This window comes from Miniopterus natalensis, chromosome 3, assembly GCF_054644295.1.
Source record: "Miniopterus natalensis isolate mMinNat1 chromosome 3, mMinNat1.hap1, whole genome shotgun sequence".
Classification (NCBI taxonomy): Eukaryota; Metazoa; Chordata; class Mammalia; order Chiroptera; family Miniopteridae; genus Miniopterus; species Miniopterus natalensis.
This window is the reverse complement of record NC_142083.1, coordinates 101,838,336-102,082,781: the sequence shown is the minus strand read 5'-3', so window position 1 is coordinate 102,082,781 and position 244,446 is coordinate 101,838,336. Positions and strand designations below refer to the sequence as shown.

The 244,446-nt window shown below is 45.8% G+C and overlaps 3 protein-coding genes across 9 annotated transcripts; all 3 read right to left on the bottom strand.

The window, feature by feature from the left end:
- Nucleotides 1–11,554: 11,554 nt before the first annotated feature.
- TNRC6A (trinucleotide repeat containing adaptor 6A) lies at nucleotides 11,555–183,068 on the bottom strand. 6 transcript variants are annotated; one of them, XM_087815850.1, is made up of 26 exons: nucleotides 182,807–183,068; nucleotides 156,373–156,498; nucleotides 99,364–99,411; nucleotides 78,144–78,231; nucleotides 70,016–70,037; nucleotides 48,852–49,238; nucleotides 37,127–39,700; nucleotides 35,776–35,952; nucleotides 34,718–34,893; nucleotides 33,529–33,561; nucleotides 31,936–32,016; nucleotides 31,607–31,658; nucleotides 29,038–29,180; nucleotides 28,505–28,651; nucleotides 28,218–28,355; nucleotides 27,642–27,770; nucleotides 27,141–27,218; nucleotides 26,672–26,882; nucleotides 24,191–24,322; nucleotides 19,209–19,367; nucleotides 18,575–18,715; nucleotides 17,023–17,130; nucleotides 16,102–16,323; nucleotides 15,178–15,248; nucleotides 14,499–14,638; nucleotides 11,555–14,157 (listed from the first exon to the last, which is right to left on the bottom strand). In XM_087815850.1, exons 2-26 carry the CDS (start codon nucleotides 156,450–156,452, stop codon nucleotides 13,785–13,787), a joined length of 5,910 nt encoding a protein of 1,969 aa, XP_087671976.1. In that variant the 5' UTR covers nucleotides 156,453–156,498; nucleotides 182,807–183,068; the 3' UTR covers nucleotides 11,555–13,784. The 6 variants fall into 6 exon arrangements, with proteins under 6 accessions (XP_087671976.1, XP_087671979.1, XP_087671977.1 ...); XM_087815853.1 differs by lacking the exon at nucleotides 28,505–28,651; XM_087815851.1 differs by lacking the exon at nucleotides 33,529–33,561.
- Nucleotides 183,069–202,536: 19,468 nt separating this feature from the next.
- On the bottom strand, nucleotides 202,537–219,949 carry LOC148093605 (E3 ubiquitin-protein ligase RBBP6-like). Its single transcript, XM_087815234.1, is given in 14 exon segments — nucleotides 202,537–204,634; nucleotides 205,236–206,990; nucleotides 207,819–207,920; nucleotides 208,207–208,569; nucleotides 211,049–211,117; nucleotides 212,267–212,321; nucleotides 212,417–212,495; nucleotides 212,620–212,716; nucleotides 213,946–214,283; nucleotides 214,410–214,513; nucleotides 216,660–216,832; nucleotides 219,234–219,318; nucleotides 219,321–219,373; nucleotides 219,915–219,949. Coding segments are annotated over 14 exon segments (5,079 nt in total). The 3' UTR covers nucleotides 202,537–202,863.
- Nucleotides 219,950–220,656: 707 nt separating this feature from the next.
- LOC107544772 (E3 ubiquitin-protein ligase RBBP6) lies at nucleotides 220,657–234,087 on the bottom strand. 2 transcript variants are annotated; one of them, XM_016222685.2, is made up of 4 exons: nucleotides 233,396–234,087; nucleotides 228,839–228,938; nucleotides 226,394–226,430; nucleotides 220,657–222,040 (listed from the first exon to the last, which is right to left on the bottom strand). In XM_016222685.2, exons 1-4 carry the CDS (start codon nucleotides 233,559–233,561, stop codon nucleotides 221,972–221,974), a joined length of 372 nt encoding a protein of 123 aa, XP_016078171.1. In that variant the 5' UTR covers nucleotides 233,562–234,087; the 3' UTR covers nucleotides 220,657–221,971. The 2 variants fall into 2 exon arrangements, with proteins under 2 accessions (XP_016078171.1, XP_016078172.1); XM_016222686.2 differs by lacking the exon at nucleotides 220,657–222,040 and having other exon boundaries at nucleotides 223,286–226,430; nucleotides 233,396–234,084.
- Between the last annotated feature and the right edge of the window lie 10,359 nt (nucleotides 234,088–244,446).

Here is a 244,446-nt window from a genome sequence, read left to right as displayed (position 1 = left end):
TGCAGGGTGGCTAGTGTAGCTCAGGGTGTCACTCCCGTTAGAGGTGTCGCTGTCAGGTGCTCACTCTGCAGGAGTTAGTCTCTGCTCCACCGCCAGCTCCTCAGCCCCTACCCTGTCCTCTGATTCTAGTTCCCCAGGCTCTGGCCTGATGCAGCTTCAGATTGATTTCTGCCTGTTGCCTCTTCTGTCTGGGCCGTTTCAGCAGCCTGGGCTCAGTGGGTTCGATTAAGAACATTCCAGTGAGCCCTTTGCCTGCCCAGCCCCCAGCAGGGGTTTCAGCGTTTCCTCCAGCCCCCACACAACAGTCCCTGAGAGTCTTATTCTTGCAGAGTCCCCTGTGAGCTGCTCTCCCTCCCCTTGTGGTTGCCTGGGGCGTCTGGGGCCTCAGTGAGCAGGACCGCCCCTTTCCTGTTGGGGGCGGGGCTCCCGGCTGCAGGAGAGGCCGGCAGGCTCCGCCCCTCCCTGCTCAGCTCTGGTTGGCTGGTGGCACCAGGCCCGCCCCTCAGACCCTCTACTGTGCAGACCCCAGTCCCAGCCTCCGCTGGTCTGTCCCCCAGTGCACGCGGGGAAGGTGGGAGTCAGTTCCGGGATCAAACTCGCAAACGCACAAAGCAACACACAGGCAGAGAGTCCGCCCTGCAAGGTCCCACCGCCCTCGCTCCAAGGCCCCCAGCGGGAGGGGACCCAAAGTCAGCTCCACGCAGCTCCCTGCCCCGCTGGTCTCAGAAAGCTGGGGCGGCTCCACGCGCCACCATGGGCCCCTCAGGGCCGGTCACAGATCCCAGCCTCTCCCACCGGGAGCTCAGGGCGGGAGGACACCCTCAGGGCTGCTCACGGGTCCCAGCCTCTCCCACCGGGAGCTCAGGGCGGGAGGACACCCTCAGGGCTGGTCACGGGTCCCAGCCTCTCTGCACTGGAAGCTCAGGGCGGGAGGACACCCTCAGGGCTGGTCATGGGTCCCAGCCTCTCCCACTGGGAGCTCAGGGCGGGAGGGCACCCTCAGGGCTGGTCACGGGTCCCAGCCTCTCCCACTGGGAGCTCAGGATGGGAGGACACCCTCAGGGCTGGTCACGGGTCCCAGCCACTCCCACCGGGAGCTCAGGGTGGGAGGACACCCTCAGGGCCGGTCACGGGTCCCAGCCTCTCCCACTGGGAGCTCAGGATGGGAGGACACCCTCAGGGCTGGTCACGGGTCCCAGCCACTCCCACCGGGAGCTCCAGGCGGGAGGGCTCCTCCCCTCCCCCGAGCCACGCAGATTCAGCACTTCCTGGGGCTCAGCACAGTGCCCCACAGGGACGCAGAGGGTCCCCGTGTGCGGCTGCTCAGCGCAGTCCTCTGGTCCCTCACCACTCGGGTGCCACAGACCTTGGGACAGCCTTCCCTGTGGTCGGCACCCCGAGCACCAGACGCCAGTCGCAGCCGCCCCTAGAGGCTCTGTTTCCTAGGAAGGCGCCGTCCGCCGTCGGAGGCTCTGTTTCCCGGGAAGGCGCCGGCCGCCGTCGGAGGCCCTGTTTCCCGGGAAGGCGCCGGCCGCCGTCGGAGGCTCTGTTTCCCGGGAAGGCGCCGGCTGCCATCAGAGGCTTTGTTTCCTAGGGAGGCGCCGGCCCCTCCGGGACTCCCCGCTCCCCGGGGTCCCTCTGCCCTGTGCGCGGGGCGCTCCTTCCCCTCTCTGCTCCGGGTGTGGGGTCCCCGCTTTTGGATGCCGTCTGCACTCCTGAGGGGAGGGGGCTTTGCAGCCTCCAGGCCTCGGGCTCGGAGCCCAGCACAGGCTTCAGGGGGGCTCCCCCTCCTCTTACCGGACTCCGTGATGTGTCTTCAGTGCTCCCCACTCGCACTCGGCCCACTCAGGTGTGTTTCCCTGGTTTTCCCAGCTGGCTGCGTAGGATTCTAAGAGGAAATCGAGTCCGTGGCTGGAGCGGGGCCTCTGCTGCTCTCACAGGGCCGCCAGCTTCCCTCCACCAAAACCTTAGCTCTTAATATTGAGAAGATTCAGTTTCCTCAAGTAACCAAGGACCTGATTAAGACAACATAAAACACAGAGAAGTTTTGCTAGAACATAGAATCTTTGCTTCCTAGGCAGAAACCGCGCACCGTATCTCAGTAGGGGTGGACAATAGTCCAGGAAAACTTTGTCCTTTTAACAGAGAATCAAATTCTAATTTTACCGGTGTACTTTGGATTTTAAAACTCTCTTAGATTTATTTTAATTTTAGGCAGCTTGACCACAGAAAGTAAAATTCTCTCTCAAGATTCACCTTTCACAAACCTTCTTTTATACTAATTCCTTCCACATGAATTAGATTCTTAACCTTTAAAATCCTTAATTTCTTGCCCGGCCGGGTGTGGCTCAGCGGTTGAGCATCGACCTAGGATCTAGGTGATCGGGGTTCGATTCCCGGTCAGGGCACAGGCCCAGGCTGCGGGCTTGATCCCCAGTGTGGGGCGTGCAGGAGGCAGCCGATCAGTGACTCTCTCATCATTGATGTTTCTATCTCTCTCCCTCTCCCTTCCTCTCTCTGAAATCAATAAAGACATATTTTTCAATAAAAAATAAAATAAAATCCTTAATTTCTAGTGAAAACTAAGAATTGTGAACTGTCTGCTGTACCAGTATTCTTTATTGACAAGTTTATGAACGGATTTCATAATTTCTAGAAATATATATTATATTTCCTCATAGCACAAAATTTTTTTCATGTGGCACCAGACATGTTTACTAATGGACCCAAATATCTTTAGTTCCTCTATAATAAGACACAAAAAGTAGATAAACTTACGTCCATTAATTAATGTTTTTTATTAATCTTATTTGGAAATGATCTAGACCAGCAATTTTCAACCTTTTTCATCTCATGGCACACATACACTAATTACTCAAATTCTGCAGCATGCCAAAAAATAGATTTTTGCCAATCTGACCAAAAAAAGAAAAATAGGTATGACTTTGATTCCTTCACACCAGACGGCTGTTGTGCTGGCTGCTGTCATTTTTATATTTAACAATCTAAGGGGAAAAAGATCAGCGTCCCTGAGTAAACAGTCAGATATCGCATGTTTTAAACATTCTTGCGGACGCTCCGGCTGGCGTGGCTCCGTGGTTGGAGTGTGGTCTCCTACATGGCACGGGCTCGGGTTCGGTTCCAGGCCAGGACGCATATCCAGGCTGCAGGTTCAGTCCCTAGTTGGGGTGCATATGGGAGGCAGCCGATCGATGTTTCTCCCTCTCTCCCTCTCCCTCTCTCTCTGAAATCAATTTTAAAAATAAAAAAACCCCACATATCCTTGGGTGAAGATTAAAAAAAAAATTCTTGCAGCACACTGATTGAAAATCGCTGATCTAGACATTCAATGAATTAAACTTGACTTGTTAACAGCAAAATTCTAAGGTTTCAAGTTACCAAAACAATTTAGGAAAACATTTTAAAGTACACATACAATGTAATTATTACTGAAGACTTCGCCTAAAAAACCTTTTGTCCTACTTATATTTATTTATTTTACTTGCTCTGAACACTTATGTTTAGATTACTCATGAAAATTTTATCATATTGAGTTATTTTTATTGCTGATAAATTTTGCAGCAAAGATAACATGAACTTATTTGACTAGTGGACCCAGGAGAATAAAATTGTTTATCTTATATTCAATGTTGGCAACCCTAAAGACATGCCTGTTGTAATTAAACTATCACACTAAAAATAGCTTTTATTCATTAAAGACTATCTTAGATCACATGACTCAAAAATACTTAGGTTAGCGGCTTCCACAGAGTGTAGGATGTCCAATCCTTACAAGGGCTTGTCTTTAAACCAAGTGATTTTAATTCACTAAATTAATTTTAGCAGTACCATCTAGAGGGAGAAAAGTATTTCACGTGTGTAACACATATAGTCGCACGCAGAGACGCAGAGACTTTTTAGCCACGAGACAGGTCCAATGATGCAAAACTCACTAGTTTGTGAAAAAGCGAGTGGGACCCACACCGTGTTTCTGGCAGACGGAAGAAGTTAGGGTCAGCTGCTTCGATGGTTAGAGCTATTTCTTACTAGTGTTTATGGAGAAGACAATCTTATAGAAGCCGTGGATAGATTTGGGGCCGGGGTGCTTCTGTTTGTGCTTTAAAATAAGTTTATTTTCCTTCTGCCCCTGCAGCCTTAGGAGCTGAGGGAGGTAAAGGCAGGCAGGCTTTGAGCTGCTTCTAGGCTGCTGTCCCGGGTTCACATCATGACATAAGGAAACCGCTCCCGCTCCTCACAGGATATCATGTGACCTGCCCGCCCCCTTCGCCTTCATGATTAGCTTTCCCCCTCTGGGTACATAGCTTTATCTTAGCTTAGGGGAGCGGACCTTTGAAAATCCCGATCAGGCTTTTGAAACTTCAGCTTCCAATTTTGCCAAATTTCTGATAAAAAGTTATTGAATTTTGCCCTGGCCGGTTTGGCTCAGTGGTTAGACCGTCAGCCCTCAGACTGAAGGGTCCCGGGTTCGGATCCGGTCAAGGCCACGTGCCTCAGTTCTGGCTCGATCCCCGGCCGGTCGGGGAGCGTGTGGGAAGCAACAAACCGATGTGTCTCTCACATCGATGTTTCTCTCCCTCCCTTCCCCTTCGGCTCCTTCTGAAAAGCAGTGGAAAAAATATCCTCGGGTGAGGGTTAAGAAAAGTTACTGGATCTTTTCAAATACCGTGCCAGGTGAGGGTTAAAAACAAAGTTACTGGGCGGAATGTCCTCCTGTTTGGGGCCTGGGTGGCAGTGTGTGAGCGCTCCCCCTTCACGGCCTCCCAGCTTCATTTCAAATGGTTTTCTTGATTTTTAACAATGAAGTAGGTGCTCAATAAAATATTAATCTCTTCCTCTTTAAAAAAAAGTTACTGGATCTTTTCAAATACCATGCCAGGTGCCCGCCGGGCCAGGAGCAGATATTCCTGCCTATGGGAAACGACTCTGTGCCTCGGGGCTAAAGGGAGCCCCCCCCCCCCCCCCCCCCCGCGTCCCCAGCGGGCGGGAGGGCTCCCCGGAGGCAGCAGCCCGCTTCCAGCGCGACCCTGAGCGAGCGCCGCAGTCACCTCCCCAAGGCCACCTCCCCGACGCCTGCTCACAATGCGCCGATGTGCCTGTGAGCGGTCACCCGGTGCCTGGTCACAGACGTGCCTGTAAATGGCTCCCGAATCCCAGCGACTCTCATGTCCTTAACTGTCACCACAAGTGGGACTCCACTGACAGGTTTGGATTTTACAAACAAGGTAGGAGAATGCCCCTGGCCTCACAGGATGCTCGTTCCCGCTCAGGTCGGGGGACATGCCCTCAGCGGAAAGCCTGTTGAAACCTCCCAGCTCCCTGGCCGTAGCCACCTGGCATTTCTACCTTTAAAACCTAACCGCAGCTGATCAGGGCTCGCCAGTGGGTTTTGGTGCCAGATGGTGAATTCCATATCGAGGAGCCCTGGAAATGTCCCCTTCTGTCCCTGACCGTTTCGCCCCTCGTGTAAAAGGCCCCCAGGAGGGATCAGTCCTGGGGACCCGGTGCTGTTATCAGCCCATAACTTGCCTGCTGCCCCGAGCGATTGCTCGTCGGGGGTCTTCCTCACGGTAACCCATGACCTCCAGCTTTTAAATTTCTCCACACTGGGGTCCATAAAGCAGGCGTGTTTGGGGCCCTTTAATGTGGGGGGACCTGGGGGCTGCGCGAGCCCATGGGCCTTGGTGGCGCTGGGCGGCAGCCTCGGCTCTAACCCCACCCTGTCCGTTCAGTTGACCTCGACAAGATCGCCACCCGCTGGGACCCGTCCTGTGACTCTCCTTTCTGTTTCTCTTTGTTTCACCCTTATCAATATTTTAAAAACAGGTATTTCATCCTGTTTATTTTATCTGGAAGCCCTTGCTTTCTAGTGCGCTCCTAGGTGGTCTCATGCGATCGGTCCCTTCCTCACAGTTGCCGTTGGAGTTTCAGGTCGCCCGCTCCGGGGGCTGGCAGCTGTCTGGTTGCACCGTGGCCGGAGTGGAGTTTCGCCCAAGTTCCTGTCTGTGCTGTGGAGCTTCCCGCCCGGCAGCCACCAAGCTGAGTTCCTGGGACATAAAATGTTTAGGTTGGCTTTAATAAGCTTTTGCCACCCTTTTTCATTCATCGTCTTAAATCCAGGGCAGTTGGATTTCCCATGTCCTGGCCTTTCTTATGCTCTCTGCAACTGCCCTCTCCTCGCTGGCTGGGACGTGGCTGTGGGGGGGAGCTCGCCTTGGTCCCTGCAGAGGAAAGAGACATTTCGAGGGTGGAAGAGCCTGGGTACCAGCCCTGGACCCCTTCCTGCGCCGGCTCAGGGACACAGCAGCACAGTTCTCTTGGTCAAAGCCATGCTCCTTGGTGTCTCTGGTCCAGCTGGTGAGCGAGCGTTCTCAGCATGTGGTAACCGCCCCCCCCAGCATCAGCCACACCCAGACCTGGGAAACCTGCCTCTGCATTTTAACAAGACCCCCAGGAGGCTCCATGCACCTTAGAGTCTGAGAAGAATTGCTCTACGCATTAGTGAAGGGCGTTTCCCTGGTCTGTTTTCGATGGAAAGCAAGGCTGCCGTGAGCGTGGTGGTCAAGTGCTCTCCGGGACTAGAACTTCTCTAGGTCAGATCCTGGATGGGACTGCTGGCCCACGGAAGAGGGACCTTTACCAAAGTTTCCTTTTCAAAAAAATATTTTTATTGATTTTTAGAGCAAGAGGAAGGGAGAGGGAGAGAGAAACATCGATGTGAGAACGAAGCACCGATCAGCTACCTACTGCACGCCTCCCACCTGGGATCGAGCCCCCGGCCTGCGTATGTGCCCTGACCAGGAATCAAACCGGCCACCTTTCAGTGCACAGAGGAAGCCCAAGCAACTGAGCCACTGGTTAGGGCTACGGAAATTTTGGACTATGATTTGTTTGGCTGTTTCCATTCTATTTTTAAAATTTCAATTACAATCCTGTGGGAAAGCCTGCTGATCTTGCTCTTGGATGATTTTACGGCTCAAAGCCTGTTCCAGAAAAAGGAAGTCACTGTGCGCCCCCTGGCGGCTGCCTTCCCCGCTTACTGGCAGTGGTTCCAGGGCTAAAGGAACCCCAGACCCATCAATGGCTAGTTCATCTCACAGCAAATGAGGGTTCCACTCTCACCAGGGCTGGCCGGGTGGCATGGAGGCCACTTCCCACCAGAAACGGTGCAACAAAGGGCTGTTTCCAAGAGCGCTTTAACATTTTAATGCAAGACTGACCAAAGGAGGCTTTTCCTTTTGACAAAAGGCTATGTGGAATGACTGATGCACAAAAAAAGGGTATATTAAAAATGTCCCATGATGAGTTTTGACATCTGCATGCACCTTGGAAACCATCGCCACAGGCGATACCCATTGCCTCCCAAAGTTTCCGACAACCCCCATCCCTAGACAACCACTAATTGGATTTGTTTTCTTTCACTATAGATTAATCCACATATTCTAGAATTTTATATAGATGGCATTACCTAGTATGCACTCTTTTTTGTCTGGTTTCCCCTCCCCCCCAGCATGATTATTTTGAGATCAATCCATGCTGTTATGTTTATCAATAACTCCATCGTAGGGAGATGCCACAATCTGTTTATCCATCCGTTGGCGGTATTTGAGTTGTGTTTAGTTTGGGTGACTGCAATAAAGACCTTTCTGTTGAGTAAATACTTCTGCAGGAAGTGGCTGGGTCACGTGGTCAGTGCATCGTTAACTCCTTAAGGAGCTGCCGAGCTTTTCCAGAGTGGTTGTACCCCTTGCGTTCCCACCAGCAGGGGGCCAGGCTTCCGGGGCTCAAAGGCGTTCTCTGCCCTTCCGAGGCCCCGGGGCTGAAGTCAGGCTGGTGCTCAGACCCCTTGGCTCCCTCGCTCGCCAGCCCTGTGACTTTGGACCAGGCACATAAGCTTCTGAAAGCCCCAGTTCACTCGTCTTATTTGTCGCTTGGTGTTGAAGACTCTAGTCCTGCACTCCCGCTGTGGCTGCCTGACCGTGACCGTGAGCGCCCAGGACAGGAGCGCCTGCGCTTGGACACACTCACTGGGTACGCCCAGGCCACTCCGGGCCATGCTGCCTCGCCGCCCCAGCGCCCCCAGAGGCGGGCTCCTCCTTCCAGACTCGTGGGGCTGGATCTGGAGCTCAGCTTCGTCTCTGCTGTCAAGATAGCGCCTTTATCACGGGCGGTGGTGGCAATGAGGATGGCACCTAATTATCCTTCCTGAACTGCGCTCCACCAGCCGCACTCACTGCCGCAGGGAGATCTGGGACTTTTCACACTGTGGATAAGGCTTGAGAAGAACCTCAAGTCAGGTTTGCACCAGCCAGGTTTGCCGCAAGCTGGCCCAAAGCCTCTGGCTCTCCGTGCTGTTTGGGCTTCAGAACTGTGGGTCAGGGCTGCGCACTCGCTGCACCTCCTGTACAGCTGGGGAGGCCGACCCGGGCCCGGCTCGTGTCCTCACGGGGCCACCCGGCCCTGCGCCCATCCAGGCCAGGTCAGAGGTCAGTGGGGCTTCACAGGCCACAGGAAACAGGCGCGTGGGGCTACGCTGAGCGCGGTGGGAACCCCTGAAGGGCTGGAGGCTGGGGTGACCTGCTCTGACCCTCCCTCTGCGGTCTGGCAGGAGGGGGTGTGCTCGGACCCACTTGCGTGACGGATGCTGTGAACAGGGTCGGGCCCGCACTGTCGGCACGTGGAGCTGGTCGGCCCTTTGCTGGGGCTGCCCTGTGCGTCGGAGTCCAGCAGCCTCCCTGCCTCTACAGATGAGATGCCGGGAGCAGCCACCATCGCCCCCGCTGGAACAGCCACGCCCGCTCCAGGCACTGCCACTGTCCCCCGGACAGGGACCAAAACCGCCCCTGTTGAGAACCACTGTCCGGAAGACAAGGTGGCAGCACGAGAGGAGCCGGAGGCAGCGGCTGCGTTGCAGGGGGCGAGGGGGCGCCGGCCGGCCGCAGCCTCGGGCAGACAGCTGGGGGGCAGCATTGGTGAGGGGGCTGGTTTCCCCCCGGGGTACAGAAGCCTTTGCAAGCCAGGGCTCAGGGCAGAGGGGGGAGGACGTGTGCTCTGCCTCACGTAAGGGGTCACACCAAGAGCAGGGAGGCAAAGGGACAGCAGGCTGTATAACTTGTGCTATAAAAAAACACAGGTTTTCAAAGATGCTGGTGCCCAGTGAACTTACTCTGTGGCCCGTCCTGAGCATGGGGACTTTCTTGAAGCTCCCAGGCAATCCTAGCAGACAGTCACTGTCCCCACCTCCCTCGCTGGCCGGCGTCCCCTTCAGTCCCCTGGCTCACCGGGTAACAGACACCCTGGGACTGCCGCCTCCAGGCCCAGCTGTTGCTCCCCGTGAGCGTCTGCTCAGACGCCCCTCCTCACAAGGGCGCCTGGGCTTTACCCCGGCTGCGCAGGGGCCTTGGGTGGTGGTCAGTGGTCACAGGCACTGTGGTCACAGGACGGAGCCGCTGTCAGAGGCAGCTTCGTGGAATGCGGAGCTGGGGCCTCGTAGCAGGACTGAGCGGGACATGGTTGGGAGGTGACCTCGGCCCCCTGCGCGCACCTCAAGTTTTCCTGAGGAGCAGTTTCTAAAGTGTGGGTCCTGGAGGCCCGGAGGGGATGGCGGACAGGCTTTCCAGCTGGAGCAGGAGACACCGAGTCGCGTGAAGACAGCTTCTCCCTCTCGGCCGCGTGTGGCGGCCCCCGGGTGGCATGCCTCAACCCCTGCCAGGGTCTACTCTCCCCTCCAACTTCCAGACGGCTCCTCCCGCAATCGAATGCAGTTTTTGGTTTTGTTTCTTTTATAGATCCCTTAAGTTTATGGCAAATGGCACTGCTTTTCTGTACGCCCTCAACTTTCCTTTGTCAATAAATTGATTTGACTTTATTTTTAATTTTTAAAAAATATGTCTTTATTGATCTCAGAGAAGGAAGGGAGAGAGCGACATAGAACCATCAATGATGAGTCATTGATCAGCTGCCGCCTGCTGGGGATTGAGCCTGCAGCCAGGGCATGGGCCCTGACTGGGAATCGAACTGCCATCTCCTGGATGGATCATAGGTCGATGCTCAACCGCTGAGCCATGCCGGCCAGGCAATTGATTTGACTTTAAAAACCAAGGACTCAATGAAAGCCCAGGTGGTTCAGTGATAGGGAAAGACTGTAACAGGGCCTGGGGATTGTTTAGGACCTGGGATGGCTGGACTGCAGATGCAGTTACCCAAAGCCACGTCCTGCTCTCCTGGAAGGTGGGGTGCCTCCCTACCTACTGGGCTGACAGCCGGCCAGGGCAGGGCATCCTGGTGCCCAGGGGCTCAGACAGGGACTCAGGTGGGGGTCAGCGAGCAGGGACCACTCTGGCCCCCGGGCTGGAGTCATCTCTGCTCCTCGGGACGTGAGCGCTCTCACAGTTCATGTCTGTGCAGCACCAGGCTTTGTAACTGGCTATTTCAAACATTACTTTTGGATGCAAACATGTGATAGAGCAGAATGCAACATACTCAGTCTTAACCTAAAATGCAAAGCTTAAAATTCTGCCCCAGACCCCGAGGGGAGGCACACCATATGAGAAATGCTCCACTGCGGCAGCCTCCTGTCCTGGGCCAGGCTGGGGTCCCGAGTTAGGGGAGACACGTGTGCAAAGCAGGGGTGCGTCGACCACAGCACCCCATTACTACCCTCTTCCCTGTGCTTTCCCAAGTACCCGCTCAGAGGACGTCCACCAGGGCCAACCCCCGGTCTGAGGGGCTCTCAGCTCCATCTGGGCTGTGGTTAGGCCCTTGCTCGGTGACCCCACTGCTCACGTCTGAAGGATCCACAGGGAAAGATCCCCTAAACTCTGAAGAGGGTACAGGAGTCAAGTCCCAACAATGGGAATGACCTCAGTGGGACATGAAGCCACCTTGCTCCGTGCAACCCCGTGTGCATTTCTGTCTTGGTGGAAACAGGTCCCTGCTGTGCCTCAAGCCCTAGCTACCTTCCCGGTATCTGACCGCCCCCTCATCCACCCCAACGGTTACAGAGACACTCCCACAATCTTTGGTCCTCAAATGCCGACAGGTAACAGCTTATTCCTTTCCCTATTTAGCAATGACCGTGTCTGACCACGTGTATCACACTAATGAACAGGAGCTCGTCGCCTGGCACAGGACCGGGAGATCATGCTGGGACAGGACACGCAGCAAGCCGTGACGGGAGGAGGTGCCTCCACGGGACAGGACGGGGAGGGCAGTGGGTGCACCTGTGAGGGTGAGGCGGTGTCGGCCACCCGCTGGGCGAGGGAGCAGAGCCAGGGCCCAGCACACACCCAGGGGAGCAGGAGCCACGTTCCTGCTGCAAGCTACCTTGGAAATGCGTGTGAGACTGGGCGTGCAGTGACCTTCAGACGGGCAGACGGCCTCCTGCAGGCGGTCAGGAAGCCACTGGGCCTGGGACTGTCAGTCAGACTTAGTCTGGACCAGGCAGGGGCAGTTGGGATGGATTAAGGTCGACTTCGGTGAAACAGTGGCAGGGCATAGAGCTGTATTATTTAAGGACCAAGCAAAAATCAACCACTTGTTAATTTTTTAAATCAAACACTTTATTTCCACATAACAAGCGCAAAAAACTCCCAAACACTTGAACAATACAATTAACGCAGTTATGAAGTCGATTATATACTACTCAAAGCCCCAAAAGGTCAATCAGCTTAACGTTCCAAACATTTCCAGACGTGGTTTTTCAAAGCTACCTTTGGTTTTTGGAAAAACCAGTATGGAAGTCAATCCACATCGAGTGCACTGAACACCGGCTCACACCTGGCCAGCGGAGCGAGTGGTCACACGAAGCCGTCCGCCGGAGGCCGGTCCAGGCGCACTTCCTGTTCTGTGACAGAGGTGAGCGCCGAACCAGACCGTCAGGCCAGTGCGCTTCATGTTCCGAACGGTCTCTGCGGAGGCCTGAGATGGGCACAAATGGTGGGGAAGATGAAGTCCCAGGAGCTCTGAGCAACACGGTCCCACAGATGCTCAGAGGGCAGGAAGGAGCGAGCTACAGTTTCCCATTGTTCTCACATTATTTCAGGGCGAGACTATGGAGAAGTTCAGGTAAAATGTTCCAATGTTTGCTTAGATTTTTAATCAGTTGCTCTATGAGAACCCTCATACACGGCAACTTGAAAACTTTCATTATAAAAAAGAGCGTACAAATAAATTCACAAAAAAGAGACAATTAATGTTGAGCAGCCAAAAAGTCATGGTTTATTATATCTGAAGAAATTTCATAATTAAACACAACCAAACTGTACATTTTACAATCACATTCTATTTGTAAACAGTTAAAAGCCACTGACTTCTTTTGCATCGTAGGACACAAACAGTTAGATCAAGGCAATGAAATGATGGCAAACTCTGTGTTAAAATCTTTACCCTTGTTTAGTCTCTCCTTCGACTAAGCAAGCAATATAATACCATTTGTGGGCAAGGGGGGAGAGAAAGAAATTGTAAAAATGGTGTAACTCGTTAGTTTGCAACAACATTTAAAATTTTCTTTATACAATGGACGGCTCTGTAAGCCCAGCTCGCTTACAGGATGCATAGTTACTGGTCTCGGCTTTAAGGTACAACGCTGAACATTAACACGGTCACAACAGCAGGACAGAGCGCCACGTGATGGAATTACAAAAATTATTACCTACCGATTATCAGCAAACCATCATCACTCACTAATAAAAAGACAGCATCTGAAAGCAGAACATCAAACTCCAGCTTGAAGCGTTTTTTTGTTTTTGTTTTTCTTTTTTTGGCAGAGAAAATTCTTTAACAGAGCAACACATAGCATCAGTGCTAAATCGTGGGGGTTCCTTTTTCCTATAAGAAACTACAAGGATTTTTTTTAACTGGGGAACTGGTTTTCCTGAGAACCATGCTCTTTGATTTAGGACAGGGTTAGAAAACAAAAGAACATGGCCAAATGCTGCTCCTTTTCCCAGAGATAGAAAGCATCTTTACATCCGACTCCTTTTTTTTTGTTTTTTAAATTTTTTTTAAATGATGGAAGAGTAAACATTTTTTCCTCAAAAAACAAACAAAAAAATCTGTAAACAAGAAGGTTCCACGTGGGAGCCTTCAAAAGAAAATGGAAAGCCTATCAAAGTGCAGGGCCCGCCCTGGGTGGCAGGTGGGCTGCAAGTCACAGCTGTGGCCACAGTTTTTCAAACTGCAGAGCGAAATTCTTTAGTTTTATAACATGAAGAAACGGGTGCAATACTTTCATTTATCGTCCTAAGTCAGCATCATCACGTGATCTCAAACTCCACGACACCACAGTAAGGTGGGCGGACATCAAGGCAGAGTAGAGCGCGCACCTTAGAACTTCCTTGAGTAAACACGACACCGGAACAGCTGCCCCCCATATTGCCCATTAGACGGAGAACATCATTCAGTGCAAAGGTAAAAGCTCATACATCATCAGCCCAAACAATGGTTTTGCAGGGAAGAAGGGGGGGGCGGGTAGGGGTGCGGGAATAGGAAAAAACCCAAAGGCTAAACATGATGAATACGCACAAGGGAGCCCGGGACGCGGTCAGCACGTACGGCGCCAGTGGGAGTGTAACGAGAGACACCTTCACATTATCACGTTGGCCTGCATGATTCAAGTATTCAAACTGATATGTTTCGGGGAAACAAAGTAGAAAATGTGCAGAGGAGAGCTGTTCCCACAGGTGCCCGGCGGCAGGCGGCGAGCTCGACTCGGTGCCCCTTTCCTTCGCATCTTGAGGTCACGGTCACGAGGCTGCCTCTACCTGTCACAGGGACTCTCCACCCCCACCCAGGTGGTCAACAGAAAGAAAAGCATTAATGGGGGATGGGCTGCTCATTCCTCGGGGGTCACTGCTGCTCGGAGGACCCCACAGGCTTGTGGAATAGTGTGGGGTCCCCCAGAGGGAAGTGCCATGCAGGTCTCCACAGTTAGTTCCCGCCAGCCCAGCACCGTTCCAGTGGCTGAGGTCAGTCCGGCTGAAGGAGTGGGAACAGTCCAGGGAGCCCAGCCGGCTCTGGCTGGACCCGAGGGACTGCCAGCCGGGAGAAGGGGTCAGAGACTGACTTTGTGCAAAGAAACGACTGATCTCCTCTTCACTGGCAAACTCAGCGAGAATAGTAGTGTTCCCCAGTACACACCTGGGGAGAGAAGGCGCGGTGAGGACTCATCGACGGAGGGGGACGCCGGCGTGTCCAGAACACACGAGGACCTAGTACACCCTCCCCACCACGAGCATGTTCCTGCAAACCCCCCACAGGCCAGCGGTGCCTTCACTCCGTCGTTCTGTCCCCTCCGGACAATTCAGGGGATTTTCTGGGGCCACCTGACCAGGGCACTGTTTCCCTTTCCGAGGAGCAACTGTGAAGCGCAGGCAGAGGCCGCAGCCGGGGAAGTGCCTAACCCTTCCTTCGGACCTCGCTGCCGGAGGGGGTGCTCTCCCACCCTAGCTCTCCCGGGGGTGACAGAGCAGCCGACTTACATGTGCAGAGACTTCTGTGCCTTCACTACCTCTTCCTTTGAACTGTAGCGGACCAACGCGTTTCCGTGCGGGAGGTTCAGGTGGAATGTTATCAGGGGGCCGTGCTGCATGCACAGGGTGCGCAGGGTCGAGCCGTCAATCTAGAGACAGTGGGAGCGGCCAATGAGCTGTGCTGCATGAGGACCCTGGGGAAGCCGCCCAGGGCGGACTCTCCTCCTCTCTCTCTCTCGCGTGAGCCTGAGAGGCTTCCATCCTGGTGCCAATCTTCACTGGGACTCACTGCTGGGACAGGGTGCAGGGCCCCCTCCTACCTCCACTGGCTGCTAGGCTCCTGGACATCCCCAGGTCCCCAATTCCTTAGTTAGCCTGCCCTGCTGGGGCTTCAAGTCTTCTCCTTCCCTGCCCAGAGCACAGGACCCACCAAGGCACTGCTCCCTGGGAGGAGAGGTGTGCTCTTAACATGCAGCCTCCCGAGGAGGGTGGTCCAGGGACAAAGGAAATGTCCTAACTGCACGGGCAGCCCAGGGCTTCTCCGAGGGCCCTGCAGGGACCACCTGCACCAGGCTCATCTGAATGCCCAGTGAAACACAGCCCCAATCCCGGCCCCGGGGCTGAGGCTGGAGAACCTGTACTCTGGTCGCAGCCGGCCTGGGATGGGGCCGACAGCCCGAGCTCTTACCTGAGGTGTGAGGTTTTTCAGAACGAGCCAGTTTGTTACTCTCCCTGAGCTGCTCTCACCCCAGCTGGACCCTAAACAAGGAAGGAAGACGACAAGTCAGTTTCCCGAGACTGGGGCCTGAAAGAGTGACTTACACATAACACCCATTTCATTAATTTGCATTTAGTAGCTTAAAACAGACTCAAGTACTCTTTTCATGTAATCAAAAGGAAACACTAAGTTTTATTTTAGCTGATCACCTGTCTACAGATCAGAAATTGTTAATGAGATGTTACCATTTTCAGCCTGGAGATGACAAAGTCTAGTACAGTTCGGGGCAGAGCATATGAAGGGTAAGGCCGCAGGTACTGGGAGAGCTGGGAGAGAGCTCCGAGTCAAAGCTGGGCTGTGGCGGGCGGCGGGCAGCCCAGTGCCAGTCATTTACGGGAGTGGAGGCAGGGGGGCCATTTGTTCCATTTTCTGAGAGAGTCTGCTGTATGCCTGCTGGCCCTGCATGACCAGCAGCACCCCATCCCTCTCAAAGGTCTCTGCCTGAACGCTACATTTTATGATCACCCCTGAAACCGGCCCCGCTCCTCCAGGCCGCGCCACGCTGCAGCGTCTGCTCTGTGCGCCACGGGCTGCTCAGAAGGCCTGCCTTGAGCTGGAAGTTACTACACTTTTTAAGAGGGGCACCCCAGGAACATCTTAAAGAAGGAGCCCCTGTTCCACTCACTCACCGCTGACAGCTGAGTGTCTCAGCTAAGTGTCCTTAGGGGAACCGGGCAAAATGAAAGTAAGACGTAGGACTCGCAGCCACGGAGACCGAGACGGCCGTGCAGGGGGCGCAGCACGGTTATCTCAGCAAGTCCTGCTTCAGAGGGGGTCCTGCTGAGGCTGCAACGCCCGACTGCACGCCAGCCAGAGCCCAGCACCTCGTCTTACCTGGGGTGTACCTGGCGTCAGAATTTCCCCATCCTCCACCTGCACGAAGGGGGGAATTATCCCACGTAGACAAGGGTGGCTTCTGACCAGTGAGCCCCGGAGGCGGGCGGGACGGAGCAGTGATGTTTTTAGGTGGCAAAGGGACCTTCCACAGCTCATGGGCCAGAGAGGTGTTGGTGACTGACCCCGGAGACCACGTCAATTTGGAATCACTATTTCTGGCTACTCAAAGGGAAAAGAAGTGGGAGGGGAGATGATGCTTTTAGAAAAGAGAAACTTTAAATAATGATAATGCCCCTCTCCCACTGAAACCAAGTCAGACAAATAAAACTAGACTCCATTAAAAGCCCCTAAATAAAACCAAACTGCCAAACAAAACAAGGGGCCAAAAGGAATGTGCTCCTTCCCCTCCGAGCCCCCGACCCTCGCCCACGCAGCGCTGAGGCCGCTGAGCTGGCTGTCAGTCCCACGCACAGGGTACACTTAACTGAGATGAAAACGAGGCAAAAACACTGCTCTAAATGCAGAGGGGGGTTTCTCAAGAGTGCCAGAGGCCAGCATGTAGATTCTAGAATTCTGTTGTTTACTCATGGAAAGAGGACCACAAAGGCAGACCCCCTCCCGCAGCCGTCACAGCAGGTATCACTAGGCACCTCTCTGTGCCAAGGGCACCTGGCACCTACTCCCTAATCCCGACACGCTGAGAGTCAGGGGTGAGGCACTTGCTTACAGGTCCAATGGGGAGCCAGGGTTCAAACCTAGGCCTGTCTGGCTTTAAAAAAGAGAAAGCGAGAGAGAAAGCCCCGCCCCTGCCACGCTGCCTCGGCGAGGAGGTGCGGGGACCAGGCTCCCGGAGAGCACCCGCAGTGGAGCCGACCGTGTGCAAAGAGGGACCCCCCGAGCACCCAGTCCCGGGCTCACCTGAAGTGCTTTGTGCTGTGCTGCTGAGGGGAACGCTGTAGTTGGAGGCACGAATGGAGGACCAGGCACTAGTTGAAGGCAGCGTGGTGTTCGAGGAGGAGGACGACCCTGGGGGGAGAGCCGGCCAGTCACCCCCAGAGCGAGGGGTGCCCTGTTGGGTGAGCAGAAGTGCCCAGTCCAACGGCGGCGGCGCAGTCGCCACGGGAGAGGAATGGGCACGTGCGGGCCCTGCTGGAGCCCAGGCTGCACCTTCCTTCTCGCTGGCAGAACAGCCTGCTGAGCGTGGCTCACCGCCTCTCCCTCCAGGGCACAGAGACGCTTGCCCCTCGCTGAGGCTCTCACAGCGTCGGCGAGAACACGCGCCCACAGGGAGCACGGCCGACACTCCCCTGGCTCTGCCCCGGGACTGGGATCCGGAAACAGGACTAGTTCTTCCTGCTCCCACTCCTGCCTTCAAACCCCAGTGACTGCTTACTGGACAGGTCACCAAGGCACCGGGCACTACCGCGAGCCAGGCCTTTCTCTCCTCCACCATGCCCCATAGTCAGTTTCCAAAACCCAGCCCGCGCTCATTTCCTCCAGTTTAGCTCCATTATCCGACTGCCCCCCACTCAACCCGCCTGTTCACCACTGTCAGGGTGCTCACCTCAAACGTCGACTTTTCCACTCAAAACCCCAGTGGACTGTTTCTCTTACTATCCAACCTAAATCCCTCTCCTGACTTTCAGAATCCTCCACAGACAAGAAGCCCCACCTCTGCGAGTTCCACCTTTCAGGAACCACCAGGACACGAGCACCCTGCGTAGCTCTGGCCTCCTCCTTGTTATGAAGGCAGTGGCTTCGCCTATTTTTGCATGGCTGCCTGCGAAACCCAAGCATGCTGGGACAGCTCTTTTTCAGCACTGTGATGTGGCGAACACCTGCTCACCAGTTATGTGTTTAATGTAAGATGCACCTGGAGTACACTTGCTTTATTATAAACTGTTTAAAGGGATAGGTGGAAGGACAGATGTTACAGGCACGGAAGATACTCTCCTTCCTTCCAGTGCGCCCACGGAACAGCTGTGAATGCTGCAGTGAAAAAGAACCACGTGGTAGGGCGCAGGGTGACTTTGTTTGATAACCCACTAGAAAGTGCATCTGGACTACAGGGACCTTAAAAATGGTATGGCTTCCACTCTGAGAGACAGAGAGAGCCAAATTGCTTCTCCATATGAAAGTCCTTTAATATCCAGCGTGTATGAAATAATAATAAAACATCTTTAACAAAAAGCACCCACTTCTTAATAACCACAATATTATAAAGTAGGCAACCTGCAGTTGCTAATACAATTACTGGAACGCAAATAGTTGTTGGTCCTTTGTTAACTTTATTAATGTAAGATAACGTGTGTTTACCACATCAAGTGATAATAAATCCTAAACTGACACTTGTTTCCCTGGGGTCAGGTGCTGGGATGTGCTGGGTCACTTTGCTGCTGCAGGTCTCACACCTACTTTGAGCCTTTCTGATCCCAGGTGGCCCAGAAGTGGAGTGTGCCTGTCCACTTACCACTGTTCCTGTCCCTGAGGTGGTCAACTTCCCGCACAGTATTAATTGAGAGATTGTTTATGACACTGCCAGGAGTGACGTAAGGGTCAGTTTCTGGGTCAATGTTTGGATAGCCTTTCCATGGCTCACCAGGGCGAAATTCTGGAAAAGAAAACCTTAAATTAGTTCAGGCTTAATCACGGCTTTAAAACCCATTACTAAATGTGTAAAACTTTTACTCCTGAAGCCTACACATTTCTCAAGTATTTCAATTCAGTAATAAAACAAGTATAATGTAAACTGTTATCTATGAATACCTCGCAAGTTTTCACAACAGAAATCAGTGCTGGGCTTACCCACTTTAAACAGTAACCTGTTGTGTTTTATGACAAGGCACAAACCACAGTGACTCGAGGGCACAATGCTGGCCACGGTGCACTTCTAATCCGCAGAGACAGAGACACTGCCCGGGAGCTTCCCTGGCAGGGGGCAGTCCCACTACGACTGCTCGGAGCACAGCGGCACCGGAAGCAGGGCAGGCTTGACGCTGACTTCATGGTCCCCTGCATTCCCTCGTATCCTGAGCAGTCATTCCACCCAGAGAGAACTGGGCTCAATCACTACTAAGTCATGATGGAAGCTGCCAGCATCCTACCTGGTGGCCAATTAACACTGCTAGAGCCGCTGGGCGATTTGGCACGTGGCCAGCCGTCTCCCACTGAACCTGGAGGACTGGCTGGCGAAGTACTGCTGTTCATGAAGTCATAGGGAACAAACGGAGACTCTTCCAGCCTGAAACCACTTGAAATAGCACCTAAAAGGAGGAAAATGACCATGAGATGGGAGCAAAGTATGTGATCAAGGTCTGTCCTGCACCCTGAGGGAGAGTGCAGATGCGCAGAGCAAGCCCTGCTCTCTCCTGCAGCCCTTCACCCCCTTGGCCCTCCTACAGCCGAGAGCTGACACCATCACTGTTCACTTCATTTCAAGGGGGAGGTAAGTGACCGGATACGAGTACAAAATTATTTCCAAACTGTGAAGAGCCCGGAGCTGTGGCCCACACTGAGAACAAGCACAGGGCACCCTTCGTGGGATTCACACCGGGGTGAGGGAGGGGCACTGAAGGAAGGAAGCGCTGTGGCCCAGAGCATCCCAAGTGGTAAGAGCGGTGCCTGGGACCCAAGAAATGGCTATGCCCACAAGGTAACGTGCAGGCAAGGAGACAAAGATCTTTCCCTCTAGGACACTTGCAGTCCACCCTATGCTCCGCCTGTGGGAACCCAGTATTAGTAAAGACACCTGCTACAGAATGAGTGTGGAATCCCATCCACAAACAGCTTACACTTAGGAAAGACCATCTGTGCTGAGACTGATTCTCCACACTCACCTCTGAGCACACCTTAGGACGACCAATGCTTTACACAGTGGAACACACAGCATTTTCTCATGGGGACAGACCAACTGCTGTGTCAAATGCTGGACATAGAGTGAGTGAGGTGAATGGGGTCCTTCCCCTCATAAAGGTACAGTCTAACAAAACGGTGACTAAATGGACAGCAACGGAAGGGACAGAGCATGAGGCAAGGAGGGCTGAGCCCTCACGCAAAGGGTTGGGGTGGGACTCTAGGTGCAGTACAGCCTCCAAAGGCCTGGGAGAGAACGGCTCAGCAGTCTGAGCTGGAAGGCCATGCTGTGAACAGGAGGAAGGAGGGCCTGCTCCCGAGGGGGGGAGGACCGAGCACGCTGCTTAAATGCTTGGCCTATTCCTAGGAGGCACCGACCCCAGCCCCTCATGTAGGACTCTAGGACCAAGCAAGGGGGACTTCACATGGGAAGGTTTGAAGAGAAGCGGTATGTGGGCTTTGACACCACCTGGCTGTGTTGTGAATACTGGAAGGCAATGAGCATGGGGGCAGGCAGGCCTCAGAAGGCAGGGAGAGTGAAACACACGGATGCATGCGCCATGCACTGGGAAGTGGGAGGGGCTTGTCACAGTGGGCTGGGGTGCAGGTGGGAGCCAGGAAGAACTCGGGAATATCTCCCAGGCCCACACAGCCTCCAGGGGCTGGAGGAAGGAGGAAGGAACGCAGCACTCTGCATGCTGCTGAGCGAGCCTGGACAACACTGAGCTAGCCCAATGCTGCGTACAAAGGCCACACAGAACCTGATGTCCTACATCAAATGTCCAGGACAGGAAAACCTACCGACACAGAAAGGTGAGCTTTACTCACGTGGGAGAGGTGGGAGGAGTGACATCTTAGGGCTCTTCTGGGGTCAAGAAAATGTTCAAAAATTGACTGTGGTGATGGATACATAACTCTGAGAATATACTGAAAGCCACTGAATCATGTACTTTAAAAAAATGTTGTATTATATATAAATTATCTCAATAACCCTTTATTAGAAAGATACCTGCTACAGAATGAGTGTGGAACCCCTCCCACTTCCCAATGCGTGGCGCATGCGTCCGTGTTTCACACCCCCCGCCTTCTGAGGCTGCCCACTCCCGTGCTCACTGCCTTCCAGTTTCCACAACGCAGCCAGGTGGTCTCAAGCCCACATATCGCTTCTTTTCAACTTTTCCCATGTGAAGTCCCCCTTGCTGGGTCCTAGAGTCCTGCGTGAGGGTGATGTCTCCAGCTTTAGTAACATGATGGAAGGAGGCACAATTCATTCCAGGAGGAGCGAGGTGAGGAGGAGAACCGGGACCTGGTCAACCACTCTCAAGTCTCCATCGGTGGGAAAAGCTCTGGTTCATGAACTCGAGGCTGCTCTAGCTATAGCTTCCGGTGAAACACAGTTCCCTCAGAGGCAGGATGCAACCTCCAAACTCCCGTCTGTCACTCGGGGGTGGCAGAGCAGGACGTCAACGCCACTGGCCAGGGCACTGACCTGCCTGACCTGATGCAGTCATTCCACCAATTCCCTTTCCCTTCTTCTCTGGCTTCCTCATCTAGCTTCCTTTTTCTTCTGGTTAATCCTCAACAGAGAATATTTTTTCCATTGGTTTTCAGAGAGAGGGAGAGAGGGAGGGAAACATCGATGTGCGAGAGACACATCAATTGGTTGCCTCCTGCACACGCCCCCCACTGGGGCCAGGGATTGAACCTGCAACCCAGGTACATGTCCTTGACCGGAAAGCGAACCTGTGACCCTTTGGTGGGCCAATGCTTTAACCACTGAACACACCGGCTAGGGCCTCATCTAACTACTTTTATTTGTATGAACCATGTATCTTCTTTGTAAACAGAATTAAAGCCACTTGGGAGTGAAGTGGGATATAAATGACGTAGTAGTTGCAAGTAATACAGTAAGCAAGAATAGTTGCCAAATTTTAATTAATTCTTACATAGGAACCTGAGATGATAAAAGTACTCTTTTCAGTAACAAACCATTTCTACTTCTTAAAACTTCATTGTATTTAAAAAGAGAATAGGCTTGGCATAAAGACAGTTACAGCCCTACTATGTTCCATTGACCCCCGAAGGGAAACGCACTGGAGAAATGCAGATTTTCTGCAGCAGGTTCACCTAAGCACACAGAGCTGGGTGTTCACAGGAGGAAGAGCAGAGTGCCAGAGGCAGGCACCTCCTGAGGCAGCAGTGAACCAGCAGCAGAGCGAAGGCTGACCCTGCTACGAGTACTGAGCACATGAGCACACCAGAGACCCTGGAGCAATGTTACACGGGCTTTAACTGTGTGAGTCCACTTATTTATTTCCCCAATAAATACTGTAACATGTATTTTCTCTTCCTTATGACTTTATTAACATTTTATTTTCTCTAGCTGACTTCTTTGTAAGAATACAGTACATAATACATGGAACATATGAAATATGTGTTAATCAACTGGGTTATGGGTAAGGTGGCAGCAGTAGCCTATTAGTAAAGTTTTTATGGAGTCAAAAGTGATAGGTGGGTTTCTGACTGCACGAGGGTCAGTGCCCCAACCCATGCTGTTCAAGGGTCAGCGGTACACGATACACACCACCTACAACAGTAGTTAAAGGAAGGGATTACTTCATTTTTACAAAGCTGAAGCTCAGGTATGCAAAACAGACATGGAAAATATACCGTACCCTAGAAGACAGAAAGCCGTATGGGAAGCACGTTTCTGGTCTATTGCCCTACATGGCCAGCCACTATTCCTCAGGTCTCTGCACTGCCAGCAGCTCTAAGTCTGTCCTAGCTCTTTCCTCCATGCTCCCTTCTTCTGGGCCACCTCACCCGTGCCATGACCTCGGTATTCTGATGAACACCAAATCTTATTCTAGCCCAGATGTTCCTTCTGCGTACTAGGCCGCTACTTCTCATTTCTTATGGGGCGTTTCCACACTGAGCCAGGCCCAAATACCACACTCAGCACAGCTAACATCAAGTCATTAACTGTTGTGCCAAGCCTGCTTCCCTTCCTGCACTACACCCACCCATCCTCACCCAGCAGATGTTCACCGGGAGCTGCGCTGTGCTCAGCAGGGCTAAGCATAAGCAGAGCCTGAGCACCCTTCTCCAGGAGCTGGTGTCCTGTGAAGGAGACAGGCAGCAACAGACATTTACACAGAGAGAGACCTATGAAGAGCGGAGCCTGGAGGCGGCTTCCAGAAAATGACTTCTGAGCTGAGTCTTGAAGGCCCAGGGCTAACCTGTAGGGCTAGAGGCATGCACGCCGTGTGCAGGAGCAGTCAGCCCTGACACCTAACACTTTCCGCGAGGCACTCCCTAGGTTCCAGCGCCCCTTCCTCTCTTAGACCTCTCTACGTCTTTCCTGCCTTTGGACAGCCACCGTTTTCATGTTTAAAATGACCTGTGACATAAAAGTTCTCCACCCATCACTTGTTCTATGCCCACTGTTAGTTCACTTCACCTTCCTTCTCTCACTGACCTTCGCTGCCCGATGTGCCCGTCAGGCTGCCGTCTGTCGCCTTTTCAAGTGCTACTCTCTCCTGCCCTCTCACACTCGCCTGGTGAGTCCGCAGCCTCTGTTCGCCGCCGTCTTTCCCTACTCAACCCTCCCTGGGCTCCCTGCCACTGTGCTATTTGCATTATTACACGTATCGACTTTTTCACTTGCTTGCATACACTCAACCGTGTGTATGCACATATGTATCTATGCAGTCCAGGCACTGAGAACAGTCCTGGGAAAGCAGAAGATGCTCCATTAACAGTGGCTAGATGAATGGATAATATTAAATAAGATGAAAATGACATTTTAAAAATGTAACTGGTGAAAAAAATAATCTATGTGATTTGCAACTATCAACAAACTATATAAAGAAAATGTGTCAATATATAAAAACTGGTAGAAATCAAATTATGGTGGAAGTGTTTAATACCCTACATCACATTAAATCATGCAAATGTTAACAAGCAAAACATCAGAACAACAAAATCAATTGCAAAAACCTAAAAGACCATCAAAGAGGAAATAATTTTTTTTTTAAAAGTATAATCTAATCTCTCTTTTGTATAATAACATAATAAAGGTTAATTCTCCTTTTTTTGTTTTGACTAAGATTTACTAACAAAGCACTTTTAAAACTGAGGAAAGGCTCTGTGAGAATTTGGCTGTTTAAAATATAAAAGCCTAAAGTTAGTATTCCACAGGTGTGTGTTTTTAAGGTAAGAGTGCATTTTATACCATGTTTGCTGGAGTTTTGATCCAAAGATGTGTTCACAGAAATGCTGTCCACTGTTGTCCACTTCCTTAGTCTTGACTGTGGCTCTTTAATACTGTTCATGTCCATATTTACATTCAAGTTTGAGTTCAAGCCTTAAAAAGAAAATAGCAGTTAAAAAAAACCTTATAAAATACAGTATGTTGTTCTTCTGGTACAACTTCCACTTCCTAGAAAAACTAAGTAACTAGTCTAACGTTTCCAATCCTGCCTAAATTCCTTAATAAAGACAATCCTGCAAATGTGGCACAGCCAAATGACCACAGAGGCCGGGCAGGTGGAGCAGACGCTCCGCCCCGGCCAAGGTCAGGAGGAAACAGTGTGGGGAGAAGACCCGCAGCAAGGTTACCAGAGAGCACAACACAGAATCCTGATCAGCTACCTATACTCAACAGTATGTTCTCAAACCACAAAACTTACTACCATAAAACTGCACTATCCACAAAATTTTGATTATTTCTTAATTCCTTGGCAAAATAAGAGAAAAAAATTAAGAAGGCCAAATACTAAAATTTCTAGGTTTCCCTCTAAAAAGCCCTCTCTAGCTACTTCCCAAGAGTGCCACATGTAAAGAACTATGTATGATCACTTCCAGTTGCTATCTTTGGCTTGCAAACTGAACAATTTTCAGCTGGCTGACCAGCCGAAGATTGCCATTCAAAAGTAAAACCGTCCTGCACTAACAACTGTAACACAGGGCCAGCCCCACTCCCTAAGGTGCCTACACCCCCATACTCCAGCATTGACAATGACATGTCAGAGTCAGATACTCTCATGAAACAAGGACAGAAATGCCTATCTTCAGTCCTGGGGTCAGAAGATGGACCTCTTCCCCCAGTGTTTCTTAAAATGTGACCCGGGGGCAGTCAGCATCAGAATCATCTGAGATGCTTTTAAAAACGAAGCCAGAGTATTTCACACACATCCAGCTGGTTTTTATCCTAAAGTCTCAAAACAAATGGTTTTAAATACTTTGGTCTGATGACAGCCCACAGGATACTAGGTCAGTCAGACTTAAGGGCTTTAATAATACAAATTCTCTACTATCACACCTGTTTTTGAAGAGAGCGACTACAGTTGCTGCTCTCTGGACCCATCAGTTACACCCAACCATCAGCAAATTCTTTAGTGGTTCAGAGAGTAAATATCTCAGGCTCTGCGGGCCACAAGGTCTGTGTTTCTATAGGACTCTGTTGCTACAGCACAAAAGTAGCTACAGAAAATACATTAACAAAAGATCAGGGCTATGTTCCAATAAAACTTTATTTACAAAATCAGGCAGCTGGCCAAATCTGGGCAACAGGCTGTGGTTTTCCATGCCTGGTAAGTTTGCACAGGTTAAGCAGACATTTTTAATCGGGCAAAGGTCTCTCTTGCTGTAAAGCCAGCCTGGACAGGAAACCCAGATATAAAGAATGCGCTCCTCCCTGGCCCAATATACACGTCAAGTATGCAGTCAAGCAGCGAATCAACTCCCTTCACTGCACAGGCCCAAGCCTCTCCATGTCAGTGGGCACTCTTTTACTGCCACTACCTATGCTATTGTCTCGGGGGTCACCCGGTCACCACCTGCAGTGGCAACTGACAAGGAAAATGCATCTGGGAATGTAAAGAGACAGTGAGCAGTCCCAAGGACTCAAAGTGTAATTTAGGTCCCAGCTGAGAGTCCGTGGCAGTACCAGGGAGAGCCAATCATGTACCAGCTCAGCAGAAGTGAAGGAGCGGCCAGAGCAGGCCCCACCCACGCCCACAGCCCAGAACGTGCCGGGTTAACGAACCGTCTTCAACACAGCTGGACTAGCAGGGCTAGCAACCAAGAAAGCTGCCTTACAAGAAACCATTTTAAGGGAAAGAGAAAGAAAAACCAACATTAGTAGGAAGGGAACAAGGGTCAAAATAGAATCAAAGGCACAAGGAGAAAAGGGACCCAAGGAAGGGAACACGAACAAGCCTGAAGTTTCCAGAGGGAGTAAAGGCCTGGAGACACAGCGAGGGGGAGGGGAAGCTGTAGCAAACGTGACAAAAGCAATCCCTTCGCCCGCCTCCGTTTTCTACATGTATCCCAGTGATCATTTATGAATATTCAGACAGTAATCAATGCCCAGGTTCTGAAGACAGCAATGCTCAGAATCTCCCTGGTGCACTGTTTTTAGTAACAATAACTGGCCCTCCCCCCTCCCCTTCACATCCTACAATTAAGATACCTGGGCCTTAAAAGAAATATTATCTTTATTCTGACCCACTGAAATACAAGTGTGGGATTTTTGAAACAGCACGGTTTTCTTGAACAGAGAGCTTGAAGCATGTTCCATGAAGCATGAGGACAGGCTACCACCAGAAGAGGGACAGCTAAAGGACCAGTGTTGCTTTCGCGAGGGAGCCGCCCTGCCAGGTCAGAGAGATTCCCAGGCATCGGCTGGCTGTTTGGTCGAGGAGAAACCCACCTATAGGGAAGTTGCTGAAAGCATTTATTGGTGATGGCCCTTTTTGCAGCTCAGGTGTAGTGTGGGGCATGACATTCTCAAGGAAAGATTTCATGGCTGGCTGATGGAGGGACTGCTGCTGAGATGGCGGCGTCTGCTGCTTCACCAACAGGTTGGGGTCAAGTTGACGAGACTGTTGCATCATTTGCTGCTGCACACTAAGAGGTCGACCCTAAAAATGACAAAATGATTGGGGAAAACTGGAGGAAAGCCTTTTCAGGTACTCACAGATTCCTCTTCATTTTTTCATTCACAACCCCCCCATCAGGAAGAACAGTCACCATGTACCAGCTGGTACAACTCTGGGCAAACTGAGGACTTAATAAACAACAGATTTATTTATGATATTTTCACGAAGGTGTTTCAAGTGTCGCAAAAATGGAGGTGACATGAGGTGCGTGTCTGCACAGTGAGGAGGGCTCTGACCTACCTGCTGGTCTTGCTGCTGCCGGCTCCCAGAAGGCACGCTTCTCTGACTCTGCGTCCTCTGCTGCTGTGCTATCAACCGCTGCAGGGAGAGTGCAGAGTCAGTGTCACGCATCGCAGCCAGCAAGCTTCAGGGTGACTGCAGGTGGACCTACGAGGCACAGCTTCATCTGCTCAAAGCCAGCATCTCCTGCCTAACCTAATACAGTCTCTTCCTGGACTCTGGCCTCCAGCTGGTCTGCTGAATTCAGGCTTCCATTCCACCTAAACTCTCACTTCAGTAGAGAAATTTTTCCTGGTCGTCCTATCCCATCGCCACCCCAGACTCTCTGGGCTTGCTCTCAGAGCATCCTGCCTTTGGGTTCCCCATCTTTATCACTGACAGACTGGAAGCTCCATGAGGATCACGACTGCCTGGTGTGCTTACTGCAAAACTTCCTGCAGAGTCTAGCACACAGGGGGCACTCACTGCATGTACAGTGAAGGAAGCAATTACTCCACGTACCTGTAACTGGGAGATCTGAGAAAGCTGGTTGAGTTGGGAGAGCTGGTTCAGCATGGCTACCTGTTGAGGGCCAAAGAGCGGATTCAGGCCACCGTTGTTTGGTGCATACTTCAGCAATGAAACTGGAACCTAAGGATCACAATGGTAAGTTAATAATGGGATAAAATAACAGAGACTAGCTACAGGTACTGTGTATTTTAAATTATTAATAGGGCAATTGAATTTGTGGACTATTGGGGGGTTATGTAACTTCTGTTTTGTTTGCTTTACTAATTTACTGTTCACATATACCTTCATGGGTTAAGTAAACGACGAGAGATGACTTTTAAACCAGCATGTGCCCTGTCACTGTTTCCTTCAGATGTACATGGACGACGGTGGTGGATTCACATTACCTTTCACTCATATTCTTTGCCCTCCCTGATCCTTTTGTGGTAACAGCTAATTCTGAATTAGCTGCATTTCAAAGACGCCAATAAAAATTATGACAACCAATCGGTCACCTCATTTAAATATAAAATTATTCAAGGTTCTTCTCCAGGTAAACAGAAAGGAGTATCATGGAAATTGATTAACCTGAGGGGAAAGTAATGGAGGAGGCACTTGAGCACGGAGATTAGGCTGAGATGAGCTGAGAGGTTGTGCTGGAGGCTGCTGCAGGCCCCGGGGTTGTGCTGCTGTGTTTCCAACACCAAACATACTGGGATTGCCATTCTACAAAACAAACAGCCAGTGCTCTTCAGGGCCCACAGCTCATTACCACACCGTACTACTGATTTAAACACAGTAACTACACAAAAGAAAGAGCTTATTGCTTCTACAAATCATTCAACAGAGAGCCTAAAATACACACGTGGACTTACCTGTCTAACAGAATTCAAGTTTTGCATACCCAGCCCTGCTATGGAGCCGAGGGCCTGGTTAGGTAGTGCACTATTTGAAGGGGGAAGCTTCAGGCTCTGACTGGACATAAACTGCAAGTTTTGGGATTCATCTGCTACAATGCCATCCTGATGGGACAGACAGAAAGATGCGCAACACCAGCCAAGCAAACAAGTGGAAGGGAGAAATCATTGCAGGAACAGAAGAGAAGTCACATGACATTCCAGCATCAACAGGAAACAGGCAGAAAACAGAAGAGATCAGATTAGTGTTAATTCTAGAGCACATAAAAAGAACCAAACACATTTCATGGGATTAAGAAGAAAATACAAATGCAATCCCTATGATACACTAAGACACAGAAAGGACAATGAACTATAAATCCAGTGAGAGGAGTTGGCACTGGATCAGAACACCTCATATTACATTAAATGTTCTAAATCATTAATGGGAAAATTATGCTATTAAGTATATTGGCTTATTAGCCAAAGGGTAAAATAAACAAACAACCTACCTTATCAAAATAAGGACTGCGTTCCATGGAAGACTCTTTGGAAATCTGAGGCCGAGAACCAGGGCCTTTCCCGACCACTCGATTGTAATCACCAATATTTAGGTTATGTTTATCTATCTCCATTCGTTTGTCTTGTAACATTCCTAATAAATGCAGGAAACTACAGTCGTTATCCAGTAGGAAGACAATTAACCTATTTGGTTTCAGATAAATTTGCAGTGGAAAGAAAAATACTCCCTTCTCAGACTGACAAGGATTTGCCTTAGGTGTTCCTCACAAGGAAAGCTGGGTTTGGCAAACACTTATTTTACAGAACCAGTTAACCTGAAAACAGCCCAGTAAACAGGTTAAGACATCTTTGGCCATCTCTAGTCTGGTTAATTTTATAATAAACACAGTTTCCAGTAATAAGAAAAGTGGCAGCACAGCAAACTGCCAGGAACTCTTCTACAGGCCCTGTGTGGTCCAATCTGGTGCCTGCAACTCCTATGATCACCCCTCTCAGCAGATGGAGAGGCTGGAGGCCGAACAGGTCTTGCTCTGTACACTAATCTCTTCATTCTGATTTCTCTGCAACAACTATGATCTCCTCATGGAAACTTTCATCTTGCAAAATCACCTTCACTTGAAACAGCCAGCCCCCAGCTGCCATCCCACTTCAACAAATCCTTTAAATGTGGACACTGCTCTCTGCCTCTGCGTCTTTACCAAATGCCCGTCCTGGTTTTTCCCCCTCCCCACAGCTGGGCCCACTTCCCTGTGCTGCTTTGATACACCAAGGCCGACTCAGTCAAAGCAGAGACCCTGAGTATACTCCCTAAAAAAGCGCTTCCCTTAGACTTATTTGCTACCAAGGTGCCAACAGTCACTCCCATTCATGTGCTCCTCAAATACAAATGTCCACTTTGCACTCCTGGGCTTAGCCCCACGTCTTTAACTACCTGCTAATAGGCACAGCCACCTGAACGCCCCATCGTCACTCTAACAGGTGACACCAAGCACACTTCCCCAGATCTTCCTTCACGGGACTAGTCACACAGACTTGAAAATCTTTCTCCACTGCCCTGGTCCCCATTCTCCGTATGTTCCCTGTCCTCCAATCTCACTTGTCATTTCTTTGCAATTGCTGCCCTTTGAGATGTCTGTTACTGCCACCACCACTACAATACTTTCTACCCTCATTCCAGGCAAGTGGAAAAGAAAAGCTTTTAACAAAAGTATTCTTAGAATAGGTACATTTTAGGAATGTGGCTGGCTTCCTGAGGTACTTTATATATTGTTTCCTTTGCCGGGGACACTGAAGCTGTCAGCAAGGGTGCAGGGAGACACTGGGAAGAAAGGTTGTTTCCTGGGTCCAGTGCTCTCTCCCACAGCACAGGCAGTGCTCTGGTCCCGGCTCTGGCCATGCTCACTCACCACTGGCTAGCAGCTCCCACCACCAGCCCCAGGCACTTCTGTAGCAGAGAGACTCCATGAGACACCGCCCCTAGAAGGCGGGCTTCCTATAATCCTGCGGGGGTGACACCTCAGTGACTTCTCTGCCATTCACTGAGCCAAGGCCATGTCCACGAGTCTAACTCACGACCCTGGTGTGAGGCGGGCGGGGGCAGGAATGCTCCCTCAGGCCTAAGGTTAGTGACTTCTCCTTATATCTGCCCTTGATATATTCTGTGAAATATTCACATATTCTTTTTCTCTTTAGCTCTAACTGGCCAAACCATCATTATTCTAAAATTCTTTATATTTGTATTAAACTTTCCCTATTCAAATTACTGTGTCGTTTCCCTCTCACGCCTAGACTCAGGCTTCATACAACCACTGCTAAACTGCAAGGCAAGAACATCTCACCCTCCACAACAAACTAGTTCAACTTTTGTTGATTCTAATTCCCACTCTCCACTGAATTAGACTCTTCACACCTACTGTCTTAGTCTGGAGCTTAGAAACTCACTGGCTACTGCAACAAATCTGACTGGTTTTGCTATGTTTAGTAGCCTTTTGCCTGTCCTCTGCTGTCAACATTTTCTGTCCTATGATACAATGAATCTACAGTCAAGACTATTTTTCTAAAACATAAATCTGAACCATGTCACTCTCCTGTTTAAAATTCTTTAATCCCATACTTCAAATTAATGTCACCACTGCCTTAGTTTCGCGATTCGCAATTTGAAGGCACATCAACTTGCCCCGGCCAGGTGGCTCAGTTGGTTGGAGCGTCATCTGTGCACCAAAAAGGTTGCAGGTTCCATTGCCGGTCAGGGCACATACCTGGGTTGCGGGTTCGATCCCCGGTCAGTGGGGTGCATGCCAGAGGCAACCGATCGATGTTTCTCTCTCACATAAATCTTTCCTTTCCCTCTCCCCTTCCTCCCTCTCTAAAAATCGATGGACATATCCTCATGTGAGGATTAAAAAATAAATTATATACATGTACCTATGCACACTGACTCCGCACCAGGGACCCAGGCGTCCTCTCATGGCCTAAGCCAGTGCTTGTAGGAGGACCGTGCCCCAGACGCGCCCGTCCATCAAGGGTAAGTATAAAGCAAACTCACTAAATCTTCCTTACCTCCGGGAAGGTCCATCTTACTGCTCTGCACGTTTTCTTCTGGTGAGTCTCTCTGAAGTTAAGGAAAGCATGTGAGCAGACTGTAATTTATCAATGAAAATGGATAGAAAACTAAAGAATTTTTTACTTTATTTATTTGTGGAATTTAAGTGGATCATGAAACTTCATTTTTCACTGCCTAATAAAAAATTTTTAAATAAGATATATGACTAAAGTTTATTAGCTCAAACTAGAAAAATAAAGGCTTCGTGGCCAATTTACTCTAACCTCAAGCTTATTCACAAGAACTCAAAGGTAAAGAATTTGTTAGGAAAACAAAACACACTTACCGAAAAACTGATATTTGAAAACTGTTTAACAAATGGGTTCATCCACGCTTCTTCTTGCTTGTTGCCACCCTTCATCATTCCCTTTGTAAGAGAAAAGAGTAGAAAGGCGCCGTGGCCATTTCTGTTTATCTGGGTATAGTGATGGATTAATAAACTTCAAGACAATTCTCAACTCTCATTTTTAGCCAATTTCTCCTCCAATCAACTTTAACAGAGTTGTTAAAAATTTTAAATCAGCTTATTTGATTTTTAACTTCCTTTGCTCCAGTCCTCTGGTATAGCTGTAATGCACAGAGAAACCCCTGAAGGCAAGCCTTAGTCAGAAGGAACAGACAGAAGCAAAGGGCCCCAAGCGGCCTGCAAAAGGCCCTCTGAGGAACAGACCTGCCCATCAGACAACTCTCCATTTACAGATGGACTGTGTTCTGAAGGAGAAATTATAATTTGGATTTATAGAATTCTCACACCAAAGTAAAAACAGTCCTTAGGCTCTTAGGTTAATCCAAAGAAACCAACTTAACCCATAATTTAATTATGCTATGTCCCCTATACTGAAAAAACACGACGTTTCCATATGGTAAAGTATTTTAAAATTTCAATTTGTGTTGCCAAGAACACACCAGCCCCAGCAGCAGCTAAAGTTGGGGCTCCTCCTACTTGGTGTTGGCTTTCTGAGGCTGGCAGGGAGATGGACCACACAGAATCCACTTTGGAATGTGAGTTGAGAGAATGAATGGTCCATGATCAGCAGGGTGGTAGATCGTGAGGCTGGGAGCCACAGACCAGTGCCTCCCACTATGTGAAGCTCACAGACCATTCTCAGTCTGCGACCTTAGTTTTCCTTCCCCATTGCTACCACCTGTTCCTTCTGACTGGGACAGAACACAGCTTAACCTCCCCCTAAAGGAAGGTCTCTGAAGCAAGCGTCTAATCCTCTGTGAGGTGCTGAGGCTGTCTGATTCCTCTTCCTCCCACCCGAACCTAACTGGCTGCAAGGCCTCTGTCCTATTCCAAGTGTCTCTCAAGCCAGTCCCTTCCACTCTGCACCCATTCTTGCTTCCCAAGTCAGAGCTCTTAACTCTGGTCTTTCCCCCGTTCCAATTTATTTTTCATTCTATCACTGGTTAACATTCTTTAAAAAAATTAATTTTAAAAATCAAACAGATGCTACTTTCTATTCCATTTCGTTGGCTCCACACTTATACAGACTGAAGTTCAAACTCTTGGGCACGGTATTGAAAACCCTTTACAATCTGCCCTTAGTCTAACCGTAGAGCCAGATCTCCTAAAAAATTCTACATTTTGGTCATGTCAGGCTACTATTTTCCTTAACACGTCCCACCCCAGGCATGTTCCAAATTCTGGCTGCCACGGCTTAGAGCGCAGCGCTCCTAATGCCCCGCACCAGGCTCTGAGCTCCGTGAAGGGGCAGCTCGTGTCCTAGCGTTCTGAACCCCCAGCACCAAGCCCAGTACCTGGCACACAGCACCTGGCCCACAGCACCTGGCCCACAGCAGAGGCTACATAAAGTGCGCAGCTGCTCTCTAAGCCTCTCACTAGCAGAAACAAGGAGAAAGTAAAAAGGCTACACACCCTTTCCCTTCTCCTTTTTTTGCCACTCAGACCCTGTAAGGAAAGACAAAGTCACAAAACAGCACGGTCCAGGGGGGCACAGGGTTGGAACTGGAAGGCCTGAGCTTAAGTCCCTGTTCTGCCACTTACTAGGTACACAACATGGGGCAAGTCACCGCTTTTTCCAGCCTCAAATTCATCAGGACTCTGTCTCAGAAGGTTATGAGGATTGAATGATTTATGTAGAATATGGGAAAGCGCTTCATAAGCTACATGGTGAGGCAACAGGCAAATTCAGCCAAATAAAACATGTTTGTTTTTTTTAAATGGAAATGGCAGGTCCTAGACTTAGAATCCCAGGATTAAAAGGAGGGACCCTGGGAGTCAGCTATTATATGACAAGATACCTGACTCCCAGGGTCTCTCAAAAAGGAACTTTCCCGCAGGGTGGGGAGGATGTTTCAGGATCATCTGGGGACTGGGCGCAAGTTTTGAAAATGGTATCCGAGAGAATCAGACACCGGCACCCGACACCCCCTCTTAAGAACCAGAGCTCCAACCTGTGCCTCTCAGGCCTGGCTCTGCAGCACAAACACTGGGAAGCTTGTCTGGGACAAGACACAGGGTTCAATTTCCAAAAGACAGTAGGCCTGGGGTACAGGAAGCTGTACTGTTAACAAACCCCACATAGTTCTGATGTACAGCCAGGTCTGGGAATTACATGTGTCCACATACAAAAGCAAAACCAAGCTTGGCTCATTCCTGGGGATTTCTGTCACAGGACCTTTTGGGGCGGGAAAGGGACAGAGATAACGCATGGATGGGGAGGGCAAGTCTGGGTACAGGGAGGTCGGACGCCAGGGGAGGAGGTGGATGGGAGATGAGCTGGCAGTGCAATGGCAGGAGTCGACGCGGAGATTTGCCCTCCTCTTCCTCCCCACCACTGCTGGCACCACCCTACGGTGCAGGGTCGTTCCAGGCAGCACGGGTGGAAGGGGGGAGGAGAGAAATCCCAAGCTGTAGCAGTGGGGAGAAAGGAAGTTCCTGTGGTTGTTTTCCTGGGTGGCTGCCCGTAGAGGAGGCTGTACCTGGGGTGGGGGCTGCCTGCACTAGGCTGACGGCCACAATGGGCAGGCAGAACATTCACTTTCTGTGGGTCAACTACCTTTGGCATTTGAAGTTTCAAGGGGGTGGCCCTTGAAATGTTTACCTTCGATGACATTTTCTTTGTGTAGGGTGGCCAATGTAAGGAGGCGTTGAGCTCCTGCGACGAGCTGCTATTCCACATCCCAATCTCCACGCCCTCCTCCACCTCCCAGCCAGGCGGCCGGTCTCCGGGCAATGGCGCATCATCACCACACCAGCCATCTTGCATAGATTTTGGCCCTGGTTGTGGATTTGTGATACAGAGAGAAACACACTTTAATAAAAACAATTCTTTCTGGAGGATGAGCATACATTAAGGGAGCAGGGTTCGGGAACAACCTAAAAAAATCCACTTTTATTTCCCTTCCCGGATCTGCATATCAGGAATGTATGTTATACACAGAGTTAAAAGTCTCATTAAGAATTTATTTTTATTAAAAATTCCATAAAAAAACCTTCCATGGTTTTACGAATCAGAGGGTTCCTAAACACGGGACAACGGTGGCATTCTTGCTCGCACTCACTTAACAATCTGCATGGTGGCGCACAGGACAGAGAAGACAGATAAAATTTAGAAGAGTTCGTTTTCATATATAGTTTCTGGGACAGTGACCAAAAGTACTGCAAGTCATATGTAGAAACTGTCCTATCTATACACTTGACCTTTGGAATTTCAAGGGGGTGTCCCATATACAAACTACGGGACCGTGACAACGTTCATCTGAACACTGGAAATTCTGTTCATTTTGTGTGTAATGTTTAGAGAATCATCTGGAAGCTGAGCCAGTCTGCCTGTGTATCCCTGTGACAATTACATTTAGTCTCTCATGTTGGACAACCTCAAAGCTGCTTGACTATTTCCAGGTAATCTAATCTGGTAAAATATAACTCAGACTTGGTGAAGTATATGCAAATCATTAATACCTGCAGTTCTAAGGAAAACGAGAAAAGACAGAAAATTTGGAAAGAGTAAACCATGTTGCAAATTTAAAGAGCCAAATAATGAGTATCATCTAGAATGATGATACATGCTACCTTAACATGACAGATATCCAATTAATTATATTCAATGAGAGATCACCACTGCTATAAAAGAGCTACCAGGGATTATCAATAACTTACCAGATTTGCTTAACGCTTGTGGACCAACAGAGCTGGAGCCCCACGTGGATGTGTTGGATGCCACAGCAATGGGTTCCCCCCAGCTGGGACCACTGTCTATGGGTTTACCCCATGCTGAAGTACCATTATCCACAGTTGTGGCTGGAGTAGAAGGCTCCCCCCAGGGCTCACCCCAGCCTTTAGAAAGTGTGGGAAAAGAAGTCATCAGCACATGGTAGGGAAGTACAGTGGAATCAGAGGCAACAAGGAATACTTAGGGAACAACAGGTGAAGCACTTCACATTTATGTATTAAATAGTGACGCTGTGATGGGCAAAAAAGATGGCATCTGTTTGATGCAAAGAAGACAAGTAATTTCCCATCCCTGCAACTTAACTGTACTAACTGCCCTCTGGGTGTAGAACAGATGCTTTTGAATAACCTTAATCACGGCAAGTCATCCTGCTTTAAAGATAAATTTAATTCCTGGAAGTCAAGTCTGTCTGAACTAAACCCAGTGAATTAAAGCAGGTGAGCATGCTGGGTACTCGTGTGTGTACAGAATTTTTACCATACGTGCAACCTTTCAACATCACCATCCTGGAAAAATGGATCCTACATTTATAAGTGCTGGACAATGCTTCTTAAAAAGTCTGAAGTATTATTAAGTTGTCCAAAACAAAGAAAGGCAAAGCCATAAACATGTTGTTTAAAAAAACCAAAACAGCCTTCCCCCATTAGATACATAGCTGTTTCTTCTAAGAATTAAGCTAATTACATTAATACAATAAACTATACTTAATGTCGAGATCATTTGCAGAGACAGAAATCAGTTCCTTGTTATTAGGGGAAAGTGGGAATATACTAGAGAGGTACTGTCAAATGTTTTAGGTGCACGTGCGCACCCACGCTGTATCTAATACACTTGGATTTCAGGCCTACTTAAATAAATCCCCGCTAAGGCCAAATACAGTACCTAGTATTTAGAGTATTGTCATTAACACTTGTTCTATTTCTGAGACTATTTTAGCCTAATAATAAAAGCAAAAAGTGCAGCCTAAGAACTGAGAAAAGTGTACAGCATTCCCACCTGACACCACCTTTCCAGTTCTGCCTTCCGCAGCATTCCAGGGAGAACAGAGTACGTGGGATTCACACCCGATATTGCTGAAGGCAGAGCTGCTCCCTGATGGTGAACACCTCACCTATAATTTTCTTCCCTATAAGCCTCTCCTGGATTAGAGTAAAAGAGGCCTCTGTGTGCAGTGAACACTCTGTTAAACACATCTTATCATAAAGTAAACTGAAACAAGGCTCACAGTCCTGTGAAGTGTTTGTAAGACCCATCAGACGCCACAAAGTAACAACTCACCGGAGCTCCGGCCTGCCTCTGGGGTAGAGATGGCACTTGCAGAAGGCAGCAGCTGGTGCACCTGTGCTTGCTGGTCTGAGCGGCTGCCGCCACTTGGGACATTTTTGTTCCACATGTTCACATTCTTGTAGTTGTATTTGCTGGGATCTCCCCAAGCTGAGGTTCCATCATCAATTTCCATTTTGCGCCGTATGGACTCTGGGGACGGTTCCTCCCAGCCTGTGGGTTCTTCTTCTTTTGTCGGGGCTGGAATAGGTCCTCCCAGCCAGCCTGTACCAGAGGGTTTGCCTGGAGCTGGAGGGACTCCCCAAGACTCAACATCTGGTTGCTTGTTCCAGTCTGGAGAGCTGACTGGCTTTGCCGAATCTCCCCAACCCATCGACTGACTAGACTTCGGAGGATCTCCCCATCCCTGGGAAGAGTTAGGTTTAGAAGATTCATCCCATCCTGATGAATTATTTGGATTTATATTATTTCCCCAAGTAAAAGAACTAGTTTTACCAAGTTCATTCCAGCCAGAAACGGACCTGTCACTGTCACTACCTCCTGAGCTAGATTTCTTATTAGCCTCACCCCAATGGTTACTTCTTGACGTGTCTCCCCAGTTATCACTGGCAGAAACAGACCACCCTTGGTTTGACTTTTGTCCATCACCCCAGCCCTGTTTGTTCTTTTGCGAATCATTCCATGTGGACTTCTCTTCTTTGCAATTCCCCCACTGATTGCTCTTGACCATTCCTGTAGCAGCAGAATCATCTTCCCACCCCCCCTGGCAGTTTGAGCCTTTGGAATCTCCCCACCTCAGAGCAGGCTTGGGATCTCCCCACCCCGATACAGATGAGGTATCATTACTGTTAGGGCTAGTCTTGTCTATGCATGCCCCTGAGTTAAATGTCTGTGTTGCAGAGCTCCCCCAGGCCTCTGTCCCATTGTCAGTCTTTCTTTCCCCTCTAGGTGATGCCTCGGTATCCCAGGCAGTATTCTGCTTAATAGGAGTCTGTCCCCAACCAGAGTTGGACAGGACACGCGGATCTAAGTCAGTTCTGTTAACAATGCTTTGGAGTAACGTGTGCTGATCAATTTTCCTCCTGTCTCTACTCTGAGTCTCCCCAGTGGCCTTTTCCTCGAGGCGTCCAGTGCTTTCTGCACTGCCTTCACTGCCCACGGTACCTCCTGTTGTGGCCCACACGCTGTTTTGCTCATTCGTCTGAGCTGGGGCAGAACCCTGGTCATCTTCCTCAGTAGAATTCCATCCGTTTGTAAACTTCTTACCACTGCCATTTGCACTGTCACTGGAATGCTGATTGCCAGGCAGCTTGCTCCACTCCACACTGGGAACATCAGTGCCAGTGTTTTGTGCAGGAGCTCCCCATCCTCTTCGATTTCCTCCCGAGTTTGCACCGTTTCCACTTCCCCAGGATGCACTCTGGGAACTCGTGGCCCCGGAATCCCACACGCCTCCTCCTTTATTTGTGTTCACCGGGAAGTTTGTGCCCACAGGCCCATTCATGCCAGGCTGCATTAGAGTTGCGTTCACAGTGTCACCATCAGCTTGGCCGTCGGGGCTCGCACATGTGTCTTCAGAGTAGTTAGAGCCATAGGCACCCCAGGTAGTACCATAAGAGCCTGCGCTTTTTGACTCTCCATTGCTAAGGTGAGGAAGGGAAGTGCCATTCATAACCGATGGAGCCTGTATCTGAGGATGATTCATTGTGCTCACACGCCAGGCCCCCGTGTTACTAGGCAGTTCGTTATTCTGTACTGAACCGGAGTTTGGTAAACTAGAGGTCATAAAGTTAGTAGTGTTATTTGGTCCAGTCATTTCAGTGGTGATATTCTGAGGTTGACCACTGAATGAAATCTTCTGTGTACCACTCACTTCGGATTCACAAGTTTCCTGAAGGCTTCCCCAGGTACCATGGGTAGACCCACCCACTTTAGAGTTAATACTCTGATTGTTAGGCATCTGGCCTATGGTACTGCACTGAATATTGATGCCAGGACTACTGCTGCCTACAGGCCCTTTTAGGGCAAGTCCGCTGTTCTCTAATACTGGCCAGGCACCGTGGCTGCTAGCTGAAGTCAAAGTGCTTGGATTTACCCCTCCATTTGATGAAGGGCTTACAGTGCCCCAAGCATTCATTCTATTGCTGCTACTTTCTGACTTGCTCTCAGGAGCATCCACAGAGACCTGACATGTGCTTATTACGGCTCCATGGGAGAAGCCCCAGGGCCCAGTACTACTTCCACGGCCCACACTATTGCTACTGCCACCAACCACAAACTTGTTTTGGGAACCAAGTCCAGTGCTGTTTCGAAGGCAATCTTTTTCACCACCTGTGCTCCCTGAAGCCATGATAGTGATGCTTCTTTCTGGTTCAGAACTGGAGGTGGAATCAGCATCCACACATTCTGAAGCCAACTCTGGATCACTGCCAGGGACCAAGGGCCATGCTTTCTCAGGGGGGTTGCTTACAACAGCATCTTTACAGTTTGTGCTAGAGTCGCTCGAAGAACACACAGGTCCCCGCTGCGAATTTTCATAATGAGATGCAGAAGTGTTGTGGTTTGTATCTAGAATAAAAGAGAAGTACATTTTCATTAAGTGTTTAAAAAATAGATGGCTATGTGATAAATGTGGCTGCTCTACACCAACAAGATATAGCACCTCACAGTACGGTTGCAAGGGCACTGGTTACATCCAGACACTTTCCACATACACTAATCAGTTCCACACAGGCAGGGAGTTCTGCACTCTGCTTACCCATGTTGTCCTAAGAGCCTAGAGCAGTGACTGGAACATAAGAGCTCCTCAATCAATACCTGCTAAGTGAATGAATTGCTAACTTATCAGCAAGTAGAAGAATTTCAGAGCCAGGCAGGATGAGGTGGTAATAATGTGTTAGCACTTATGAAGCAACCAGGCTTAGAGGCCTGGCAGGGGGAGAAGAGGCTGAGATGTAGATGGGTGAAGACAATGAACAGGCAAAACTAAATGTATCAGAAACACAGGGATGGGCAAAGTAGGGCTATAGTTGTAATACAAATACAATAATAATTAATATTATAAATATTATTATTAATTATTGTATTTGTACAGTGGTACCTCGGTTTTTGAATGTGACCCGTTCCGGAAGACCGTTTGAGTTATGAAACGTTCAAAAACTGAGGGATCCACAGCCAAAAGCCAGGCCTCAGGATCTTGCCCCCAGTGGCAGCCGTGTGGTATATGTGACTTCCGAGGCTTGTTTGAAAACCGAAGCATTTATTTCCGGGTTTACCATGTTCGTAAACCGAAATACTCGTCAATGGAGAAGTTCGAAAACCGAGGCACCACTGTATTCTAACTGTAAACCTACTTCTGCTCACTCTTGTATATCGGGAATCCTTTTCCAGCCTTTCTTCCTTGGACCAGCTTTATTTCTAAAATCCTCACCAGAGGACATGCTTAGAGAGAGGAAAGGGGGGGCGGGGACAGTAAAAGAGAGAGAGAGAAACATCGACTGATGGCCCTGACCAGGACTCGAACTGCAGACTTTTGATGCACAGGATGATGCTGAACCAGCCAAGCCCCCCGCCAGGCTACAGCAGCTTTTCCACACACATCTGGGTCGTGTGGCCCCTTCATAGAATTACAAAGTCTCTGCCATGACATTCCCACTCATGAGCATTCACACTCAGCCTGATGCGGCACATAAGGATATTTTTAGCTTTTCTCTTCTTCATAAAAATGTCTTAATTTACCTGCCTAGCCCTGCTTACTGAACGACTACAAAAAAACTGATATCGGGCATTGGTGGTATAGTGGTGAGCATAGCTGCCTTCCAAAAAAACTGATATGCTGACGACCACAGGATGCCTATGATTAAAAATCAACTGCTGATTTTGAAGACTGTTAATGACCAGCCATATAATCCAATAGTCTTGGAGCTACTGCTGCATATTACCATCTAGTCATTTTCCAGCAGGCAGGGCAGGCAGTTCTAGGGCTCCCGATTTGGTTTAAGGGAAAGTCCTCACAGGCATTAGGCTACAGCCTGCACTTAGACTGTCCTTAGGGGGTTGCATTACTACTCTTTAGAGTAGTCATCAGCATATGCAATGCTTTGCACTCAAGTCATGCCCCAGGCCTAATGCGCCCACCACTAGGTTGTAGGCCTAGAAAACAAATGTAACTCTTGTAGAGGAAGGCGGACAGGAAAATCAGGTCCATCTCACATCATTCTCTCTCAAAGCACAATTGTTAAGCATCAAAAGGTTATGGAACTATAAAGAGTAGCAGAAAAAAGGGCTGCTAGAGAGACACTGGAAATGTATATATAATTCAACAAATATATGTATTTTAAAGTTCTATAAGGGACCTTCACTCCCCGTTTAAGAGTCTTTTTTAAGCTGACAAAGTCTGTCATCTTCCCAAACCCACAAGGAAATAAAGGGTATCAAAAGCCCGTCAGAAGTACTGGATATAGACAAACCAACACGCCAGCACCTGCACTGCCACACCACTCAGCACTATGCCCCCGTGCTTCACATGCACATGGTCACCGAGTCCACGAAGCAACCCTGGGCACTGGTACCCCTACCACAAGGACCTCCTCCCAAAGGGAGAAATGATCCCACTCACTGACTAATTTTCCTCATCTCAGTAAATTTCCTAAAACCTAAGGTTTAGCCTTGATTCCTTCGTGTGTACAGCAAATGCAAACATTATCAAGTCCCAAATCCATCCACTTTTCTCCAGATCTAAAACAAAGAAGCCACCATCACCATCTCCTTATGGGCTAGAGCATAAGTATTTCTGTTGCCATCATTTGCTCTGTACTGTGTGTGTGTTGCCACCTCCATACGGCGGGAATTAGAATGTCAGACACAAGTAACCAAGTTGAAAATAAAGGGAAGGACCTGGGATCTAACAATGAAATGTCAGAAGCATTCCCATAATAGGGGAAAGATGGAATATTTGTCATCAGCACTACTACTCAACCTTGTGCTGGAAATACTAACCTATCGATATGACTCCAAAATGAGGTAAAGATAGAAAAGAAACAGAAAAAGTTAACATTTAAAAAGCAATAGTTTTCTATACTCCAGGAATAATCAACAGGAAAGCAGGATGGGAAGAAGAGCCTCATTTTAACAGCCACAAAAAACCATAAGGCAACCTGGAATAAGCTACAAACACCCTTGAAGTCCTATGTGACTACATTTATTGCAGGCCATACTGAAGACAACTTGATTGAGTATGAGTATACACACTTCCTCAACAGGAAGCTGTGACGATGTCTGAAGTTTAATTCAATTATAAGGAATTGCTAACAGGAGTCTGTAACTTGATTAAAGTGATTTAAAAATTCATATAAACAAGCGAAAATTTTCAAAAATCTCAGAAAGAAGAGTGTGAAGGGGGAGGGGGGGCCGCACTCTTGAGCCGTGAAACAGCCGAGCTACCTGAGGGGCTGGATACCAGGCCCTTCGGCTGAACAGAACAGGAGTCCAGGAATAGACCCCTGCACGTGTCAGAGGTCAGCCCTTTAAATCACAGGGGAAAAGGAATACACAGTACTTATATTTAAAAAAAAAAGTCTTTATTGATTTCAGAGAGAGGAAGGGAGTGAGAGAAACATCAATGATGAGAGAGTCATCGATCCGTTGCCTCCTGCACACGCCCTGCTGGGGATCGAGCCCACAACCCGGGCATGTGCCCCGACCAGGAATCGAACTGAGATCTCCTGGATCCTAGGTCGATACTCAACTGCTGAGCCATGCCTGGCTGGGCCACGGTACTTTTAAAAGATTTTAAAAAATGAGACAATTTTCCAAATAAAGCCAAGTGTTAAAAATGAAAACATGAAGTTATTACTGAATGAGAATTTTCTATACATAAAAGCAAAGAAAGAAACCATTAAAAGGAGATACAGACTTCACTACTTATTAAAAAAGTGAAGCTTTCCAATGTCCACACACATCAAAAGAAAGAACCAGCAAAATACGCATTTTAAAAACTAACTCTCTCAGAGACCTTGAGCTGTGAGGGAGGATTTCTCTCAGAACCAGGCCCCCACATTGTTTGGAGGTGGTGGTGGTCTAAATTTGTCTTCTGCTATACATTCCTATGTATTTTAAGAAAATAAGGAGAGATGCCAACAGTAATTATTCGATAAAATTCCATTTTTAGTCTGGAACTTAACTTGACACTTCCAAAAAAACTAAATTAAAAGGCTATTTCAAAAATTGCATTTACCAAGGTGGATCCACAAGGACCTTTTAGTTATGAAAATGTTGTAGCTCAGACAGAAAACTCTAAGAGACACACGCGTGTATGTGTGCGTGCGTGTGCGAGTGTGTAGAGATGTTAGTCTAATTGAAGCTGTAAAAAGAGTAAGACTCCTCAGCAATCACAACTAGAATGTTTCACAGCCAGGCTCCTTCATAACTGGAAGCAGACAAATAACCTAGTTCCCTTCCAGGAAAGGAAGCCAAAACCCATCACTACAAATGAGAATAAATGTACAGAAACATCAGTAAGTAGATGACCATAAAGCTTTCACAGGAAATAATGAGAAACAATACGACTATAGGTCCCTGTGCAGGTGGGAGCAAAGGGGACAGTGGAGTTTTGCTGTCACAAAATATAAGTTTTTATGCACTGCACTACTGAAGCAACTAAACTTTGGATGACTGCACGTCACTGAAAAACAGGAGAAGCCCAGCATCCTACTCTCACACACAATCACCTTAAAGAGAGGAAGCGGCTCCAGCACCACCTGATGAAGAATACAACAGTGCGCCACACAGCACCTGCTCAGGAAGGCCAAAGAGCGCCTGTGGGGCCGAACAAAGAGTGGCCATATGACAAGTAATTTATTCAGGACCCATTTAGATCCAGGCAAATTCATGTATTTTTCTTATCACATTTTAGCATGTTTAGTTAAGTAAATGCGTGCTTTCTGCCTTAGAGACTTTCAGTCTCTTGGAAAGGAAAGACCTTCAGAAATAGTACTTGGAGTTTAATAGTATTTCCAGAAAGTATGAAATGGTGTCACTGGAAATTGAGAGAATCTTAGGCACACAATTTCAAATATCACTTAAGTGAGAAAATACAAAATGTTTCTTCCAGTTATTCTGGCCTCTAGTCCAGTGGTTGGCGAACTTCTGTAAAAGTCCCATTAGTAAATGTTTTAGGTTTTGCCAGCCAGATGATCTCTGTGGCAACTACTCCAATGGATACTCTGCCACTGTAGCTTGAATGCAGGCACAGACAACATGCAAAGGAATGGGAGTGGTGACCATCAGGCTACAAGCCAGCCTCTGTTCTAGATTAAAGACAACAATGGCAGAACCACAACCAACTACAACACATGGGTCATGACTGGGTTCTGGGTGAAGAGCCGCGGTGAGTGAGCTGGGGGACAGCTGTAAGACATTCTGGGGCTGGGACTCTAGACCAGATGGCGAGTGCCTCAGCCAGGCCAATGGTGGCAGCAGTGCAGACGAAAGAGGAAAGCTCAGAGACATTTTGGAGTTAAATTCAGCAGGGCATGGTAAACCGTGACCTGCAAAAAACTAAGAAGAAAGAGGGGAGTTGAGCATGATTTTAAGAGTTCTAGATGGGGACTGCATGAACGGGGGTTGCCAACCTTTTGAGCGAAAGAATCCAGGAGCAGAAACTGGCACGTGGCAAGAGAATAAGTTCAATTTTTGACACGTTGAGTGTGAGGGGCTCAAAATCAGCTGAAGATACGAACCTAAAAATGGGGAGTGATTTGAAATAAAGCCATGGGAGGGAATAAAATCTGAGCACCAGTCAAAGAAAAATGAAAAAATGAAAGAGCTTTAAGGAGAAAGTGATCAACAAAAAACACGTAGATACCTATTAAGATAAAAATAGAAAAGTCTGATTTTTACCCCATTTAAAAGTAAACCTAAGCCTGTCCCTGACATTCACAAGATCAGTGACCTTGGTAAGAGCTATGTTAGTCAAGTAAGCAGGAGTCAGATTACAGAGGATTGAAGTAATGGTTTAGAGATTGCAAGTCTGGGCTGCTCCTTCAAGAACCCTGAGAAAAGTGGAGGAAAGAAGTTCTATAATAGTCTCATGAGAATGGGAGTTTAAAGGAATTTATTTTAAAGGATGACAGAGACTTGAGTGTATGTTCACAGACCAAGGGGAAGGTGCAAGTAGAGGTTGAGGAGGGGAAGTTCCAGGACAGCGAGGACACCACACCGAAAAGACTGAGGAGCACAGGTGGATGGATAGTGTTCTAATCGTTAAACATCCCTGGGAATTTTAATGTTAACATTTCTGTTCATATAGCCCCAAGTCTTAGTGTTTCACCATTCTAGCTCAAATGTCCCTGTGCTCCTTTTAGAAAAAGTTCAAAAGCAGGAAAGGGTACGAAGAGTACTATAAAGATACCCACATGCTGCTCACCTTAAGAAAGATGCTACTCATTACAGTATCAAACTCTTGTGTAACCCTGATTACATGCCTTTCCTTTCCCACTGGGTAACCGAGTGGTAACCTCTCAAAATGCTATATATTTTAAGCAAAAGCTTATTAAAGGAGACAAAACAGCTCCTGCTGCAGCGAGAAGGGTCCCGAACAGGTAGCCTCAAAATGCTGTATTTTAATTCATCCCTAGGCAACACATAATGTTGTTTTGCATGCTTTATATTTTCTATAAATGATACCATACTATAAACAAACAAAAAGACATTCTTGGGACAGCCAGTGGAAATGTGAGTGCCCCCGTTTGCTCAGGGTAATCATAGTACCATGGTTGCGTAGGACACTGTCCTTAATCTTAGGAAATTACCTGTGAAGTATTTAAGGTGAAGAGAAATGAATGTTCGAGCACACATGTGCACATGCATGTCTACATGATAGGGGGAGAGGATGCCTGTGAAATCAGGATGGGTAAGTACTAACCGCTGGGGGATTCGGGTGGAGGGTGTGGAGGGCTCGCTGTTCTATCTGTTCAATGTCTGTATTTATCATGTAAGCACGATGATAAAATGTGGGTTTGGCCCATAAAGACAATACTGCTGCCAGCCCTGTTAAGCATTTGTTGCCCCAAATTTAGTGTCATTTGGGCAGTAACAGGGCCTGATGCCTTAGGGCTCAAAAGAACCGACTGCAAGAGGTCTCAGAGCATCAACTGAAAGCGTCCCTGTGTCTGAGCTCAGCCTGCAGAGCTGTCTGGTTTGACCAGCATAGGGCTCTACAAAGCCTAACCTAAGCATGTAAAGGATCTTAGGCAGGAACAGAAATCAGTCTTCACCCCTGGCCCCTCACTCCCTTTCACCTTCTATTTCACTTACCTGCCAGCTTGCAAAGGCATTTTAGTTTGCGACCTCTGATTTATAAAGTACCCAATCTCCTGTAGGTACTATCCCTACTCCGAGACTGCACAGAATAAATGAGAAATGCATTATATGAGGAAAAGGGAGACACATCCAGCATTCCTCATTGTTACCACAAAGACTTTAAGTACATTTCTATGTATGTATTCTATGTATTAATTTAAATGTCAATTCTACTCCATTAACTATTTCTATTTAGGAAACAAAAGGCCAAATGTAAATACAAATATACAAAAATGAAAACAGATCATTGCCCACGATGCTGAACTGCACGCAGCTCACGAGAAGGCTGTTTCTGGGCTACTGCGCGTGCTGTGGATGCTGTCCACGGCACCGCTCCTCACGACCACCAGGCAACCTCTGACCGTGGAATGAATGCGCCTCATCTATAAATGATGACTAAGTGCACTAATACAGTCAGTGGGCCACAGTAAGCACCTCAAGGGTTAGTCGCTATATTGTTATAGTAACCCATCAGGAGCCAGGACAGAGCTAACTGTCTATGAAATCTTCTGATTCAGACACCCAGTGGGCTGTAGGCTATTCTGTGGCTAAAGTTTCCACTATCCTTCCTAGTAGCACCACAAAGAAATGTTAATGTAAACACGTGACATATGGGTAGGTGGGAATTCACAGATGTTTAAAAAGAGACAAAAGCACACATCTGGTTCTTCTGCAGACTGCTTTCCTTCAGCACCTGCGCTCCAGGTGTGTGCGGACTTAACTCCTGGCTGCAGTCAGGCTGCTGCACCCTCCTGACTTCCACCTCACCCTCCACATTAACACTGTTCACCCTTGTAAAGTCCTTTCGTAACAGGTGGGATGTTTTGCCTTCTCAGACTTTTTTGAAGACATCTTCCTATGCCCACATCTTAGGCCTTCTTGTCATCTGAATGTATATCTGTAACACTTTTGGATTTTTTGACCCATATCCAGTTGTTTCCATTTCAAACTCAGTTTTGTTCTTTCATTTCCCAAATTGAAAAAGCATATTCAACATATATCATTTTCTAAATTTACCAACCACTTCCCTGTTTAATTACCACACCACCATTGCTTAGCCTGTAGTAGGTACTCAAGCATTTGTTATATAATAACCTCCCCTAAGATTTTAACTGCATTTTTTATTATGCTGAAGACTCAATACATTGGCTTCCAATCTGACTTCCCAGATGAACTTCAAACCGAATATCGAATAGTGGGCATGAGAGGGGTGAGTCTAAAGCAGACTCTTCTTCCTGAAGAGTGGAGGTCTCTGCACTTTCAGGGGAGGTAATCCACCCAGTGCCAGAGTGTTTGGCACTAAGCTATTTGCTTTAACATGTCACATAATTCAATCCTCAAAGCAACCTGATAGGTTGGATACTCCTGTCCACACTTTACAGACTGTGAGAGAGGCTCGGGTGAGCTGAGGGATCTGGCCAAGCTAACCTGGCAGTAAGCTTTTGGAGGGGAGAGCATTAACTCAGGATGGGGTTCAGAGTAGCTCCTACTCTAGAGAGAGCACAGCAGCAGGAATGAGTAACTCTCCCGGGACGGTTAGAAAGGGCTGCTCGGGTGAGACGCAGACACATGAGCACGCAGTGGAGCTGGGATTTAAAAACCAGGTCCATGTGGCTCGAGACCATCCATTTCCAGTACCCATGTTTTCATGGGTGGGAACCTTGAATCTCCTCAATTCTCTAGCTGGCTTCTGATAAAAGATTCAAAATACTTTGGTGAAAGAAGGGAAACCAACCAACCCTCAGAACCTCTCAGAACATGTCAAAACACACTGCGCTTCGAGGAAGCTGTAGTCACGCACCAGATGTACTTTCTGCCTCACAATCACTGCTGCACTGAGAAAAGGCACTGAGGTAACAGCGGAATGCATGTACTGTTTGAATATAATTTCCACGAGTGTAGTCTTTTTAATGGTAAATGGTTAACTGGCTGGTCTGGACAAGTTATTTCATGGCCTGGTACCTCAGTTTCCTCTAATGAAAAGTGGAGACAAGAGCAGTTTACACCTCACAAGGTTGCTGAGGATTAAATGCAATAATATGTACAACTGCTTAGCACGTAGCTTGAGGGGAGTGTTCAATTCTAGCTATAGTCTTATGATCAATTTAAGCTATAAGGTGCTTATTAAAATAGGTAGAACCTGGAGGGTGAGTAGATTAATCGTCATTTTTAAAGTAGGATGGGTAGTGACCTACAGGCAACATTTCCAGACTCCCTATACATAACTCCCTGTACAGATTCTTATTTTGCAACCCAGATACTAATGAATACAGACACATCACCCCAAAGTCGTGAATTATAAACCTGCTACACCGCTACTGACGGCAGCTGAAGTCTCGTAAGAAATGCCTTCTCTCACCTGACTGGTCTCTGCTGCTCTGCACCTCTCCGTTATTTTGTGGCTGTTGGTTTGACACAGCACTGCTTTCTGACTGGCTGTTTAACACTTTAACAGCAGATCCCAGGTTTGCTGCTATGACAGGAAAATGTTGACCCCTCTTTAGAAGCTGTTTATGCTCCTGGTGGCGAAATCGTGGTGGTACTTCACGAGGATACCGAGGCAAGGCCTGTGGTGGCTGCGGCTGCTGTGGCTGCTGCTGTGGCTGCTGCTGTGGCGGCTGTGGCTGCTGCTGACTGTTGGCTGTGGCTCGCTTGGCATTATTATTAGTGCTGGTTGCTGTGGAAGTGCCGTTATTAGAGTTGGCAGGCTGAGGCTGGCTTACACTGGGCTTTATCTGTTCTGGCACTGATCCCGACAAAAGAAAAGGGGTGGAAAAGATTAGCCAGTAAAGTGTACCTCCATGGTTAGCCATCTAAGTAAAAAGTCACTAAGAAAAACAATCCTAAAGGAACAAAAGTTTAAAGTGTGGGGACATCCTCACTCATGGGCTCCAGTTTTCCTAGGAGAAATCGCTGCCAGTAGTCAATCTGCCTTCTGCTAACTCCCTACCCAGCGAGGTCGTGGAGACCACCGGCATTCCTGGGCCCAATGACAGCTCATGCTCACCATCCCCATCCCTTATCATTCCCTGATCGGAGGTCAAACACTCATTATACAACTGTGGAACTCATGATAACAACAGGGGCAAACCGAGTTTTGGTAACCCTAAAAGAACCCTCAGCTCCCTGGTAACTTTACTTAACCTGCATCACGTTAATGTGTTTGATTTCCACTTTCCATCTTTGAAAGACAACACAAGGACAGGGGCAGAAAACAATCTATCCGTTTCCTTACAAAAAGGCAAAGTTAACAATGTTTCTGTTGTTAAAATGTAAAGTCTGAATCAAATAAACTGAGAACAGGAAGTAAATACAAAGATAACAGGATTAAATCTACGAGACTAATCAAAATTGAGAAATAAATCTCAGAAATTGCCACTTGGGTGCTCTATGAACAACTGGAAACTACAGAGAGTGAATTTTTCAACTCCTAGAAGAGATTAAGTAAGTAAGCAAACTGTGAGAAATGCCTTAAACCAGTTAAGATATACCCAATCTCCAAAACTACAGAGAGGCAGCATGGTATCTGAACTCCAGCCCAGGTGGCCTTCCCTAAGCTCTGGGTCTTTGGGTGAGGTGCAGGAATCTGACTGAGCCCGTGGCTCCTCTGTGAAACAGGGATAACTGTGCAGAGCTGTCCTTACTTACATATGTGGCGATTCACAGAGCTTATATCAACAGGCTATAAACACGAGGCTGCAACAACAGTGGCACACTATCACCTTCAACTTCTGTAGCAGTTCAATGTTTCTGTGAGATTCTGAAGCATCTTCATAAACACCACTGTCACATAAAGTGAAACCTCTCCATGTGATGGTGAGGACACTAGAGAAAACTGCTCAAAGGTTAAAAGCTCCAGGCCTGAAATTAAACAGCCTGCAACTCACTAGCTGAGCTATCCCGGTCTTTCCCTTGTCTATACAGAACAGTCCTGCTCTAGTATCCAGCATAATGTAAACACTCAGTAAGCAGAAGCTATTACTGTGGTGAAGTAAAACAAGTGTTTACCAAATGCCTACAATGTGTAGGATGCTGTGATAAAGTGCTGGTCATTTGTGTTGTTTCCAGTAGTCACCCAAATTCTCTTACACACCCTCAGCCCTGCAGTCTCCTCTCATTTAAGTCTAGCTCCACCTAGTGCTTCCTTTCTCTGAACAACTAATGAATTTAGATTACATTACTAATATTTTTTAACATAGGATTTTGGCCTCTTATTTTTTAAATTATGACTGGTTTTTCTAAAGTAATACAAGCAAATTGTCATTCTGGAAGAATGACGAAATTTACAGGCATTCCATCTATTGCTCGGAATCCTTTCCATTCTTTTGAAAGGCAAATGAAAGTCTCTTAATAATCATTTGGGCCAAGTACATTCTAGATCTAATTTCTTTATGTATGAAAATTTTGTCTCCCAGACAATTTAATGCTCCCAGAATGCAGCAATAATGTACATTCCTTTGTCATGAAAAAAGTTGGGCACTGGATATTCTAAAGTGCCTCTGAATCCCCCCCCCCACCGCAGTATATATAATTATATAATTACAAGGAAACAACAACCTTAACTCCTCTTTTACACACTACTATTAGTACTGGGCTCAGCATGGCATCTGGTACTGAATATACCTTCAAGTGGGATAGTTACCCTCTGCTAAAAACAGACTTGTCTGCCACTGTATTAGAAGGAAATGATGGTGGCAGCAATTTAATACCCAGACAAGATATTATTTGTGTGAAATGGCAACAAGAAAATGTTCTTTAATGTTCAGTCAAGGAATCAGAAGATAACCTCATGACACACTGAATGGCCCACATGAAGACATGTATGAGAACCTAACACTAATCGGAAGTGACCAGGAATCCGAAAGCAGGATTCACATGCGACCAGCAACCCCACTCCTACTTCAAACAACTGCTATTCTTATCAGCCAAGTGCAGGAAGAAACTAAGGCTGAGACAGGTACTCAGTTCTGGGGCCAGAAAACTTCACTAAAATCAGTAAAAACATTAAGAGAATGTATTATTAATTACAAAATGAAAGCAAGTAACCAGAAGTTAAATCTCAGGTGTGAACATGGGATGTAGTAGTGAAGAGTAAAGGAGACTCTAACAGTGTAAACAGGGGGCATGGAGGGCAAGGGTGGAACTGCTGGGTAACAGATATAAATAAAAAATGTATAATACTGGCTATTTTGCATGTGTAGTTAAAACTTATGTCAGTATATATCCAAACCACTGGAAGGAGAAAAAAGTGAAAATAAAACCCGATCCACTCAACAGATACAGAAAATGCAATAAAAAGAACCATCCCAATATTGTGGTTAATATGTGACACAAAATGAGATGCTGAGAATAAGCCCCAAAACATCTGTAATCTCAATAAATGTGCACGTGTTAAATTCACTTGTTAATAAACGCTCTTAAACTAAGTTAAGAAAAATCAAATTTAAGGACTATACTTTGCAAAAATTGCTCCTAAAACAAAACAATGCAGAAAAATTGGGGGTAAGGGGGATATAGAAATAGGTACTACCAAGAAATGTTAACAAAATTTAAAGAAAGCAACAGTAATATGAGATTTAAAAAATTCAAGGAGAAAAGCATTATAAAGGATAAGAGATACTTTGTATTTATAAAAGAAACCAATTAAAAAGATATAAATAGCTAAGAACCTTCATATACCAAACCTTAGTCTCAAAACATGTAAAACCAAATGGAGACAGAAAGAGAAAAACTGAAAACAAACAAAGCCCCCCAAAATAAAATGATATACTCTGAAAACAGATAACACCTTTTTGACAAGTATCCAAGAAACAGTCATAAAAAGTACACACGCACTCTCTAAAGAAAACATCAACAAATCGCAAAAACTAGGAATACTACAGACATTTCTGAATTACAATGCAATCACACTAGAAACAACACCACTAGCAAATAAAACTGCCTTAAATGAAATTTGAGTTGAGTAAATAAGTACCAAAACTGCAGAGATATCAAGAAAATAATAGTGAAAACAATACACATAATATATTTTATGATATGGCTAAACTAGTGCTCCAAGAAAAATTCATAGCCTTAATTATTTTCAACAAACAATGAATATAATACATCCAGCTCAAGTAAAAAACAAACCAAAGGAAGCAGAAAGGAGGAATTAGTAAAGATAAAAGTAGAAACCAATGACTTTAAAAGTGAACCAATAAATCCAAGGCTCAATTCTATGAAAAAAGAATAAACTACTGGTTAACCTGATTTTTTAAAATTTTAAATGGAAAAAAAAAGAAGATTTTCTAAAATTAAAATATTTCTTTAGGCTCAACTCTATAAATAATTTGAAAAGCTGGAGGAGGGAAGTATTTAACAATGATCCCAGAAGAGGGAGGAAAAACACACAGATTAATTAGCATAGAAGAAATGGAGACATTTTTAAATCACCAGTGTCAGGTGGTTTCAATGATCAATGCAAGCATACATTCCTTTTTCTTACTAACATACTTTTAAGAAACAGCCTAAGATGGAACACCAACATCACCAACATAACAGTGTTACAATAAGTCAGACGAAACTAGTACTGCCAAATACTGGGGAGGGGGGGGGACGGACACAGAAATAGTCCTTGGGATAAAAAAAAGACAATTTCAAATTTAGAGATTCTAGAAAGACAAGAAAATACTACGTACAACCTATGCCAATAAAACAGAAAGCCAGCTAAACTAAACATGTTCTGTAACATGTCTGGGCAAATCTTTCCTGTAAAGGGCCAGAGAGTCAAGACTGTGGGCTTTGCAGGCCATTAGGTCTCTGCTGCAACTACTCAGCTCTGCTGTTGTAGCACAAAACAGCCATAGACCACACGCAAATGAATGGATAAGATTGTGTTCCAATAAAACTTCATATACAAAAGCAGGGAGTATCTAGATTTGGCCTTCTTCAGGCTCTAGTTTCCCAGCCTCTGCTCCATAAAATGTAACTGACCAAAATGAGCTCATAGAAGACCCTATAGGAAAACAACAACAGAAGACAATGAAAGGGCCCTCCAAGGTTTCCCTCTCTAAAAAGCACCAGGCCCAGGTGACTTTAAAGGGAGTGTGCACACAGTCCTTAAGAAACACGTAAGGTAAATCTCTCATAAACTGTTCCAGGGAAAATAAGTACTGGTCAGACTGGCTGGACTCAAATCTTGGCTCTGCAACTTACTAGCTGCATGACCATGGCAAGGCACTTAACCCACTCTGCATCTCTCCTCCCGCACCGGTAAAATGGGGTAAACATCAATACCTACAACACGCAGGGCTGCTGCGAAGCATGAAAAAGATAACAGATATAAACCTCTAAGAGTGGTACCTAATACATGGTTAGTACTCAATGAATGTCAGTGATCACTATTATCGTCTAGGCTAAGAAAAGGGGGAATGAGGACAACCCCCAGCTGCTGGCCTGGAACTAAGACCGACAGTGGCCCCATTAACCAGGATATGAAACAGAACACAAAAATTAAGTTTGGGAAGTAGGTGAGAGAATGAATCTAGTTTTTCATATGTTAGGTTTGTTGTTACTGTAGGATGGCAATTCTCAAACTTTTTGGTCTCAAGAGGCCTTTACACTTATAAAAGTCACTGCGTACACCAAAGATCTCTTATGTGGGTTACGTCTATAGATACTTACCACATCAGAAATTTAAATAGAAATTTAAAAATATTTAATTAATTTAAAAACAAAGCCTTTACATATTAAAATAAATACATTTTTAAAATAACTACTTTCCAAAACAAAAAGTTAGTGAGAAGCTTGCATTGTTTTTACATTTTTGGAACCTCTTTAATATCTAGCTTAACAGAAGGCAGGTGGATTCCCACATTTCTTTCTGCATCGTATCTATAGTGATACCCATATTATGTAGCCTCTAGAAAACTCCAGTACACACTGATGAGAGAACGAGAGTAAACAGAACAAAATTATATGAAAATAGTTTTGACATTGTGGATCTCATGAAAATTTCAAGCAGTCTCTCAGGGGTCTCGGACAAACTTTGAAAACCATGCTACAGGACATCCATGTATAGAATGCAATTGAATAGACAGTTCTAGAGTTCAGTAAAAACCTGAACTGAAAGTATGGGTTTAGGATTCAGCATACAGATGGGAAAGACTTTGTCACAAGCACTGTAGAATCAGAAGAAATGGCAAGACCTAAAAAACAGGTTTGCCTTGGCCAGTGTGTTCAGTGGTTAGAGCACTGGCTTGCACGAGAACAGGTTATGGGTTCGATCCCCAGCCCCGGTCAGGTCAGGGCAGCTAATCGATGTTTTTCTCTCCCCTCTCCCCTCTCCCCTCCAACCCCCCCTTTCCACTCTCGCTAAAAATCAATAGAAAAAAATACCCTCCCGTGAGGATTAACAAGAACAGGTCTGCATAGGAATGGGAAAAAGATGTAAAGGCCAGAGTGAGTCCAAAGTGCCAGAGGGGTGGGCGAGAAGTTTTTATTTCAGTCAACAGCCTCACTATCTACCGATTACTCAAGCAGGGACACCTTCCTCTGACTCTCTCGACCCCTCCAGGTCTAGTCAGTCAGCAGGTCCCCAGTTACTTCCTTGAGATAATTCAAGTGCAGCTTCTATGTCCAATGGCACTGCTGTGATTTAGGCCCCAATCAACTTACTCTTGCAAAACCTAACTGGTCTGGGCTCAAGTCTTGATTCCCACCCCCAATCCTCCCACACTTCCACCTCCCCCCATGTTATCTGTATCATTAAAGTGCTTTCAGAATTAACCCGAAGTCCACAGCACTGCTGCTATCTACCACTTCTCCAGATTCCATCCTGCTACATCCACCTACTCCATTTCCCCCTCTTCCACACCAAACACCTGCAATTCTCTAAAAGGTATCATGCTCTTTTCAGAATACTCCTTCTGCCTAAAATGCCTTGATACCTTCTTGTAAATTTTACTGTCCCGCTTTCCTAGGAAACAATTAATCATCCCCCTCCCACATCCAGCTAATCTTAGAAGCATTTTATGACTCCTTGGCCCCCATAAAACTCTTAGGCATCCTTTAAACGGCACGTGCTCCCGGGTGCTGCTTTCTTATTTCTCCCCCCCTTTATCACAGGCATTTCCAACTCCCAGCACGGCAAATGCTGAAGAGCCATGGCTGAATGAAAAGGGTAAGAACTGTCAGCATATGTGAGGTGACTGAGTCCAAAAACCACCACAAAACAGTGCTGAGGATGAAATGGTGTAAAGCACGGACGTTCAAGAGGTGGAATAACTAAGGACCAGTAAATGGGAGGGAGGAAGAATGATCCGGAGAAGGAAATAGGCAAGGCAACAATGGTGGCTGGTTAGGATGCTGCTGAAAAACAAATCTCTGCTCTAAAATAAGCCAGAGCAGCCCTGGCCAGTTTGCTCTGTGGTTAGAGCACCGGCGTGCAGACTGAAGGGTCCTGGGTTCAATTTCGGCCAAGGGCATGTGTACCTCAGTTGCAGGCTGGGCCCCCAATGGGGTGCATGCAGGAGGCAACCAATCGATGTCTCTTTCACACTGATGTGTGTGTCTCTCTCTCTGAAAAACAATGGAAAAATACCCAGGTGAGGATTTAAAAAAAAAAAAAAATTGAAAATATAAAATAAGCCAGAGCCAGCAGCAAACAGGCTCAGTCCAAATGGTCCTTAATGTGAAGAGACACCCTAAACAGCCACAACACTGTGCTGTCTATACCAGACTAGTATTCTGAACGAGTTTCACTCTGCTAGTATAAAATATACATAGACCCACTAAAATGCTTTACTATACTTTTTTTCCTGCCATACTGTGACATAACTTGTCTTTTCCAAAGTTTAAAGTAGGTGAGAAAACTCTGAATTGACCATAAATAAGTCTTAATTTTTAAGAATGAAAACATTACTCAAGGAATTTAAACCAGTATTTTCCTAAATAGTGCTCCAAATCAAGACTTTGCAAAACAGTGAAATGAACCAATGTTACAATTAGATTATTTTTTGCTATATTTATGCATTTTCTGATGGCATTTCTTATGTAAAAATATCCTATCGATAATTCTGTAAACCTAAAACTGTTCTAAAAAATAGTGGGTTTTTTTGTTTTCTGTTGTTTGTGTGTTTTTAAATATATCTTTATTGATTTCAGAGAGAGGAAGGGAGAGGGAGAGAGAGAGAAACATCAATGATGAGAGAGTTATTGATCGGCTGCCTCCTGCATGCCCCCGACTGGAGATGGAGCCTGCAGCCTGGGCATGTGCCCTGACTGGAAATCGAACCGCGATCTCCTGGATCCTAGGTCGATGCTCAACCACTGAGCCACGACCAACTGGGCCTAAAAAATAGTTTAATTGGAAAAAATACCTTAGCAATTGTCTTATGTTCAAGTAAAAGATAATAAGACTATTTACTATCCAAAGTTCTAAATATACTACATTCTAAATTTGTAAAAGCAAATTCTGTTATTTACTCTTATTCATTAATAATTAAAGTTATTTTAAATTTAATTCTTTTCTAAATCTTTAAAGTAAGATTACTTGCAAAATCCCCAAAACATCAATCACCAGGCCTTCTTCATACCTCAAGCCCTCCCTCTATTCTTATCCTTCTGAAGTCTACAATTTAGCTCTGCATAATAGTTTTCATATTGGCTACATTGTAAATCTTCTAAAAGTACTTGTATAAATAATAGGCATAGTATATAAAATGCCATATTAGACACAATTTTACTTTAACAGAATGAAATGTTAAACTGACCTCCAAAATATATAGATTTGCATTTGAATTCTTAAAAGGGCTGAAACAGTTAAAATTTTACTAGGTAAAAGTATTACTTAATAAGCTTTCATAGACTAGAGAGCTTTTTAAGATTTCTTTTGGCAAACTTTATATTCACCTAGAATTTCTATTTTTAATCTCAATATGTATCATTATATAGGAAGAACAAAACTATTCAGTTAAGCTCTCAGAAGACAGGATGCATGTACCAATTAAAGCTACTCAGAAATGTTCTCACATAAGAACAACGTCAGATTTGCCTAAATATCTTTTATTTTTATTAAGAAAAAATTTCCCGCCTTCTCAAACAATGAGACTAGGCATAATTGACAAGTGCAAAATTTCTACACTGTCAAATCATTAGGTTAAACTACAAATTTTCAATGCTTAAAAAAAAAAAAAAATCCTTATAATTGTTCAAATGCTATTTTTAAAAACAAGTGTCATTTATAGATTAGCTGCTACACTAAAATAAGATGGTAGCTTTCCATAACATTCCCTTTAAAGAATCTACCTGGTGATCAGAGAAGGGCAAACGAGTGTGTTTGAAATAACATTTTCCAGCTTTCCTGGTGAGCAGCAGCATTATCACCCGGGATGCGGACTTTCAAAGGCACAAACCTGATGAAAACTTCCAAGCAGATGAGAAAATTCTCCACAAGAAACTCCAGAGAAAGTGTCTCCAACCTCTGCTGCTTTCCCACACTGTGGCTTTCATCAGGAAACGGAGGAAAGGCAACCTGCCTGCACCTGAGGCCCAATAACTTTAATTCCATCTCCTATTTTAGGGGCAGGAGAGGAAAGAAGCCAGCTGGCTGAACAATGCAAAGAGCAGTTCTATTCAATTAAAACAAGCTTATAAATAAAATTTATTTTAAACAGGGCCAAACATAATACTACTAAAAAAAATCATCTCCTTACTCGTCGATAGCATCCCGGATGGTTATAACAGGGGACACTTCCCCTGTGTAATATTCATTCCCTGTCTTGTACTAACTTCAGGGATTTCTGGAATGAAGGGCACAGAGGGAGCCTGGCTTTTAACCTGATACACACAGATGCGGCACTAGACTTTGCTTGTGGATAAAGGGTTGCAGTTTTAAGTGTCACTAATCAACCTGAAAAATACCTAAATGCTTGCCAATCCATTCACTTCTGCTAATCCTTAGCAAGTAGGTTGAAGTGAATGGCTATCTAAAAACTTAAAAAATAAGACAGAAAAACAAATATGAAATATAACAAACTGTACAATCAGCCCTCCGTATCCTTGGGTTCCACTGAGTCAAACCAACCTCAGGTTGAAAAAATAATAAATAAATAATAAATAAATAAATAAATAACAAACAAATAAATAAATAGTTATGCTCTGACCAGTGTGGCTCAGTTGGTTGGACGTCATCCCACGCACCAAAAGGCTGCAGGTTCAATTCCTGGTCAGGGCATATGCCCAGGTTACAGGCTCAATCCTCAGTATGGGGAGTGCAGGGGGCAGCCAATTGGTGTTTCTCTCTCTCTTTCTCTTCCCCTCTCTCTAAAAAGCAATAAAAATGTTTTTTTAAAAATCGTTATGTTGCTGACATGTTAGCAACATAACTATTAATTAGGCCTATGATAGCTGGGTCTGTATTGAACGTTTTTCTTGTCACTATTCCCTAAACAATACAGTACATCTATTTGCATAGCATTTACATTGTATTAGGTATAATAAGTCATCTAGAGATGATTTAAAGTCTACAAGAGGGCTCCTTTCCCCCCTGGCTGCTTGAGGGTCAGCCACCATCATAAATGACAGTCACTATCTGGACCAGGAAGTTCAAGACCAACCAATTCCTTCAGCAGAAACAAACGGTCTCCAACATCCTTTACTGGAAGGCAACAATACCTAAGACAGAATTTGGGGAAAACTAGCAAAATGTCCAAGGTCACACCAGATGTCATCTTTGTATTTGGAATCAGAACCTATTTTGGGGTAGCCAGACAACTGGCTTTTGGGATGGCCCATGATTCCTTGGCTCATGCAAAGAAAAATGAACCCAAACATACACTTGCAAGACATGGCCTGTGTGAGAAGAAACGGAAATCAAGAACATCACAAAAGGAACACAAGAGCAGGATGAAGAAGTCAGGGGGCTGCTGGTCTGATTGGTGCTGCAGGAAGGAGGAGTACGGTCTTCAATGATGTTTTCTGCCACGATTGTGCAGATTTTTTCCTGAGGGTTAGTAAACTAAAAACTTATATGTGGAAGAAAAAAAAAAAGTATATGGAAGGATGTGCACAGGTTACATGCACACACTACGCCATTGTATCTAAGAGACTTGAGCATCCATGGATTTTAGTGTCCGAGGGAGTCCTAGAACCAATTCCGAGGAGACTGAGAAATGACTCCATTTATATTTTATACGTGTACAAGCAAATCGTAACATTTCTGTTAAAAGTTCCTAAGTAAGGAAAAATATCAAACAGCAAGATATCATAAACAATCAGTTCAAAATTAGATATCTAATTTAAAATAAATATTAAGTTAAATTATTTTAATTCACTTCACAAATCCTAGAGGAATGGGCAGAACACTTTTCCTGGTTGGAAAGCACAGAATCTGCTCTCAAGGAACTCTGTTTTCCTACCCAAACACCTCCCACCTGAAATCACCAGTGCAGAGAAGCCGTCATTGAGTAAGTTACTTCCCTGAGCTTCACTAATGAAATTCAGGATGACATCACCCTATTAACAAATTCTGCTCTTCAGCAAAATATGTCCACAAGGAATATCTGTCCTAAAATACAGATCTTCTTTAAGAGCTGAGGAAACCACACAATATTCACAGTATGGCATTTCCAAGATCTCTGGTCAGCCTGTCCATCAGATCTTGCCCAAAAACGTGAGATTCAGAAAAGTGGGATAATGAAAGATGTATTTCTCAGATACAGGTGCATGCTTTAAAAGAAAAAACAGACTGCTCTGAAAGCCTCTTTCATCACTTACAATTCTAGAAATGATCCCCAAATTTGCTTAATCAGAACTGCTATGGGGCACTTAACAAAACAGATTCTACAGCCTCACAGATTTATCAAATCAGAATCTGTATTTTTCAAAAGTGCACCATGTGGTTCTTTCTCACGCCTTAGTAAATTTGGAAAACTCTCCTAGTAGATTCTGTAGTGTCATGTCGAGAGCTTCTGACCTCCACTTGTGACTCAAAAAGAAAGATAAGGCCTCATAATCAACTAGAAGTTTGTAACAGGAACAAGAAAAAAAGGTCCCAAACACACACACACAAATTGAGGGTCATGGAATTGTCATAAATCACTGAAGATACAAATCATTTAACAAATACAGGATGGTTAGTTGATTCCTTTAAATAGAAAAAAATCCCAAATATTTAAAAATAAAGTTTAGGTAAATTAAAAATATAAAAATTAAGTTTTTAGGAAACACAGGCAAAAAATTTTCCAAATATGGGACAAAAATGGTAGTTTTTTCCCAGTAAAGAGTCAAAAATAATCAAAAAGAAAAAATTAAGTTTGACCACATAAAATACGCAGTATATTGTATTTTTTCCAGAGGTGTGTGTGTGTTTATTCCAAAGTAAAAGGCAAACTGAAAAGTATGTGCCCTTTGGAAGAGGCCAAAGGGATGCCTTCTCTCCCACGCATGGCCCACCTGCTCTCGCTAACTGAAGGGAAGGAGGGCTGCTCTGCGTAAGGCTGCTAAGCCTGACACAGGGAAGCACTCAGCAGTCACTGGAGTTCAAGACTGGAGTTCCAGCTAAGACTACAACTTATTTAATTTTGCTTTACTTCTTCTGAACATGGATTTGCATCTTCTGTGTATGCATCCCTTACAGTGTCTTACACTGGACAAAAGTTACATATTTCTACCTAGTATCCCATCCTCAAAACAATTCAAACACGTAATATAGTCTGTAGTGTTGAAAATGTTTGCATCAAATACATCTTATACAAGAAGCTCACATAAATTGGTAACAAAAACTCTAGGCCCAAGAGGTAAATGGGTAAAGAACAAAAATGGGTAATTTAAAAAAGGAAAAAAGTACACATAATTAAACATATAATATTCCATTTTACCAATGAACGGTAAATATAAATCATAGCAATCATATGCCAATTTTGGCCTCCCAAGCTCATAGAGATGGCATACCCTGTTCTCAGGCTGTAAGACACGCTCCTTGCACTATGGCAGACGCTGCGCTGTGACTCACCCAGGCTAGAGTGGGTTCTACTTTAATGAGAGGAAAAAGAAAGTCACCGTGTGGGTGAAGAGAAACTCAGAAATGACGGGGAAACTGCTAGTATGTTGTTTCAAGGGGCTGAAAGGTTGCTAGGATACTGAAAAACCATGGTGGTGGAAATTAAAATGTACCAAGTATCAGCTGGATGCCAGGAAATATAATTGGTATCTCTTTACCCTCATCGTGATTCTATAAATTTAAAATATTATTTCCATTTTATAGATGAGCCCATGATCAAACATCTAGCAAATGGCAGAGCTGAAATGTAACACCAAATCTGACCATGAATCCAATGTGTTCCTTCTAGTATAAGTTAAATTTCACCTTACTTGTAAAAGCAAAATTAAACTCTCCAAGAAGAAGGGAATGACTAATTCTACGGCTCAGTCACTTTGGCACAAAGTCCCGTAGGTACCTTTAATAAGACATCTGTTACATACGCATCACCTACCACCCTCTGGGGCCTGCGATCTGTGTTCTATGTTACATCACTGCATTTCCACAATATTAAGTAGTCTCAATTATTTCCTTTTAACAGAGTCAAACTGAGGCTTAGAGGTTAAGAAACTTGCCCAAGTCATAAAAATAAGAACTACAAAGGCAATATTCAAATTCAAGTCTATCGGACTCAAAAGTTTGGACTTTTAACCACTATGCTGAGTTTGTGCTCAAGTTCCACGATTATTTTTAGTAGATGATTCAATGGTTTTTGATTCTGGCCAAATGTTGCCTTTAAGTACAGTAGTTCTCCCCACCCCACCCCCCATCTTATCTACGGTTTCATTTCCCGTGGTTTCAGTTACCTGTGGTCAACCACAGTCCTAATAACATTCGATGGGAAATTGCAAAATTAAATCAGTTTAAATTGCCCATCATTCTGAGGGCCTCATTTCATCTCATCATGTAGGTATTCTATCATCTCACATCATTATAAGGAGTGCAGTATAGTAAGACACTTTGAGAAACCATAGTTATCACGGTAGTGTTACAACTGTTCTATTATTTTTGTTGTTAATCTCTTACTGTGTCTAATTTATAAATTAAACTTTATCATAGGTACATATGTCTAAGAAAAAACATAATATACAAAGGGTTCAGTACTGTCTGTGGTTTCAGGCATCCACTAGGGGTCTTGGAACACGTGCCCCATGGATAAGGGGGATGATTGTACTGTTTTATCAGCCACATTTTTGCTAAGGACACAACACTGACTGCGGCACAGCTGCTACTCTTATTAGAACTAAATGAGTGAAAGTGTAAATTATGACACACAGTCTTTTCCCTTAGTCTTGAGCTTTCTCTTACCTGGTTATAAGTGATAAAGCTATTCTTGCTAATCCATCCTGATTTCTACTCCAGTACTTAAACGAGAAGACTCCTGATTCATTCCCTTTGAAACTGAAGATCTATTGTGCCAATTGTAGAATCCTAGGGCTCAGGGCACAATTCCAGAATGCTCGCACAAGCCTCCAACTGCGGGCTCATTAATCCCTGAATCAGGTTTTAAACAATCATTTGAAACTATGTTTTGTGCCCTCACAGTCCCACAAATACTATTTTCTATGCGTGCCAGTATGTACACAAGGCCAGGCAATGAGCTCCAAATCACAACGTATCTCCGCCTCAGTGATCTCCTCTGAGGAGCTATGTAGTCCAGTAATCCTTTTCAACCCTCCCAAGTTCCTAAATTTCCTTATTGTAGGAGGCTTTGTGATTGAGAAACTTAAGACTTTGGGGAGAAAAGGAAGTGGTGAGCTGAGGTCACAGGTACCTATGTTGACCTTTACTGAACTAAGACAAAGGTGAGAATGGAAGGGCAGTAGGGACGAGGACTTGGGTGTGTTCTCTTCATGTATAACAGGGCTGGCACAATAAATATTTCATAAATGTTGAATGAAGGAACAATGGTCCTTTCTTGGTCCTAAGTTTTGGATAATAAATTACTACTCAATTATTTTTCATTTTCCTGTTTCCCACGATGACCTCATGAGATTGTAAAACATGGCAGATACTAGCAGTGACAATTAAGAGAAAGTAAAGCCCTGGCTGGTGTGGCTCAGTGGGCTGGATGTCATCCTGTGCACCGAAAGGTTGTGGGTTCAATTCTTGGCGAGGACACATGCCCGGTTTCAGGCTCGATCTCCAACAGGGGGTGTGCAGATGTTTCGCTCTCTCCCCCTCTCCCTTCCTTCTCTCTAAAAATCAATTCTTAAAAATCTTAAAAAAAAAAAAAAGTAAAGTAAAGAAGTACAGTTTTTATTAACGAGAGGGGGCAAATTAAACACTTTTCTTCCTTGGATTCCAACTGAGTCACCTCAGGGTATTTTAACAGCTACACTGCATCTTGCACCTTCACCAAACCTATCAGTCAGTAAACACCTGGAACGGAGCTGCTGCCCCAGCCCGTCACACGTGCTTTACCCTTCTGAAGAAGGCATGAAACGGAGGTGCTGTGAGTTTTTTCGTCCAAGGTCTCTACACCTTCTTTAAAGAGCAGGAACAAGGCATTTCACATTTAACCAGCAATCAAGTGTTTTGCTCTATTAGGTATAAAGTTTTACCGCACAGAGGCCTGAAGCATGGAGAAAGCTTTTAGAATCAGCTTTCTGCTTGGTCCTCAAAACCCTCAATCTTTTTCATCAACACTCAAAGATGTAAGAAGCAATTTAAGAGCTTTCTGTATGATTCCTGAAAAGCCAATCACCTCACACATGGCAAATCCTCCCTGGTTCATAAAATTATGCTGGTGACAAAACCCTTTATTTATTTGTGCTCAATCAGAAGGGAAATACCATAAAACCTAAGACCTTTCTGGAATATTTTTTAAAGATGCCTTGTTTTAGCTCATTCACTGAATATTAAAGCAGGGGCAATGGTGTAACCTTCCTATTTTGCCTCCCATAAAACTAGAGGGTGGTTGTTTTCAAAGAAAAAGAAACAGCAGAGCCCAGCAGAGTTAGTACTTAGCTTTCCCTTGTCCTCAACTTTACCTACAAGTGATGAAACCACCACCCCACGGGGCTGCTGAAGGGGTTAAATGCAGACTTAGACTGTGCTAGTACACACTCATGAAGCCGCACTCACATCTTAGTTTTAAAATATCCACTGCACAACATCTCAGAGTTCCCAGCCTGAGGCTGGGGCCCCTCCCCTGGGTCCCAAACATCTCACAAAATTCAATAAAAAGGGTTACTCTTAGGACATTAAGCTTTAGGACCCTGCTCCAGTACATGTTCTGAATCACTGATACCCATTTGTTTTTTGTGTGGTTTTATTTTTAAACTTGATTTTGAGAGGGAAGGAGGGAGGGACCGAGAGAAGGGGGCAGGGGGGAAGAGGGAGAGAGAGAAACATTGATAGGTTGCCTTTCAAAGACACACTGACCAGGGATCAAACCCGCAACCCAGCCCCGCCAGGCATGGCTCAGCGGTTGAGCATCAACCTGGGATCCAGGCGATCAGGGTTTGATTCCGGGTCAGGGCACATGCCCGGGTTGCAGGCTTGATCAATGAGTCTCTCATCATTGATGTTTCTGTCTCTGTCTCTCTCTCTCCTTTCCTCTCTCTGAAATCAATAAAGATATATTAAAAACAAAACAAAACAAAAAACCCGCATCCTAGGCATGTGCTCTGACCAGGAATCGAACTTGCCACCCTTTGGTGTACAGGATGATGTTCCAACCAACTGAGCCACACCGGCCAGGACCCATTTGTTATTAGTAATTAAACACTGAGAATATTTTCCTTGACTAAATGGAGTATATAAAGCACAGTGCAAGGCACACAGTATATGCAGTTAGCTGTCAGGATGACTCCCGACTTAAAAGTTTAGTATTTTGATCCCTCCCTAGATCAATGGATTTAAGCAATAAAATTGTATTTGATTATAAAAATTATAAGAGTAGAACTGAGTAAGAATAATGGTTTCCACCTGTGGCAAGAACAAAAATAGGTTTTAAATATTGATTCAATTTTCATGAGTTTTTAATTCAGAAGGAAACAGCAGTAATAAACAATGCTTCCCCATGTGACCACCAGCAAACAAAAAAATCTTTGTTTTTCTCTACTGCTGCGTCAATCCCAAGCACCTCCTCTCCTTCAGGAATGCTGGGATTTGTCAGTCTCTGAAATATAGCTCACTTATGCAGTCACCTGAAGAAAGCACTGGAATGATGACAGACAGATATTAGCTGTCAAAAATTATCAATGTGTATTCTTTCTTTTTTAGGTAAATCTATTTTTATTTATTTTTAGAGGAAGAACGGGCTTTATAGAGAGATGGAGAGAGAGAGAGAGAGAGAGAGAGAGAGAGAGAAAGAGAGAGAGAGACACAGATTGCCACCCATACGCAACCCAACAGGGGGATCTAACCTGCAACCTGGGCATGTGCCCTGACCAGGAATCAAACCTGCCACCTCCTGGTGCATGAGACAACATTCTAACCAACTGAGCCACACCAGCTAAGGCATCAGTGTGTATTCTTTTATAAGGAATGTACGATCAGCATGCTTCCAAAGCAAGCCAGTGTCAAAGCTAAAAAGCTGTTTTTAAAAAATGACCTTTATTCTTAACCAAGTTTCCAAGGACATTCTGAAGAAAGGACAGTAACTCCTTCCCTGCCTTTACATTATATAGGCCATGGGGCACCTTAAATTTATCCATCTATTCCTATACCTCACTGTAAATTTTTCAACACTTCACTCCTCTGCTGTTTCAAGGAAATAGCAATAATATACATTTTAAAACATTCGTTTATTGATTTTTAGAGAGAGGGAGGAAGGAGAGAAACATGGATTTGTTGTTCCACTTATTTATGCATCACTGGTTGATGCTTGTATGTGCCCTGACTGGGATTGAACTCGCAACCTTGGTGTCGACACTAAACAACTTAGCTACCTGGCCAGGGGCATAATATATATACATATTTTAAAATACTTCAATATTCAAACATAACAACTATTCATGCTTTTTACAGTTTTTCAAAGCCCAAGTCACAAGGCAAGAACACCTTCAAGAAATGCATTGCCGCTCATTATACTAGTTCACATTATTATTAGGTGAATCATGTATCCGCTGCACCAAGAAATAAACCTCTAGTTATCTGTACATGAGGAAGCTGGTCAAGAATTTAATTTATGACACTTTCCAAAAATCCAGCTTTCACACAGTGTACCACGTGAGCTGCAGCACTAGTGGGTATTACTTGACAGGAAATGGCGGCAGGCTTAGAAAGAACAGCTTATTAACGCAGAATTCCACGGGTGCTATGGCCTAACCAGTTATGCTCAGTTTGACTTCCAACAATCAAGAAGGCCCTGGAACTATGCAGTCCAATAAAATTAAAAGTCTGCTCCTCAGCCACATTTCAAGGAATTGACTGCCACATGTGACTAAACTCGGGCTTTACCTAGACTCTCAAATACAGAAAGACAAAAAATGATGCCGACGATGCAAACCGCAGTTTTGGATCAGGGGAGGGGTCTCCTGATTTTTTAATGCTGGCTATCGAAATTTAAATGGTAATAATAAAAACACTGTGTGGAGACCAGAGGAGGCTGGGGAGACATGACAACTAAACGCATCATGTCCCTTGCATTGGATCCTAGAACATAAAGACATTAATGGAAAAAATGGTGAAATCTAAATAAAGTCTGGGAAATGGTGAAATCTAAATAAACTTAGTACCGCTGCCAGTATCTTCCACAGAAACGTGCCACAGAAATGTGAGATGTTAATAATGGAAAAACCCTGTGAACTGTATATGGGAAACTCTCCGTAGTGTCCTTTCAACTTTTCTGTAAATCATAAATTATTCCAAACACAGAGTTTAGTAAACACCACCACCAACAGTGGGCCAAACCTGTCCCACGAGCTTCCAGCTGGCTGATTCCCGTGACCCCAAACCATACGCACCACAGGCTATTACACACAGCACAGAGGTCAGCAATGCACTTCCATGGATCGGAATGAACAGGACCAATTACGAAAGGAGCTGCCATTAAAGGAAAGAGGAGTAACAGAGCGGGCGAGCAACACAATGCGTTCCGAAGCCTAACATTCTCAGAAGATTCAAATCTGTTCATATTTGATGTATGGAGCTAAAGCAGGGGTGGGGAACAGCCCATGAAATCACTGGTTCTGGCCCTGCCAAGGCAACTGCAGGCTGGACTCAGAATTCAATGAATCTAGGAGCTTTTTTCATAGCTATTTAAGTTGATAATTTTGTATGGCCCTCGGATGATGTTATAAATATCCAAATGGCCTTTGGCAGAAAAAAGGTTCCCCACCCCTGCTCTAAAAGGATGCCTTACATTTGGAAAGGATATAAACAATAGGTACTCAAAGGTTATATTGGAGAAACAAATATCCATGGAAAGCCAGTCAAAAATCTAAAACAGAATATAATCAAGTGCCCCAAAGTTAAGATACATCATCACACCCTAAGAAATCAGAAAAGGAGGGGCCAATGGCAGCTGGGGCGATCCACTGGAAGATAAGCTGAGAGGGTGAGAGAGGCTGAAAGGCATCCTTGGCTGAGAAACTGGATCAAAAAACAGAAATAGGAATAAACATGGAAGAGAGCAGACTGCTCTGAGAAATGGAGGGGAGTGATGGAAACAGGCTGGGTGGACCACGCGAGGTCAGACTGAAGAGCACTGAGGGCCACCAGAGGAGTCTGGTCTTGAAGCAGAGAGCATGGGGCAACATAACATTCCTGAACAGGGGAGCGTGTTGAGAAAAGAAACTGCTCACGGTCCTACTAAATTAATGTGAAGTTCCTCCCAGCATCATTCTACCTCCCTGCAACATTCTCAGACATCCAGGTTCAAAGCCACCTATCACTTCAGTCCCTCTCCTGATCCCACAAGCTGACTACCCCTCCCACACCTGCCATCCACCTTCGACCCTGCTGCCGAGACCTCCAAGGAAATCTTTACCACCCTTCCTACTCCTTTCTACCCTCCCTGGTGCTGCTTCCACTGGTGACGCACAACACGACTGACAAAGAAATGCTCCTAAGTGAGCTCATAACCACGACCTCTAAATGCAGAAACTTTTGCTGGCTCCCCACTCTAACCAGTGTCAGCACATGTCTGCCCACCTCCAGGCCTATGTTGTGCACCTTCCCAACACCCCTACAGTCACTCTCTCAATATTCCCTCTTCTTGTCCACCTGCCTCCTCTGCTCAAGGTGCCTTTCTTTTCCTCAGCTCCATCTTTCAGCCAACACTTTCCATACACAGTGACTGAAAGCTTTAAAAGGAGGAACCCAAAAACCCAACCACGTCCCCTCTCTGCTTAAACTTTCCAGGGGCTCCCAGCTGCCTATAAAATAAAAGTCCTACCTCCTTGGTGCACATAGATGAGGCCATCGTTTACCTGACCCCTACCTATCTCTTCAGAGAAACGCTTCCAAGCTGTCCACTTATCACTGGGTAAGTAATATTCTAGAAATTCGGCCACTGCATGTAACATATTGCCTATCTCTGTGCCTTCCCCATGCTGATCCCTCTGCCGTTTCATTCCTTTTTTCTTGGACTGGCTGTTTCACCTTTTAAGATTCAGAATCTCAAGGTCTTCCTCAGGGAGGCCTTTCTTAGCCCACTGAGTCAAGCTAATTATCACCCCCCCAAGCTCCAGGACAACTCAGGCATCCCTTACTTTAACCAAATCACAGCACACTATACTGTGTCTGGGTGTGCCCTACTGCCACTCTCTCCAGTAAAGGAGAGGCTATGACTGTTTTTTTTCACCCTTACACAACTGTACGTAATAAATGTTACCTTCACCAACGCTGACCTCAAATTAAAATGGGCAGTACTGTGTATCAACCAAATGCACACATCATACTTTTGATACAGCTCCAAAGTAAAAATCCACAATCTTTAGGCCTAACAAGTTCAGCATCTAAGAGCCCTACACATTTCATTGCCAGGTTTTCAACTCCTGGGAGGGTGAAAAATTCCTGAGATAAGACCTGAGAGGAATTTAGTTCCTGTTACCTTACCTCCCTGAAGTCTTTTGCTTGCTGTGTACTGGGAGCTGTTCATCTTGGTACAATGACCACAGGGTTAGCAATCTACTATCCTCAGTAATAACACAGAGTGGATGTTATGTCTGCCTACAGGAAGGAGTGGGGCACAATGTACACAGAGAACAAGAAATAAAGCACGGGGTGGGGTGAGTCCCAGAGGAGCCCAGATGAGACTTCTGATGAAGACTTAAGGTACCTGCGCTCACATACTTAGATCAAGGGAGTCTGTTAGGAAGCGGTGTTCATCTTCAGAGACAGTTGCAAAATAGGCCCTGAGGCAGTCCATTCTAGAAGTGTCATATCCACCAGGAGAAAGCATGGACCCCTGCAGAAGCCTGTCCCCACCCCTCTGACTCTCTTATTCTCACCTCTCCCTCACCCCAGAGGTGAATGAAAACGCACATCAACAACCTTGCTTTAACGAAAAAAAAAAAAAAAAAAAGAATAAAAAATAGCTTTAAACGTACCTTTGATTTTTTGTTCAGTGGCCTAAAATAAAAACAAACAAACAAAAAACAATGTAAATATGAAACTGAAAGAAATGAGTTGTTATGATAAAATGCTTACAGATTACTATTATATAAGACATATACACTTTCATTAAATAAGGAATTTGTCATTTAGATGAATATACAGGAAAAGATATGCAAAGAAAGCATGCTTTTCCCACAGGTGTGCCCAATTGTCTGATTAATGCGTAATAAAATTTTTTCTAAATGTTTCTGTAGACACAATGCAGAAAAGACACTATGACAATGTACAATAAAAAATGGAACTGCACTTAGTTTTTAAATGATTTTTATATAATCGTCACCTTTCATTAATGGATCTAATGAGTTCTGCACATGTTTAAATGGCTTCAAAAATTGTTTCAAATGATAAAAATGAATTAAGTTTTCTGAAAGAAAAGCTGAAGATAAGCACTTTAACCAAATTAGTAGTAATTAGGCTGCTATTACAGTTAAACATAATTAACTTTTAAGTATTTTTGATTGGGAAAATTTTTCAAACATATGTCACTTCTGACATATCTGACAATTCATTAAAATTACCATGCTCAGAAGGTAAACTCACACGGACACGAGCCCTGCTTACCATGCCGGCCCCTACTTCCACTGTCTGTGACACAACAGAGAGAGGGGCTGGGGCACAGGAGGGCTGCCTCACGGTGCCTCAAAAAGAGAGAACTGATTATAGACAAAGGCCACAGCAAAAATCAACTTTTTTATTAAGACCAATTGTATGGGAGTCCTAAAAATAAAAGCTACAAGGATAGTCAGGGAATCGAGGAAAGATTGAATAATTGTAACTGATAACCAGGAATTGTTTCTAAATGAAGATAAAACATTTCTTAACTGCCTGCCATGGGGCTTGAGAATTCATTTTGCTTAGTCATATAAAATTATTGTTAACAAAAATACCAATATATAATTATATCATTATAGAGCTATACGGTAAAGAACGTATGGCAATTACCTTAATATTGAAGACACACCAAAATTAATCTTTCCCCGGAGAGCGAGTCAGTCCAGGCTTTGACGTGCTTTACCAAGTTTTAGAGCACTAGTGATACGTTAAATAATGGAAGCCCATCTTTTACTTTCTATGGATCAAGTATTTTTTAAAAATTGATGGAAAGAAAATGGCAAAAGACCAATCAACTAGCTTGAGTACTTAATTTATTTCTGGAGAAATTGTTTTAAAAATCTAACAGTAGTAAAACAGTCTAAATACTTGGAAATACAAAAGTGTCACATCAAACAATAACATACATAATCAGAAGCTAAAACATTAGCATAAAAATTATTTTGCAAGTTGAAAATCTTTTCTTTTAAAACTCTCCCATCCCTTCCGCAGTTTACTTCCAAAGGAAACTAAGTTAGAACCATGACCACATTACTAAACTCCAAGATACACAGTCTTACTCCTCTAGGCCTTGCAACATAAACGATACCTACTGTGCAACTCCTTTAGAAAAACTCCATTTTGCTTCAGAATAAAGATCCATCTCCTTCAGTTTGCTGTCATCTACTGAGATTGGCACCAGAGACCTGAAGGTGCCTGCCCATCAGCACACTGACTAACATGGGGAAGAAATGTAAGCACTAGAATCCAACAGCTCCTAACTGACGAGAGAAAATGGACTGAGAGTTCCACTTCTTTAAATAGATTTTTGTGGGTTGGTCCAGGACCTAGTATATTACTCAAACTATTTAAGAGTGTTTGCCTGCACCATTTAAAATGGTATCCACTATTCATATGTGGCTGCTGACCACTAAAAAACAGCTAGTCCAAGTTCATATGTATAAAACACAGAGCAGATTTCTATTATTTAGTATTTAAAAAGAGAACTAGCTCATTAATATTTTATACTGATTAGATGTTAAAATAGTAATATTTTGGTTACATATTAGATTACACAGAATATATTAAAATTAACTTCAACTGTTTCTTTTTGATTTTTAAATGACAAGGTAATTTAAACTTTCTGAGTCTCAGCTTCCTAATTCCTTAAATATAAGGCGGGAAATTGGTACTGCTTGCCTTTCAGGGCTATTATAAGGCTTAAGTAAAATATAAAAACATCTTTAGTGGAAAAACTATTCAAATGTGAGGTACTGTTACGTAGATCCTCTTGTGTAACAGAATTAAAGAATTCTGAAAAGTCTAGAAGCAGGATGATTTCCATTTTGAATACATTGTTTCCCCTTAACCATAGGAACAAACAAACAAACCTGAGCTGTGATTCCACAAGCAATTATCACAATCACCTCAATTAATTAATGAAGGCATTGGGCAGGTGGCAGACACAGCATGCTGGGTGTCTTCTCACCGCTGGGCTCTGCACCACTGGTCCTAGCTCCTCCATCCCTAAGCACACTAGGCGGGTAAGAGGTCAGAGCCTGAAGCTAGACTGCCTGGCTCTGAGTCCTGGCTCTACCATTCATACACTGTGACCTTGGTCAAAATTAGTTAACTCCTCTAAAGCTTGGTTTCCTCATCTATAAGACAAGAACAAAAACGCCCACCTAGCGTGATAGTGAGGGTAAAATGGTCTGACTCACGTACAGTGCTCAGGACAGTGTCTGGCACGCAGGGAACATCTGAGAGCCACCAGCAGCTCTTGCTGCTACCAGCCTCCTGCCTGTGCTCTGGCTCATTCCTTTCTCTCACATTTGCAAATAACCTGACTCATACTCATTCCCAGTGCCCAATGTCTTGCTTGTTTCTCTTTCTAGTCATCTACAATGTCTTAACAGTGCCAGGAATAAGAAAATAATAGTTCAGCTCACCTGTTTTAAATGAGGCAATTAGTGGTAAGGGAACTTTTCTATGATTTCTTAGCAAGCAGCACCCAGTCTAGAACCCAGATCTGCTGAATTAAAATGAGTTTTAAAAGAAAAAAGGAAAAAGAGAATAGTCACATGCTGCTTAGCAATGGGGACCGTTCTGGGTGCTGCATCGGGGATGACATGGCTGTGCGACCCCAGAGGACCTACCCAAACCTAGACGGCACAAACCTCTGCACACCCAGGCGTGTGCAGGTGTGGTACAGCTTGCTGTGCCGCAGGAGAGGGCAAACAACTCTCCCTCTACCCTCTGGGTTCCTAACTGAGACATCTGTAATAAATGACAGATTAACAGAAGAAAAACAAAATAGTTTAACGACATATATTCCTCCTGTATATATGAGAGAGACCCAGGAAAACTAGATCTCACCAAAACAGCTGAACCCACCACCTTAAATACCATCTTCAGCTAAAGATGGAAGATGCTGGGGTTCGCGGGAGTCAGTGATGGAGGTTCCAGGAAAAGCACAGTAAACCAGGGTCAGGTGGTTATGCAGATCTGTCATCACCTTCTGAACTGGTAAGAGTTCCTAGAGATAAGGTCACCCCCTCCCCATGGTACAGGGAGGGAGACACCCTGACAAAGGGAGATCTTTACAATGTAAATGTCTGTCACACAGGGTAACTTTACTTGGTTTTCAGAGCTTCTCCCACATCTGCTCTTTCTTAAAATTAACCAGCCTAAAATAATCCTTATGCCAAAGAGATGTATTTTGGGGTGAAAAATTCCGTTCCCCCATAGCTTCTAGGCTACAAACCTATACCACATGCTACTTGTTCTGAACACTGTAGGCAGCTATAATACAATGAATGGTCTTTGTGTAATGCACCATGCTACAACTATGTCCCTAGGAGACAGGACTTTTCCAGCTCCATTCTAATTATATGGGACCACTGTTGTATATGCACCCAGCCCTTGACCCAAGCCTCATTATGCAGCACATGTCTGTAGAAAGCTAAAATAAGGGGCAGGACCATAAGGGGACACCCTAGATGAGTGTAACGCTCCAGGCCTGGTTACCTGGTTATACTGCCACCTGGCTTACTGGAAAACAAACAAACAAAATGCTACTTGGACTGCTGAATGTGATCCCTCTTCTCAGAACAAAATAGTCTTTGAGAGACATGAAGAGTAGACACTAAAATTTCCAAAAGAGAATGAAGTCTCAAACTCAAATTGAGCACATCTGAAAGTCCCTTCAGCTCGTAACACAGGAACAAAACTGTCTCGATTAAAAAAAAAAGATCCCAATTTGTATTGTTGCTTCCCTCTAGCCCTCAACAATTAAATGCTTTCTAGGAACTACAATTACAAGCTTAAAGTAAAGGTTATACTAAATTATCCCCGCTATAATTAACCCATTTCTCAACCTTTTCCCTCCCCACTGCATTTCCTCAAGATTCCTTCTAGAAATTTCTTCTAAAAACAGAACCTGGATATAAATCTATGGTAACAACTTATTGCTACTACTGTTTCCCCCCTTTTAAGTACAGAAACTATATTCCCAAAGCTATGTCAAATTATTTTCTAAGTCTTAGAATCTGAAGATAATAGCCATGATTCTTAGATGTGAAACAGGCTTTTGAAAAAAATTTTTTAACCAAAGCCATCTCTATTAATGGAAATGTACTAGGGCTGAAAAATTTTAAAAATCATGTAATTTTTGTGTAACATTTCTTTAAAGAGGAATTTAAATAAATTTATATTTAAATAATAGACAGAATAAGAAAAAACTATAATAAAAACACTGTAGTGAGCCTTGTTGGTGTCTGTTTATGTAAGGAGTTGTGTCATCTGGTTTTTTATTTAAAATAAAAATATAACCTGTGGTCTGAAGTTAAATTTCTTTAAAAGACTACAGTGGCTACTAGAGACCATGTTTTCTATATCCATGGCATAAAGAGCCTTTAAATCCCTTATAAAAATGACACAATGTATTATTTCCAGCTTTAAAGTTCGCCTTTAGACTGTGAAAATAAAGCAAACGTGTAAGAAGGCTCTGTATGGAAAGGAAAAAGCCATGACACCGAGTTCTGGAGAAGTACTAGCTGGGAAGCAGAAGGTTTCATTCTATTCCCGGATCCATCACCCTGATGAAACCACGGTTAGGCACTTCACTGAATTATAATGCTTGGGTTCCTTATATATAATACAAATGGATTAGAACAGAGAGTATCTGAAGTCTTTTTCAGAAATGAAATACGTAGATTTTATTTTTAAAGTGTATACAGATTACATGAAACAGGCAGATTGTTTTTCCTTTAGTGAGTTTATGTTCCAACATTTATATAATGGGCCTGCCTACCTGGCTTATGTAGGTATCTGTCGCCTACCTGGATACACCTGCTTGCTCCTACAACAGACAAGCTCAAGGAAATTTGTCTCAAAACGCCCATGACTCACAATCTTTCATATGGGCTTTTTACGTGTGCCACCTTGAGAATTTTTGTTTGTTTTTTAAAAGCTATTTGGTAATAGCCTACAGAAATACCAGCTGTCCTCAGTTCCCCAACGGGTTGTATTTAAATTCAGCTGAAAGCTGGTTATTCGAACAATCTCACAGTGGCAGTCTAGCCTACAAAACTTAACATTAGAGGTATTAACGTGTTCAGTGACTAGGTATTACTGTGTCTATGGGACATACAGAATATCCTACCAATGCTAAAGGTCTGGTAAAAGAAGGAAGCACTCCCATATCTCTAAGCCTCTTATGATGGTCCTAGTAGGACACAGTTGAGATGGGAGACTAGAACCATAAGGTGAGGCAGGGATAGAGTGGGAAAGAATATGAAAAGCTGTCATTTCAGGTCCGATGAGAAGCCAAATGGCACAAAAATCACCATTTATGTTTTAAAGACACTGACTTGGTGATTTAGAGATTGGATATGAAAAAACATAAACTTTAACAACTAGAGCCATACCTTGTATGTTACAACTTAAAAATTATACTCAGATGTTTTACAAGCACAACATTCAAAGGAAGTCCAGTGAACCTCCTTCCTTAGAATTTCCTCACTGAGTACGCCCCGAGTGAACCTGCTTCGTCATATAGTGCCTTAGGCCTCTCCTCTGACCGCCTCGCCTACACCCTGACCCACCACCTGAATCGTAAGATCCCTCAGAAGCAGGGTCAGCACTGGTGGGGTGCTTGAGAAACCACCGATTCTACACAAAGTGTACTGGAGCATCTTCCTTAATGACTCTCTTAAGTTCTTATAAGTTCTTTTCATTAAGTAAATGGCCTTCGCACCATGGAAGAGAGCCTGATAAGCCTTCCCCCAATTTAGGACTTACAAGGGACATAACTTTTTCATAACAAATCCCGAGCAAAGACTGATCAGACTGCAAATACCATCCTGTATCACAGGCTCTGACAGAGGCCTAAGGCATCGTCAGATATCAGTGCCAAAACTCCACTACTAACGTAGGTTTTCATGAAAGCAAAGTGGTGTAACATGAACTTTCAAAAAGCAGGGATTCCTGTCCTAGAAACCTATTCCAAACCCTAACTAGGACAATTACTGATGCATCTCTTTCCACTCACTCCTGAGAGCAACCAAAGGCCAATGACGGGGGTCACCATCACACCAATTTTAACTCTCCTCCACAGTGCTCTCCCCTCCCCAGGACCAGCTGGCCAGCACGTCCAGAACTGAGTTACAGTAAGCCCTTACTTAATGTCCTGGATAGGTTCTTGGAACTCCGGGGAAAGGAGTATAATGAAACCCGTTTACCACAGGCTAAGTGATATAAACGAGTTGAATTCCTACATCTCATCAACACATTATTTGAGGACCAGTTCTGTGTGTCCCCTAACCTGGATAACTGCCCCCAAAATGTACTTAGTCATTCAATCTGGAACCTAAGAGTAAGGCTAGGTTGCGCTCTCTTCCTATCTTTTCAAAAACTTCTGTGGATTTTTAAAAAATAGTCCCTTCACTACATCTCAGCTTCTAGTTTCCACCCCTTCCAATCCAATTCTACAATTTTCCAAGGTAAACTCAATGGCCCAATCGCCTAGAAGAGCTGACAGCTACCACCAACCTCCCAGTCTCATCCCAGCACTTCTACCCTCAGCTCCCTCCCCGTCAAAACCCATACTTGCCCAGGAGGCCATGCACGTTTTCCTCTGAGGCCGGTCTGCTTGGGACCCTTTTGTATTCTGCTCCTTCTTCACCTGGCTAATTTCTATTCTAAAAATACACCCCTGTCCCCTGCCCCATTTCAGGCCGAGTTAAGCATGTCTCTTTGCTTTAACAGTCCCCTACCTACCACAGTTCTGCATCCTATGTTTTCCCTATGACATAATGTGGAGCTGCATTGCTGTAGTATATATCCAGTTCCTAGCACAGTCCCTGGCACAAGAGCTACATAAGTATCAAAAATTAAAGTCATAATTTTTCATTAGAACACAGAAATGGAACAGTAATTTCATAGGGTCTTTTAGAACACATTAAGAGCCTTGAATCCTTGATGCTGTAAATGAGAGTCAGCTTAGTTAGCCGCCATGAGCCTTTAGTATTAATTTGTAAACATTTTTGTAATTATGAACATAACCTCTTATTTTTTGCTATTTGGATTGCTTTAATTAGTTTCTGACGATGTACCTCTCTAGGTTTTGCAACAACTTAGATTTATTTAAAATATCCTGACGTAAACTGCAAATTTTAAAAATCAGTCCAGATACTAAATAAAAAATGAAAAGGAAATTGACATTTTATTTCCTATTATGTGCATTACTGTTTCCTTTATTACACATTCCTGTATTACTTTATTTTTCCATTGTGTATTAGTATGTGTATGTAATACATTACCTCCTTTCATTTCTCATTTTACAAAACATAAGAAAACTTTTAAGGCCTAGAGAGGCTAAAGTGTACAGCCACACTGCCCTGCATGCCATACGGGAGGGCCGGGTTTCAAACACCTCTATGTAGCTACCAATTCCACACACTTCTCACTTACAAAGTGATGGATTATGAAAACCTTGCAACAGCTAATTGAAAGAGAGAGGCCTATATAAAGCACTTACCTTTAAAAAGCTACTGGCAAGATTAAATAACTATATCTTAAAATTAAATTGTATGCATCTATCAAGTTACTATATATGCACAAAGACATTAAAAGGTAAAACGAAACTCCACTGAAGTTTAAACATTCAATCAAGTGCTTTAAAAGTGCAGTAAGAAGAGTTCTACATCCAAAGGTGATAAGCGGCGTATAGAAAGTTTGTACGTATACTACCTTCTTTTGAGCAGCTTCCTTCTTTTTCTTGTCGTCTTTTCTCTTTTTCTTTTCTTCCATCAACTGTTCTTCTTCTTGCACTAAATCCCTGAACCATACAGTTGCAATTAACTTTCCCACAGTGTATTAAGAAGTACAAACAATGTTGCATACAAATTCATTTTCGCTCTATTAGAAGACATGGCAAATTATTCTTTTATCATTCACTGAAATATACACAAATTGCAGCCTAAGTCTAACTAGACAGCCAGGATACAGTACCTTCTTCAGTAAGCCACATGCAGTAGAGCTTTTACCTTAATGTCATACCAAGGAAGACAACCTAAAATTAGCAAACGTTACATCAGGAAACAACTCTAGAATGGAAACATCATCACGTGAGGCAGTTACCTTGCTTCTGGCCCCGACTGTCAATTATTAGTAGTTAATGGCAATGCCTGGAACCACCCCACGATCCTCTCCTGCCCCAGTATCTGGGGTATCTGTGGCTGTGCTTGCTCTTAAGAGCTTTATAGCTATCTTTAGAACATAAGTTATTCATATATAGATGATGTATTTCAGCATTACAATAATTTCACATTCTATAAGCATTCCAACTATTCTATAAATACTGGAGAAACAATAATGCATTCATTAAATAAGCTAGTTTCAATTCTTAAAATCACAAATACGCAAACTTGCCAAAAGAACCTCTGGCTCAGGATTTCAAAATGACAGACTGGGCAAATGTGTCTGCCCCTTCCTTTCCATTCTACCTTACTGAAATGATAAGGGAAAGATAATAAATCTATTCAGAGCTGAGAACTAAACAACAGCAAAAGAAGCTCGAACCCAAGAACAAACAAAAAAGTCCTAAATGAATGTCTGTGCCATCCTCTGGTGACACTCTAGAGAGGCTCCAAGATCAGAGCAGGGAGAGCAGAAATTGGAACGGAGCAGAACTGCCTAAGGACTCTAAAGGCCACGCAACTCCCCCCACGCACTTTCTATTCCCATGCCTGCACGGCTAACGATGCAGCCGCATTTGAATCCAGCCTAAAACCAAAGAAACGCTTTCTAAAGACTCTAAACCACAAATTTTAAACATACTAAATTAAGACTTTACTGAGTAAAGATGTATTCCAGCTCCCAGTGTGGCACCTGACAAATAAAAGGTGTTTAAAAATTTTAAAAGAAACTAAATCTTCTTATTGAAAACTACTGCCACTCCCCTCCCTCACACCCTAAAGTGAAGCCTGCCAACCACACCCCTACACACAGAGCTCAGCATCAGCTCCCCGGTATGAGGGAGGAGCCCACAGGGTAATAAACGCTAAGCAAAGTTAAGGGAAACCCACTCCAGTTATCTACATTAACTGCCATACAGTCTAGAACCTAAACCTTCATTCATAATATCAACAGACAACCAAAAATCATCAGATACCTAAAGAAAATGAACACACAAAGAGAAAGCACCTAAACTCTGCCCTGAGGAAGCTTTTCAGAGGGGAGGTTATGAGCATCAGACAGACAAGGAGAGATTCAAGGGGCGTGAGCTAGAAGCTAAGATGAGAGAGGCAAATAACATAAGAAACTTGAAGGGGTGCTGTGATGACCTGAGGTGAGATTACACGAAACTCCAGCTGGCTGTGCGGATGGAGGAGACAGTGGCCAGCTGAACGAGCGACACTGCGTACGACCAGTGGTCACTTGGTACAGTGAAAGGTGATGGCTAAGATCACTCACACGTTGGAGGAAGAGGGTGACTACTTGTTACATTTCGTTGTCATTAGTCCCGAGCAGAACTGTCACGCGGCTAACAAGAGTAGCAGAACATATTGGTGCCAACTGTAACCACGACTCCCTCACTCTCACTGCCATCCTGGAAAGTCAGGGACCAAAGCAGCCACAGCACACGAGAGGAAGAATATGGTTAGGAAGCAAAGGTAATTAAGTTACATCAGCGTCTGTTACCCATCAAAGCGGATGACTAGCTCTAAACGCCTGACCATCTTCAGTCTCAGTTTCTGTGGTACACTGCAGTCCACATCTACTTCCTACCCCTTTCATAAGAATTAACGAGGACCAGCTACTCAGCACAGTGCCTGCAGGAAGCATTCAAATGCCCAGTCATGAACTCCTCTCACCAATTCTCAGTGGCAACCCAAAAACTGCATTTATTCTACTTTTCTCAAGATACTCCAAGCATTTATTATGTAGAAAGGTCAGGCGTCCTCAGCACTCGCGCTCTGGGTCCTGGGGTTCATAGGCACACCCTTCTCTAATATTCTTCTGTGTCTCTAATTTTACTCCATAGGATGTTACCTTACCATCTATCTGCAATTTTTTCCTCCCTTCTCAAACTCCATTTTTAAAGCTTTTTGATGAGGTTAAGCAAGTGTTTCCCTGGCGAACAATGGTCTCTTTAGTACTTAAAAGGAAATACTACAATATCAGCTGATATGTAAGCACAGGGATAAAAGTTTCATCATCAAGGCCAATGAACCACTTTCCCCACATCTCCATCAGAAAGCCAACTGGAAAAATATACACAAATATTCTACCTGAGCCGAAACACTTCAGCCTTCAGGACTTAAATGCCTGCTGAGATTCATTTAAGACATCTGGCTCTATTATTTACAGTGTCTATAAAAGGAGTAAGGTAGACGGACCTGAGAGGCCTAAGTGATCCATCCTATTTGACACATGCTTTACAAAGACAAGGTTCCAGGCAGCAACTGTTCCTCCCCTGAAGGTCAGAAGAAGGGACCTGAAAACCTGCGGGTTCTGGGCCCAGGAATGAGAACAAAGCCCTCAGTGATTAGCGTTGGTGACCATGTGGGTACTTTAGGGATATTTTCTCATTTATTCATCACTTTTTAAAAAACTGAACCTCAAAAAGGTTAAGTGACTTGTCCGAAGTTCTATAGCTAGTGCAGGGTGGAGTCAAGATTCAGATCTGCTTCTCAGAGTCATGGTCTCCCCGGCCCTGCTAACAAGCCTGCCTTGGCCCCTCCGTGCACAGCCAAGGCCCCTGGAGGCAGCCACACACAGTGATCGCTGGGAGCTGTGCAAAGGGTCCTAAGAGCCAAAAAGTGGACAGCTTCTGAAAGCAGCCAGCACCAAAGTACCTCCCAGGAGGCACAGGACCGGCGCCCAGACAGTCGGCCTCAGTCAACGTGAGAGCAGGACAGAGGGAGCTCCCGCGGGCACTAAGCCTGCTGGGGCGGAAACGCCACTTTGCTTTCATTCTTTCCCCATTACTTTCTTTATTTTTATCGTTTATTATTTTTCCTCTTTTTCCCCCCATCTCTTACTCTGTCTGTTTTTCGTCTTCTCTCTTTTCCCTTTCATAACTTCCTCTCTTCTCTGTACAGCTCCCTTCTCCCACCTCCTTGTTCTTTCCTCTCCCTTCTTTCCTTTCATACTTTTCCCTTCCCCTTTTTTATTCTCATACTTTTTCTTTCCTGTACTTTTCTGACTAGCACCCTCTTTTCCCTTTCCTAATTTCTCTTTTCTTCTGTGGTTGTTTCTGCTGCTGTTGCTTTTTGTAAGTTTCTGACTTGTCCCTCGTTTCTGTTGCTCTGTCAGCACCTGTACATCAGCTGCGCGACCCGGTCGGGGTTGAGCCTCACAGCCAGCCAGCCGGGGGGGAGATCCCACCCACGAACGGGACAATACAATCAAGACCCAATTACAGGAGAGGGGAGACAAATAACCCACACAACGGACATTCCTAGAGCATCCAGCGCAGGAATCGAAGAGACCGCACCCTTGGGCTCCACGCGACACCTGCCGCATAAGGCCACCCAGAAGGACTGGGCGTCACGGCACTTCTACCTAATACATAGAAACAAACACAAAGAGACAGCTAAAATGTTGAGACAAAGAAACAACCCCCAAATGAAAGAAAAGGAAGGCCCCCCAGAAAAAGAACTAAATGAAATGGAGGCTAGCAACTTATCAGATGTAGAGTTCAGAGTAAGGGTTACAAGGATGCTCAAGAAACTTTAGTGAGAACTACAAGAAACTTAGTGGGAACTACATCAGCATGAAAGAGACAGAAAACATGAATAAGAAAGAGTCAGAAATGAACGCCGTATCTGACACCAAGAACACACTGGGAGGCATTAACGCAGGCTGGATGAAGCAGAGGGTCAAATCTGCGATTTGGAAGACAAGATAGAAAAAACACCCAATTAGAGCAGCAAAAAGAATTTTAAAAACAGGAGGATAGTTTACAGGAACTTTCAGACAACATGAAACGTAACAACATCTGCGTCACAGGGGTGACATAAGAAGTGAGCAAGAAATAAAAAACCTGTTTAAAGAAATAACGACAGAAAATTTCTCGAACCTGTTGAAGGAAAAAAAAAAAAAAATCACACAAGTTCAGGAAGCACAGAGTTCCAATCAAGATGAGCCAATAGACCCACTGCAAGACATGTTATAATTCAAATGACAAATGTGAGACTCTTCAAGGCAGCAAGAGGGAGACAGCAAGTTACCTACAAGGGAGCACCCATTAGAATGTCAGCTGATTTCTCAACAAAACACTTTAGGCCAGAAGGGATTGGCATGAAATATACAAAAGTAATGAAAAGCAAGAACCTGAACTCGAGACTACTCTATCCATCAAAGCTATCATTTAAAATTGAAGGTGGAATAAAGAGGTTCCTGGATTTAAAAAAAGGCTAAAGGAGTACATTACCACTAACCCAGTATTGCAGGAAATGATTAAGGGACTGCTTTAAGAAGATAAATTAAGGAAAACATGTGAAGAAAAAATGGCAGTAAATAAGTAGCAATAAATAAAGAACATATATATATAGCCTGCAGACAAAGACAACAGTACGGTGAGGGCCAAGGCGGGCTGGGCATAGTTGGGCAAAGGGTGGAAAACGGGGGAAATCTGCAAAAGTGGCTCCCTCCAGGAGCCACAGAGAACCAACCCTTTTCCTTCAGCACATCCACAATCCTTTTATTTCCTTCCACCTTTTACAAGAACACATAATGGAATGTACTGTGAAAACACAAAGCATTAGGGTCCTAAGAGGCACAGGGGTGTGATCAGGGGCAAGAGCAGCAAAAGAACCAAAGGCCAAGACTGAACAGCCACTGGTTTTGACAAGAGGGAACAGGCACTGGTGGTCTTTAAGACAGCAATTCCAGTATTTTTTATTTTGTGAATGTGTGTGGGAGGGTGATGTGGCAGAAACAACTAGGCCACAACTAGTGAATAGCTAAGCTCTAAGGTCCCACATTTGAGGAATTCAATAGTTTATTTTTAAATAAGAAATAGAAGGTATCTAGAAAGCTATCAGAAATGAGCAAAAATGTCTTTCAAAAACCTCATCAGGAAAAATGCAAGGTGCATGACAGAGTACCCAGTACGCTACCATTTGTGTAAAAAGCAAGAAAGAGAGTATGTATTCATAGTTGTCTGTATATGTATAAAAATGACCCTGAAAAACAGCAAAGAAACTAAGTGATTGTGGGGGAGGGAGCAGGAGGAAAGAGGTGGACTGGGGACGAGAGATCTCACTATATAAATCATATTGGTTACATGATTTTTTACTTTAAAAAAATATATATGTTTTTATTGATTTCAGAGAGCGGAAGGGAGAGGAGAGATAGAAGCATCAATGATGAGAGAGAGTCATTGATCGGCTGCCTCCTGCACACCCCCGCTGGAGATCGAGCGCGCAACCCAGACAGGTGCCCTGACCAGGAATTGAACCACGACCTCCCAGTTCCTGGGCCGATGTGCAACCACTGGGCAATGCTGGCCAGGCTGATTTTTGACTTTTGATTGCTTATATAATTAATTGTATTGATGGATTTTCTAGTATTGAACCAAACTTGCATTTGCTAGTCTAAAACCAACTCAATGTTTAAAATAAGCTGCTGGGTTTCCTTTCTAATAAGGCAAACAAAAGCTACAATGCTATGCCACTTTTTTTTTTTTTTTTTTTACTAATTTTAACTGGCAAAAATGTTGAAGAGTAATAATATCCAATGCTAGCAAGAATGAAATTTAAGAGGTTCTCTCTTATATTGCTGGTAGAAAATTCCTAAACTTCTTGGAAAGTATTGCAGTAATAACTTTAACAATTAAAGTCAGACACATTCTAACCAGATACCCATTCGTCAGCATGTGTCCTATAATAATATAGTGCTAGTGCATGAAGCCATATGCATAGGAAAGTTCACTGCAAGGTTCACAAGAACCGAAGAGCAGAAAAACACTGAATGTCCATCCATATAGAAATGTCTGTCACATCATAGATAGCATATTGTATTGAAAAGGAGTTCATCTGGTTATTAATTTGAAGGAATGGTCCTAACCTATTATTAAATGAAAAAAGCAAGTTGCAGAACTGTGAATGTTATCCATATTTTTAAGTTGTCTGTATGTTTAAGTTGTCTTGTATAAGTTTATACAAGATATGAGGAAAATACCCTTTCAAATTATAAACATCAGAGTAAACCTCACAACTGGACTAAGTATTAAGGGCAATTAAGATTTTTTTAAATGTATGCAAAGTATGCATTTCTATAAATTAGTACAAAATTTTAGACACTATAATGTCTAGGATTTGTTTTCACTACTCTGGGCCCTCCCCCCAAAAAAGAAAAAGAGGAGGAAAGTAAAACAAGATTGACAAAATGTGAGCATTCGCTGAAGGTGGGTAATGTTCTGTTCTATTTTTGTGCATGTTCGAAATTTTCCATAATAAAAGACCAAAAAATACCCCACCCCACAACGAAAGCTTCCGGACTAATAACTAAAGGTAACAATGAGGGAAATTAGAGACAAAGAAGTCGGAGATGGGTGTCACTACCATGAGTCTCAGGACCCAGAGAATGGGTAAGCCAAGTGTCCAAATGGCAACAGAAACACACCTGTCCTTCCTGTCCTGTGCTTTCTGATGTTTGCCGGTCACTTTTTCCTACATCCCAATATGAACATGAGTAAAAGCAATCACTTCCAAAGGGCACTCCTGTAAACAGCTGTTGGGAGTATGGATAGCACAGGCCTCTGGTAAGCAATGTGAAAGCATCTATTAACACTAAATTTTTAAATGTCACTATGTTATGACCCATCAATTCCAATCTAAGCCTCTAGAAAAAGAATTGTTCAAAAATAAATACTGTAAAATAATAGTCTAAAAGCAAATCAGTAGGAAAAAGTTAAAGCAGGATGTATTCATACCAGGGAGTACTACTCAGTAGTTCAAGATCCCCACGTGCACAGACGAGTTAACACAGCAGGCTGGAGAACATGACCAGGTCAGCCCCATCATTCCCTAACGGATTAGGGGAACTGTAAAAGCAATACGGCTTATGCTGAAACCTGCTTTCCTTCTGGGAGTTTGGAATTTCGGTGTTAGGCAGAGGCCACCTACGTGTCCAGCTCCTAATAGAAAACTGGGGCACTGAATCCATAATCTGCATCTCTGTGGACATTTTAAGCATGCTGTCCTAATTTGATGCTGGAGAAATGAAGAACATCCTGGGAGATACCACAGGGAAAGGACTCGGAAACATGACCTAGCTGCCTCTGGATTTTGTTCCATGTGCCTTTCCCTCTGCTGCTCTGGTGTGTATATTCTCACTGTAATGAGCCACAGTCACGACTCTAGGCAGAGTCCCATGAGCCTTCCAAGTAAATCATCACACCTGAGGGTGGACTGGGGATCCAGACAAACATGGCTTTACAGAGAAAGAACTCTAAAACACAACACTGAGTCAAAAGGTCGAGGTCCAGTTGTAGCTATATCATTTGTCAGAAAAACAAAAAGAAAACCCCATTAAAAAAAAGAACACATTTTCACCCTGGCGAGTTTGGTTCAGTGGTTAGAGTGTCGGCCTGCAGACCGAAGAGTCTCAGGTTTGATTCCAGTCAAGGGAAAATACCTTGGTTGCAGGCTCTGATCCCCGGCCCCAAGTGAGTGATGTGTGTCTCTCACATCGATGTTTCTCCCTCCCTCCCCTCCATGTCTTTGTCTGTCTCTCCTTGTCTTTCCCCCTTCCAATTTCTCTGAAAAGCAATGGAAAAAATATCCTCGGGTCAGGATTAAAAAAAAAGAACACATTTTCCACAGCGGAGTAGGGAAGCAGAGGAGAGCAGACCCTCAGTGTGCCTAGATGAGCTGATTCTCTGCATCCAAATAATTTTAAAATAACCTACACAATGTTTAATCAATAAACCAGTAAGAATGTGCTTAGGGAGTCCTATAAACCAAGCAGTCTGCTGTGCACTGGGAAAACCCAAGTAGAAAACATGATTTTAAACTACAATTCTACAGAAACAACAGAACACACCTGAAATAAGGGAGCAAGCAACCATTTGGAAAAGACGTAATCAGTTTAGGAAGAGTGAGACACACATGTGAGCTGTTCTAGCTATGGAAGGCCTCCCGGAGCAGTAAGAGGTTGATCTGGGTCTGGAAGAAGAGGCAGGATTTCTACAGGCAGAGAGATGGGCCTTTCTAGGCAAAGGGCACAGTAGGTCATGGACACCAGCAAAGCAAGGACACTTGTCAGTATGACAGTTTTTAGAAACCAGTATTGACAGAGATGAAAAAGGGAGGAAAAGTATTGGGTAAAAGTAGGAAATCAATTCACTAAACAGGGGAGAAGACTGTTGCAGTCATCCAAGTAAATATGTAACGTCCTGAACCACGATGGTGGCAGCAGAAATGAAAAGCAAAGAATCAATCCAAGATAATCATAAGAAACTGAAACAGATGACAGTATTAATGATGACAAAAGAGAGCTGTATGAATGAAAACTCCAAATTTTAAAAAGCAAAAATTTAAACATGGAGCCTTTGCTGTTACAAATGATAATAGTGGACAAAAGGCTAGATGTTCCCATCCTGCTTTGGGAAACAGAAAATAGGGGCAACTTTGCAGAAGGCCCAACTGGCCTCTCAGTCAGCAGCTTCACCATAAGCCAGCTCCCCTCATACAGAAGCCAGCTGTATGTTACACTAGCTATAAAAATACATTTCACACATTCCAGCCTCCCTGCTTCCCTTTTTCTACTTGCCAGCCCCCCCTTTCTCCTCTTGTCTTCCTACACCAAATAACCAAAGCAAGACTAGCACAACGCAACAGGAAGTCATTAGTAACCTTCAAAACTGTAATTGCACCAGAGAGAGATGGAACCCCAGCTGCAGCAAAAATAGGTTAGTGTGCCCGGCTGGCGTGGCTCAGCGGTTGAGCATTGACCTAGGATCCACGAGATCAAGCTTCGATTCCTGGTCAGGGCACATGCCTGGGTTTTGGGCTTGATCCCCAGCAGGGGGCGTGCAGGAGGCAGCTGATCAATGAGGACTCGCTCATCACTGATGTTTCTTTCTCTCTCCCTCTCTCTTCATCTCCTTGAAATCAATAAAGACATATTTTAAATAAATAAGTTAGTAAATAAGTAGGTTAGAGTGAAGCCAGGGGTTTGCATCAGTTTTTCATAAACTTTGGCAGTGGTATAAAGCAAATAGGATAAAAATGAAGGTTTTTGGATTGTTTTAAAAATAAGGCGAACTCACTTATTTGGAGGTAAAAAAGGGGTTTAGGGAATAAAGGTATCAGAGAAGGTGATAATAGATGATGTGACATGAGAGAGGCTAGTTAACAGTCACAGGTAGTTTATATCTGCAAACACGAGGGTACTTAAATAAAATTCATACATCCATAAAATGGAACACTATGTGGTTATTAAAAAGATAAAGAAGGTTCCACTTTCTGTTAATGAAAGGATCTAGAAGGTGTATAGTTAATTGGGGGGAAAGGTAGGTTCAGTATGTTACCTTTTGTGTTTAAAAGGAGGGAAAAAAGAAGATATATCCCTATGTGCTTGTATTTGCATAAAGGAATTCTGGAAGCACACACACACAGACTAATAAAAATACCTATTTGTGACAGGAGCATGGGGAGAAAGGGGATGAGACAGGATGGCAGCAATATTGTGCATGTCTAGATAGTACTTGATTCTGACCATAAAGCACAGGCAGAAAGCTTGGCTTTGGAGGCACACGGGTGGTAGTAAGAAGTCAACATACCTTCCTCTTAAAAATTAAGGCAAAATAGGATACGAAGAGTTGGCAGTGAGGATCCAGATACTACATAATCGGGATCTCTTCAAAAAGGAGGCTGAGCTTGAAGGGGGCTTCCAATAGCCCCATAATCTGAGCAATAAATACAGTAAGTCCTCACGTAATGTAGTCAATAGGTTCTGCAACTTGAAGCAAAATGGCGTATAACGAAACCAATTTTACCACAGGCCACTTGATATAAATGAGTTAAGTTGCTACAGCATCTCATCAATATTATAACAAAATGATTACATTTAAGAACTTGCTGTAATGCTAGTAAAGGGGTACAACCCACTGAATAAAATAAGAACCCACTAGACCCTAACGATATTAACTGATGAGTGGACAAGTAAATAGGGTAAAGAGAAAGGTCTTACAGTAGAATGTCAACTAATGTAGAAAGAAAAATAGGCTTAGAAAACCACTATTTGGCAATCCACCGATTCGCTCAAAAATCTTGATGAGAAACAAAATACCTACAGTCTCCCAACAATATAAGTATGAATTACAAAGGGAAAAACACTAACTTTAAGTGACAAAACCTGACATACCACCTTAACCAAGTACAGTTGAAGTTACCATGATCGGTAATAAGATAAATTGACATCATGAACCTCCTGGCATGATGCACTAAACAAAACACAACATCAGGTCTGTGCTGTTCCTACCAAAAATGCACAACCTGAATCTAACCGAGAGGAAACCCCAGACAAATACAGATTTAAAGGGTATTCTATCAAATAACTAGCCTGTAGTTTCTAAATATCAAGGTCTTCAAAAACAAAAGAAAGACTGGGAAACTGTTCCAAAAAGTGGATAACTAAATGAACATGAAAAACAGATGCAACCTGTGTTCCTGGAATGAATCGCAAACCAGAAAAAAAATTATTTGCTCTAAATGGCATCATTGAGACAACTGGCAAAATGAGTAACATCTGTAGATTTGCTTTAAGATTGTACCAATATTACTTTCCCAATTTTGATAATGGTACTGTAGTTATTTTAAAAAGTCTTTGATTTTTACAAGTAGTTAAGCTTTTAGGGGTAAATGTACGTCACATCTCAAAGCTACTCTCAAGCAGTTCAGAAAAAAATGTGCGTGTGTAAAAGGAGAGGGAGACAAAGCAGGTGCGGTTAGGTGCTATGGCTGAGGAACAGAGGTGAAGGCTATTCAGGAATCCTTTGCTCTATTCTTACAAAATTCTTCTAAGTCTGAAATTATTTTAAAACAAAAAGCTCAGGTTGAGGACAGCTGGTGAGACTAGAAATCACCCCACCATAATGACAGAAGCATTCTACAGTTTACAACATGCTCTGAGATACCCTCCGTTTTGAACCCACCGCCCTGAAACACAGAACTGACATATTTCCATCTGAAACGTAAGCAAACTAAGAATCGGAACGTCTACGTGACTTGTGTGGTACAAGGCAGTGGTAAGGCTGACCCAAACCCGGTTTGCTAAATCACCATCCTAAATTCTACACCTCTTTTGAGGTTTATCTTAATGACTGGTTACTTTCCAACTCATACAAACCTCACCCTTGACCTCTAATTAAACAATGCTCATTTTCTAATTATTTCAGATGTTAATCTCACTCTTCCACATGAGAATAATTGCAGCTCTGGGAACAAAAACCAGTTCTACTTGTACTGTGCTCCCGTCGGCACTCAACGAATGCCAATTCCTGCTTCCTTGCTTCTACCAGACTCTAGCCCCACTACCACCACTGACCATCCATCCTTCACCCATATGCTACTTCAAGGACCAGTTTAAATCCAATCTATCTAAAAACAAGCATTTCCCTTCAGCACAGCACACAGTTCAGAGCTCTGACTCCAATGGCAAAGAGAAGTGGGCTTAACTCTCAACTCCACTGCCTGCTGTGTTAGCGAGCTATTTATTTTCTCTAACATCATCTCCTCATCTATGAGTGGTCTCAAACTACCTCCGTTGTTTAAAGATTAAATTAGGTAACGCAGAGCAAGGGCTTAACAGATGCACATAATAAGTGTACATTAACGTTAACTACAAGACACCAAATACAAAACACTGTACCAGGCTAGGCTGCAACCAAGGAAGGGAGAGCACAGAGTAGAGAAGGGAATTGCCACCTCTTAAAACTGCTATCATCAAAACAGCAAGGTCAGAAGTGTCCCTGAGGACACGGGGAAAAGGGTACTCTTGTGCACTATTGGTGGAAATGTAAATTGGTTTACCTACTATGGAAAGAAATATGGAAGGTTTTCAAAAATTAATAAGACAACTACCAATGACCCAGCAAAACCACTACTGGCTATATATCCAAAGGAAATGAAAACGGTATCAGAAAGATATCTGCACTCTCATGTTTACTGCAGCATCATTCACGATGGCTAACGTACAGAAATAACCTAAGTGTGTGCCAACGGATGAAGAGGTGAGATAGAGAGACACACACATACACACACACACTGTAATACTCTTCAACCATGAGGAAGGAGGGAATTCTGTCGTGTGTGGCAGAATGGAAGGACTTGAGAGCACTACGCTAAGTAAAGTCAGTCAGAGAAAGAGAAATGCTGTATATCACTTATGCGTGAAATCTACAAAAGCTGAACCTGTAGGAACAAGTGGTTACCAGGAAGGGAGGGACTAAGGAGACATGGGTAAAGGGTAAAACTCGCAACTAGGAGAGGAACAGGGTCTGAGATCTAATGCACGGAACAGCGACTACAGACAACAACACCTTAGCATATATTTCAAAGTTGCAAAAAGACTAGGTCTTAAGTGCTCTCATCACACACACACAAAATGTTAACTATGTGACACGATAAAGGTGTTAGCTAATGATCTGGTGGTAATCATACTGGACTCATCAAATGCATCACACCACCACCTGGACACCTTCAACTTACACCAAGTTAGACGTCAATTATTTCTCAACTAAAAAAAAAATGCCACACAAGGGCAGTGCACTAATAACCATGGGGGGGGGGAAAGGAATTGATTTTACTTGTTAATCATACTGTAAAAAGCTGAAAAATTTTAGGAAGAAAATGAAACTCAATATACAAAAGCAATTACTATAGTAGAATGAGGTGGGTACCAAACCAATACCTCAAGACCCCAAATTCCAGATTCCAAACCACGTACCAGATACCAAAAGAAGACAAAGATCACAGGAAAACTAAAGATCAATAGCCTTTTGCATTCGAATACAAACCCTCAAAGAAGACTAGTCAATCTTAGTTAGCAACATAAAAAGGACGATACACTATTCCAAGTGGGATTTATCCCAGAAATGCAAGGTTGGTAAAACGTATGAAAATCAACCCATGTAATACAACATATTAACAGAATGAAGGAAAAACCTACATGATGATCTCAACAGACATAACAGACAAAACCCAACACCCTTTCATACTAGACAAAACCACTTAAAGCAGGAAAAGAGGGAAACTTACTTTCTTTTTTGTTTCCTCACCTGAGGATACGTTTATTGATTTTAGGGAGGGAGGGAGGGAGAAATCTGTGTGACAGAGAGACACTGATCGCCTCCCACAAGCACCTGGACGGGGGATTGAACCCACAACCTTTTGGTGTATGGGTGACACTCCAGCCAACTGAGCCACCTGGCCAGGGCTAGAAGGACACTTGCTTTCTTTTTTTTCTAATCTTCACCTGAGGATATTTTTTCCCACTGCAGTTCAGAGAGAGTGGGAGGGAGAGAGAGAGGGAAACACCGATGTGAGAGACACACTGACAGGCTGCCTCCCCCACGCACCCTGACCAGGGCCAGGGATCGAGCCTGCAACTGAGGTACGTGCCCTTGACCGGAACTGAACCCAAAACCCTTCAGTCTGAGGGTCGATGCTCTGACCACTGAGCCAAACCGGCCGGAGCAGAAGGAAACTTTCCTAACTTAATAAAGGGCATCTACCAAAAGCCCACAGCTCACATCATGCTTATTTTTAAGACTGCGTGCTTTTCCTCTAAGATTAGAAACAAGACAAGGATGTCTGCTTTTACCACTTCCATTCAACACTGCACTGTAATGTAGCTTCTAGTCAGAAAAACTGGGCAAGGAAAATAAATAAAGGGCACCAAGACTGGAAAGGAAGTTAGAAAACTATCTCTACTCACAAATGACATGATTTTATATAGAGAAAGTTCTAAGGAACACACACACTCTATTGGAAACAGGAAAGGAGTTCAGCACAGATGCAGGATACAGGATCAACATACACAAATCAATTTCCTGATGTGTGACAACACGGATGATCCTTGAGGATATTATGCTAAGTGAAATAAGCCAGTCACAAAAGGACAAACTTACATGCAGCATGTGGAATAAATTTATAGAGACAGAAAGTAGAATAGTGGTTGCCAGGGGTTGAGGAGAGGGGCGAATTTTGCAAGATGAAAAGACTTTTGGAGATGGGTGGTGGTGATCACTGCACAACACTGTGAATGTGCTCGATATCACTGAAATGTGCACTCAAAAATGGTTCAGATGGTAAACCGGATATACCAACATTTAAAACTTTTGTGCATGCACAGCTGGGCGTGGCTCAGTGGTTGAACGTTGACCTAGGATCCAAGTGATCGGGGTTCGATTCCTGGTCAGGGCACATGCCCGGGTTGCGGGCTCGATCCCCAGTTGGGGGCATGCAGGAGGCAGCCGGTCAATGACTCTCTCATCATTGACGTTTCTGTCTCTCTCTCTCCCTCTCCTTTCCTCTCTCTGAAATCAATAAAGATGTATTTAAATAATAATAATAATAATAATAAAATAAAACTTTTGTGCTTCAAGGGACAACATCAAGTGAAAAGGCAACCCATATAATGGGAGAAAATACTTATAAATCACTTGTTTAATAAAGGACTTGTATCTAGAACATGTGAAAAATTCTTACAACTCAACAATAAAAATATAACCAAATTTAAAAATGGGCACATTTGAACAGCCATTTCTCCAAACTAGATACACATTGGCTAATAAGTACATAAAAAGATGCTCATCATTAGTCATTAGAGAAATGCAAATCACAGCCACAAGGAGATACCACTTCCCACCACGACAGCTACAATCAAAAAGAGCACGGACAAGCCCTGGTGCGAAGGTGGAGAACAGAACTGTCATTGCACTGGTGGGAACGCACATGGCGCAACGGCTTTGGAAACAGTCTGGTAGTGCTTCAAAAAGTTAAACAGGGTTACCATATGCCCAGCAATTCCACTCCTAGGTATATGCCCAAGAGAATCGACAACATATGTCCCACAAACACTTATATACAAATGTGCATGGCACCATTTGTCATAATAGGCAAAAAATGAAAACCACCCTGGTGTCCACCTGATGAATGGAGAAACAAAATGCACCACAGCCACACAATGAAGTACCTCCAGCCCACAGGAGGAACGGGGTGCTGACACACACAACATGGGTGAACTCTGAACACATGCTAAGTGAAACAAGCAAGACACAAAAAGCCACATACTGTACAATTCCATTTACATGAAATGCCCAGTAGGCAAACCCATAGACAGAGTAGACGAGTGGTTGCCGGGGAGAGTGGGGAGTGAACGCTAACGGGCACAGGGGTTTGTTTCAGGGGTTATAATTATAATGTTCTGAAATCAAGGAGCTGTGATCATCTCACAACGCTGAACACACTGAAAACCACTGAATCATCTATTTTAAAAGGGTTAATATTATCTCAATGAAGCTGTTATAAAAAATTCAGGGAGAAATTGAAGGGAACCTTCAGAGAAAGAGGAGTTGAGGACAGGACAAGAGGTAGAGGGCATAAAGCTAAACAGATAAGCTGAGCACAGACTAGAGCGGGCTTAAACTCCAGAGTCACTAGGGAGTGGGCAAAGCTTTCCAAGAGCAGTGAGTGACGACAGGCCCAGAACTGTCACTTGAGGCGGCTAACCTGCAGCAGAGCAGAGAATGCACACGTATGTCCCCCCTCTTTACAAGTGAGTGTCTCACTCGCATGCCTCACGTTACCTATGGATTCACAAGTGAACAGCAGATAAAACCTATTTCTCTGATGTCCTCGGTATGGCCAATTATCAAAGAGTGGAATAATGCCTTAAAATCCATTTAAAATCAGTGCGCATTTAAGCACCACACAGCACTATTTGTGTTTTGGGAGGATATTTCAGAAGAAGAGAAAGAAGGGACTAAAGTCCACAAAACACAGATGTCAAAATTATAAACATATTCCAGGCAGCTGCTGAATAAATGCTAGCTGACTTAAAACCGCTCGTAAGAACAGCAAACGAGAGACTTGGTTTAACCTTGTTTGTTATTAGACAAAACCCAATCGATCACTGTTTGCAGAAAATATCTTGTAAGGTTCAAAGTGTAAATTCCGCACAGGTTCCAATCTGTTTTGAACAGTCCACTTGAACTGGAGTCAGCTGAGTCACCGCAACAGAACACACTACCCAGCACTGCTGAAAACGCAAAGTGCCGTCCCCATTACAGAGCAGAAATGCTGGGATCCCGCTTCACAGCCAACTGACAGAGTACGCAAATCATTTTAAAAATAAGACTTTACTAAAAATTTAAACTATATTAACTTCATATTCGTTTTGAAAAGAACGTTACTTTCTCTTTTAAATCTTAAAGTCTCTGGGACCCTCTGACATCCGGCCCCGCTGTGGGATTCAGGGGAGAACCCGTTTGGCAGCACGATGCCACTCTACCTTCCACAGGGCAGTCTTCCCAAGGGCGCACGCCACAAGCCCAGCTCTATGTTTCACCCTCTTACCAGGGTCCTAAGTTTATCCCTGGTGAAAGCTGAAAACAGGCAACTCTGATGTCCAACCACAAAGCTCCCTTCCAAATCTTACAACTGATCAATTTAAACCTGAAGACCTGAAATTATTGTAATTTCAACAATTTAAATTATAGGCAGATTAAATGAATTACCTGGCACATTGTAAAATAAATTTAGCGTAGGGTAAACATACTGCATACGGGTAAACTTTGCTAATTTACTTTAAAGTGGTGTGGGGGGGAAGGGTGGTGGGCGAGGAGCGGGGGGCCTACACTGAGAACACGTATCACTTATGTAATACTCCTGCCAAAAAGGTCTAACCTGACTAATCACACAGAAACAGCAGACACATCCAGCTGAAGCCTGCAACCATGACTACTCTGAACTACTCCAAGGCGTCAGGCAGGACCGGGGATGAGAAGATGAGATGCTCCTTCCGCGGGGACTCGCAGGCAAGGCCACCACAGGCGGCCCCGGTGAAGGCACCGAAGCTTCAATTCAGATTTAACACATAAAAACACGTTGTTGGGACAACTTGGGAAATGTGAATGTGGACCCAGTAGACAGTAACCAAGTGGACTTCCTTGTACGTGGGGATCCCTGTTGTTCCGCAGAATGCCCTTGCTCCCAGGGGGTGCATGTGATGACGTGGCCCGGCAGAACTAATGTGGCAGATAGTGATACTCGGTAAATCTAGGCAGGCCCTGTACAGGTGTTCACTGTAGCATTCTTGCTTCTTTGCTTAGGGTTAGAATGATTTTTTAAAATTGTTAATGGAAGGGCATTTTTCCCATTGCTTTTTCAGAGAGAGTAGGAGGGAGGGGGGAGAGAAACATCAATGTAAGAGACACGGTGTAAGAGACACACATCAGCGGGCCGCCTCCCGCACATGTGCCTTAACTGGAGGCTGGGAGTGCACCCACAAGGGATGTGCCCCTACTTCTGTTCTGACCTCTATTCTGTTAGAGGCTGGGTCAATCTCCCATTCACCCAAGATGAAGGGCCATGTGTACTCAGACTCCTCTCACAACTCGTCCCAGATTGTACTTCCTCAGTATGTGACACTCTCACCTTTTCTATCCCACTTCAGTTCAGTCTTCATCACCTCTTGCCTAGATCACTAGTTATCATTTCCCTACCATCTCACTACTTTGCCGGAAAGCATGGAATAGCTCCTCAATCTGATATTCAAGAACCTCTCCATCTGTCCCACCCTTACATGCCAATCCAATCGAACTTCTCACTGCTATTTCAAAATGCCCTGTACTTTCTGGATTGTATGCTGTTACACTGCCCTTTTCTCTGCTTTTCAAAATTCATTCCATTATTTAAAGTTCAGTTCCAATAATGACCACCCCCACCTAGACATCACAGAGCCCTCTTTTGAACGCCTATCATACTGACATAAAGAGACAACTTTAATGGCCAACAATGAAGATAGTTTACCTACGGTGGTAAACTAAATTGGTCTCATGCCAATTTTACTGGCCGGGCACTGGCTGCCTGGCACTGTCCTGAGGACTTGTAACCTGGCGGAGGAATGGCAACATGGATCTGACACAGGGACCACAGCTTCCAGACAGGGGTCCACACAGTGGGGTTTATACTACATTGGTATTAGAAGATGTTTAAATTAACTGACATTAATTTAACATTTAAAGATTTAACATTAGCATGGCTACCTTCAAGAAATACAAAGGCCTAGAACAGTGGTTTCAGCTAGGGGCAATGTGGGCACCCCCCAAGGGGGCATCTGGCAGCATCTGAAGACATTTCTGATCGTCACAACTGGGTGAAGAGTGTTGCTGGCAGATGCTGAACAGTCTACGATGCACAGCGCAGAAACTACAGTAACAAACTATCTGGTCCAAAATGTCAATAGTGCCCAGGTTGAGAAACTTCGATCTAGAAGTATTGCATGTATTTGTGGGTTCTGTCTCCCCAGAGATTCAAATATTTCAAGATGAAAAAGCATGTCTCTAATCAGAGACAATACAGTCTGAAGCCAGACTGCTCCTCCCATTACCAGCAGTGTGGCCTCTGGAAAGCTACTTAACCTTTCTGTTGCCTCTAAGTCTTCATCTATAAACAGGGGTAATAAGAGCACCTATCTCAAAGAATGCTCCAAGAATCAGATGAGTTTGTTTAAAGTCTTTGGAAAAATATATTAGGCAGACATAAGCACTCAATAAATTTAGCTCCTTTCATTCCTCTCCTCCCTAGGCCTTGTCGTGCATTTGGAATATAGAAGATGCTCAAGAAACATTTACAAAGTGAACAGTGCCTGGACTTCCTGGGAAGGGCACACCTGGGCAAAGACAGAGAGACGCTCATTTGGGGAAAAGGGAGCAAAGAGGAGAGCTAAAGGTGGAAGGAAGCACCTGCCCACCTAATCACATCTCCCCCCACAGAGCACTCGTCACGTAAGAAATGTGCCCCCACAGCCCTTAGGAGACATGACCCTGTAACCTCCTGGGTACTTTCCTTTCCGTCCCTTCTGACCACTGAAGATCCTCAAGTACATAAATGAGACGGTGTATTCTTTGGACCCGTACCATCGCCGACCCTGTATTAGTTATTTATGAAATTATTATAGTCTTTCTACTAGATTGTACAAGCTTTCCATGGCTAGGGACAACACTTGACTCCTTTTTATATAACCCAAGAGGCCTACAGAACCTTAGCAACTGTCTGGCTCAAGCAAAGAGAGGCTAAGTGAACCGCCAAGAGTCAAGGTCATATTGTAACTGGCAGAGGTAGGATTCAAACTCTGATACACAGCTGATACAGAGACTCCAAGTTCTGCCTAACTGACTGCAATCACATATGAAAACTATACCTGTGGTAGAGACCACTTTTTAATGAAGTCCCAGAAAACCTCTACAGGAATTATACTGATACAGTTACCTGACAAAGCAAAGACGGAGGGAGAAATAGACCCGAACTTCATGCTCCTTTCTGCTGCTGAAATTACCCCTTAAAAACTCCACTTGTTTTATATCTTAAAACACCTTGCTTACTGGTCATGAGTTAACTTACATTAATTTAAAATAACTTTAAACACCTTGCTGAATGGTCATGAGTATTCAAGCATGGAAAAGCAGCCTGCCACATGGGCAAGCTCTGGCTCGAAAAAGCCGGTCAGCAAGGTGTTAACATATCCTTAATGGCTTTTGACAGCAAAAGTTATTTAAATGTCCAAAGAACAGTTAAGTAGGTGATGTCTGGCTTAATTACCTTTAAATGGTTCCATAACTATTTTGAATAACAGAAAATCTCTTATTTGGTAGTCACTGATGCCCACCCTTTGCCAACTGAACAGAATCTTTAATGATCACTGTAAGAAATTCCTATCTCAAAAACTCAAAGACCAGCAATTTGAAATGATTCTATATGGTAAAAAATAGTGAGGCAATTTGCATTGTGTGTTAACCTCAATATAAACCTAAAACTTACAACCATCAAGCACAAACTACATTAAGACCTGAGATAGGAGACATTTTATTTTATTCCGTTCAAGTGAAAGCAACCTGCTCACTGATCAGGTTAATCTAGAAGTTCCTCTGAATGTCCCAAAATGATGCAAAAGAAGGCAGCACATAAAAAAGGAAAAGACCGTAAGGCAGGAAACGTGAAAAAGAGTTAAACACAGTGCACTGCTCTGATGCTTAAGCAATTACAGCTCAATAATGCTAAATATTTCCGTAAAGGCATCATTTAAAACACAAAAAACTCCCTCTGTGGTGATGATTTAAGCTACCTGTGCAAAAGCACCCAGGCCTAGGAAGAATGATAACCACTTACTGGGAACATATTTTTAATTACTTTACCAGCCTATAAAAGGAGCGTAGACAGGAATGTACTTTCGAAAGAAAACAAAACGCAGTTTCAGCTTAGTAAAGTTCAAGGGCAAAGCTGGTTCCAGTGCAACAGAATCCTCCAGACTCCAGTGTTGAAAAAAAGATGCGAACACATAGTATCTTTTTATGAAGGCAACAATTTGAGTTACAAAGTAATAACGGGGAAGCCAAAACAGTTTGACAGCCCGCCATAAGGGCCGCCTCAACCGTGAGTCACACAATGCCTGCAACCACTTACAATAGTAATTAATGCACAAGTCCCCTAATTAAATCCTGAGAGGGTGCGAACGCTTTAACTAAGTTTACAAGAATTGCTTTTCGCTGCCCCCCATAACGGCAAACGCGCGTCGTCACGCAGCGCCCGCAGCCCTGCCTCCGGGATCCCGGGCCTCCGCCCCGAGGGTGCCCCTGCCGCGCAGACCGTGACCCGGGGGCTCGGGGACCCGACGGGGGGCACGCGAGGGGCACGCGCCGCGGGCGAGGGCGAGCGGGCGCCCGTCTTACCTGCTGAGATTCCTCTCTACGTCTTTGGTAGCTTTAGCTTCCAATTCTCTGGAACAGAAAGAAAAAGAAAAAGAGGGATGCGCGTGAACCGGGGCTGCTGCGGCAGAGGCGGCCCGCGGCCGGGGGAGGGGCCGCCGGGGCGGCGGGCGGCGGGGCCGCAGCCCCACGGCCGTCAGCGGGCCCCCGCCCGGCGGCCCCGGCGCCCGCCCGCGCCCGCAGCCCAGCGGCCCGCGCCCCGCCAGGCCCCAGCGCTCGGGCTGCCCGCCGCCGCCGCCGCCGCCGCGGTCGCGGGCCCTGCGGCAGCGCCCGCGGCTCCTCCCGCCGGAGGGAGGCCCCACGCCGTTCACCTCATGTGTGTAAAGTGCACGAGCGAGTGGGCGCGGCGAGGAGGCCGCGAGCCTCAAGCCCTCGGCAGCGCCGCGGGGACAGGCCCGAGCCGCCGCGCCAGCGCCATTTTCTACACCGACCCGCCGCCGCCGCCGCTACCGCCGCCGCCGCCGCCGCCGCAGGCCCCGGCCGGAAGTGGATGCCCCGCTCCCAACCCCTTCCGGGGCGCCGGCCGGCGGCCTCAAGATGGACGCCGGGCCCCTGGGCCGCAGCCCGCCGGCCGGGCCCCCGCGGCCCCCGCGGCCCCGCCCCGGGAGCCGCCGCCGAGGCGCCCGCGGAGCCAGGGCCCGCGGAGTCCCGAGCCCCGCCGCGCCCCGATCTGCCGCGAGCGCTCCCCGCGCCGCTGCGACACCAGTTCCCTTTCCTGCCGCCGCCCCTCCCCCGCCGAGTCACGCCAAAAAAAAAAAAAAAAAAAAGACAATATCCGAAACCGCAAATTCTCCCCTGCGGCAGCCCGACGGGCCCCGCGGCTGTGATTAAGTTTGACCTTGAGCCGGCTGTTTGACCTCCGCCCCCCGCCCCCGGCCTGGGCGGGGACGCGAGCCGGCGGCGAGCTGGCGGGTTTCCCGAGGCTCCCCCGCCTGCGGCCGCGCGCCCGCCCCAGCTCCCGCCAGAAAACCACCCTCGCGGCCCGGAGGCCGTTCACCGCCCAACGTGAGCGAGCCCCGGCCCGAAGGCCGGCGGGCTGGGGGCGCCCGCGCCCCGCGCCCCGCAGGGCGGGCACCGCCAGCCTCCTGCGTCTCGGGGCCCGCAGACGAATCGCGAAAATTCTGCGGCACCGACCGAAACGATCGTCCCGGTCACGCGCACCGGACGGCGGTGCACGTCGCTGTCATCTTTTATTTGACGGCTAAGGAAAGAGGCCGGCGCCCCTGACAGTGGGGGGGGTCGCGCGTGTTTTAAAGATCCCTGCGGTGGGACGGCCGCGAGGCGCCTGGGGCGGCCGGGGGGCCGGGGGGCGGGCGCCGGGCGGCTCGCGGGCCGCGCGTGGGCACCGGCGGCCCTGGCTGCCCGCGCGAGACGGGGCGCGCGGGCGGGGCGCACGAGACGGCGGCATTCACGGGCGCCGCTTCCATCCTCCAAAACGCTGTTCTTCCTAATCCGAAAATGGCTCTTCCCTGTGCTCGACATCGTCCTTACTCTGAGATAGGGGACTCCTCTCTCATCCCATTTTCCTCTTGCCGAACGGCGTCCTCCCGCCGGCTTTAAGACGTGCCCAGCTCTCCCGACTGAAAGGAAAGGACACCGCCCCGGGCGTCCGGTCCTCTCCGGGAGACGTGTAATAAACAACTGAACGAATGCACAGAAAGTCCCAGCGCACAGCACCAAAATGTTAATCTCCTTCTCTTAATGCCTCTGGCTTTTTTTTTTTTTTAAATACAATGAGAATGTGAGAAAATAACAATTTTTTTAAAAATCAGGCTTACAAACTAAAATGCAGGGGGCACCCAATAAATGGTAGTGCCTTTCCTTCTGCCATCATCCCTAGCCTCAGTTCATCCACACATATATTTGGTTTGGTTTTCTTTTATAGTTATTTCTACTTTAAATATTAAAAATTATATTTCAGTATTTCTTTAGGAGTTAAAAAAATATGAATCCATATGCTTTCACACCAGGTTTATGAATAATTTTCCACAACAGCATCAGGCAATGAAAACAGTAATACTCATCAACATTTGCACAGCTGCCACGATTAGCTAACATTTTTTAAAAATTAGGATTTCTAAGCTTTGAATAACTCAGTGTTTTGTTTTGTTTTTTTATATGTTGTTACTGGTTTCAAAGAGAGGAATGGGGGGGGGAGAAGCAATGACGACGGAGAACCGTGGGCCGCTGCTCCCGTGTGCCCCCTGCTGGTGGGGGGCGGCCGCAGCCGGGCGCCCGCCAACCCAGCCGCCGCCCCGGCGGGCTGGAGGGTCGACTCTGTGGCTCCTCCTCCTGCACGAAAACAGATTTCATACTTTGGATCCACGGGAGGCACCATTTTTATTCTACTTGAATAATCAATTAGGATAAAAACTAGAAAGAGTCCTCTATAGAGGAATGGGTTTCATTAACACAGCTCACTTAAGTCAGCCAGGACCATGTTCCACAACAAGCATAGTCCCTAGATTAAATAGATTTTTTGCAGGCCTCGTGGTTGAAGTCTATAGTTAGAGAATTTAATGTATATGATGTTAAATGCTTTTTCAATAATAACTTTTTATGGAATTGTTCAGGAAGACTCTATGACTATTTCAGAAAGGTCTTTGCTTCTCCTTAATAGGCATATAAGAAATAGAGGCTGTATAAATTTAAATAAGGCATTTTATCCATTTGTCTTTCTTTCTTGGGTTCTTAGCTTGGTTCCTGAAGTCACCAGGAAATAAATGTTCTTCCAAATGACTAGCCTAATACTTGGGAAATCATATACTTGAAAGAAGATGATTTTTTTTTCCTTCCAGGGCTTTACTATAAAATACCATCATGAGATATATATATATTAAAAACACACACATATTTTATTGATTTCAGAGAGAGGAAGGTAGGAGGGAAAGAGAGAAACATCAATGATGAGAGAGTCATTGATCGGCTGCCTCCTGCACGCCCCCTTACCGGGGATCAGCTGTTTCCTGCAACCCCAGCATGTGCCCTGACCGGGAATTGAACCGTGATCTCCTGCTTCATGGGTCAATGCTCAACCACTGAGCCACGCCGGCTGGGTGATATATGAATATTTTTTAGGTAAAATTCACTCAAAATATTTTTAAATTTAGAAGAATTTCCACAATAACATATAAATGGAAATCGAGGCATAAACATGAATAAAATTTTCTGGAGACTGTGTATTTGTTTTAAGCAAAATTTATTTGGTACTTAATATATGCCAGTCATGCACTGGTCTAAGTTAAGTGCTTTACAAATATTAACTTATTATTACTGTCCTCACATGGTCTTGTGAGCTAGGAATGCTAGAGATGAGGGTAATTAACTTGCCCAAAGTCACGTAAGTAGTGTAGTAGAGCCAGGCAATCTGGTGCCCAAGCCCACGTCACTAACTACTACCTTGTGGATCTCTTTTTCCCAACCATATTGGACTCCGCAGCCCCTTTGATAGTTATTTTATAACACCACCCCTTGCTATCCCCAAGCAGTAAACACAGATAATATAAATTGCCTAACACTCAATTTCAAAATACGTATCTAATGACTTCTCTCTGATATAAAAGAGAAACAAGGTAAAAGTAGGTATAAAAAATAAAATGTCTTTCAGCAAGCATGTGTGTGGGGTCTGCCCTGGGGCTCAGCAAGGTGGGCGATCGCTGGCCCCTACACAGCAGAGGCTCACTGGCTGTTCACACCCAAGACCTGTGGTGAGGCGGGAGATTTTTCTGGAACATAGAACAAGGTCCAGCCAAATTCTAAACAACTAGGAGACGACTGTCCCTCAATTTATCCCGTAATTGCATTCCAGGAAATTTCAGGGTGTATCACACCTGCAAAAGTGAGGGTTAGGTCCTCAGATAATTAAAAACATACCTTTTGCCTATGTGGATGTCCAGTGAGAGGGGGCCTCTCGGTTTTGTGGACTAACCTTGTCCAGCATCCACGGCTCCGAGCCACTGAGGCTTAATAGCAACCCTTGTGTGACCACCAGCGGGGCTTCGGGGCCTCTCCCCAACTCCCTGCGGCAGCGGCGAGGGGTCACTGTGCTGGGCACCGCTGGGAGCGAGCGGGGGGAGGACTGGGCCCCGGGAGCCGGACGCTCCAGCACAGACTCGGGCAAGACAGGAAGAGCAGGGTGAGGCGAGGAGGACGGGCCAGCGCCCCCAGGCTGACCTTTCCAGGCCTCGCCGGGAACTCCCCTGCGCCCTGCCGCACACGCGCCTCCCTGGGGCCTGCCCGGGCCCAGCCGGGCCTTGGGGTCAGCCCCATGGCACAGCCACTCCACCAGGTCCCCGTCCCCGGCTTCTCTCCGCTCCTTCCCTGCTTTACCACAGTGCGCTCCGAAAACCCGAGCTGCTTCCTTCCTCCTTTCTGTTGCTGTGCTGTGGTTTACATACAGTAAAGTGAACTGAAAAAGCCAATGAGTTTTGATAAATAAATACACCCATGTGGCCACTACCACAATCAATATATAGGACGCTCCCGCCACCCCAGAGAACACGTGTCCCTCTCAGTGACTCACTTGCTCTCCCCAGCGCACACACCTGGCACCAGGAAACCACTTCTCTGAGTGATGCCACCGTGAGGGGCGCCAGTCTGTTCCAGGACCTGACACTGGAAATGGGGCGATACAGGGTATGTCCTTTTGTGCCCGGCTCCTCCTGTGGGAGTCGCTCTCGTTGTTGCACGTATCAGGAGCTCATTCCTTTAATTTTATTATTATTTTTTTTTAAATATATTTTTATTGATTTCAGAGAGAGGCAGGGAGAGGGAGAGAGAGAGAGAGAAACATCAATGATGAGAGAGTCACTGATCGGCTGCCTCCTGCACGCCCCCGACTGGGGACCGAGCCCACAACCCGGGCCTGTGCCCTGACCAGGAATCGAACCCCGGTCACCTGGATCCTACGTCGATGCTCAACCGCTGAGCCACGCCCGGCCGGACAGGAGCTCATTCCCTTTAACACTGAAAAGTATCCCATTGAATGAATGCAGCAGGATTTGATTCCCACCCTCCTTTGATTGACATTTGGCCTTATTATGAATAAAGCCGCTGTGAACTCTCCTGTACAAGTCTTCTTTTGTGGACAGCAGACATATGTTTTTACTTTCCTTGGATAAATAGCTAGGAATAGAATGGCTGGTTCACAGGAGAAGGGCATTTTTTTGACTCTATAAGAAACTATAAAATGTTTCAAAAATGGTTACACCAGGCTACACGTCCAGTCCCAGGAAAGGTTCTGGTGGCTCCAGGTCCTCTCAGCCCCGCACACGTTCACTCCTCGCCTCTTAAAATCATCCCCCAAATAGCAGCCTGAGAGGCTTTTCTTAAAAGGAAAACGATCATCTTACTCTGCAGCTTGAAACAATTCAAAGGCTTCCCCGGGCTCTTGATTCAAAGCCTAACATCTTTACCACAGTCGGCCGTGTCCTTCCAGTTTGTCACCAGACACTCCCCCCACGCTCCAGACAATCCAGTTTCGCTTTCATTTCCTAACAGGTGCAGCTCCTTCACCACCCTGCTGCCGACCGTCCTCCAGCTCCTAACCCAGGTACCTGCCTCAGGAAAGACTGCCCCCTGCCTTACGGATTAGGGTCCCAGTCACTCCCTAAAGGCGCCTCTGCTTCCTCACAGCGCGAGCACGTCTGCAGGAAGCATTCCGGCCGCCACTCGTTTAATCTTTGACTCTCCAGACTCTCCGTAAGCTCCAGGAGAGCAAAGACCATGCTCCCTTGTCATCACCATGTCCTCAGCATCTAGCACAATACCCAGTACATCTGGGCCCTTAATAATATTTATTAAATGAAAACGATTTTTCCACGCTTTGCTTTTTGCCACCAAAGTGGTCTTTATAACAAGTACATCACTCAGGTCCTGCTGATGCTTAAAATCCTTGAATGGCTGTTGATATTCTACAGGATATCGTCGGAACCCTTACCACCTAACCTGCCCCGTTTCCCAGAGTTCCCAGTTTGTGCCCCAGTGACGCTGAACTGTTGGTACTTTCTGGAGTCATCAGTGCCTCTCTGACCTGAGTGCGGTCTCCTCTGAGCCGGCGCCTCCCGCACTGCCTGGCAGACTCAGGCTTCAGAGCAACGCCGAGGGTCCCTCCCGTGCCAGGCCTTCCCTGAGACTCCCCGGGGCTCAGAGTAGCATAGATGGGATTCAGGTACCAAGACTGACTAACGCTTTATTGAATCTTGACCCGAACCCCATGTTCCGGTAGGAACTCGGCCATCTAGAAAGAGCCCCTGGCCCTGACCAGTTTGGCTCCGTGGGTAGAGCACCGGCCTGCGGACCAAAGGGTCCCAGTTTGGTTCCCACCAAGGGCACGTACTCCAGTCGCAGGCTCGATCTCTGGCCCTGGTCAGGGCTTGTGCGGGTGCCAGTGCAGGAGGCAAGCAATTGATGTCTGTCTCCGTCTCTGTCTCTGTCTCTGTCTCTCCTTTCCACTCTCTATGGAAAAAGCAGTGGAAAAAGTATCCTCGAGTGAGTATTAAAAAAAAAAAGAACCCCTTGGGTACGTATGGTTGGAAACTCTCATGTTCTCATGAGATAACTTGCTTTTACCCAGTCTCCCCTGGGAGCTTGTCTCTTGTGTTCAGTGCTGTACTTCCCAGCACCTAGAGCAGTGCCCAGGGCATAGTAAACATTGAATTAATATTTGTTGAATGATGAAGATGGAATGTCATCTTTTCTCCAAGCAGTTGCACAGTGTGAGTCAAGGTGCAACACTGCTCTCCCAGGTGCCTGCTTGCTGCCATCCTGACGTCCAGCAAGACCTGCCCAGATTCGCCTAGACGTCTGCCTGGCTTCTTCAAACTGCTGGGCTTCGCTTTATCTCACAGATGCAAACAATATCCTTTCTATAATGCCCTTGTGTGCCAGCAGTCCCCCCAGGCACCTTCATTGCTCTGTTGAGGATGAAGTGGGTATTTCTCCCTCTTACCATGTCCCTCAACATTCACTGCTAAAATAATCAGTTGTTGTTTCCCTATTTTTTCCCTGAATGAAACAAGCAATGATGGCACCCTACTTTTCTTTAAGGGCCAACCTCCTTCACTCTCAGTTCATTAATTTTGATGGAGAAATGCTACGGTAATCATTTAAAGACAATGATTAAGAGAAACATCTTCAAAGCAGCCAGAGAAGAAAACATGTTACAGACCACAGAATAAAGAGTCTGGTGACAGCAGACTTCTTGTCAGAAAGCACAAGTAAGAAGCCCGTGGAACAATATATTTCAAGCATTTAAAGGGGAAAAAAAAAAGGTCAACCTAGAATTCTATTACCTGCAAAAATACTTTCAAAATTAAAGCTGAAATAAAGGCTTTTCAGAATCAGATAATCCAAAAGAATTGTCACCAGCAACCTGTACTACAAAAAAAAAAAAAAAGTTAAATGAAGCCCTTCAGACAGAAGAAAGTGAGATGAGATGGAAATCCAGTTATTTAAGGAAGTAGGAGCACTGCAAATGGTACCTAAACAGGTACATCATAGGTAAATATAAAAACATTTTTCATTAATTAAATGTCATTAAAATACAGTTGTTTAAAACAAAAATGAGAAACACGTGAATTGTGGGGTTTACAACACAGGTAGAAATAAAACATAAGACAGCACAGACTCCGGGAGGGGAAAACGGGAATTGCTCTGTAACCTCTATCTACCAAGGTGTATAATACTGCTCAAAGGCAGGCTATGAGCTAAGGTAGACGGTAAGTCAACTGCAATGAAAGGACGTATAGGCAAACCTGCAGCAACCACTAAAATAACACAATAGAGAGTTATATCAAATAAGCCAAGAAAGGAGTAAAAAGGTGTGAGGCGAGGGTCCAGCTTTGCTCTTCTGCATGTGGATATGCAGTTTGTGCATCACCGTTTGCTGAAAGACTGTCCTCTAACTATTGAATGGTTCTGACACCCTACAAAGCGGTAAAATGGAATCATAGAAATTACTCAACTACGAGTATGCATGGGGGGAAGGAAAATGGAAACAAAGAACAAATAGAAAACAAATAGGCAAATGTAAATTTAAAATCTACTAAGTCACATTAAGTGTAAGTAGTCTAAGCCTCCTAATTTAAAGTCAGAGACAGTCAGACTGGACAAATAAAGAAGGATTTATGTATATGCTTCCTATTAGAAACTCCTTTTTAAATACTAAGACACAAATAGATTAAAAGCAAAAGGATGGAAAAAGTAAACTAAGCTAACACTAATAAAAAGAAAGCTGAAGTGGTTATATTAATATCAGACAAAAGAGATTTTTGAACACAGAATATTACCAGGGGGGGAAGAGTCAATTCATCAACAGGGCTCAGTAGTCCTAAATTTATACAGCTGCTGGAAGAGCTTTAGAATATAGGAAAAGTTAGAGCACTGCAAGGAGAAATGGGCAAATCTACAACACGTAGCCAAGGGTTCTGACACCCTTCTCTCAGTATTTGCCAGGACAAGTAGACAGTGATCAGTAAGAACACAGAGTATCTGAACAACACTGTCAACCAACTCGAGCTGACATCTTAGAACACTTCATCCGAGAACACATTCCTTTCACTCACATGCAAAATATTTACCAAGATAAACAATATTCTGAGTCACAAAACAAATCTCAATATGTTAAAAAGAATTCCATCAAACACAATATGTTCTCATACCTCAATGGAATAAAATTAGAGATTAACATCAGAAAGAGATCCGTGAAATCCCTAGCGATTTGGAAACAAAACAGCACACTTTCAAATAACCCAAAGGTCGAAGGAGAAACCAAAAGGGAAATCAGAGTGGAGGAGAGATGAAGACACGGCGCCCCAGAACGTGCGGAGCGCCGCTCATGCCCCGCTCACAGGAGTCTGAACAGCGCCCAAACATCTACCTGAGCAAAGAAGGTCTGATATCAACGATCTCGGTTTCCGCCTTAAGACGCTAGGAAAAGCAAACGAAACTCAAAATAAAGAGAAGAAAGAAAACAATAAAGATTAGAGTGAAAATAAGTGAAGCAGAAAACAGAGAAATAATAAAGAAAAATCAGTGAAACCAAAATTTGAGAAGAGCAATAAAATTCATATTTTTTAGCCAGGAAAAAAAGATAGAAAATATAAAGCAGTAATATCAGAAACGAATGAGGTGATATCACCACAAATTCTGTAGGTACTAAAGTGATAATAAGGGACTATCACGAACCAGTTTATGCCAAAAAATTCATCAATTTGTAAAGTGGACAAATGCTTTGAAAGGCACAAACTACAAAAGCTCACTCAAGAAGAGACAAATTAGCTAAATAGTCTTATATCTACTTAAAATTTTAACTTTGTAGTTAAAAACTTTGTCACGAAGAAAACTCCAGGTCCAGATGGCTTTATTTATTCTACCAAAATTTAAGGAAATAAATAATACAAAGTCTACCAAACTATTCCAGAAATTAAATAAAGAGAAGGCATATTTCCCAATTACTTCTATGCGATCAACATTACTCTAGTACCAAAGACTAAGGCATTGTAAAAAAAAAAGAAAAAGAAAAAGAAAAAGAAAAAACAAAACCAAACCACAGACCATCGCTAATGAACACAAATTTAAAGCAAAAACAAAACAAAACAGAAAACACCCATCATATACACATACGACAATAGTTCACAACCAAGCGGTGTTATCCCAGAAATGCAACTAATGTAATTTTTCAAATTGTAAAACTAAAAAGGAAACACTGTATGATCATCTCCATACATGCAGAGAAAGTTTTCAACAAAATGCAATATTCATTCCTGATTTAAAAAACAAAACAAAATTAAGCCTCATGGCAAACTAGAAATAGAAAGAAACTTCCTCAACACAATGAAGGCATCTACAACAATTCTACAGCTGACGCCATACTCAGTGACGAAATGCTGAATGTTTTCCCTCTAATACCAGGAAGAAGACAAACCTGCCTGCTCGCATCTCTTCTGTCCAACATTGTTCTGGGGGCTCTGGCTGATGCAAAAGCTTGGAAAGAAAGAAGTACAACTGTCTTTATTCACACATAGCATTTCATCTATACAGAAAATTCTATAGCATCTACAAAACAACACCACTAGATTTAATAAGTGAGTTGCGCAGAGTTGTAGAATACAAAAGCAATATTTAAAAAATCAATTTAGCCCGGCCAGTGTAGCTCAGCAGTTGAGCATCGACCTAGGATCCAGGAGATCGAGGTTCGATTCCCTGACAGGGCACATACCCAGGTTGTGGGCTCAATCCCCGGAGAGGGGCGTGCAGGAGGCAGCCGATCAGTGACTCTCACCATTGATGTTTCTCTCTCTCTCTCCCTCTCCCTTCCTCTCTCTGAAATCAATAAAGATATATTTTTTAAAATAATAAGAAAAAGTAAAGTTTGCCACAATGATGGACTCTTTGTTTCACAAACAATTTGTCTGTGGCAAGTCATGCTGTTTGATACCATTTTACCCAGGGTAGGCCACCTATCAAAATTGAAGTCAACCCAGCCCTGGCTGAGTAGCTCTGTTGTTAGAGTGTTGTCTGGATACGCCAAGGTTGCAGGTTCGATTCCCAGTCAGGGCATACACAAGAATCAACCAATGAATGCATCAATAAGTGGAACAACAAATCTCCCTCTCTCTCAAAATCAATAAATTTAAAAACAAATGGAGTCAATCCTCTCAAGCCCTGCTGCTGCTTTACCAACTAAGTTTATGTAATATTCTAAATCCTTTATTGTCATTTCAGTCATCTTCATGGCATCTTCCCTGGCAGTAAATTCCATCTCAAGAAACCACTTTCTTTGTTCATCCATGAGAAGAACTCCTCCTCCATTAAAGTTCCATCATGAGACTACAGCAACTCAGCAACATCTTCAGGCTCCACTTCTAACTCTAGTTCTCTTGCTGTTTCTACCACATCTGCAGTTACTCTTCCACTGAAGCCTTGGACCCCTGAAAGCCACCCATAAGGGTTGGAATCAACTGCTTCCTAACTCCTGTTAATGTAGATATTCTGACCTCTTTCCATGAATCACAAGTGTCCTTAATGGCATCTGGTATGGTGAATTACTTCCAGAAGGATTTCTTTTTCTTTTCGCTGTTTTGTTTTTTAATCTTTATTGTTGAGAGGATTACAGACATCCCCTATTTTTCCTCCATTGCCCCCTTCCACCCAGTTCCCGCCCCACCCTGGGCCTTCTCTACCTTATTGTCTGTGTCCATGGATTAGGCATATATAAGTTCTTTGCTTAATCTCTGCCCACCTTCCCTGGCCCCTCCCCTCTGAGATCCCTCAGTCTGTGCCATGCTTCCATGCCTCTGGGCCTATTTTGTACATCGGTTTATTTTGTTCATTAGATTCCACACATAAGTGAGATTATGTGATACTTTCCAATTTACTTTGCCTGGATCTATCAGAAGAATTACTGTCTATGGTAGCTATAGCCCTACAAAATTTATCTCTTAAATAATAAGACTTGGAAGTTGAAATTACTCTTTGATCCATGGGCTACAGAATGGATGTTGTGTTAGCAGGCATGAAAACAACTTTAATATTGTTTTTATCTCCATCAGAGCTCTTTGATGACCAGGTACCTTGTTAATGAGCAGGAATAAAAGGGATCTTTTTTTCTGAGCAGTAAGTCTCAACAGTGGGCTTAAAATATTCAGTAAACCACATCGAAAACAGATGTGCTGTCCTTCGGGCTTTGTTGTTCCATTTGTAGAGCACAAGCAGAGTAAATTTAGCATAATTCTTCAGGGCCCTGGGATGGTAAATGAGCATGGGCTTCCACTTAAAGTCACTAGCTGCATTAGCCTCTAACAAGAGAGTCAGCCTGTCCTCTACAGCTTTGATGTCAGGCATTGGCTTCTCCTCTCTGGCTATGGAAGTCCGAGATGGCATCTTCTTCCAAAATGAGGCTGTTTCGTCTACATTAAAAATATGTGGTTAATGGAAACCCCTTCATCATCTGAGGTAGATCTTCTGGATAACTTGCCGCATCTTCTCCATCGGCACTTGCTGCTTCAACTGGCTCTGCTATGTTAATGGAGACGGCTTCTTTCCTTAAACCTCATGAACAGACCTCTGCTAGCTTCCAACTTTCCTTCTGCAGCTTCCTCACCTCTCTCAGCCTCCACAGATTTGAAGAGTTAGGGCCTTGTTCTGGATTAGGTTTTGGCTTCTGGGAATGTTGTGGCTGGTTTGATCTATCTGGACCCCTAAAACTTTCTCCATATCAGCAATAAGGCTGTTCACTTTCTTATCATTTGTGTGTTCACTGGAGTAACAATTTTACTTTCCTTCAAGAACTTTCCCTTTGCATTCACAACTTGGCTATTGGTACAAGAGGCCTGACTTTCAGCCTGTCTCTGTTTTGACAAGCCTTCCTCACTAAGCTTAATCATTAAGCTTCCTCATTAAGCTTAATCATTTCTAGCTTTCGATTTAAAGTGAGAGACATGTAGTCACATGTACTCATTCGGACACTTAGAGGCCACTGTGGGGTTATTAATTGGCCTACTTTTGGTAATCTTGTGTCTCAGGGAATAGGGAGGCCTGAGAGAGAGTGAGAGTGAGAGTGAGAGAGAGAGAGAGAAGGAGGAAAGGCCAGTTGGTGAAGCAGTCAGAACACAAACAACATTTATTAAGTTTGCTATCTTATATGGGTATAGTCCATGGGCCCCTAAAACAATTATAAAAGTAACATAAAAAATAACTGAGCATAGGTCACATAACAAATATAGTAATAATGGGGAACATTTGAAATATTGCAAGAATTACCAAAATATGACACAGAGACATGAAATGAGCAGAAGCTGTTGGAAAAATAGTGACAATAGACTTGCTCAATGCAGGGTGGCCACCAAACTTTGATTTGTAAAAACAGGGTATCTGGGAAGCACAGTGAAGCGGGGCACAGTAAAACGAGGGATGACTGTACTCTCCTCCCAGACGTATTTGGGTCTATTTCTAGATTCTAATCTGCTTCATTAATTGGCCTTTCTCTTCATGTACCAGCACAAACCTCTATTCATCAATGCAGCTTTATACGACACTTCAATGCATCCAAGGGCTAATCCCTCTTTATTACTTTCCCTTTTCAGAATTTTCCTGGCTAGCCTCACTTGTTTATTTTTCCATGTGAACTTTAGACTCAGTGAGTCTACTTCCAAAAAACTTCATAGTGTATTTTTTATTGATATAAAACTAAACATAAAGGTTAATTTAAAGACGATATGCATCTTTACACCATTAAATCTTCTTATTGATGAACAGGGTATGTATTTTCACTTGCTCTTTTACCTTGCTTCATTTTTGTTGTTGCTGATTTTGTCCAGTGGGTGTTGGTGCTTTTTTAAAGTGCAACTGTTGCTTCTCTTTTGTTTTCAAGCTTTTTTTTTTAAACATAGAGGTGCTATTGATTTTGGATCTTAGTTTTATTTTTCCAATCTTACCCTTGGATTGTCTAGATATGAAATCGTATTACCTGGAAATAAGCATCATATTGTCTTCACTTTGCAATTCTTAAACTTATATTTTAACCTTGGTACATCTACAACAGTGTTAAGTGGCAGTGGCAATATTACTTTTCTTACCTTCCTCCTAACTTTAATGGAAAATGTTTCTAGTGCTCCAACCTTAAACATGATGCATTTTCAAATTTAAATGTGTTTTATATCATGTTGATATTGGGTGTTGAATTTTATTAAGTACCCTTTAGTCCCTAAGGAGGGTAATGTAGTCATTTAACCAGCGTTGAGTTCCTCTAGTACCAACAGAGTCTGTATCACAGAGTTTGAGCAGCCAGGCTGACCGGCTCAAATCCCAAATCTCCCACTTACTATATGTGTGGCCTTGGCAAGTTTCTCAGTCTCTCTGTGCCCTTGTTGCCTCCTTTCTAAAACAGAGTCAACAATACCACCTAGCTCAAAGAACTGTTGCAGCATATAAATGAATAAATATATATAAGGTCCTCCGGCAGAGCCCAGTTTACAGTAAATGCTCTATAAGTATCAGTCATTACAATTGCATTCTTGGAATAACCTTAATTGCAGTGCTGAGCTTTTTTTCCTGTTTAAATAAACTTAGTTATTTCTGTATGGAAGTATAACATGCATCTAGAAAAGTGCAAAGCTGGATGAACTACTACCAAAGCAAACACACATGCAACTAACTTCATCCCAAAAGACTCCCACACCCCTCCCCATAGGAGGCCACCACCCTTGTTGCTAACAGGTTGTGGCATATTGTGATTTTAAAGTGCTACTGGATTCTGGTTTGTGTATCAATATGCTGTACCAATCGCATTAGGAAGGGTTAAATAAATGGAAGGACATCCGGAAGACTTAATGTTGTTAAGATGACAACACTGCTCAAACTGATTGAGAGATTTAACACAATCTGTCCTTGAATTCCAGGTATATTCTTTATAGAAACTGACAAGCCAACCCTAATATTTATAAGGAAATGTAAGGAATCCAGGATAGCCAAAACCATTTAGAAAGTGAACAAAGTTAGAGGACTCGCATTTCTCGATTTCAAAAGTTACTACAAAACCTAGTATTTAAACAGTTTGATGCTGATGAAGGGATAGACATATAGATCAATGGAGTAGAATTGAGAATCCAGAAACAAAGCCTCACATTTATGATGAATTGATTTTTAGCAAGAATGTTGAAATAATTTAATGGGGAAAGAGTAGTTTTTTCAACACATGGTGATGGGATAGCAGGATCCTCAATGCAAAAGAATGAAGTCTGATCCCTATCTGATGCCATGTACAAACATTCACTCAAGATGGATCGAAGGCCTAAATGTAAGAGTGAAAACTGTAACACTCTTAGAAGAAAACTTAGAAGTAATCTTTATAATCTTGGATTTGCAATGGTTTCTTAGATGTGACACCAAAAGCACAAGCAACAAAACAGGCAAATTAAATATATAGATTGAATTTCATCAAAACTAGAGACTTTTGTGCATCAAAAGATACTACCAATTAAGTGAAAAGGCAATCCACATGAGAGGAAACATGTGCAAATTATATATTTTACGAGGAACTTGTATCTAGAAAATAAATACAACTCAATAATAAAAGGACATATAACCCAAATAAGAAATGTGCAAAGGATCCATGTGGACATTTCCTCAAGGAAGAGGCACAAAGGGCCAATAAGCTCATGAAAACATGCTCACCATGGCTAGTCATCAGGGACACAGTGAAAACCACAGGGAGGCGTCCATAGCTAGGATGGCCATGATAAAAAGGACGGCTCGTAACAAACGCTGAGGAGAACGTGTAGAAATAGGAACCCTCTTACCCTGCTGGTGGGAACGTAAAGTAGAGCAACCACTTTGGAAAACAGTCTGGCAGTTCTCAGAAAGTTAAACAGTGAGTTATCATAGGCCCATCAACCCCATGGCCAAGTATATTCCCAAGAGAAATTAAAACACGTTCACACAGACGCTTGTACAGAATGCCTGTAACAGTTCCAGTCACAACAGTCAAGCAGAAACCACTCAGATGTCCACCAGCTGATGATAAATAGAATACATCCACTCAACGGAATATTATTTGGTCATGAAAAAGTGGAGCGCTGATTGGGGGGGGCGGGTCTTGGACACACCGCGCTAAGTGAAAGAAGCCGGTGGGGAAACGTGGCGTGTTCCATGAGTCCATGGGTAGGAAGGGCCAAGAACAGGAACCCTGCAGAATCACAACGTGGAACAGTGGTTGCCTGGGGCTGGCGCGGGGACTGGGGGGCTGGGGAACCAAGGAACTGGGGGTTCTTTTCGGGGGGATGAAAGTGTTCCCGCAGGATTGCGGTGGGGTTGCACAGCTCCGTGAGCACGTGGAAACCACGGATTCCCACACTGCCCGTGTGGATTGCGGGGTGCGTGGGTCGTGTCTCGATTACGCGGTTCCCCAGCCGGCTGTCGGCCGCCAGCGCCGGCTGCCCCGCGTGCCCGCTGAGCTGGAAGGACTGACGGAGCTTAGGCGCAAAGCTGGGCAGCGGGGCGCTGTGCGGACGGCCCCGCGGGCACAGGCGGGGAGGCCGCGGGGCGGGGCGGGGCCGGGGGGCAGCGGGGGGCGCTGAAGGAGGGAACCCGGTTGGTGGCCCCGCGGCCGTGCGGGAGTCGGCGCAGCGGCCTCGCCCTCCCGGGCGGGGGCGGCCAGGGCGCCCTGGGGCGCGGTCCGGGGAGCGCGGAGCGTCTTCCGTCCTGGCCCCGTCCCGTCCCGTCCCGTCGGGAAGGCAGGCGCAGTCAGCTGTGAAAACCGGGGCGAGCGAGCGCGGCGGGTCTGCGAAGCGGGCAGGCTCCCGGAGCTCAGCGCGGGCGGGCGGGCGGGCGGGCGGGAGGGACGGGCGCAGTCCTCGGGCGGCGGGGTCACCTCTGCCGCGGCCGCGGCCGGTCCTGCCGAGTTACTCACAGTTTGGCTTAGAGCCCCGGCCGGACGTCTCCTCGGCACCGGCGCGCCTGGCAGCCGCCCTCCCAGAACTGAATGTTCCTCCCCAGCAGGGCGCTCCACGCCGCCCCGCCTCGCCCGGCGCTCGCCAGCTCAGCCTGGGGTGAGCTCCGCCTGGCACCGCCCGCGGGCCGGCGACGGGCACTTCCCGAGAGCGCGCGGAGTGGGCCAGGGAACCGCGGCGCATCGTCGGCCACGGAGCCGGGCGCGGGAGACTGGTGGTTGGCCAGGTGGTTGGCCAAAGACGCTAGAAAAGGCGTTTGACGTGTTGGAGGGTGGGACGCGCCTACAGCAGCGGGGTTGGGGCGCGGGGTGGAAATGCATGTGGGGTATTCCCCACTGGCGAAGGCTGGCCAGGCAGGCGCGGCACCCACCCCCTTGACCCTCCTTACTGAGCACAGACAATGGAGACCCACCACCTTGACCCTAGTTTCTGAGCACAGCCAGTCCAGACCCGTCACCTTGACCCTAGTTACTGAGCACAGCCAATAGAAACCCATCACCTGGACCCTAGTTTCTGAGCACAGCCAATAGAGACCCACCACCTTGAGCCTCCTAACTGAGCACAGCCAGTCAAGACCCATCACTTGACCCTAGTTACTGAGCACAGCCAATAGAGACCCACCACCTTGACCTTAGTTACTGAGCACAGCCAATAGAGACCCATCACCTTGACCCTAGTTACTGAGCACAGCCAATAGAGACCCATCACCTTGACCCTAGTTACTGAGCACAGCCAATAGAGACCCATCACCTTGACCCTAGTTACTGAGCACAGCCAATAGAGACCCATCACCTTGACCCTAGTTACTGAGCACAGCCAATAGAGACCCATCACCTTGACCCTAGTTACTGAGCACAGCCAATAGAGACCCATCACCTTGACCTTAGTTACCGAGCAGAGCCAGTAGAGGCCCTTCACGTTGATCCTAGTTACTGAGCACAGCCAATCAAGACCCATCACCTGGACCCTACTTACTGAGCACAGCCAATGGAGACCGGCAGCCCATTAGGGTTCAGGAGCATAGCAGGAGGAAGAGAAGAGGGGGAGGGAACCTCAGGGACGCCTTCGGACCGGAGCTATTCTGATACTGGGGTTACAGCTGGTCAAAGTCGCTGGACCAGGAGGCGCAGGGTTCCTGGTTCTAGAGGGGCAGGACAAAGGGAGGTGGATCCAGCGGCGCATATAGGTGGAGGCTGTCTCTGCTCCTTACTTGCCGTGTGACACTAACTTTGTCACATTGCTTAGCCTCCCAGAGCCTCAGCCTCCACGTCTGAGATGAGAATGAGTAATGCCCGTCCCCGGGGCTGGCTGCTAGAGTGAGGATGCGGGTGGCGCCCGACACAGCGCTTTCTTGTCCCCCTCGGGGCCTTTGTATTTGTCATTCTCTCAGAAGCACACTTCACACAGCCCGCTGTGCCCGTCCGGATGTCCCCTGGTCGTCCTGCAGCCCGCGTCCTTCTGGGTTGGGGTCCGGCCTTGCGGTGGCGCAGCCCCGCGCCCGCTCGCCCCGGGCAGGGCGCAGCACAGCCCTCCGCGCGCCCGCTCGCCCCCGGGCAGGGCTCAGCACAGCCCTCCGCGCCCCCTCTCACCCCTGGGCAGGGCTCAGCACAGCCCTCCGCGCCCCCTCTCACCCCTGGGCAGGGCGCAGCACAGCCCTCCGCGCCCCCTCTCACCCCCGGGCAGGGCGCAGCACAGCCCTCCGCGCCCCCTCTCACCCCCGGGCAGGGCGCAGCACAGCCCTCCGCGCGCCCGCTCGCCCCGGACAGGGCGCAGCACAGCCCTCCGCGCCGCCTCTCACCCCCGGGCAGGGCGCAGCACAGCCCTCGGCTCGCCCGCTCGCCCCCCGGGCAGGGCGCAGCACAGCCCTCCGCGCCCCCTCTCACCCCCGGGCAGGGCGCAGCACAGCCCTCCGCGCCCCCTCTCCCCCCCGGGCAGGGCGCAGCACAGCCCTCCGCGCCCCCTCTCACCCCCGGGCAGGGCGCAGCACAGCCCTCCGCGCCGCCTCTCACCCCCGGGCAGGGCGCAACACAGCCCTCGGCTCGCCCGCTCGTCCCCCGGGCAGGGCGCAGCACAGCCCTCCGCGCCCCCTCTCCCCCCCGGGCAGGGCGCAGCACAGCCCTCGGCTCGCCCGCTCGCCCCCCGGGCAGGGCGCAGCACAGCCCTCCGCGCCCCCTCTCACCCCCGGGCAGGGCGCAGCACAGCCCTCCGCGCCCCCTCTCACCCCCGGGCAGGGCGCAGCACAGCCCTCCGCGCCCCCTCTCACCCCCGGGCAGGGCGCAGCACAGCCCTCCGCGCCCCCTCTCACCCCCGGGCAGGGCGCAGCACAGCCCTCCGCGCCCCCTCTCACCCCCGGGCAGGGCGCAGCACAGCCCTCCGCGCCCCCTCTCCCCCCCCGGGCAGGGCGCAGCACAGCCCTCCGCGCGCCCGCCCTGGGTCTGCGGAGGCAGGAGCGGAGCCTCGCCGGCCGCCGGATCCCAGGTCCCGGCGCACGCCCGGAATCAACAAGTGTGTTGATGAAATGAGTTTTTATATTTAGTTTTATTTTTTTTTTAAATTATCTTTATGGATTTCAGAGAGAGGAAGGGAGAGAGAGAGAAACATCAATGATGAGAGTCATTGATGGATTGCCTCCCGCACGCCTCCCAGTGGGGTGGAGCCCGCAACCCCGGCATGTGCGCTGACCGGGCATCGCGCCGAGATCTCCTGGATCCTAGGTCCACCCTCAACCGCTGAGCCACGCTGGCCGGGTGATGAAATGAGGTTTTGAAGATTAAATGAAATAATGAACATTTATTCCCTGCCTCCCAAACCACACTAACAAGGGAGTAAAAGTAGGAACTTGGCAGGCTACTTGTCCACCTTCTACCCTTCCTACCAGCTCTTTTGCTTTTCTTAAAATTCTCCCCAAACATTATGGGGAGACCCCAGGGAAGAGCGCATACACTCTGGATACAGAATGCATGGCTTCCAGTCTGGATCTACCACTTAGCAACTCCATGATCCACCCTGCCTGTGCCTCAGTTTACTCATTCATGAAATGAGTCGGTGAGGTGCTAAGGAGAGTCAATAAACTGTTGACTACATGCTTGTCACAGTGCCTGGAACACAGAAACACCTTGCGAGTATTGAATAAGTATCTGGAAAATGCCCCCCACACTAGTCCTCCTGGCCGCCCTGCACGTCCCTTCTCCCCCACTCCAACTGTCTGCGATGATCCCCAACGCTGTCGGTGCCAAAAGTGGCACCTAATCCGGTCTTGCAGGGTTCAACCTCTGCGCAGGGGTTGGACCACGATCGCTGCACTCCTGTGATCACTGCAGCTATGCTTCTCACACTTTGGTGTCCCTATGACCCAACTGAAGGACTTGTAGGCTCTGACTGGGACACGGGCCAGCCTGAGATTCTGCATCGAACAGGCTCCCTGGTGATGCTGATGTGGTAGGTCCACATTTTACTTAACTAGGACCTAAACAATAAGGATTCGTTTTTCTCACAAATCTGTGAGCAACAACCATATTAGAAAGAGGGTTAAAAGTAAATAAATAAATAGATACCCAGACGTAGGTAGTTTTTGCCATAGTTTCAGCATTTTCATGTTATCAGGGTCTGTGTCTCTGTGATTCTCTTGGCCACAAAATAGCTGCTTCAGCTCCAGCCACCAAGTCCATGATCAAGGCAGAAAGAAGGGGAATGGATAAAGAGGAGGCCCAGTTTTGAGTGTGCCTTTTCAATACAAAAGCAGAGCTCTGCTTACATCTCATTGGCAAGAATGCTTTCGCGTGGTCACCACTAGCTTCAAGCAAGGATGGGAAGGTGTTTGGCCACAGTCCCGGATATGAGGTAAGCAACTGTCAATATCAGCCACAGTCTGTGCTTATGCGCAGTCATGTACACACCATTTCTTGTGCTCTCAGATTACAGGATTGATAAAATAGTATCTCCCCTCCTCTAGGGCTCAAACCTGTGACTGCAGTGGATGGTAGGAGGATCATCTGAGGGCTGGTCTCAGAATCAACCCTCACCTCTGGCCATTATCTCTGAGCAGAATAAGCACCTGCAGCATCAATTCTTTCCCATGAAGCTTTTAAACTTTTATATACATAAAGAGAACATATACACAGTGGACCCCTCCCCCCATTAGCTCTTCCCTTTCTCCCGGCGACAGCATAGTGATTCTGCCTCCAGAAAGGTACTCCACTTCCACTCCCACTCTCACCCCCTAACCCCTTATGCTTCTGGCAAAACTGATGAAACCGAGGCTCAAGGCTGAGCCAATCAGTGCACTGCAACCCACTAGACGACTAGTGATTGGTTCAGGGCCAAATCAATCATCAGATTGAAAATTAGAAAGACCTTCTACACAAGGAACTGGTGACAAAGCTAAAAATGCCTTTGAATCACTTAATGTCCTTGGGAAATAAGATACTCTGAGGTAGGAATCCCACACCTTTATTAACCTTTTATTCTACTTAATGGTGTATATTATTAGTCTCTTTAGCATTTTTTGGTGCTATGATAGAAAATCAATCATCAGAGCTAAAGTCAGCAGAGCTGGAGGCCCTGGGAGGTCTGCTGGGCTGTCCCCACCCCCTCACCCCCGTAAGGGCTGACAGTACAGTTGACAGGCAGCCAATCTGGTAATGAAGAGCCAGCCACCTGTAAGGAGGCTACCCTCTTGGGAACATCAAGGCATGTTAACCGGGGTGCCCTCAGGGAGTGGCTGCAGTGGTGCCTTCATTGTGGCACCTGGAGAGCCAGGAGAGGGAGTTTTGGGAGCAAGGATCAATATTTGGCTTGGCCACCATGGCTCAGTGCTTAAACCAATCGCCAAAGCCAAATTAATCTTTGGAGCTAAGAAGATTCAACGCAGTGCTTTGCCGGGAATACTGGAGAAGCAGACCTGCCTTCCGTGTTGAATGCCGATGAGGAGGGCCAAAGCTTCAGAAGCCTCAGGAGGTCCCCCTGAAGTCACAGGAGGGTAGCTTAGCTGACACACATGAGGTGGTGAGATGGAAAACAGAGGAAGAAGAGAGACACAGTGTCTATGACCCACACAAATCATGCTTGGGCCACTCTGTTTGGTGATGCAATAAATGTTCTTCTTTAGACTAAGCAAGTTTCCATAGAAAAGAAAAACACTGAGAAGGATATGCTCCAAACACACTGAACAGTAGTGGGGCAGGGGAGCCGAGGATTGGCCATGACATCCAAAGGGGACTTTAATCTTATCTGTTGCACTTTAATTATTTTTTAAGGAGAAAATATTCATGTATTATATGTGTGATTAAAATAATTTGCTAACAAGTTAGCTTATTTTAAAAGGGTGGCCAAGATATATGTGAGAGATGCTCAACCTCACTAGTTATAAGGGAAATGCAAATCAAAATCACAATGAGATACTGCCTCACACCTGTTAGAATGGCTACTGTCAACAAGACAAGACATGACAAGGGCTGGAGAGGAGGTGGAGAAAAGGAACCCTCATTCACTGCTGGTGGGAATGTAAACTGATACAGCCACTATGGAAAACAATATGCACGTTCCTCAAAAAAATTAAGAATAGAGCTACCATATGATACAGCAATCCTTCCTCTTGGGTATCTACACAAAACATTTGAGAACACTTATTCATAAGGATATATGTACTCCTATGTTAATTGCAGCATTATTCATAGTAGCCAAGACATGGAAACAACCTAAGTGTGCTTTGGTGGGTGATTGGGTAAAGATGTGGTACATATATGCAATGGAACACTACTCAGCCATAAAAAGATGAAATACTGCTATTTGTGAAAACATGAATGAATCTTGAGAGTATCATGCTAAGTGAAATAAGTCAGACAGAAAAAGAGAAGAACCATATGGTTTCACTCATATGTACAATATAAAACAAATGGCAACAAATAAACAAAAAACCAAACTTACAGACAACAGAATGGTGATTACCAGAAGGAAAGGGGGGTGGAGGGACAACAAAGGGGATAAAGGAGATCAAATGTATGATGACTGAAGGAGACGAGGCTCTGGGTGGTGAGCACACACTAGAGTATACTGATGTCATATTATAAAGTTATAGACCTAAAATTTATATAATGTTATTAATCAATGTTACGCAATAAATATAATTTCTTAAAAAGTGAATGGTAGCCCGGCCGGGCGTGGCTCAGCAGTTGAGCGTTGACCTGGGATCCAGGCAATCGTGGTTCGATTTCCGATTAGGGCAAATGCCTGGGTTTTGGGCTCAATCCCCAGTCGGGGGCATGCAGGAGGCAGCCCATCAATGACTCTCTCATCATTGATGTTTCTCTCTCTCTCTCCCTCTCCTTTCCTCTCTCTGAAATCAATAAAGATATATTTTTAAAAAATAAAAATAAAAATAAAATACCAACAGCATATTACACAGATCTAGAACAAATATTTCAAAAATTTATACAGAACCAAAAAATACCCAGAATAGCCTCAGCAATCTTGAGAAAGAAGAACAAAGTTGGAGGGATCACAATACTGGGTATCAAACTATTCTACAAAGCCACTGTAATCAAAACAACCTGGTCTGGACTCTCGAACAAGATGGTGGTGGTACGTAATCGTCGTCCCCACTGCCTTCCACAGCCACATCAAAATTACAACTAAAATACAGAACCACAATGACTCAGAACCTCCTGAAGTCTAGCTGAACAGAAGCCCTACAACCAGGGAACTGAAGAAGAACCAAGACTAATAGGAGGGGCTGAGATGCGGACGGATAGGGGCTGAATTGCGGAGATGGGCTGTGGGCCCACACCTGGTGCTGCGGGGTAAACACAGGAGGGATATCTTGGTGCTGGAGGTTTCACGGAGGGCTGGGAAGAGAAGTCCCTACAACTTCGGGCTGTGAAAACCAGCAGGGACTCTGGCTGAAGATCACGGAGGCTGTGTGAATCCCAGGCAGCTCTTCTTAAAGGGCCAGTGCATGGACTCACTCAGATGCGCTCCCTCTGAGCTCCAGTGCTGGGCAGCAGCTTGAAAGGGACCTGGGACATTCGTGGAGGAACTAACTTGCCTGAAATCGGGGTGAGAGCTGGAGAGGCAGCTTCCTCCCAGACAGAAGAGCTGGAAGAGGCCATTGCTCCTTTGGCAAGCCTTTTCCCTGCAGAGCCAGCAGGCAGGTGCCTTTTCTGAATCTCCATCAACCCAACACATCTTTCAACCTGCTCTGGTGATTCCCGGAGACCCCGCCCCTCCCTACTTGCAAGCTCATCCAAGCCATTTCCAGTGGCTTTTCTATGCAAGTGGCCCCTCTAGCCTCATGTTTAGGACTTTCCTAAAACCTCTCAAACAAGCAGCAATGTGCCCCATATGGCTTGATAAGTGGCCCCAGACCTGACACTAGTGGCAGCCTGCATTGGCTCATAGCTTGGCCTCTCCTGGACACCTCCAAGCCCAGCACAAGTAGCAGTCATCTACAGATTTCTGTGTAGCTCAGGCTGGGTGCCTTGAGCAAGGCACTGGCAGAGGTTGACTTTGCACCTCCCAGGAGGCCTCAGAGACAGTGCACCTGGGGATCAGACTCAACCACACTGGATTACAACCCTACCACATCCACAAGTGACACACTCAAGGGGCACACTTGGTGAACACCAAAGCTCCACAGAAGTAAATCCTGCTCCATAGAGGTGTCTCTAGCACAGCAGCTCTTTGGCTGTAGTTGTAGCTGGTCCTCACAGCTGATTGGCCTGGGGATCAATTCCTCCCAGTGATGCCAACAGCAACCAAGGCTCAACTACAACAGGACAGTGCACACAGCCCACACAGGGGAGCTCCTGGAAGGCCCAGCTCAGGTGACTGGGGAGGCTGAGCCACTGGGCCCTCCAGGACACCTACTACACAAAGCCACTCTACAAATTCCAGGAGACATAGCAGCTCTACCTAATACATAGAAACAAACATCAGGAAGCAGCCAAAATGCAGAGGCAAAGAAAATGTCACAAAGGAAAAAACAGAAGAAATCTCCAGAAAAGGAACTAAATGAAATAGAACCAAGCAAGCTAACAGATACAGAGCTCAGAATAATGATTATAAGGATGCTCAAGGACCTTAGTAAGACTATTAAGGAAACTAGTAAGACCATCAATGACATAATAAAGTACCAACCAGAAATGAAGGCTACACAAATTGAAATGGAGAATAATTTATAGGAAATCAATAGTAGAGGACACTGAGAATTCAGCAATTTGTTATACGAGGAAGCAAAAAACATTCAATTAGAAGAGAAAAAAGAATCCAGAAATATGAAGATAGTATAAGGAGCCTCTAGGACAACTTCAAGCAGCGCAATATTCGCTTTGTGGGGATACCTGAAGGAAAAGAGAGAGAGCAAGAAATTGAAAACCTATTTGAAAAAATAATGACAGAAAACTTCCCCTACCTGGGGAAAGAAATAGACTTATAAGTCCAGGAAGCACAGAGAGTCCCAAACAAGAGGAACTCAAAGAGGCCCACAGCAAGACACATCATAATTAAAATGCCAAAGGTTAAAGGCAAAGAGAGAATCCTAAAAGCAGCAAGAGAATAGCAGTTAGTTACCTACAAGGGAGCACCTGTAAGACGGTCAGCTGATTTCTCAACAGAAAGTTTGCAGACCAGAAGGGGGTGGCAAGAAATATTCAAAGTGATGAAAAACAAGAAACTACAACCAAGATTGCTCTACCCAGCAAAGCTATCATTTAGAATTGAAGGTCAGATAAAGAGCTTCACAGACAAGGAAAAGCTAAAGGAGTTCATCACCACCAGACCAGCACTACAGGAAGTGTTGAAGGGTCTTCTTTAAGAAGAAGCTAATGAACAAAAGAATCTGACAAACTAAATAGATCCAGAGACACTGATGCATGCAACAGACCGTTGTATCTCAGATGGAAGAGGGAAGGAGGGTGGAGGGTGGGAAGAGATTAACCAAAGAAGTTATATGCATATATGCATAACCCATGGACACAGACAATAACTGGGTGAAGGCCTGGGGAAGGGTGGGAGTGAGGTGGAGGGGGTCAACAGGGGGGAAAAATGGGACACCTGTAATACTTTTAACCATAAAAATAAATTAAAAAACAAACAAACAAAAAGCAAACAAACAAACACAAAACAGCCTGGTACTGGCACAAGAACAGACATATAGATCAGTGGAACAGAACAGAGACCCCAGAAATAGACCCATGCCATTTTGGTCAATTAATGTTTGACAGAGGAGTCAAGAGCATACAATGGAGTAAAGACAGTTTCTTCAGTAAATGGTGTTGGGAAAATTGGACAGATACATGCAAAAAAATGAAACTAGACCACCAATTCACACCATATACAAGAAGAAACTCAAAATGGATAAAAGACTTAACTGTAAGTTGAGAAACCATAAAAATCCTAGAAGAAAACATAGGCAGTAAAGTCACAGACATCTCACGTGGTGGAATTTTCACGGATACATCTCCTAGGGCAAGAGAAACAAAAGAAAAAATAAATGGGGCTACATCAAACTAAAAAGCTTCTGCACAGCAAAAGAAACCATCAACAAAATGAAAAGGGAGCCCACTGTATGGGAGAACACATTTGCCAATGACACATCTGATAAAGGACTAATTTCCAAAATATTAAAAGAACTCAACTGAACACTAGGAAGACAAATAGTCCAATTAAAAATGGGCAAAGGACCTGAGTAGACACTTCTCCAAAGAGGACATGCAGATGCCAAGAGAACATGAGAAAATGCTCAACATCACTAATCATTAGAGATGCAAATTAAAACCGTAGTGAGGTATCACTTCACACCTGTCAGAATGGCTCCATCAACAAATGAACAAACGACTTGTGCTGGCGAGGGTGTGGGGAAAGGGGAACCTGGTGCACTGCTGGTGGGAATGCAGACCAGGGCAGCCACTGTGGAAAACAGTATGGAGTTTCCTCAAGAAATTAAAAATGGAGCTGCCTTTTGACCCAGTGATCCCACCCACTCTTGGGTATATATCCTAAGAAACCCGAAATACCAATCAGAAGGAATATATGCACCCCTATGTTCAAAGCAGCACAATTTACAATAGCCAAGATCTGGAAACAGCCCAAGTGCCCATCAGTAGGTGAGTGGATAAAAAAGCTGTGGGACATTTACACCACGGAATACTATGTGCTGTAAAAAAAGAAGGAAATCTTACCCTTTGGGACAGTATGGATGGATCTGGAGAATATTATGCTAAGTGAAAAAAGCCATTCAGCCAAAGACAAGTACCACAAGATCTCTCTAATATGTGGAATCTAATGTACAAATAAACTGACAAAGAAAATAGAACCAGAGGTATGGATGCATGGGACAGACTGACAAATGTCAGAGGTGAGGGAGGCGGGGGTGACTGGATAAAGGAAGGTGGAGGGATTAGCTAAAGAATATATATGCATAGCCCACGGACACAGACAATAGTGTGTCTAGAGCCAAGGTGGAGGGGGTGCTGGGTGCTGGGCAGAGCTGGGCAACAGGGAGGGGAATGGGGGATATCTGCAAATAGTGTCAACAATAAAAAATTTAAAACATAAAAGTCATGGTCTTTCCTTTCCCCTCCCAAGCAAAGTATTCGCTCTCTCCAGGAGACAGAGAGAATCAACCCTTTTCCTTCAGATGTGTTAAGTGATACATCTTCCCCAGACTGCACGTCCACAATCTTTTTCTTATTTCCTTCCACCTTTTACGAGAACATGTAATGGGATGTACTGTGAAAACACAAAGCATTAGGGTCCCAAGAGGCACGGGAGTGTGACTGGGGCAAGAGCAGCAAAAGAACCAAAGGCAAATAGGCCCAGAGGCGTGGATGCATAGAACAGACTGACAGAGCTGGGGGGGGCACGGGAAGAGATTAACCAAAGAACATGAGTGCACATGTGCATAGCCCAGGGACAGACAATAGAGTGGGGAAGGCCTGGGGGGGGGGTGGTTGGAGGGGGGCAAAGGGGAGAAAATGGAGAACTTCTCTAATACTGCCAGCAATAAATAAAAAAATACTTTATGTAAAAAAATGAAAAGTGGATGGCAGAGGAGGCACATACCCCAAAGAAGGGGATCCACTGAGCGCTCCTTGCTTTGCTTTTTGGCTCTTGGGTCTCTAACGTGGGTTTCTATAACTACGTGGCTTTTTGTTTTGTTTTGTTTTGTTTTGTGTTTTGTGTAAGAAAGGGACAAGGAGTCCTTCCTCTGTAATCTGGTTGACTCACTGCTCCAAGTACCAAAGACCTTCATTTTTCTGGAACGGTCCAGGCCTCCAACAGGCTGCAGGCAGGCCCCAAGGCTGAGTCTGGAAGCCGAAAGGGGTGGCGTGTGGCGATGGAATGGGGGGTAATGAAGGGTACTGGTGGAAGAGCGGCCACCTCGTGAGGTCAGGCTTACCCACCTGTGCCCTCCAAAGACCTCTGCATTCCCTCACGGAGCGCACTTGAAAGGTCTCACTTATCTAACCAGATACGGCCTTTGTAATGAGCTAATTTTCTCTCTCGCTGTCTTATCTGATAGTACTCAGCGTAGCTGCCAGGGAACAAAGTCCAGAATAGAGGGGAGCTTCCCTACTAAGCTAGCACCATCCAGTCAAAAAGCGAAACAAGGGCGTGGTGTCGCGTGGACCCAGGCTGGGAACCGCTGCCACCAGGCCAGCGTGGGGGTTCTCTCTACATTTCTGTAGACATCACTTTGTCTACAAAATAGACACAGTCCTCCCCCCTCATTCATGGCTTCCCTTTCCATGGGCTTCAGTTACCCATAGGCAACTGTGCTGCAAAAATATTTAATGGAAAATTCCAGAAATAAACAATTCGTAAGTTTTAATTGTGTGCTGCTCTGAGGAGCGTGAATCGGCCCTTTGTCCAGCGTGTCCACGCCGTAGGCACTCCTGTCTGTTAGTCACTTACTAGCGGCCTCCGTTATCACCCTGACTGCCGAGGTATCTCGGTGCTTGGCATCCTTATGCCACTTACTAATGGACCCAGGGCACAGGAGCAGTGATGCTGGCAATTTGGCTGTGCCGCAGAGAAGCCACAGGTGCTCGGTGAGCGAGGAGCTGTGTGTGCAGGGAAACACGTGGTATCCGCAGCATTCGGCTCAGTCCTATCTGAGGTTTCAGGCATCCACTGGGGGCCGGGGAACGTACGCCCCATGGGTGCGGTAGGGCTGTATTAAGTAAAACGATATTTGTGGACACATTGGAACAATGCTTTTTGTTTTCATTAGTAGGCACCCAGTAAATATTAGGGTTATTGTATTATAACAGCAATGGCTTTTGTACCTGCTCAGCCACAGAATACAGGAAGGTACATTCCCTGGAGCTTTTTGTTGAGAAAAATCTCCACTTTTGAAGACTATGGAGCAGGAAATCCTGGCTAAGTCGTTTCCCTTCCCTGATACTTCCTACTCCTCCTCCCTTGAAAACATTTTTCTTCACAGCATGTGTCATCATATAACTGACTTTACCTGTGAACCCGTTCACTTTGTTTATTGTCTGTTCCTGCATTAAAACGTAAGCTCTAGAAGTGCAGTGATTGGCATCTGTCTTGGTCACTGTTGTAGCTCAAAAAACAAACAAAAAAAACCGTGTTGGATGAGTGAATGAATATTTCTAAATTTTCTCCAGGCCTGTCATGTGGGCCCATGTCTCAGAACATTTAGAGTCTGAGGAAGGATACTTGTCAATGTGTATGATTTAGCCTCCAGTTCCAGGTGTCTCCTTCATTCGTTCCTGAACCATGTCCACATCACACACCTGACAGTATGGTCCAGTTCTCTTACATCCTGGTCACTTTCCTCACTGCCACCAGAGGGCTCTTTTTAAAGCTCTGGATCTGGTCATGTCACTCTTCTCTGGAAGAACCAAGGTTGTCCTTGATGTCTAAATCCCCATCTTACATGCTTATAGCAGTTGGGATGCTCCTGAATCTTTTTAAGCCAGAAGACATACCTCCAACTGGCTTAAACAATGTGGAGACAAACTGAATCCAATACAGACGCAGACATGGAGTAGAGCTCTCGTCCAGTGGCTCCTGCTCCGTTGGCCTTGGCTCAGTCCTACAGAGGCTGCCTTCGCAGGCTCGAAAAGAGAAAGCAGCTTCAGTGCTGGCCTCACTTCTTTATTCAGCAATGTTCAGGAGAAGAGAGACCAGTGTATCCGAGGCTCTCTCTTAAGTGTCATGAGCCCCTGTCTAACTTCCCTCTGACCTCACTGGACTGGGCTGGGTCATTGCCCATTTTTGTTGCTGTTGTTAATCCTCTCTGAGGATATTTTTTCCATTGCTCTTCAGAGAGAGTAGAAGGGAGGGAGAGAGGGGGAAAGAGAGAGAGAGAGAGAGAGAGAGAGAGAGAAACATCCATGTGAGGGAGACACATCACCTGGTTGCCTCCCGCACGTGCCCCAACCAGACGGGGCCTGGGGGGAGCAAACCCACAACCCACAACCCAGGTATGTGCCCCTGACTGGAAATCAAACCTGAGACCCTTCAGTGTGCAGGTGAAGCTCTAACCACTGAGAATACCGGCCAGGGCTATTGCCCATTTTATATCTATCCTGTCTCCAGGAGAATGCCATACTCTGACTGACGTAGGCCTGAATTTCTAAATCAGTCACTGACGTGGAGGGTGAAATATCATAGCTGGCTTTTATCAACCAGGCTCCTCCCTTTTCCCGCTTCCTTGGAGCGGAGGGTCAGTGCCCCTCGTAGCTTCAGACTGGCAGAGAGAGGACGGGAAGTGTAACACAGGGTGTAACAGTTGACTGATCTCACAGCTTCCTCCAATGATCACAATTGTTATTCTGAACGAGCCTGAGTAAATGAATAAATGAACAAGTGGGGTTTCGCCTGCTAGGGAAGAAAAGAATGACGTCTCCAAGATTGGAACAGCCTCTAAGGCCACTGCTTCTTAAGATTTGGCACAGCAGGAGCCTAAGGCAGAAGGGCAAGAAAGAATTTCCAGACATTAGACTGAGCATACTCATCAGGATCCTCCAGAGAAACAGAATTAATAGGATGTATATGTAAAGAGATTTATTATAAAGAATTGGCTTATATGATTCTGGAGGTAAAGTCCAGTCCCAGAAGAGCCAATGGGGCTGTTTCAGTCTGAGTCCAAGTATGAAGGCCTGAGAACCAGGAGAGCTGATGGCGTAAATTCTAGCCTGAGTTTGAGCCTGAAAGCAGCAGTCAGGCAGGGAGAAAGCAGTTTTTCTTACCCAGCCTTTTATTCTATTCAGGCCTTCAACGGATTAGATGAGGCCCACCCACGTTCGGAAGAGCAATCTGCTTCACTCAGCCCACTGATCAAATGTTCATCTCATCCAAAAACACAGTCACAGACACACCCAGAATAATGTTTAACCAAATTATCTAGGTACACTGTGGCCTAGTCAAGTTGACACATAAAATTGACCATCACAGTGGGTCTTACTCAAACTGGGAAAGATCTCAAATGTCATGGTAAAGAGGTTGGAGTGATCCTTTAGTCATTTAGTCATTCCCACACTCATTGATCTCCTACTCCATGGGCTGTGCTGGGAGGTGGGGATACGATGGTGAAACACGGAGGATATGATCCCTGACCTCAAGGAAGTAGGGGGGGATGTAGACGTTGAATAGCTAAGTACCTAGCTTCTACCTCCTCTGCTAGAGTTTCTCATTGCTCATCTCCCAGTTTGCCAGGAAGACAGCATCAATGTCCTCTGGCCCTCCTGTTGGCTCCCAGGGTCCCTTGAAGGTGGTGACAATAATACAACAGGTCTAAGACCACTGTCCTAAGTGCATGCACTCACTTATTTAAACTCCAGATAGCTCCATGCAGTGGGCACTAGGGCGGTTCCCATTTAACAGAGAGGTGAAGTAACTTGCCCAACAACACAGAGCTAGGAAGTGGTAGAGCTGAGATCTGAACCAGTCAGTCCCACTCCAAAAGACAGACTTCTAACCACCAGGCTATATTTGTCCCAAGTGGGTACCACTGTACCCCCATTTTACAAATGAGAAGGCTGAGGCTCAGGCTAGGATTTGCCTAAGGGCCTGGAGCTGAATCAAATGCAGGCAGGTAATAGAGATTAACCTTCCTGTCAGTTGTGTACCAGCCCCGAAGGGGCCTCTGTCAAGGCACCAATCTTAAGGTACAGTGTTCAGTTACTGCCATGCCTGCCTCCGTTCTCCAGGGGAGAGGCTCCTCCAGAGTAAAGATCCAATATAGCCCCCCTTTTCTTTCAGCTCCAGCACAGCTTGGGCATTTAATCCAGTACACAAATGTCTGTGGAATAAACAGAATGCGTGAATGAGGGAATGACTATTTCTGGAGCTCCCAGGCCCAGGGTATGCCCTGTGATTGGAAGGATTTAGAAATATTCCTAGCAAATCGCGGGTGTATGTGAGCCTCTGTTTCTTCAGCCCCAGAAAGAAACAAAACCCTTGAAAAGAAAGAAAATGGGGCGTAACAAGGATTCTGGGCTGGATTCCATGACGTCACCCTCAAGTCGGATGTCTGGACTGGTAAACAAAGGCTCTTGTGACATGGGCCCTGGTTGGCCAGCCACTTGGCTGGCGTGGGGGAGGCAGTTAAAGTGGCCTCTTGCTGGCCTCCACCCCAGGCTCAGCCCGGGTGTCTCTGCATTCAGCAGGTATCTCGTCCAAGGGAAAACCAGGACAGGAAATCACGTTGTCATGGAGACCAGAGAGGCCCTTCTCCACACAGGGGAAAATAAACATTCTGGTTGGACTTAACCCCCACAAAGCCAGGGTGGCCTCAGCTCCTGCTCTGAGAGCTCCCTTTTTTCACTAGAAATGTCCAGTGGCCTCTCCTCCAAGGGTCCTGGCACAAGGCCTGGGCAGCAACTCCAGCCCACTCAGAGTCCCCGGGGCAGTGTCACCCCAGGGCTGAAGGAGGAAGCCATTGTTTGTCCAGACCTGAGGCCCCTCAGCCCCCTTTGTGGCTCAAATGACTAACATTTGTTTGGTGCTAGCTGAGGCGCCGGGTACCCCTACGCACTTTAGATGTATTAGCTCATCCAGTCCTCAGGACAACCTGATGAGGAAAGCATTGTTCTTATAATCATACCTGTTTTACTGATGAGGAAACTGAGGCACAGGGGGATTAAGTGATTGCCCAAGGTCACCAGAGAGCTGATGGTAGCAGTGGAACCTGAGGCACTTTTCCTGGGCAGTGGAAAATTGCAGTTAAGAACATAGGGCTTTGACACCTCCACTAGCTCTGTGACTTTGAACAAGCGAATTAATCTCTCTGAGCCTCTGTTTCCCTATTGGCTTTTAAGTACAGACCTTGAAGGACATTTATTGGGCGCTTGCTGTATGCTAGGCACTATTTTGGGCCTTGAAACTACAGTGGGAAAGGAGGCCAGTGTAGTCCCAGGACCAGGCAGCTGAAGAACCGGCAGGCATTTGGGACAGAGAGAAGTGCCCCCTGGAAGCCCCCAAGGCGGGAAGCAGCTCGCCCGGGGGAATTGGAGGACTAGGGTGCCCATTAGCCTGGGGTGGCCAGAAGCTGGACCCCAGAGGGCTCAGTAGACTTGTCTCTAAGTGGGAGAGGCGGGTTCACTCCCAGACTTGACCGAGTGGAGCGGAAGGAGGTAGGGTGCCCAACCCAGCTGGCCAGTTAACTAAGGACTCACAGCTGCCTCTGACCTACCACTCATTGTTCTACAGCCCCCGAACTAAGAATGGTTTTTCACTTTTTAAGTCACTGAAAAAATCAAAACAATATTATTTTTGACATGTGAAGTTGTATGAAATTTGAATTGCTGTGCCCATGAATACAGTTTTACTAGGACACAGCCACACCCAGGTTTGGGAATGGCCTGAGCTGCCCACCCCTCCGGGGCCAGGCAGCCCCAGGCCCTGCGGGTTCGTGTTGATGGGAATGGGCTGAGGTCCTTCTGAAGCAAGTACTATGGTTATTCTCACTTTACACAGGAGGAAACGGGGCTGAGATGGGCTAGAAGCGTGCCCAAGTGACACAGCCAGTCGGTGACCGAGGCAGAACCTGAAGTGGGGCACTTTGCCCCAGCGCTGCGCTATGCCACCTCTCCCAGGGGCGCATCTGTGGTGGCCCTGGATCTGGGCTGGGAGCTCTGACTCTGCTACGAGTCCCAGCTCCTGCCACCACAGCTCTTTGGATCCTGCCTGGTGTTGGAGAATTTTCATATTTGGAAAAGTATTTGTGCTATCTACTTGCCCTGGGATCCAAGCTCCACAGCACTGAAGGGTACAGGGCTCGGGAGCCTCCAAAACTAGCTGTGTGACCCTGGGTAAGTTAATTAATCTCTCCGAGCCTCAGTTTCCCTCGTGGAATGTAAGTGCCCACTTTGAAGGATTGTTGCAAGGGTTGAATTCAATGATGCATTTATTGAGCACTTTGTGCCGTGTGCCCTGTGCCTTGGGAGGCCAAGCCCATGAACTATTCAAAGAGGTCCCTTACCCTCTGGCTTCCCAATGGCTCTGAGCCCTAGGGAGCCCCAGAGGTGACTGGAGGGAAGGAGGAGAGTGAGGTTGGGCATTTACTCTGCAACTTCCTCCCTGTGGGGTCTCCAGGAGCTGGGGCCTTAGGGAATGACTTAGGCCCTCTCCACATAACCTTCTCAGCCTCCAGGTGACAGCAGGGGCGATAGTGAAGCCCACTGTAATTAGTGCCTGAAGATGCTTGTGATTTTCTGACACCCTGCCCTCCTTTGAAAAGAGCCCCTTGATTAAATGCTCTTCAAACTGCCTAATTAGAGTGCCTGCCCTCTCCTGCTGGGACCCTGACTGATGCGTTCTTCCTTTAAACCAACTTTCCAGGCATGCCTGGTAGGCTCCGGGCCTTCTCCCAGTCTCACCAAAGACCTGCTCTCCAGTTTCCCAACAGTGTTTATAGCTGTATCTGCCATCACATTATGTCAAATGTGGGATGAATTACATCTCACACTGGAGAGAGCGTGGGGATGAAGGTGCTTTTACATGCAGATGGGTAGGGATGTAATAGGGTGGAAGCTAAACACAGAGGAATTTGAAACATGTTTCAAAGTTTAAGATAGCCCTTTCGCCCAGCAGTTTCATCTTTAGCAGTTCATCTCAAGGAAACATTCATGCTAGCGTGAAAAGATGTACTATTGTGAAGTGAAACCAACTGCCTATCAGTAGTTGACTAGTTAAATCAATTTCAATCAATGGATATTTTTTGAGTACCTACTAAGCTTCAAGCACTGTCCTAGCCCCTAAGATGCAGCAGCAAACAACTTTTATGAAGTCTTATTCTCATGGAGTTTACATTATAGTAGTTGAATTAACTACAACATGGATATATAATGAATGACATGCAACTATGCAGAAAAAATGATTAGTTCCATATGGATGAGCGTAGAAAACTGTCTACAATGTATCATTAATAGGAAAAAATCTGGCTACAGAATATTAAGTAAAATAGGATCTCACTTTTATTTATTGGACTTAGAAGAAAGTGTAGAATATACAAACAGTTATTAATGATTAATTGGGTAATGGTGGACTTTCATTTTCTATTTTATAGTCTTATGGTTTGAGTTTTATTGGAATAAACTTTACTACTTAAAAAAGATACTTCCATTTTGAACATTAAACCTACTTTCTTCCTTTTAAAGTAATAATTGCTTTTTTAATTACAAAAGATATACATAAATATATTCTTTTAAAAATATTTTTTAAAATTTATCTTTATTGTTCAAAGTAATACAAATGTCCCCCTTTTCCCCATTGATCCCCTCCACCCTACACCCCTTCCCCCAGGCCTTCACCACACTATTTTCTGTATCCCTGGGTTATGCATATATGCATATAACTTCTTAAGTTAATCTCTCCCCACCCACCTACCCACCCCTGCCTTCCCTCTGAGATTCATCAGTCTGTTCCATGCTTCTATGTCTCTGGGTCTATTTTGTTCATCGATTTATTTTGTTCGTTAGGTTCCACCTATGAGTAAGATCATGTGACACTTGTCTTTCTCTGACTGGCTTATTTCGCTGAGCATAATACTCTCTGGGTCCCACCATGCTGCCTCAAAGGGTAACGGATACTTCGTTTTTATAGCTGCATAGTATTCTATGGTGTAAATGTCCAAGAACATGCTTGATATGACTTCAGTCTTCTTGAACTTGTAGAGACTTGTTTTGGGTCCTAACATGTGGTCTATCTTTGAGAATGTCCCATGTGCACTTGAGGAGAATGCATGTTCTGCAGCTTGAGGATAAAATGTTCTGTAAATGTCAATTAAATCCATCTGATCTCATGTGTCATTTAGAGTCACTGTTTCCTTGTTGATTTTTTTTGTCTGGAAGATCTATCCAGTGAAGTCAGTGGGGTGTTAAAGTCCCCTACTGTGACTGTATTGCTGTTGAGCTCTCCTTTAAAGTCCTCCAGACATTTTTTTTTTCCAGCCTGGGTGAGTCTTTTGTTCTGAGGTGGGTCTCTTGTAGACAGCATACATTTGGGTCTTGTTTTCTTATCCATTCAGCTACCCTGTGTCCTTTGAGTGGAGCATTTAATCCATTTACATTTAAGGTTATTATTGATAGGTACTAATCTATTGCCATTTTATTTCTTTATACCTATGTTTCTCATTCTATTTCAACTTCTTATTACAGCATTCCCTTTAGCATTCCCTGCAATGCTGGTTTGGTGGTGATAAACTCCTTTAGCCTTTTTTTCATCTGGGAAGCTCTTTATTTCACCATCTATTTTGAATGAGAGCCTTGCTGGATGGAGTAGTCTTGGTTTCAGATCCTTGCTTTTCATTACCTTGAATACTTCATGCCATTCCCTTCTGTCCTGTAGACTTTCTGATGAGAAGTCAGCTGACAGCCTTATGGGAGCTCTTTTGTAGGTAACAGATTGCTTTTCTTTTGCTTCCTTTAAGATTCTCTCATTGTCTTAAATTTTTGACATTTTAATTATGATGTGTCTGGGTGTGAGCCTCTTTGGGTTCTTCCTGCTTGGGATTCTCTGTGCCTCCTGAACTTGTGTGACTTTTTCCTTGACCATGTTAGGGAAGTTGCCTGCCATTATTTCTCCAAACAGGTTCTCTAACCCTTGCTTACTTTCCAGATCTTCTGGTATTTCTATGGCGCAAATATTGTTATATTTCATGTTGTCCCACAGCTCCCTTAAACTGTCCTCCTATTTTTAAATTGTTTTTCCTTTTTGGTTCTCTGAGTGATTTTTTTCTACCCTGTCTTCTAATTCAGCTTCCACTAATCTGTTGTTTATTTCTTCCATTTTTAAAAATTTCTACTATGTCATTCTTAATTTCCTTCATAGTTTCCATTTCTTTTCTCATGCTGTTGAGCATCCTTATGATCAGTATTCTGAACTCTGATAGATTGCTTATCTCCCTTTCACTTAGCTCTTCTTCTAGAGAATTCTTTTGTTCTTTCACTTGGGTCTTGTTTTTTTGTCTCCCATTTTGGCTGCCTGTTTGGATTTGTTTCTATGTATTAGGTAGATCTGCTAGGGCTCTCAGTCTGTTTGGAGGGCCTCTGGTGCAGGTCAATGTCAGACACTGTTTGTAACTGGCCTTGAGTACCCTGTTTGACGTTTTCTACGCTCCACAGCTTATGATTCCCTCTGCTGGGGCTGGGTGTGTTTGGACAGAACCAAGATGTGCACCAAGGCCTGCTTTTCCAAGCCCTGGGTCCAGAAGCAAACCAGGCAAAGACAAAGCACCCAAAGGCTGTTATTCAGTCTCTTAATGAGCCTCAGGCTGTAGAAACTCCACAAGGTTGGGTGCGAGGTTTTCCAGCAGATGGGACAATTGCTTCCCCCACAAGCAAAAAGCTGCTTGGAAGGTCAATGTCTGCCTGAGAAATATGTCGTCTGCAGTATGGAGGAATGACTCAGCACAGGAATCTACATGTCTGCCCTTTGAGCTCTATCTCCAGAGCCAGCGCCTCTGGATTCTCCTCACACAGCTCTGGTCCACTCTGCCCTCCCTCTGCTAGAGCCCAAGGTGAGTGGCTGCACATGAAACTCTGTGCCTTGGCCTTTTAAGAGGGTGCTGGTGTTTCCAGCTGTCTCTCCCTGCCAGACAGAAATGCCAAGGCTTTTCACAGCCAGATGTTATGTGGGCACCTTTCTCAGTTCTGCTGCTCTGGGCTGGGGATCTCAGCTTGGGGTTTAGACCCCAGAGTCCTCAGTGGGAACCCCCCACAGCTGAGATCTCCCTCCAGACCTTCTGCTACTGCCTGTGGGAGCCTGGCCAGACCTCTCACGCCTCTGCACTTCCTACCAGCCTCTGTGTGGTCTCCACTTTTCCTCCTTGGTCATGAGGGTGCTCTCCAGCTCATCTTTAGTTGCAGTTGATTATTCAGGATGGTTTTTCTATATTTTAGTTGTAATTCGAGTTTGGTCCTGGGAGAGTGTCAGTATAGCTTCCACTGTTTCCAGTGCCATCTTGCAATCCCCCCATAAATATATTCTTTGTATAAAGAGTTTCAAAAATTGTAGACAAAATTTAAGTCCTTTACCCCCAAGGTAATCAGTGCTTCCAGCCCATACATTTACCTCCAGAGTTATTTCCATGCATTTACTATGTTTATTTCTTACAGACAGTGTAAGCACACGCTGAGTTGTGTGTGTGTGTGTGTGTGTGTGTGTGTGTGTGTGTGTGTTTTAACATGAACGGTATCTTACAATAACTATTGTTTTGAACCTTGGTTTTTAAAATGATTTAAATATATATATATATCTTTATTGATTTCAGAGAGAGGAAAAGAGAGGGAGAGAGAGAGAGATAGAAACATCAGTGATGAGAGTCATTTATTGAGCCCGCAACCCGGGCATGTGCCCTGACCGGGAATCGAACCCTGATCGCCTGGATCCCAGGTCAACGCTCAACCGCTGAGCCATGCCCGGCTAGGCTGAACCTTGGTTTCTAAATGTCTATGTGTCTTGAAAGCTTTTTCACATTAGTACTATGCCAGCTTAGTTCCTCTTAACCATTCCAAAGCCTCATAGTGTGGACATACCACTGTCAACATAGGCTACTGGAGAGCTGAGAGCTCGTAGTTTGACCTGGAGTCTTAGGTCATGTATTAGTTACCTATATTTATGTAACAAATTACCCTGGAATTTGGCAGCTTAACATAGTAAATACTTAGTCTCTCACAGTTTCTGTGGACCCCCATGTCTCACAGACTGCAGTCAACATTTTGGCCACGACCATGGTCTCATCTAATGGGTCAGGTTGGGGAGCATCCACTTCCACTGACTCACATGGCTGTTGGCAGGTCTCCTTGCTGGCTGTTGGCTGAAAGTGCTCCCTTAATTCCTTGCCAGGTGGATCTTTCCACAGGATAGCCAACAACATATTAGCTGTCTTCCCTCAGAGACAGCAGGCAAAGGGAAGCCGGAGTCTCTTCATCCCCTAATCTTAGAAGTGACATCCTATCACTACTTTTGCCATATTCTGTTCACTACCAGTGATTGAATAGGCCCAACCCACACCTAAGGGGAGGAGATTATACAAGGGCATGAATATCAGAAGGCAAGAATCACTGATCACTGGCTGCCATCGTGGAGGTTTCTTGCTGTTGGAAAGGTAAGCCAGCAACCACATGAACATTGGCCACAAAGAGAGATAATGGAGGAAATACGGACCGTTCAAGGCAGGCTGTTCAGACTTATTTTTAATGCAATAAATAGGTTCTGAGCCCCTACTTTGTATCCAGGTAGTATTTGAGGTATTGAGGATAAAGTGATGAACAAGACAGATGACGCTCAAGCCCTCATGGAGTTTACAGTATACCAAAGACAAGACAAGGCAGCTAGAGATCATGAGCCTAAGAAACAAGACGTAAGTCATGCAAATCACTGTCCATTTCATAGGTAGACTCATCCCACCTGTGACTGCCCAGACTTGGTGCATGAGGCACTCAGGATGACTCCTGTGGTGTAAGTTAGGGCAGCGGATGAAGTCTGGTGCCTGTGCCTGTGGGGAAGAAAACTGGAGGGGGACTACACTTAGGGAAGGATAACCAGCCCAGTGTTGGACATCTTGAGTTGAAGGAATCTGTGGGACAAGCAGGTGATACTCAGGAGGCCACTGGTCACCGAATTAAGAGCTCAGGAGAGATGCCTGACCTGGAGGCAGAAAATAAGACATCAGTGGCATGATGGTAATATTTAAAGACACATCCATAAATGTAGAGAGAAAAGACAAGTTTTCTATTTCCTGAGAAGTAGGAGTATCTAAGTGGTGGGGAAAAGAAATGAAGAAAAAGAGAAGATAAAGGAGGAATCAGAGAGACAAGAACAGGATGTCATGGATTCTACACAATCAAGAAGTCAAGGTGTCTTCCTTGGCGCACACCAAAGGGTGATCTGGTGACCAGGATGAGAAGTTTTGGAAGTGACGCATGGGAAGGGCGGAGGTTGCGGAGTAATTGAGAGGTGAGGAAGTAGAAATACTGTGCGTAAATCATCCTTCCTGTCCTTATCCTCCTGACACATACATGAATTCTGAGGCATTATCTGAATTAAATGTCCATCCTTGAAGTTATTTGAGGGTCTGGGAAGCTGGCAGCTTGTTCTTTTCAGTCAATCCTAATGCTCTGGTTGGGGATAGTCCCATCAGGCCTCCAACAAGGGGGGAAAGAGCAGGAAGAAAAGACGTCCTTCCAAGCTGTGGTTGTGAAGTCGTGTAACCTCTAGTACACAGAGAAGCAAAGGTTTACAAGGGAGTGAATGCTGAGGTGGTGTGAACTCCATATCCTGTGTGAGAGCTCCATATCCTGTGTGTGAACTCCAAATCCCATGTGTGAACTCCATACCCCATACCTACAATTGATCCTCTTCCAAAGCTAAAAGGCCTCCACATCCTTTAGCATCCTGGATTCTTAGGAAACTCAAGTATCTACTATTTAAATAGGAAGAATCACAGCTTTTATATCTTTTTGTGTTTTTCTTGTGGTTTCAATTTGTTCTCTCCACGCTCCAGAGGCCTTGCTTCTTTGAAGATGTCCCACTTTGGGATCAGAAAATTGCTCGAAATGGGTGGTATTGGTGGGAGAATTTGAGTGGATTGACTGAGATGGTTCCTTTGACAGTCACTCCATAATAATCTCTCTTGTGATTCTTTCTAAAAAAGTTTATTTCACATGATTGTTCATATTTAGAGCAACCTGTGCATGTGTGTACGTGTTTGCATGTGTGTGCGCGGGATTTAAGAGAATAAATAAAGAGTGTCAGCTTCTGTCACACTATATTGAACAATTTACCTGCTTTTATAGCAATTTTACCTGTCACTGTGTTACAATGAAAGGAAGCCCAGGGTCCATTACCTGCAAAAATGATACTCTATTGATAACCTGAGGATACACCACCTAGGTTGAACAACTCTTAACATTTTGCTACATTTGCTACATATATGTGTGTGCGGGGGCATAATACAATAAAAAAGTAATAAATATTTTATCTTTGTTACAGGTTTCTGGCACACAACTCCTAAAACCCTTGAGTGATGAGCATCTTTTGAATGCTAATGAGATGACTGGTGGCTGGGACGCCTCTACGGCTTCAGGATTGGGCTGGTCACCAAAAAGTCCAAAGCATGATTAAAGGATTGGAACTTTCAGCCCCATTGACTTTTAGGGAGAGGAGAGGGGCTGGAGATTGAGGTAATTGCCAAAGGCTAATGATTTAATCAATCCTGCCTATGCAGTGAAGCCTCCATGAAAATCTGTAAATGAAAGTGTTCAGAGAGCTCCTAGTCAGTGAACAAACATTGAGATGCTGGGAGGGAAGTGCACCCAGAGAGGGCCCAGAAGCTCTGCACCCCTTTTACATACTACAGTCTACCCCTTGCCCTATGCATCTCTTCCATTTGACTGTTCCTGAGTTGTGCCCTTTCTAATAAACCAGTAAATGTAAGTAAAGCACTCTCCTGAGTTCTGTGAGCTGTCTGAGAGTAAATGATCAGACCCGAGCTGGGGGTTGTGGGAATCCCCAGATATTCAGCTGGTCAGTCAGAAGCACAGGTGACAACCTGGGGCTGGTGCCTGGCATCTGAAATGGGGCAGTCTTGTTGGATTGCACCCTTATCTGTGGGGTCTGTGCTCACTCTGGATAGTTGGTGTTGAAATTGGGTTGAATTAGAGGACATCTGTTGGTGTGCAGAGAACCAGAGAACTGGTTGTTGGAAAACATCAGGGAATGAATATACATGCAGGTAAATTACAGACATTGTGACAGTTCTCCTCGAAATATCTGGCCCGTCTCCTCTACAAATAAGAACCTTCTCCTACACAAGCACAATACCGGTGTCACATTTAGCAATTGTTTCCCAATGTCATCGACTACGCAGCCCAGGTTCAGATTTCACCTATGCCTCTCACATGTCTTTTATGGCTTTTTATTTTCCAAATCAGGATTCAATGTAAGATCACAAATTGCATTTGGTTTTATGTCTTTCCTCTTTATTTTTCTTAGAAAAGATCCCCACCCTTTTGAAAATGACACTAATAATTCTGAAGTGTCTAGGCCAATTGCCTTAAGAATGTTCTACATTCTGGATTTGCATGGTCTTTTTTTTTCAGGATGCGATGCTTAACTTTTCTAGGTCTTAGATCCCCATCTGTGAAATGGGTGTAGCAACAGTAGCTGCCACCTGGCTACATACTACAGTCCACAGTCAACACGAGCATTAGATGCAGGATGGCCTGTAAAATGCTGAGTAGCGTCTGAGGCACACAGTGAACGCCCAGTAAACGGTGCGGCTGTCTTCATCGCGATCAACCCCCTCATCGTTACCACCTCCATCTGCGGTACCCCAGGCTCCCAGCTGACGGACACACAAGCTTTTCTGAGTCTTCCTCGCCCTTCCGGGATCTCTGTGCTGGCCTTGCTCTGCCCCTCACTCTGGAGAACTTAACTGATTAATCCTAAGCCAAGCGAACCTCTCAGCTCCTCGGACTGGCATTGAGCCTTACCCATCCTCCTAAGGACACCACTTTGTTCAGAATCACAGTTTTATTACCCGGGTGGCTCAGGCAACAGTGCAGCGTTGAGTGGCGTGGGGCGCCCGCCCAGAGGGCATTGGTGGTGACCTTGGCGCAGGGCTGTAGGAGCCACACTGCTGCAGAGCTGGCGGGGACGCTGGGAAAGGACGCGGCTGGCGGGGAGGTGCAGAATGTGCTGCCAGGAGGCTGGGCTCAAAGCCAGGTGCCAATTACAATGGCCTGGGAGCGCAGAGCCTCGGCCTCCTCTGAGGAAGCGTGGGGCCCTGGCAGTGGGGGAGGCAAGAGGAATGGGGAAGGTGAGTGGGACTGACAGTTTGGAGAAATCCACTGGCTCCCCCAGGGTCCCCCTCCCTTCAGACCCAAGCAGCCTGGGAGAATTGAGGCTGTCACCATAGCAACAGCAGCGGCTGATGCACGAGGCACAGTGTCTTTCTTAGGAACCTCGGTCAAGCTTGTGCCAGTATTTTTCCATCTGAATCTCATTTCCTCAGAGGAGAGGCTGGGGGTGGCATGGGTGGGGCGGGGTGTCTGGAGGAAGGGAAGGAGAGTTCTCAGGCATCCTAGAATCTCTGGGGACCGCGGAGGGCCCAGCGCGGCACTGTGCACAGCTCTGAGGGACAGAGGCTCTTCCCGCTGCTGCCGAATTCCCTTCGCTACGCGGAGCTGCGGAGGCCGCGCCCTGCCCTGGAAGGGACAGAGCACCGCTCTCTGGGGACCTTCGCAGCAGGGTCGTCTCTGAAGAGCACCAGCCTGGGGGTCAGACTGACCTCAACTCCGCGCCTTCCCAGCCGAGCGGCGTTGGGCCAGTGGCTACCCCCGTGTCTCAAACCCTCCATCTGTAGAATGGAGGCGACCCGAGTGGGGCCCCAGGGGTGTGGTGACCTCACGGGGCAGATGCAGAGGTAAGGGAGCCCGAGGTTGACCCACAGCCGACGCACAACAGGTGGCCGCTACCGCGACTGCTGTGAGTATTTCCACTGTTGCTACTACAGCTACTCGTGCGTCAGGGAGCCCACTGGCACGGCTGCCGTGACTGGCCTTACTACTACTACGGTTACTACTATCGCTCCTCCTGTCGCCATGGAGACCACACACTTAGGCTGCCGCGGGATTAGGAATCATGGGCGACTCCCTCTCCTCCCAGGAACTGCACCTGCTGCCTGAATTTCCATCATCTGGACGACGCGGTCCCCGCCCTCAGCCTGTGGGTCCGGTGGGGGACACGGGCAGGACGCCGCGCACACCTGGGGACCCTGTCGGAGCTGCAAGGCTTTTGCTAGAAAAGACTGTAGAGCGGATGCATTTCAGTATTTTTCCAGCCCGGTCACTCAAGTACCCCTCTCTGCTTGTGTCCTGAGTACCACACATAGTTCTTTAGAGCAGGGTTTTTCCTCTAAATTGCTTCCCTTTTATTGGCCAAATAAGTGCGGTGCGGAAGGAACTTTGCGGCACTATGGGAAAGGTAAGCTCCTGTCACTCGCCATGAGGAAGGCAGTCGTACGAATAAAATGATGGAAACAAGTGCCGCCAAGTTCCAGCGAACAATCTCCTGGTGGGGCGCTGACACAGCACACGCACCCACGCAGCCGGGTGGAACCTGTGATCAGGACCATTGGGAACAGCGGGGGTGGGGGGCTCTCTGTGGTCCAGTGACGTCTGATGCTCCACGTGTGCCCCACCCAACCTCACTGCTGGCCTGAACAAGGACCAACAATAACCTCATCTCCCAGGGGCAAGTGGACAGCCAGGTGGCCAGAGCAGCACTGGCGACCACACATGCACACAGCACAGAGATCCACCTTCAGGCAATTGCAAGCGTTTCAGTCACTGGAGGGGAGGGGGACAGACAGACAGGGGCCACATCATGAAGGCTTTATTAGGGCCACTCAGGAATTCAGGTTTCACCCCGAGCGAAGCGCAAATGTTGGAATATGTTGGAGTAGAATGACAAGAGAGTAATAAGAGGGACTGTTTAGAAGTGCTTACGATGCACTAGGCATCGAATCCTCACGACTCTGAGGTTGACAACCCCATCCCTGATCGACAGATGAGAAAATCAAGGCTTGATGAGGTTCAGTAGATTGCCCCAATGTGGTAGTTTGCAAAAATGACCCCAATTCTCCACCCTCTCCCCACCCCGGCATCTGATATTTTGCAAAGTGACTTTGCAGCTCCCTCCATCAAGAGAGGCATCTACATTCCCACCCACTGGCCTTGTCATCTACTTAGACCAAAAGAAGGCACGGGAAGGAACAATGGGCCAGGCCAAGCCTAGGCCTCCCGAGGCCATGCATGGTCCTCACATCACCATGAACTCAGGCTCAGCCGGCCTTCTGCTGAGCAACAGACCAGGAGGAGCAAAGTCCAGTTATTCCACTCAAGGTCCAGACATATGACAGAGCCCAGGCAAGACGAGCCAGGCCACGTCTCCAACTTGCAGCTGACCACAGACCCCAGAGTGAGCCCAGATAGGACCAGAAACACCCCCCAGCTGGCCCGTGGTCTCATGAGCAATAAGGGGTGGTGTTATTTTAAGCCATGGCACTTTAGAGCAGTTTCTGTCAGTAAAAGCTATTGAAAGACCAAGACAACCCAGCAAGTAAATGGTTGGTGTTCCAGTTTGTTCCTAGGCCGAGCCCCACCCTCACCCCAGCTGTGCTCAGATCCCAGTGTCTCTAGGCCTGGACCATCTTCCCAGTGCCACGTGCACAGGTCTTCACTGAATGAGGACCACACCACACCAGCCTGCACCAGCCGCCCTCACCAAGACGAGAGCGACGCACCAGCAGAGCAGACCCTGGAGGGCAGGGAGAGATTTGCCCCCACCAAGAACATTTTCCACAAGTGGCACCTTTAATAGTCCTTTCAAGGCAGTGGTTCTCAAACGTGAGTGATTTTGATCCCTGGGGACAATGGCAGTGTTGGGAGACATTTGTTACTGTCACAGTTGGGGAGTGGGGTGCTCAATGGGCATACAGTGGACAGGGCAGGGTGCTGCCAAGTAGACATCTCACAATGCACATGACAATCCCCCAAACAAATTATGCAGCACAGCAGTGGCAGGGAGGCTGGGAAACCCTGTGTGAAGGTAATATGTAAAGAAGGCCACCGTGACTGGACGGAAAAGCTTTGAGAGTGGATCTCCACCCTGGCTCTGCATCCAGGGAAGCTTTAAAATATCAGTGCCCAGCCCTGATCCCCAGAGACTCTGACACCGGGGGTGGGCTGGAAGCCATTACGTTAGGAACAGCACATGACCACGGAGGAGACAGTGAAGTGACGTTTTACAAGAGTGTTCGCCCCTCTCCTCACTCTGACCAGCCTCTCCACCCCTGGTGTGAGATCTGACCCAGCCCTCCCAGCACTCCTTCCCGTCCTGTGGCTCATCTACCCGTGTCCGTCTGTCCCCACTTCTCTTCCTCACCCCCCTACTCCAAACAAACCCTGTCCTTGGAGACAGAACTGTCTGCTCGCAGGTTCTCATCAGGCCTCCGTTCATAGCGAGCGTTTCAGGAGTCATCGGAGGCTTTTCCTGGACACATGGGGTTGTTGGCAGGCACATTGGTGGGAGAGTCTTGTGGCTGAAAAGGGGCCACGTGCTCACCTGACGAGCTCAGGGGAGGCCTGTGCAGCGGCCTTGCAAACTCAGAGACCTGCAGTAACCCCAAGGATGGTCTGGAATGAAAACTTTTTAACTAAAAGCAGTCTACGGTGGGTACACATGTCCTAGGCTGGTATATTCCCTGACAGAGGTTAATTTTCACCTTAACTGAGCCTGTCTATTGTCTTTTTATGATGACATATCTTTGGGATGTCAGAGTAATTTTCCTTTTTCTGGCCCCTCCAAGCACAGGCACCGCTCTGCGGAGACCACAGATCCCCTCGTTACTGAGCTAATCGTGGACTGTTAACTGTCCTGCACCCACCTGAGTAAAAGAAGTGTGTCCAGCATTTTACTTTCTCTCCAGTCCCAGAGGTTTCCCCGCTTCGCTTTCTCCCGCCTCCCTGATCCATCACCCGTGGATTTCATGAAACGCACTTAGGTCTCCTCTTTTGATCGGAATCTATAAAGCAAGGTGCAAACTGCCATTCTCGGGAGCATCATCTCAGTCTTGAGGTTTTGGCTTCTGGACATTGTCAACAGCTTGGCTCAAATAAACTCACAAAAATTCTCCACAGGCTTGAATGATTTCTTACGTTAATAGTCTTCTAACATCTGCCCACTTTTTTACTCACCCTATCGTCTGCGCATGAAAGGGTTAACTCTGCAGGCTGGACCCGTCAACATCCATGTCCCCACCCCCCAAGGACTGGCCTTTATCTGCTATCCTAACTGATAGACTGTTTTCATGTCCTGAGGCCTTGGGCCAGATCAGCTTGGCCTCCTGAGGGGCTGGAGATGGGGTACCTAAGGCCAGCCACACGGTCACTCCATGCCCTCCGGCCTGGCCCCCAGTAAAAACCACGCACACCAAGGCTTAGGTGGACTGGCCCAGTGGACAGCACGTGGTCGCTGCGGTTCCCCTGGGAGGTACAGCGAGGCCAGCAGCTGGGCTCCCTGAGCACCCTCCCCTTTGCTGAGCTTAATCTGCATCCTTTCACTGCACTACACTTGGTGGATATAACCCTGGGCTCCGTGAGTCCTGGCAAATCGCCCCCTTGAGGATTACCTCGGGGACCCGAGACCCCTTCCCGCTCCCTCCTCTCTTCCCCTTCTTTAGGGATAATCTAGGACAGTCCTCCCGTCTGGCACAGTGCTGGCCACTCCTGCCTGAGCGGACCCAGCGCTCTTCCTAGAGGAGTTCTCCTGAACAGCCAAGAAATAAGCAATTCTGCTTCTATAGAAATTCTACATGCATCAGAGAAGTAAAGAATGCTCATGTTTTCTGTGAGAGCCACATCAAAACAGGAAAATCATTTCACAAAAACTATATACCAAGCTCATTGATAAATACCACATGTTAAATAAGATATTACTAAAGAAAGCCTAACATACTTTGGAAACGTAGGACATGCTCAGCATTCAGAAATCTGTTAATAAGCATTGTCACCATGTATCTTGATTCCAAAGAAAGTGTCATAAAATAATCTAAAAATTTCAATGTCGTTAGCATAACTGACAAAGTAGTCCCTGCCACCTTTCTAAACCTCAGCTGTACCGCTGGCTAACTCCCCAGCCTGGCTCGGGAAAAATATTTCCAAACTTTGAAACACACAGTATTTTCCTGGCTAAATGTCTCTAGAATTTTATTTATTTTATCAAACATCCAGGTCAAGAATTTATTTAACATTTCTTTTCTCTAGTGTTTAATTTAGTCATGTCTACTTTCATCATGAGGGATTCCATCTACCTGCTATTTTAGTTTATTTAGTTCTGCATAATCTTTTTTTTTTTTTTTTTTTTTTTACCAGAAGCTTACTTTATTTCTTTCTATTCTTTTTAAATAAAAGATTTAAAATGATGGTTTTGCCTCTGATTGCTGGGTTGCCCACATCTTATCAGTTTTGTATTATTTTGTACATAAACTCTTTTCCCCAAAGTAATTTTTATGGGTAATTTTAAGAATTCTAAGCATTTTGATTTTTTTCATTAGCCTGATGTTATTTACTTACAGTTTGATTTTATCAGATAATTTCACCTGTAAAATTTCTCCCATTGGAATTTACTTAAGTTTTCGTTTGGCTCAATGTTTTATTTTCATGTATTCTCTTTATGTTTGAAAAGCATACGTGTTTTTGACATGTATCTATAATCTAACATTTATTAATATAATTATCCAAATCCTAATTTTCTTATATTTTATTCTGTCAGATGAGAAGAGTTTTTAATCTCCTGCTCAATGTTAGCTTTGTCAATATTTCTTATAATTTTATAGGAATAATTACTTTTAATCATCAAATTCTTTGCCTGAGCCTTGTTTTAAATTCCAGTATATACAATGGCATTTTGCAGAAAGCTCTAAGTTGAAAGACTGTTGCCTCCAGCTCTTCTGAAAATGGAAAACACTGGATTTTATTTAAATAGCTCTCTTTTTAATAACATGTTAAAAAGACAATACAGGCTAGTGATAAAATTAAGTTAAAGCTGGACTTTTATGAATCTTTGGTACCATAAAATTAAGTTTTTTTCTAAGTCTGATAACAAAGGCAAGAAACTTTCTTAAACTCAGAGATCAGCTTTAATAGTTCCAAGGACGGCTGAAATATTAGAACAACGAGCGTTTCAAGCTTCGGAGTTTGCTGGTTCCCTCCAGCTGGGGGGAGTTCGCTGGTTCCCTCCGGCTGTAGGGTGTTCGCTGGTTCCCTCCGGCTGGGGGGGGAGTTCGCTGGTTCCCTCCGGCTGGGGGGGGAGTTCGCTGGTTCCCTCCGGCTGCGGGCTGCCTTGGCCGCGGGGGTCACTCTGCCCCCTGGCCGGGGGTAGGAGCTCGGCCAGCAGGGAGCTACGTTGTCTTGGAGTCAGGAAAAGCCCTGTAAGACGTGGCTCCTTCCGAGTCCCGCCAGAGAAGCGAAGGGCGGCCCCCGTGGGAACACTTCCAAAGCACAGAGCAGCGTGTCTTCGGCAGTTCCCACCCTTTTTCTCTCCCAGTGCTTTGCTTTGTGTCTCATCGATGCCCACAGATGTCATGATCTCTTAGCGTGGTTGTGCCTGCTGCCGTGAAATAAGGCTCTGTCCGAAATGCTCGTGCCTGTATGTCAGCCTTCCGCTCAAATTAATATTCTTCTGTTTTCTTCTGACCATCCCGCCTTTTTTCTCTTAAGACTTTGGATTCACTTTGCATTAGGTTTGTCTCTTGGAAACTTAGCTAGATTTTAAAACTCTAGTCTGAAGAGCTTTGCTTTTTAAGGGGGTGGGTTAAGTCCCCTTTTCTGTGACAGTAGGTCTTGCTGGCCCCGTGCTTCGTGCCTCCTGCGGTTAACGCTCCGTGTTTCCCTCCTGGCGCCGCACTGGGACTCCTGCCACCTTCTCGGGCCCTTGCCCCGCTTTCCATCGACTGGCTCATTTCAGTTTATCCCGGACTCACAGTTTCCACAGCCCTGCCTCAGGGAAGGCGGCGGCCGTGACGGTGACGGTGACGGTGACTGTGACCGTGACCGCGACCTCGGGAGGGGGAAGCGCATTCCGCTGGGAGCCGCCGTCAGGCCGGAGCCCCCGAGAAGAGCGGCTCCCGCTTCAGGGCTTTTCCGCAAAGGCCAAGGCGGCCGCAGGCTCTGCCCACTCGGCCGATTCCGGGGCTAGTCTGCCGCCTCAGCGTCCAGGAGGCCGAGGCCCGCGCCCTGTGGGCCGGAGGGAGGGCTTGACCCGTGGGCGGAAACGGGGCGCAGCTGTGGGGAGTCGGAACCGGGCTCGGAGGGTCCCGAGCATGCTGACGTTTGCTCCCTTTTCCCGAGGAAGGTGACGCCATCAGTTCCCGTCTCCGCTGTTCGGGTCCTGTTACCCCTTAATCGACGGCTACACTTCAGACACGGAGGAAGCAGGAGACGAGGACAGGACGCGGAAACGGGAGCGTGAGCTCGGTGGCGGGACACGGCGAGGCCAGCGGGCCAGCAGGCTGGGTGCCGTCGGGCCGGCGGTCGGGAGGCTGTCATCCCGTCGCAGCTCATGGTGGTCGCGGGTCCTCAGCCAAGACACGGGGAGGGCCAGGGCTCCCAGAGCAGTGTGGACCCCCGTTTGGCATTTCCCATCTTTGGTTTACGGAAAGGCTGCTATGTGATTTCTGTATCTTATTTTCGAATAATTACTTTTGACATGTGCCTTAAATATTATAACCACATGAAACACTTGTTTAGACACCATATAATCTGTACTGCAGTTAATTATACTTAATTGGTGTCTTTGTTCACTTTCCGCCTTCTGCCAAGACGTCCCCTTTCTTGAGCTCTTTTTAAAATTGGTTTTAATTATAAGAGTAATACACGAATGCATCATTCCCATAAAATCCAAGTTAGCCTGTTTCCTCTCGCCCTCCACAGAGCACAGAAATAGCCACTCTGGTGTGGATCTATCTACGTTGTTGTCTGTCTATATCTATATCTATATCTATATCTATATCTATATCTATATCTATATCTATATCTATATCTATATCTATATCTATATCTATATCTATCTACATCTACATCTATATCATCTATATCTATTATCTATCTATCTATCTATCTATCATCTATCCATCCAATCAGTTTTAAAATGCAATATTTTTAAAAAATGATACCATATTGTACAACTTGCTTTCCCCCCTCCCCACCTAGTAATATGTCTTAGAGATCTAACCATATACGGTTGACCCTGAACGACATGGGGGTTGGGCACTGACCCCCCCCCCCCCCCCGGCAGTCAAAACTCCACATGACTTTTGACTCCACAAAAACTCAACTACTAATAGCCTACTGCTGAACGGAAGCCTTACCAATAAAATAGTCGATTAGCACATATTTTGTATGTTGTATATTATATACTGTATTCTTACAATAAGTAAGCCAGAGAAAAAAATATCATTAAGAAAGTCATAAGGAATATACCTTTATGGTACTTATTGAAAAATATTCATAAATGAGTGGACCCACACAGTTCAAATCCATGTTGTTCCCAGGTCAGCTAGATCTACTTTAAACTGTGGCATAAAATTCCTCACACTAAATACACCACAATTTGGGGTCCTAACCCGGTCGATGGATAGGGGGCTGTTCTGGCTGGTGGTCGCTGTGAGCAATGCTGCAAGGAACACCGACTCCGCGCCCTGCTCTGCCCTGGCTCTGCAGAGGCTCTTCGGTGAAGCTACGCGGTGGAATCGTTCAGCTCGCTGCTGTCATTTTCTGTTTCTAGAACCGCGCTGTCCAGTACGGCAGCCACTCGCCAAGCGGCCACTGAGCGCTTGAAATGTGGCTAATGTGAGCGGAAAATGAAATTTTTAGCTTTACTTAATTTAAAAAATTTCAAAACTGAATCAGTACAAGATACCTTTTTCTGTTAAATTCAATTTTATTTTAGTAAGGCAAACATATAATTGCGCTCTAATAATTGCATCGCATCAAATATCATTGTTACAGTGTAGGGCACGTGCTGCTAGCAGTTGGCCCCGTGGGCGCGTTTCTAGGGTTGCAGGTGAGCACATCGCCAATCTAATTGGTCTCAATGGACTGATTCAGTTTGAACGCGTTTTCCGTGCGCTGACCCAGCCCTGTAATGTGTTTGCTTACAGCATGAGTTGCATGACACCTTTGTAAGTCATAATTGGTAACTAAATCAAAATACATATTAATTTAATTATAATAGTATTCTATTAGTTTTCCGTGGGGGAACACAGATTTAAAATTAAAACAGAGACATACACCTGATGCAGAAACAAATGGAGAGGCAGAAGCTGGCGCGCTGACCAGAGCAGGGCGGAGGGGGGCGGGGAGCGAGGCCCCCTCCCGCGTGAATGGCGCCGGCAGCCCGCTGCGCTCGGGCAGAGCGAAACGCTGTGCTTGTTTTGAAACAAACATTTAAAAAATAAGAGAGTGGAAATATTGAGACAGTTTCAGCAAATACATAGTGAATTTGATATGAAGTTTTTGCTCAGCATTCAAAAACCAATTGATGTAACCCATGAAAAGATGCCGGATCACGAGTCGTCGGGGAAACGCAAATCGAAACCACAATGCGATACTCCTTCGGTCCATTCGATGGCTACTCCACCCTCTCCCCGCAAAAAAACACCCACCAAATCCACAAAACAAACAACACAGAAAATAACAAGTTTTGGTAAGGACAAGCAGAAACCTTTGTACGCTGGTGGTGGGAATATAAAACGGTATAGTTGCTGTGAAAAACGGTATGGCAATTCGACCCAAAATTAAACATACAAATACCGTCGGATCCAATATCCCACTTCTTGGTGTGTCCCAGAGAAAGCAAAAGCAGGGGTTGGAACAATTCCTGGCACACTCACGCTCATGGCAGCCTTACCACAGCAACTCAGGTGCCCACGACAAATGACTGGATAAACAAAGTATGCTTTACACACACAATGAAATGTGTCCAGCCTCACAAAGGGAGCTCTGCCACATGCTGCCACATGGGTGAGCTTCAAAGACAGCATGGTAGGTGAAGTAAGCCAGTCAGAAAAGAATAAATAGGCATGATTCCACTTACATGCGGTTCCTAGAATAGTCAGAGTCACAGAGACAGAAAGTAGAATGGTGACTGCCAGGGGCTGGGGGGGGATGGGGATTTTATGTTTAATGGGGACAGTTTCAACTGCAGAAGATTAAAAAGAAGTTCTGGAGCCCGGCCAGTGTGGCTCAGCGGTTGAGCGTCACCCCGTGGACCGGGAGGTTCGATTCCCGGCCGGGCACAGGCCGAGTTCCCGGCTCGGTCCAGTCGGGGGCGTGCAGCAGGCAGCCGATCGATGGCCCTCTCGCCTCCCTCTCCCTCTCCTTCCCTCTCCCTGAAATCAATAAAACACGTTCCGGGGATGGATGGTGGTGAGGGTTGGCCAACAATGGAAATGTGCTTAATGCCCTAGAACTGTACATTTAAAAATGGTTAAAATGGCATGTTTCATGTTATGTATATTTTACAATAAAAAAGAACCTATGAAATAGTTGCTTAAAATCAGAATAAAATGTTGAAAAAAATTTTAAATAGGTTTTAACAGGATCAGAGATTGCGGTTGTGGCCAGCTATAAAATAGCTTTGGTTCTTGAACACACATGCGCACACACGGTTTTTAATGGAAAGATGGTAAAAGAAATTATTATTTCAGTTGTGAAAAAGTTTTAGAAAATTATGAGAAAAAGACTAAAATTATGAAGAAACATGGCAAATACATGGCTTTAAAAAAACAAATTGTGGCATAGATTTTTTTGCACCTGACAAGAATTTCAGTTAGATATTAAAAAAATTAGTTTTTTTTATGCCAGATGGTGCTCCAGCTATGTTTAGTCAAAAATCTGGATTTGTTGACATTTCCAAACAAGAGACTAATGTTTCCCTTGTCGCCTGCTTCCGCTGTCTGATGCGTGTTGAAAATACCGGTGCCCTTTCAGAAGCAGATCCACGGGCAGTGCCGTGGACACAGCGTTAAAGCCGCTCAGCCTGTGGGACCACGTGCCGTGGCCACCAGCTCGTGGGGAGCAGGGAGCAGTGAACCCGACAACCTGCCTCTTCGTCTGTGCTCACTGGCTGAGTCACGGGAGAGTTTTACAAAGATTTACTCTCCTGTCAGTTCCAATTCAAGACTTTATTCAAACAGAAGGGACTTTCAGCCAGCGTTTAACAGTCAAAGATAAAACGTGGCCGTGCGCTTCTGTTTCTCACTGATATTAGCGTGTAGGAATGAGATAAATTTCAATCTCTAAAGAAAGAAAAACCGTACTTGTCACCGAGCAAGAAGGTACAAGAGTTTACACCGAAACCGAAACTTTTCATAGTACAATTTATAAAGATGATTTCACACATTTCTAATATGAGCCAATATGCAAAACATTTTGAATTGTAATGCCAGCATTATGTAAATTATCTGCAAAACCCACAAGAAAAGTCTGAAGAACGCAGTGCTGCTCTTGATAAACTTAGAGTTATTTTTTAATGTATCCAATCCCCTTTAGGTTCCGCTCTGTTACTAATGCGAGCTGACCCCCGAGTCACAGGCAGCACAGCTTTGGGACTGGCGTGCTTCCGTTTCAAACCCGTCTTCCGAGAGAGGGGCGCTGGCTTTGTGGACGTGGGAGTGAGGAAAGGAAAGTGATTTTTCTGGTACTTGATTCAGTAACTGGAAAACTTAAGTATGCTTGGAACAACTTGGTTGTGTGATTCCACTTTTTCAGCCGTAAATATAAATACAGATCAAATATTTCCACTGAAAAATTTAGTGTCTGGATTGAGCTGTGAGTATAAAATACACCCTGGGTTTCAAACTCTTAAACCACCACTAACACTATCTCATTAATATTTTTATGCTGATTACATGTTGACCCGAGGAAATCTTCGAAATATAGGGTTAAATAAAATATAATATTAACATAAATTTCACATTGGAAGATTTTAAATTACATCTGTGGCTCACACTGTTATCCTGTTGACCATCTGGGATTCAGAATCCCCCGTGGTTAGTCTCACGAAGGGCAATTTAAGGTGCCTGCCTCCTCTCGGCTGCCACCTCGGAAGCAGGGGCCAGGCCCGGGAAGGCAGCCCTGACCTGGGGGCGAGAGGCTTACCCGGGGCTTCGACTCTGGAGTGAGTGGAGCGGAGACAGAAGGTTTGGTTGGGAGTTACAGTGAACGTAGTGGCCGTGGCCGTGGCTGTGGCCGTGGCGAGTGGGCCAGACTTTCAAATTCCCCAAAGGTACTGCTGTTACCGGGGGGTGGGGGGGGGGGGTGGAAGTTGCGGGGCCAGACAGAATGTCCACCGGAAGCGCAGCCAGAGGAAGCCGTGCATCGGGCGGGCGGGCGTCGAGCATGAAGCCTGAGGGTTAGCGAGCCCCCGAAGAGGGAGCAGGAAAGGCCGGGGCCAGGCGGTGGGGTGGCTGCGCAGTGGGCGGGCCCAGCAGCAGCTCAGGCTGGGCGGTGGGGGTGGAAGGACCACCTGCAGATTGAGGAGGGGGGGAGGACTCCGCGCCTGTCCCACCGGCTTCTGAGAAGGCCGCCCTGAGCGCTGGAGGGACACCCGGGTTAGCCCGAGAACCAGGACTCTCTGAGCCGTCAGTGCCGTGGCAACCGTGGGGGTACAGGTGGGGGCTCCTGCTGACAGCAGGGCGAGAGGCCACCTGCGGACCCTCTGGCCCTGCCTGGGCGGCGGCTCCTGGGGGAGGGTGGAGCCCGTTCCGCCCCGTTCTCTCTCCACAGCCCAGTCCCGGGTGCCACCAACTGGGTGGCACCTGCTCCTAGTGCAGAGGCATTTAAAGGGCGACGAGCTCAGGCCCTCTGGCTACTGTCCCCGGTTTGATCAAGGTTCGGCTGGGACCGGGACTCTGCGAGTCCTGACCTCATGCCCTGTCTGACGTGGGCTCCTCTCCACTCCGGTCCTGAGTCCCCTCAGCGCTGCGCTTGGCGTGGGACCTGCTCTTCCCAGGGGCTGAACACGTTCCTTCGGCTTCCGACTCGCGGACCACAGCCCTGCTTCTGTGCCCGGCCTGACTTACCTGGATCTTAGACAGCCTAGGATTTTCCATGACTTGCTCCCCACCTCTTGCTGAAACATCAGGACAAAGCTGCTGGGTCTTCCGGAGCCTGACTACCCGCTTCAGCTGGCACTGGCTTTGTTCCTCCCACAGATCTGAACCCCTGGGGGCTGCCCCCGCCGGTCCGCGGCACCTCCTGCCTGCGCTGTGGCTAACCCCCAGGGGTCTGAGCCTTTCGGGAGCCACAGGGTCACGGCCACTGATTTGGGGAGATCCTCTGCCATGGTCACTCCGTCACCTCAGTTCTCTCTGCTTAGAAAAATTTTTCTCCAAGGAACCCAGTGAAACTCAGCCTTTCAATATACTTCTTTCTGGCCTTTATTTTAATTAATACCATTTCAATTAAGCAATTTGCCCCTTCCCGGCTTTCTCTTCTGTTGTTTTTCCCAAGAGACTGGCTTCTCTCGGCACCCTCTTGGTGGGGTTCTGCGAGTTCAAGGGTATTTGCTTGTTTGGTTCACTTGATGTATCCCAAGTGCCCACAATAGTGCCCATCACAAAGTAGGTGCTCAAAAATAACCACTGAGGTGCCCACGATAACACCTAACACATAGTAGGTGCTCAATAAACAACCACTGAGGTGCCCACGATAGCACCTGACACATAGTAGGTGCTCAAAAAACCACCATTTGATTCATGAAGAAGAGACTGTGGCGCGGGCTCCCCGGAGGGATCGATACTCATTAGCAGCCACCCATGTTTACGTGAAACACACAGGGTAACTCCTACAGTAGCAAAAATAGTTTTTGGTTTATCAATCGGGGTCTCAAGAATGTCCCTGGATACACACAGCAAGTGAGTATGTACGAAAGCAGGAGGGCCCCTTGCCTCCCCGCTTTGAGGTGGGTGTCGTGTGAGTCTATCCTTTCCGCAGCTGACCAACCTTATCGGCCACCACCCTTGTGACGTCACCCAATCCAGCAGATCCCACCCGCCAGACTGTTCTCATGAGTTTTCTCTTGGGTCTCTACAAAAGCTCCTAACTAGCCTCCCTGACACCCTTTCTCCCCCATTTGTCCTCTGCAAGTGGCCACTGATTTTCCCAACACTGTGAGCCTGGGTGTCAGAATGGCTGGGAGGTGACTCAGCGCTGAGCTGTCTGAAGAGGGACATGACACAGCCAGAGACGGATCCACCTGGGGAAGGTGGCCATGGTACACTGGGTTACGTTTTTGCATAACTTACCCCAGTTATAACGGTTAAGTTTCAAACCTCACCTTCTTTCTCTTACCCAGCTTTGATTTCACCCCTAAGTCATTCAATTGTCAGAAACATGGGCCGATACGTCCCTTGGCCTCCTCAGTTGGGACCCCAGGCAGCTCTGGGCTGAAAGCTGACCCCCAGCCCCCAGGGAAGCAATACTACCTGTTCCATTCCTCGGGCCGCAGGATGTCTTGGGAGCCAGGGCACCTGGCTTCTAGGCCTGGCTCCGCCACTAGTTGCATGACTTTTGGCAAATCACATCACCTCTCTGGGCCTCAGTTTCCACACCTGAGGAATGAAGGGGTTGCATTGTATTAGTTATTGTCTACTTTTCATTTTTTCCCCTCCCGAGCATAGCCAGTGATGTATGTTCACCCATGAGACTCACACCCCTATGCACTCCTGGGTGCTAGCGTCACCCCTTTCTTCCCCACGCGAGAAAGCCCAGCAGGGTGCAGGGGGGTGACAGGGAACGTTGAATGTGCTTTATTAATACCACAAAGAATTAATAATCTGCAAGCTAGGTATTTTGACTGCGATCATTACGCTTAGTGAGGGTCGAATTTCCCACTTCAGAATGAAAAGCAGCCAGGGGCGGGGTGGGGGGCAGTGCAAGGAAGGAAAACCCATCCCTTGGATAGTGAGACGGGCATAAGGACCCACTGGTTTTTCCATGGGTCTCAGTCGTGCCAAACCTCCCATCCTGCAAGGTTCTCATTAAGCTGAGAGTTATGCAAACAATTTTTACACAAAGTCCCAAGTGCAAACCAAAGACTTCAGCTCATGCTCCCCTGCAGAAGCAGAGCCCTGCGCCTGCGCCGCCGGAGGACCCGGAAAGCACGTTATTCCCGAGGGACTCTGCCCTAGAGATTTTCACAGGCTGCTCTGACCCTCTCGTTTCGCCCCCAGCGCTGGCTCTCTGGTCCTCGTGTCAGGTGTGACCCTGCAGAATTCTAGTCACTGGCTGTGTCCCGCGTCTCCCTTCACAGCGGCCGGTTTCAGAAACCGAGGGTGGCAGCTGCCGAGCCAGGTGCCTCTCGGGCCTCAGGGAGCAGGGCTTCCCTCCTCTCCCGCTTCGCCCCAGGCCCGCCTCCCACACGCTGCCCGGAGAGGCCTCCGCCCGCTCCTCCGCCAACTGCTCAGGGCTTGCGCGGCCTTCTAGCGGTTACCCCGTGAGGAGGGGTGTCACTGCTATCTCCCTGTAGGAAGCTCCCTCCTGTCCCTGCCCTTCCTGCCCTTGTGCTTTGATTGGACGCCCCTGTACCCAACAGTCATTCTGCCACCTGCCTTCAGCTTCTCTCTCCCCTGACGGGCTGTGAACCGCGGGAGGGCAGACGCTGCGTCCAGTTTGCTCACTGCCCTGTTACCTCGGCAAGAACAGTCCCCGGTGCAGCGGGTACTTAGGAAGTACTTGGTACACAAATCACCAAAGGACTGAATGCAGAAAGAAACGAATGAAACTGTCCCCCTCTATTGAAACACCCCCATTAGCACGTAAACACTCTCGTTTCTCTCATCTTTTATGATAAACAGTCACACAAACACTAACGAACATCGTCGACCCCACGTAAATGTCTCTCGGTTTTCAGCTTTCACTGGTTCCGGCGCCTTGCGAGCTGCTGCTCACCGACCCTCTGCGACCTGGCATCTGCTGCCTCCATGGGAGTGAAACCGGTCCCACCAGCATCAGCAAGAACCTTCGTGTCCCCAGATCACTGGACCAACGCCTTGTCCTTACTCTATTTGATGTCCTGACTCTAAACCCTAAAAGGGTTTGAATGTCTGCTGAATGCGTTCAGTGTCCTCACGTCAGCGGCGGCGGGGGGGGGGGGGGCGCGCAGGTGGCAGAGACGATTTTTTTAAAGCACGGCAAGGACATGACAATAGCTGTAGCTTTAGTTTCCCCAGGGGATCAGTTTCGGGGAGACTGGGCAGAAAGCCATGCTGAGAGTGCCACGATGCATCTGTCCAACCCCTCACTCAGCCGTTTGGACGCACTGGCGATGGCGCATCCCCTCAGTGGGCCAGGTTTGGGCGAGCAGGGCAGGAGGGTCTTCGGATGTTTGTGCCACCTACCAATGACACAGCTAATTTTTGAATTTAAAAAAACAATAATGAGCCCGGCCGGGCGTGGCTCAGCGGTTGAGCGTTGACCTAGGATCCAGGCGATCAGAGTTCGATTCCCGGTCAGGGCACATGCCCAGGGTGTGGGCTCGATCCCCAGTCAAGGCGTGCGGGAGGCAGCCGATCAATGACTCTCATCACTGATGTTTCTCTCTCTCTCCCTCTCCTCTCTCTGAAATCAATAAAGATATAATTAAACAAACAAACAAACAAAAAAACAGTAATGAAACGATGACATGTAACATACATATAAAAAACGCACGCTTATAAATGTTCAGTTGGATGAGTTTTCACAGTCGGAACAGCGGGGTATCGACAGCCCCTGGATCAGGATCAGGACGCAGACCCCGACAGCGTTCCCACCGTGCCTCCCCGCCTCACGGTGGCGGCCCGTCTCCTGCAGGTCAGCGCGTCCGCTGTGCACTCGGCCCGCGTGGACTCCCCCAGAGGCGCCCCCTGCGCCTCACTTACTCTGCTCCACACACTCGCCAGGTTCACGGATCCTGAGTAAGTGGCGTAGGTCAGGCCTTCTCATTTGGGTCTGAATTCTCTTTCAGCAAAGGCCTCTACCTCCCCATCTGGGGCTTTCCTTCCCACAGTGATGGTTCCCTCGGCCCCCCAGCGTTTCCCATGCCCGTTCCTGCCTTTCTCCCAAGCTCCCAACACTCTTGAACATGCCCTGCATCTGGTTTACTTTATTATTTGCCCCTTGCCTAGAATGTAAGTTGCATGAAGTCAGATAAGTGCTCGATAAATACTTTTGGAACAAATGGACTCAGCGACTTCTGCGTGGTGCCCAGAATGCCCGTGGCTGCAGGGAACAGAGCAGACGGGTCAGGAACTGCCACCGAGTGTCACCTGATTAGCAGGAGAGGCGACCCTGATGTGGAGCCGGGTGCGGCTTTCCTACTGTGATAGCTGTACCTCAGCCATGAGCATTGATGTGAAAATCCCACAGAAATTGCTGGCAAATGAATTTTAGAAATGTATTAAAATTGAAAAGGAAAAAGGTCCAGAAATGTTGATCAGTAGGGACTATCCCTTGAGATGCTGGGAAATTGCAACCTTTCCAGCTGTATGTGCTTTTGCATCTTTTGATTTCCCAATAATGAGCCACTGATCTAGTAATAAAAATTAAAGAATATCATGCCAGTAAAAACTGTTTTAATATTTATAAATTGATATTTAATAATCACAAAGCCCTACAACACTTTATAAAACTCACAAAATTAATGTGACAGTAATAGAAGAATGTTTGGCTCAAATATTTTTTCAATGAATGAATGAAAATATATCAACCACCCTAACAGGTCAAGTAAAAAAGCAAACAAAACACAACTACATCATTTAACTAACAAATGCTAAAAAAGCATTTAAAAAGACAGCATACATCCCTGATGAAACCCCGGCACGGGTCCGTCAGCCTTCAGGAAGGCTGGCATCCGGTGTGGCCTCCCTGCCAACCCTGCCAACCCTGCTGCCGGGCCTCTGCTGGCACCGCACCGTGGGCTCCGCTCCTGGGGGCGGCCGGCGTCCTGCCTATTGCCAAACCCAACGCATTTGGAGGGGGGCCAATAAATATGCCATAAATTAAGGAATAGATGGTAGAAGAATCTCGGATCCACAGTCAACATTATCCTTAACCCTGAAACACCAGAGTTGTCCCTTTCAAGGCAGGAGCTGAGCCAGGAAGCGAGTTGCTGCCCTCACATGATGTTTTTTCTGGAAGCTCAAGAAAAACAAACAGGCCATGGAGACAAAATAAGGTAGAGCTGATGGAAATGAGACAGAAATGACCTCTCCTTGCACGTGACCTGGGGGAATCACCCCCAAACGACTGGAAATAATGAGAGTCCCGGAGTTTCCAGAACAGATGCACGCGGAGCCGTCGGCGCCCTGGGAGCGTCTGCAGGGTGGGGCTGCGAGGCAGTTAGACGGGGGTGGGGGGGTCCAAGAATGAGCAGGAGCGCAGTTGAGGGGCAGACAGGCTCCCACAGCACAAGTTTAAGAGGAAAACGTTGTGCAAAGAATAAGGTTTTTAAACCCTGGCTGCATATGAAACATAAGCGGTGCTCAGGCTGTGACCTTTCCATTCTAAGCGCCAGGCGGAGGCTCAGTGTCTGCCCTGGACAGACCAGGTCCGGCCTGACCGCCAGGAAGGGCCAAGACCCGAAACAGTACCAACCGTGTGGTGCCAGGTGGGCACGGAATCGCTGGGGACCCTTCACTGGGCACCTGAAACTAATACAAAATAATAGTGTCAACTGTAATTGAAAAGTAAAATTTAAAGAAAGGCCGTGGAAGGGGCTGGCGTTCTCGCCCTGGAAAGCGTGTTTCAGGTCCGGCTGCACCCAAGCCCTCCGGCAGCCTGCGACCCCCGGCCGAAGTCCCTGAGCTGTGGCCCCAGCGCCGCGAGGACCGCTCTGCCATCGGAGGGGAGAGCCCAACAACGGTGGGGACCTTGAACATGTCAGGGCCGATGGGCGGGTGCGCGAGCCTGTGGTGAGACCCGGGTCAGCCGCAGGGGTCCGCGTGCAGACAACTGTCACCACCTGTGGCTCCACGTGTTACTTGAGCTGTGTGAACCCTTAAAAGAACTTCATACACGTAATGCGGCTTAATTCAAAATTTATTGATCTGTTCCAGGCACTGGGCGGAGAGCCGTGGAAAAGCGAGGTGAAGCCCTGCGTTTAGGGACCCCAAGCCTCGTGGACCGGCTATTTCAGCCAGAACTCGCCTGTGCCACGGCTACTGTTCTGCACTTGAATTAAATGAAAGCATCTGAATAAACTTAAATGTACTTTATTTTATCATATCTTGTATTTATATCACTATATGTCGCAATTAACCATATTGCATATATTTTAATATTTTTAAATATTTTATTTATCTTTTTATCTTTTCTTTTTTAATATTTTTTTGCGTGTGATGTGTTGTATAACACATATGTACATGCAATGGTACTAAACAAGTTTTACATACATGTCGTGTTTCACTACACTTTCCCTTAGAAGAACATGCTTTACACGCCCTAGTGGGATTTTTTTACCCCTGGTTACTATATTTTGTAAAACACGATCTTTTAGTTCTCCTGATAACCTGAATGGCAGATCTTTATTTGGAGCTCTTCTCGACATAACGGAGGAGGTGCGAGGTTGTGCGCTGCATTAGGGTGAATTTTCTGTAATTCACATTCTAGCGATTTCAAGTAGAAAGTTTTTGTACCTCTTTTTTATTATTATTGTAGCAATAAATTTTAAATGCATTGAAAAAGGCACAATATATCAAAAAGAAACCTCCTTTCTTATACCATTTGACACTTTTGCCATAATAGAAGACAGATGCAAAGAATCAGCTGTCCTGCTCCTCACGTCTCCGGGACACTGGCTGACGGGTGGAGAAACGGCCGTATGACAGGAGGACAGCCGGGGCCAGCGAAATGAGCGCCCAGCAGCGAGTGCAGGCCGCGGTTATCTCGTGACCTGTCAGAACTGTGCTAAGTTCTATCAGAGACACTGAAAACAAACACACACAGAACTAACATGACTTTTAAAAGCGAAGGGAAACCTGGTTAAGTGACAGACAGGAAAGGGGGTGCACTGGGCACCAACGGCATCTCAGGGGAGGCATCTGGGCTGAGGCCTAACGTGTGTGAAGAGTGGACCATGAAGAAGCCGAGCAGCATGTGCAGGGAGCAGGGTGTGCAAAGGTGGAGGCACAGTGGGCTCGGTGTGTTGCTGAGTGTGCAAGGTGTGGTGAGCTGGGTGTGCCCCTGAGTGTGCGAGGCACTGCGAGCTGGGTGTGCCCCTGAGTGTGCGAGGCACTGCGAGCTGGGTGTGTTCCTGAGTGTGCAAGATACAAAGAGCTGGGTGTGCCCCTGAGTGTGCGAGGCACTGCGAGCTAGGTGTGCCCCTGAGTGTGCAAGGTGTGGCGAGCTGGGTGTGTCCCTGAGTGTGAGAGGCACTGTGAGCTGGGTGTGTCCCTGAGTGTGCGAGGCACTGTGAGCTGGGTGTGTCCCTGAGTGTGCGAGGCACTGCGGGCTGGGTGATTCCCTGAGTGTGCGAGGCCGCACCCTGGCCGGGATGCAGGAGTGAGGCGGGGAGGTGCAGAGAAAGCAGCGTGGGGCCCAGGAGGGCCCTGCCGACAGGCCGTGTGGCGGAGTCTGCATTTTGTTTCTAATGTGGAGGGAGGGCCGTTGGGAGGTTTGAGCAGGGTGCCCTGTGATCTGATTTACGACTTTAAATGCCCCGGGGGCTGTGCTGATTCACAGTCTGCGGTGAGGAGAGCCCTGCGTGGAAGCAGGAGGCCCTTGCCCAGTCCAGGAGGAGCAGCATGCTGGCGTGGGCGAGGGTGACGGTGGAGAGAGGTGAGGAGTCCGAGATGTGTTTCGAAGGGAGGCCAAAGACCTTCACTGGGACGGCCTGGCTGTGGGACGGAGCCTGAGGCCGTCAGCCAAAGGGAGCACCGCCAGGGTTTGGACTAAGCACCTGGACGGGGGTGCGGTCCTGGGGTGCGGGGCGGCGGGAAGAGCTGGTTTGCTGAGGGCACTCGAGAATTCTAGTGTGGACGGTAGAGCTGGGGTGCCCATTAGATGCCCATGTGGAGGAGACAAGAGAAGCTGGAAATGGAGCAGTAGAGTGGCATCGCCTGCAGGTGGTATTTACAGACCCGGGACCTGAGGCAGCAAAGGAGAGGACTTGCGTGGAGTGCGTGGAGGCCCCGCCTGGCCCGCGGTTTCCGATGTTTAGGTGCAGCTGGGAGAGGCCCGGGGGGACAGGAGGCAGGCACGTGCTGTGCCGAGCCCAGGAGGAGAGCGTGGTGCATCGTGGCGGTGCTGCTGCGAGGGGGAGACGCCGGGAGGCTCGGCCACGGGACGGCGGCTCCAGGGGGCTCATGAAAACCTGGTTGGAGTGGGCAGCTGCGGGCCCGAGGTGCAAGTGGGGGTCTACACCACGCATGGCTGAGTGTTTAAATGCTGTCCCTGGAGCAAACTGCTAAGAAAGAAATTACCTTCCTCCCTTGACACACACATAGTCACCATCTACAGAGAGGCGAGGTTGAAATTTAGAAACCTCCAGTTCCTCGCGTTCCTCGCCAGAGTGGGCGGGCACAGGGAGCACCGGTCCCCTGCCCTGCTTCCCTCCCTCCAGCGTGAGCATCGCGCTCCACGGACGCCCTTCCCCAGCGCCCATCCCAGCACACAGCCTGGCTCAAGGTAGAGGTGCACACACGCACACACGCACACGCGCACACGCACACACGCACACATACACGGCACCCCTTGGCTCTAAGGAGCAGCCCCTCACCAGCCCGGAGCTGGTTTGGGGCCATTTAGAGAGAGAATTCCAGGGACCTAGGCACCCTGAGCGAGGTCCGGGGGGGGGGGCTGCACAGCTGCAGGTGGGGGAGCGGGGCTGCTAAGCCAGGGGTCCCGGGGCGGCGCAGTGGGCTGGGGAATGGGGAAAGCGAGGTAAGGCGGTGAGAGAGCGGGCCAGACGGCCCTCTGAGAGGAATTTTCCTATAGGGGGCAGTGGCTGGAAAGAGGGAAAGCCAAAGAAAACTGGGTCTTATTTGCGTTTTTAAAGATGCCGTTTTTTGTAAGCTGGTGGAGGGTGAGGGGAAGTCGGGGAGGAGGGGAAGATGGGGAACAGAGTCCTTGGCTGGCGAGGGCGCTGGGGTCCAAGGTGGGGGTGGGGCTTGACCTTCGGGGGCCATGGACAGTCCTTTCGCTGTAAGGGGGGGAGCAGATGAAATGGGCACAGGTGCCCGTAGGTTGGTAAATCTGGCAGTGGGAAGGGAAAACGTCATTCTTTTCTAATTGCTCCTAAAATCCATAATTACACAGTAAGTGTAATTTACCCGCTGAGGGCACCGAGAGGCCGGCTGTGAAGAGTTACAGGGCACTGAGAAGTGGTTAAGACGGTCAGTTCTACGCTGAGTGTATTTTACCACAATTAAAAATGACAATTTACGAAGAAGACAAGGCGAGTGAATGAGTGACCACTCGCCTCCTCCAAAAAAGAAAAAGCCATCTGGGGGACAGGGGCGCCGACACACTAGGGCCGGGCACGGCGGGCGCAGCGCCGGGCAAGCAGCACCGAGAGGCACACGGTCCGCCTTCCTCCCCCTGCTGCTTTCGGTCGCCAGGCTACGAACAGGTGAAACGGCTGGAGCTTGGGGTAAGAGAGTTTGATTGATCTAAGAAGACCTGTGATTTAAAATGTTTAAGAGATCGATTGATTTAGACTGAAACTGAATGTTTATAAACTTCTGGGTTAGTCAATTACTCGGGCTTATTGGGTTTGTAACCATGGTTTCAGTGCTTAGCAATCTGTTTCTTGCATTTATAAGTCTGTCTTGTCAGGTGTTTGAAACGCCGAAGAGAATAAAATTTGTAATTGTGAGTAAAAAATGCCCAAGCTAAGGGGAGGTAGTTAATCAAGATTGTAAATGGTGTTAAATATTTAGGAGAATATCCTATGTCAAATTGACACATTAATTCAGCATGGATATAAGAACAAATAAGAATTAGCCATACTGCAGGTAAGATGTAGGTGGACTTATCCATTCAGCAGCATGGTCTGTGGGCTGCATGTGAAAGGCCTGGGGAAACAAGGTGTTTATCTTTACAACTTCAGTAGACCGAGCGTTAGTTAAAACACGAGTCACAGTGAGCTCACCCTTTTAGGCACAAATGCCCAGATTTAGCTGCCAAAAAATATGGCCAGTCCCTGTGACATGTCATCTGGTGCCAGTCTCCCCATTTTATTTTCTCACCATAGGTATCTACCTCCTATGTTCCAAAATTCCTCTAAAATGACAGAAAAATGTGTATCTTATATTTACACACACATGCAGACTTAGCATACGGATCGATAATTGCCGACAACCAAGAAAGAGTCCTATGGGTCAGTCAGAAGCAGTTAGAAGGACACCTAAGGACGGAACCCATGGCCAAACCAGGCAGACAGCTGATGCCGAGCGCTCCTGAGGGACGGCAGCCCTTCCCAGGGAAGCGGGGGATCCAGGATTAGTGCAAACAAACTGGAGGACTGAGAGTGGCTCCAGGCGGCCGTCAGGGTGACGGGAGGCAGGGCTGTATCTGCCTGGCTGCGTCAGAGGGCACCTTCTGCCGGCAGCTTCAGGAGGGTCACGTCCCAGGATGAAGACCCAGGGAATGAACCATTCCCCGGGGAAGGCTCTAGACAGCAAGGTTGGCCCGGATGGGAAAGCTGGCCCCTCCCTAGCGGGGGTCTCCTAGCAGGGGGGCTGAGGTTGGGAGGGAGAGGAAGGCGGTCCCGGGCCTGCCCACCCTTCCCCAGCACGGCCCGCAGCTCTCCAAGGCAGGCCGCTTCCGAGCAACCGCAGGGCCTGCATTACACTCAGCGACCAAGAAGGGCAGGCTATTCCCGGCGGGACCTTTACCTCTATCTCAGAGGCCCAGCAGTTGCTCCTGAAGCTAGAACGGAGACGGCATTTGGAAGGACACGCCAGCTTCCAGCACTGCAAATTCCAGAGAAAGGAAGTGATGGATACAAAGAACATAGTGCCCCAAACACACACGAGTAAAACATATGGCTGCATCGAAATAAACGTGGAGATGCATATTGTGGAAAAAATTAAAACCCAGAACAAGAATTTCACGATTTCAACATTGAAGTTGGGCCAGGAAAGGGTTTGAAAGTCTGTTGCGGCTTGAATTGCTCCGGGGGAGGCAGTAGGGGGACAGGGAAGTCCAGCTCATTCAGCAAGGGACAGAGTGAAGTTCCTCGGTATTTCCTGCTCGAATTTTGGAAAACAAGTAGCAAGAGTCTGGACAGTGCAGTGCCGGCCTTATTAAAAAGAAGTGTTTAAATATACTCAGATCCTGAAGTTTGGCAGAGAAAGTTGACATAGCAAAAGTTGGGTGCTGAGAAAGATCAGCTCAGCAAAAGGAATACCGCTGTTTGCAGTCAAACGTTAAACTCTATCACATGCCTATGTGGGTGGATGCCTGTATCATGCACTCCACTTAGTTTGTTCTGTTAAATTAGAAAGCACTAAGAGCTATGGCCCTTAGATAAAGCAGCAGTGTTTGGTGGCCCTGCTGGTGGTTTTGTGTATTTGGGTGAGACACACCTAAAAGCGGCCGTGCGGTTTCCCTAAGGGCCGCTTTCACGGCCGCCGGGCCGAAGAGCACCCCTCGTTCAGGGCGGAGGGGCGGTGTTCAAACCAGGGTGCAGCTGCAGCGGAATTCCTGGTGTTTTTGTTGCATTCACTTCTGGGAAGAATTTCTCTGTTTTTTGGCAATGCGTATGGTTTTAAAAGATGCCCAATAATATGCCATTGATTTGTCTCTCAGGAGACTGAAGAAAACCAAGTGGCAGGAGAGAGTGGGTGCCTGCCCACGAAGTCACCTGCGCCACGGTTCAATTTCCTGACATCCCATCACCAGCCCTGAATATCCTATTACATTCGCCAGAAACAAGAGGCTCAAGCTTTTCAAGCTACTGACCGTGGCGTGTTGACGCCCCACTTGAAATCACAGAGATCCCACTTCCTCTCAGCGCTGATAACGAGGAGGGCCCGGTGGAGGGTCTGGTCCTTCATGGCATTCTTAGTGTCACAGAGAAATCTCCTCCTCTCTCATTTCAATTACGCACGCGAGCGCCTCCGCCGGGAGGGTCGGCTGCTTGGCACGGAAAAGCAGTTTCGGTGCCCGCCGTCCCCTTCCATGGACACGTGGCGAGGGCCTGCTCAGCTGCTGACATTTGGCGGTGCCAACAATTTTCGTTACTTCTTCAGCAAGCACGACACGGTGCGCTCTGCCCTGAGCACGGGGCGCCGGGGACGGGTTAGCACTCAGACACAGCGCCCTAGGTGAGGTGGCGGCCGGAATGGCCCCAATTCCGCAGCCCTCCCTGCACCGCGCCTCCCGTCATCTAGGGCTGTAGCGCCCCCCACCCCTGCTCCGAGGTGGCCACGTGACCTGCCGTGACCCAAAAGGGGGTGAGGAACGTGGCTCGAGCGGAGGCCCGACAGGCCTGCGCCTTAGGGCGCGCTGTGCTGGTTCTCGCTCACGTGCCGGTGCCGCGGGCACACGTGGGCCGGCCTGTGAGGGGCAAGGCCCATGAGCGGAGCCCAGCGACCCCGGCTGTCCCGGCGAAGTCTATCCCAGACTAGCCAAGAGCCTGCTGATGCCCATCCACGTGAAAGAACCGAGCTGAGAGCAGCAGACGGCCCGCGTGACCCACAGCCGGCTGGCCTCACGGCCATGCGACCTTTGCAGTCACACAGGGTCCTGGGCTAAGAGAGGCTTGTGCTTGGTTCTGCTGCCACCATCTTGAAATCGCTAATAATTTTTGAATAAGGGACACTGAGTTTTCTTTTGCACTGGGCTCCACAAGTGATGTAGCTGACCCGCCGTATCTTACCGCTGGCCGAGCGAGCCTCGCTGAAGCAGGCGGGGCCATCGCTGGCCGCGGACTCACGAGAGAAATGAATTCTTATTATTTAAAAGGCTGGGTTTGCCGTTGTTTTTGCATGATCGTCACAGCAGATACAACCTCTCTTTGTTGGACACATGACAGGTCCAGCATCACCCCCAGTACGCTTCTAACCTGCGCCAGTCTCGCAGAAACAGCACTGGATTACTGGCAAATCGGGCTCACGTGGCCAGGTGTGTCTTTCTCACCCACGTACAAGCCGCCGCGGCACGAAGCTGGCTCAGGCCCTTCCCACCGGGGGCTCCACTCCACTGGCAGACGGCACTGTCCTTGCTGAGTGGTCACAGCCGCGCCGAGTTCGTGTGCAGCCCTCCTGGGAGGCTTGCTTGCGGCGGCCTCTGCTTTCTCTCCAAGCGTTCTGCTCAACCTGAATTTGCGGCGCCTTTTCCGAGCATGTTGACGAGGGGGATACAGCTCTTGTTCAGTGGAGCCCAGGCTTCAGACAGTGGCCGCCACATTCCCGTGCACCTTCTCGGGCTGCTGGGGAGGCCATCGCTTCACAGATGCTCCCGGCCCACAGACCCGGGAGGCCCGGCCCTGATTATGCCGGAGTCGCAGTGTCTGCCCTGCTATTTCTGTCATTGCTTTGGCACTTCAGGAAACCACTTTTAGTCATTAGTCTATTTTTGTTCATCAGAGCCCCAGCGCAACATAATAGTAACAACAAAGTAATGTGAATTTGATACACACGAGCAGTACTATGCCAGCGATGCTGCTAAAACAAGCTCTCCTGGCAGTGAATTTAACCACACGCCTGCACGCGGGAGCCATTATTAAGAATCGAATGGCATTTCATGACTTTTCTGCCATTTCAATAGTAAAAATTCTTAAGCACAGATTTTTTCATTGCTTTTGCCACAGAAACTGCCAACTGCTCAAGGACCATTTGTTTTACAGACAAACGATCACATTTTAGAAACAATGACCTAAATGTAAAGCCTGAGCTCTCTGACGTGGTGTCTGAGCCATTCCGTCACCCGCCCGGGGTAGAGGCACAGCCGCAGTTTCTATTCACCGAGACCTTACATGATGTCACGTGGCCGGGTGCCACCCTAAGCACCACAGGAGGGCTCCCTTGTGTCCAACTCACAATGGCCCTCGGGGTAAGACTAGGGTCGTCGTGGTGGGTGTACAGACAGGGAATTAGGAATGACCACAGTTACTCGAGGTCACGGAGCAGGGAGAGGCTTAGTGGGGATGTGCTCCCCAGCTTGTCTAACCCTCAACGCCCATCTTACCGGGCTCCACGCTCGGCCTCTGGGGCCTGCCCTTCCCGCACGCCCCGCTCTCTGTGTGCCCCAGCCCTGCCACGCTGCCCCCAGCTCCCCCTGCAGGGACCTCCTGCCCGCGTCTGCGCCCAGCCTGTTCCCTCTGTCCGGGAGGCTCTTCATTTATCCCATTGTCACCTGGGCAAACTTTCCTCATCCTTCAGGGCCCACTTCAAGAGTCTTCTCTGTGACGTCTTTCCTTCCACCCACATCCCAGGGTTTTTACCTTGTCTGCAACATGAGCCTAAATTTTAAGTCTTTCTATTCTCCAAAAACGCAAAAGTGTCTAGAGCGACAGCTGAGTTATGAAGAATCACACTGTGACAGGACATAACTTACTGCACTGTATCTGATTGTTCCCTGGTCTGTCATCAGGCGGCTCCACTTACTGACTTGTGCTCAATGAACAGGCAATTCCTTACCTTCAAACTATGCTCAGGCGGCTGGAGAATAGAGTTACTTCTTAATGTGCCTATAACAGCAACGAGTTAACTTCACGAGGCACAGGGAATCTATTCTCTGAGCGTGAGACCATGGTCATAGGTAAAGTTTCTGAATTCACTCTCTCTGAGAGATAGTAGGGGCATTACTTTATGGATACTTAGAAAGCACGGTTCACCCGGGCCCGTGTGGCTCACGTGGTCGGGCCTCGTCCCATGAGCCAGGAGGTTGCCGGTTCGATTCCAGTCAAGGGCACGTGCCCAGGTTGTGGGCCTCGGGGAGGGAGCAGGAGGCAGCCCAGGGATGCTTTGCTCTCGCATCAATGTTTCTCTCTCTCTCCCTCTCCCTCCCTCTGTCTCTAAAAACCGTAAGCTGTTCTATAAAAAAAACAAAAAAACACAGCTTTACCAAGGTGAAAAGAATATATCTTCAGATCTGCTGCAATTAAGAAAGCTGAAAGCGAGTCAGTTACTTATGTCCTCTCGGGAGAGAAAGCGGAAGGCAGTGGTCTGGAGCAGTGGTCTCTAAACTCCTTTGGACACTCGCTTCAGCAGTATACGCTTTGAGCCTGTACCCCGCAGATATGTGCATTTATTTATAGTTTATGTATGTGTCCTATGCAGTAACACTCAGTGTATTATAAAACACCCATGAAATGAGCACTAAAAGGAGTGAATAAATAACAGTTCCACTATTTTCCTTCTTCACCCAGTGGACCATCTGGGTACCTGCTGGGATACCGAGAGTGTACAGATCATTCACTGCACAAATATCAACTGGCCTCCGTGGATCCACATGCTGGGCCCACCCCAGGGGTCCTCAGCACTTGGTTGCCCCTGTGGACCCAGGCTCCAGATCCACCCCCATGGGTCCAGACATGAGGCTGGTCCCCGTGTACCCAACGATCAGGGTTGCTCACCTGCTGACCAGGCACCAGACCTATCCACCCAAGGATGCCAGCAGCAAGCCCACCTCTGGATCCTCCCGGATGGCCCACCCACGACCTCTGATGGGCTGTCTGGGGAAGAGCTTTGCCTGTGGAAGCCAGTCTGTAAAGACCAGAGGACATGCCTAGTTCCTCCAATGTGCAGACATCAAAGCAAGGCCAGAAGGACCATGAATAGTCTGGGACGCATGACACCAGCAAATGAAAACTCCAACGACTAACCCTCAAGAAATGGAGATCTATGAATTCTCTGACATGAATTCAAAATAATCCTCTTAAAGAAATTCCATGAACTACAAGAAAACACAGATAAACAACTTAAATAAAATTAGGAAAACAATGCGTAATCAAAATGGTAAGTTCAACAAAGAAATAGAAGCCACTGAAAAGAGAGAGAAATCCTAGGTTTAAAGGCTGCAACGACTGAACAGCAGCGTCAATAGAAAGCTTCGACAGCGGACGCGACCCAGGAAAAGAAAGGGTAGTGAGCTGGAAGGCAGGTTGTTGGAAATCATCCCATGGGGGGAGCAAAAAGAAAAAAGCGTCAACAAGAGTAAAGAAAGCCCATGGGGGTGACGGGGTGACCGGGTGCCGCTGAAGAAATAAGCTACACACCTGGAGCCTCAGAAGGGGGGGGGGGGAGCAGAAAGCTTATTTAACAAAGAAAGGGCTGGGAAATTCCCAAATCTGGGGAGAGATTTGGACATTCATGTTCATGAAACTAATAGGGCCTCCTAAAATTTTAACCCAAATGATCTTCTCCAAGGCACTTTATTATAATAAAACTGCCTAAGAGAAAAGAAAAAGACTTTAAAAGCAGCAAGAGAAAAAACCATCTCAGCCCGGCTGGGCATGGCTCAGCGGTTGGGCGTTGACCTAGGATCCAGGCGATCAGGGTTCGATTCCCGGTCAGGGCACATGCCCGGGTTGCGGGCTCGATCAATGACTCTCTCATCATTGATGTTTCTGTCTCTCTCTCCCTCTCCTTTCCTCTCTCTGAAATCAATGAAGATATATTTGAAAAAAACCAAAATAAAACCATCTCAGCTATAATGGGGACTCCTGACACTCTCAGCACATTTCTCAACAGAAACCTGGCAGGACAGGAGGTAGTGGGATTATAGATTCAAATTGCTGAAATAAGAAGACCATCAACCAAGAATCCTTTACTTGGCAAAGGGGTAAAGCTGTCTGGGAAATGAAGAGAGAAAGATTTCCTCGGGTGAACGGAAGCTGAAGGAGCTCAGCATCGCTACACCCGCCTTACAAGAAATGCCAGAAGCTCTTCGAGCAGAAACAAAGGGACCCTGAATAGTTACCGGAACATATAAAACAGACTGGTAATGCCAATTTTATAAACAAATCCAGATGCTCTACTATTCTGATGGCGTGTTCACCACTTAACTAGTATCAAGGTTTAAAGGGCAAAAATGTTAAAATAAGTACAGCTGGGCGGCGTTGCCTGCGGAGCCCCCGCGCCTCCCCCGGCGCCCTCCCCCGGCGTTGTCCTCACCTCTCTCTCTTGTCTGAGCCCCAAGGCCCTTCTTTTGTCTCTGTCACTTGTTTCCTGAGCCCATTTCTTCTGTGGCTCACTTCTTCTACCTTTGTGACTTTGTAAATAAACTTTCTCTTATTAAAAAAAATAAGTATAGCTGCAATAGTTTGTCAATGGATATACAACATAAAAGAGATAAATTGTGACATCAAAAGCATAAAATATAGGGGGTAGTAAAGGGTAGAGTTTTTGTATGTGGATCAAAGTTAAGTCATCAGCTTAAAATACTGTTATGTCTATAAGATGTTTTATGCAACCCTTGTGGTAACCACAAAGCAAAAACTTACAGTCGATACACAAAGTTATGATGAAGAGAGGGAATCAAAGTGAACCTTTAGAGGGAATTATCAATTTGCAAAGAAAGATAACAAAACAAGAGGGGGGAAAGCAAGGAAACTGCAAACACAGTTAGAAAACAATAAGATGGCATTAGTAAGTCCTTACCTATCAGTAATTACTTTAAGTGAAAATAGAGTAAATTCGCCAGCCAACAGCCACAGGTAGACAATGGACTACAAGCCAAGACCCAGCTCTGCGCTTCCTGCCGGAGGCTCACTTCAGCGTTAAGGACACGCGAGGTTCAAAGGGAGGAGGTGGGAAAACATATTCCATGCAAATGGGAACCAAAAAGAACGGAGCAGCTGCACTTATATCAGACAAGAGAGTCTTTAGGCCAAAAGCAGTAATAAGAGACGAATAGGGTCACTGAGCAATGATAAAGTGCTGTTCATCGAGAGGGCGTGATGACTGTAAACGGCACCAGCTTTAGGGCACCTCCGTGCAAGACCCAAGCGCAACCGTCTGAAGGGAGAAGTAGACGATACACTGAGCGTGGGGGACTCAACACTGAATTTCAATAATGGACGGGCTAAAGAGGCAGAAAACCAACGAGTAACGTTGGGCTTGCACTGTTCCTGAGACCGAGTGAACCAACCGACGCAGACAGAACATTCCACCAGCAGCAGCAGAACACGCTCTTCTCAGGCACGCGTGGGGCATCTTCCCAAACGGAGCGTGTCAGGCGAGGCTGCGAAGGGAGCCCTGGCAGACGCAAGGTGACCGAAATCATGACAAGTGTCTTTTCTGACCACAGTGGCATGAAACCAGAAATCGGTCACAAGAGGAAAGCTGGAAAACTCACAAAAGTGTGGAAATTAAACAACACACTCCCGAACAAGCAGTGGGTCAAAGTGGAAACAAAAAGGGAAATATAAAAATATCTTGACACAAACAAAAATGGAAATACAACATACAAAAACTTATGGGATGCAGCAAAGCATTTCTAAAAGGGAAGTTTAGCTCCGCCCGTGTGGCTCAGCGACTGAGCGTCGACCTAAGGACCAGGAGGTCACCGTTCGATTCCCAGGCAGGGCACATGGCGGGGTTTGGGCTCAATGCCCAGTAGGGGGCGTGCAGGAGGCGCCTGGTTGATGATTCTCTCTCATCATTGATGTTTCCATCTCTCTCTCCCTCTCCCTTCCCCTCTCTGAAATCCATAAATACATTTTTAAAAATAAAATAAAATAAAACAGAGGGAAGTTTAAAGTCATAAATGCCTTCATTAAGAAAACGGAGCCCTGCCGGCGTGGCTCAGCGGTTGAGCGTTGACCTGGGATCCAGGAGATTGGGGTCTGATTCCCGGACAGGGCACATGCCCGGGTTTCGGGCTCGATCCCCAGCAGGGGGTGTGCAGGAGGCAGCTGATCAATGACTCATCACTGACGTTTCTGTCTCTCTCTCCCTCTCACTTCCTCCCTCTGAAATCAATAAAGACATATTAAAAAAGAGAGAGAGAACATCAGCAAGCAAGACTACATCAAAACTAAAAACCTTCTGCACAACAAAAGAAACTATCAATGAAATGAAAAGACAACCTACAGAGTGGGAGGAAATATCTGTAAACCATCTATCTGTTAAGGGGTTAATATCCAAAGTACATAGGGACCGGTACAACTCAACAGAAAAAAGAGAAAACAATCCAATTAAAGATGGACAAAGGCTCAGAGGGAAGGGGGGTGGGCAGATGAACCAACGAACTTCACGCGTGTGTGCGTAACCCACGGACACAAACAGCAGTGTGGGGAAGGCCTGGGGGGACGGGCTTGGGGTGGAGGGTCAGTGGGGGTGCAAAGGGGACGTTTGAAATACTTTCAACAATAAAGATAAATCTCAAAAAAATGGGCACAGGGCCCTTGCCAAGTGGCTCAGTTGGTTGGAGTGTCACCAAAAAAGTTGTGAGCTTAATTCCTGGTCAGAGCACATACCTAGGCTGCAGGTTTGATCCTGCCTCGGGGAGCGTACAGGAGGCAGCCGGCCCCTCTCTCTCTCTCTCTCCCTCCCTTCCTCTCTCCCTCCTTCCCTCGTCAATAAAAATACATCCTCGGGTGAGCATTTAAAAAAAATGGGCAAAGGAATCGAATAGGCATTTTCCCAAAGAAGACATACAAATGCCCAACAGGCACATCAAAAGGCACTCGGCATCCCCGGTCAGGGAAATGCGAGTAAGTATCACAATGAGCCATCACCTCACACCTGCTAGAATGGCTCTGATCAAAAAGACAAGAGGCAAGTGCTGGCGAGGAGGCCGAGGAAAGGGACCTGGTGCAGACACTATGGAGAACAGCATGGAGATTCCTCAAAAAATTAAAAACAAAACTACTGTATGATCCAGCAATTCCACTTCTGGGTATATGCCTGAAGGAAATACAACCACTGCCTTAAAGATACATCTGACCCTGTGGTCACTGCAGCATTAGCCAAGACACAGAAACAAGCCAGGGGCCCACTGATGGGCGGATGGCTAAAGAAACTGGCACTTCTATACAATAAATATTATTCAGCCATAAGAAAGCAGGAAATGCTGCCTTTTCTAACATGAATAGACGTTATGCCAGGTGAACTAAGCCAGACAGAGAAAGACAAACACTATGTTCTCACTTATAATGTGAAATCCAAAAATTTGGGCTTGTAGAAATAGAGAGTAGAATGCTGATCACCAGGGACCAGGAGGCAGGGGAAACGGGGGGATGCTGATTAAAGGGTGAATAATTCCTGGGGATCTAACGCACTGCACCATGCCTTTAACAATACTGTATTACACTCTTGGAAGTTGTTAAGAGTAGCTCTTAAATGTTACTGCCACACACACACAATGACAATGATGTGATGTGATGGAGGGTTAGCTGATGCCATGGTGGTGATCATGTCACTCTCCATGTGTATCGAGTCACCATGTGCACACCTTAGCTTACCTGTTATATGTCAATAATAGCCAGTAAAGCTGGAAAAACAAAAAATTAATATAACTTACGACACTAAAAGAATAAAGTAGGAAAATCATTTCGTAATCTCAAAAGACACAGGAGAAGTATGACAAAATTTAAAAACCATGCATGGTTACAAAGGAAGAAAAAAGAATTTTCTTTATCTGATAAACACACAAGCCTTCTAAACAACCCCTTTGGCAAACACATCACCTAATGACGTAGCGTCAAATGCTTTCCCTTTGAGATCAGCATGAGCCGAGGACCACTGCTTTGCCGTTTCTATTAACTGTGTTAGAAGCCTTGGTTGGTAGAATAGGCAACAGAAAGAAATGAAAAGGTGTGAGGGTGGGAAAGGAACAAAGTCGACTTGTGGAAAACAGTTTGGTCCATTTTTGTGAAGTTGAACTTATGTGTGCTCTGTGACACCCAGAGCGAGCGCTCAGAGCACATTACTCACGATACCCCGGGCTGGGGGGGGGGGGGGCAGTGCCCATCAAGAGCAGAATGGATAGCTAAACTGTGGCCCATTCACAGGACGTGTTACTACACATCAGCGGAAATAAAGGAACAGCAGCTGCAAAAGATAACGTGGATGAACCTCAAAAAAAAAAAAAAAAAATTGAGCAAAATAAATGTCACAGAAAAATATCTGTGCCATGATTACATTTACATACAACTCAAAAAGTTGAGAAAAATGAAATACTATATTGCTTAGAGATGCACACATAGGTGATAAAACTAGCAGAGAAATTAGTAGAAAAGTCAAAATAGGGTTCACCTCCAGGAAGGAGGACCAGGGATGCTACTGGGGGCTTCTAAAGCACTAGGTGGCTGTTACAGGGCAGTTTTACTCTTTGGGCTGTACATATATATTTTATACATGTTTTATGTGATATATTTCACCATAAATGTCTCTTTCGAAAGTGATTCTTTTTAGGTCTAATGGCTGGTTTTCAGAGAATATGAAGGGTAGAGGAACACATTAAAAGGCACAGTGAGCAATCAATCCCCAAAGTCCAGACTTTGTTCCTTCAATACAAAATTTCAAGGGGGAAAAAGGAGATACAGAAGGAGCCTGGAAATTACAAGACTTAAGAGGCATATGAACCAGTTGCCGTGCATGGACCCTGTTTGGGTCCCATTTAAACAAACAGGTGACGTATTATGACAACTGGTGTTCAGCAGGTACGTGAACATTAGCTGAACATCTGATGGCAGTAAGGACCGGTTCTTGATTCTACTGGGTGTGGTGATGGTACAGTGGTAATGGTTCAAAAGGGGGCAGTCTTTATCTTTTAGAGCTAGTTAATGAAACATTTACAGACGAAATTAAATCAGTTAAAGATTCAGTTAAAAATAATCCTGGGCAGGAGGGATGGTATAAAGAACGAAAGACTGGCCCTGGCTGGTTTGACTCAGAGGTTAGAGCATCGGCCTGCAGACTGAAGGGTCCCAGGTTTGATTCTAGCCAAGGGCACGTACCTCAGTGGGAGGTTTGATTCTAGGCCCTGGTCAGGGCACATGCAGGAGGCAACCAATCAATGTGTTTCTCTCACATTGATGTTTCCCTCTCTCTCTCCCCCCACTTCCACTCTCTCCCTGAAAAGCAATGGAAAAAATATCCTCAGGTGAGGGTAAAAAACAAAACAAAAACACAAGATTGTTCAAAAAAATTAAGATACTTAGGAATAAACTTAACCAAGGAGGTAAAAGACCTGTACTTGGAAAACTACAGGATGTTGCAAAAAGAGACAGAGGAAGATACAAACAAGTGGGAGAATATACCATGTTCATGGATCGGAAGAACTAACATCATTAAAATGTCCATACTACCCAAAGCAATCTGTAAATTCAATGCAATCCCCATTAAAATACCAATAACATACTTCACAGATCTAGAACAAACACTTCAAAAATTTATATGGAACCAAAAAAGAACCCGAACAGCCACTGCAATCTTGAGAAGGAAGAACAAAGTTGGAGGGATCACAACACCAAATTTCAAGTTATACTACAAAGCCATTGTAATCAAAACAGCCTGGTACTGGCACAACAACAGGCATATAGATCAGTGGAACAGAACGGAGACCCCAGAAATTGACCCACACAATTATGGTCAGTTAATATTTGACAAAGGAGGCAAGAGCATACAATGGAGTAAAGACAGTCTTTTCAATAAATGGTGTTGGGAAAACTGGACAGATACATGCAAAAAAATGAAACTAGACCACCAACTTACACCATACACAAGAATAAACTCAAAATGGATAAAAGACTTAAATGTAAGATGTGAAGCCATAAAAATCCTAGAAGAAACCACAGGCAGAAAAATCTCAGACATCTCTCATGGCAATATGTTTGCCAAAACATCTCGTAAGGTAAGAGAAACAAGAGAGAAAATAAACCAATGGGACTACATCAAACAAAAAAGCTTCTGCACAGCAAAAGAAACCATCAACTAAACGAAAAGGGAGCCCACCGTATGAGAGAACATATTTACCAATGATACATCTGATAAGGGTTAATATCCAAAATATATAAGGAACTCATACAACTTAACAAAAGGAAGACAAACCATCTAATTAAAAAATGGGCAAAGGACCTGAACAGACACTTCTCCAAAGAGGACATGCAGATGCCAAGAGACATATGAAAAAATGCTCAACATCACTAATCATCAGAGAGACGCAAATTAAAACCACACAATGAGGTGTCACCTCACACCTGTCAGAATGGCTCCATCAACAAGTCAAAAAATGACACGTGCTGACGAGGGTGTGGGGAAAAGGGACCTGGTACACTGCTGGGGGGATGCAGACTGGGGCAGCCACTGTGGAAAACAGTGTGGAGGGTCCTCAAAAAATTAAAAATGGAGCTGCCCTTTGACCCAGTGATTCCACTTCTAGGAATATATCCTAAGAATCCTGAAACACTAATCAGAAAGAATATATGCACCCCTATGTTCATAGCAGCACAGTTTACAGTAGCTAAGATCTGGAAACAGCCCAAGTGCCCATCAGCGGATGAGCGGATAAAAAGCTATGGGACAGTCACACCGTGGATACCACACAGCTGTAAAGAAGAAGGATCTCGTACCCTTTGGGACAGTGTGGATGGACCTGGAGAGTATGATGCTGAGTGAAATAAGACAGGCAGAGAAAGACAAACATCACATGATCTCACTCATATGTGGAATCTAATGAACAATATAAACTGATGAACAGAACAGATCTAGAGACATAGAAGCCTGGAACAGCCTGAGGGATCTTAGAAGGAGGGGAGTGAGGTGGGGGCGGGGCGGGGAGGAGAGATTAACCAAAGAACTTATATGCTTATATGAATAACCTTTGGACACAGACACTGGTCTGGGGAAGGCCTGGGGATGAGGTGGTTGGGGAGAGGAGGGGATCAATGGGGGGAAAAAGTGGACATGTGTAATACTTTCAACAATAAAGACAAATTTAAAAACACACACACACAAGATTGTCCATGAGCTGAAAATTACTGAAGCTAACGATGGTGCGCTAGGTTTCATGAAAGTTTAATGTTTGAAATTTTGCATACTAAAAGTTAAACTAAAATTTAAAAACAGGCATAATAGCAACTTTTACTAAATCAAGATCAGTTTTGAAAAAAAACATTTTGGGGTTCGTTCCCTTCTCACCTTGCCCAGAAGAGCAGCTTTTCCCCCACAAGACAATCTCAATCATTGCTTCTCAACCTTTAATGTGCATATGAACCATCTGGGGATCTGGTTAAAAGGCAGACTTGGATTCAGGGGACCTGGGTGGGGTGTGAGATTCTGCATTTCTAACAAGCCCCCACAGGATGCTGAGGACGGCCCACCTCCAAGAGCACAGCTTTCGGCCCCCTCGCACCCGGTCCCACTGGGCGCCCCACTCGCTCATTCCCCTTCCTACCATGCAGGTTCCACGCCCATTCTGCCGGCTAGATTCGGAGGCTCATCTTGACAATCACACCCTCGTCAGCCTCTCCAACATCCTTGCCCTTTTCTCTCCTGCGGAGCTTGTCCAGCAAAACTTGAGCCCAAAGGCGCTCTACCCCTCCTGGGTGCTTGAACCCAAGCATCGGATGATGCCGGGGACCGCTGCCCTCGCAGGCCCCCGGTCTTAGCGGGCGCTCTGCCTTGCCCAGCACAGCTCCTTCCCTGCAGTACCCTCTTCTGCCTCTGTGAGATGCCCACTGCCCATGCCCTCCTTTCCCTGGCCCTGTCTCTTTTTCTCTCTGCTGATGACCGTGCCCTGCACTTCACTGTGAAAATAACAGTTGACAGACAGGAAATTCTACGTCCTTTCATCACCAAATATACACGCTTTCAGATATCTGCTCTATCTTTTTCCTCATCGCCCCTCCTATAAAAAATAAAACTATATCGTAACCTGTTCTTTCACTCACACTTTGGATTCCATTCCCTTTCGGCTGGACCGCTCCCATAGTGTACATGATCCAGAGGCTCCTGATATCATTGATTTTTTTAAAGCAAACAAAATCAAGACAGTTCCCCTGACCCTGACCCACACCTACGTGCTGCCTGATTTGTATTATGTTTTTACAGTTTAGTTACCTTCATTCATTCCTTAACCCACTCCAAGGTGACCTCCATTCTCACTTCTTCACCAAAATTGCTCTTGTCCAAGTCTTCAGCTTCCTCTATGCTGCCAAGTCAAACGGACAGGTCCCGCGTTCATTACCTCAGTGTCTCAGCAGTATTTGACCCCGTGATACAATGCTTGACATTTTTCTGATCTTCCTACCTTCCCCCACTCCCAAAGTATCCTAATCCTCCGCCTTGGGTCACAGTGTTACCAGTCTGGGGCCTTCTTTCATGGCCCTTCAACTCCCATCAAATCCATCAGCATGGCTTCTTTCTACCTCTTAAAGAGTTTTTCGGATCGGTCCACTCCCATTTCATCTCCATCATAATTACATTAAACTAAACTGCCTCCTGTTTCCCAAGGAAGCCATCTTCTTCCTGCCCTCAGGGCCTTTGCACGTGCTGTTGCCTTGCCTGAAACCCTTAAAACACAGGTTCTGAGTCCATACGGCCCAAGATTTATTCTAGGGTAACAATCCCACAAGTCTTCCTTCTGAGTTGTTCCCAAATACCCCACGAGAAGGGGAGACGTCTCCACACCACGTTCTAGATACACCCTCCTGACCCACGTCCAAAACCAAAACTGATGCTCAGGATCCTGCTTGTCCTAAGCAGAAAACAAAATCTGATACAGGACCACGTCTAAGTCCATCTCCCATCATAGCAAAATGGGTACCAGATTTCTGCTTGGCTTTCATTTCCTCCGTAACAGAGGAAGACAGTGCCCAGCTTATCAACTTGAATGCATGCGGAGACGGGAAACAGGCACGATGTTTTGCAGCCCCGCCGGCCAAGAGGTGCACCTTCCCATCCCTTGGCCATGTAACTTGTCTAGGCCAATGGAGCACTAGCAAACATGACATAAGCAGACGTTTGAAAAGTTCTTGCGCATTGGGGCTCCACCTCTCTTGCTGCTTTTGGAACCCAGCCACCCTAGGACGAAGGCTGGGCTGGCTCCCTCGGAACGGAGTCACGTGGCCTGGTCAGTTTCAGCTGCTCCTGCCCATCGGCAGACGCACAGTGAGACCACCTGCCATCAGCCACCTGCGGCCAGCGCGTCAGCTGACTAGCTGCGTGAGCGAACCAGGCAGGGACAGTGCTGTCCAGCTGATCCTGGCTGCGACTGCCAACTCCCAGCACAATGAGCTGTAAATAATTGTCATTTTGAGCCACTAGGGTTTCTTTTTTTGAGGGGGGTGGGGGGAGGTTGTAATGCAGCAAAAACTAACGAATACATCGCTTGGAGAAGTCTTTCTATATTGCAGATCCGACTGTGCTACTTCCCTATTTTAAATGCTTTAATTGTTACTCGTGACCCTGGGATGAAACCTAAGTCGCTCAGTAATGCCTGCAGAGACCCGCATAGTCTGGGTGGCCTCTCCTCCCAGCATGGCCCACTCACGCCCTGCTCGGCCCGTCAGCACTGTTGCTGCTCCTCAAGGCCCTCACACGTGCCCTTCCCTCTGTCTCAGTGCTCTTCCTGGCTTTTCACCTGGTCGACTGCGGCTCCTCTCCCAGGTCACAATCTAAATATGACATCAGCAGAGGTTGACTCCCTTGACCAACTCTTCCCCTTCACCCTCCAAAAGAAGTGTCTCTGGTTCTATATTGTCATCGGGCCTTGCTAGTCTCCTTCCCAGCAAATAGCCCCACTTGAAGCAATGTCTTGTGTGCCGATATGTTTAATAGCTGCCTTCTCCGCTGGATTGTAAACTCCATGAGAACAGGATGTTTTGTTCACAAAAGTAGCTCCGAGCTTTGCACACTACCTGTCGGGCAGTAATGTGGATAGACCCTTTTTGAGGCAGATTATCATAGTGGTTTCCTGCAGGCTCTGGAGAGCAGCTGCCTGAGCTCAAATCCCAGCTCTATCGCTTACAGGCTTAGTGACCTAACTACCTGCTTTGTGCCCCGGTTTCCCCATCTCTAAAATGGGGGTAAAAATAGCACTCGTTGAGTTGTTGGGTGGATTGTGCTCAATAACGGTCAGTTATTTCTTGCCAAACGATGTCAACATGCCTGGATCAGAGTGAACCAGAAGCTCTGGCACGGCCAGCATGTGGCTCCTACGTGGCTACGGCCACGGCTGTGATTCCCTTTACCTTCCCCTTCCCCGCAGCCAGCTCTGCCTCACTCAGCAGAGGTGTGGCGTCGAACTCCCGGCCAGCTCTGGGAGATGTCTAGTGACACCTGAGCCAGCCCCTTAGCACTGAGCACCGGATTTTATCTCCTGATTTAAGGCCAATTTCTCCCACAGAGAGTCAGACATCTGGGGTCAGAGAGCGTCGTCTCCAGACTGCTGGGACTGCCCTTCCTGTCACCTGATGATCCCCTTGCTGAGCTGGGCCTGGAGCCAATAAACATCCACCCAAGAAATGGCCCTGAGGACCCCAAGAAGTGCATCCATCGCCCTTAATGCGTATGTGCGCGCACATCCACGGCGGGGACTGGCCGCCTACCCCGTCTCGCGGAGAGAAACGTAGGTGCCCAGTCGCCAGTCTCAGGAGCAGCGCTCAGGCTGGGGCAGAGACCGCACACCATCTGGGTGTTTGGAAAACCACCTCAAAAGCTGAAGGGGGGAGGAACTCCTCAGACAAGCCGCGGGGGAGGGAAAGAGACAGAAAGCGGGGGTGAATAAAGAGAAATGGGGGTGGCGAGGGGGAAGGTGAGAGGGGAGAGACTCAGACGGAGGGAGGCAGGCTGTGAGGAGGGGGAGAGGGAGCAGCCCCTCCCTCCCCAGCTCTGCCCCGGAGCCTGGCAGGCTTGGTCCCAGGATGCAGCCCCCGGAGGCCGGCAGGCACTTGCCTTCCAACGTGCAGGGCAGGATGCTCTGTGCGTGCTAATGGGGGTCCAGGGCAGCCCCACAGGGAACCGCTCCGAGTGCCCGGGCACTTACCCGACGGGTCAGTGGGCTGCGGAAGGGTGGCACAGCTTCGGGGAGACCCCAGCAGAGGGGCCTGCTCTCCGGTCCCCGGTGCTCACAGGTTAGTGGCCGCAGGACGACCGCTCCTCATTCCTCTGGCTCCCACCCAGAGGGAAGGGAGAGCCAGGCCAAAAGGCAAAGGAGAGGAGGGGAACCTGCTGGTGTTTTTGTATTTAAATTGTTTTTGAGCCCACGTAGCCCTGAGAGTCACATGCTGCCTCCAACATCACCGGAGTCATCACATGACACAGGTCCCCCATCATGTGATGAGACAAATCTGCCCAACTTCACCCCCACCCCCACTCCCAGCTCTCAGACTGGCAGATAAAGTGTTTCTGGAGGAGCCCCCTCCCCCCAAATCAGTGGTAGAGGGAGGGATGCAGGCGAAGCCTCAGAGCCCGTGCAAGGCAAGACCCTGGTGAATGTTAATGTGAGTCCCTCCCTTCTCCGGGCCACTGCGACTGGGACCGCGCCAGCCTCCTTGGAGTCCCAGCCTTTGTGAATAACTCCAGCGTCGCCAGCGCTGCGGGCGTTCGAGCTCGCCGTCCCGCCTCATTCCGAAAGCCCAACTCGCTGCCCCCTCCCCAGGCTCCAAGCCTCCTCCCAGAGCACGGGAGCGGGCGGAGGGGCCGTGGGGGCGGAGGCGACGCTGCTCGCGAGCCCTCGGGTCCCTGCTCCAGCCGCAGAGGAGCCAGGTGGGCGCCTGCCCTCTGACCAGGCTGCCTCTTCTCTCGGGACCGAGGCTCTGCTCTGCCCGCAGCTCGGCCGCTCGCTCGCACTCCCCCCTCCAGGTAAATGGATTTGGCTTAAAAATCTGTTAGGCTTGTTTCCTCCCAATGTAGTCACCTGCATTTCTCATCTATCCATTTAGTAAAACAATCTTTTACTAAACAAGTGTTTGGGAGAGAACCTGCTGTGCGGCCGTCTCATGCTGGGCACAGGAAGGGTAAAGATGGGTTCAATGTTAAACACATAAAACGAGATTCCTAACCTTGAGGTGCACGCCGTCCGTCAGAAGCCACAGAAACACAAATATGAGCAGATGCAAACCTGAGAGTCACACAAGCCTGGAAAACCTCTGTTTGTCTCTACCGGGGCCTCCTGCCCCAGCCCTCCCGCCTCTGCCCGGTGCGGGGAGTGTAATCCAGTCCGGGGGGGTTTTCTCTACTTCAGGTTTAGAGTGAAATTAAAGATTTTTCCTTTGTCACTCTACACCCTGGGGTTGAAACTAAGCTCTGATACTCAAACTAATAAACACACCGCACGGACCACTGTGCTTAGGAGACAGTGTGACTGTCACTTTGCACTCTGGGCTGTTTGAGCAAAGGGGGATTATGCTGTCAGACTTCTGGGCGGCAGAGTAAAGTGCCTCTGTTCCAAGTCAGTTTTGCTCTGTCCTGTCCTCTGCAGTAAGAGCAGAGCAGGTGCCTGTGGCAGGCACCGCTTGTCTACTCTGGGCCGCATCCTGACCGAAACAGCATCCGTGGAAGGTGGCGTTGCCTCCTGGTCGTCCATTGCCTTTGAAGATCGGCATCAAAACTCACTATAAAGATGCAGCGTAGTACTGGCTTAAGGATAAGCATATATATCAATGGAACAGGATTGATAATCCAAATATAAACCCTGACAATTATGGTCAATTGATTTTTGAGAAGATATAAGATTCAATGGTCTTTCAGCAAATGGTGCTGGGGCAAGGGAACATCCATATGCAAAAGAGTGAAATCGGACCCCTACCTCACACCAAGAATTAACTCAAAACACATTGTAGGCCTAAGTGTAAGAGCTAAAATAATCAAATTCTTGGAAGAAAATGTAGGAGTGGATCTTCATGGCCATAGATTAGGCAATATTTTCTTAGATGTGACACCAAAGGCACAACTAACAAAAGAAAAAACAGAATAAATTGAACATCAAAATTAAAAACCTTTGTGCTTCAAGGTGCACCATAGAAGAAATAGAAAGACAACCCACAAAATGGAAGAAAATATTTGCAGATTAATATTATCTGGTAAGGGACTTGTATCCGGACAATATAAAGAACTCTTACAATTCAACAATAAAAAGACAAATAGCCCAAGTAAAGGACGGGCAGGGGATTGGAATAGACATTTCTCCCCCAAAATATGCAAATGTGGCCAATAAGCACATGGAAGGATGCTAACTGTTATCAATCGTGAGTGAAATGCAAATCCAAACCCCAGCGAAACGCCACTTTCCATCTACCAGGGTGGCTGTAACGAAACGGTGGACAGTAACGAGTGCTGGGGAGAGTGTGCAGAGACTGGGACCCTGTACACCGCTGCTGAGAATGCAAAGTGATGCAACTGCTTTGGAAAACAATACGGCATATGATCCAGCAGTTCCACTAAGAGCACTGAGAACTGAAAATATACCTCCAGAGAAAAACTTACACGTGAATGTTCATAGTAGCCAAAAAGGAGAAACAAGTCAAACGCCCACCAGGTGACAGATCAGCAAAACGTGGGAGAGCCACCCAATGGAATACTATTTGGCAATAAAAAGTAAAAAGTGCTGCTACGTACTCCACATGGATGAACCTCGAAACATTGTGCTGAGTGAAAGAAGCAAGACACGAAAGGCCACATTTTGCATGATTTCATTTATATGAAACATCCAGAACAGGCAAATCCTCAGAGAGTGAAAGTAGGTTCGTGGTTGCCAGGAGCCAAGGTGAGGACAGGATGGGGAGTGATAGATTTCTGAGGTCTCTTTTTGGGGTGATGGAAGTGTTCTAAGATTGTACAGTGGTGATGGGCCCACAACATCGTGACTATACTTAAAACCGCAGAGCCGTGTATGTTAAAAGAGTGAATTTTATGTTGTGTGAAATATATCTCAGTGAGGCTGGTATTAAAAAGTGGATCATTGATTTAAGTGTTGAACCTAAAGTTATAACATTTTTAGAAGAAAACACAGGAGTAATCTTTGTGAACTTGGGTTAGACAAAGATTTCTCAGAAACACCACCAAATCACGATCTTGGAAAGATCAAACATATAAGTTGGATTAATCGAAATCAGGAGCTCTGGTCTGCAAAAGACCGTTTAAGTGAATGAAAAACAAGCCATAGGCCAGAAGGAATATCTGCATATTACAGATTGACGAGGAACTTAAACCCAGAACAAAGGACTCTTGAAATATAACAGTTCAATTTAAAAATGAGTAGAACATTAGAGCAGACACTTCACTGATGAAGATATCTGAATGGCAAATAGCACATGAAAAAGTAAGTAACAGGAGCCCCAGTGGGTGGCTCGGTGGGTTGGGGCGTTGTCCCGTACGTCAAAAGGTTGCAGGTTCAATTCCCGGTCTGGGTGAGTGTGGGAGGCAACCAGTTGATGTTTCTCTCCCACATCGATGTTTCTCTCTCTCTCCTGCTCTCTCTCTCCCTCCGTGCCTCCCTTCCCCTCTCTCTCTCTAAAATCAATAGAAATATCCTTGGGCAAGGATTTAAAAAAAGTAATTAACAGGAAATATAAATTAAAATGACAATGAGCTAATTATTAGAATGGCTAAAATGAAAAAGACTGACCATGCCATGTGCTGACAAGGACATGGATTGTCTGGAGCTCTCGGATGCTGATGGACATGCAGAACGGTCAGCCACTTTAGGGAACAGTTAGGCAATTTTTTCTTAAAGTGTTAAACAGATACCTACCATATGATCGAGTATTTTGTTCTTAGGTATTTACTCATGAAAAATGGAAGCATATATGTCCATAAAAAGACTTGTTCAAGAATGTTTCTAGCAGCTTTACTTGTAATAACCAAACACTGGATACAACTCAAATGTCCGTCAATAGGCGGATGGATAAACAAAAATAAACCAAAAATACTGCTGGGCAACAAAGGGAAGACACGTGTGACAGCATGGATGAATCTCAGAGTAATTACGCTGAGCAAACAAGACAGAGCACCTACTGTACGATTCCATGTGTAAAATTCAAACTAATTTATAGCAGCAGAAAGCATGATAGTAGTTTCTTGGGGGTTGAGAATGTGAGGATAAGAGGGGGGCTTATAGATGGCTCAAGAAAATATTTAGGGGTGCCAGACATGTTCATTATCTTGATGGCAGTGATATGATAGTTGTGGTTTTGCAGGTGCATACATAGGTCAAAATGTATCAAAGTTTGTGGTTTAAATAGGATCAGAGGCCTGGATACATGGAACAGACTGACAGAGGGGAGGGACGTGGGGAGGCCCGGAAGAGATTAACCAAAGAACATACATGCATATAGGCATAGCTCATGGACACAGACAATAGTGTGGAGAAGGCCTGGGGAGGGGCAGGGGCTGGACAGAGGGGGGAGTGTCAACAATAAAAAAAAAGTACAGTTTATTGTATAATTAAATCTCAACAAAAATGTATGAAATGAAGTAAAAAGAATAAAAACTAGCCTGTGATGTCTGAAATAATAATTAGCCAGAGTAAGAAAAAAGCACTATCAAATTCAGTGTCAGCGTACTTAACACTGTCTTTGTAATAGCAAGAGTTGACCATCTAAATTATAAATAGGTGGCCAAAGAAACACACAGTGGCATATCAGACAGCTATAAACAAATAGGGAATTTTTCTCTGTATTGCTAAAAAAGATGTCCACGTATGTTAGTAAGAGAAAAATGCAAAGGGCAGAATGGTGTGTTTAGTACTGTGTTGTCCTAAAACGGTTTGTACGAAAAGGAGGGGTAATGCACATGTGTGCGTGCTGACAGGTAAAGGAACTGTGAGAGGTACACACACCTGGGGACTGAGCTCACCTGGGGAGGGTTGGGTGTGGTTGTTGATGGAGATGTGCAAAAAGGTGTTAAAGGAAACCTTTCACATATTTGTACATATAATATATTTCTAAACATATACAGTTGTAATTTTTGAACCATGCAAATTTATTATTTACTCCTAAAATTAAAATAGAAACAGTAACAATTAAAAATTTTTAAAGAATCAGGATAGTTACGTATAAACTTAGAAGAACTGGTGGGAAATATTGGGTGTGGGATGAAAGTAATTTAAATGTTCTTTTTGATGCTTTTCTATAAATTCCAACTTGTTTAAAACAAATACGTGTTGTTACCTTTGAAACTAGCAGAGCAAAAATAGATGTTACTTGAAGTAAAAAAGAAAATGAGAAGGCAAGGACAAATACAATGAAAAGACCAGAATTTTTTTGTTAAAAATAAAAGTCAAATAGCTCTCCCTCTGTAGGGGTGAACAAATGAAAAAACAGTTGCAATTTAAAATGTGAACCACAATTATGTGGAGACTGCATTGCTTTCTCCTTCAGAAGTAAATTAATTCCTCAGGAACCACAAAAAAGAGTACTGTTTTAAGGAATATAAACTATTTGAATTAGGGAATATAAACTATGATTTCTCCCAGTAGAAAAAGGTAAAAAATGTTTTTTTTTAAAGCTTATGGAAGAGGTATATGGCAGACAAATCCCTTATCTCCACCCTGCAGCAAAGTTACCAAAAGAAAGAGTAAAGGAAATAGATAGAGGAAATGATGGAAGAAAACTTTCCTGATGTAAAGGAAGAATTTAAGTTGACCAAGGAGCCTGAAGTCACAAATCTAGAATGGCCTTGAAAGCAAGCAGTTCAGAAACTTACGGAGCCGTGGGGGAAACTGACATCTACAGGCCCGATTTTGCTAGGTCTGGAGGACGTGCCGAGCCCCGGCTGACATGTTAACGGTACGGGATTCCTGTTGACGGAGGCCGTCTGAGGAGCCCCCGAGCGGTGGACTGTGGACCTACTGTGCTGCCTCCCGGAGCACACCAGAGTGACAGCAGGCGGGGAACAGATAAACAGCCAAGAACAAAGAGACAGCGAAGGAAGTAACGGCGACACATCTTTGGAAGGTGGACTTCATAGGGACAGTGGTAACAGACCCAGCAGGCTAGAAAATTAAAGGTCAAAATCAGAAGTCCAAAGCCAGACTATTCACAACACAGCCCAGAAAGAACCAGAATACGTGTAGGTAGCAGACATTACTGAAAGCAGGAGTGCACACAGGCCAAAGGGTGGGTACAAAGCAGCTCATCGCACCCAAGAGTGGAGGCCGGCCCTGTGGGAGGTGCCCGGGCAGGGGTTCATCCCGCCCCAGGGTGGAGGCCGGCCCTGTGGGAGGTGCCCGGGCAGGGGTTCATCCCGCCCCAGGGTGGAGGCCGGCCCTGTGGGAGGTGCCCCGGGCAGGGGTTCATCCCGCCCCAGAGTGGAGGCCGGCCCTGTGGGAGGTGCCCGGGCAGGGGTTCATCCCGCCCCAGAGTGGAGGCCGGCCCTGTGGGAGGTGCCCGGGCAGGGGTTCATCCCGCCCCAGGGTGGAGGCCGGCCCTGTGGGAGGTGCCCGGGCAGGGGTTCATCCCGCCCCAGGGTGGAGGCCGGCCCTGTGGGAGGTGCCCGGGCAGGGGTTCATCCCGCCCCAGGGTGGAGGCCGGCCCTGTGGGAGGTGCCCGGGCAGGGGTTCATCCCGCCCCAGGGTGGAGGCCGGCCCTGTGGGAGGTGCCCGGGCAGGGGTTCATCCCGCCCCAGGGTGGAGGCCGGCCCTGTGGGAGGTGCCCGGGCAGGGGTTCATCCCGCCCCAGGGTGGAGGCCGGCCCTGTGGGAGGTGCCCGGGCAGGGGTTCATCCCGCCCCAGAGTGGAGGCCGGCCCTGTGGGAGGTGCCCCGGCAGTGCTTCCCAGCCTTGGCTGCATCATGGGGTCACCTGGGCAGAGTCTAAGAAGCCTGATGCTCACCCCCAGATGCAGTAAATCAGAAACTTGGTGTGGCACCCACCCAGTTTTCACCATTTTTGAAAGCGCCCCTGGATTTGAGGACATCGGGCAGAGCCGTAAGCAGGTGCTGCACTGAAGGTGGGGTGAACCCTGTGCACTGAATGAAGCCTCCTTGGGCCGCAGACAGTGTTTGGCAGCTGGTTTGTTACATCGCATCTCCTCCGTCCCATTCTACAGGGGGTCCTCTCGGGACACTCGCCCAAGGAAAATGCTTACAAGATACTGGCAGCTGGGGATCCCCAATAAAGTGACCCTACAAGGGAACCCACTTGACAAACCTTGCACACAGTTGCTAAAGCAAGGAGCATAAGAAAACCTTAAAAAAACGATCATATCTGGGGTGAGAAACAAGATGGCGGCGCAGGTAACAGCTGCACCTGCCGCCTCCCGCAACTTCATCAAAATTACAACTGAAATACAGAACCATCGTCACTCAGAGCCTCCTGAGATCTGGCTGCACAGAAGCCCCACAGCCAGGGAACTGAAGGAGCATGGAGAGCGGGAGGAGGGGCGGAGATGCTGGTGGGTCGGGGCTGAATCGGAGACTCACTGCGGGCCCACACCCGGTGCCACGATTTAAAGCCAGGAGGACATCTCGGTGGGGGAGGTTTCCCGGAGGAGTGAGGGTCCCAGCCCCACAGCAGGCCCCCAGCCCAGGGCTCCAGGGCTGGGAAGAGACGGCCCCCCCGACTTCGGGCTGTGAAACCAGCGGGGACTGTCCTGAGGGTCGTGGGGGCTGCGGGAGCCCCAGCAGCTCCCAATAAAGGGCCCGGCGCGGACTCACTCGGACGCTCCCTCTGAGCCCAGCGCTGGGCAGCAGCCTGAAGGGATCTGGGACACTCGGGGAGGAACTAACCTGACTGGAACTGGGGCGACAGGTGGAGGGCGGCTTCCTCCCGGGCAGAAGGGCTGGCAGAGGCCATGGCTCCTGTGGCGAGTCCTCCCCGCACACAGCCGGCAGGCAGGCGCCATGTTTGAGTTGCCAGCACCTGACTCACACCTTTGGCCCCGCCCCGTGATTCCCGGAGGCCCCGCCCCTCCCCACCTGCAGCTCATCCAGGCCATTCCCAGGGGCTTTGCTGTGCAAGTGGCCTCTTGAGCCTCATGCTTAGGACTTTCCTAAAATCTCTCAAACAAGCAGCAGTGTGCCCCATACGGCTTGATAAGTGGCTCCAGGCCTGCACCAGCGGCAAACTGCACTGGTTCATAGCTTGGCCTCTCCTGGGCTCCTCCAAGCCCAGCACAAGTAGCAGCCAACTACGGTTTGCTGTGGGGCTCATGCTGGGTGGCCCTGGGCAAGGCACTGGCAGAGGCTGACTTTGCACCTCCCGGGAGGCCCCAGAGACAGTGCACCTGGTGGTCAGACTTGGCCACGCTGGATTACAACCCTACCACATCCACGAGTGACACTCAAGGGGCGCACTTGGTGAACACCAAAGCCCCACTGAAGTAAATCCTGCTCCATAGGGGTGTCTCCAACACAGCAGCTCTCTGGCCGTACTTGCAGCTGGTTCTCACAGCCGATTGGCCTGGGGATCAATTCCTCCCAGGGACGCCAACAGCAACCAAGGCTCAACTACAATAGGACAGTGCACACAGCCCACACAGGGAAGCATCTAGAAGGCCCAGCTCAGGTGACTGGGGAGGCTGAGCCGCTGGACCCTACAGAACACCTACTACACAAAGCCACTCTACAATCTCCAGCAGACAGAGCAGCTCTACCTAATACATAGAAACAAACACCTCGAAGCAGCCAAAATGTGGAGGCAAAGAAACATGTCATAAAGGAAAGAACAGAAAAAATCTCTAGAAGAGAAGTTAAATGAAATAGATCCAAGCAAGCTAACAGATACAGAGTTCAGAATTTTGTTTATAAGGATGTTCAAGCATATTAGTATGAATATCACGAAAACAACTGAGAAAATCAGTAACATAATAAAGTACCAATTTGAAATGAAGGCTACATGAACTGAAATGAAGAATAATTTACAGGAAATCGACAGTAGAGTAGAGGACACTGAGAATCAAATCAGCAATTTGGAACATGAGGAAACAAAAAACACCCAATCAGAAGAGCAAAAAAATGAAGAAAGTATAAGGAGCCTCTGGGACAACTTCAAGAGGCCCAACATGCGTATTATTGGGGTGCCAGAGGAGAGGAAAGAGAGCAAGAAATTGAAAACCTATTTGAAAAAATAATTACAGAAAAGTTCCTCTACCTGGGAAAAGAAATAGACTTACAAGTCCAAGAAGCACAAGGGTTCTCAAACAAGAGGAACCCAAAGAGGCCCACAGCAAGACACATCATAATTAAAATGCCAAAGATTAAAGACAAAGAGAGAATCTTAAAAGCAGCAAGAGAAAAGCAGTTAGTTACCTAGAAGGGAGCTCCCATAAGACTGTCAGCTGATTTCTCAACAGAAACCTTGCAGGCCAGAAGAGAGTGACAAAAAATATTCAAAGTGATGAAAAACATGGAACTACAACCAAGATCGCTCTACCCAGCAAAGCTATCATTTAGAACTGAAGGTCAGATAAAGAGCTTCACAGATAAGAAAAAGCTAAAGGCGTTCATCACCACCAGACCAGCACTACAGGAAATGTTGAAGGGTCTTCTTTAACAAGAAGCTAATGGACAAAAGAATCTGACAAACTAAGTAGATCCAGAGACATTGACGCAGGCAACAGACGATCATATTTCAGAGGGAAGAGGGAAGGGGGGTGGAAGGTGGGAAGAGATTAACCAAAGAAGTTATATGCATAACCCATGGACGCAGACAATGACAGGGTGAGGGCCTAGGGAGGGGGTGGGAATGAGGTGGAGGAGGTCAATTGGGGGGAAAAAATGGGACACCTGTAATAGTTTCAACAATAAAGTTAAATTAAAAAAATAAAATAAATAAATAAATAAATAAATAAATAAATAAATAAATAAATAAAAAATTTTTTAAAACAACAAAAAAACCCAGAAAGCAAACAAAAAAGAACTATCATATCTCTATAAGCCCTGTTATATCCATGAGAAAAGAAGAATGTTATCAAAAAGGGAACAAGAACAAAACAAAAAAGAATTCTGAGAAATTGTAAATATGCTTGCAGAAATAAAATTGGAACATGCTGAAGAAACTTCACAACAAAAAACATAGAAAACAGGTGAAAATGGATAAGAAAAGCCCAGAAAGCTTACATTTAAATATTAAGTTGCAGGAAAAAAAACAAAATAGAGGATATTATCCCACAATAAAAGTATGTTTTCTAGAACTGAAAGACATGGGTTTCCAGATCGGAAGGGCTCATAAAGTACCCAGCACAATGAATTTAAAAAGGCTCATCTCAGCCCCAGCTGTTTGGCTCAGTGGACAGAGCGTTGTCCCTCGGACTGAAGGGTCCTGGGCTGGGTCCCGGCCAAGGGCAAAGATCTCAGCTGCAGGCTGCATGTGGGGGGCAACCAATTGATGTCTCTCACATGAATGTTCCTCTCTCTCTCTCTCCCCCTCCCTTCCACTCTCTCTCTGAAAAGCAATGGAAAAAATATCCTCTGTGAGGATTAAAAATAATATTAAAAAATAAAAAATAAAAACTCATGTCAATTCACATCATTTGTTTTTAAATACACTCAGGATAAAAGGAAGCTCCCAAAAGTTTCTTGGGAGAGGAAAAAGAATCACGTATAAATGATTAGGGGTTAGCATGGCTTTGAACTCCTATGGCAACACCAGGAGTTGTATCATGAGAAAGGCCTCTGATCAGTTCCAGCCTAGAGTCCATGCCCAGCCACACCGTGCATCACGATGGGGGAGGAAGGGGATTGAGGACACTTTAGATCCCACAGGCTCTCAAAAATCTACCTCTTACGCAGCTTTCTGAAGATTTACTAGAGCACATGTCCTCCGCACAAAATGAGGAAACAAAACTAGAGAGAAACCAAGGCAGGACGGAAAGCAGAAGCCCGTGCAGGAGAGGGCGGGCCGTCCAGGTGCAGCAGGTGCTGGAGCTCACACCCTGCGCAGGCCGAGTGGACGGCCACTTCTCGTAGAAACAGGTAGAAAGAAGGCTCTAGGGGGTTATTGCAAGAAAACAAGTGAAACAGGGAAACACTGATTTATCTGTATACACGGAGAGGAGGTTTGCATTTTTGGTAATCTATAAGAAACAAAACACTTTTTTTAAAATGAACCAGTTATAAATTCCAGGAAAACCAAAATTTTACAAGACAGGGATCCTAATCTATTAAGTGACTTGATTCGGAACTATGTCTATGGGCATAACAATGTAGGCACCATTTCAATTTAGCCCAAATGATGAAACTTACTTGGAGGATGGGAGAGGACATATCTGTGTGTGGGGGGTGGGGAGGAGGTGTTCAAGTCAGTGTAAATAGCTAATACTTGAAACTGAAAATCGAGAAGCAAGAACATGTTCTTTATATATCACAGGCGAGGGTGCTTTTAAGGGAAGAACTAGTAGAGCTGGAGCTGTCTCTGCAGAACTGGAGTCAGGGGCAATGGTTAGGGCAGGAGGTGAAGTTCTTTGTTGTCTTGAAAAAAATGTATGACTTTTTAAATTATGTACAGCTCTGTTAGAAATAAAAACAAAATGTCCTGGTCTGTTTGGCTCAGTAGTTACAGCGTCAGCCCGTGGACTGAAGGGTCCCGGGTTCGATTCTGGCAGCCTTGGTTGCAGGCTCAGGCCCCGTCAGGGTGCGTGTGAGAGGCAGCCGATCGCTCTCTCTCTCTCTCTCTCTCTCTCTCGCATCGATGTTTCTCTCCCCCTTCCCACTCTCTCTGAGAAGCAATGGAAAAAATATCCTCGGGTGAGGGTTAAAAAACCCCCCAAGACAAAAAAATGTGAAGCCTGACACTGAGGATGTGTATTATGATCTGGGCAAACTTAATGAGGAAACCATCCTCGACAGACCCCAGGGAGGTGTCAGGGTGCTGGGAGGCAGAGAGGTGGGTGTGGGGCTTCCTACGGGTGGCTATAAACACCCGAATGCAATGGAACTTAGTTTTATTGGCATTTTCATTACCAGTGACATTTAACTTTGTCAAATGTTAAATGGACTTCTGTATTTCTGTGTAATAGTTGAATTTTAATTTTAAAACGTTTTAGACGGGAAAAAAGTTGCTTTTTAAAGGAACAAGCTGCAGCTTCTTCTGCCCTCTAATGGCATAATTCATCACAGAGGAACTGCCTCTTGGTTCAGAAAAATACCTTACTGATTAACTTCAGTTTAAAAGGTTCAGGTGAAGAATCTATGATAGAGGACAGGAAAGCAAGGAGAAGGGATGATGATGTATGCAGAGAATGAGAGGGTTATGTGATGAGTTGAGTGAGAAATGTGATAAACTAATGAAGACTGAGACTCACATAGTGAGATCAGAAGAGAAAAATCAGCACCAGGAATAAACATTAGGAAACCCAAACAGAGCAAAACAAGATAAGGCAGGTCTCCAGGTCTCAGTACCACCAGAAATAGTAGGGAAATCTGGTTTCCAGTTTATTGGCCAGTTTGAACAATACAGACCTAACCTATTAAAGAGAAGGTGATCCTAGAACTAGAGGAAAATAGATCCACATTTGAGCTATACAATAAAATAAAACTTCGGATTTTTTTGGATATGACAACTAATACACAAATAATGAAATAAATTAAAAAAAAAGGCTCTGGCTGGGTGTCTCAGTTGGTTAGAGCATCATCTCAATACGCCAAGGTTGTGGGTCTGATCCCTGGTCAGGGCACATACAAGAATCAGCCAATGGCCCAGCTGGTGTGGCTCTATGAACCTGCAGGTCGGGGTTCGATTCCTGATCAGGGCACATGCCCAGGTTGCAGGCTTGATCCCTAGGAGGGGGTGTGCAGGAGGCAGCCGACCAATGATTCTCTCTCATCATTGGTATTTCTCTTTCTCCCTCTCTCTCCCTCTGTCTCTAAAAAAATAAAAAAATAAAAAATCTTAAAAAAAATTCAACCAATGAATGCATCAATAGTATAACAACAAATCAATGTTTCTTTTTTTCTCTCTCTAATCAATAAATACAAATTAAAAATTAAAAAACACAAATGGGACTACATCAGACTAAAAGGCACAGCAAAAGAAACCGTCAACAAAGTGAAAAGACAGCTGGGCCAGCGTGGCTCAGTGGTTGAGCGTCGACCTAGGATCCAGGAGATCGCGGTTCAATTCCTGGTCAGGGCACATGCCCAGGTTGCGGGCTCGATCCCCAGCAAGGAGCGTGCAGGAGGCAGCCGATCAATGACCCATCATTGATGTTTCTATCTCTATCTCCCTCTCCCCTCCTCTCTCTGAAATCAATAAAGACATATTTTTTTAAAAAGTGAAAAGACAACCTACAAAGTGGGGAAAATATTTGCAAACCATCTATCTGATAAGGGGTTCATATCCAAAATATATCTAGAATTCATACAACTCAATAGCAAAAAAAAAAAATAATAACTCAATTAAAAATAGGTAAAATTTTAGAAATTTCTCTAAATGATTATCCAGTTCTCTCAAAAGCACTAAAAAAGGTATTTTTTTCATATTTACTTATGCTGAAACTGTTATTAAGTACTGTTATATTTGGGCCAATTTCTGGAGTATTATTCAATTCTACTAATTTGTCTGCCTAGTCCATTATCAATACCATGACTTGAAAATCGTGCACTGGGGGGCTGATGGTGTACAGGTGAGCACTCTGCAAACTGTGCCTTCAAGTGCTTCTCCCCACCTGTGACAGCCAGCAGACTGGGCTGGGGTGGCCTGGCCTCCTTCCTGGCAGAGACCAGGTATAGCAAATCCACTTTTGGGTAGAGTCCTCCCCTCTCCCCATCGATGTTGAAGCCCATGACTTGGGTTTCCTTTGGGCGATTTCCATCAAATGAAAAGTGACCTCAAGGGAATGATCCTCACGTGTCCCATGACCTCCCCTGTCCTTGAAGGCTATGAGGAGCTCACAGTGCTCAAGGCCTTCTGTTTGTACTTTCTAAGAGGCATCTGCCTTCTCAAAAAAGACAATCTGGGCATGTCATTTTTTTAAAGCTTTAAAAATGTGGTAATGTGGCAGAATTTTGCATTTCTGGCTAGGTCTGCCTCTCCTGTCCTTTCTCTGGCTTTTAGTAGTGACACAGTTTCCCCCATATTCACGTTTCATCACATTTGCTATTATTCTTGTTTTGGAAAATGAGAATCATTCTACCAGCTTTATTTACACAACATTAAGCTTAGCTTAAAGCATACTTATAAACAATGGAGGAGCTTCCAGTCAAGATGGCAGTGTGGGTCAAGGTGCTACTCGCCTCCTCTCACAACCATGTCAAAATTACAACTACAGAACCACCATCAGTGAGAACTGCCTGCAATCTAGCTGAACACAAGTCCTATAACTAGGGATATAAAGAAGCCCCATCAAGACTGGCAGGAGGGACAGAGACTTGGAACAGGCCGGTCCCACACCCACGTATGGTGGTTAAAAATCAAGAGGGGTATCTTGGCGGTAGAGGCCCCCCTGAGAAATGAGAGGTCCAAGCCCCACTCCAGGCCCCCAGCCCAGGGTTCCAGTGCCAGGAAGAGAAGTCCCATAACTTCTGGCTGTGAAAACCAGCAGGGATTATGGCTGAGTGATGAGGAGGCTGCTGGAGTCCCAGGAGTTCATCTTAAAGGCCTGTGCACGGACTTGCTCAGACTCACTCCCTCTGAGCTCCAGGGCTGCTGCAGCGCGCATCAGGCACATACGGAGAGCAAGTGAGTTGTCTGAGATGTTGACAGAGACCACTGTTCCTTTACTGACCCCTCCCGCATGCAGGTGCAGGAGAGTGACGTATCTGAGTCTCCATCAACCTGGCTAACACTGTTCTACCCACCCAGGTGATTTCCTGAGACCCCTCCCTACCCAAGCTGCTTCCAGTGGCTTTTACATACAAATGGCATGTCTTGGTTCATGCTAAAAACTTTCCTAAATCTCTCAGAGGTTCACAAACCCCAAACAAAAGCAGCATCTGACCTCGGTACCCCGTACCTCTTGCTAAGTGGCCCCAGGCCCTGTGCTAGTGGCAGCGGGCCTTGGTTCACAGCTTGGCTCTCCCAGGCACCTTGAAGCCCAGCACAAGCAGCAACCATCTGCAGATCACTCTGTAGCTTGTGCCGGGTGGCTCCAGGCAGGGCACAGGTGGTGTCTTACTTTGGCCTGTACTTCCTAGGAGGCCCCAGAATCAACACACCTGGTGGCCAGCTTCAGACCACACTGGAGCACCACCATCCAACCACCTCCACGAGGGACACACTCAAGGGGCAGACTCATCAGACAAAAGAAATCACTGGAGTCAGTCCTGCTCTGTGGAATCGGTCCCTGTACAGCAGCTCCTCTACTGTAGTCAGAGCCAGTCCTTGTAGCCAGTCAGCCTAGGAGCCAATCCCTCACACCGACACACCAACAGCAATCAAGGCTCAACTAACAACAAGAGGGTGCACACAGCCCACCTGAGAGGCGTACCTGGAGCATCCAGCTCAAGTGACTGGGAAGCTGTGCCACTAGGCCTCACAGGACACCTACTATATAAGGCCACCCTACCAAGACTAGGAGACATAGCAGATCTACCTAATACATAGAAACAAACACAAAGAGGCAGCCAAAATGGAGAGACAAACATGTCCAAATGAAAGAACAGGAGAAATCTCCAGAAAGAACTAAGTGAAATGGAGGCAAGCAAACCATTAGATACAGAATTCAAAACAATGGTTATAAGGATGCTGAAGGAACTTAGTGAGAACCTCAACAGCATAAAAAGGACATAGAAACCATTAAAAAAAAAAAATCAGATGAAAACACTGGAAGAAATCAACAGCAGGTCAGACGAAGCAGAGAATAATTAGTGACTTGGAAGACAAGGCCGAGGAAGACACCCAATCAGAGCAACAAAAAGAAAACAGAACTAAGTAAGAATGAGGAGTTTGAGGGGCCTCGGCATAACGACATCTGCAGCATAGGGGATACCAGAATGAGAAGAGACAAGGGAATGAGAAACTATGTGAAGAAATAATGACTGAAAACTTCCTTAACCTGGTGAAGCAGAAAGACAAGTCCAGGAAGCACAGAGAGTCCCAAAGAGGAGGAACCCAAAGAGGCCACAGCAAGACACACCATAAATAAAATGCCAAAGGTTAAAGATAAAGACAGACTCTTAAAAGCTGCAAGAGAAAAGTAGAAACCTTGCAGGCCAGAAGGGGTTGGCAAAAAATAGTCAAAGTGATGAAAAGCTAGGACCCACACCAAGGTTCCTCCACCCAGCAAAGCTGTCATTTAGAATCAAAAGACAGATAAAGAGCTTCCCAAACAAGAAAAAGCTAAAGCTCACCACCAAACCAGTACTACAAGAAATGTTAATAAAAGATAAAAATGTGAATAATAAAATGGCAATAACTACATATCTATCAACAATTACTTTAATGCAAATGGATTAAATGCTCCAATCAAAAGCTATAAGGTGGCAGAGGGGATAAGAGAACAAGACACTTAGGTATGCTGTCTACAAAAAACTTCAGATCAAAAGACACATACGGACTGAAAGTAAAGGGGTGGAAAAAGATATTCCATGAAAATGGAAATAAAAACTAAAAACTGGGGTAGCAATACTAGACAAAACAGATTATAAAACAAAGGATTATCAAGAGACAAAGAAAGACATGTCAATCCCACTTCTGGATGTTTATTTGAAGAAACCCAAACACTACACTGAAAGGACATATGCACCTCAATGTTCCTTGCAGCATTATTTACAATAGCCAAGATCTGGAAGCAACCTAAGTGCCCATCAACAGGTGAGTGGGTAAAGAAGAGGTGGTGCGTGTATTCAGTGGAATATGACTCGGCCATAAAAAAAAAAGAATGAAATCTCACCATTTGTCAACAACATGGATGGACCTAGAAGGTATTGTGCTGAGTGAAATAAGTGCAGAGAAAGACAAATGCCAGATGATTTCACTTGTATGTGGAATCTACAAAATAAACAAGCAGAATAGAAACACACTCATAAAGGCCATTGTGATGGCTGCCAAATGGGTCTGGGGCTGGGTGAAAAAGGGGAAGGGATTAAGAAGTACAAGTTGGTAGTTACAAAACAAACACAGGGATGTCAAGTACAGCACAAGGAAGAGTCAGTAATATGTACTAACTATGTATGCTGCCAGGTGGGTACCAGATTTATCGGGGTGTCACTTCATAAGTTATGTAGATGCCTAACACTGGGCTGTATACCTGAAACTAACATAATGCTGTTCATCAACTGTAATTAAGGTTACCAGTGTTTCTACAAAACAATGCTTTATTTTGAATCTTAAATTTACGTGCTCTCTTACACTAGTATATTTTACTACTAAGAAGAGAAAACTAAATAGAAAAATATACTGGTCAAGCCAACTTCCTAGCAAATTACCAAGCAGCCCCATTTCCAGGTGGAGAAGCAAAATTCATGCTGGTGTCGGCTTTACCACAAAATCACTGTCCACCCTCCATTAGCTCTGCTTTATAACGGGCACGAAGAAATCAGCAATAGCTATTTTTAAGCCATGTTAACAAGATCTTTAAAATAATCAAAGACATAACAAAGAGAAGCCTTGATAAGCTGTTTAGACTACATTACTGATTCACATGCAACCTGAGTCACCCGAGCCCCGTCTCTTCCACACGTGTGCTCCCGGTCTCCCACAGCCGCTCCAGTGCCCTCTCATTATGGACTGAAGTGGCCTATGTCATTCAATTCTCTTCTTTCATGACCACGTGCCATTCTTAAAATTCAGTGTTTAGGATATATGAAAACGGAGGGTACACAATATACACATCTATATAGTAGTGAGGCTTTGTTTGGTTTTGTGAAAATGAGACCCGCCGAAGCCAGACTGGGGGAATGGCAGTTGTACAAAAGGACTCAGAAAGGAGCATGTTCTGTATCAGGGCTTTTTGTTCCATACAGTTTTGTACAACGACAGCATTCATCAAGGGAGGTAGACAAGGAAAAGTGGAGAGATGGGGACGCTTGCACAAATCAGGATGAATAAACCACTAACTAGCTTTCAACATCTCTGAAACCCTGGCTTAACCATGTCAGAGGGGACCTAGCACCCTTTATTTGGATGCGGAGACTATCAAGTTATTTTTCGGTCCCTGACTGAAAGGCTCCCCAATTCCCTTGGCACATTGAAGCAGCTAGGTATTAGAAGGGTACTATTTTCCTAACCTACAGTAGCTCAAAAATTTTCTGCCCTACAAAAAGGTGACATACCACTGGTTTCCAGGGTGTTTGCAAAACATAACTCCAGAGCTAAAAAAAAGTTCTTTCATTTCACCAATTCAAACATTATTATGTGCAAGGCATGGCTTGGCTTCTGGAATTAGACCAGACACTATCCTTCTGAGGAGCTCACATTTAGTCCAATGAGGGAGGTGACCGGGCAGAGCCCATAAAAAACAACGTGGAGTGACAGAGATGCCTTCAGCAGGGCTACGGCTACTGCACATGGGTGTGGGCGGGCCGGCACTGAGGGAGGAACTCAAATAGGAACTCTGGAACAATTAAGAGGAAACAGAGGCAGGCAGAGGAAGGACGGAAATTCCAGCCAGATCCAACAGCCCAGAGCAGAAGACACAGACACACAACATGGCCTTTTAGGGGACAGCAGAGCTGGGTAGGCTTCACATGGGCCTTACGTGCAGCCCAGCGCCCCCACATGGCAGGGATGAAGGCCGGCTAGGCTCCAGGCTGGCGTACCCAGGGCTGGACTGAACCTTCACAAGCAGTGGCGTTTCCTGCTCCACACAGCATTAGACATCAGGAACCACCAGAATTTTTAAGGATCAAGTAACCTGGCACAGTGCCTGGCAAAGTTATTTCTTAAATTTTCTTTCAAGTCTTTAACTTCATTAAGCAGTGCTCAGAACCCTTACCTCAGCTAGGGGTTAACATGTTTAGGTACAGTAAGATGGGCAAACGGGGGCAGGAAGGTTAGGGGATGTTATGTGGTTGAAACGACAGGGTGCAGGCAACCACAGAAAGGACGGTAGAAAGACATATGACGAAGCCTCAGGGCCGGGGATCGAACCCACAACCCAGGTACATGCCCTTGACTGGAAATCGAACCCATGACCCTTTGGTGCGAGGGCCAGGACTCCTAGTGATAGATGTCTGGGGATAAATGTGTGAGTCGAGAATTGTAAAAGCAACTTAACTCAGCCCTGAACCGCGTTCACGTTAATAGCATTCGTGCCCCTTACATGATTCTAAGTATTAGCAACACATTTAAGAAGTGCCTGTGCACCACCAGAGGTCAGGCCCCCACAGCACACAGCGCTGTGGTCTTGCGCTCTGGAGGCCCAGCTGAGGCAAGGAGGCGGGTGAACCAGCCGGGGCTGCAAGGTGAGCCACCCCCAGGCCTGCGTGGTCCCTGTTCGCTCCCAGGGCCCGCCCTCCCGTCCTCTTAATAGCTCTTCCCTGCCTACCCGACGCTTCCACACAGCCAAGGGACACCACGCAGCCAGGGGACACCCGAGTTGTGCCTGGTGCTTCTGCACCTGCCGCCTGCTGTCGCTGGCGGGCACAGGCGCTTGCCACTGTCCTGTTCAGCCGGCGCTTTACGGAGGAGCTGAACACTCGTCCACCAGGGTTCCCAGGACCCTGAGCCACCACAACACCTCGGCTCTGAAGCCCAAGCCCACCTCCCAGTGACTATTCCAGACCCTGTGAGGCTTATTAGCCGACCTCCAATAAATGCTGATGTTTACTTCCGGCGCCTACGACCTGCCCAGCAAAGCGCCCCTCCCACGGCTGCTTCCGAGTGTGGCCTTCAGCTCACCTCCAAAGCTCGGGGACACGTGACACTGCCTTCCGCAAGCAATGGACTGCCCACGTCTGAAAAGTTTACTGAAAACTTTTATTGTAATCAAAAAGTGACATAACGGGTGTGACGAAGTCAGCAAGTCATTCTGCTGACCCTCTAGAACTGATACCAGCCTTGGCAGGCCATTAAAAAATTCACACGTGAGAACCTCACAGTACAGTAAACTCCACCCGGCTCAGGCGCGGTGGTCAGAGAACAGGTCCTCGCAACCTGGGGCGCACGGTCACGGCTGTCTGTGCAGAGCCGTGTCACAAGCAGCAATCGGTAAGTGCAGCAGGGCCTTGTCGTCATCCACAAGCTCGAGTCTCTCCATCAGTCAGTACAGCTGACTCAGCAGCTAAGTCACTCCAAACTCCTGCCCTCCGCAGGGGCCGGCCTCCCTTTTTGGTCGTCTCTCTCCTTGTCCTTGTCCCTCTCCTTGTCCTTGTCCCTCTCCTTGTCCTTGTCCCTCTCTTTGTCCTTGTCCTTGTCTTTGTCCTTGTCCTTGTCTTTGTCCTTGTCCTTCTCCTTGTCTTTCTCTTTGTCCTTCTCCTTGTCTTTGTCCTTCTCCTTGTCTTTGTCCTTGTCCTTCTCCTTGTCTTTGTCTTTCTCCTTGTCTTTGTCCTTGTTCTTCTTGGACTTCTTCTTCTTGTGTTTGTGTTTCTGGCTCTTGTCCGGCTCCGCCTCGGGCCCCGCGTGCTTCTTGTGCTTCTTGTGCTTTTTGTGCTTCTTGTGCTTCTTCTTCTCCTTCTTCCGCCGCCGCCTCTTGCTGTCCTGGCTGCCGGCGGAGCTGGCGCTGCTGCTGCGGCTCCGTGTCTGGCTTCCGGAGGCGCTGTGACTCCTGCTGGGGCTCACGCTGGGGCTGCTGGGGCTCTGGCTGCGGGGCCCGCCCTGGCCAGCAGCCGCCTCGGGGCTGGCTCTCCCGCCCTCCGGGGCTTTGTCCCTCGGCTCCTTGGGCGCTCTCCCAGGAACCTCCTCCTCTCTCACCACGGAGGCGTTGCTCTCGCTGTCACTCTCGTTATAGTCCGGTTCAAAAGCGGCTTCGTCGGTCTCCCTGGTCAGGTCGGGGCAGAGCCGCGAGGCATGGCTGGGCGGGGGCTTGGGCTTGGCGGCGCCCCGCTCGGCGGGCCCTACAGCCTGCTCCTTCTCAGCGGGCGGCTCCATGGGGCCAGGCGCGCACAGCAACCTGCTGCCTCCCGGCTCCTTGCTGCCCCTGGGCTCCAGCGCGTGCTTCTCGCGGTCCCTGCAGGGGTTCTTATCTGCAGGTCTAGTCTCTTCACCCAGGCGTTTAGCATCATACGGGCCTTTATGATCATGGGGCTTTTTGTCTCTCGAGGGGCTGGAATTGCTCTTTTTGGGGTCTCCCGTTCCTTTTTTAGGCAGCTCTCTCTCCTCCCTCAGCTTAGTTTTCTGCGCAGATGCAGAATCTTTACTCCGAGGAGGAGAGTCCTTTCTTCTTGCCGACTCGCTCCTCTCCTCTCTGCGCTTGGAACCTGCATAGTCTCTGCTGTCATAGTCCACTTTCTTGTCTCTGTTGGGAGTGAAGTCTTTACTGGAGGCCCCCCTGGGGGCATCGTGCTTATCGGAAGTTCTGGCCTCCTTGGAAGACTGGGAGGAGCCTTTGCCGCTCGCCGGCTCGCTGGGGCGCTCCACAGCACTCTCCTTCTCTGGCTGGGCGCTGCCCCGCCTCCTCTCGGGGTTTTCTTTCTCTAGCACGGGATGCTCGCGCTCTTTGGTTTTCCCTTTTTCACTAGGGGCACAGTTTTTTGAACTTTTGACTTCATGCTGCGTAACTTCATGGCTCACTTCCTTGGTGAGTTTCTGAAGTTTCTCCGCTGGCTCACTTTCTTTCTCAGTGTACTTGGCTGTGCTCGATGGTTTAGTGCTAACGTTTTTTATAACACTAGCAGGTTTTCCTACACTTGATATAGGCTGTGTGGCTTTAACATCTTCTTCTTCAGATTCAAAGTCATCTTTATCCCATTTGGACTGAGGAACCTGAATCATAATGATGACATCTTCAGCAGGAGCAGTATTGTCATTATTATATTCTTCCATAGTCTTGATGACAGTTCGCTTTGTATCTGTTTTTTCTTCAGATTTTCTCACAGGACTGCCTCCGGTTGAACTCGTACTAAACAGAATTAAAATATTTTTAATTAATGAAGAATTTACTTTTATTAAACACTGATAAAAATAAAGCAGCTAACTTAAACATGATGTTTTTTGCCCTGGCTGGTGTGGCTCAGTTGTTTTGGCATTGTCCCATGCACTGAAAGGTGGATAGCTTGATTCCTGATCAGGGCACACGCCTGAGTTTTGGGCTCAATCTGTGAGGGGCGTGCAGGAGGTAGCCAATCCATATTTCGCTCTCACATCAATGTTTCTCTCTCCCCGTCCCCCTTCCTCTCTCTAAAAAACATCAATAAAAATATTTCTTAAAAGTCATGACTTTTTTTAACTTCCAAAAGGAATTATTCTGCTCTAACAGAGATATAAATGACTTCAGTATATGACTGCATAGAAACAATGTCACCCACTCCCAAAGCTGACTTACAGCAGTACCTTTAACAATTCCTTTCTCTAAAGACAAGAGTAAGCCAGCCCAACCCCCAATATCAATTCATATTCTTACTTAACATATTCCACTTTAATAAAAAGTACCAGCATGGATAAAATGTAAGAAAATCCTCTCCGCAGACCAACACCCAAGCCCACCCGCCCGTATTAGGTACCTGGGGTAGTCCACAAGCGTGGAGCTGGGTCCCTCAGTTCCAGTTACTTTTCGTCTGACCTTTCCTTTCACTTTTTCTTGCTTAACTTTGCTAGATGCTGACTCTAATTTTTCAGAGGGCTCTTTTGCGGTGGACACACTCTCCGCACTTCCGATCTTCTTGCCAGTCTCTCTGTTGAGCTTGATCTTTTTGGCTGGGCCGGCGGACGACGCCTTGTCCTTTTCTGGGGTCCCATCCAACTTTTCAGCATCAGGTTCCATTTTGCGCTTTGGTGACGGTTTCACTGTTTCTGTCACTTCTAGTTTAGAAATTTTCATTGAAGATGAGTCAAAGTCTTTATCTACACTTTTTTCCTCAGTTTTCCTCTTTCTTTTTTCTCCTCTGCTGTCCACAGGCTTGCTCTTCTCACTGGGCTTCTTGGCCTTGTCTTCCTTACCAGCTCCTTTCTCTGACCTGCCATCTTTGGGGTATTCCTTCTTCGCCTTCTCCTCTTTGACAGGCTTTGCGTCTTGGTGTTCCTTTGCTGACTTAGAGTGAGCTTTCCTGGGTGTGCCCATGTTCTTTTCATCTTTCTGAGAGGAAGATGATGATTTAGCACTGTCAGTCTTTGGAGTCTCCTCTTTGGCTTTTTTAAGTGGAGGTTCAGATCGAGGGGATTTTTCACGCTCTCCCTCTAGTTTTTCTTGGGATCCCTTAGCAGGTTTTACAACATTTTCTTTTTTGGACACAACAGACCCATCATTTTTTCGTTTGGTCTTGTCTCCTTTTGCTTTTGGCTTCTCTCTTTCTCGCCTGTCTTTTTCAGACACTGATTTGAAAGTGACGGATTCTGCATCCATTGGCTCATCTCTAACTGGTGTAGCATCGTCTCGACTTGGGAGAACAAATAACGAGTCTGGTTTATTTTCTTCGCCACTTGTCGGTTCTCTTGCTTTCCTCGAAGGTTCCAGTAACTCTGGGTTTAGAAAGCCTTCGCTCTCCTCCCCCTTTCTTCTTCTTCTGTGTTTCTTATGTTTACTTCCTTTGCCATCTCCCGGAGCACTGTCGCTCTCCTTCTCTTTTGACTTTGTACTATCCTTCTGATTGTGACTATCTCTTGCTGAAAGCTTTTCTGGATAGTTGCCACCTATGTTTCGACTTCTATGGCTTTGTCCCCCAGAATAATCCTCCCTGCGGCCTCTTGTAAATGGAGAATTCCTGATATTAAGTGGTAAAAATCTCTCTGGGGAAAAGTTCTCTCTATTTGCCGATGGCCGAGGCTGTGCTCCAGCGGCATAACCTTTATAGTATTTTTCATACCACTCTCTGTATTTTCTCTCCCATTCTCGGTAGCGTTCCTTTTCAAATGGGTCTCTAAAGTCGACACTCCTCCCATAATAAGCTTTCATGTCATAAGGCGGTGGAACTTCTCTGTATCTATTAAAATATTCACGCTCTGTTTCCCCTTGAGGTACGGTACGTTTATTGGGAGACTGTCCCCTAAATGCTTGAGGGGATCTTGATCGTGAATGATATCGTCTATATGGGGGTGACCTTGACCTAGATCGATGATATCCATGAGATCTAGACCGTGAGCGGTAATTTCGACTCTTGCCTCTGCCTCTTCTGGGGTATGGAGGTGATCGTGAATAGGAACGAGAGTGTGAGCGGCTAAATGATCGAGAATAAGACCGTGACCGTGTTGAACCAGATCTTGATTTAGAATAAGTGTAAGAACTTCTTGAGTATGAGGAACCACTATAGGGAGATTTAGACCTAAAAACAAAAACAAAACAATAGTTGATAGTTGAGAAATATATACAAGATAAAATACAGACTCTCAGATTCTAGCATGCTTCTCCTCAAGGTTCAATCTTTCTTTATATCAAATTTCATCTTGGATGATTAAAGAGGCACAGCGGCCTCTACTGGAATGGAATAGAGTTCACTACACAAAGGTCAGATCAATCACTTGTTACAAAACAAAAGCGAAATCTTAACAATTAGAGTGAAGTGCATTAATGTATTGAGTTATATGAGCTAATTAATTTAATATTTTTAAAAATGCCAATTAAATTTAAGTAATTTCTTTTGTCCTATCTTGGCCGATATAATCTAGCTTTAAAAGAAATTGCATTTCAAGTGTAAGCTTAAAAAATAAAGACTTTTAAACAAACTTCCAGGGAATTTTTAAATTCAGTTTTTCTATCAATAAAAGCAATTTATATTCTACCATACATCATAATTACACAGGTTAATGTTCCAGCAAGAAGCTGTAGCCTTAAGTAACAGTGTCCTCAGAATTGTGCTTTGGCTATTCCCCTATTTCTTTTCTTCCACAAACATTTCCCAATTATTTCACACTATAAATAACTTCAAGGGACAGGGTACTTTAACCCCCATAACTGCTAGTTCTATACAACAGAATTGACATGAGACATTATTTCAATAAAAGGATATTGGGAAATAAGCTACATCTCCATCTCTATGTATCTAGACCGAATCAAAAAACTCCGTAAGTGCAGTGTTATTTATATCCATAGCTAATCCCTGGATATGCAAAGTCCCATTTGTAATTCTGGTGAAGGCTTGCAAAACACTAACCTGGAAAATGAGCGCCTACGCTCCTTTTGAATCTTTTTGTATTCCATCAATTCCTTAGCAAAATCATTTGTAAACTCATCTAGCTTGGACTTTTTCTTTTCCCTAGTAAAATAAAGTTAAAGAGTGAAAGTTAACAAAAACCATTTAAGAAAACTAACAAGACAAATGTAATTAGACCATGAATGAAATGAATGAAATTGCCATTAGTTTTCCACTTTAAAACTACAGATAACTAGGAATCCCTGAGGAAGTTGCTTGTATGGCTTTGGTTCGATTTCTAGGTGATTTTTCTTATACTACCTGGAAACACTGGAAAATGTTTCCAAAGGTAACTGCTTAAGGTTACATCAGAAAATGAAAGTGTATAATTTCAAATGAAAACACTTACTCTTCTTTTAGCCGTCGCTGCTCTCTATAGAATTCTTCCCTGGACAGAGGTGGTGCTTGTGTTGTTGGGATGGTATTTGAGTGAGCGGTCTGCACTCCTGATGATACCCAAGGTGTTGATAAATTGGCTGGCGCTGGAGGGAACCCCGGGGGAGGGACACTATACCCAGCAGGTGGTGGCTGGCCAGGAGGAAACTGAGGAGAAAACTGTGGTGGAGGAACACCTGGAGGGAGAGGCAGTGTATGTGGAGGAGGTGGGTACAGAGGAGGGGGTGGGACAGGCACAAAAACTGGAGTTGTTGGTAGTGATGGGCCTTGAGTTCTCTGTGATCTTTCGCTGTGGTGTCGTCCACGGTTTATACTTCTGGAAAAATAAATTCCAAGATATTATTCCTTCAAACTAAAATCATGAGAAACAAGTAAGATTGTCTTTTCTATCCATAATTATTTTCAAACTTATAAACAATGGAATAGAATAAGAACAAATAAGTGTAAGAACACTGATATCATATACATATATTATAAAAGCCACCTAGGGACTGAAATGATAAAAGTTCACAGGCCCTTCTCTGTATGGCGATGGTATATCGAAAAGCTCTCTTTTGTGAAGTTCAGGTTTCTTATCACTCTATGACGAGCACATTAGTTTGTAATCTGTCCTTTACAGGAATGAGCCGACAGGCACTTAGTAACCTAGGCACACAGTTCTCCCCAAAGTCCTCCCAGATCAAAAGTTTAAAAGGAGGAAAAACATTTCTGTAACCTTTCCGAGGGAAGAAGTGGGTAAAGACTCTTCCAAGTAGAATAAATACTAGTTTTAACATTTGTAATGAGTAACGGAAAATTTCCCTGCTTTCTCTCTCAAAGGGTTAGGTAAAAATAACAGTGATGGCCAAAGTTTCTGATTTGTGCCTCATCAAAGAAATAGTGGCTTCTTTAAAAGAGTGGGTTTCTTGCCCTAGCTATTATTGTTCAGAGGTTAGAGCATCGTCCTGTGCCCCAAAGGGTTGCAGGTTTGGTCCCCAGTTGGGGTCCTTTCGTGAGGCAACCAATCAATGTTTCTCTCTTCGTCTCCCCCTTCTTCTCTCTCTAGAATCAATGAAAAACATACCCTCTTGTGAGGATTAAAAAAATATAACAAAATAAAATAACGGGTTTCTTTCTGTTCAACTAAAGATTCTTTACATTATAGCTTACTGGTACACAATAGCAGCAGGAGGGGTGTTTAGATTTTAAGCCTCTTTTTTCAGAGTCTGATTTAGTAATTATTATCTTTCATTAATGTGATCTATAAGGAAGTCTTAGGTAACATTTAGAAGCTTAGCAATTCTCAATGGAGCACTAGAAAATACAGTAAAACCTCGAAATAACGGACTGATTCGGGGAAGGGAGTATTCATTAAAGACAAAACTCCATTATATAATAAAGTAGGTTTTCCAAATGCATATGTTAAAAAATTGACAGATTAGTTTACCTGTTTTTACTTATGTAGACACGTTTGTGTAATTAAAATTACGTATGTATAAAAAGTTTAATTTCACATCAAAGTTTTCTATACATGTTATTGTAATTTTAAATTTATACTGAATAGGTCTAGTAAATGCACACATTCACCAGTCACCAGGAGTAAACAAACCTACACAGTTGGGGAGTGGCATAGAGCATGCCTCAGGCGGCAAGCATGAAAACTGCTGCAGAAAGTCATACCATGGGACAAAGGAACCAATTACTGAGCACGATGTGGTCTAATCACCTGCTAATCATTTGCTGAACATTGTTGACAAGCAGTGACTCCAGCATTTAAAAATGTAGGCTATACTTGTAGCTATGTAATATTTATTTATGTTAGTGAAAATACTAGTTTTTTCCAACAAATGGCCTATTTGCTAAAATTTGTTTTAAAAAAAACACACCAGTGAATTAATAACAATAAAAAAATAACCTGCTAATCTAATTATAAGCAAATCTTGGTTAAAAGCATTTTAAAATTAACAGGGTGTTAATTTTCACATATGACATATGGACCAGAAATTTTGTCCATTAAATTTGAAGTCAGTTAAATCGAGGTTTACTGCACCTTTACTAATCCTGCCATAAAGTTAATTTGGAGAACCCTTTACCCTGGGGGTGAGTATGACCTACTTAGTTCTTAGATTTAACATTGCTTGTGCCTGTGCAGGGCCAGAGCCCCTAACAACAATCTCCTTGTCTTTTCTTTTAGAAAAGAATGAACAGAAAAAAAACAGATTGGGACAATTGAATCTAGAAGAGAAATAAATACACTTCTTTCTTTACACTTGGGAGCTTTGCTGGTTAACTTAAATACTCTCTGTGCCTGTTGTGGCTGGTGTTCTCAGTGGTTAGAGCACTGGCCTGTGCACCGAGGGAGGTGGATTGGATTCCCCGTCAAGGGCACGTACCTGGGTTGTGGGTTTGCTTCCCACCCCGGTCTGGGTGCCTGTGGGAGGCAACCAGTCTGTCTCTTTCTTACATCAATGCCCCACTCCCCAACTCTCTTTGAAAAGCAATGGAAAAAATAGCCTCAGGTGAGGACTAACAACAACAGAAAAACCTCTCAGGGCCTTAGTAACTTCTTTCTACCCTCAAAAAAGTAAATATAAGCCAACAATCTGCTGTGTGCAACAGGGAGAAAGCAGGCATTGGGAAGGAGCCTTAAAAACCATCATCAAAATACTAAGTGTAATCTACTTTTTCTAAGCCTCTTAAGGGCAACTACTGAGGACTTAAGTAAGTGGAAACCATTGCTGTGCTTTAATTTCTTTGTGTTATATTTTTCAGTGTGTCATCAGATTAGTGTTTTTCAAGAATTTTCACAAGCCTACCTGTAGCAGCTCCTCTCCCCCCTTCTAATTTGCTGTGGTGGAGAAACCAGATATCCAAGCTTGTTAGAACTATGTGGAAAAATAAAATAGGTTTGATTATAACACATTATCTTTAGTGTGTGTATACATTAATTTTAACTACTCTGAAAACTTTTTCTCACTCCCTGATCCCAATTCTTAACAATGGTTCCAGATAGAGCAGGTATGAGACAAGCACTACATTTACTTTAATTTTTTTTGGTTAACATATTGTAATAATAATAACACCTCCATATAGACTATTTTCTGTAATACTGTATTTTAATTAGCATTCCACAAATTAGTCTGTGAATTTATTGTTATAGAAAAGGAATAAAGCCCTTTATCTGCTGGGCACCGTGTAGGCTCTTTACATGAGGTGGGCAGTACCAATCCAACTCTACAGATGAGGAAATAGGCTGAGAGGTGAAACCACAAGCCCACTGTCATGCTGTTAGTAAATGGAGGAGCTGAGATTCAAACCCAGGTGCACCTGTCTGCAAATCCTACATTTTTTCTACTGATGTATTTTGTTAGTCTAACATTTAATAAACTTTTTCTAAAAGAAATTTGGTTTACCTTTCAAACAAAAAAAAAAAATCCAAGTTTTAGAACATAAGCCAGTTTATACAAATACATAAACCTGTTTATATGAATTATATAAGCAGAAATGATTGTATAAATAGAAAGATAATAAATCAATCTACTGATTTTTAATGCCATAGAATATTCTATAAGAAGATCAAAGTTCTTTGTATTTCAGGGCGGAAAACCACATCCTATAGATTTTAATATGCAGTAAAATTCCATTAACAGACTATTCAAAATGAGAAATTTTATGTTGGGTAGGCTTTAATCTCAATATGTATGTATTTATTCAAATTTTGAACATCCAAATTAAGAACAGGAAAAAGTTTAATCCATTAGGATAAGTGATTCAGTATTTAAACTATTCTTTCCGAGATCCTGTCAAGATCACCATTTGTTACGACATAAAAATAAAAAGAATTTATAAGATTTTATATTTACAAAAGAATTCTTCATATAATTTTGAATTTGTGCTATTTTACGTAAAAACCATATTAACATGACACGTAACAGTTTACAACAAAAAAACATTCAGCAATATACTGCCTAGACTGTAGTTCCATTGTCTAGATCAAAGCAATCAGCTGAAGATTACTTTAAACATATACTTACTGCTCCCAACCTGGTCGACCACCACCTGGACGAGCAGTATTTATTCTTACTGGACCTTGGATGCAAAAATAAGCAACAATAAGTAAATACTAAGTTATGTTTAAATAAAGTTAGAGAAAAGATGTTCAAACCAGAATGATGTTTACTCACCAGTTGTAGGGATCAACTGTCCATGCAATAGTGACTGTCCAAGTAAAGATGGGGCTCCAAGTACAGGCACCTGGTACCCCTTTAGGGAAAAAAACACAAATAAAAAAAGTTTAAAAAAACCCCAAACCAAATACCCCCCCCCCCCCCATATTCTATTGTTTAAAAAAAAAAAAATTCCAAATGTAAAAGCCAGTAATACTTGCCTTCTCTTCCATCAAAGCAGTAATCGCAATTGAAGAGGTTCCCTTTGAATGTTCTGATGCAAGGGCTGCAGCTGGCAGTATTTTATTATCAGAATCCCTAGAAAACAATGTAATTTACAACACATTAGAAAGTCATCAAACACAGAGGATTAAAAGTTACAACTGTTTATTCAACACCTGCATTAAGACGAGTTAGACCAAAGATGATGACAGTGATGAAAGTGAGAGACTGGACTTTCGGAGAGTCCTTCATATATAAGCGCAAAGTAAAAAGAAACCTCCTTAAGAAGCACCATCTATGGTTTATGATAAATCCATTCAGTTGTAAGAATAATAAAGCTTGAAGAAAAGCAGCTCAAAGTGTGGGACAAAAAAATATAGTATTAAGACTAAATTCTACTTCCAGATCAGCCATGAGATCAAAGGGGCAAGTCTTAGATAATCCAGTGACCTCTGGGCTTTGCTCCCACTGCTAATCAATAAAGGGCTCACCTTCCTAGGCCAGTGGGGTTTCTTATGTACACATGTAAAGCTCCCACTCCTGAAGATTTGCTATTTCTTAAAAACTGGCTGAGCCCTGGCCAGGGGGCTCAGTTGGCTGGAGGGTCGTTCTGCACACCGAAAGGTTGCGCGTTCACTTCCTGGTTGGGCCCCCCATGTGGGAGGCACCCCATCGCCCCATCGATGTTCTCTCTCTCTTTTCTCCAAAAGTGAATAAAAACAACCACCACCACAAAACATCAACAAACAGGAAACCAACATATCCTTGGGCGAGGATCAAAAAAAACAAAACACAACACACCTGGCTGACTTTTCAAGAATTTATGAGCTGCTGGACTACATGGTCAAGTGGAAGGATTTGAGTGAGTTTTCGCTACTCTTCTACATAATTACGCTCCGAAACAATAATTACTGCTGACCTCTCTTCCTCTACCAATGCTTTCTGCCCCTCTTCTCCACCTATTCAAAACTGTTCTAGTTCTGCTCGCATCTGTCCGTTTCCAATACCATCAGTGTGACCACAAGTGAATCCTTGTGAACTGCAGAGCTGTTATGGGACACGATTCAGTATTTAACAGGAGGTGTTGGCAACCTGTAGTTTTTGACCTTGGGATAGTTAATCATTGCCAATTAACCTCCTTCACCTGCCTCTTCCTCCAATAAGACTAAGCCACTTCTTACAAGTCACCCACCTCGCTGAGCTCAGTGGTCCCCAAGGACGCACATACTGCAGGTCACTAAAACAACCATTAAAACAATACACAACCACAAAAACCATACTATTGTTCTCACTTGTTTCCTAACACCAAGAAATCCATGACCTACCGGAAAGGTCCATCTGATTTTTCTGAGTGGACTGATATGGAGACTGTTGCAGTTATATCAGGTACAGGTGCTGGGGTAGAAGATGAATTTCCAGGCACAGCTGGGGCTAAGGAAGACTGATTAGAAGTTAATGAAGACATAGAGGGAGCTGGGTGACCGGATGAAGACGTCACTGGAATCATCAGAGGATCCTGTTGTCTTGATATTGGAGATCTCATCAGAGGTTGCAGATTCCTCTGAATGAGCGGTCTTGGAGGCGGTATTGGGGGTGGGGGTGGGGGTAACTGTTTTCGTAGTCTTTTCGTATAACCAGTTTCATTTTTGAAGTTATTAACAGCCTATAGACACCAAACATAAAAATGCAGAAAATGTAGTGTTTACTCCAGTAGAGTTAAACCAATTAAAAGATTAAAAAAAAATTTTCATAAAAGGGTTATTATAAAAGGAATAGAAAGTGAGCTTACCTGTCGTAAGAATTTATTGGCAATTAAAGCATCAGGAGAGACATCATTTTGATGACATGTTGGACATGTATGGTCATCTGATTCCAAGAGTGCTGTTCTTATACCTAAAAGTGTAGTAGTGTTCATTTACATTACTGTTTTCCAAGCACACATCACTAATCATTTCTATTCTTAGATTAAAAAACTTAAAAGTATGCTCGGCAGGCGTGGCTTAGAGATTAAGTATTAACCTAGAATCCAGGAGATTGAGGTTCGATTCCCGGTCAGGGCACATGCCTGGATTGCAGGCCCAATCCATAGCAGGGGGCACAAAGGAGGCAGCCGATCAATGACTCTCATCATTGATGTTTCTCTCTCTCTCTCCTCCTCTCCCTTCTTCTCTCTGAAATCAATAAAAAAACAGAGAAACTTGAAAGTATCTCTTGCCTCATAGCACTCTGCTCTAACTTCTTTCTCCATTAAAAATAAAAATCATGAATATAATTTAAACATCTAAATTAAGGAAAAAAGCACTCTTTCCCCAATACCTTTCTCTTTATTGAGCTAGTAATTGGAATATTACAGGGAAAATTAGTCTAATAAAAAACCCAAAACAAAAATCTTGAGAAAAGGGCATTGTAAGAAATAAAAGTGTTATTCAATCAAAGAAATCGGAGACTATCTATACCATGGTAAGTAGGAATAACACTAAGTTACAGATTCATTGGTTATGTTCCAGTGTAGTAAAAAAATTCAGTAGGAAGTGGTTTGTTAAATCGAAGATACACTCTGAAAGTCTTCATGATCTCCTCTCTTGACTTTGGTCTTCACTACAGAGGCCCCAAAATACAGATTTATAGTTCAAAACTATCTTTAGAAATGAAAAGGCCCAGAGCAGTGAAATTTTCAGATGATGCCATTTTCATTTCGGTAAGGAGGGACAAACTTAGGATTTGTGGTAGAAAAAAAAAGTGCTAATATAAATAATCAGGAAAGTCGCATATAAACACGTGGCAAAATGTTGGGTTTTTGTTTACAGAAAGCAGTTCTAAATCACACTTATGAATTTTAGAATAGATTATTCCTTCCTTAAAAGGAGTAAGGTGGGATGGAATACATTCCAAGATCCCAACCAGATACCTGAAATCTTGGACAATACTGACCCCTATGTATACTATGCCTTTTCCTATACATACATATCTTTTCCCTTAAAGAAAGCACTTTCTGGATTCTCTTTGGCATATCGGAATTGCCAGCATCCCTACTCTTGTGCTATGGGGCCATTATTAAGTAAAATAAGGGTGACTCTAATACAAGAACTGTGACACTACGATGGCAATGGGATAACCAAGACAGCTATTAAGTGACTAATGGATAGGAAGTGTCTATAGGGTGGAGACACTGGACAAAGGGGTGATTTACATCCCAGGTGGGACAAAACTGCTCGGCATGAGATTTCAACATGCTACTCAGCACAGCACACAATTTAAAACTTATGAATTGCTTATTTCTGTAATTTTCCACTTAATATTTTCTAATTGTGGTTGACTTGGGTTAATTGAAACCACAGAAAGTAAAAGCTCGGATAAGAGAGGGGCTACAGTTAAGATATTTTTCACAATCCAGGAAAGGGAATTAGTTATCATTTAAAAATATCTGCAGATTACCTAAGGGCCCAAAAGGCTTTTAAAGTTCTGTATACCATTTAAAATGTATAGGAAGCAAGAATCCTACATTTTATAAAACCACAGTACAGTCAGTCACTCTGATGAAAGTATTGGATAATTCTAATATTAAAAGGATAGAGAGGCTGTTATTTAAAAAAAAAGAAAAAGTAGCAGCAAAAACAGTTCTCACTATTAAATGCTCTATCAATTATCAACATTACATATTATTATTAAAATACGTAATGTTGCTAAGTGCCTTTCCAAGTAATACAGCTGACCCTTGGTACATGGATTTAAACTGCACGGGTCCACTTATACATGGATTTCCCCCTAAATCAATATGTTCAGTACTGAAAACTATTTTCTCTTTCTTATGATTTTAACATTTTTTCTCTAGCTTACTTTAAGAATACAGTATATAATATATACAGCATACAAAATATATGTTAATTGACACATATTAACAGTTAAGTTTTGGGGGAGTCAAAAGTTATACTTGGATTTTTGACTGTGTAGGGGGTCAGCGCCCCTAACCCCCACGCTGTTCAAGGGCCAACTATGCATATCCTAAAATATATATGTTCAAAGGCTCAGCATGCCTTACATTCATCACAGTAGCTGTTCCCACAGCAGGGAATGACAACGGCATCAGTCATAATATCTTTGCAGATGAGACACAGCAGCTCATCTGGGATGGGGTCGTCTTCTTCAGAAGATGAAGATGGCTCCTCTGGTAAGAAAGGCGGCTTTTCTTTCTTCCCGATTGCATAGGCTTCTCTGTAAAAGGAGGTTTTAGCATTTTAATACTGTTAGGAAGGAAAAGTATTTCCAAGACATTTCCAAGTTCTACTATACCATAATTGGAACTTATCACTCAGTACAATGCCTAATTAGGTGACACGAATGTAATACCTTCCAAAAAGGGAGCAATTATAAACATTCTCCATCTAAACAACAGAGAGACATAAAGTCCTCAACAAGTATACAAAAAGAAACAAATGCTATAGAAGTGGGTGAAAGGATCTCAGAATCTATAGCTCTGTGAACTGAGGGCCAGAGAGATCAAGTGACACATTCAGTGCCACAAATGGCAGGCAGGATTTGAACTTAGACATGACAATACCCTGATCACATTTTTCTACCCTACCATGTTTCCTGAAGAAAAAAAGAAAAAAGTTTCCCTCCATAGTCTACCTATCCCCAATACCTGGTAAAGGTGATTAGAGTGAATGTCATAACATGGGAAAAATTGACACAATTAAGGGGAAATATTATGTCAACAACCACACCAATAATTAATAGCCAGTAGTCTGCTTATAATTAGTATTTTAAAAGAGATCTATCTACTTATAGTCAATATTTACTCAAATGATTAGAATATATGTTACAAAAATTTAAAGTAACACCTCATTACACATTTTGGGTTCTTTTTTTGTAGAAATGCATTTTTCAGAAATGTTGGATATTAAATATATTAAAAATAAAAAACCAAAACATGCTATTCTCAGACTCATCACCATTGTTTCCAACACCCCCATCTTCTGTGCAATCAGGCAAGTCTATAAGAGGAATTCCTAGAGAAACCCCTCCTATCTCACTTAGGAACAGAGTGTGTTTATCTCAGCTGGACAGAGAAGGTACCTTAGGTGTGCTATTTGTGCTGCAGCTGCTCCACAGACATCACCACGATTCCAGAAATAAGTGTCAATTTGCTTATGCCCCACTGTTCCCAATTTGTGAAAGAGGAGTCTCCCACTGCCCGAGAGAGAAAAGAAAAGGAAAAAAGGAGAACAGAGGATAGAAAGAGACAGAAGAGTCTGAGTTGCTTATTAGTGGTGTTAGTGCAGAGGGTGAAGGTTTCAATTAAAATATTCGGGCTCCCATTTTCCCCAGCATTTGCTGTGTGTCTGGCACAAATGGGCTTTTTGCACTTCAGCATTCAAAAGCATGAAGTTAATTATTAGCTACAGGTGATGCTCACTTTCTGACACAAATATCTATTTAAATACTTTTACTTCTATATATTAAAGATTAAAGCGGTCTGCTCTTAAACTGTGTCTGTAAAAAATAATCAATTCCAACCTAAAATTGTTTAGAAGCATGTATGAAATGTCTGAATTAGAAACAGCATAACAACAGACTGCTCTAGGATGAACCACAAAAACACAAGATGGTAACTGATGGAAACAGATGGGGATGAAGTTAAGAAAGTGAGCAGAGCTGGCAATTAAAAAAAACACTAATTCTTATCTGTGAACTAAAAATAAAACAATATTTGCTGAAGTACCTACTCAAAAACACTAAATCTTTTCAGTATCATTCCATGGCACAGCTGCTTTCACTGCCCTGCCCTCCACACTACTTTCAACAATACAGCAAGAAGCTGAGGAAAAACTGTGCTTACATGCAATTCTTTTGTATGTCATCGAGAACAGGGACATCTATTCTCTAAACTGCGATCTGTCAAGATAGCTTCACAATCTCCTGGAGGACTTGTTAAAAATGCAGAACTGGAGTACTAGCACATAGTTTCTGCACCAAACGGGGGTAGAGGGATGGCAGTGGCAGTGCTGGCAAGTGCGTGCCCAGACCACTCATCATGAAAGATTCCTATGCGCTATAAATGAGGGTAACAAAAGGTAATTAGAAGCATTAGTCAGAGCACATAAAATGGAACTTATCTAGCCGAACTATTCCCCTAGGTTTTCATGTCTACCCATTTCATTAAAATGACCTGAACTAATGGCTTACAAAATAAACTGTACTTTAGAATCTTAAGACTCACACAGTTATCTCAGTATTTCACCACTTCTTGACACATTGTCTTGACAATATTGCAGAACTTTTATTCTTAAGCCTCATTTCTCAAAATGATTAAGATATTTGTTTTGTTCACTTAAAAAGTGCAAGTAGCATGTAAGATTATGTGGGAATATGTATGTCAATGAGGAAGAAAGCAGGGAATGACAGAAAAAGAAAAAAATTAGAAGACTACAAGGGAAGTGGCACTCCCTGGTAATAAAAGCCCCAGATCCATTTTAAATATGCTTTAATGGAGCAGACTGCAGCCTCTCACTCACAACACAGAAGTGGCCAAATCCCAAGCCCAAGCCCACACAGAATACTGTAACCTGGACTGCCTGTGTCCCCACAGGCCACACCGAATCTGAATACTCACGCATCTATCGTTGGTATTGCATATTTTCCAGTGTTGGTGAGCATTGCACCTTTCATGTTAGGATCTTTCACTTCCATCATGAAACTTCTGGGAATTCCAGTGCTCTTTTTAATCCTAGGACCAGATTCAAAGTTCTTATCCTTTTCGGAGAGGAAAGGAGAGAGGAGGAAGAGAAATTTAACGTAAGCCAACATGCAGTGTTTACTAACTACATATATTTGTAGTGCTTTACACATGATTTCCCTTAATTCTCGGCACAGCCATTTCACAGGCGAAAAGTCACAGGCTTGGCGAAATCCAGTAACTTGCCCAACCTCACTCAGCTAGTAAATGGCAGAGGCAGGATCTGAAGCCTGGCAATCTGGCTCCAGGGGCTGTGGTCACCTGCCACTATACTACAGAAGGCAGTATTTACCGAGAAAAAAAAATGGCCAATAAATAATTGTAAGGAAAACTGTAAGTACCATGTTTTGTACTCTGGACTTACCCCATTTGTTGGGCAATTCTTAATATAATGGCCAGGTTTACCACAGCGGAAACAGGTATAAGACGGAGGCGGTGGGCCTAGAGGTTTCTTCATGTAACTGGAAGGGAGAAGAAATTACATGCACACAAAGACTTGAAAAGCAATGCTTCCGACAGGGGAGAACCCACCCCAGGTCCCTATCGGCATGAACTTACTTGACCGGGTCGTATTCATGGCCAGATTGCGACATCATCGCTTTAATTTTATCTTCTTCAGAAGCATTGGCTTCAGCCAGATTGGCAGTCTGTTTAACAGGTAATTATTTGACACACACATTAGAAACACATTTAAGACCACACAGCCAAAGACAACACCACTCATCCTGTAAAGAGCAGTATCTAATCTCGCATAAAAACAGCTATTTACACATAAAACTCAGAGGCAGCACCGGAGTTCCCTAGGTGTTCGTGTCTGCGGGGCTGGAGAGTGTTTCGGACAACACTCAAACCTTAGACCCTGTTTGTACCTTGTGTTAAGATTTGCACACTACTCTTAAGAGTTAAAGACTGAGATTAAGTTTAGAAACACTTGATGTTTTTCAACCTTAAAATTAATTCAAGTGTCAAAGCATTAAGACTATAATTTACACTTACAACTAGGAGGTAGGGTTGGGGGTAGAATAATTGAACACATTACGTAACTAATATTAGAAATCAGAAGGCTCTTTAGGGATCGGTGCCAGTTTCAAATTAAGACAAAGCACATACAATGAGTGTTCATAATTTTAAATCCAACTCTCCAAACTTTTATGAACTTCATCTTTAAGGCACATACAAGTCTAGATATAAGCAGGGTCTAAGGGAGTGAGTTCCAATAACTTGAATCTTCAGACATCTAGCACTCATATCAGTCATTCATTGGGTTTTTATCTTTACATTCATTCACAAAACAAGCAACCAGTTTTAACATTTTATTGTAATTTTATATACAAAGAATGCTTAACATTAACAGAGCTTAGAACAACAGCAACATTTACAGAAAACTGGATTACAGGTTGAACAACTAATTTGTTTGAACCCAAACATTAATTTACAAATAGTTAAAAAATCCCCCAAACCTCCAAAACTCCCCAGCAAGAAACAACGGTAGGAAAGATCCAAAATCAAATATGGTCCTTACAATACAAAAGAATTAAAACAGTAAAGCTGCTCATGATGTTAACTCTGTGCTAAACCACTTTGTATTAGGAACTTACGAGAGGATGGTTTTAGCCCACTTTATGTTTTAGAGTCATCAATTTTAATGTTTAGTTTTCCCAGAACAGGAACTTAAAAGCTATATTTGTAACTAGGACATTTTTGGGGGTACATTCTAGGGGGAAAGGACACGACCTGTAACAAAGCCAAGGAAAGAAGGACAGCACCAATGGAAAACTCATCAACTCATTAATCTTGGTTGCTAAATTTTGTTTTACATTTCTAATAGTAGGAAAAAGATTTTTGGAAAAATTCCTATTTGGCCCTCAAAAATCTGCCTATTCTGTAATATTTGCCTTTTTTTAAAGGCATGATTTTCAAGCTAAATCTATTGTTTTAAAAAGTAGTCCATCACTAGTGCTTTCCCCAATAAAAAGTACACACTGTTGAGCAGAAAATGTAAGCAATCTTATAGCAAAACATGGCATATACAATGTCAGGAGGTAACAATTTGCCCCTTTGCCAAACATACACATTGGTATATTCCTGCAAACACCTTTTACAGTTACACAATTCATGTAGTCTGTGTTCAAACAAATTAGGTTGTTTAAAACTTTTCTAATGCAGACAGACTACAAGTCTACAGTATAAAGAAGCAACTGTATCACATTTAATATATTGACCTTCAAGGGTTCAACTCAAATATTCAAGAAAGAACCACACAATCGTCGGTGCAAAGGAAAGCTTCTATTTGGCTGCTTAAAGAAAAGTCCACATAATTTACAGCCAAAACCAGGGAATTCCTCCAGAACTTTGTTAGTTTCCAATGTATAACTAAATAAAATATATGAAGGAAAAAAAGTATGTGTAGCTTCATTGTGCTTCTTCTGTCTTGAAGATGAAAATACTCCAAACGTTATGGTGAAGCTGACAAAATACTCCCCCTATCTTCTCAAAACCACTACTCTTTACAGGATAGTAACAATATACACAATGTTTTTGCAAAACATCTCCTCCCCCAACCCCTCCAAAACAATTGTTCCACATAAAAATATGTTAGAAAAATATTAATATTTTCAAGAATATATGTATATATATACCTTTGTAAGCTGGGCCAGAGAAATAGATGCAGAAGAGTCATCAATCTGTTCACAAAAAATTAAACACACATTCAAGTTCCACACTGAAAACATCTGAAAGTGATCATTTAGTTCCTATGCCACTTAATGTTTAAATATTGGGCATTTTCTTAGAAATTTTCTAAAGAATGTTATTTTCTAAAAAATGTTTTCAAGCTGAAAGTGTAGCTTACCCCCCCTTATCTTTTCCTACATATTTCACATTAACAGTAATAAAGGCTAACAGTTGAGGGGGGCTCAATCACAATGGGAAAACAGGGTAAGGAAAAGTGTATCACACAGGCACTCTGTTCAGAATGGTGACTAAATGCTAAATAAGAGTCCAGTGTCTGTGAACAGTCTCTAAATTTGATGATGCTTAAGACAATGGACACTGGGAGAGCAAGAAATCTTTCTTGGAATGCCATTATGTAAATTGTAAAACGCGCAGCTCTTTAAAGGCTCAGATAATCTTTATAAAACAACTCCCACATAATTGTGACTTTTTCTTTTTTTTTTTAGCATATACTGTTCAATCTGAGTAGTTTATTTGCCCATACAGAGTAATAATAGCTTCTTGACAAAGAAACCACAGCTTTATCAGGGCAAAGATGTTAAGCCAAACAAAAGGGATGGGGGGAGACAAGGTGCCCTGGGGCAAGGGCAAACAACTGGTACGTATGAGGATGACTTTAATGTGTGGAGAAAAGAAAGTTAATCCAATGAGCAAGTATTATAAATGAAAAACCTAAGGGGGCTTTAATAAATGTGTTTTTCAAATGTGACATTAAGTTTTTCATTACTTGGTCCCCTGACATGATTTTAATATCAGTTTTTAAAGTGTATATGTATGTGCATATATGTAATCACACACATATATCTTTAGCATGTAACTGTGAAGATACGATTTCCCTACAGGCGTGCCCAAATGAAAACATTAGCTTCCTACGCAGTTAGGAGCATGTTATAATTCTCTCATGCATTATTGGTCATAACTCTAGTTTAAAATGGAGAATGTAACAAGATGTCTGAATCAAAGAGAAAAAAAACCCAACAACAAAAAAACCCCAAAAGAAGTGAGTCTTCATCAGGTATTTTCAAGTATTCCAGAGAACTCAAGAGTATTAAAAGCTGCATGATTTTAAGAGTCCCAAACAGAAATGTAAGAAGTTCCTACATGAAGTTCTTAGCACAGTGCTCACCATGGTAGGAATTCAATATATTAAAATAAAAATAATGTTGGCTAATTTTAAAACACATTTTATAAATATCTTAGGATTTTAAAAGTTAGTTTGATGACTATTATTACTGAGATGCTTAAACAAAAAGTTCTTAGCTCTACACTGAGGGACTCTAGAGTTCATAATGCATGAATCCCACATTCCTAATACACAACTATATAATTCACCACTGAGTTCTCACTCTTGCCCAGCTCTGAAGTTTTCTTTCCTAAAAGAACTAATCTCAAGTGGTAAATTAAAAATTTTTTGAAAGAATTTACAATATCCTATTTTTAGCCAGAATAAGTTGACTTGGTCAATCTATTTTAAAGAGGGTTACATTTTACACCAACCAGGAATTACTTGAATTTAAATAACAAGAACTGAATGAATTGCTGTCAGCCATCATCTACATATTATGCTTCTAACCAATGAAACAAATAGCCTTTAAAAGCTGCCCATCACTACCTAGACTATTATACTGATCATTTCCTTAGAAAGTATTCAGTTATGTTAACTTTCTTACCGCTGCAACTAAAATACTAACATTTTTGTTCTTCCCATTCCTAACATTTAAAATATAGCTTTTTGTTCTTATGCCAGGCTTTCTTGTCCTTTCTTTTTAGCCTTCTGCCAACCTGTTAATAGTACTGTGAATTTATTGGGTTGAAAGTGGTTTCAGATATTCAATGGCATCTAAATAACTTTTTCCCACCAAATCATCATCATAGCACCTAAATACTTCCTAATCCACAAGGAAGTCAAATGTACCACAAATTTAGAAGGCCATCTAATTGTTTTCTAGATATAGCAAGGTACGAGAAGTGAAAACTGCTGACAAGGAGTGGTTTAAAAATGACTTGAAATTTATATGTACTAAACATCAATAAATAACTCTGAGATACTACTGATAAAAAAGCAGTCTTCAAAACAACAATCAATGCACACTGTGGACATTAAATTAAGAGACCTCGCCACATCTAATTTGCAGTCTTGCTTCCGGGAGCAAGAATCTAAAATCTTTAATGCCGAATATACTTGCTTGAAACTAAAGGACCCTACACAATGTAATTCTGATGTTCAGTCAGTAGGAAGAGTACCCAGTTTTGGAGTCTCAACATGGAAGGACAACTAAATAAACAAAGCTGAGGAGAACAGACAGAAATAGCCATCTTTGATTAGAGATGGCCAAGTTACCAAAATGTACATACATTCACCTGTACTAATCAGAACTTAAAAACCTGGTTTAGTGACTTTATCTTACTTGGCTTTTGTGAATGTGTACATCACACGTGATTCTTAAGTCTCCTAAAGATGGGAACAAATTACGCTTGATGAAGCTCTTCTTATCCTAAATGTCAGCAAATGTACCCCAAGCAAATAAATGACAGGAATATTGTTATCTAATGTCTCCAGATAATTCTACCTAAAAATTAAAGCCACTTTGAAAGTACTAAAAAAAAAGAAAAGAAAAAAGAAAAGAAAAAAGAAAAGAGAAACCTAAATAAGCATAAAATAAACTGCTTCTTATAAGTGTAATACAGACATGCCAGGGAACACACAAGGCTAAAAGAATGTTAACTTTATTTATGAACATGTGATTTGTGTTTATACACATGCTAATAAACAAAAAGGAAATAACTGTTTTCAAGAAATAAAACTTCATCTGAATTAGTTTAAATACTATATAAAATGTACTTTATACAAAATGTGTTACATTAGCTACTACAGTCACCAGGATAGTCATCTATTTTGTGCTAGCATTTGGATACATAAAAATCAGGTTTAAACCAATCACCGGCAAAACAGAAACTTGGACAGTTTTTACAGCATTATGCTTAAAAAAGCAAAAACAAAAACCCATATACCCCAAAAGAGGGGGGTGGGGACACCAAACACTATGAGTTTGGAATCACTGAATTTAGTTCCATGGGAACTAAAGGCCATATATACTTTAGAGAACAAGTCCAAAGTTCAGATTTTCTATGTTATCATGTTTAAGATTCAACGACCCACGGTTAGTGAAACGCCTGGTACACAATTCGAGACCAGTACTTGAAAAGGATACAGCGGAACGCAAGCAGTACCCCTGAATTCTACGTGAGGGTTTCAGACACCCTATGTGCAAATCAGCCTGAGCAGTCAAATGTTTAGAGAACCATCCAGTGTACAGAATCCGGTCACTGCAGACCTGTGTTTGGAAACAGATGCTTCACTCCACAACTGAGGAATGCTACTAATTATTAGCTCAAAGTCAAAATGGTGCCGTACTTCCGGTTAATCTGTGACAAAATTAAGACGTTACCCAGGTTAAGGGCAGTTACCTTTGATAAACTACAGCTCTCAATTAGCTTACAATTAATGCAATTTACTATTTTATGAGAAAGGGAAATATTTTAATTTGGACACTGAGCAGACTGGAACTGAAAGACCGTGTATTAAAATTTGAAAACAATGTACTCAATTGTGATATGCTGGTAGGGGCCCAATTTCAGGTTTCACTTTATAGTACGGGCAGAAACAAAGAGCAGCAGCTCAAAACTGCCAAATGAAGCAAAACTCAGTAAGAAGGCTGCCCCAGTGGTCTCTGGAAAGCTTTCCTCTAGATGTGTCTGAACTTGGAGAAAGCATCACACTTTAATATGAGCTTCGCATGTTGCTAATGCACTTTTCAAAGCCATCCATCAGGCAGAAAAAAAAATCTAACAAAAACTAAGTGATACAATGTGAAAATGGCAAAATATACACTCCAAACATTTTTTTATTGCAAGAAACAAAAAGCACACAACAGCCTGTACATACATACAAAATACTAGCTATAGACAGACAGATATAGAACATGTTATCATGTTCATTAGTGTAGAACCTACATGGCCTAAAAAGGATCACACATTAACTGTACAACACAGTGTCATACAGGGTTGCTATCATTTGATATGAAACAGTGTTTTTTGGGCACAAATCACCCATTTCTACAAAATAAGTGTGCAAATTATGCCACATATATCCAAATTCAACTGAGCTGTCATCAAAATACATTTTATTTACAATATGTACTATGATCAATTGGATATTAAGTTCTAAAATGATTTACTTCACTGCTACATTATAAAGGTAAAAGCAATGTGTAGAAAAAGTGTGAGATTGTGTTTTTACATACTGCTTTTGAAGTTCCCATCACTGGTTCAGTTCGACTTCTAAAAAACAAAAACAAAAACAACATTAGCTCATACAGCTATTGTTAATAGACTGAACAATTAAAACTTCCCCCTAGTTTTTAATAGGTACAGATGAAAATTTTCATATATCAGATCTTCTTAAAGCAAGACAACCGTTAACATTTATAACTTGGGTCCCTGAGAAATTGCTGTGCTCCAAAAACTAGATTTCAAATCCAGAAAGCAAGGTTGATAGTTACTTTAATTTTTAAATTTAAAAAACACTTTCTTGATACTGAAGTTGGTTGTTTTGTTTTTTTAAAAATGTTTTTATTGATTTCAGAGAGGGAGGGAGGAGAAGAGGGAGAGAGAAACATCAATGATGAGAGAGTCATTAATCGGCTGGCTCCTGCATGCCCCGTATGGGGATCAAGCCTGCAGAGCAGGCATGTACCCTGACCAGGAATTGAACCATGACCTCCTGGTTCATAGGTTGATGCTCACCCACTGCCACACCGGCAGGGCCTGAAGTTGCTTTTAAGTTTATGTACTACTGGATAGTTGTAATTTTTTAAAAAGTCTCAAAACAATGACTAAAGATTAAACAAGAATTCTAACTTCCAGAAAAATACAACATAGTTTGGCAGAGTATTTTAGTAAAAAGAATGAGTTGAAGGGTTATGGATAACTGGGACAAATTGATTTTTAAAGAGCACACAAATAAGCCCCAAAAGAAATTCCTTTAAAGGCCTCATAGGAAACAGGCCAGAGACTGAATTGTTAAATATAGCCTTTAAATGCTTAGTTTTAGTTTTAAGTTTATGCTGTCTTGATGATACAGAAATGTTAGAATCTGAAAGGAGTTTCTAAGTTTGTGCATAATTTAAAAGTTCTGAGATAAAAATAGTTTTCATTTTCTGATATTTACTCAACAAACTCAAGAAGCATTTTATGAAGCAAATATATTACAAAGGAAATCATACCCATGGTGAATTAACATGCAATTCTCTAACAGCCAACTTTCCCATGTACTTCAAATAGTTCCCCAAGAATTTCTGAATATCAAAAAAATCTGAAACTTGATGTATTTAAAAGACACTTGGTAAATTACAGTGAATTTCACTAGATTCTACAAATTAATTTTTTCCTTATAATTTCTTAAAAGCACATAGTCCACTTGGCATTTATAGCAAAAGTATCCGGCTTTTTTAAGTTGTTACTTTACAGAAGATATTATATAAAAGGACCTCCACATGTTAAGATATGGAATACAACTTTACAGAAACAATGAGCATAATCTGTAAGAATGAATACTTGCCTGCACGAGGTAAAGCTCTAAGAAATGACTGTACCCCAATTCCAAGAACACATTCCATTTCCTAGGACTGACAAATTAAAAAATTCCAGAATATTTCACTAACCAAAACCAGAATTTGCCAAAATTTTAAATAAGGCTAACTTCTAAGGGGGAAATCACTGTTCTTTTAAAAAAATAGTCTAAGTTGTGCCCTGGCCAGTGTGGCTCAGCTGGCTGGGCACTGGCTGGTGCACCGAAAGGTTACCGGCTCTACTTCTGGTAGACCACAAGCAGGAGGCAGCAGATAGATGTTTCTCTCTCTCTCTCTCTCTCTGTCCTTTCCTCGCTTTAAAAATCAATAAAAATCTTAAAAATAAATAAAAATAAATAAATAGCCTAAGTTGCTACCCTTTTCACATATTATGACTCTGATATCACCATTAAAATTCCAAGAAAGTTGGAGATATAAAATGTTAACCCTTCCCCCTTTAGTGAATTTCTAAGCTCTAGACTATTCCTAAGATACTGCTGTTTTCTTACCCCAAAATGGCCATTTGCCATGTACACCAGGCACTGTTTATTCACATCCCTATTTCATTTTGAGGACTCTAAGGCACAGACTTTAGGAAGCTTACCCAAAGTTGCACAATTAGTGTGAAGCAGTAAGTGGAGTCAAACCTAAGTCTGATTCCAGCGTCTGCTCATAAATCCTATAAACTCTCTAGCCTCCCAATAAACCCCATCTCTGATGAGGAGAAAATGCTCGCATTACTGAATACTCCTGATGCTGTCAAAATATTTAGGGCAGACCTCTTAAGAAACTGATATAGGTTTTTTAACAGTAGGGGGAAAAAAGAAAGTGTAGAGACAAATAAAAACAAAGGGTACAAAAATACCTGTTCACTATTTGAACATCAGTTTCTTGTTTTTCTACATATTGCCTGTAGAAAACAAAAATTCTTCCTAATAGCACTTACTCCTAACTATGGGTTAAATCAACCTACCTGGGGGAAGAAATCAGGAAAAAACAAACCCATCTTCAGTTTTAATGATTGAGATATAAGAGTCTGGTTCGAAAAAAATCCCTGGTTCTCAAACAAAAAAAAGTCTATTATTTTGAGAACTTAAATACATGAAATTTGATACTTACATAACATACGTCTTGCTTGTAGATTTAACACCTCCAATAGGAATTCTTCTAACAATTACAGATGAATTCTTAGGAATTAGAGCATTATCATCAGTATATTCTGTAAATAAAATGATAGAATTGAATTTCTATTTGAGGATTTGGGTAAGTCACAGTCCTCAAGAATTAAGAGAGCTTCAACCAAACAAATTTTAAGGGACATAAACTTAAATATAAAAGAGCATTAATAACCACATGTTCCTTGCATCTAGATTACCAATACTGTTAGAACAAATATCCAAAGCTGTAAGGGACTTTTCTTCAAAGGACACCAAATAGTCAGCTGCTTCTTGGCCCTGGCAACTCCATTTTAGTGGAGCCCCGAATTTCAGTTAATTTAGCCACGAATGCTGAATATCTGAACCATGAAAAAAGCTGTTATTTATAACAAAGAAATTCTGTCTCTCCTAGCCCTTAAATATACGTATTACTGGGGAAAACAGACTAAAAAATTAAATTGATGTGTTCTGAATACAGAAAAAAGGGTTCTGTAATAAAGAATTAAGTGGGATACAATTCTGAACAGAATGTTGATTCCAGGAAGGAGCTGACATTTGAGACTTAAAGACTGAGAAGCCAGCCAGGTGTGCAAAAAGGCTGGACAAAGAGTGTTTCAGATAGAGAGAAAAGTGCATTAAAAAAAAAAAAAGATACTAAAAGACTGAACAGCCCGGCCAGTGTGGCCTGATGATTGAGTGATTCCAGTCAGGGGACATGCCAGGGTTTCAGGCTAGATCCCCAGTAGGAAGCGAGCAGGAGGCAGCCGATAAATTCGCTCTCACCACTGATGTTTCTCTCTACCTCTCCCTTCCTTTCTATGAAATCAATGAAAACATAAAGTAAATAAATAAATAATACCAAACAGCTGAAGAAAATGAAAGGAAATAATTATGTGAAATACAGGTAGAAAGGTACTGATCATACGTGGATTTATATTTTGTTTTTAAGTACAACAGAAAGTCATTGAAGGGTTTTACACAACAAAACAAAATGATAACTCTGGTATCTAAGTGGAGAATGAACCCATAGAGAAATAAAAGTAGAAACCAGCTAAATAATAGGGAAGCTGCTGTGCAGTCCAGGTAAGAGATAGGGATGGTCTGTGCTGTGATATGACAGAGAGAGATGGAGAGGCAGAATGTTTGAGGCAGTATTGCGAAGGCTTGTGGATAAATTGAATGGGGTGAGGGGTGTAAGGAGAAACAAGAATTGGGCATGAATTTCTGGGTTCCTAGTTTAAGCAACTGGGTGAACAGTGATGTCACTTTCTGAGAAGACAAATGGGGAAGATAAGTGGATCCTATTTTTCTACTCTTTGAACTATTATTGCAATATTTCTATATGAATGAAATTTAAAAAGTAAATGGAGCAATGAATTTAACTATGGTACAAAAGAGTTGCTAAGGAAGGAACTAGTAAAATTACCAAAAAGAAAAATAATCCACTAAAGGGAGATAGGTGTAAAAATGTATCCATCTCCCTAATCACACTATCAGATATTAGGGTTTACTCTGTTAAGGTTACAGATTTACCTGTTTCACTTGTTACTCAGCACCAAGTTGAGTGACTTACAATTAGTTCAGGTTTGTCACATATCTAAGCATTTTTTATGTGTGTGTGTGTGTGTGTGTGTGTGTGTATATATATATCAGTTCTATTCTTTTTAATCAGAGCACTACTAGTATTTCCTGTTATGAACTAAGTTGTTCAGGAAAGAGTTTTTTGCAGTATATTTCAGGCTGTATCTCACTGGTATTCAGTTAGTGATGCAATTTCCTAGATCCAGGAATACCAATATAAGCCTATCATCTTGCATAGTTCATGACAGTTCTAGATTCCAAGCAATCTCAGTAAATATTGGGAACAGAGATGGGGAACCTTTAAAAAGCAAATTCTAGAATCAAAACTTGGTGTCGAACACCTGACAGTTTCTGAATACGTAGCAAACTTCAACTGTTCAATGGGGAAAAAAATAGCAAATGTGTTCACAGTAGCTTTCCAAGACAATTAATTTAATCAACGCAGTGCTGTGTCAAACTAAGTTAGATGCCCCACCACCAGACACTCTAATTGACCTTAATCCAAAAACACATACAGACCATAAATGGAATGAAAAACAAGATGCATTTGAGAAATGAAGGAAGATATATAATGAGTATTTAAAAAATACTTCACCCTCAGCTTCCAAATCTTTCACACTAAGTTCAAAATGAAGGCTGTTTTTTGGGTGGTGGTGCAGAAATGTAGGTAAACAAGTTATATAGTTAAGCTATACAGGAAAACATATAAAAAGTTCATTGGAGATTTATTTTGAAATACAGTCTAGAAATAAAGAAGCAAGATTCTTAAATCTAAAACATGAAGTTCTCAGTCAAGCATTTTAATCTAATCAAGATTTAAGGGTCCTAAGTACAAGACAGATTAGGCAATTTAAACATTAATTCAAACAAACTAGTGCTGATCCAGTTCAGCATTCTCTCCTAGGCAATCTCTTATTATGAAGCAAGCCATAAACATTAATTTTGTACTCTTTAATTCACTGGATGGTGCTAAAACCAAGTGGCACTCTTACTCAGCTGTCTAGTGACAGATAACTATTTCCAATAAAACTCACTGACTATCCTCTGCACAACAATTTTTCTTCCCTAATTTGAGGATTGTAAACTGTACATTTCCTCCCCTGAAGCTCCTTCTCTTAACCAATCTAATATCAAAGCTTTCTCCAATAAGGACAGTTCACACAAATATATAAAATAAACATGCTGCTGGGCAGAGAAAGCATGTCCTTGTCTTTCAGGGTTTATCAAAATTATGTGCCACGTAATTTCCTGGCTTAGAAAAAAATAACATGTCACAAAACTCTTATATTTTGAACAAGAATTCCACCGACCTTACTCCATCAAATTTCCTCCAGTCTAACAGAGCTGCATTCAATTATTAGGTGGAAAAGATGGACCAAGTCCAGCACCAGATGATTAACTGGTGTAATACTGCAGTAAAATATGAAATGTGCATAGTATCTAATGATTAAAACTGCCTTAATACTCTCTAATCAAATTTACATTCTTTCATTCATAAGTACCATTACCCTATCAAAATGGCCTGAAATTCTAGTTTTGTTCACCTGTTCTGTTAAGGGTAACTATAATAGTTAAGGAATGTTTTTGGTGGCCTTAAAGAGTATTTCCTTTAGCTATGTTTTTTTTTAAGGTATTGTCTTGAATAATATTTTTAAAAGCTACTTCTCAACCGTTCATAACCACCAATTTTTCCTCTCCTTAAATACAGAGATGCTACACATAATTATAATTACCACAGCCTCACATGAAGTGTCCCTTAGGTATGAAGCTTTTTTTTTTTAAAAGGCAGTGAAAAATATTCTTTCACGTATCACGTGAATAAATAAGATTCTTCCTTAATGAATATTTTTGAGTCATGACTGCCAGTAGTGCTGTTACTTAATACAATACAATCATACTTATGTCGATGCAAATGGAAAAGCTTTTACATGACAAGACACACTCTATCTACAAAACAGGCCAGAAGTGGGGGATCCCCCCCCCCCCCCGCCTGTTGCAATGAAAAGAACCCCTACCACCATAAACCAAGTTTAGTAATCAAGAAAAACCTAATTAGAACTTTATTTCTTCTTGTGCCATCAATAACTCAAGACTGACCAACTGAAAACTACAGATCAGCACCAGGATACTGAGAAAAAGAAACCAAGACAGGTCAGCCAGAATCTGAAAGGGTCACATGCCACATACATTTTCATATCTGTTAAATTCTCAGTATTATAAAATGCATTTAAAAAGAGTACAATCAGTGGGTTATTGGTACTCATACGGTACCAGCCTGTTTTTCAGGATCCTAGTATCAACATAACTATGTAAAGTCTAGCAATCGCTACTTTTTTAAAGTCTCTACTTTAGATATTTAGAAAACATGAACAAAGAGTTCAACTACTGAATTACTGTATTACTAATTCTGGAATTTACACACAAGGCAAAAGCAATCAAGTTCCAAAAGCAATTCCAACACTGAAGACTGGCGGGTTTAAATCCTCAAAAATATTAAAGCGAGGCTCTCTTCTCCACAACACAGGCAACTCTAAAATTAACAGACAGGAAGGAGGACAGGACATAAAATCTGCCCTTAAGCCCCAAAACGTAGTCAGGCTGGATAGCTGAAATCCCTCTACTGCTGCCGATGGAAAGTTAGAAAACGCCAGGAGGCAAGCACCCGAAGAACCCCCACCCTCCCCCCCAGAATCTTCATTTCCAAACATCTGAGAGGAATAAGCCGACGCCCGCGTCTGGGGATTAGCCAGTGAGAGACGATCCCCGCAGGCAGAAATCAAGTGTCGCCAGTTCAAGTCCAAGGCGACCGCCGCGGGCCTCGGCCGTCGCCCGAGCCGCGCCGAAAGCATCCGAGTCCCGGGCCGCCGCGGCGGTTAGTCTTCGGCCGGAGCCCCCCACCTCCGCGTCCGCACCGCGCCCGGAGCCCATGTGCTCTTACCTTCCTTGGTCTGCGCGTTGGTGATCTGCAGGTCGCAGTCGGCGGCTTTCAGCTTCTCTCTCCCCATGATCTGCTTCTTGAGGTCGCAGAGGGAGATGTGGAGCCCATCGAAGGTGACGGTATCGTAGTTGAGTTTAGAAGAGAATTTATAATGCACACAGGACATGGTGCCAAAGGACTCCTAAGGTTCAGCGAGGAGACGTGGACACGCTCAATATATGTGTATTTATAAACTTACGAGCAGAATATGTACACACACAGAACACTCAAAGACACTGAAGGACGCTAAGGCCTCGGATTAAATACCCCCCAACCACAAGCAGGGGTTCGCAAGAACAGTAATCCAGAACCCCCAAACTCGGAATCACTTCATGTGCGAGAAGGCGGACGAGGGCGGGCAGGGGCAAGGCGGCTCCGCCAACGGGCACACGTCACCCGGCCGGGGGCCCCTCGCTCATGCTAAGGGCCGGCAGGAGACGGGGGCGCGGTGCAGTCAGTAGCGGTCAGTCCACACGTTAAGAGTCCGAGCGACCCGCGGGGTCAGGGGTCCATAGTGCGGCCGCACCTCCCGGTGGCTCTCTCCGTGCTCGGGGGGCCCCGGGACAAGGCCGAGGGGCGAGGGCCTAGGCCCGCAGTCCACCAGCGGCCTCTCGCCTCCTCCTGGCGTGCGGACGACCGGCGTCGGCTCCCCCAGGCCCCGGCCCAGGCCCCGGCCCAGGCCCGCCACCCACACAAGCCCTGGCGCCGGCTCCCGGGCCACCGCGGCGCCGCGGCCTAGGCCCGACGCGCGGCCGGCGGAGGAGGGGCCTCCCGCGGGCCGCCGCCGCCGCCCCCCGCCGCCGCCGCCGAGCCGGCACCGGCCTCCACCGGGCCTCCGGGCGCTGCCTCACCACCCCGGGCCCCGCCGGCCGCCGGGGGGCTTCGGCGGACCCGGCGCCGCCGCCGAGGCTCCCGGACGCTTCCTCTCGCCGAGTGCTCCGCGCTTCTCTCGCCTTCCGCTCCCGTCGCCGCTAGGCCCAGAACGGCGAGAACACGCCCGGAGCCGCCGGGCGACGCCGAGGCCTTCCTTTCTGTCCTGCCCCCTGCCGCTCTCGGGCCTCACCAGGAGCCGGCGACACCTCCGAGCCAGGCACTATGGCGGACGCGGCCAGGCTCCGGCGAGCGCCCACTCCGGGGTCTCTTAAGCAGGGATTGCACGGGCGGCGCTGGCGGGCGGGGCCGGGAGCGCGCGAAGGCGGCCGAGGGGCGGGGCCCGGGCGTCACAAAGCGCACTCTGCCCACGTGACCCCGCGCTTTGTGACGCCGGCGTGCGGAACCGGAACCGGCGGGGAGAACGGAAGAGACCACCCGCCCGGAAAGGGAGGGGAGGCGGCGAGGAGGGCCTATCGCCGGGCGCTGCTGGGGGCGGAGCCCCGGGCGGGCCGCTGGTGCCCGGCTGGCTCGCGACGCCCGGCGGGGCGCGGCTTCCTCCCCTCGCCGCTCCCCGACTCCCCGAGTCCCCAACTTAAGCACACACGTGGCTGCTGTGCAAGCAGCCCAGCTCGCTACCGTAAGGTACTGGTCTTTCAATCCTCGCCGGCGGATCCTGTTTCCATTGCTCCCCGGAGACGGGGAGGGAGCGACGGGAGGGCGGCGCGCGGTTGCCTCCCCTGGGGCGGGGTCCGCGCCGGCCCGCGGGGGCCGGGCCGCCGGCGTGGGGCTCCCACCAGCCAGCCAGGCCGCGCTCCGAGGCGGGGCCGTGAGGCTTGTCCGTACAGCCCGGGCGGGGGCTGCGGGGGCTCAGAGGGAGGTCGGGGCGACGGCGGGCCTTAAGGGTGGGGATCCGGGGCGCAGCCGGGAAGACCCCTCGGGAGGAGTCGAGGTTTCCCGAGCGCCCCGCGGCGTGGGCCCCGCTGGTGGGCGCGGCGTCCCCGGTCCGGCGCTGCCGCCCCGTGGTCAGCGAGGGCCCTGGCGGGAGCCGGGCCCCGCGTCCTGCCTCCCGGGGTCCGCCACGTGACCAGCAGCAGGGGGAGGTCAGGGGAGGTCCAGACCGGGGCGCTGACCCGCGGAGGAAAGGCTCGGGGAGCAGGGCCCTGGTCGCCGAGCTCTGCCGGCGGCGGGACGCCCGGGCTCCCCGGATGCCCTGTACCTGGCCCAGCAGCCTTTCTCTGCTCGCAGCTGTCCAGCTGCCTGTCACAGTGTCATCAGCTAGAAAATTCTGTTAAATTCTAGGCTCCTTGCATCGCCATATGCAGGGCTTCCAAAAAAGTGCATACATACTTTAACAGCTGATAGCTCAATTGATGTTTCTTTTCAGGTTTAACCCATTGGAATTTATAATTATTCAAAATGTGTGTAAGTTTTTTGGGGACACCCGGTATTTTAGGAGGGGAGCACACAGTGCAGAGGACAGATGTTGTATTACAGATTTGTACCCTTCAAACTGATATAATGTTATTAACCACTATAATCCCAATAAATTTAATTTCTAAAAAATTTCATTAAAAATGGTACTTGGCCCTGGTTGGTGGCTTAGGTAGGTTGGAGCATTGTCCCATACACCAAAAGGTTGTGGGTTCGATTTCCAGTCAGGACACCTACCTAGGTTTTGGGTTCTATCCAAGGTCGGGGCAGATATGGGAGGCGGCAGATATGGGAGGCAGCCGATCCACATTTCTCTCTCTGTCTCCTTTCTCTCTCTAAAAAAATTAATAAAAACATATCCTCAGGTGAAGACTTAAAAAAATGGTACTTGGTTTACTGGGTTATGGATTAAACAAGTGAACACATTTCCATTGTTTAGGACCATGCCTGGCACCTGGTTCTATGTGTCAGTAAATGTGGTTCAATCAATGTCAGTTTAACATCAACAAAAAACCCAAAGTGGTCAGCACTACCATTATCTCCAATTTATAAATGAGAGAGCTGACGCTAACAATCATGAACTTTCTGAATTCCCACAATCAGGGCAATGCCTGTTGAGTGGCAGCTCCCAAAATCTCATTCCTGATTATAACAGCTGGGAACTGTGCCAAGAATCCCCTCAGTGGATTGGAATATTTTTTCCTTGGTGCATGGGGACGTTATTACATCCATAAAATTCATAATATAATAAAATTGCATTCATAAACTGTAACACTATCATCTACAATGCATTTTCTTGCTTCTCGCTGAGTCAATCACTGAAAACAAGATCACACAGCCAAGAGGTGGCCACATTGGCTAGGGACTTCCTAAATCTGCACTTCAAATTCCCTCTGAACTTGGCTTAAGTCAGTCATCATGCCAGAAAAGTCTTCCTAAAGCTACCTTATCTACAATCGAAATAGAGACAGACTCATAGATAGAGAGCAGGCAGACAGCTGGGGGGGGGGGGGGGCGGTGTTGAGGAGGTGAAGGAATTGAGCAAAAAAGAAAAGAAAACTCATGGACACAGACAACAGTGTGGTAACTGCAGTGGGGAAGGGGAGTGGGCGGAGGTGCAAGAGGATATGAGGGATAAATGGTGTTGGAAAAAAATAGTTAGGTAAATCAATAAATAGGACACCACCATTCTCTATCCCTTCCCCTTTTATTTTTACCAAGTACTCATCATTAGTTGACGTGGTATGTACTTGCCTTTTAATTTTCTGTCTCTCTCACACCTCAGAACAGGGATTTGTTTCTTTTGTTATGTTGTATCACCAGCCCCCAGAACACTGTCTAAACATAGTAGGCACTCAATAAATAGGTGTTGAATAACTACAGTGTGTGTGTGTGTGTGTGTGTGTGTGTGTGTGTGTGTGTTGGTAAGTCAAGGGCAGTCCCGAGTTGAAATTACACTGAATAAGTTTTAAAGATCTAAGTGGCTTTATTGAAAGATTCATGAATCAGGCAGCATCCCATCTAGCACATAGAAAGGCACTCCACTGGCTGTGGTTGCCCTCCTAAGGGGAACAGAGAGGGCCTATCGATCAGGTTATCTCACCAGCTCTGACCATGTTGACGGGCTAAAGGTTACATTACTAGGAAGCTGCAACTGCAATTAGGTTAAGTATTAAATCTCGGTTTGCTGACGAGGGGCCCACCAGAAGTAACTCCATTTTGGGCCTATTGTCTCTTTCTTTTTGGTAATCCTCACCCCAGAATATTTTTAGAGAAAGTGGAAGGGAGGGAGGGAGGAGGAGGGGGAGAGAGACAGAGACATTGATGTGAGAGACGCATCAATTGGTTGCCTCCCTTTGGTTTGAGGGCCGATGCTCTAACCACTGGGCCACAGGGGCCAGGGCTATTGTCTCTTTTTTAAAACAGTATGTAACAAATTTTTCCCACTTTTGTCTTCTTTGGTAAAACACCAAAATTTTCTTGTCCATGGGTGCTCTTCAGAATGGTGACTTTTCTTGAAAAATATGAGAACAAAAGGGGGGAAATTACACCTAATGAAAAAAAAACTGGGCAAGAAAGTGTGAAATCATCTTAGTATATATCCTTTCACTAGTCTTTGGCTAATCCTTTCACACCTAATTAATGCAGATTTAATCAGCTTGATAAGGTCAAAGGAGGCCACACCCTTGGGGTAGAAAGGGTCAGAACCCAGCCAAAAATGCTTTGTATCCTTGAAAGAATTACAGTTGACCTTGAACAATGCAGGGGGTGGGGGTACCAACTCCACACAGAAATCCCCAAAGCTTAACTACAGTCATCGCTCAGTTTCGATGGGGGGGGGGATTGGTTCCAGGAGCCCCTCTCCCCCAATACCAAAATCCTGGGAGGCTTCAGTCCCTTGTATAAAGTGGTACAGGAGAACATCAAGTCAGCCCTCCGCATCCTTGGATCTAAAATACTGTTTTGATCTGAGTTTGGTTAAATCTGCAAATTCAAAACCCAGGGATACAAAGGACTCACTGTATATTTACTGGGTGGAAAATAGCGTGTATAAGTGGACCTGTGCAGCTTAAACCCACATTGTTCAGGGTCACCTGTAGTTAGTGTTATGATTTGGTCCAACCGTTCACTCCCCTTCATTTCACATCAAACAAGTCAAAATGCACCCGCAACCCACATAAAATATAGTTAGGATGAAATGTAATTGAGCTGCCTGACTAATGGAAAAATGTTACCTTTGGTCCATTTCATTAAATTCCTTAATTTTGTAGGTTTCTTTTAGTAACATGGAGCTGTTTTTCCTGATACTTAACCTCACCCCACCCAATATTTTTGTAAGCCCTTGAAAGCCTTCCGTCCTGCACCCAATAAATGAAGCACCCCTTCCCAAGCTCCTCATCTGTAAATGCTGCAGCTCCCACTTCCTAGGATTTTAAATCTTTGTTATCCTCAAACCCATTGTACTTTCACACCTCCCCAAACACATTTAGTAGATCTCCTACCTTATTTCCTTGTGCCAAGACTTGTTTCCAAGAGCAGAATTGGGAGACCCCAGGAGCTCTGCTGTCTGCTGCAGGGGGTTTGCACTGCTCCCCGGGCTCAGGAAGTTAGAGACACACACTTCTCGCCTAAGCCTGCCAAGGGCCCCGTAGTGTGGCATCGCCAGATTCCAAGTCTGGTCTCAGCCCACATTCACACAAGGTATGTCCCTTATGTGACCATTGCCTCTTCCACAGATGGTCTGTTGTCTTCATATTTTATTTAATATTGCAGCCTACAGAAAGCTTTGCATTTTTATGTAATAAGATCCCTCAATCTTTTTGCCTTCATGGATTTTACGTTTACCTATAAACTTAAGAAAGTACTTTCTAGCCATGCAGCACCCACCTTAGATATTTATTTGCTTATGCCCCCATCTGGTTTATGCATGGGCTTTGTGATTTTAAATTAAATTCTTCTGTTTGAAATTTTTGTGTACAGGGTATAATATAAAGTGAAGATCATTTTATGCCTTATAAAATTGTGAAATATTAATAAAGAAAAAAGCATAAAATATATACTTTGGTTTGATGCAAGCTATACCTATGTTTTATAGCTATTAAAGAGGTTTTTAAACTGTGTTTTTTAAAGTATATTTTATGGTGATTTATAACAGATGGGACGTTTTTTTTTAGTTTTTTAGAAGATTTTTATAACATTACATTTGACTTGTTTTGTTTTGTCTTCCTAGCAACATTTTAAGGTATATTTAATTTCCTGAAAGCTAAAGGTCATGGATTAAATCATCCTATGAATTGAGTTTTTGAATTGATGTGAACAACCTATTGTTTCTCTACTATTAACTCACTTATTCATTCAACATACATTCAAATGGCAAAATGAAAAAGTCTGAAAATCCCAAGTATGGGAGATGGGGATCAGTGGGATCCCCTATGATTATTGGTGGGGTATACAATGGACAAGTATTTGAGAAACAATTTGGTATTCTCTTGCAAATGTAAGTATTCTTATACCCCGTGAATCAGTAATTCCACTCCTGGTTACATGTCCAAGGCCACATTTAAGTCATATGTACTTGTGCAAGAATTTCATGGAAACTCTATTCTTATATATTTTTAAATATGTCTTTATTAATTTCAGAGGGAAGAAGGGAGAGGGGGAGAGAGAGAAACATCAACGATAAGAGTGTCATTGATCGGCTGCCCCCTGCACACCCTCTACTGGGGATCGAGCCCGAAACCTGGGCATGTGCCCTGACTGGGAATCGACCTGGGATCTCCTGGATCATAGGTCAAGGCTCAGCCGCTGACCACGCTGGCTGGGTGGAAGCTCTTTTTAATAGTGTAAGAGCTGAGACGACTCAAATGCCCATGATAGGAAAAGACATAAATACATTATAGTCTCTCCAGACAGTGGAATATTATACAACAGTGAAAATACATAAACTACAGCTACAAGCAGCAAAATGGTGACGGGATCTTTTTAACTGTTCTTGAATCAAAAAAGCAAATCTCAGATGACAAATTATTATAATACCCTTTCTATAAATTTCAAAACCAAGTAAAACTAAATAGCACGTTATTCAGCTAGGCATACAAATTTAACACATCTGAAAGAAAACTCTATAAAGCACACAATTCAGCATAGTCATTACCTCTGAGATGGCATATGAGTTACCGGTAATGATCTTGTTCTTGGGTGGGTTCACAGATATTCATTATTTTACTAAAAATAAACAAGACAAAATGATTAAACTAAAAGGGAGCCATGCACAGAACAGTGTTGACAGGAGGCCATGACATCAGAATTATGACTAATCCACTGATGTGCCCCTGAGGCGCCTGCTCCCTCTTCCCACTGCTAGCAGAGAATGTCAGACATTCGTACCGGAAATGAAGTCCCTTAGAAAAACATGAGGCTAGCTCCCTAAACTCTTTCGCAGCTCTTAATGCCATAAGTATAAATAAAACTCATTTTTACTTATACTTTAACAATTTGGTTCTAGTTTTCCTGTGTTGAGATCAGAGAAGGGACTTGGCTGTCAGACTCCTGGTGACCTGGAGCCAGGCAATGCCACCGGGGACCTCACATCATTCAGTGTCTTCTAACTTCACTCCACCCTATACAAGTGGGACTCAAAACCAGGAATACGTTTAAGAGGTGGGGCCTCATAAAAGTGCCTGGCGTGTTATATATAGACAAACACACGCCACGCTGGCTTCTCCTGGGAATTCAAAGGGCTGTCGGTAACTACAAAGGAGGAGCAGCAACGGGAAGGTTACTGTGCGAGAGCCGAGGCAAAGCACAGGCCGTCAGGGCGGCCTCTTCTCTTCTGAGTGAGTGCAAGTCGTTCGTTCATTCCCAGAGATGAGCTGTCACAAGTGCTGGTACGTGCCAGGCACAGTGCTGGGTGCCTGGCCTTCAGCAGTGGGCAGATCTGAGCCCCTGCCTGCAGGGAGTTTACTATAAGGGAAGTCATCTACTTTTAGAGGCTCCAAAATTGGCTTGTGGCCTTGGGAAAGTAACAACTCCTCTGGCCCTTGGTTTCCTATGAGGCCTGTTTCAGGGGCCCAGTGCTCGGTCTAACTGCTGTCGTCTTGGCATTCCTCATCATTTTCATTTTCATCTTGTCCTGAGCCCCGAGAGTTATACAGCCAGCTAGTCCTGGTTTCTTGATTTGTGAAAGAGTTAAAACAGTGCCTCCCTAGAAACAGAAGAAAGGGGTTGGGGGAAACGGGAGATGATATTCAGCGGGCAAAGAGAGTCAGTTTTGCCACATGAAAGATTTGAGACCTGTTGCACCAAAATGTGAATATATTTCACGCTACTGAGCTGTACACTTAAAAATGGTTGAGATGGTAAATTTCACATTGCGTATTTTTTAAAAGGGCACACAGAACCCAGTGCCCTCCTGGCAGGGTTCCTGAGACACCCCAGGATAGTGCTTGGCGCAGATGCACAAGTTAAGTGCTGTTGGGAAGTAAATTCAAGAGGAAATGCTGGAGGTGTGTCCTCGAAGGGCCTCCCGTGGGTAAACATCCCACCACCACCAAGAGCTGCGGCTGGCACCTGCACGGCTCCTCTTGCCGCGCCCTGTGCCTGCACCCGGTGGTTCTGATGCAGCCCTCCAGCCCCCTGGGAGCCCTGCGGAGAGGTCCCAGGCCCACCCTGTTTTATAAGCTTGGCAACGAGGCCCGGAGACGTGAGGTCCCGTGCTTGAGGTCGCACAGGAGGCTGTAGAGGGGGCGAGCCTGGCTGGAAAGGCCTCCTCTTCACCGCTGGCTAGCTTAGGGCCCCGGTGACAGGGCGGCCTCTCTCCGACCGGGAGCAGGGCTGGGCCCCCGCCAGCAGACTGTCCCGCCTTCTCCCTCTGTCTCCAGCTTATCCTGGGTTATCTCAGGTTCCTGCTTTTATCTGTCTCTGCTCCTAGATTAAGTTCCAGGAGGGCACAGGCCTCATCTGCCTCGTCTCGGTCCCCCAGGACACCTGGCAGGTGTGGGAGCTGTTCGTGGAGCCCCAAATGACTCTTGATAAGTGGTTCTGTCTGGTTTCTCCTGCTGCGACAAGTTTGGTAAATTAAAGCGGGCAGTGGCCTCAAATGTCCCCTCTACTCCGGGAGGTCCCTGGAGGAAGTGCAGAGGGGGCGCCCTGGCTCACATAGGCCTCCGCTCAGGCTGGCGCACCCCCTCACCCACTCTGCGCCGTGACTGCCAGGCCCATGTTCCTGGCACTGGGCTCCGTGTGGTCTCAGTTATCACGGGCTCCCTCCTTTATCCTTACCGTGAGCTAAGTGCGGTTCTCCCAGTTTTCTGCAGGGGAGCCCAAGGTCACAGCCAGTAGGGATGGAGCCAGGCCTCAAGCCCAGTGGGAGGCTCCCTTCCCTGCCAGGCCTTCCTGGTGGTGCCTGTCACGCCTGAGCCTGTGCCGCATACACCTGCTCTTTGGTCTGCTGGCTGCTCTGCAGCACTCTGGAGGGGGGGAGGGGGAAAGGAGAAGAGCTTTCATTCATTTCACAGAGCTCACTGAGTGACAGCTTGTTCCTGGCACAGCTCTGGCGCTCAGAGTGCAGCCACGAACGTGACACTCCAGGCTTCTGCCAGCCAGGAGCCTGCGTACTCTTGCGGGAGACACAGGGAGCAGCTGGACAAGCGAGGCGAGGACTCAGCGTCAGAATGCGCTACGTGTCACGAAGAAAATAAAGCCGAGTTAGCGAGATGAGCGTGGGGGGCGGGTGAGGTGACAGCACTGATGGTCAGGAAAGGCCTCTGCAGGAGGTGACGTTTGAGCTGGCACTTGAATGACAAGTGAAGTGAGGTTCTAGGGGAAGAAGTTTCTAGGTGGAGAGAGTGACAGGTGCAGGAATCTGGAGTGTGTGCAGGGACAGTCAGAGGCCGGTGGCTGAGTGTGGTTGATGGGCGGATGACAGGACTTACATTGGACAGAAAAGCAGGGGGGAGACCCTGTAGGATTAGAAAAGCCATTTAACAACTTTTGATTTGAGACAGGAATATTCTAGGAAGGTATGAGAGCTCAGGACCGCGCTCGGTTAAGGTTCAGGGCAATCTGAGAGGAGACGGGTACCCTGGTTTCCTAAGGCCCAAGTTACTGCTGAACTATAATTACCTTCAGCAGCATCCTGGGAGGGTCCAGGGACTCGAGGAGGCCCAGGAGAGCATGGAGTTGTCAGGTGCGGTTTGTTTAAAAGGCAGAGGTGGGGTGACGTGCACACCATGCATGGCTCGTAGCATCTTTCCCAGAGGTCATGTGACCAGGACTATGGCTTCAGACAGGTGGGGAGGGATGGATCCCAAGACAGATCCTGCAGCTCCCGGAGCCTGTTCCACCTGCTATGCAGGCTGGTGACATAGATCTGCCAGGAGAGGTCAAAGGTGACCCTAATAATCTCGGCCTGTGACTTGGTGGAGGGCCCGCAAGGGGCTGGAAGTAGAAGCCCTCCTCAGTGAGGCAGGAGAAGGGAGACACACGGGGAAGGAACGCCCATAGGACTCTGCCAAGGCTGTGCTTGTTCCAAACGCAGAAGCCAGAGCGTCTGACTCAGCAGGGCTTCGGGCGGGTGATTCCCAGGCACAGGCAGGATCAGGAACCACCATCTTCTTGGTGGCACATGGTTAAGTGGACAGATGCAGGTGCTACGTAGCGGCCTCAGTTCAAATCCCAGCTCTGCCATGTACCACATGGGGGCACTGGGATGTCACATGAGCTCACTGTGCCCCCGTTTCCTCACTGTCAGCGGAGCCGATAATGATAACACCTCAATCATAGGCTATTCCAAGGGCCAGAGCACCTGAGAGCAGCACCCACACGAGCGCAACATGGGCCATCACTGTGCTCGTCCACTGACCTTCAGGCCCGCCCTGTAAGGAAAGCAGCATTATTCAGATTTACAAACCAAAACTGAGTTTAGTGACCTTCCCAAGGTCATACTGAAAGTATTTTATTTGGAAAACAAAAAGACAAAAAGCCATACACCATCCCAAAACTCCCGTGAGCTGGGGTCCGCGGGGCAGATCAGCGCCACAGCCTGCAGACGGGAGGCAGTAGTAATACCTTCCTCACAGGGTTGTCCTGAAGGAGAAGCGTGGCAGTTAGGGACTGAGGCAAAATTCAGTCACAGTCGCAGATCAATCTGCACAAATAACAATATAAACTCTGGAGAAAATGTAACTACCCGAAAACACTGGGGAGCA

What these genes read in the sequence shown, in the direction of transcription:
- LOC107544772 (XM_016222685.2), bottom strand. Translation starts at nt 233,561, where the DNA reads ATGTCCTGTGTGCATTATAAATTCTCTTCTAAACTCAACTACGATACC. An exon ending in ACAAGCAAGACGTATGTTAT is followed by an intron (nt 226,431 to 228,838) that starts GTAAGTATCAAA and finishes TTTGTTTTTTAG; the next exon opens with AAGTCGAACTGAACCAGTGA. An exon ending in TGATGGGAACTTCAAAAGCA is followed by an intron (nt 222,041 to 226,393) that starts GTATGTAAAAAC and finishes TTTTGTGAACAG; the next exon opens with ATTGATGACTCTTCTGCATC.
- TNRC6A (XM_087815850.1), bottom strand. Translation starts at nt 156,452, where the DNA reads ATGCAACTAGTGGCGGAGCCAGGCCTAGAAGCCAGGTGCCCTGGCTCC. An exon ending in CAGTGTTAATTGGCCACCAG is followed by an intron (nt 18,716 to 19,208) that starts GTAGGATGCTGG and finishes TTTCTTTTCCAG; the next exon opens with AATTTCGCCCTGGTGAGCCA. An exon ending in TGAAAAACCTCACACCTCAG is followed by an intron (nt 14,639 to 15,177) that starts GTAAGAGCTCGG and finishes CACTGTCTCTAG; the next exon opens with ATTGACGGCTCGACCCTGCG.